This window comes from Drosophila bipectinata, chromosome 2R (genome assembly GCF_030179905.1).
Source record: "Drosophila bipectinata strain 14024-0381.07 chromosome 2R, DbipHiC1v2, whole genome shotgun sequence".
Classification (NCBI taxonomy): Eukaryota; Metazoa; Arthropoda; class Insecta; order Diptera; family Drosophilidae; genus Drosophila; species Drosophila bipectinata.
The window spans coordinates 10,484,819-10,751,793 of NC_091737.1; the positions used below are offsets into that span (position 1 = coordinate 10,484,819).

The window sequence follows — 266,975 nt, forward strand, 5'->3', positions numbered from 1 at the left end:
CCAATAATTGTTTGAATAAAGTTATATATATACCATTTAATAAATTGAGGAAAAAATGTAACAAAACCTAGTTTTGTTGGTGTATATTTTTCTATTTCAGCTTCAGTTCCAGTGGCCATCTCTGCACGGTCACGTATTACGTGTTTTGTTAAACATTTCGATACCGTTCACGTTCCATACAAAATTGAATATGCTTATTTATTTACGCGACTCTTTTAATATGCAGGACATACGGGGCAATGGAATTGAATAGAGGACCACCCAGGCGGATGGGTTTTTTGGGTTTTCCGACATTCGGACATCGACAGTAGGACAGTAGGACATGGGGCCGGATCAGGAGGGAATATATGGATGTCTGCACGCCCACCAAACACTATGCATATTGAAATAACAAAACTTTAGTCGGATACTTGCTGCTCGTGTGTAAACATTTGGACAATTAACAAATAGCCTGGCTGTCCACCTGCTCGTCCATGTATTAAATGGCATTTGTGATGTAATCGGGATTATATCTATCAGTTGGTATCCAGTATTCAGAGCCAGGCGAGCGTATAGCCCGCAGTGGAAAGTAGAAATCAATAACAGAAGAGCCACAGAGCTTGAATGGAAATATTTTGTAAAGAATTTTGCAAATATCAACCCTAAAATTGAGAGGCAAAAATTAAGGTAGTCCAAAATAAATATGTCAAAAGCAATGAATTGAACTGTCAACTGAACTCTTGTTTCAGAGTTCATGGTTTTGTGAAACACCTACGAAAGGCATTTGATCAAAGCTCAGGTCAGTTCGGGCAAAGGATGTAAAACCAAGTAGGAATATGCAAGTCAAACAGGACTTTGCCATTTCATGTTGATGTGAATTATTAACGTCAACACCCAAAAAAAAGACCCTCAGCTAGGTACAGGATATATTCCATACAAGTGATATCTGTTCTAAGATAAGGGTCTAACCATTTTAGTTATAAACTTAGGTATTCTTGATTACCATATCCTCTCCCTAAACTCAAAGCCATTTAGAAGGTTCTATTTATCGAATTTGGACTGTTTTTGTTGGTATTTACTACGTAAGCAGGTTACGTCAGGCACTCCTCGTCCGTGGCTGCAGTTGAAATGTAAATCGAAGTTTCATTCGGCAAGGACACACAGCCAGGATTGGGGTGGAGCGGTGAAAGGAAGAAGGGCAAGGAAAAAAGCCGGGGGAATGGCAATCAAGCGAAAAGCTTGTAGCGCATACACTTTAGAATGACTTGGCTGGGTTATATTTAATTCATTGGCGCTCCACTTAAACAACAACCGCCACGAACCTTTTTCGCCACAAACCCGGCTGGCTAACCTTGCCCACGCCTCGCTCTCGACCACGTTGTCTGGTCTTGTCTATTCCGGGAAAGAAGCGCCAGAACCGATGTCTTGCTCAAGTCCTGGTCTTTGGCCATTATATATTTACATTTTTGATGGCTTCTTCTGTTGCGGCATTGGGCAAACAATTTGCTTTCTTTCGTTGCCGGTCTCGGGGGGACCCAAAAAAAAAACTAGAGTGACATTTCCGCCAACGCGTTGCCATCTCAATTAGTTGTGGCACCAGACAGGCTACAGCGAACGGAAATTGTTCGCCATTTGCACAGTAAATACTAGAAAAGAAACTGCGAATATTTATATGTGGCATGCAACAAGTGGCAGGTGGGAGTGGATGTGCGGAAAGCGGAAATGGAGAAGAAAGAAAAGAATGGATTGCAATCGTATCGAGCACTAAAAACCACACCCCTTGCTATAAGAGGTCCTCAATGCAAAAGGCGGAAAGCCAACCAGCCAGCCATCCAGCCACCCAGGAACCCAGAATTCCATAAATCCACTTAAGCCCACAGAGAAAGCAAAATATGTAAATCAACACACACACAAAGGGTAAAGAATGCAGAAAAGAAAGGAGTCAGCTCCACAATTGAAACTACACTGAGCATAAAACATAAATTCCGGAAACCAATATGAGCTTTTAAAGGCACTCCTCTTAGATGGATTTAAAGGGAATCCTGAAAAGAAACCTTTTTAATAAAAAGTGATATGAAATATTTATAATGTTTTATGATATGAGGCGTAAGGGTTACTTTCTCGTGCAGAACCTTTGGCTCCACAATGGAAATCGATTGCTGGAGGGCGAAAAGGGAATTCTTAATGGTGCATTGACATACGGCCAACTGCAACGACCCACACAAAGGCAAACAAATAAATGTCAATAAAAAAATGTATGCGCACCGGGCACGGAACTCAGAAAACTGAGAGCCAACAACAAAGAAATATGGCAAAAAAGCAAAAGCCAAAGCCCAAGGAATCAAAGGACAAATTCACACAAATTTGTCAAATTCTGACACATTCGTGTCGAGCTGGCAGTCCACTCAAAATTTTAAGCCCCACTGAGTCCATGGTCAGAAAAATAATAACCCAAATACACAAAGGTATAGAGGTTGGCATTTCCGGTTCGAAAGTTCTCAAAAGGTAATGCTACTTGTATGATTATTTTTTTATCAAAAAACCTTATTCTAATATAATGTCAAAAAAGGATAAAGATGTATTTTTTTTTCTGATTTTGTCCGAAATTGATTTATATCCGCCAACGCCATTAGCAACCCTTATAAAAGTCAGGGACATGTGCCAAAATGGCGGCGGTAAATAATTGCCCGGCACCACTCATACACGCACACACACCCACACACATTCAGTTACCGTTATGGCTATAATTGTCAGGTGGCAGCGCCAAGTTCCGGCAATTTCCGGTTGCGCAAAAAAGTAACCGACAAATGCGGCATACTTTCGGCTATAAAACCAGGAAAAATGAAGGAAATTATGGTGGGATGGAGATGGTGGCCGTGATGGGCAGCTTATAAATATCATAAAACCAAAAAAGAAAAACATAATGATTTCGAACTGCGTACAAAAACCAAAAGTAAACACGCTTCTTCCATTAAGAGCTTAAACTATTGGCAACAAAAATAAAAGCCCAAAAAGATTCATTTTAAAGAGCCTGAAAATTAGAACCATAAATTATAAATACTCTTTTATTCGTAATGCTATAATTTATTGACGTTTCTGGCCTAAACTAATAAAATTTTCATTTTCATACATTATTCTAGAATCTAGAATCTATATGCATATTGTAGATTTGTTTACTTAAATAGCTTTTAATTAAAAGCAGGAGCCTTTTAGGCAAATATTTAGTTATTTCAACAGCCACATAATTAAAATAATGTAGTAAACAGACTCTTTACATTTCTCGATGACCTCTTGAACATTCCATTAAGGCTCCTCCAACAGTTCAGACAACAAGCTCGTGGCCCTGATTAAATTAATTTTCAGACCCCTCTATACAAAAAAAAAAACTGAATCGAAAAGAATTTCCTAAAGGTCCTGGCTCATCAATTAGCCAGCCGAAAGTTTGGTCCTTCCCAGCTCTCACCGCAAAAAGTCTGGAAATTTAGTTCGCGTGCTACACGGGTTGACTCTTCAAGATAATTTACAAAGACATTTTATTTCATCAGGATAAAATCTACATCCAGTTAGGGATGGGGCGTAAGGTAATTAGTCAGGCGTCTTGTTGCCCTGTGTATAGCAGATCTTGGGTAAATATAAGCGGTGTACGTGAAGTGTTAACCAAAATCCGTAGCACCCCCGGCCACACCGCCGGGATTTCTACGTGACAAATTGAACGGTTGAGGCTGGGCAGCTGCCAAAGTCCGGACTCCCCTGCTCGGGCAACTGTCATGCAAATTGAAAATGTCAAATGCAAACAGTCGAACTGGAGCCGGCAGACAGTTCAACTGTCAGACCACAAGCACACACGCACGCCCCACCCACGTCACGCCAAACAGCGTCCACACAGACTTGAATACACCAGGAAAAGTATCCCTTTTTTTGCGAAAAATTTACGTACATTTTCCAAGAATTTAATATAAATGGTAAGATTGGTCTATATTAAAGCATTAGATAAAATAGATATTATACTTCACAGAAATATAAAAAATATTTTTTTCCTCTGCACTATCCAGACGCATAGAATTGAATCGTTATATGTGTCTGTATGAGCAGATATAACAGTTTCAAGGTCGCAGGCTGGGGATTTGTGGGTGGTGGTGGCCTTTGACGGGGAGACAAGCACATACAGGGGGAGTAAGCCAACACACACAGTCATACTCACTCTCACGGAAACTAAAAGGACGTGTGTGTACGGGGTGCTTGGCAATTTCAAGTGCAAATATTTTAGTTAGAAAAAAAGAAAGAGAAACATTATACAATTAAAAAGCAATTTTGCTGGTTGCCACAAACTGCTAACAATTACTAAACACAGAAGCAATGGGCAGCAGCATACCAGTTAATTTTAAGAGCTTTGAAATGGGCTTACTAAAAATAAAGAAATGTTAATCATAATCCTTGTTTGTGATTTCCGGGAAATGGCAGTTATTTTTAACCTTAAACAGTAAGGTTTTTGATGGCACCGATGGGAACTTTAAACTGTTAACGTTGTGTTTGTTTAGGCCGTGTTCACGTTCTTGGCTTTGCCGCCTTTTTTTTGCGGGGAAGAGCCAAAGTAAATATTGAGCTTCGATGGCAAAATAAATGGCAGTAGAACAAAGGACACAGCTAGTGGGGATACGGCTTTCCAACACATCTCATAACAGGACGATTGGATGTGTGTAGGACAGCTGTAAAAGGAATCCGGACATGAGAAATATAAATTTAATCAAGTGGCCATCGTTTATTTCCCTTTTGATTTCGGCAAATTCAATTGACATTCGATTTTATTATCTCCCTCCTGGCCAGTCAAGCACCTCCCCGCTGCCATTGTTCAATTATTAGACGCTTTGTAAATGCATTTCATAAATTTATGATGGCAGGACAGGACCGTTTCCTTAGGGGATTGCCAGCGACATATAATAAATATGATTCTGTCTGTTTATCCGTTTCTGTATGCTGGCAGTGTTTGTATTGGAAATATTTCACATTCGAGTACCATCATTTTGTGCCACATAGCTCGGATATCTGGGCATCATTCTCATTTCTGCCATTTCAAGCGGGAATTTCTTTGGGACTGTTGTTTGCCTTGCCGAGTGTCCTTTGACCCACTCGACGACCGCCCTCCATTGAGGTTTTGCTGTTTGCCCCGCAAAAACAGTTTATAGCCATCCTGGCCAGAGCACATAGATTTTAATTAAGTCCACTTTCCCCCGAAAAATTTAATATTTACAGAGACTGTGTTGAACATGAAAACTTTGTTCCCGCTTTGGAGCGGAGCACTCCACTGCAGGCGCAAAGTTGTGGAGATTCCACGGGCCCTGAAATTAAAGTTCCCGCAGTCGGTAAACGGAAAGTTTTCCCTTTCGGTGGGGCCAAGTTGTTGGGGCATCTCCTTGGAGCATTTAAAGGCTAAACCGAATAACAAACAACTCCTTTGGAACGAAATTAAAAGTGCTTTCCCCACTTAAGAGAATGCCGTACAGTGGGCCAAAGAGTGTGCTCTTTAGTTTCGGAAATTCGGAGTCCGAAACTGAAAGGAAAATACAAATTTTAGCCCACAAGTGGTTGCTCAATTTTAAAAAGAGAAAACAGGTGATAAACAGGTAAGGTAACATATATGCAAATAAAGCTAAATTTTTGGAGTAGTGGGCCTGCAAGTGAAAGTGCATCCCGAAAGTATTCTGAGCTTGGAGGTTAAACACTTTATTAAAGAAATCTCCTTTGGCCAGACAGTCTTTATATTATTTTTATTAATATTAAGTTGCTTAAAAATCAAAGAATTCTAATTCTGTTAAGTTGGTATTTCAGTAATCAGTCCTAGGTGAAAGGTAAGGTTAATCTCTTTGAAAAGAAGGAATCACGGTTGACAAACGCTCCGGCATAAGCACTCCGGCATACTGCCTGGCTAATACACTGAAAAAAATTATTATTTCTAGTTAGATTTATACTAAATATCTTCAAGGACTTCCAAGCTTAAGATCTTATTCATTTTGAAATGGTAAATACCCACAATTATATTACCATTACCCATTCCTTTGACCTTTTTTTCGCTGTGTAAGCATATTCGCCAACACAAAGCCCCCCAACAATGGAAAGCTTGACAGGACGAAAGAGCAAAAGTGGAGGGGGGCTAAGAGGTGCGGGGGCAGACCGGGAGAATCCGCTTTTGTTTATCTACTTTAAACTAACATCAGGCACTTTTGCTATCTAATCCTGACCAACCCGACAGCTACTTAATGTCATCAGTGTGCCACTCGCTGGCATTTTCAACAAGGACATTTGAAAGTGCACAACAATTTGGGCAAGGGGGGTGCCATTGGGTGAGGCGTAGGGGCGCAGATTAGGGGTATAGGGGTCGGTCGGTGACGCTAAACGTTTCACTTGGAGTTCGCAGGCTCTGATACACCGAGTGCAAATTGAATAATCGTTTGCGCTTCGCCGCATCTACAAAAAGGACCTTTTAAAAGTTCCCTTTGTCCCTTGTATCCTTGTGTGGGCTTGTGTTTGTATGGGTGTGACAAATATCGATCATCAAGGACTAGGACACACAATTGTTTGGGTTTATTCTAACGCTCCAAAAAACTTCTGACCGAGTTGTCTCGAGAGTTTTTCTTTGCCAGTTTCCTTAACGGTTTTGAGTTTGGGTTCGAGCCATGCTAAACAAAAAAAAAATATAAAACTTTGCTCCGTCTGTCCCCTGTTTGTCAAGTTTGTCATTTGTTGGACATTTATAAGCAAATCCAGATTCGAAATGTGGGTGGGCGGACAAGGTCGGGTAGGCAGGAGCTGGAGCAGGAGCCGGGCTACCAGTCTGCGGGTCCTCGTCTCGTTAGCATACGCATTGAAATCGGGCCTTGTGGCCAAACTCTCAAGCAAATGAAATTGAATGCCCCTTCCAAGCAGTTCAACTCAACTGTAAGAGCTTTAAAAGTATTTGCAAGTTCACAAGTAACAGGAAAATGTTTAATTCATTTGAAATGAACTCTCAAGAATTTAGACTCCATTGTGGGGGAATGGGCTATAATGGATTAATAATATTAAAAGGATAATTAGCTCTTGAAATGGGTAATTTAATTTCATTATTACAGACAGGTTAATATACAGACAGAAATCATTCAAGTCAAGATATCCCTGATATTAAACCAAAGAAAAACACCAAGTAAACTAACACCCAATCTCGACTTTCATTCTTTACTTACCTCCTCGGATGAATTGCATCATTTTTCTACGCTATCCCACTCTGATCCCCCGCTTAGCCGGAAAGCACTTTTCACTTTGGTGAAACTTTGGCAAACAATAAACCAAATACCAGGAGCCATATACCATATACCATATACCATATGTGTGTGCAAAGTGAGCTCTTCGAATTTGTCTTAGATCGATTCCCGGGAGCCCCTAGATTCTTGGCCGAGAGTTGGAAAAGGCAAACAGTGGAGGAGGAGCCAACTTTTGCCAACCAACGGATGCCACTGAGAGCAGTCTGACAATCGCCGCCTGGGGCGGTGGCCTTTTCTCCTCACAATCCGACGTCAGGTGGAATAGTATCAGGCCCCCGTATGCGGCCGTGTGCACCTGAGCGTTGGGCATTTTCATCCAGATACAAAGATACAAATATGTGCATAGCATTTAACGACTGGCCATTGCTTTTGGTTAGACATTTGGGTGCACGTGGAAAACCTGGCTAGCAGATGAAATTCAATTTCGAGCCATTGACAAACAGACGTGATGAATTCCAGTACGGAGGATATAACATGGAATTAATGTGAGCTGGCCGAAGGTCGCAGCAGTTCTGGCCAATACGAAAGTTTCCGCATTTTCAGCCATCCGTTAGAACTTGGCTGCTTTGTGATTTTTATGTGGCCATAAATTGCCAGCATACTGCCATGTGTATCTCAATCCTTTGCTGGCCCTCCAAAGCTGGCTAAAATTTATGGCCAAAAGATAGATTCTGCTTGCTGGATGCTGGCTGACTAGATGGATGCTGAAAGAAACACTATCGATTGTTTTCCAATTTGTGTAATTTGTTGTTTATTTTGTTTATAACTACATCAATAAATTATGTATCGTATCGTATAATTCATAATTATACTCTTTGAAAGCGTGAGAACATATTGGAATTGCAATTCGGCAGCTGGGTTCCTGATTCTGGTTCTATGTCGCTTGGAATAGATCCATTTTCTTGCTTCAAACTCCTCCTGCTTTTTCACTTGTGATATCTTCTGATTGGAAGTATAGGCGATTTTCAAAGAGTATATGCGTAAGTATTATCGAGACATCGGCCTGCCGAAGAACTATCTGAATTCGCGTTTATGTTTAAATTGGTGACAACATTTGTAGATCGATTGTGGGCTACTACTTATAGAACCGTCTCCTCATTCTCTCCGCCATTCTAAGCCTGGACACTGTTTAGTTTAATCTACCACTGATATCGGCGATGCTTCCCTTTACAATAATGTCTGCGCCCAAGTTACAATAATATTCATACCTAATTCTTCATATTATATAGTTTGAGGTGTTTTTCAATTAGCTTTCGTATTGCAAATGGCTGGGGACTAATTACTTTCTGTGTGTTTGAGTGTGTATGAAGTGTGGTTTTGGGTGTACATGTGGTTATAGTGCTTGGTGTGGTGCGGAGAACCGAATTAATAAGGCCACTTATCCATATATGTGTATGTATGTACTGTATATAGTTGTCAAACACCCATCCCCTGCCGAAGGATAATGAACCATCCTGCCATTCTGATAATCCCTTCGTTCTTTTCTTAGCTTCTCTACAACTTTGTCGAATCGAATCGAATATTCTGACGAAAAATCGCATTATGATCTAGCCTTAACTAAAGTGGCCTTTAGGTATTTGTGTTAAGAGTAGTATGGGCGTGAGAAATTTCATAAATTTTTGTGTGGCTCTAGTATTTTGATAAGTGTGCCAAATTGAAGTTGCGTCTAGTGTCTCTGTGTGTATTGAATAATTTTCTACCCGATATTGCTGTAATTATTTTGCACTTGCGCTAGTATTTAATATTGAACAATACTTTGTTGTGGCGGCTACAATTAATTATTATTTGTTTACTAAGACCGATTAGTTATTAAGGATTGGTTTCACTTGTGGCTGTTTCTGGTAGTGCGTTTGCTTTCCTATTTGAGGTTACGGCTTTACGATTACTAATTTCATTTTAATGTTTTCTTTTTGTTTTTTTTTTTTGTTTTTCAAGTCGATCACTAAGCCGAGGGTTAACTAATTAACTACGTTCTCATTATTGTAATGTTCAGCTCAAATTCATGTTCTGCATCCATGTACATTTCACATATGCTAATAAAAAACCATCCGCTCGATTGGGCTCCAGTTCATTTAACTATGTACGCTATAAATGTATATATTTGCCGATTCGCCTCTTGGCTAAATGTACAGTAACAGATATAACCCTATATGCAAATAGGCTTGTATTCCTTCAAATCGCTCGCTTTCGATTTAGCTTTTACTTAAGTGTTCGCTCTATAACTTGTATGCTTCATTTTTAGCTGAATGGGGTCGAGCACTAGTGACCCTATTTACAGGATTCGGGGGGAAGTGTTCGGTTAGGCGGTAATACGTTTTATAATTTCATATGTAGCAACGAAAATAGTCTAATTGTCGATGTAAAACACAAGAAATAAATTAAGTGCTGGCGCGTATATATAACTAAATCGTATGGATGTGTTAACATTAAACGTAGCTCTAGTGTCTGGAGTGGGGAGATTGTAGACAGTAAGCTGATTGCTGTTGCTGTTTCCTGTTTGCTGGCCGATGGCTGATGGCTGCGATTCTAGTGATTTCTGAAGTAAAAGTTGTTGTTACGGATGTTGCCACGCGTTCGCCAGCGGATGCAGCTGAGCAGGGCCACACGAGCGGCACGCAACAGCACCTGACCGTAGGCGCAACAGGCACACACCCGTCGCACCCGCTCGGCCAGGCTGCGACGCCGGCAGCGGCGGTGGGCGGTAACGGGACGGTGCCATCGGGGTAAATCCTGCCGGCGGCGCCGCATCTGATGTCACTTGCGGCGCCGGAAGACGCGACGCAGAGCCTTTCGCCAGAAGAATCGATGCGACTTGGTCTTGGTGTGGGGTGGAGCTTCGACCATCTCCTCCAACTCGGCAATATCGAAATCAGCCACCGCCATCTCCGTGTCGGTGGCGAGACGACGTCTTGTAGGTGTTGCTGGCGCAGTGCACGCCATGGACGTAGTACTGGTTACATGCGGTTGCGGAGTTGGTGGAGCCGAGGCCGTGGCCGCGAATGGCGGCACCAGATACGGACGCGCCTTCAACGCCGCCATAGCTGCCGCCGAAGTTGATGCGATTGATGAAATGGACGCCAGAGTGGCCACCGATTCCGAAGGCTCCACACATGCCGCTTCCGATACTGTTCCTCTTACTGCTCTTGTTCCCGATCCTATTCGTCCCGCCACGTCCTCTGCTCCCACTGCTGGCTGGGTGGCGCGCAGCCAACAACCAGGCTGCATCGTATCTTATCTAAGCCACGGGTGCTGCAAACACTCCGCGGCGGTGGCCCGCTTGGCCGGATCAAACTCCAGCATGGGCTTGAGGAACGATGCGAACGACTCGGCATCGCTGTGCGACCACTCGTACTTCTCCAGCAGCACGTCCATCAGGCCCCAGGGCTTCAGGCCCGTTATGTTCCGCAACTCACCCTCGCGGTTAAACGATTGCTGCGCGTAGGTGCCTCGGAAAACGATGCGCCGTGGAATGGGACCCAGGAGCTCAATGATGTGCGCCAGGTGATCCTCGTCGCGGGAGTAGGTGTCGCCAGAATGCGGCTCGAACAGATAGTCGCCGGTTGCGAGCTCGAAGACCATGCATGCAGTGCTCCAGATGTCCGCAGAAGTATCGTAGCCGGAGCCTAGGATCACCTCCAGGGAGCGGTACTGCCGCGTCTGGATGTCCTCAGTGAAGTGCTTGTCCACCCAGCAGGCATTACCCAGATCGGCGATTTTCACATCCACCGAACACTCCTCCAGCGCCGGATCACGTTTGGGGCGATGCTTAACTTGCGGTGGCGGCGGAGGTGGTGGTAACAGTGGCTCCGAATACGGCCCGTTACACCACGAAGAGTTGTCCACAGACTCGCTTGAGATTTTCGAAATGCTGTTCGAGTTGGGCTTCGAACTTGTGTTGTTATTCAATGGCTGCTGCTGCTGCTGCTTCGACTTTTCCTTCTTGGATTGCTGCGGCATTTTCTTGCCATTTGATTGTCCCTTCAAAGTGCCGCTCGAATTGCTAATGGAGTTACTGTTAGAATTGCTAATGCTGCTGCTGCCGTTGGTCTGGTGGCTCTTGAGCGCATTGCTAATGTCGCCGCTGCTGACCGAGTTCTCCAGCTGCGCAGACTGCTGACCTTGCTGTTGATTTCCCTTATCTGGAAACAAAAAATTAATCAACAAGTTCTTCAGAGGATCGATTGAAAGTCAAACTTACTCTTATTCTTGTTCCTTTTCCTCTTCTTTTTGGCCTTTTCAGTGCCATCCGACGGTGGCTGTTGCTCCTCCCCGCCAGTCTTTCGCTCTTGTTCCTCCTTGGCCACCACAGGCTGGCCAGCAGCCGCAGTATCATTTTCTTCAACCGGATCCTGTTCCTTGTTGACTTCTACATCATCATCATCGGCATCGGAGTCGCCGGCATCGCCATTCTGGACTGAATTGTGGTTAACGCCAAAGTTGGTCTGCTCCTCACCATCCATGCCCTCGACCTGACCTCCTGTCTGCTCCAGATAGTCACGCTGCTTCTTGAACAGCTCCATGCGCCTCTTGGCCTTCTTCTTTAGTTTCTTCTTGCGGTTTTTGCTCATCTTGCCGGTGATGGGTGGCTCGCGGTATTCCTTTGGCGCCCGGCTGACCAGCGACGGGTACATCTTGGAGTTCATGCAGTACAACTGGGTGGCTTCGGTGGCCAGGGAGCGGACATGGGGCTCGTCGACGCAAAGCAGCACATTCTCGGGCTTGATGTCGGTGTGGATGATCTTGCAGCAAGTGTGCAAGTAGTCCAGACCCTCGAGCACCTGTCGAGTGATGGTCTTCACGTTGTTCAACGGAATACCGCGATAATTCGACTTCCGGATAAGCTTCAACAAGTTGTCGCCGAGCACCTCGAACACCATGCATATGTGGGTGCCATTAACACCGGTTATCTTGAAATCGTCCAGCATCTGGACGGTTTTCTGGCGCCTGGGATTCGACGGATCAGTTTCACGGACCGTCCTGAGTATTTTAATCTCGTCCTTGGCCGTTTCGGCAAAGTGCGGAGCAGACTTGACAATCTTGATGGCCACATAGCGCTCCTGCTGTAGGTCCCAGCATAGCCAAACGGTCGAGAAGTGGCCCCAGCCCAGCTTTCGGATGACATGATAGCGACCTGGAATCAAAAATAGCTGTAGTCTCAACACTTCAGTGGGCGTTGCTAAAGGTAAAAGTTCGAACCACTTAGGTAGATGAAATCACAAATGTTTGCCTCCGCTGGCAATAAATCCATTTTAATCGCATCACTGTCACAATCAGACTGACCCAACGGCCAGCTCTGGTTGCTCTCGGCTTGAATTCAATTAAAATAGCGGACTGAATGCAATGGAGTGTTCATTGTGCAGGGGTGCATGATTCAGGGTTAAACACCAGAGATTGGTTAAGGAATTAAAACTTTAAATGGCTCCACCATTTACCCCATGACCTAACCTTACTAGAGAGCCTCGTACATTGCAACTGATTTCATCCCCCAGCCAAAGGTGAGCAAATTTCGTTTGTTTATTTCATTGTACACTATCTAGCGATTTGTTAAGCTTCGTTCTAACGCTATCAGGCCGCCCTGTTATCGCTGCCAAGCGATTGCCATTTGGATTTTCTTTCGCCCGAGCTTCTGAGCCTACAAATGGTGTGCACTTGGCATGCGGAAAGCTGGCAGATGGCAGCTGGCACCACCGAAACGGAAAGACATCGGAAAGGAGGCCAAAGGAAATGCAAGCTAGGGGGGGGGGGGTAGCGACATCGTTGGAGGTGACACAGCCCCTTTTTACTGTTACCATTGTTGTCGTCACCACAACACAGACGTCGTCGGCCTCCCCAAAAAACGAGCAACCCTTGCGCCCTGGGGGTGGGCCAAAATCCCCCAGAGTGAGCACAAACACACACACACAAACAACCGACTCTGGCACGCATCCAGAGGGTTCGATTTATCTGTGCCCCTCTGGCAACCTGTTGTTGTTGGTGCTTTTTTCGGATTTTCGGGGCGGAGGCCGTGCTTGAAACGCCAATATGGCCAACAAGAGCAAATGAGTTGGAGGTTAGTTGTTAGGTTGTTTGTTTTTTGTCGGACACAAAGAGGAAATAAACACGTAGTATTTGGTGGAATGGGGTGCAAACAGGTGCCTTACCCTGAAACAGGTCACCGATGTTGACGGGGTGGTAGCCACCCTTGCAATAGTCCTCCTTCAGCTCCTGCTCCTCGTTCTCGCTGGCTAGCTCGGATTCGTAAGAGTCGTTGGAGGAGCTTCTCGGCGGCTGCTGTTGTTGCTGCTGCTGTTGATTCTGCTTCTGCTGCTTCTGATTGGGTTTTGGCGGCGGCGCGGGTGGCTGATATTGGTCCGTAGTGCTGGCAGAACCACCGCTAGAAGTCGAAACATTTCCCGTGGCCTTGCTGAAGGACGCGCTAGCTTTAGCGCTAACATTGGATTTATTCCCGGCATTGCCCGCATGCAGCACTTCTACATGGCTATTATTAGCATTATCCGGTGCTGACGGCCCAGAATTTGGATTGGGATTCGGGTGCTGTGGTGGCTGCTGTTCCTGGGATGCATTGCCATTCTGCTTGCCCCGCTTCTTGTTGTTCTTATGGCGCTTCTTCTTCGCCTGAATGGTCAGAACGCGGCGGTTGACGTCAGCCTTCGAGTTCATGCTGCTGCGGCTGTTTCTGCTACTTCTGCTGCGACGGCGACGGCGACTGCGACTGTGGCTTCGATTCTATTCTATTCGGGTTTCTGTCTGTTTCCCCACCAGGTGTAACAGCTGTTGTGGGGGAGCGCGTTAGAAGAGGTGGAGAAAGAGAAAAAAAAAACGGGAAGAGGAGAATGAATTAAGAGTGGGGGAAGAGCTGGCACAAAATCTCAATAAGGCAATGTACGAGGTTTCACGCTTGTCTCCATGCTTTATTTGTTGTTTTTGTGTGCGCAAGCTGGGTACCACAAAAACAACAGCAACAACATGGGGACTGAACACAAAAACAACAACACCGATATTGGACTACTTGCCTGGGGGCTACGCTTGCTCCAGAACTTGATTCCTTTACGAAAGTTTGTAGCGTGTTGTACGAAATATGGCCAAAGGTTCTTCTCTCCAGTGTTGCTTTTCAATAGCGTCTTTTTTTCACGGAAATTTCACCTACGGGAAAAAATCAAACAATTTGCACGGTTATCGAAAATAGAACGATTGTTGGATAGGCCAAAAAAAGTGTTATCTCTAACAAACGCCAGCCATCTCGCTCGCTCCCGAGTAGGTAGCGCCGACTCCCTCTCTCCTATTGCCGCAGTTTGGCATTTTTTCACTCCGCAAATCGGACTGGCAATGCCCCAGGAAAAAGTTCGCCCGCTACTTACATTGTTTTCCCAACTGGCCGTGGACTAGTCAGATCGCATCACGATTTAGAGCGAGCAGCGTTCCGCTAATCCAGGCTGAAACGTGCAAAAACACGCGCCCAGCAAAATCCGCAAGGTGGAAAAAACTCTTCGTAAAAATCAACCCTGCGTCAGAGCTGTGTTAGAAAATGTGTCAACTAACAGCTGTTATAAAAGTGTTACTAGACAGTCCAAGGAATCCTAGCAGCTGACACAACAGTGTTGCTAAGTTCTCGCTTTCGGAGTTGTACAGCACTATGAGAGTTTTGGCGCAATTTTAGTTTTTGGAGGGAAATAGAAGCCAACCAAAAATCGTGGCCAGTTGTAATTTGAGCAGTGCGGTGGCACGACGTGGTAACTGATAAAAGAATTAACAAAAAACCCCAACCCGCTAATAAGTGCAGTGAGCTCACACCAAAGTAAATAGCCGCCGACGTGCCAAAAGAGAAAAAACAACCAAACTGCAATCACAAATAGGAAAAAATTGTGCATATAAGCAATGGCCCAGCCCTCGGTAGCTGCATTTTTCACCAATCGCAAGCGTGCCGCTTTGGATGATGCCACGACCATCAAAACTAGGGTAAGAACTGATCCCGAAACGTGACCAGATACATTTGTATCTTTGAGTGCGTTTTTTGCATGTACAGCCATTTTGTGACGCTAATTGTTGTTCCTTCTGCAGCGCCTGGCGGAACCGGTCGATGCCCCCGCTCCCACACAGGCTCCCGCCCCCGCGGGGGCTCCCACAGACCAGGATGTGGACATAGACACCCTGAAGGCGGCGGTCAGCGGCATGCGAACCCGATCCGGGCGCAATGTCCGTCTGATCGTCACCCCACAGGAAAGCAAAAAGAAGACAGCGCCTTCCGGCAAACTGGAGGCAAACATAAAACAGCCCAAGCTGGTCCAGTTCATCAAGAAAGGAACCCTCTCCCCTCGCAAACAGACCCAGTCTAGCAAGCTGGACGAGGATGAGCTCCAACAGGGAAGCGAAATGACCCCGAAGATTAGTTTCACAGCCACCAGTCTACAGAATGCTGACAACATAGCGCGCGGCCTGCGTACTCCCACCAAACAGATCCTTAAGGATGCCTCACCCATCAAGGCGGACAAGGACCTGCGGCGCCAGCTCACCTTTGACGAGGTGAAGACCAAAATCTCAAGGAGCGCTAAGATGCAGGAGCTGAAAGCCGTCCTCGCCCGAAAGGCAGCGCTGGAGCAGAAGCGCAAGGAGCAGGAGGAGCGCAATCGACGACTTAAGGAAGCAGGACCATCGCCCTCGAAATCGGCAATGGCTGTACAGCTTAAGGAGTTCGACACCATCGAACTGGAGGTGCTAACAAGGTAAGAATCTTTCATTCCTAAACATTACTATTTTTCCGATCTGCCTAAAAATCATTTTAAAAATCTTTAACGGTCTTGTAACCATATGAAGATATGTATATGTGCCTGCCACAACAATTTCGACTGGTCGTATGGCCTAGAATCGGCATAAACAAACCACATAGTATGGCGTGGCTTGGCTTGGCTGGGCTGCGGTAAAAAACCGGGTAACATCATTAACGAAAGGCCAGCAGTTGCTATTCCGCTGCAGTTCTGCCTCAATCGAGGTCGCTCTCCGGGTCTCCGTCTCTGACTCCGACTCCGCCAAGCCAGCTCTTCTGCTGAAGTTGCATATTTTCCAGCAAAGAGTCACCGCTGGCTGTTTGGCTTTGAGTATAGCAATTCGGTGTATTTGCTGCTGATTCGTGACGTCTGTACAACATGCCCATCTACTTGACTGACCCTCCCCATTCCAACGCGACTGTGTGTGTGTGTGTGTGCATAGCAATGTTTACCCTTCGGAGACGTTACAATCTTGCCTGACCTTCCCTTTAAAATGCTTATTTCCTCGCCCGCATTCGGGGTGGCTTACTTTCCATCCCTCTCTGTCCCGAAAAGGATCTTAGCTGCTGCTGCATGGGAATGCACATTGCTATACAGATATACTCGTTGTGTGTGTATCCGTGCAACCCAGGTAGAAACCTTTTTTCGTAACGGTTTTTCTGGCTATATTTGGATGTTGCAAGGATACCTATAGGAACCTTTTTCGAATAGGAATACTTGTTACCATCGGAAAACATTAAGAAGCTTGTTACCCCCTTTTCGTCCGCTATCGTATGGAGTTAATATTTCAAGCTTTTTATGGAATATGCTATTTGCTTACTTACCCTTTTAAAAATAGTAACAGCTGTTTGGTTTTATATTCATTACGAATTAAATACCTTCTAGTACGGTTATAAAAATTTTAGAAAGAATATTCTCTTAAAATTTGACTGCTTTACATAAAAACTAGTCTAAACTTTACTAATAAAATGGAAATTATGTTGAGTTTTCTTTTAAAAGCTAGTCCTTTAACTACTAGCCTACTAGATACTAGATACTGACATAGCATACTTGATTAACATGTTTCTTATCTACTTCCAGCCCACTTAAAACATTCAAAACACCCACTAAATTGCCGCCACCCACTCCGGACAAACATGAGCTCATGTCGCCCCGCCACACGGACGTGTCCAAGCGTCTGCTGTTCAGTCCGGCTAAGAAAGGATCTCCGGTCAAGTTGGTGGAGGTGCCAGCCTACAAACGCTATGCCAGTTTGGTGGAGACCTCGCGTGCCGGACAGCTTCCACTGCCCTACAAGTATCGCCACTTGCTGGAGGTTTTCAAGGGACTCGACTCTGTGGTGGCCATGTTCCACAACCGCAAGGAGTGCATCACGTTCAAGAAGCTGAAGCCAGCTGTGCAGCGCATGCTGCGGAAGAACTTCACGGAAACCCACTTGGCCCAGATCAAGCACATTTATCCAGAAGCCTTTGTCTTCAGCCAGATGAAGATGCGCAACTTTGGTTCGGTGTCCAAGGCTGACTATTTCCAGCTAATCATCGCCCCCAATGTGGAGCAGCTCCCCGAGGAGGAAGCCGCTGCGGCCCATGAGCAGCGATCGAAATCCAAGATCAACGAGGACGATGTGCTCGCGTCGGCCCAGTCGACGTCCATGAATCCGCATGTCATGACAGCCCGTATGCAGCGTTTCCAGAGCCTGTTGCTCGATAGGGTGAAGCGGGCGCATGACCAGTTCCTGCGTTCCCAGGATCCGCCAATCATCATCGAGAAAGCGCTGACACGTTGGCATCCACAATTTGATCTAGAAAGCTGCCCGGAGGTGGAGCTGGCGCCGCTGCCACAGCCACCAAATGTGGAGAAGTACTCCTCGGCCAAGGACATTCTCTCCACTGCCAGGAACCTCTTCAACTGCGCCACTCCCATGGAGAGGGCCATGGATCGCTACGAGGCCAAGTTGGAGGCGGATAAAAGGGCAGCAGAAGCAGGCCAAAAATTAGAAGCAATAACTACAAAAATGGATAAAGGAACTGTAGGTACTCCTGGTATTCCCGACCCTAAAGCTAAAGAAGAAGTCCCTGGACCTAGCAAGGATCAAACCGCAACGGCAACGCCCACAGTGAAAGAATGCACCGCACCGGATGCCACTTCCAATCTACTAAAGGGTCTGCCGAAGTCGCTGATTGAGAAAATCCGGGCCAAACAAGCCGCCAAGGCTTTAGATGCAATGACCAGGCGTCCGTCGCAGGATCAGGAGGCCACCAAGTATTCTAGACTGCCGGAACTGGCGCGACACCTGCGTAATGTGTTCGTCACCGAGCGCAAAGGTGTGCTCACCCTAGAGATAGTCATCAAGAAGATTCAAAACAGCTTCCGAGCCAACCTAACGCCGCAGGAGATCGAGACGCACTTGAAGATCCTCGCCAAGGAACTGCCCAGCTGGGCGTCCTTCCACGAGGTGCGTAAGACCATGTACCTCAAGGTGGCCAAGGACTTGGACATGAACAAGATCATCGAAAAGCTGGAGAACCTGGCCAACGCGAAGACCAATTGAGCGGGAATGCCAACCAAACCGGAGAGGTAACCAGGACGCGGGAACCCGTCGATCATTGACCCTGTGGCTACATCCAGCTATATCTTTAAGGACCTGTTTAATTCGCTAGCCCAATTTTTGGAGTTATCCTAGGCTAAGCTTTTCCGATTTCTGACATTGCTTATAGAACAAACCCCTTTGACACACCAGGATTGGATTCATCACATTCGCTTATTATTATCAAAAATTATTAAATATCATGATTGGACTATTCGTTTATTATACTCTTATTATAGATTTAGGCGCATTTTTCATGTTGTAATACGTTGAATAAATAAATATTTTTGCTGGAATTTACACTGCAGTGTTCCTGACTTAAATTTCGCCTTTTTTTAGTTTGAATATAAAAACTAAACAGTAGAACTGTTTATCAAAGAAAGCATTACGAAATAGTTTAAAAGGCTTCAAACAACCTCACTTCTTACACAGCGCCATCTAGCCTTATGTTATTTTACATTTTTCTTACATAATGTAGAAATAATTGCATACTGTTCCACCGGCGATTTGGCGCCAATTCAAAAAAGGTGATGGGCACACTGTTAAAATATTTAGAAACTAAACAATAAGATGATCCAATAAATATCACAAAACTCATGGATAAACCTGAAGAAATAGTAGAAAATGTGGAGCCGGAACTTCCAGCTCCGACCACAGCTGCCTCTGGCCAAATAAAGGCCATTGCCAAGGACACTGTACACAAAATCTGTTCTGGTCAGGTATGTACTTCACTTCACATTTGTTTACATCGCTTAAATCCGGCTTAAACTGTGTTTCTAGGTGGTGCTCAGCTTAGCGGTGGCTGTCAAAGAGCTGGTGGAGAACTCAATTGATGCGGGAGCCACGCTGGTAGAGATTAAACTAAAAGATCAGGGCCTCCAAGTCGTGGAAGTCAGCGACAATGGATGTGGCGTAGAAGAATCAAATTTGGAGGGCATGAGTGAGTCTAAAATCTGCTGTAAATCGTGAAAAATCTAAATAACACTTCACCTCAAAGCTGCCAAGTATCACACATCCAAGATACGGGAATTTGTGGATCTCCTGGGTGTGGAAACATTCGGATTCAGGGGAGAGGCTCTGAGTTCCCTTTGCGCTTTATCCGATATGGTCATCCAAACACGCCACAAAAGCACTGAAGTGGGTAAGTCGTAAAGATAGAGTATGTCTTCTCTCAGCTTCCAATCCTTTTCATCTTAGGCCTAAAAGTAGAGCTGGACCATGAGGGAAAAATTAAGAAGCGAACGCCCTGTGCTCGGGGAATCGGAACCACTGTCAGCCTTTCCAATCTGTTTGTAACCCTGCCCGTCCGACGGCGGGATTTCACTCGAAACATCAAGAAGGAGTTCACAAAGATGTGCCAGATCCTGCAGGCCTATTGTCTGGTCACAAAGGGTGTACGGATTCTATGCAGCAACCAGACACCGAAGGGCGCCAAGACTGTAGTGCTTCAGACACACGGTGCCCAGGATGTACTAGCCAATATTTCAGCTGTTTTTGGAGCCCGTCAAGTAGCGGATTTGGTGCCACTAAAATCGCCCTTCGAAAAGGGCGATCTCAGCGAGGCAGGTTTGCGGGCTGATTTGGAGGCTTCTGCAGATGCGGCCGACACTACCTTGACCCAATTTAGTGCGGAGGATGTGGAGCGACTGAACCAGGCAGATTTCCAATTAGAGGGATACATTTCAAGCTGTCGTCATGGCGCTGGTCGCTCTAGCAGAGATCGTCAGTACTTTTTCGTCAATTCCCGACCCTGCGATCCCAAGAATGTAACTATAGCCTAGAACCTTTTAGTACGTACTCGCTATTATAAGTATTTTGTGATCTCCAGATAGCCAAAGTCATGAACGAAATCTACCATCGCTATAATGTCCAGCAACAGCCCTTTATCTATTTGAACATCGTTACCGCTCGCTCCGATGTGGATGTGAATCTGACGCCGGATAAGCGTCAACTGCTGATCAACAACGAGCGCATTTTGTTGCTAGCTCTTAAAAAGTCCCTGCTGGACACTTTTGGTCAAACCCCATCTACCTTTCAGATGCAAAACACAACAATTGTCAGTATGTTTGAACCAAAAACTGTGAAAAAGGAGGAAAAAGTGGAGGAAGCCAATGAATCGAGCAACGCAATCCAGGAGGAAGAGGACGATAACTTGGTTCCGATTAGCTCGACCCAGCGATTCATGGATGTGCTTACTCAGTGGCGCAGGACTGGGGACACGCAAGGTACCGCTCCCAAAGCCTCCATCAAGCGCCGCTGCACCGAAGCAGAGGAACTGGCCAGCCGAAATAAGAAAATGCAGAAGATTCAGGATTTTCTCACTCAGGAACCGCCCAAAGAGCAGAGTCTGACATACAAGTCGGAATGTGAAGAGGAAAGTGTTGGTGGAGATCGGGATACGTCTAAAGACCACAAGGAGCAGAGCAAACTTAATGACAGTTTCTTAAATCTTAAAGAACTTGAAAAAGAATCTGAAGGTAGGAGAAAGAAAATCCAAAAAGAATCTTTCTTAATGGTTATTCGTTCTTTGTAGCTTACGATTTGTTGACCCAACCAGTAAAAGCAGCCAATGTTGTTTGCAAGGTCCTGACGCCTTTAAAAAACCGACGTAGCATAGCAGAATTTAAGCCCAAGGAGAAGACAGAGATTAAGTCCAGTGAAAAATCCGAATCCAAGTCAGATTCTATAACAAACTTAGAAGTAGAAGCTCCATTACTTTCGCAGTCAACCGACGCCACAGAGGAAGATGATTGCGAAGATGCTATTGAGCTGCCTACACGAATTGAGTTTGACAAGGAGGAGGAGGACCCGAACCAATCCATGTCCAAATATGCTACAGGAGAAATACGTACTTCGTTGGAGGAGATAGCCTCCAAAATGAAGGCTCACGAGAAGGAGCAACGAGAGCGTAGATCCCGAGCCAAGCTACAGAGGCTGAGGTTCAAAAGTGAAATAAATCCAAACCAGAATAACAATGCAGAGGCTGAACTCCAGCGGGAGATTGGCAAGGAAGACTTTGTCTGCATGGACATTATCGGCCAGTTTAACTTGGGCTTTATCATCGTCAAGCTCGAGGATGATCTGTTCATCGTGGACCAGCATGCCACCGATGAGAAGTACAACTTCGAGACCCTGCAGCGAACCACTCAGCTGGAATACCAGCGACTGACAGTGCCCCAATCCCTTGACCTGACGGCCGTGAATGAAATGGTTCTTATTGACCACCTGGCAGTGTTCGAAAAGAATGGCTTTAAGTTCGAGATCAACCATGACGGTAGGATTATTGCTTGTGTTTTGGTTTCACAACTAAAGTCCTATTGTACTTGCAGCTCCTGCCACCAAAAAGATTAAGTTGTTGGGCAAGCCGCACAGCAAGCGCTGGGAGTTCGGAAAGGAGGACATTGACGAGCTAATCTTTATGCTGCAGGATGCACCCGAGGGCACCATATGTAGACCCTCAAGAGTACGTGCCATGTTTGCCTCGCGGGCCTGCCGTAAATCCGTGATGATTGGCACGGCTTTAAATAGAACCACAACAATGCGGCGGCTCATCACACAAATGGGGGAAATAGAACAGCCATGGGTGAGTTACCAAAAGCTAGATTTCAAAGGAAAATGGAACTTTCATATACTTGAATACAGAACTGCCCCCATGGCCGACCCACCATGCGTCACCTCATAAACATAGCCATGGTAATGGATGACCAAGATGATGAAGAGGAGGATGCTACTGCTCCAGACAAGACAGAGTGAAAGCCATTGAGTAGCCTTTTTAAATTACTATTAAGAATCAAGTTTTAGTTATTTTTTCAGTGTTTTGTATTAATTTTTATTTAACTTTCCTTTTGAGCCACTAAGTATACGTCATTGTTGTGTAAATGCTTACTTGATTAACGATTAAACGACAGGATCAGACTTAAAACTAAAGACAAATACAAAGGTTATCACTTGAGTATGTCTAACAAGCTACTCGTTTTGTTGTTCTGTGTTATGCTATCACTAGATCGTACTTTAATATACATATATATATATATTTTTTTGGAGGTTTGCGTACGTGTTAAATATGAGGGACTACATACGTATGGGGTATATGTCGGCTATGGCTTTGTTTTCGATTACTAAATGTTGTGTTTCTTTAGTGGCTACTCGTAACTAGAATCGGTTGAGAAATTCAACGATTTGGCAAACAGTAGGAAACTACCTCAAACCACCTGGGAGGTTGTCTTTGTGTGGTTATTTCGAAAGGTAGTTGCGGAACGCATTGGCCATAACTTAATCACTACATATAGCTATTTATATTTTTGGATGTACGCGTAATTTACAGCTGCTAAACAGTTCTCCGATCGTAATACTAAAGTTTAGTGTTTAAAACTATAAGTTTGCTAAGCCACAAGTATAATTAATTGCTACCTTCCTTCTGTTTAGTGTATAAAATGCATGGCACCCATAGGGAACAGAGTTCGTTGAGCAAGTTACCTTAGAACACATTACTACATTAGTAACTTAGTGACTATTACTACAGCTACACTTTGATTCAATGTTTTCTTTTCGATTCCAATATCTCTTACATTCGTTTCGTTTCTTTAATTTTTCGTTTCTGCGTCGATCGTACATTTTGTAAATAAAAGGCAACTCATGAACATTTTCGTTTTCAACAACATTGGTGGCCATTGGTGGGCCACAGGCGCTGATTTCCTCAATAACTTGGCAATAACAAACTTGGCAGGTGGTTCCAGTTCTTAGTTGATAAGTTTGTTCTTTAATTTAGCCCGGAAACTGAAAAGACTTCGGGGTAATACGGGGACCTAACTTTAATAAATAAACAGAGAAAATCAACGCTTCTGGGGATAAAACCTTCATCCAGGATCCTGCTCTATTCTCCCTAAAATTTCAAACAAATCACATTTGGCATAAAAATGTACAGAAAATCCATTAAAAAGAATAAATTCCTTAGAATTTGAAGCCCTAGTTTCTTCGGAATAGAAACGGAAGGAGGTTCAAGCCCTATCCTTAGATCCACAGCGGACCAATGGTGTCCACTATGATGTCCATTACATCCTGACGTCCCATCTCCTTGAGGGTCAGCAGCAGATTCATTATGGTGTGCGAAACCGAATTGGAACTATTACCAGGATTACTATTCGTCCGGCACTCCCACAGGTTCAGGATCTGCTCCGTGGGTGAGGCCTTCGTGGCAAAGTATGCGATGTACCGATCAGTGTTCAGCTTTCTGGCCAGCAGCCGCCAGTCCCGCTCATCCGCCCGGGGAGGGTCGAGAGCCGCACAGATCAGACGCTTCGTGGCATGTGGCAGCTGCACAAAGTCCATCACACAGCTCTCGTTCACGTAGTTGCCCTGGCGGTCGATCGAGATGGTGGTGTTCGTCGTGGAGGCCAGCTCCTCGGCCGAGCCGCTCAACGAGTGGGCAGGAATGTTGAAGGTATAGTAATCACCGTCGTCCTCGCTGCCCTGGCCAAAGTCCACGCACAAGGCGTGCTGATCCTGGCGCCGCAGACTGAACTCACAGTGCAGGATGGAGTTGTTGCTGAGGATGTGCTGGTAGGGAATCGCATGCTCGTAAGGAGCGGCCGCTTCCACATCGACGCTTCGTACACGGATGTTGAGATTCCGGCTGTTCAGCGAGAATGGAAAGACTTGGCTTTCGCCCAGGAAAGTCCCGCCCAGCTTGGCCTCCACGTTGGCGCAGATGTCCCGGCTGTTGGGGAAGTCCTTGACCACGTAGATGCGCAAACTGCAGTTGACGCTGCTGGGCGGGGTGTGCTGGCTGAATGCGAGCAGCTTCATCTTGATCGATGGCTGCTGGACCCTCGGCTCTGCCACCACGGCAAAGTGGCCCAGCTGCTCCGTCATGATGTAGACATGCGTCGCCTCTAGTTGAACGAACATCGGGGTGTTGATGGTCTCCTCGCCCACGGACACGGCTCTTCTCCAGTTCACACTCAGCTCGTCGTGCTCGCTGTCGGCGTGGTAGATGTGGACATGCCACTGCTCCGGCGACACCAGGCAGTGGGGTATCTTCAGGATCACCGGTTTCACAAAGCTATAGTTGCGCGGGGCGCTGTGCACCACGCTGCTGCACAGGATGGAACTCTCTGTGGCGCAGGCCACCCGACTGCACTCGTCGCTCAGGAGCAGCAGGGACACATGCTTCTTCAGGTGCTTGCCGATGGCGTGCTCCGGCACAAAGAGCAGCAGCTCTCCACCGTAGAGGCGCAGTTGTCCTCCGGAACTTCCCAGGAGCTCGTAGCAACTGCTCTTCGAGGCATTGAGAATGGACAGCTTTCCATTCATATCGAACGTGGAGTTTGCTGGTGGGAATACATTATCTTTATTTCTTTTCAAAAGAACCTTTTCGATCGAAACTTACAGGTATCAGCGGTGGAGGAATCCCCGGTTTCAGACAAGTAATCAACGTTTAAATGGTCTATGGGGTTGGTGTAGCTAAAAAATAAAATGATTAATTATCTTGTATATTCTATTTAATTTACGAAAATTTTGTTGTTTTATAGAGAACATAATTTTCAATAAGTGCCAACTTTCGTGGCGAGAATATTAAAAATGTTTATAGCCACATTATTGCAAAGTGCTGATCATAAAATGTGACGCGTTACGACTGCAATGAAGTTAAAACACTCATAAACCACACACATACTTTAAAAAGTGAAATTAGGAATCAAAATTAAATACTGGAATCTCCTTAAACAGATAAAATTTGTCTTTTCAAAGCAATATTTGAAAGATTAGGAAGAGGCCTTCAAAGAATAAAACAAAGTTTTGTTCTTAATTTGAATGCTACTTCAGAAAATTTGATTAAAAATATAACAAAAAATTTGATTGTAGATTTTGATAAGGATTCATTAAGAATCGATCTACAAATCGTTTAAGGTATTCCGTTTAAGATTCGGATGCAAATTGGCGAAGATATGGCGAAAGCAGTGGGGCATATGGCCATTCCATGAATATTTGCACAATTTTCGAAGGGGGTTCTTCAAAAAATTTGACAAAATATCTAAAAAAAAACATTTGATTGTATATTTTGATGAGGGTTTGTTAAGAATCGGTCTACAAATCGTTTAAGGTAGTCCGTTTAAGAATCGGATGGATATTGGCAAAGATATGGCCTTCGCAGTGGGGCATATGGCCATTCCATGAATATTTTCACAATTTTCGAAGGGGGTCCATCAGAAAATTTGACTAAAAATCTAAAACAAAATTCGATTGTAGATTTTGATGAGGATTTATTAAGAATAGATTTACAAATCTTTTAAGATGTTTCGCTCAGGAATCAGATGTTTTTTGTCGAAGATACAGCTTTCGCAGAGTGGAATATAGCCATTGCATGCATTTTTTAAAGGGGCTCCTACAAATTTAAGGTATTTTTCAGAATCTTTGCTTAAGGTCCTTAAATTCGGACTACTCTTTAACATGTTCAAAGGATATCCTTAAGAAAAATACACCCTTTCGAATAAAATTAAAATACCCTGTGCAAGCGCATAAAAATATACTCCAGAAGATATTAAAATATCTCGGGGCCAAACTAATAAACTTGTTGGGTTATTTGCACACTTACTTGGCGGACAAATTGGGTACGTCGTAGTGGTGCTCCGTCACTCCGCCGCATCCGATGCCCATGCCCATGCCGACGATGTGTTCGCCAGGCAAATAACGATGGCCGGGATTGACGTAATCGTATCCCATGTTGCTGGCCTCGATGTGCATCCGCATCTCCTTCTTTTCCACGACGCCGGGCATGTAATCCGTGTCCATTACTGCAAAAGTGGAGTCAAAATACACACGATGTTACGATACGGTCAACTGCTGGTGGCAAACGCACAGCCAGTGGAGGAGGCTGGCTGTGGGATGGGAGTGGGAGTAACTCACCTGATCGGGCCATGTTGTAGTGGGGATTGGAGCGGATGCCACGGCGGGCGCAGCAGATGAGGGCGGCCCCAAAGGCAAAGCACACCGCGGTTATGAAGGCCAGGCCCAGATAGAGGGTCCAATCGAAATCTGCAATGGTAAAACGATGCGGATTCAAATAAAACTGCTGAATTGACTGAATGTACCCTGTAATCCTGCGAAATGATAAGTAGCTAAGGACTTCTAGACTACAACTACTGACTACTAGACTACCATAGGGAAGGGAAATTATTTTTCTCGTCAGGACGTTTCATAAAAACAATTACTTAATGGCTTTCCATTCTTGGAACTTTTTGTTTTCGGATTTCCCCTCAATTAGGCATTAACTAATGGGTATGTTTGGGGGCTCATCCTCGGGACTAGCCCTTAGGATTTCATTCACCTCCTAGAGGACTAAACGGCAATAAAGCCAGCCGGCTTGCAATTCTTGCCGAACCAAGATGTTGGCCATATCCCCGCCTCGTCCCGATATAAACCCATTCCAATTGCCAATCTTTGTATGTTTGGGTATTAAAAAAAAGAGGAAGAAAGCAAGTATTTTCTGCGTAAATCCGCCACCCTCATGCTTTTCATGGATTTTCAGGATGCTTGCTGCTCCAGCCCCAGCTCATGTTCCTGCCCGCTTGCCAGCTTGCCAGCCAGGCGGAATCCACACATTCATGGACGTTGACTCAACCAAAACCGAACCGAACTGAACTGAACACTGAACCGAACTTTTCCATAACCAAACAGGGTCGTCGGTGGCATCCTCTCTCACCCATTGTCATCAATCCCGAGCAGCCATGCGTATCCGTATCTGGCGCTCCGCTGTATGTCTGTATTTAATGTTTTATGTTTGTATGCTCATCCCCAGTCCAGTGCCCGTCTATTTCGCATTATTATTCGCCGGCACCGTCACCGTCGCCGTCGCCGGCCCCCCGTCGCCAGCAGTCAGCTCCGACATAAAGCTGAGCGTCCCCCGTCCTAGCTCCACACTCATGCTAACCATTCCTGCCACCATGAAATCCACTCGCAACCATTCGACTCCCATTGTTGCGCTGCCTGTTTCCGTTGCTGTGATTGTTGTCGTCATTGTTGCTGGCGCTGGATGTGACTGGTTGGTTGGTTGGTTGGGAAAAAGGAAAATCGGTGCAGCGCAAGGAATTACTCTGTATATATTATGATTATTATACTGGTGCTGTACCAGTGTTCAGAGGATTTTAAGGAGTAGATTCTCGGCAAAAATCTGACTGTGGATGGGTGGGTGGACGGACGCATTATACAATGTATGAAATGAGCAATTATATTCGCTGTAAATCAGCGGCAGCATCGGAAACCGCCCTAGAAGTAAAGTAGATTCTTCCTAGGAGCATCCCCAACTGGGATACTTGTGTGATGCTCAGGGCTTTTACGTATTTCCCTTCGCTTTTGTGCATTTTTGCATGCTGGCTTTCAGTTTGTGGTTATTTTTTTTTTTTTCTTCTGCCCATCTTATTTTTGAGCCTGCAGAAGACATCAAAAGGGGACATGGTAGTCGTCTCCTTGGCCTGACAAATACGTTTTTAATATCAGATGGCTGAGTACGAGCTACTGACAATGGGGCTTGATGAAGCCGCAGGTATCGGTGGCCCCAGGGATTCCAATGAATTGGTTTGGTTTTGATTTTGGTTCGGGTTCGGGTTCGGTTTAGTCATGGCTTTGGTAATGAAAGGTAATGAAATCGAAAATAAGCTTCAGTGTGTCACTCTTCGTATAAACTTTTCAACAGGGCCATCAAATAAATGGCCAGAAACCTGCCAGAAATCCCAGCCATCTTGACCCATCCCAGGACATGGCCCACCCAGGCACACCAGGCAGTCCGACTACTCCTTTTGCCCTGATCTGATCCTTTCAATTACACACTGTGACAGCCATCTAATTGATCCCCATGGACCGCACGAAACTATGTTTGAGTTGGGTCAATCGCACTCGCACTTGGAATCACTTCACCCTCCTGTTGAAAATCGAATCGCAAACAGCAACAATGACACGGGAAAAGCTTTGGATTGGGGTGGAAATTTCATCAGATATCTGTTGTTAGAGCTGGAGTCCGGGGTTGGGGCTGGGGTGGCTGCTGTCTTTGCCGCACGCCTAATTATCTGGCAAAGCACATAAACCCACAGCAGACTTGTGGGACCCCCACTTAAATCTCAATTCCAAGTGCTGCTGCGATTGATTTGCGACCCTTCGATTGGTTTGCAAAAGTTGAATTGGCACGGGAGGCAAGGGAATGGGAATGGAAATGGGAATCGGAATGGGACATGGGGTTACAAATGGGGAAGTTGGGTGATGAAAGTTTAGAGATGGGTGTCTTTTGTATCCTTTCAATACTTCTTTCTATATATATAAATAAGCCCGTAGCCGTGCACAAACAAAATGCACTTGGTTAATTTCCCATTGTGACAATCAGCGTTGAGTGCTCAGCTTTTGTGCGGCCGGGATTCTCAGGATCTGCGGATCTGCTTTGGGGTTCGGATCCGGGTTCGGGTTGGAGGTCTACTGGCTTTGCTACTGATTCTGGCCTGGCTGTTATTGTTGTCTAACTGTCTACTTTGTTGCCACTGTCGCTGCCAGTTTGGGTCTGGACTGGGCTGGCATTCATCCTTGTCATAAGCACACTCACCATCCTTGCCAATCTGGCACTGCTCGCCACGGCATTCGGCCGTCTGTGTGTCTTTTCCGGCGCACAATGATTTGCCATATCCTGGGATATTCTCAGAGCTCGGGCCAGCGGAATCGCTAAGGCTTCCTGTGCCAACGGCGCCCGGCCCCCCGGCGATGAGGGCGGCCATGCCCACGCCGGAGCCCAGGAGCAGATCCCCGGCTTCCTCGACATCACCAGCAGGAGTCTGACTCTGAGTCAGACACTTCCGGCGACGCACTTGAATGCATTCCGCGGAACAGATGCTCCACTCACTCCAGGCCGACCAGCGAGCCACTGAAATCAGAAAAGAACAGAAAGACGTATGGCGGTTTAGAAATCAAAAGTCATATTAACATGATTTAGCACACATTCCCGACAGCGGCACTCCCCGGGTCATATATCAAGAGAAGCCATGGACGTGGCATCCAGTGCTCCTGGCCCCCTCTAGGTCCTCTGGCTGGGGCCTGCAATTAAGGGCTAATAGATGGTCCATAGGGAGAAATCGAAAGTTGATTCCCACCATAAAATTAGAGCGGTCCCCTCCTTGCAAGAGTTTACTGCCGTCGACCCCACACCCCATCCCCCCTCGCGAACTGTCGATTGACGACGCCTCTGTTGACTTTTTGGGGTTTGTGCGCGTGGGTGGGTGGGTGAGGAAAAGTGATTGTCATTTTAATGCTTTTCTATTTTCGCATTTTCTTTGCTATTTCAATTTCCCTGCTGCTATTTGGTTTTTTCCTGGAGGGAGGCACGGAACGGAAAGTCCGAAAGCTAAACAAAAAGGCCACCATTCTAGTGGTGCGATGCGTGCCTCTGGCAGCTGAAATATATGTTCGACAGATTTACACCGGGAGAAATGCATCATACTAGCATACTGTTGGCATTATTAAGCTGTCAGCGCCCTAATACCTTTACATCCTTAAATATTCCATTTAAATCCCCAGACATTCCATAAGTCCTTCTTAAAAAAGTACTCCATCTGGTATGAGTTAAGGCTCCATTAGGGATGCAGCATAAATTAGAGGACTTCCATACACCCAGATGACGTTTTTCCCTCAGTGTGCAGACACACATACTGGTATAAAATACATCGGCATTTGGCACTTCCTGTTTTTGGAAACATAAAACCACCCCCAGAAAAGGGCGCACAAATTTCCGAACTTGTCGCCAGCCATCATCACTTTGCTGTGGCGTTTAGTTTCCCCCTCGGCCTCTGACATCCCACTCCATCTCCTACAGGATGCCCATCCCCAATCCATAATACGTATCCTTTACGACCCTTCGACCAGCCAGACTGTTGCACGAATGAATCAGAGAGCGTAAGTCGTGGTAAGTGATTTTTAAGTTGCTATTTGGCGCAGTGACGTCACCGCTCCTTACCATATTTCCGGAAAAGTAAGTCACTTCACTTAAAGCCAGTTAAAGTGTGTAGTTTCGGGAGGGGGGAACGAGCCGAAACGAATGACACCACGCTTGGATGGATCCTGATACTGATGCTGGGCTGATGCTTCTGGTTCGGTTTAACACGATTGTTTATTGGATTGTAAAGGCCCTGTGGAGTTCGGGCCGGGACCGGAGACCCCAACTAAAAAGTTTAACTGTCGTCGGCTCGTTAAGCATTCAAGTTTAACTGCTCGCCAACAATGTCGTATTGAATCCCCCAGCCAGGACACCAATATACCACCCCCATCCCCATCCCCATTCCCATCCGTATTCCAGATATGAAGCCTTTGAGGGAAATGCACATTGTCGGGCTTTCGGTTCAACTTACTGCGCTTACTCGACGAAATGTCAAATCCATCAGGGCTCACGATTTGAGTGTCCTCTGTTGTTGGCAGGCGACAGGATAATCACAGGCGTTGGACGGCATGGCAGTGGGCGTGGCAGCAGCAGTAGAAGTAGCGGCAGGACCATAAGGTTGACACGGTTCCATGGGGATGAAAAGTCAGAAGATTGGAGAGGCGCACGATACGGAACGGCCAAAAGAAAAAAAAAACGAAACCCAAGCGAAATTTAAAATTAATTTTATGACACACTTTTCATAGAAAAGAAATACGGCAGCCCACAATGGCATCCATCCAACCTCCCCTCTTGGCAACCGAAGTATGCCTCCACCTCCCATGTCCCATCTCCCAACTCCCATCTACCATGACCCACCTCCCACTCCCGGAATCCCGCTGCCAATCCCGTTCCCATTTGGCCCGCTTGTCTGTCAACAATTGCTCATTGCTGTGCCCGCTGTGCGCCTGGCCAAGTATCCTATGGCTATGGGAGTGTGCGTGTGCGGGAGTATCTGTGTGAGCACTACAATACAATGCAATACAATAAATTTACATGAATAAAAGTGAAGAGTCTCAAACACATGCCGCCCGTGCGTCTGTCAAAAAGAGTGCCCCAGCTAAAGCTACCACCAAGTAGCAGCCGCAGCAGTAGCATCAGCAGCTCATTCCATTCCGAATCCCATTCGCCCCGATCCCATCCTCCGCATCTCCAGTCCCTTTGTCACCATTTAGCCGGTGTGGCATGCCAGAGGCAGGCCGTCCCCACATCGGCGGCCCAATCTATCCATCTATATTGTATGCATGTGGAGATATCTGTCGTCGGGCCAAGGCACCCGAATGCGTGTTTAAAATGAAATACTCGGCACTCACTCAAAAATGTATTATGCCATTGTACCGCCCGGGCATGGTGACTTTATGGAGATGTTTGACTATTTATACCATAAACTCCAAAATAAAACCATCTTGAAACCATTAATTACCAGAGAATAATTAACAAAACTCAGGCAATGAACCTTGAATGGAAAACGAATATCTGCTAACCATTCAAAGAGACATTCAAAAGTCAAAAGATTATCGTAAGCTTCTTAGATTTGCATTTAATTTGGATTTCATTTGGAAGGGATTACTCTGGCACCCTTGAATGACTCCGTCTAGCTAATCCCTAATCCTAAAACCTTTTTACCTTCTCAGGCCTTTCAGAGTATGGTAATGACGCGAAAACCCTAAAGAGTATTCTTGTTTCGGAGTGACCCCAAGAGCTTATCTCGGCTCCTTCCCTTTTATTTTGCGTTTTTTGTCGAAACGCCCCCTGAACTTTTGCGTCGTGCAGGGCTTTGTATTTGGGACTGTCCTTTCCCCTTCCCCACGTGCGTATTCCCGCCAGGCTGCCCCTTCTCGGTACTCGACCTTCCTGGTGTGAAGAATACGCGTTGTTCGCATCGCTCCAGGAGATATATCGACGGCGTCACTGGTCGGAGGGGGGCATGTGCAGGTGGCGCCCCAGCTGTAAGCTGAAAACCCGGCCGCAAATGCCATTTAAATTGACAATTTTGTTGCTGCTTTACAACAGCCTTAAAGTGTTCACTCAACCCAGTCGTTAGCCCTCCGGAACTCGTAGCCCAACCCAACCCAACGCAACCCATCCCCACCCCACTCCAGGTGCCATTGTGGGCGTGTTGGCCGCAATTTCGTAGCAGCCGCAATTTTGCGGATGACCGCAGAATCGACGTGTACATACCTGGGCAGGCGGCGCAGTCGGCGGACTTCTGAATCTGAGGACCCGGACACTGGGCGCCCCCATTCAATGGCATCGGATTGTTGCAGGTGCGGGATCGCTTGCGGCCCTGGCTCAGTTTGCCCGCACACTTGCATTCGCGCCACGGGCTCCAGCTGCTCCAGCCACCGTTAACTGCGGTATCAAAAATGAAATCAAATATGAAACAGTTTAAAATCGATGCGATGTACGGAAATGCATTTAAAAGTATCCAATCCAAGAGTCGATTAAAAATTGAAAACCATTCTACGACAGGGTTTTCTACCGAATATCCTTTAAGCTTTAATGTTTTTTTTTTCGGGAATAATTACTGAAATCCCTTAAATGATATGGTCCACTGACCGTACTCACCATAAACGATGAGCACGGCGGAGTCGGAGATGCGTCTGCCGGCTATATTTTCCGCACTGCAGCTGTAGTTGGCCATGTGCTGCAGGGCCACCTGGCGGAAGGTGAGCGTTCCGCCGGACACGCTGATGCCCGGCTCGCTGTCCGAGGTGATGACGGCGTTGTTCTTGTGCCAGGTGAGCTTCGGTTCGGGGAAACCGCCTGGCGGCTCGCAACGCAGTTCCGCCCGACTGCCCAGCTCCAGGCGGAGCGAGGTGGGTGACTGGTTGAAGGACTTGCGAATATCTGTGGTGGTTAAAGGACAGATGCGGATACCGATATTAATGCAGATACAAGATAAGTTCAGATGTAGATAGAGCAGGGTTAGTACGAGGGTCAGTTGCTGGTGACAGGAAGCCACCCCTTCGTTAAAAGGTGCAATGTCCTCACTCCCGCAATACTTACAGGCTGTGTGCACGGTGGCGGCCTGACTCTTGACCAGGCCCCTGGACGACCAGGCGTGGCACTCGCACTTGAAGGGCCCGTCGCCGAAGTACTCGTCCACCAGGTCCCGGTGTATGGTGGCAGTGACCTCCTCCATGTGAACCCCTGTGTGCGGATCCACGTGCTTGTCGTGCGTGGACGGCGGTGGTTGGGAGCTGCCGCTGCACTTGAAGATCACCTGCAGGGAGTGCGAGGCTTTGCACTTGAGGATGGCCGGCCGGTTCTTGACCACGAACACGCTCTCCGGTTCGCTGAGGAATATGGGCAGCGTGTTGCTTGCTTCTCCGCCGTTCAGCTTCCCTCCGGAGAACTCCTCCAGGAGCGTTCCACTGGCTCCGGCCGCCGCCGAAGATGAGGAGCCCAGTGGTGCCCTCGAATTTTCGTCCTCGCTGCTGTTGCTCAGCAGCTCCACATTAGTCTTTTGGGGGGCGGAGTCCTCGGTCACCAGGGAGTTGGCGAAGGGAGCCATCGCCGTCAGCGGGTCAATCGCATCCTCCTCCAGGGAGGCGGACATGCTGCCGTAGTCGAGCTGGGGCAGCTCACCGGATACACTCAGTGTCATCCATATAATGGCCAGAGCGGTAATCACACTTCCGGATCTATTACTCACTGCCATGTTGAGCTGTCAGTTTCTTTGTATTGCCAGGGGGAAGGTGTGAGTGCTGAGGTCCTGGTCTTCTTGTGCAATTGCTGCCACGTCTGCTGTAGCTGTTGCTGTTGCTGTTGCACCTGCGATTGCACCTGCACCTGCAATAGTTGTTGCTGCCGGCGTTGTGGTGAGCTAGCTGAAGGCATTAGCATTAGCTGCACATTTCCTTTGTCGACGTGGTGAATACGATCTGAAAGGCGAGATAAGAAATGCCAGTTAGGAACCATGTACTACTCTAAAGGGAAGCCAAGGGAAGGCAATTTCTTGGCGCACTTGGCAATAAACCCGCCAGAGAACCCGCAAAGCGGTCTGTCAAGCCTCGAAAAGTGTCCCCCGATTGACTAAAGTGTTCATATCTCAAGCATACACACGTTCAGCATTAATGGTCTTTGGTTTCTTTGGCTATTCAGGTGACTGGGTAATGCTCTTCAAGGAAATAAATGCAGGTGCCATGGCACAGCTTTACGATTCGTCGGAATCATAACACTCTGAGATGATCTCATTATTGGTTTTATGACGCCACAGTTTTCTGAAATCCGAGAGACTTTTTTACGATTCTTTCAAGTGGTTTAGGGTCTTTGGTTTCCGGAAATAAAAGGCACAACATCTGGCAAGGTGTACAGCTTAGTTTAGTTCTTCCGTTTGGCAATCACCTCCAAGGATCAATACCCAAATGAAAACGTATGGGCTGCACTTAGGAACACTTCCTATCCTCTGGCCACAATCGATGAGTTGTCTCCATCAATCAAGATACTCGCGCACCAATACTCTTGGCCAACTACCCAACACAAATTTCAAAGTGTAGGCCAACGTGGTCACAAGTTACAAAATTTCCCATTAGCCATGCAAGTCATGCGTCGGCTTCTACGAATCGTTGGTACCTAATCGAAATATTAATAACAGGTATAAGTATGCTCCTCCGCACTGCTGCACTTCTCCAACGAGGTAGGCCAGCCCAGGCCGGGCCAGGACGTGGTCTATTCTACGGGTTGTTGGTACTTGCTTGTTGGTTCTTACTGTATTGTTGGTTGTGGGAAAAGCGCCTTTTGTCTCCCGGAGTTATTAAGTGGTCGATGGTTCGGGTCGGGCTGGGCTGGGACGGGACGGATGCATACCGGCACGAACAAAACTTGGCGATAAGTCCGGCCCCCCGACTTTGCCTTTGAGCTGGAGTTTATGTGTTTGTCTTCGTAATTATGTATTAATCATGCATAAGTTAAAACTTGAAAGCCCCCTCTCCTGCCCCAGCCCCTACGCGATTCAAATGGGTTTTATAGCCCCCGACGTTGGCCACTAAAAAGGCGCATCAAGTAAAAGTCGATATGTAAATTTTGCGGAAACGCTGATATGTGAAAAGTGATTATGATTTGGAGGGACGGTGCGCCAGCTCATTGCACGGCAAGAAATCAAAAGAAATTGTTTATTTATTTTAAATATATGCGTATGTCGACAATATGCCATGGATATTGTTATCTTATGGAGGTTTCTTCCTGTGCACTCATCCGAATTCAAAGACCAGAAGTTGTTGGGTAGCCGTGACCGCCGTGGTCGCGTCGGTGGATCGTAATAAAATCTCGGGTAATCAGAAGTTAAAGGGAAATAATACATTTGATGAGCGTCCTAATCGACGTCATCATCAACGTCGTCATCATCGGCACTATTATCATAATGTGGATTGGAAGCGAGGCTCGTTTCTTTTGGTTTAAGCGCCTTTATGCCTTTATGCGTGTGATTCAATTGGATTTACAGGGTGCTTGTGGACACTCGAGTGTCTGTCAATATTCTCCTTCGTCTGAATGGGTAATGCCAAGTGGCGAATGGTAATGGAATACATATATGGCCTATACCATACTACACTATGCCGTACTGTGTGCGGTGGCTCATGTAACTGACCAGATTATAATAGTCTTTAAGGCAAATACAAACACACTATTGTTTTGTGTGTGCATTCAATTATAGATGGGATATGGGAGCTGGTTTTGTTTTCCATTGGTCTAGACTCGAGACTTTTGTTTGATGAGGTTGCTAAGCCAAATTACATTTCGGCTAAAGTAAATCGATATGGCCATCGGCGAAAATCGAACACCACTAGCCATCAGAGTTTATTTATTACTGCAGCTTCTTTTCGAGAATAATGCTGAATTGCCGGCATTTAAATACACGATGGGAAGATTAATCAAAGTCGGGCACATAAAATACCCCAGATTGGATCGATTGGGCGGGAAGGAGCCTGCCTTATCGGGCCAAAAATGTCAGTGATCAGACGACGGGGATTGGATGGGGCGGTGGATGTCAATGTACATTACATTTTAATAGATTTTTAATGAACTGAAGTAGGCCAAATGGATTGTGTGCTGGATGTGGATGGCTCTTATCAGTGGCATTTCATTGTCTGCGGGTGCGTTTTATAATCGAATGGGTTTTATTTATTGAATGCAAACTTGTCGTTGGCAAATGAAAAAGGCATGCTTTGATTTTGGCACGCAAGCATCCGGCAGGGAATTCTCCTCCAACCCCATCCCACACCACTCTGGTTGACTGACTGACTGACAAACTGTGGGTGACACACACGAACAGGCACTGAGATAAACTAGCAGTACCTCAGGACTTTCTAAGGACTTCTAAAGCCCTAAGCTGGAAACTTTTCTCCAAGTGCAGACTTAAGATTTATGGGCTGATACGCAGAATTGCGTGTGCATGTAATCATCTTATATTGTAAGGAGGAGACGCCATCCGAGTCTCCAGTTCCCGCTGAACTTTGATGATTTCCCAAGCTCTTGGATTCGGATTCGGCAGAGGTGGAGGTGGAGGAACCTGGAGCGGAACATGGAGGCGGCTGATGAGAAAGAGGATGAAGTCTTGTCGCTCGGCACTTGCTTCCTAGGCAGCAGATTGTATGAATGAATGGATATGCGAATGAAAGACTGCGTGGGATAATCGGCGTCGTATTCAATTTAATTTCACAACTATTGCCGTCAAGAGGGGGGAATCCGAGCATCGGAGACGCGGAGGAGCGGAGAAGCCCTTCCTGTGCCAAACGAAAACTTCCAAGTGAACTTCTGGGGCGAAGACAGAACAGAGCCGAACGAGAGATTCGGCTGGCATCCGTATCCGGGGGCTAGAGGAGGCAGGGAGCTGGGTAGCTGGGGAGCCGGGGCGGAACACACAAAACAAGTGAGCATTCTATAAAATAATTGATGACTGACTGACTCAGTTGCTTGGCAGCAATAATTTTTATACTTCTGAAGCACTCACGCACACACTCTCGAGCACTAAAATCAAATGCCACTCGAAACGCTGCGACTGCCCTGAAGTGGGTTCTTGGATGATATGGATGTGGATGTGGATGTGAGTGTATCTGGTGGATGTGGCAGATGCCGCTGCCTCAATTGCGTGTGACTTGCTGGGCTATGCTGTGCTGTGCTACTCCTTGTAGTTATGTTGTACAATCTCTGGAACATCTGTAGCACAAATGAAATGAAAATGAAAATCTTTAATGCCCAAGGGTCTGTGTGTGCCGGTTACTGTGGCAATCGCTACCGCATCTGTATTTCACATGTTGCGCATTTTGCCCACACACTCCTCTGATATAGAGGCAGCTATTGTGAGATCCCTCCTCGAATTTCATCTTTTTTTGTTCAGTTTTCGGGCAAGCACGCTCGGTTGCCTGTCTTGTAATCAAACAATTAAAGATGATTTTAATTAATCTATTTATAACGGAGGACGGCAAGGCAGAAGCCTCCCCCTCCGCCATCATAACTGCTCAAAATTGAATGCGACGAGCGTTGGTCGATCGAACCGAGCGAACTGAGCAACTCTACGGGAAACATCTTTAAATTAATTAAGTGTAATTGTCGAGGAATTAGAAGTAGAAACAAAAAGTTTCCAGCATGAGTTATGGCCCTGTCACAGATGCAGATACCAGGCATGTAGCTACAAGATATACCAGATACAAAATCCGAGAGAGAAGTGGGGGAGTGCTGCCAGCATACTTGGGCCAGCAAACCAATGGTCTGCATGCAATAAACAAATTATTTATGATTCCATCAGCCGAATAAGTGGCACAAACAGAACAACTGATGACGGCCCTTATCGTTCGGATCGTATTAGCAAAAGTTCTAATGTGTCCGTCCGTCCGTCCGCCTCCTAACAAATGATGCCCATGTCCGTGGCCTAATTTATGTTGCCAAAACCGGCCATATGATGCCAGCCTATGATAGTCGGCCAGAAAAACAGAAAAACAATTGCCCCCGCCGGAAGATGCAGAGATAAGAATATTATACCCTAAAATAGAGAAAGACTTTTGGGATAGGGATGGAGATGGTTCTCTATAGAGTGTAGAATTATAGAAAGGAAGCTACATTCTCGATAGCTCTACCTAGGCATGTTAATTCCCTCTTGATTCCCACCAACTTCCATCTCAGATCGGGTAGGCTCAATCCACCAATTTACGACGCTGCGCCCAGAATAACCATTTATCAGCTACCTACCTTCGGAACAAAGGCCGGAGATGCCGAAAGAAATAGAAAAGAGCCTATTCTTTCACCTTCATCGATGATCGACATCTAATCCAGGGTTAAGTCGCGTCCCATGAACCCCAGGAACCTACAAGATAGGAACTTATACCCATGACCCACCGATAGATAGATGTACATATGTTTGAGTTTAAGGAACCCTCGAACCTCGAGCCCCGAATGACAATTAATCACCGCAGGAGTCAAAGATGTGCGTCGGGCAGCGTTCCCATGTCCCGAAAAATCGAAATACCAGAAACCAAACCCTTGTTTGCCCAACCAGCCAGCTAGGGGAACAGCTGTAACTGAAGCCGTCAGCCAGTATCGAAGTATCTAAGAGTGAGTGTGTGTTGCACAACCCCTAAAATTATGACTAGCCTCGAGTGTGAGAAACTGGCGAAGGGGTAAGAAGCCGGGCGGCGCGTAAATTGTTAAAAAACAAAAAAAAAAAAAACAGCAGAAAAGCAAAGTGTGAGTCCAATCATTACGTGCATTTGTCAAGGCCTGAGAACTGTTCCGAATGTCGCTGCTGGTTGTCTGAGACCCATACCATTACCATATTCCATTTCGGCTGTCAGTCAGTACGGCAGTCAGTCTGCCAGTTGGTTAGGACGTTTCGACGTCCAAAGGGGATCATTATATGCCAATTGGCGATTGTTTGTTACCCACTCACCATTGCACCATTTTCAACAGGGCCGGAGGAGGGTTGGTAATTGCAATCCACAGTTCACATTTGAATTTACATTTGAATAATGGTTACAGGCCCAAATTATGACTGTAATTGCGGCATGTTGATCGCCATCGTCGTCGTCGTCATTATAATTGTAACTGCATCTTTTATCAATGAATTGAGTGCTGTGCTCTCATGAGGGCTTTCCAAACTCGCACAACCACCTCCTCCATCTCCATCCCTAAGAAAAAACACAAAAACATACCCACAGAGAGAAAAGAAAAGACGTCTTTTAGAAGTAGGGGATAGGGGATTTAATTTCCTTCAACTTTAAATCATACAAAATCATTTTAAACATAATTTTGCAAGAAAAATAATAAATTCCCTCTAAATATATCAAGGCAAGGCCATTAATAAGAATGTTTGTCAGAAGATAAGCTGCATAATCCCCCATCTATACGCGTTATGACAGATGTTTGTTCTACTAATGGAACTTCTTCAGCTGCTTTTCTCCCTGTGCACTCTCTCCACACACAGTTGCACATCAAATACACAAATACACATGGGCTAAGCGCAATCATAAAATACAAATAAAAATAAAAATACACGATGGCGTTCAAAAGGGCACGCTTTTCATAATAAACATTAGCGAACGGCCCTAAGAGCCCAGCACCTCCGCCACCGACTCTGCCCGCCCCCGCCCTTGGCGGTCGGTCACATGGTTCGGGGGTCGCACCGCTCCGCTCGAGTCGGTTCCGTTCCATGAATGCCCTCCACAACCTCCTCCAGCCCCGGCCACTGCATTTCGCTCCTGGCTCGCTTGTTTGTTTGTGAATTGGTCGTCTTTAGTTACACTTGAATACGTTTTGTGTGTTGTCGCCGGTTCGGTTAGCAGTGTGTTTACACAGAAAGAAAAACATTAAGGAACATGATATTTTAGGGAAAACTACAGATGCAGAGCTAGGGATATAACCTAGGATAAGTAACCCTACAAGGACTGGAGATCATATATGATTACTGAGAGCCAATTAAGAGACAATTTCTCACTGTGCACGACTGCGTGTGTGTGTGTGGGTTATGGTTTGCTGGTTCGCACTTCACCTCCTACTCAAAACTCAATGCACTTTGCCGTCCCGTCCGAGTGCACCTTAAAAATAGAATTGCAGTGGCATACTTAGCGGCGCAGGAAGCGCCGGCCGACAACTGCAGTGTCCTCTTTTGTGAGTGTGAGTGAATGTGTTTGTGTCCGTGTCTGTGGCTGTCTTGTTTTTGTCGTCCTGTCCAAGGGAGTTTCTTATTATAGTTAAGCATCGCTACTTACGAGGTGTCCTTCTTTTGTTGCTTCTGTTTCTATTCCTGCTTATGCTTTTGCTTGTGCCTTGTGCCTTTGGATGTGCTGATAGTATTGGTGACCAAAGGAGCGGGCTGTTGTCTTAGGAGCCAACATGTATCCAGATCCAGTTACATGCCCATCCCCAGACCCGTCTCCCACCAATTCTCCGCTCGAATCCTGCCGTTATCCCTTCACGTGTGCGTGTGTTTGTCGCACTGTGTGTTGTGTTTGGGGCATCTGTAACCTAATCGCCTTTAGTTTTTCGTCATGTCTCCGCTTACACTCATTATCCTCTCGGCACTTCACTTCGATTTTCACTCAGGCCCCGAACTAATATTCTGCTGGTGTAATATCGCACGAAACTGAAAGTAAGGCAAGGTAGTATCTTTCTCAATCCCGCATTTATGCCACCAGGATCCAACGATCTCGGCTTTGAATTTCATAAACACGCGCGCTCGAAGTTCGAATGAGAACCGACGTACGTCCGCTCGGTTCGGTGGTCCGCGATTAAGTAAAATTCCGAGTCTGGTGTAGTTCCGAGTCGAACCCAGTAAGTGAGTCGAGAGCGGGGAAAGTATAAACTCTCTCGCCATATGCACTTGGAGAAAACCAACCCCCATTTACCTGAAGGAATTTTATCAAAGGAAGTTGATGTCCTTTGTTGAGTTTGGGTTTTCGTAAGTAGCTCTTTGGAGTGAGGAGTCCTTATTATGTAAGGATTTAAAATCTATTTCAAAATTTGCTTTTCATTTAATTTTGTAAGTTAATTTAGTTTCCGAAATTTTAAATAATTTAGTTTTATAAAGCCTATAAAGTGCTATGTTTCTGAAATATCTTAAAAAAATACATTTTTAACAAGGATCCTTCACGAATAGATACATAATTTAAATGTTTTTTAATAAAGGACATTTTTTATATGATTTAATCAATTAATTAGTCCCATAATTTAAATAATTCTCCAGCTACTCCTGAACTCTCAAACATTATTCCTTAATTCCCTTAACTTTTAGAATTCGCAATGCCCAAGGACCGTAATTTTTTCCGAGTGCATGAAAGAGAGCACCCGTGGGAGCCAGGAAATAAAAGAGAGCTTAGCAAGCTCCCACGCTCTCTCTTCCGCAGCATCCCCACGAGTGCGTAGCGTTGTTGTTGCCCCAAGCATATGTGCAGGAAGTGGGGAGCAAAAGGCGAATTCTCCTTACCGTTCGGACGCACTTTACGACGTGGATGTATGTATATCGCTCTTTTGGATATTTTGTGTCTTTCCTGCCAGGCCTGGCTAGCCTACGATGTTGTTGTTGGTTCTAATTTTATACACTGGATTCCTGAGATGCTTTCATATTTTCGTTTGATGATTTATTGACTGCAGCGGTAATTAAAGGCCTTTAGCTGCGCTTTTTTATCAACACTCCTCCCCAATGACATTGACGTGAAGTTTTATTTATATTTTGTTGTGCGCGCACCCACACCCAAACACAAGCACGTACTCCCAAGTAAGACATCACAAACACACACACCTTTGCCAGGAGGATATATCTGCTGACTGACGGCTCTTTTTTTAAATCATTAAAGATGTTTCACTTGAACTTTGCCATTGCTGGCGATTTAATTGCACATTTTTCCGCGAGACAGGCGGCTGCGTTTTTCTCCTCTATTTTGGGCGACGCATTCCTTTAGCATCACTCACTATCAAACCACCCAGCTTCGGCTCCAAAGCCAAAACTGAGCCTGTTACCAGAGTGTGACCGGTTTTTCAAAAGGGCTCCCCTCAGGGTTGAAGGATTTGGAGCCGGTTTGAATGCGAAGGCGCAATCCTTTGCCAAAAATAAAACATATATATTTCGATCCTATATAGTTACTTATATCTGTGGAAATGATTGAAAATATAGAGGATTAATATAGAATTTATAAGCTTTTGCTGAAGCTTACTTATGTTAAATAAAACACTTAAATTTAATTATTTTTTGGGTTACTGGCTGTTTTTAGTGTCACTAAAATTTATTTATTTAAATTTTATTTTAAATTTTATTTTTACTATTTTTGTACATTTCTTTGTAGTAATAAAATACAGTTTCTTTGATTCATATAAGATCGAGAACATATATAATTCAAGTGCTTATCAAAATAATTACGCCATCTATTGTTTCTCGGCTGTTGTATGGTCTTACCTATTCTAACAACGGAGGGCGATGCTTATTCCACACACCACCTAACGGCCGTTAGAGGTACTACGTTGATGCCAGCCCTGGCAAATGTTGCCATATGTATTACAAATTTGAACTTTTCGCGGCTTTTTAGATTTAAAATATCATTGGCGATAACGTTTTTGACCATCAAAATACTCAAAATCTGGGGTAATAATCCAAGGCTAAAATTTGTAAAAGGAAAGAAAGAAACATAATCTCTCGTAAATAAATTAAAAAGATTTAAACTCACCAGGTCACACATTTCCTCGCACTCCTTCTTTGAGTAGAACCGATTCTGGTTACCTCCACAAAGACGATAAACAAACTTCACACACTTATGTTCTGAGATTTTGTAATGCCAGGCATTAACCCCAACTCTGCAAGTCCCATAAACAACGGGTTGTAAGCAAATAGCTGCAATATGAAATTTTAAAACGTTTTAATTATTGCATAATCTTGATTATATTGCATATAAATAAAACCTTTTCTTCTATGATGCATTTCCCAGTCTATTTTCTTGGCTCCAGCCATTGCTAAAATAAGGACTACCAATATTAAGCGGAAAACCAAAGCACCCATTTTGGAAGAAGTATTTTGGGTAACTGACTTTTATTAACAACAAAAACCGTCTTATATAGGACTCGTGAAGAGTATATATCTGTTCTACTTTGCTGCAAATAGAAAACAGTTTTTTATACAAATATATATTTACAATATCTCCTTACAAAAAACGTCAGGTTTGAGCACCTGGACAGCAGGTTTATTGAATGGATAGCTGTTGACTTTAAATCATTTTTTTCCTATCTGTTCCTCACGATTTTTTACATTCTAGAATATATAAATATTAAGTTATAGACACCTTTCTAGTTTTATATACATATATTGACACATACAATGATGGAAATAGCTTCTGAATGGCTATAGAAATATAAAATATCAAGCCGTAAATGTTCATATTAAAAGTTGATAAGAGATAATCAAAACATTTCGGTCGAGTTCCAAGAAATGCAAATGGTTATATAATAATACAAAATATGTTTTATATGTACAAACATATAATACAGATGGTACAATAATATTATTTTCTATAGTTTTTATTTGAATTTTAAATATATTTATTTTAAATTCACTAAAATTTATAACGTGGAACTCACCTAAAATTTAAAACATGTACAAGCTAATTATTTTTATACCCTTGCAGAGGGTATTATAATTTTGTCCAAAAGTGTGCAACGCAGTGAAGGAGACATCTCCGACCCTATAAAGTATATATATTCTTGATCAGGATCACCTCCTGAGTTGATATGAGCATGTCCGTCTGTCCGTCTGTCCGTCTGACCGTCTGTCCGTCTGTCTGTTTCTACGCAAACTAGTCTCTCAGTTTTAAAGCTATCGACTTGAAACTTTTCACACACCCTTCTTTCCTTTGCACGCAGTATATAAGTCAGAACGGCACCTGGTTTGAGCACCTGGACAGCAGGTTTACTGAATGGGTAGCAGGTGGCTTTAAATCATGTTTTTTCCTATCTACTTCTTAAGATTTTTTACATTCTGGAATATATAAATATTAAGTTGTAGACACCTTTCTAGTTCTATATATATATTGACACATACAATGATGGAAATAGCTTCTGAATGGCTATAGAAATATAAAATATCATATATGTTCGTAAGTGCAATTTTTTCCAATAAGTCGTAAATGTTCATATTAAAAGTTGATAAGAGATAATCAAAAAATTTCGGTCGAGTTCCAAGAAATGAAAATGGTTATACAACAGGGATCGGCACCCCAATACATTGATATGATTTTACCGCATTAGTGTTAGTAACGAATAGCAGAAAGTAGGCTGTGTGCATGACGTTACACACATGTATACTGTGTGTGTGTGGCAGAGCTCGGGCAGAGAAATTTCCTATGCCCCCGAGATAGGGCCGTGCCGACCTCTGTTATACAATAATAGAAAAGGTGGGCGCCTAATATTATTTTCTATATTTTTATTTGAATTTTAATTTTAACATATATTTGTTTTAAATTCACTAAAATTTATAACGTGGAACTCACCTAAAATTTAAAACATGTACAAGCTAATTGTTTTTTTCAGAAGATATAGATTTTTTAAATCTAATAGGAATCTTCAGGAATTCCCCTAGTTATTTGTAATACCCAGAGCTTGGAAATAGGAGAATCTTGTGTAGGTTTATTGAAACAAATGTTAGATTCATACATATGTGTAAGCTAATAAAATATTATTGCTTATATTTTCAGCCACCAAATTTTAATTTTTTAAAAGAATATTTCAACAATATCACACAGCACAACAAATTAGGTTTCAGGCTGTGTTTGGCCATTTTTCCATAACAATAATCCACTTAAAAATAAAAATGTCTGAACCTAGATATTTAAATGCATGCAGTAAATAGTTAAGCATATTAAGTAAACTTAAAGTGTTATTTTGTCGGCAAAGTCCTAAACACATATGTGTTTCATTAGTTTTTATTTTTATTTAAATTTTATTAAATATATGCATATAAGCCTATAAAACTTTAAATTAACTTAAACGTTTAACATTAAACTCAACTAAAATTTTAAAAAATGTTTAAGCTAATTCATTAGCAATTGATTTTTCCGATACACTAAGTTGGCAAACCCCCTTAGGTTTCGGGGTTCGAGAGAAGGCTTTATAAGCCGAGAGCCAAGACAATCTTTAGTGAGTCCAAAAAACATCTCGAAGCAGTAAACATGTCACCAAAGATCGTCTTTGCCATCCTCCTGTGTGTGGGAATTCTCCTGGTTATTTGTAATGCATACTCCGTGAAAATGGTATATGATACTGGCAACCAAGACTACGACGTAAAAATAGATGAAATAGATTGGGTAGGTTTACTGAAACTAATATTATATACATACAACATGTGTAAGCTAATAAACAAATTATTGCTTTTTGTATTTTCAGTCCAAAGACGAACCTAATGTTGAATTAGTTGTGGCATAGCAATATGTACGTGTGAGCGGTGAACCAAATGACGGTTTTTTGAACCAAAATGAAATAATCAAAATTAAATAATATTGTTATTAAAGTTTCATAAAATTTAATAAAAAATATTCAAGATTATACGCAAGATAAGAATTTTTTAGGACAGACTGCCGCTGGTATTGAGCTGTTAATACTGTTCAAGATTATAAAATATACTCTAGGGAGTCAGGGAGATTCCTTCTCCCTTCTCCCATTCACACATTCACAAAAACATTTTTATTATTTAACATTTACACTTTTATTAATACATCTATCCAAAAGAAAAAAATTAAGATTAAAACTGTGTTTGGTGATTGCAATTTTTCAATGACAATAATCCGCTCAAAAATAAAATAGTCCGAAATTAGATATTTAAATGCTTGCAGATGAAACTAGATGATCTAAAGATAGACCAGTTTATGGTTCAGTGACATATGTACGTACGGAGAGTGCGGCCCGACTAGAGCTTGCGAAGCTAAGGTTCTCTAATAACCGAGAGGGCGGATCGACATAGATATTGCCAGGGCAACAAGTAAATTTGGGGCCCCCTATACGGAAGTCTTTTGCCCCGGCGGGGCCCCTTCCCTTCGGGGGCCCTGGGGCAACGCCCCACCTGCCCCATGCTAGCTACGGCCCTGGATATTGCGAATCTAAAGATAAGCCCTTGGAAGTCGAGCGGCCGAGAAAAACTTGGCTTTCGACCAACTAAGGCGATATGTACATACTATGATATGCATAATTAACTTAATTCACAGGCGACTGCTGCCTGAACCGATAAACTGCTTTTTGAAAACCAGAAAGCCATCAAATTTTCAACAAATCTATTCCATAGTTTGCGGAGGAGAATGCGGAGGAGAATGCGGAAGCAGGTCACCAATCCTAGAATTTAAAATGGGTTAAATTTGTAACACTTACTTATTATATTAACAATACCTTTAAGCAAAATTCTTCGCATTCCGCTTTGGTGATGAAACGATTCGAGTTGCCTCCGCAGAGGGAATACAAAAATCTAACGCAAGTCTTATTTTTGAAGTCGTAATACCAGGAATAGGCCTTGGCGCGACAGTTTCCATGGCGTACTGGCATCTTACAAATATCTGCCGAATGGGTTTTAAGATAAATTAACTTATAACTAAAAAAGAGCCTCCAAACCTCTCTCATGTTTGAATTTCATGTATTCATCGTATTCGTCCAAGTAGCAATGGCATTCTAGGATCAGGCCAAGGATAACCAGGCATACGGCCCAGCGACTCATTCTCAGGAGTCAAGTCCGCCAGTGCAGGTGGAATAATACTAACTTTTTTATTCGAAAACCACTGCTTATATGGAAGCTTTGAAGAGTTTATTCTGCAGATGGTTCACTATAAAACACTTGGATAAACACTTTTGTAACTGTCTGCCTGGGAAAATGATACTAGGTTTAACAAAATATCTAATAAACAATCTCTCCTCTTGTCATTAACATTCAAGACACAAAAACATATTTATTTAATATTTGAATAACTTAAAGCACAAGTTAACTAGTTCTTATACATGTCACAGAGCACCTTCTCCATGGGCGTATTGCCAATGGTGCGCTGGAAGTAAATGGCCTCGATCTTGTGGGAACTGATCATCCGGAGCAGTGGCAGCATGAGCAGGAGTCTTCCGAACCTGGCTATCTGGGCCGTAAATTGAGTCTTTGTGTGCTGCGACAACATGACCTGGTAATAATTAAGTATTTTATGCCAATTCCAGCTAATTTGTTTTGTTTTTAAGCTTACATGAGCCTGATCCTGAAGATTCTCAATCTGGGCAGGGTCCTTTAGCCCACGGGTCTCCGGCCTGAAGAGGACTATGGCCTTGAGACAGGCGAATTCTGCCGGATCGACCAGGACTGCTTTATATTTACAGAAAATCTCGTGCAGGGACCGAACATCCGCTGCCAGCTATTGGGATATATATTTCATCTTTTAAATGGAACTATTGCTTCTCCTAGGGAGCTTTACGTACCTCTTCCTTGGTTATGCAAGTGTCGCCATTGGCGTTGTTCTCCAGATTATTACAGTGCTCCGCCACCGAAAAAAGGGCACAGCCTGTGGGATCCAGGGGAATGCACCACTGTATGGCATTGAGCAGGAACAGTTCCGACCACGACTCCTCCAGCAAGATCACCTAGATTATACAAAAATTAAAAGGTTTTCTTTATTTTTCACTATGATTTGGTTACCTGATCACGAAAGGATAGACGGGCGAAGCTGGGCAGGTTTTTGGCCCACTTCACGGCCATGAAGAGCAGCCTGGCACTCGTCTCATAGACCGTCTCATGTTGGTGGGTGTACAGATTTGGAGACATAAACTGGGGCATGATGAAACTGGAGTCGGACCTGCTGACCGTGTGCGGCTCCTCGTCATTAGTGACGTCTATGGAGTCGTCTGCAAATATTTAAATAATTAGGTTGACCTTTGGAAAAGCTAAGTATCACTTACCATCATTGTCGTTTTCCATTGTGGGACTGGAGGAGCTAATGGAGGAGACACTTCCGCCGGCATTGTTCTTCTCGTTGCCGGCCTCCGGCGCCGGAGAACTGGGATCGATGGAGTGATTGCTGCTGGAGTTTGTCGAGTGGGAAATGTTGCCACTGCTACCCAATTCCAGGCCGTAGGGCTTTTCCTTAGGCGAGTGGTGCACCCCGCCGCCTCCGCCGCCGGCGGTGAACATGGGAAAACTGCCGGCTCCCATGTGATTCGCCGCCAACTGCATCGAGGAGGTGAGGTGGTTGTGGTGCAGCAGCCGTCCCGTCGGCAAACTGCCCAGAGCTGTTCACAAGATTCGGTTATGAAACTATCAAACTATTATCCTGCGAAAGAACTCACATGGCGGGGGCAGGAGTCCGGATCCGTAGCAGGGTGGCGACAGTAGCACGGGTGGTCTGCAAATTGGAGTTGCCCGCAGATTTCGGGTGGTTAGATAGAGAGTTATGCAAATGACAGCTAGGCCACACCACATGCACATAAAACACTGACCAAAAATATCAGTTTGTAAAAAAATAAAATAATTATAAATCAAAGAAGGATAATGAGGGTACTATACTTTAAATAATATAGCTAAAAAAAAAGTCCATTATTAGAATAAACTCAAAGACCAATTAATACTATGAATATACTTTTTTCAGTGCACATCACTCACCCAAAAACTCCGACGGCCACAGCGGCCTCGCGCAATGCCCGCCCGTGCTCCATCTCCCGCAGCGTCTCCGGCCGTATAGTGGCCGTGTTGCGGGGCTGTCGCTCATTTTGCACCGCTGTAATTGGAAAACAAATGCAACTAACATGAGCACTCAAAGTCTAGTCGGGACACGCCCATGGGCCGTGGAGGTGATTGGGACGTGTCCGTAATGAGGAAATGTCACACTGACAAAATTGCTTCAGGCTCGCTTCGGCAGGTATCGCCGCCACATCAGGCGGCACATCCGCGTGTGCCACGAATTTTCTCATCATCAGCATACGCATACACAAATTCGTATATGGCAGCATCCTGCGGAAAGAAAACGCGGCCCACACAGCCATTGATGGCAAATTGGTTTTGTGGTCACGTGCCGCTCACGCCTACGAATTGTTCCGCCATTTGTTTATGCAACTTCCACCGCACAATGAGTCCTTGCCACAAAAGCTACTTGACCGCTAATGGCGGATCCACAAACAGTGACTACTAGTACTTTGCATTCGCGACACATAAATCACTTATAGGATATACTTTGGAAGCAATAATAGAGGTGGTTAAGAATGGTAAGAGTTCTTAGAAAAGGCATATTAGGTAATCACCAGAGGAGGTTACTCAATGAATTCTAGCGAAGATAATCTATAATCTAAAATGTTTGGCCAAGAAGATCAAGATTCTTGAGTCGAAAATGTAGTGTCCTTCTGCTGGAAATGTTAGTCTTTAAATTTTAGGACCTAAAACTAAAATACTATCCCAGGACACAGATCTATCTAGTTTTCCTTAAGGATACTTTCCTGGCATTATAATCTTGTCCAGAAATTATTATTCAGATTCAATAAATTTTCCTGACCTGAAGCTGATTGAATAATACCTCTCTGTTTACTTATTCATTGTCCTTTTCATTTTCAAAGTCGTTGCCGACATCAAGACAATGGCGAAAGTTTCTGTCAAAATAAACAATTGGAGCTCATTGAAGTGGCAGGGCTTAAGCTGCATAAAATCTGTCAAAGACAACACTACCAGCAGGTAACAAATCAATTGGGTGAGCAATATGTAAATAAGGAGCACCCGCTCCGCAGAGGTGAACCACCCCCTTCGGTGAGGTTGCTCTTTCGAGGGGTTATAGCCTGGGAAAGGGGTAACCGAGAGACAGATACCTTTGCCCGCCTGACATTTATGGAAAACGGAAAACAAAGTATGGCACGTGTGCCCGGGCTTTTGAGGTCCTGTTAAAGACCAATTAAACCGGCTTCAGTTCATTAGAGCGAGTTGGAAGCGATTCGAGATAAGTACCCACCATCCTTGTTCATTCCCATTTGAAGGCACTTCTTGAGCCTGCAGGCCTGGCATTGATTCCTGTGAGCCTTGTCCACAATGCAGCGTCCAGTTCCCGCCTGGCAGCTGAAAATAGAAATCAAAAATAGATTAAGATAGTGCCGAAACATAATTGCGTTAGCCCGGCTGCAAATAACGAGATTTGTAGTGTCAGAAATTGCAACATTTGTCAAATCCCGGATAGAAGACAAAGCATCTAGCGAGCGGAAATTCCAGCCACAAAGCACTTCAGAATCTGGCAGATACAAGGACCTGCCGCCCTTCCGTCTCATCGACCATTCGTCCTTTGTGCACTTGTGGACCTTTAATCAAATCAGGGCAGAGTGCCACAGTCCACCCATCGAACCACAAAATCACCAAGCCACCATCGCCATCGCACCACTTTCAGCAGAGACAGTGCCTAGTCATCGCCTTCCATCCTTTTCACTCACTAAGCCTGCGCCAAAACTCAAAGATGGCGAACGCTCCTAAAGGATGGGAGACGACTGCTCGTATCCTTGCCATTTTATGTATTTTTTGGCGCCTCTGCCAGCGCAGCACTTAGCCTAATGTATCTTTGAGATACACCCACCCGCCCTGGCTGGTAAATAATTTAAGTATTTTGTATGCAAATGTCCGGTTTTCGAAAACAAATCTGAAATATTAGGTGCGTGTGTATCTATGCGACTGTATCCTTTGGTGTCCACAAAACTAATCAAATAATAGTGCCTTGGTGGAAGCCCATTAGGCTCCAGGAATAGATGATGAACACATCAGCGCTTACCAAGCAACTATTCCTGGAATACCCTTCCGGATCAGTTTTCAGATTAATCATTTTTCGGGCCTGGTTAAGTGCAACCTATGAGAATCGAGGAGGAGGGCGCTATTTTTTAAATTTATTTTTTTTAAATATTTTATTGTATATTTACCAAATTCAAGCATCTTTTGGAATATTATCATACGCAAATAAACTGTAAAATTGTATTCTTCGTCACTATTTGACTTCTGGGCGACTTAAAAGTAGACAATAGAAATACGAGAGTTTACATTTTGAGGTTGAATTTATAAACAAACATGTTTTCCTTCAAAAATTTTAGATGGATTAAGTTGTTTAACAAGCAACGTAAGCTTATATACCCAAGAAACTATATGTCGGATTATATAGTACAGTTATTTAGCAAATATTAGAATAGCAAAACAAAATTTAAAAAAGAAGGGTGTGTGCCAAGTTTGATGTCGATAGCTTCAAAACTGAGACAGATTTATGAACTCTTGTGATTCTGATCTGAGAATATATACCCTTTCCGTTTCACACTTTAGACCAAAATTAGAATTCCCTCAGACAGGGTATAAAAACAATAGTTAACTAAACCTTTTTATTTAGGGCAGAGGTCGGCACGGCCCTATCTCGGGGGCATAGGAAATTTCTCTGCCCGAGCTCTGCCACACACACACAGCATACATGTGTGAAATGTCATGCTCACAGCCTACTTTCTGCTATTCGTTACTAACACTAATGCGGTAAAATCAATTCAATGTATTGGGGTGCCGACCACTGATTTAGGGTTTCCAGATGACAACATGCCTTTACGTGTATTGAATCTTTGCCAAAATTTTCCATATTATTAAGCTATAAAAAAATTTCTGAAATTATTTTCCGAACAAATTCGATTGTGAGGGGACCATTTCTTTAGCTAGATTGGAAAGTTGTGATTGGAAGCAATTGATTATAATTGAAAACGGCTTAATGGGACCACCGCAGGCGACAAAGAAAGGCGACAAAACCTATAAAATGGGCCCCAGCCAGCCTTAGGCCAGATAGACTCTGACGGCCATTGAAACACCAGTCACGTCGGTGAATATATACTATACTGGCACCAGGGCCAGGACCTGGAAAAGGACCCTTGGTATCCTTTTTTCTCCAATGTCGTGTTTCCCTCGTTTAGCCAGCCAGGGGAGGATGTTGCTCTATTTTATTTAGAGCCACACCGAACCGCCCCCTTTTTTTGACTTTGTTGCGATTTGGCTTTGTCAGTCTGTGGCATCTTTGCCGGGTCACATTTGGCCAAGTGTTTTGCGCTTAAGCCCTCCGTATCAATCTCATGGGACCGCACGGATATAGAGATTTCGACGTTTGTGATTTACCGCCTCTGCCGGAAAGCCGCAGAACAGAATCTACATTACTGCATCATAACTTTATGTTTGCCGACATTGATTCTGTCGCATCGGCTTATTGGATATATTTCTGATTTAATGATAATTGAAAAAGAAGAATACAGCTTTTGATTTGAAGGTTTTTTTTTTCTAAATATTCTCACACATTTCCCAGCAGCTCTGCGTCCTTCTTTGGGGAAATAAAAAAGACAAGTTGAAACTTTTAACGAAATCACTTTAAATTCAATTACATTCAAAGCTGCAATTGGGGTAGAATGGTGGGCACTGGATTCCGATCCGCACATGATGCCATCCCATCATCCTGGGCACAAAGTCAACGCGAGGGCAAATATGCGCATTCAAAAGTTGACGCTCAAATCCCAAAGATTTGAATAATTGTAATGAATTTGGCTGAGCCTCGTAATCCGCCAGACGGGTCTCCGGGCACACCAGCCCATCCCACCCACCGGTCCAACCCACTTTGGACAAATGTTGCAACATTTAATGAAATAAAAAATGCTAATAGCTGGATTTAGGGGCATTACTGCATATTTTGAAAATGGTTGGGTATTTTTAAAGGTAAAAGTATATTTTTAGAAAAAAGTTATTTAAAATATTTTTGATATTTTTATTTACAGATCAATGATTATATACTTGCTAAGCCTACTTACCGATAGATCAGTTTCCTTCGCACACTGCGTTTGAAGAATCCTGAGCAGCCGTTGCACGCTAGGATGCCATAGTGCTTCCCAGAACTAGTATCGCCGCAAACAACGCAGATAAGACCCAGATTCTGGCCCTTGACCCTAGTCAGAGCACTTTGTTCTCCGCCCGAGGAGTGATTCGAGGAGTTGGCCGCCGCTGCTGCCGCCGCAGCTGCAGCCGCTGCAGCAGCACTATGGTTCCAGCCTAGCAATCGACCCGCCGGCCCAGTGGGAACGGCGGGCAGAGGAGGTGGCTGCTGTGGGGGCGGCCCCACTCCCGCTGCTGTCGGCGGAGGCGGCTGTCCGTGCATCGGGGCTGGCGGCGGGGTATAACAATGTCGCTGGGGGCTGTGTAACTCTACAAAAAATAAAAAGGACATTGTAACTTGTAAAGTTTTTTTCAAAGAGTGTACTTCAATTAAAACAAGAAAGGAAAGCTAACTTCGGGCGGAGCCGAAGTTTATATACCCTTGCAGTTAAAACCGGATATATTTCGCAAACATCGGATATAGTTGGCCGATCCTTATGAAAATATGATAATATAACCCAATTTAATATAATACAAAAACCAAACCTAAAAATATCCCAAACTTCTATCTTCAAAAACACAAAAGTTGGGTCATTTCCGATCGTTCAGTTATATGGCAGCTATAGGATATAGTCGGCCGATCCTTATGAAATTTGGCATGTCGTAATGTTTTGCCAAAAAATGCTCTCATGTCAAATTTGAACTCTCTAACTTTAAAAACGTCAAAGTTATACCATTTCCGATCAATCAGTTATATGGCAGCTATAGGATATAGTCGGCCGATCCGGGCCGTTCCGACTTATATACTGCGTGCAAAAGAAAGAAGGCTGTGTGCAAAGTTTCAAGACGATAGCTTTAAAACTGAGAGACTAGTTCGCGTAGAAACGGACAGACAGACAGACAGACAGACGGACAGACGGACAGACGGACAGACGGACAGACGGACAGACGGACATGCTCATATCAACTCAGGAGGTGATCCTGATCAAGAATATATATACTTTATAGGGTCGGAGATGTCTCCTTCACTGCGTTGCACACTTTTGGACAAAATTATAATACCCTCTGCAAGGGTATAAATATTGGCAAATGGGGTAATGCAATAAAAAATCACTTATGTAGTTCATTTAAATTAAATCTCAATTTGTCAGTTGGTACCAGGAAGCAGGACGATCTTATCCCTGCGTGGCGACATTGACGCCCTGTAATCCGCAAATATATTTACACATTCAATTAGGGTGCCATTAAGCCAAACGGCTCTCAGGACTCGGGCCGAGCGTGCCGAGCAATCTGTGCGCAAAATTTGCCTCGGGGGACGATTGTTTTGCCATCACACCCTAATTTGATTGTAGTTTCCTTACTGATTTTTTGATGCACTTAACCCTCGACACACACAGGACCAAGGACGAGGACACATTTGTTACACTCGCCACTTGCCTGTGCGCTCGACCTTTTTGGGTATCGGGGGTATCTGGAGGCTGGATATCAGAACAAAGTCAGAAAGATTTCAAAGCTGGGGACCAGCACCAGGACAAGGACCAGAACCAGGACCAACTGGCACACCACGGCTGCGGTCTAATGCCGGCGGATTAGCGTCATATGCTTGCATTTTCCGGGTGCTCCGTCTTTGTTAATTTTACGAGCTCGTTGAAATTCACTTTGGCGTACTTTTACACACAATGGTGTTAAAAGGGCGCTGCCGGTTGTGTTATGAATTTTAGAAATTTTTGGCGGCCTGACTCGGACTCTAATTCAATTTGGTGATTATCACAAATTGAATTTGTTGGGCCACTCGTGCATGGGCCACTCCATCGAGAAGTTGGGCATCGACTTAATTTGTACAAGTGTTCTTCTAGGATTCGATTTAGGATTAGGATTATTTGCGAATAACTCGTTACTCGTCAATAGCTAATTAAAATTGGAAGTAGTCGAAGCCTCGAATGGGTGAGCTCTTTGAGCATATTATCCTTGAGATTTTGCTTAAGATCAATGGTTGGCAGTTTGGTTGATTTTTTTATAAGGAAATCTGCCAAAGGTGAAAATTATTACAGATTTAACTTTCTAATTTAGCCGACAACAAATTTAAAACATTTTAATAACATAATATTCTTGAAAGAAAGTACAAACAAATAAATATTCCATTTCCAGTCTTGGAGAGCCCCAAGAAGTAGGCAATATTTTCTGTCGCATGAAAAAGTAATTTACGTGTAAAAATAATGTAAGATTCCTAAATTAGGACTTAATTACTTACTTAATTACTTTAATTAGGAATCCTAATTAAAGTAATTAAGTAAGAAATGAAACTAAAATTGATTTTTTATTTTTAAAGAAAAGTCTATAAAACAGGTTGTAATGGATTTAATAATCAGAATCAGCTCTACGAAGCTCAACGAATCAGCTATAGAACTTCAAGAAAAACTTTATGGTCCGAGCATTTTTTTTTTAAGACCATCAAGAGTTAATTTACCATAATTTTCCTTAAAAAAAATAATAATAATAATAAGGTAATTAAATTTAGCAAGCCATTTCACTTTATACGTGATACAGACCCTAATTGTACGTCATTCATGGCATTTTCTACACTTCCATGTTTAAATAATACATGTACTTATCCTTTTTATCCTTACAAACTTGGGTTATAAAGTTAATTGTTGTCCCTGATTTGAATTTCAAGCACTTTTTTGTTTCATTTCTTTTAATTACCTTGTGATGAAGGACGCGTTTCGGGTAAACTTTCTTCCTTATTCATTTTGGTTTCTTGATTAATTTTGATTTGCAGCAGTAGAAATGATTAAATATTATTTTTTAAGTGACACTTTCCACAAGATTTAATTAAGCACCATAGTTTTTATTGTTGGCAACTTTCACGACGGCAAAAGAGGTCCTGACTTGCACTGATTTGAACCAAAGCTATCCGATCCGATCCGACGGGATTGCGAGTGTGCGGCGATGATGATGTTAACGTCTCGATGTCCGATTCCAGATTTATCATAAAAGCATGACAGCAGCTAAACAGTGATGTGTGTCCACTCCAGGAGCAAAATACAGCCAACCAGCCATCCGGCCAACCCCGGAATAGGAAAAAAATCGGTGGATATAATCCGCGGTCGCTGAGTGGGCAGAGAATCCTTCTTGCTGCCTGTGAGGACAAAAAGCAAAACGAACACACACATGCAAACACCACTATAAGAGCAAGGAGCACATCCACAATCAAAGCCACATCCACATCCACCCACCGAGAGCAATAAGAGCAGAGAGCAGAGAGCGAGCAAAGCAGCAGCTGAAACAACAACGTACAGGGGATAACCGCACCCACCCGCCGCCCACTGTTGCGCCCAGGACGAAGACTTTTAGTGGCAACTCTGGTGGCGCATTTGCTTGTTGGCTTGCTTTGATTCGTTCCTTCTTGATGCTGCGGCATCGTTGCCCGTTTGTGTGTGCGTGTGCGGGGTAAGCCAAGCCACAATCGGAATCTCCAATAAACACCCGGCTCTGCGCTCTCTGCGCACACACACAAGCAAACTCAAAAGAGCAGAGAGCGCTCGGCCGCCATCATGACAAGCACGGTGGCAGTAGTAGAGGCGGAAGGATATGCGAACGGAATGAGGAAATCCTGCCAAAGTAGGAGTTAAGGAGGAGCATAAAGCAATGGAGCCCACGCCACTACACCCACAACATTCTGACGCAGCTGCGCGGCTGGCGCTCGTATAATCGTCTTGGGTTTTGACATTTTGTTTTTGTTTTATAATACCTTTGTGATGTTGGTGCTTTTGCCATGGAGTCCCCGTCCTGCCAGGATGCCCCCAGTTTTCGTCGCAACTTCCCCCCCTTTGTCGCAACTGGAGCTGCCATCTCCCAGTTAACTGTAATTGAATTGCACGGAAAATTGTTTTTTTTTTTCTGCCCTCTGTGTGCTTGTTGGCACACATATACCTCTATCTTGTAGCCAGTATCTGGTTTTTGTATCTGTATCTGCATTTCTGCGTTGCATGTAGCTTTTATGTACATCAAGATCATTTTTATGCTGTCTATCCTAGAGAGTCTATATAAATGCAGAATAATGAACTAAAACTATTTAAACTGAGTTGGCAGCATTACAGATAGCATAAACCTTTTCGTTGGGTATTCTTCAGAAAATTTTTGAAGTTCTATTTAAAATATGTTTTAATTATAACCGAACTGGTAATTGAAGCTTGTAGTCAATAATTTAGCTTTTTATTAGTTTATTTTCTATTTTATTTTATTGAAAACCTGTTTATTTACAGTACCTTTGAAAGTATTAAAAAATCTTTATTTTCTCTATTTCTATCTATATTTTCTATTTTCATCCCGTTTTTTTTGGTTGTAAATGATTTTTACCAAAAACAAGTCAAATCTTACAAGTTTGGAAACATTATATTTAACTTGTTTAAATAGTTTTAATGAAATACAGATAAATGTAAGATATAATCGCTTGTTATCTATTTTAAACGATTATGATTTTTGTGCTATTGGGATATAGATGCTTTAAAGATTTATAGATATCGATTTTCTTCTAGTTCTATTTTTAAAGAATTTTTTAAAAGAAAAAAGCTCTTCAGTAGTGTTTTTACTTTTTATTTCGAGCCTCTTTGTTTTATTCTTTTAAACATTTATTTATTTAGAGTCTTATCTTATATCCACAACATATTTATTAAAAGATTGTTTTACATTTTGTTGAACATTTTTAAAATTAGCTCCTTGGTTTTAGGCTCCTATACAGAAATTATTCGGCTTATATCGATTTTAAACGATTTTTCAGACTTGGTTTATATATGTATAATATATTTATAGATATCATATCTCTACTTGATTATAAAAAATCCATATTTCAGGCAGGTTCATCCAACTTTATTGAATCACTTTCCCACGACTGATAGTAATTTATTCATGGACCTGAATGCTTTGAACAAAGTGATTTAAGATGACCCCCAGGTCCACTAATCCAATAATCAATAAATGTTCTGCTGTGCTCTGCCGGAACGTGGGCCCTGGCATTGGAAGTGGGGGCATTGGGAATAAAGGAGAGCTTTCCGTTCCGTACTCCGATTTTGCGATTTTGTTGTGGGGGCTTTTGGCATGCTTAATGCGCCGACATTAACTTTGTAACAAATGAGATGTCGGAATACAACAGTCAGGCTCCTGCCAAGCCGCAGCCTCTCCTTGTGCTTTCTCCTCTCTCCCGCCCACTCCCACCGTGTTGTTTTATGATAGTGGGGGCTTTAGGGAGAGAGTATTAGCACTAACCATACAGCATATAGACAACCCATTTCATACAACGAAAATGGACGCGAAAATTTCTTGCGACAGGCCCCAGCAGGCCCCAGAGCGGATTTCTTACGCTCTTTTACGCTCATCGTTCGTTCATCTTACGCTCATTCTCGCATTAAATGTTTTCTGTTTCTCAGTCTCTAAACGGAGCGCGATGAAGAAGGTTGGCCTGCGCTTCGGTTGATCTTTGTGTGTATGCGTGTCACACATTCACATACACGGGTGTATGTGTGCGTGCGATTTCGTTTCGAAGCCAGCGCACAAAATTTTGATTTTTCTTACTTTTCAGGCTTGCTACCCTAACCAAATTCGGGTATTCGTTATTTGATGAAATGACGAAAGAAATTATATTATTTTTTATATTATATTTTTTATTATTTCAGCATACATTTTTAATTTATTTAGGAATAAGATTGAGTGTTAGTAGTAAATGATTACTGTATATATATTTTTACGAATCATTAAAAATGAATATGAGAAAATGAGAAATGAGAAAATTTCAGAGTATATTTCAGTCGGAGTTACTCAAAACGCCTATATCCTTTAAGTTTTTCTTGTTCTGCAAGAGGTATCAGAAAACCAATGTAAATATGTATGTATATATATACAAATATATGTATATCTGTAAAAAATTCGAGCGGCGACTTTTTTAAAGTTCCAAAATATATAAGGAAATTATTAAATTGACGACAATAATTTAATTAAATCTCACAATAACCCAAATTAATAACAAGTGCCTGAAAAATTGTAAACAAAAAAGGTAAACAATTCCATCAGCTGTTTTCGTGTCTTCACCCTCCCCTAAAAATCATTCCATCGTTAGAGTAGGCATGCACAAGCCTCTTGCAGAACAACAAAAACTTAAAAGCAATCGGCGTTTTAAGTGACTCCGACTGAAATATACTCTGAAATTTTCTCATTTCTCATTTTCTCATATTCATTTTTAATGATTCGTAAAAATATATATACAGTAATCATTTACTACTAACACTCAATCTTATTCCTAAATAAATTAAAAATGTATGCTGAAATAATAAAAAATATAATATAAAAAATAATATAATTTCTTTCGTCATTTCATCAAATAACGAATACCCGAATTTGGTTAGGGTAGCAAGCCTGAAAAGTAAGAAAAATCAAAATTTTGTGCGCTGGCTTCGAAACGAAATCGCACGCACACATACACCCGTGTATGTGAATGTGTGACACGCATACACACAAAGATCAACCGAAGCGCAGGCCAACCTTCTTCATCGCGCTCCGTTTAGAGACTGAGAAACAGAAAACATTTAATGCGAGAATGAGCGTAAGATGAACGAACGATGAGCGTAAAAGAGCGTAAGAAATCCGCTCTGGGGCCTGCTGGGGCCTGTCGCAAGAAATTTTCGCGTCCATTTTCGTTGTATGAAATGGGTTGTCTATATGCTGTATGGTTAGTGGTATTAGCAAGTGAGAGAGCAGCAGCGGGCGGAAGTTTATGCTCGCGACAAAAGTGAACAAACGCAAGTCACAGCACTGTGTACCGTAGCCACGCCCTCCTCGCCGGGGGAGGAGCGTGCGAGCGGGAGCGAGATGGGTAGATACAGAAAAAGGACAGCACCACCGTTATCCTATAATAGTCCAGCATCAAAAGTACCGCATACCTTTCACAGTGGGAGAAAGCGAGAGAGGAGCGTGTGCGAGCGATACGAGCAGTGGCGACAGGGTTGGCTCTTGACATTTGAACGGCGACATTTCGCATTTTCAAATACATACACAAATACACCCACACAGACGAGTCCCAGGACCACCCACCTCCCACCCTTCCTTCGCCACAACAAAAAAACATAGAGAAGGCGGTGGCGGACCTCATCAAGTGCAGTGCACTTTATTTAATCAATCAAAATTCATGGACTAGTCTTTTATACATCATTCGGGCACTACACTACGAAAAAAAGGAATTTTGCTAAAAGTTCTAGATCCTAGAATCCCTCTAGCTTGAGTCTGTCACATAATTATTAATAGAATTGAATTTAAATCTCAACAGGGGTCAGAGGTACAGACAACCCAAAAAAACAAGCAACAACTTTTGTTCTATCTCCCCCAGCGAAAAAATACTAACCTTGAGTTTTGAATTTATTTACATGCCTCATTATCTGAAAAGACAAAACCTGACATTGTACTTGAACATTACTTTATATATGTACTTGTATTAATTTAAAAGATTGTTTCAATATTTTATTTACCAAGAGGAGAAGTAGGCTGAAATTATAAAGCTTTGATTGGTATGGACTTTGCAAATCACTATTTAAATAACTCGTTCTATACAATTATCTATAGTCGCCGAGTATTTGTATCCTGTAGATGCCATATAACAAAAGTTTTGTGTTACCAAAGATAATAGCTATAGACTTTTTTGAAAAATGTCTATATCTCATACAAGCGATTAAATTCAATCCCACAGATATCTTAGGAGAGGGTAAGGGTATGTCAATTTCGGCCAATCTTAGATATTCTTTCTAGTTTTTTTATAAAATTTTTGAATAGAAAAACATTTTCTGTTCATTGTCGACACGTGCCCCCATAAAAGCACTAATAAATTAGGTACAAAAACTGATTATTCATATTCATTAATATTAACGAACTATTTTATATAAATTATATACATTTTTCATACATACACATGTAATAAATAAAAACAATTGCTCTTCTTCCTCTGTCTACGAAAAAATTATGTTGTTTTGGTTTTCTTATCAAAATTAGATTTTGGGGTTTTCAATAGGGTATTCGCGAGAGTATTAGAATTCTTTTTGAAATATTAGTTATTATCTCTAGCTGAACCTAGTCTTATTCTGAAACGTATCTATTCAGATAAATTTTGAATATGAATAATCTTGTATTTGCAAAGTCAGTAGGCGTCCAATCCCATTATTTACCAATATAATCCAAAAGATTAGTCGAACAGTCGGTGTCGAATAGTCGAAATATTGGCTATTGAGTTTTTTCGGTTATCGGCTATATAAGACGAAATTTTTGTACAGCAGCTTCAGTTTCAAAATTTTAGTCAAAATGAAGGTTCTGGTGAGTGATTTACTCAGAGTGGAAATAATTAAGCAAATATTAATATTCATGTTTTTAAGATTGTGCTGTTCGCTTTGGTGTGCGCTGCCTTAGCTATGCCTCAATATCCCGGAGGTCCAGGATCAGGATTTGGTCGTCCAGGGGGTCAAGTAGGATATGGAAACCAAGGAGGGTATGGTGGTCAAGGAGGATTTGGAGGTCCACAAGGGTATGGAGGTCAAGGAGGATATGGAGGTCCACAAGGATATGGAGGTCCCGGAGGTCCAGGATTTGGCGGTCCAGGATTTGGAGGTCCAGGAGAATTTGGAGGTCACCACGGTCACCATGAGCACCATGGACACCATCGTGGATACTAAACGGTCTATTTAAACTTAATTTTGTTTTGTTAAAAATTGGACAAATAAAATAAGGATTAAACACCATGTTCTATGCTAATTTTATGATTTATGATCTATGAATATTTATTATTTGCGATTGAATCAGTTTCATTCGCAAATAGAATTTCTGCTTTTTGGATTTTGAATGGATATTGTATACTAAATGGAATATTCGAGGACTTACCAAGGACTATTGTACTACCATATTCCCCATTATTTTGTTAATAAAAAGATTAAAAATACAAATAAAAATGGATTATACATCAATCCAATCAATTTCAAGTATATATTCATTTGTTATTTTAATTTCGGACATTAATCTCAGTATTTGAACAGTGTCTCAAACCTCAAGTCTTGATAAGAGCTATAAAATTATACATATATGCACATGTGCTTGTAAAATATCAAAACAAAATAGATTTTAAAGTCATAGAACATATTATCGGAAGAATTTATTTAATACCAAACTTCAATAACTACCCAAAAGGAAAACATTTTCAGCATATGTGACATTCTGATAGCCAAAAAAATTGTAATGAAATACTTAATACAAATGCAACCGAAATTGAGACATACATTTTTCCATTAAAGCCAAATCGACTGCGGTCCAGTGCTTGAATAAGAGTCTTAAAAACAATGGTTGATTATGGCACGCCCTGTTTAACCATTCATACTCAGGTAAAATAGATTCTACCCTCCTGGCGCGAAGGGTATTCCTCTGAATGTGGCATGTTTACTTTTCGAATTGAGCGCACAAAACGGAACCAATTTATCTGACACGGAAGTCAGGCCGGCTGTCTTGGTCAGAGATAATCCGAAGGTTGACGGTTGACTCGCAGAATCCAGGAACCAGGATCCTTCCGGTCGGTTTGGTAAATGCCCAATTCGGCGATTGAAGCTGTAGGGGATGGGGGAAATAATGAGAGACCCAGACACAGACATTGAGGAAGGCACAGTTACTATTTCTTTATATTTTTGAAGACTCAGTTTTAATCTAAATAGCAATCTATAGGTTTGTTCAATCGTTTGTTCGGTGTTTTCATTTATTTTGTTTGTTGTTGTATATGGGCTTTAATTTGAATATTTATTTACAATTTATTTAAGACTCGTTACCCTTGTTCAAGTCAAATATATAGTAACAGTTGCAATAAACAAGCTTTCAACTTATTGCTTACATGTCTCATCAATATAATTTACAAGAAAAACTTACTTAACACTAATCTCCGTTGATGTTTTGCTTTATATCTCTGTGCTTCACGCATAATTTATTTTACGCATATTTATTGGTTGCTTATATTGTTGATGCTTCGTTTATTCTGTATGTGTATCATTACTAGTGAGAATATTGGTTGGTTAATTGAGAGAATATATATAATCGTTATATATATCTAAATCTGACTTCTATATACCATTTTTAACACTTTTGTTAAGTTATGTACGTTCGTAGGTTACGAATTGGGCTTCTTTACTATGCGCTTGCGGTTTAATGTATCGGTTTTTCTCTCTGTTTTCTGTTTTTTTTCTTCGTATAAATAAAATAGAATATTTTGCTTTTGCTTCGCTTCGAATAATACATGCCATATACATACATATAAGAAAATGCTCAATTACGACTCTCATAACTTATGGTTCGACGTTAACCAAATCAGGCCCTCGGCTAGGCCATCGCCGGATGTGGCACATGACGGTTGTACATACCAATTGCGATCTCTTATTCTAGTTAAACCTAGTTTTTCCTGGACTTCATGGGGTTTCATTGCTGCAAAATGTTTTCGCATTAATATTTGAATACATTTTTTTTGTTACAAATGCCTTAAAGCACACTCACCATTAGGCAGATCCTGTTTATTAGCAAATATCAGAATGATGGCGTCACGCATCTCCCTATCGTTAATTATCCTATGCAGCTCCGTGCGCGCCTCATCCACTCGATCCCGGTCCGCACAGTCCACTACGAAAATAAGACCCTGTGTTCCCGTATAGTAGTGTCGCCAGAGCGGTCGAATCTTATCCTGTCCACCGACATCCCATACGTTGAACTTGACGTTCTTGTAGGTGACGGTTTCCACGTTAAAGCCCACAGTGGGTATCGTTGTAACTGATTGCCCTAGTTTCAGTTTGTACAGAATCGCTGTGAAAACAATTGAATTATTAGTTTTGTTTGATAATTAGCGGGCGGTCTAGGCTTGATAAAGTGATAAGACATGAATGTATTAAGCTGGATTATTTTTTGTTTTATGCCAAGTGGTGGTAGACCCTCAGGTGGTGTTTACTTTCAGCTTGAATTACTTTATCTGGCCTAGTTTTTGGGGATACTCACTTGTTTTGCCAGCTGCGTCCAGTCCGAGCATAAGAATTCGCATTTCTTTGTTGCCGAAAATTTTTGATAGTAGCTTTCCCATGGTGATGTGTCATCCATTAAACCTTAGCCAATCTGAAAGATGAGTAAAATGCGGTTTTTACAAACGTGTCATCCGAGTAAGAGGGGCGGAGGCGTCGCGGTGGGATGCGCGGCCTGACATGGCAGGGTCACTGAATTCTCAGATAATTTCTTTGTAACAACGCCAGATTCAGATTCAACAGTCGGCAGTTAATGTATCAATTTATGATATAAGCACGCCGCCAACTGAAGTCGCGCGTCAGTGATACACACGGCCAGTGGATATGGAAGATATGGTAGCAATGTATATTTATGCATACCCATATATGCAGGTCTATGTAGAATGCCGCAGCGGAAGCCAAGACCATTATTTTGCATAATAATTTCACTTACATTGTTCGTTAAATTCGAAGCGAAAAATTTATCAGCTCCGAAGAGCTCTCTCACACACACACACCCGCGCGCACAAACACTCACACACAAAGACACAACGTCAGATAGTACAAGTACAATTGGACAGATAAACACTTTAGTGTCGTAAATTAAGGCTGTGTTATCTCAATTGCAGAATTATCGGTGGCTGAATGGGAGGCGTTCTGCTTCTTTGGATGCCATTGCCATGGGATGGGAAGAAAGATCGTTATTCGGTGGAATTTCCTTGCTCTCTTGCTTGCCTAACACGTCACATACACACACAGGCACACCTATACACACCCAGATTCTCGACGACCGCTGGTACGCCCCGCTTCCTGCTGCCTGGACAATTTGATCCGGATCCGCGAGAAGCCAATATCCTTTAACATGTAGTGCCAATTGAGTGCATTTGCTGGCTCACAATGGCCAAAAACTAATCTAACAACAACAATTTTGCACTAATCTCTGTACTTATATATTTAGTTAGAGGTGGAAAAACAACAATTAGGGTTGTTGATAATATATCAGTATATCGATATTCCAAAAAAGTCCAGTAAAAATCGATACATTTTAATGGGAAGTGGCATTTTTAAATATTTTTTAAAGAATGAAAGAATGCAATTCCCAAAAAAATAAGAAGACTCCATAGATGTATAGAAGAAACGGTTTTAAAAAGCAATAAAATGTATTTTTTTCTTTACTTCTTTTAGGAGTCGGCCCGATAAATACGAACCGGTACGATAGACACAGCAAAGAAAAATTACCAAACGAAGAAGAAGAATAATACGGTTGATAAAATACCAGAAATATTTACAGACATCTGATAACCGTAACCCCCCCATAAAGTTTCTTTTAAGATTTTGCAAAATATCCAAGCAATATCCTATTTCGCGACGCTCTGCAGCAGTCGAAGCAATGGAGCAAAGCTAGTCGCCACAGACTGGGAAATCTAAAAACATGACTGGCATTTGTCCGAGGGAGGCGGTGCGGGTGAAAGTGAAGGTACGAAAAGCCAGACAACAAAGAAACAAAACGATTTCATTTTGCAATTTCAATCTATTTAGAAATGCGAGCCCACGCTACGGCCGGAGTGGAGGAAGTTCTCCGTGGACCCCCAAATCACAACGCTGGAGTAAGTGGGTCCCTGCTTATGCTTCGATGGTTATTTAACCGAGTTCTTTTTTTCAGGGTCCTTTACTCCCTGCTGGCCAAGGCCTTTGACGTCAAATCGGACTTCTCCATCAAGTACAAGGCCTTCGATCCGGCTGGCAACGAAATTTATCTGGCCGTGCGCTCCGACTGGGATCTGGATGCGGCCTTCCTGCGCATTCACAACATATCCATTCAGACCGCGTCGGAGCCCTGCCTGATGCTGCAGATTGATGTGAAGCCCTTTACGGTGGTAAGGGAATGCGACTCCGATGTGTCGCCGGGGCGATCCACAACTGGATCAGCCATCCCTGCGCCGCCGTCGTCAGCTGGAGCCGTTTCTCCTGCTATTCCCCGCGAGCTTATATCGCCACTTCAGTCTCTGGGAGTGTCCCAGAAATACGTGCAGCACATGCAGACAAAGATCGGCAGCTCCATCATAAACCAGATGGAGAAAACCTTCTCTATCGTCCAGAAGGCGTTCAATCTGTCTGATGAGCATATGGCCAACCTGCCGCCACGACCGCCAATGTGCGATGGAGAGTTTCGACTGTTCCTGGACGCCCTGGGCCAAATACAACGCAAGGAAGAGCTGCACAGGGTCATATTTCTGGGTGGCATCGATCCTAGTCTGCGACGTGTGGTGTGGAAGCACCTTCTGAATGTGTACCCGAGTGGAAACCACGGGCTGCCTTTGGATGGACACCAGCGCATGGAGTTTATGCGCCGGAAATCGGAACAGTATTGTCGCTTGAGGGACACCTGGAAGGCGGCTGTGAAAAGGGGAAGTGTGGCCGGTGAGCTGGCCTATGTGACCAGTATGGTGAAGAAGGACGTGTTGCGGACTGACCGCCTTCACCCGTTCTACGCCGGCAGCGACGACAATCAGAACATTGCAGCACTCTTCAACATCCTCACAACATACGCACTGAATCACCCAACCGTCTCCTACTGTCAGGGCATGTCGGACATCGCTTCGCCGCTTCTGGTCACCATGAACGACGAGGCGCAGGCCTACATCTGTTTTTGTGCGATTATGGCCCGTATGCGTGGCAACTTTATGCTGGACGGCATTTCGATGACCCAAAAGTTCGCCCATCTGACGGAGGCCCTGAGTTTCTACGATCCGGAGTTCTGGGAGTACCTAAAGTCCCAGCAGGCCGACGATCTGCTCTTTTGCTATCGGTGGCTGCTTCTGGAACTCAAGCGGGAGTTTCCCTTTGAAGATGCCCTTCGCATGCTCGAGGTTCAGTGGAGTTCTCTGCGATACGGAAGCGGTCCCGGGGAAAAGGAACTGCAACTCTTTGAGAAGGTGACCAGTTAATTTTTATAATTTATACAGTCCTTCTTTAAACCTCTTGTTCTTTTTAAGGAATTTGTCCCCATTGCGGATAACTCGGTACCCAACAGCGCCAGTACATTCTCAAGCTCACACAGTGCCACCCCGACCAGTCCGTCTTACCTGCTGACCAAGCCCCGCGAGAATCCATACACCAAAGTATGCGCTCTTCGCCGTCAGAGCTCCTCGGCCTCGCTAAGTTCACTCAGCTCCTCCTTGGGCACCACTGGCCATGCCCTGGACAATACCAAGAGGCTGAACCATAGCCTTGATGACAATATGTCGCGTCATGCGTCGGCCGCCGCGCGACGACAGCGTCGAACCTCTTCAAAAGTCCACCAGAGCCTGGACGAAGCCAAAATGTTGGCTCTGATCGAGGGGGCTCTGGAAAGTGGTCCAAACGCCAAGTCGGCGCAGGACGTGTCTGCTGGCGAGGACACCGAAGACGACGATGTGTTCGATAGGAAGGAATCGCCGAGCTTCCTGGAAACGAATCCATTCAAAGATGATGCCCATAAAACTCCAGAAGCTGTGTGTAAAGAAGCACCGCCTTCATCTCCAGGACGAGCCTTTCTGTGCAGTACGTCCTCCTCCAATCTGGACGAAGACGCCAATGAAATAAAGTCCAAGCTTCAGCATAAGAACATTCTGGCCATGAGCAACATCATCGCCAAGCAACTGGCCACAAACGCCAGCCAAGTTAGCGAGAGCGTGAAGCGAGTGAGTAGCTCCAGTGGGGGCCACTTCAAGGATCTCAAGGAAAAGCTGGCAGCCACCAGTCGGATCGGTCTCTCGTTCGACGGAGAAGCAGAAGACGACGGAGGTGATCGCAAAATGCCGCCCAAGCTTGTGAAAAACTTCAATGAATTCCTTAACTTTGCGACTATCAACAAGAACCGCATATCCGATCGATTTGCCACCCAGCAGCCGACTGCTCCGGTAAACCAGTCTAGCAAGCCAGTCGTGCAGCTGACCAAGGGCGGGCTGGGCAGCTCGCTGGACGAGTCGGATTCTTCGTCGGTGCCGGAGACCAGTTGGAGTGCTTCCACAGCGGCCACGGCCATTCAACAGGCACAGGAGCAGGAGCTTAGCAGCTATAATCTGCAGCTGGACCTGGAGAACACGGAGCCGGATCAGGATCAAGATCAGGACGGCGACCAGGAGTACTACCCCATGACGACGGCCATAACGCGGGAGCTGCGGCTTGAGGCGGAGAACCTGGACCGTCAGGTGTTCGGCCTGCCCTTCACGGAAAACGAAAAGCGAGACGACTTTGAGTACGAGAAGCTGGACAAGGATGCACTTGACCTGGTAGAGGACCTGAAGGAGAACGAAATCATTCCGTGTCCCGATGCCAGCGAGCTGCACATGAGACGCCGTCAGCGGCTGGCGGCGAAGAGCAATAGCGTCCAACAGAGCGAGTCTCATGCCTTCAATCCCTTCATCGACGAGAGCCAGCTCCTGATGGATGGCCACACTCCGCTCGGCATGCGAAGCAGCAGTAGCCTGCCGGAGGTTATACTGCCCATTTCCACGGAGCCCAGCCTGGTTGAGGTGACTCCGCTGGTGGAGATCGCCACAAATGCCGACGATGAGAGTGCCTACACAAGATCCCCTCAGCGTCTGGCCTCTCAAAACGGAGTTGGCGGAGTGAACGCCACGGCGGCGGCTCTGCCTCCGCCCTCGGAGTTCGGCGGTGGTAATGCCTTCCTCATGTTTCTCTGCCTCACTCTGCTGCTCCAGCACAGGAACACAATCATAAAGGGGGCAATGGACTACAACGAGATAGCGATGCACTTTGACAAGATGGTCCGCAAGCATGACGTGACCCGGGTACTCAACCAAGCTAGGCGGATGTACATCGAGTACCTCAAGGCGCAGAGTAGCCCGCTGCGTCAGCGTTCACCAAACGGAACGGGATCCACGGGAGTCAATGCCAATTCATCGATGCCTACGTGAATGCCCTGCTGAAGCCCTCCGGAGAGCCCATTTCATTTCACTTGACAACCTAAAGAGCTTGGTTAGATTTCCATAGATAAGAATTTATGAATTTAGAGATGTATTATCCTTACTCTTGCTCAAGGGGGCTGGCAAAGGCGCAGAACCATAGGGAAGTTGTTGACAAACCAAAGTCTATTTGTATTCCAAACTTTTAGTTAAGAGTTTATTTATATTTTATGTACTTAATGAGCACTCGGGGCAGGAGCCGAGCGATCAAACTGAATTGATATATTGCTTTATTTAACTCTAGTCTGCTTAAGCATTCCATGCCCTTGTAAAGATTCAATTTTAGGCTTCTCAGCGCAGTTACTGATTCATTTATGACCTTACATTAAAGAAAACCTATAACCACGATCCACGACCAATGTATTATCTATAAACGGTCGATCGAACTTCTTCTAAATCCTTTTAACCTCTCAAAAAACAAAGAACTTTTGTAAATTAAGGTGGAAACCAAACGCAAGTTACGAAAACTTAAATAATCGATAAATAAACTAATTCGAAAGCATTACAAAATAATGCATACAATTTATTGGAATCCCAACGTGGATTTCAAATAAAAAAAAATACAAAACTTACGAAACAGATGCAAAATTTACGACAAATGGAACAAATATTCAGAAATTATACTTTTTCTTGAGGCGCTCGCGAATAATTAGACCCTTGATCAGCTTTTTCCAATTGCCGTAGACGCGATCCTCGTACTTGGCCTGCTCCTTGCGCGCCTGCTCCTGCTGATCCTCCTCCCAGGCGGCGGTGACCACCTCGCGGAACTCCTCGCAGACCACAAAGCCATCGTACATGGGATGGCAGGCGCCCTGGTGGAAGTCGAAGCCAACCACCGCGTTGGCACAGTCGATGTTGAGCTTCTTGCAAACCCGCATAAGGCCAGGAACTAAAAGAAGCGAGAGTTAAAAACCAATCATGAAAGTATCCCAGAGAGTTATCCTTACGTCTCAGGTGAACTGTCTTCTTGGGCAGCATGCACGCCTTGAAGAGTTCAACATTTCCATAGGCGTTGCGTGGCACAATGCCATTCTCCGCCGTGGGCGGCTCGTAGTCCTGCGTTTGCCAGTAGCCGAAGATCTCAAGGGGCTGGTCCTTGATAACGGTCCGTGTCAGCTTGTCCCATTTTGGACGCGCCTTGACCACTTTGTAGGGCTGTTCTCCCAGCTTGACGACTCGAGCGCTCTTTAGCCAAATTTCTCTGGAATGCAGGAGGTGCACACAGTCGCGCGAGTAGACGGGTTCGCCCCGAATGAAGCCCAAGGTGGGAGCATCTGGCGGGTAGAGGCCTTGGAACTTGAGTAGATGCCTCGGAAGAACATACAGCGGATGGTCCTTGAACTCGGCTATGGACTTGGGCAGGGGCTTGTCGGAGTGAATGCGCCGCAGCTGCTCATCCTCGCGGATATCCCGCTTTGTGCGACGTCCCAGATACGGGGCAATGGTTTCATCCAGCCAAGCCTTCTCCACGCGAGCTTTGCGCACAGTGGTGCTCCAACTGGAACAATACCGGGCAGTCACGTCCTTGAGGCTTTGATCGTCCTGGAAGGCGAACACATAGGCCAGTCCTGCCGTGGCGTTTTTCTGGGGTTAGGATTAGAGAGATTAGATAATTGAATGGAACTGGAAAAGACCTACTTACTCGTATGGTATCGACACAATGTAGCTTGCCCTTGAACAGGTCAATGCAGATCCACTGCTCCTCCACTTCAGACCACACCTCCACCCACATGTCGGAGGCATCCGGCTTCCGTTTCGGCTTCAAGCCGCCCTCGTCGTCCGTGGAAAGAACTCGCCGATCCTTGCGCAGATTCTGTACTGACTTGGGCAGCACTGGCGCCTTTTTCACGGGCTTCGAAGGCTCAAATACTTCGTCGGAGTCCTGCGACTTCTGAAGCTTCTCCAGCTTCGGTCGCTTCTTGGGCACTGGCACATCCTCGGCCCCATCGAGCTGGGGAATAGTTAGATTGGTGGACTTTGGCTGTCGACTCCTCAAGTGTCGTGCCGGTGCAGCTTTGGTCAGGAAAGTGGGCGAAATCCGAACTTTGGAATCCGGACTTTTGGAGTTCTTGGGCGGCACTGAAGTTGCAGATGGATCTGGAACACCCAGAAAAGCCGGAGAAATGCGTACCTTGGGTGACTTGCTTCGTGAACGGGTTACCAGCTCTTCCTCCATTGCAGGTTGGGTATTTTCCGCATCCTTACTGTTACCATTCTGCCTCCTGGCCTTGGGCAGGACCAACTCAGGCACCACAGGGGATCCCACTGGGGAGAACATGCTTCCCTTTTTCTCATCGACCTCGATTTTGGGTTTCGTTTGTGCTCTTCGAGTTCGTCCCGCCACAGGTGAGAAGGGATCCCCAGGAGCCACTTTGGACCTCTTGCCCTCTGTTGCTTCGGCGATTTTTTGAGTTGTGACCCTTTTCAGCAGAGACAAGTTTGGTTTGGTTTCCTTTTGGGAACTGATGGAGGCTGCCTTGGAGGTGCTTGGTTTCTCTTCGAAGGAGGTGTCCGAATTTCGGGATTTCTCCAGTTTGGTAATCTCTTTGCTGGCCAGTTTAGAGGACAGACTGGTTTTTGAAATGTCCTCCTTTTTAACTGTCTTGGGTTTGGAAACCTCCTTCTTTTGGGCAACCTCTTCCTGTTTGGGCTGTTTTGAGCTTGATGTGGACTTGCTAGTTTCCTTTTTTTCCGGCCCTTTGCTGGAAGAGGATCCCGATTTGTTCGCGTCTTTCCTACTTGAAGAAGTTGATCTGTTTTTGTCAGAAGATCCCGATTTATTGGCCTCCTTCTTCAGTGGTTTTTCACTGCTCTTCTTAGCAACCTCTTTGGGTTTCTCAGCTTGCGATTTACCTTTGGAAGGTTTGTTCTTTTTGGGCTTTAAATCCTCATCCTCCTCTTCCTCCTCATCGGTATCCACGGTCTGGCTTTTGTTTTTCTCGTCTGGCTTAAGCTTGATAGGAATCAGATCACTGGCCGATGGTCGTAGAGGCATTGGCTGGAGATTCACTATCAGTCGGCAGTGCATGCCCATTCCCCGCGCAAGGATAATGAATATGAAGATCATATCCTGCTTGCAGCGGGCTTCCTTGCGCTTGATCTGCTCCAGCAAAGCCTCTATGATCTGCTTCTTGCCGGAGACTGATTGCTCGGAATACAACTGGGGGTTGAGAAGCTTGATGGCCGTTTTGAACCAGGTGACGAACGACTGCAGATACTTCAGCTCAACGCCTCGTTCTGTAGGATAGGCGTTCTTGCTGGGCAGGAGTTTCAGGGCCGCCTGCATCAGTGCATCCGATTCGCCCAGAAGACGGTTGTACCTTAGGCTCCTGGCAATCTGGCACATGAGACTAATTTTGTGCAGCAGCAGCTGGCGATCCTTGATGTCCCGATTGAGGCGCCGCTTCAGGGCCATCTCCAGCTCGTGCTGGGTCTTCTGCTCCTTGGTGGGTCGCGTCTGAAGGCCGACATGGATCTCCAGGTCGCCGGAGATGTTGGGAGTACCACCATCGTCGTCGCTCTCAAGCTCGGCATCTGCAAAGGGAACCGGAAGAGAGATGATATGAGGCTTTTTGATAAAAAATTAAGAATAAATTAAATAAAAATGTAATTGAAATGCAGGAGGGTTGAGGGGCAGGGAAGACTGATACCCACAAACACAGAGACCACGAGTTCTTTCAACATTTTGCATTTATTTTATTTATATCATTTAAAGTGCATTTTAAATTTCAATTAATTATTGAATTAATTACAATTAACATTCACTAAATTGCGCTAAAATTATGAGATTCATTTCGTTTATTATTGCATTGTTTACTCGAGTATATCGTTTATTAATTTCATTTAGACGTATTCTGCATGCAGATGTTGGGTTTTTTAATCGTTAATCGTGAATACAATTTCGCTAAAGTAAATTCGTTAAACTTCAGTTCTAATTATCGTTAGCTACTTGTTAATTTCTTCTGTGAAACACTTGCAATTGCCATAAAGTAAGTACACAAATAGTTGCCTAGACCATTCGACTAGCTCATAAAATTATTATATTTTCTTTTGATTTTTCTTTAAAATTCTCATCTTTGGTTTCTTTCGCATGGAAAACTAATAACTGAAAACTCGCAAAACAATATAAATAAATGCATTTTCTGTGTGTCGTTTCAAGTAATCGGTTTCTGTTTGATATTTTATGCGGTGTGGGGTGTGTGTGCGGAGACATTTAAACCACGACTAGAATTCGAAAAACATGTTGCTTATACTTTCATTTTGATTTGGGCTTTTCTTCCATTTAAAACACACACTAAGATCGAGCTTAAGCTAGTGCAAAAACATTTAGAAATCTTTAGTTGGATTGATTCTTTGGTTGTAAGAAGCATTTATCGTGGATCCTCCTGCTGTCTGTCTCTGATGCTTTGCTGGATAACAAATTTCGATGCCGGCGATGTCTCTTAAGCTAGGGCATGCAATCAACGGACTCAACATAGCCTGGTTAGCAGGTATAAATAGGTTAGTAAGCCAAGTGTGTGGATGAAGCGTTGTCAGCAAGAGCCACTTCGTACGCTAGCTCCTCAGTCTAATCGACTAACAATATGTTACAGTAAATAGGTATATCGTAGATACATGGCCAGTGTTTCTCTCGGCTTCATGGATACAGATGCGGTCTAAGCAATGGCCTTGCTAAGTACAATAGTATTTCTTTTAGACTACATATTTCTACAGTCTCTCCCTTATACTTTTTAAAATTATCAACAATAACCAATTAGCCTAATTGGTAGATTTAAAAACTTATCCATACCCATCTGGTGACATTGTTTAGACCGCATCTGTACAGAAAAGTAATCTCTATATCTCTTCAACGCCGTCAAATAAACTTAGTACAAACAAAACTACACAGTCTCATACAGAGCAATTTGGAAGCTTATTTTGTTTTTGATCAGATACCAGAGATCCCAGCGCCACAACCAACTTTTGTAAGCATGCTCCACTGCCTCCTCTATCTCCTTCTGCCTCCGCGACGACAAACTACTTGCATTTCCGCCTACCTGCCACTTCCTCAAAATCGGAGTCATCCGTGTCCCCGGCATTCGCGACCACTGTGGAAACGGGACGCGTCTTGGTGTGACGCTTAATCCGTGTCGACTTGGTCTTGCTCAGCCGCGACGGTCCATCCATGGGTGGCGGCTCTACCGACCCCATTCCTGCTCCGGCGCCCCTCCGTTTATTCCCTTCAGGCTCCTCCTGCTCCTCATAGTTCTGGTTCTCGCCCAATGCAAGCAGTGCGTTTACGTCCATGGTGGCGGTCTGGCTCTTGGGTGGAGTGGCCGTGACATTTCGCTTGGCGAGCGCATCCCGTGTGCGCTCCAAGCTGTTCGCGTTCTCGAGGAGACCCCGGAAATCAAACGCGTTGCTGGCCTTGTCCTCCATACTGCTGTCGTTGTTGTCCTCCGATCCGGAACCCGAGTCCGAGAGATTCGTGATGCCGGCGTTGCAGTCGAACTGCGGCACCGGAGACTTCTCTTTTGACTTTTCTTGCTGGCCGGCAAAGAAGGTTGACTGCAGATCCAGGTCAGCCGGATTAACCAAGTAATCCTCCACGCTGGACTCGCTGCTGGAATCAGCCGCATCGTGGTGCTGATCCCGAGCTCCGCTTTCATTGGGCGTTCTGGCGTTTTTTGAACCCGAAGCCGACGGTGAGTTTTGCTGCTGAGATGGCGATGTGGCAAACGTCTTTGGCGGCGGTCGGTACTTGTTGTATAGCTTGGACCGTAACGATTGCCCACTGGGCTTACGCTTCTTCACCGACGACCCCTTTATGCCGCTCGGCTGCTTCTGATCCCTGACGGAAGATGAGTTTAGTAAAGCCTTGGTGAGTATCCACATTGATACTTACCTCTTTTTGGATGCTCCTGCTGAGGAGCGACCACTGGAACCGGCAGCTCCAGCCGCCCCCGCAAGCTGCAGCTCATCAAAGTCGCTGTCATCGTCATCCGACGATTCTCCGCCGCGTGCATCCTTGGTTGGCTTCCACTCGTCCTCGCTGGCCGAGAAGCCCTCGGACACGGACTCCTCCTCCTCGTCGGACATCTTGGCTCCTTTTGCGGACCTCCTTTTTACATTTATGTATTGACGATGCGTGCCACTTACAGTTATTGATTTTTACTGCGCAGTTTTAGGACACCAAAATGGCTCTGTTTCGTTGACAAAACGATGATTTTAATAGCTTGTTTTCCCCCGACGCTTGTGGCCTATCTGTTGGCAAGAATTTGGTTCCAATTTACACTTTGCTTGGGTTCGGTGGTTGATTTTAAATCAATTGCGAAATTCACATTTTCGCGGCTGTAGGAGTCATATATATATAAATATATATTCCATCAGTGTTGCCAGATGGTGATTTCGGCATTTCCATAAAATCTATCGGGTAGACTAATACCAGGAAAACTATCGGCAATCAATAAAACTTTATCCGTTTTGATAATTATGCTTTTTAATTGGCATTTTTTTTTAAATCAAAATAACTGTTTAAATAAAATAAATTGTTTACTACTTTGTCAAAAATTTAATTTTCTGTTATTGTTGTGGTCCAATTCCGCCGTTTCACTTTTCATAAAAGTTAACCAACACTGGTTTGGCGACCATCTGTGAAAGGTTTGTTTACAAATATCATTGAAATTGGAAGCGAAATGAATTCCTCGGGAGAACTTCATCCAAATTGGTTGGCCCTGACCACACTTCCCCTCCAGTTAAAGCGGTTTGTACGTGCCGGCGAGCCGGATTGTGTCCAAGAGTCGTCAAAAGTTCGGAAACCGGAAATCGAAGGCATAACTGGAGCGGATGCCCGAAATTTCTACAAGGAGGTACTGGACACCCCGGCCACAAGTCAATTAGCCTGCCCTACTAAACGAAAAGACCCTAAAAGAGTTCCAAGGAAACGCCAAGAACCTTTCAACAGAGGTCAACTCTTCCGCCTGGCCACCAATAACAATGTGGAGGAGCTATCCCAAATGGCCATGTCTGCTGAGGAGGTCAACACACGCGATGCGTTTGGCTGGACTGCACTAATGATGGCCGCCTGCGAAGGAGCTGCGGATGTTGTAGCGTTTCTGCTTCAAAAAGGTGCGGATGTCGATCTCCAGGATAAATCTGGAAACACTGCTCTCAAACTGGCACAGAAAAAGGGCCATTTCCAGACTGTTCAACTGCTGGAAGCTGCTTGCATTCCCGAAGGGCTATCCGAGGAAGAGGAGGAATTACCTGAGGCCATCAGACCATTCTACTGTGATATTTGTAAATTGGACCTCAAGGAGACTCCTTGGCCTGTTCACCAAACCTCCACCGTGCACCAGTTTAACCTTAAGTCACTTCCTCCGCACAAACTGCACAAATTCAACATTTCAGCGAAAAACAAAGGCCTCCAGCTCATGGTAAAACAGGGCTGGGACCAGGAGCATGGCTTGGGGCCCAGTCAAAAGGGTCGTCTCTATCCGGTGAAGACAGTGCTGCGCAAGCAAAGAACTGGCCTGGGAATCGAGCAGGCACCAGCGCGTGTTACCCATTTTGGAGCTTTCGACTTGAATGCTGTACGAAGAAGGGATCCAATAAGGGAGCAGAGAAGAACTCGCAGCGATATGCAGCGGGAGAAGGTGCGGGAATGGAAACGAGAGCGACATCTAAGAAGAGAATTGAGCTAGTCCTAAATATTGGGATTTAAAAGTTTATAACCCTATTCAGATAAAATTTTGTTTGTAATGTATACTATCTTAGTTAAAATATTGTAAATATATTAAGATTTCAAAAGAATAGAAAATATTCAGTTATGCCCCCACTTTTCGATCTTTTGCCGTGGACGGCCTTGCAGTTTCCCCTTTCTAGAGTAACCTACTTGGAAATGCGGCGGGATATGGGCTACGGACAGTTGTGCTACCAACATACGGTTCTTAGCCGGAGTGTGAGTTTGGTTTCGGCAATGCTGTTGCATGTGTGCCCGTTCTCCGGCTCACTCTCACTCTCTCTCCCTGACATCCTGACCCTGAGGCCGCGAGTTGACACGGTTTCCGCTTTGCGCCTGCGTCCTGCGACTTCTCCGCTGCGTGCCGTCCGGTATATAAGGAACTTCTCCGAAATCCTTCGCTTCAGTCGGGTTCGGACGACAGTACCGTTAGCTTCTCTCCAGTCTGAAACTTAGTATTTCCGGTTAGTGGGCCGCAGCAGAACGAAGTGTCATAAAAACAATTTCGCTGTGCGTGTTTTAAAGTTTTACTCTCTACGCGGCAATTAAACGAAAAGTGAAAAAAGGAGTGGAGCGACAGAAGAGGGAGTGTGGGCCGTTCGAAGGTCGCCAGTCGTTTTCCAGTTAGGTAAACGCGAGTAAATTATTAATGCAGCGAGTTGTTTGCGGGTGAAAATGTTCGGTTTCGGTCAGTTGGTCAGAGCCATTGAAAAACACTTTCAAAAGAACCGCCGAATGGTGTGAATGTGGCAACACTGGCTTCGATCAGTGCGAACAACTGGTGGTCGTGGGTTCCCGCTCTGCGAGAGGCTTAAACGGCTTAAAACAAAAGAACTTACGACACATTATTGTGACGGAAGTGTTTGCGGATGAAAATTCATTGCTTTTGTGTAATTTTGTCAGTGCCATTGAAATACACTTTAAAAGAACCGCCAAACGGTGGGAGTGTGGCAGCACTGGCCCGATCAGCAGGAACAGCTGTTGATCGAGAGGGCTGCTCTGCCAAAGATTTACACTGCGAACAACAAAACAACCAAAACAACAAACGTGTTCGGTTCGCTTGGCTCCAAAAAAGATTTAAATAAATTAACAAAAATGCCGACGTCGTGCTATTAACTGTGTGTCGTGTGCCAGTGCCGTTTTTTGTGTATCGTTTTGTTTGCCAAAAATAAATAAATAAAATAAACTAAACTAAATGAAACATCGTGTGCCTGAACGCGTCGCAAATTACGCAAAGCCACCAGAATCATTAAAAATATTATATTTCGCATGTAATTAAACTAACTACTCGCCATGTGACAGCGACGTGTATTGATAACAGTTACAAAATTCCATAAATTAATAAATGCGATCTGCTGCTCTGTGTCTTTTTCACTTTATGGTCTATTTTTGTAGGATTTATTTTTGTGATTTGTTTGGTTTTGCATTGAACGCGTACATTTTATTTTCCTCTCTACGCGATTGCTCTCAATATACAATTCCATCTCGCTCGGATCTGTAGTCTTTAGCTGTAGCCCAGTGCCGCCCACAACGCCCACGCCGCCGCCCAACCCCCCCTGTTCCAACTTCGATCAGGGCACTCTCCGTGAACTTGTGCTTTAGTTGGGATTTTCATTGCATTTCGATGTTATTAAAGCAAAACGATTCTATTATTTAGACAACTCAATGCTATAGCAAGTGGGGTGGTAGTGGGGTGGATGGAGGTGGAGGTGGGATTAGAATATTTTTATTATCTGAACGATTCCCTGGAATGTGGCGGAGCTGTTCTGGCTTGCGAAACAAAAGCACATCTATGAACTCGACCGGTCCCTTCTTAGTCATTGTTTGTATTTACTAGTGGATTTTCAACAATTTAGATCTGAGTAAAAATGCCTAAGTTATAGACAATTTAGGAATAATTCCTAAGAGTTACAAGTTCATGTCAGATCCGAAAGATAACATCAGATATAGAAAAGATATTCACCTGTACTTCTAGAAGGCCAAGTCAAAGCAATTTACTTTAGTGCTCGAATTGAAACAAATCTCGTAAATCTTTAAAATCGTAAAGCAAACAAATGCACAAGAACCAGAGACTCAGAGATCGCAAAGAGCCAAAATGAAAATGCTAAATGTTTATTATTGTAAAATAAACCCAGTGAGGCGGAGGCCCGAAAAGCGGGCAAAAAAATATCTCAAATGAGATAAATAAAATGCCAAAAACTTCCGGGTCATTGCTTGAGAGCAGCCGGAATGGTAATGGCAATGGAAAAGTCGAGTTTCTGCTGCTGCTGGGGCACCTCTCTCCGGTATCCTCTTCTAAGGGCACTTCAATTACCATTTTCCTTTGTGCTGTTTTGCAAACTAAAACCAAAATATGTACGAGAGTTGCTGAAATAAATTGCAATCAAACGATGCTAGAACAAACACACACACAAATATTAAATGATTTTAAAAATTCTTAATTGCTAAACATCTGAAATGGTTGGCTGGCTGGCTGACTGGCTCCCGACCCTTTCAGATTGTTTATCCCAGACCACAGAACAGCCAGAGCACAGTTTTTCAGGAGACCGACATAATAACCATTAAAGCAATTACAACAATTATAAACAACAATATCGAAATGAGCAATACGAAACGCATGAACTTGAGAAACAAATAAAAGCATTCGTGATCCAATATTCCGCCATATCCAGGTATTAATAGTGTCTAAAATAAAGGCGGCCATCAAATAACAAGAACAACACAAGAACCATCTGTGGATTCCACCGTCATTCAGCATCGCATATACGGAGAATCAAGTATTACTCGGCCAGCTCTTCCGCGTGGCCCCATTTTCTCCTCCGAGTGCTATCCGAGTGTTTGCCCAGGTAAGTCAACTGCTAGATAAATGCAAATTAATTCGCAGGACTCACGGTAGAGCATTTTTCTCGCTGCCTATCAGTGTGTGTGTGTGTAATTGGCAGGACTATAGTATGCCCAACATAAATCTCTTACCTGCTGGAATTTTCTAATATCGCGAAAGTGTTGCATACCAAACGCTGCTTGAAATGAGCAATTTGCCAAAAAAGTTTTCGCATAAATTGTTGCTCTTCCAAGAGCCCCCCTTTGAGGGACGCCCGTGTCTGGGTGCTCAGGGCCAAAAAAAATTAACAGAAATTAGGCCTGAAGTTTGTTGGCAAGCTCGCAAATGTGTTGTGGCTTCCAGGGATAAAGAGCTTTGGCCTAAAGCAACAGCAGTAATTAACATTAATAAGGCTGAGGCTAGTGTGCCGGGTTCGTGCCGACTTTTCCGAGGAAGACTGACGGCTAACGGCTAACGGCTGAGTGACGGCCCCCACCATTACTCACTTGCCAAGACATTCCCATATACTGGGTGTACTGGGTTGTATGAATGTGATTTAGTGGGACGCCTTAGGACGCCCGGTCGCCCCCAACTTGGCAGACAACTGTTTTTTCAAGGCCACACATTTTGAAATATGTGCATAAATTAGAAATAATGTGCGTGCGACTTGTTTACACGCCTGTCCCGACCCGAGCCCGATATAGAGTGAAAGTTCCATATTAACAAGCACGCAAACTTTTCCCGGGCCAAAAGGACGACTTTAACCCCGAAAAGTGTCCTGTTGTGGCCAGTGTCAACATTTCAATAGCCTCTTAATTGCCTCGTGAAGGGCTTGACATTCCGCCGAGTGGCTACAACAAAAAGATTGATACATTAATTAAGCCCTCGGCCGACCCCCTCTGGTCCAGGTTTGCTGCATTGTTTTCATTGTATTCTCGCTCCTTAATTGGCTTTCCAGGACCCGAAAAGGTCACCGAAGTTTGATTAAATTTCTTAAAAGCTGAGAGCTGAAAAAAAGTTAATTGAATCCTGATTACGGGTTAAGCCAGCCCATCCAGCCCATCCAGCTCTTCACGCATCCACGGACAACTAGCTGGGAGAATGCGGAAATCCCTGGTCGTTTCTCGACGTTTTATTAACGTGCGATTGACTCTCGAGACTAAATGTGGCAAGAATGTCAGTCGAAAGTGGAGGCATTCGATTGAGCGTGTAAAAGTGGCTCCGCCAAGGCGACACACTAAACTCAGACACTTGGAAAAAAACTACAAGAGTCCCATACTATATTTACTTCCTTGGGCTCACCATATTTTTTCCATAAGATTTTAACAGAGATTTTTCTGAAATCATATTTGATGTGCGTAACGTCATGACTGACTGGGTGACTGACTGACACAAAAAAGAAGATGCAGGACCCTGTTGCTGTTGTTTTTCTCCGTGCTCCACACTTTGGTCCTTGGGTTCAAGCCCCAAGGCAAAAACCGAAACTTGCGGCAACAGCAACAAAATCCATTGAAGCGAGAAATCGACTTAATGCATTAGACTCCAGAGCCAGAGTCAAAGCCAAAGCGAAAGCCAAAGAGTGGAGGAAATGTCAGTTCGGTAATGCCACAACAGGAGAACACGGCTCGAAAGACACGTAGAGCAAACATTTGTGGCTTATGAGTGCGTGGGCGTATGGCATAAACTTTAGATACACATAGGTGTACAGCATCAGACCGATATAAAATTGAAAATTATGATAAGCTGTGCTGGCAACATTGTGTCGCGAGGCGCCGGGGGAAAATGCATGTTGTCTGTCAAGACAAAGACTGCAAAATGGCTGCGAAATCCGGCCCGGTTCGGCTCGGCTGGAAAATGGATCCCGCCCATTCGCACGCCCACAGCCACTCACTCGCATATTCATATCGCTTCATTGCTATGCAAGTTGATAAACTTGAGAATCCGACAACGACAACGGCTAGAACGGCAATAACAACGTCAACAAGTCGCAATAAAACACAAGCAAACAAAGCTCCCAGCCAGACAGAGTCCACAACACACCAGATACACTATACAGATGCAAAAGATACTTCTTCAGATACAGATACAGATACAGTTACGCCTCTCAGGGAGCGACGGGGCAAACAAAAATTTTCAAGGTTCCAACTTCAACTTGGGATGAGTTTCCTCCTGATTAAGATAAATACACTGAGATCTGTAGTTTTGGGGGAATTGCGTCACAAAGAGAGTGAATCTATTATTAATATTATATTATGATGAGATATATATCACGTGCACGCGAAAGCATTATCTGCTCCAGAGTAGCCCGAAGGTAAACAAATAAATCCACGTTTGTTTATCAATAGAGCCACTTGCTCGATTAATTCGCTCAACAAATTAAAATCTTTAACGAGTCATTTGTTTAAGGATTAAAAGCGGATCAGGTGGGTGTGGAATAAATCAATTTCATTGACATTCCCCGGCATTGACAGTAATAATATGTACGTTTTTACGCCAAAAGGTTCTTGACTTCTGATGGCAATGAAAATATATTTTATTTTTCTTTGCAATCTCCGGCCTCCGCAATAGATAAGGTCTCTGCCAGTGTGATAAAAAGCCACTAATCTTCCCCGAAAATACACACGTATCCAGTTGTGCAATAAAATCAAGAGCGAAAGTTTTATTCTTCGAATTAAATGGAGGAAGCAGGAGGAATGCTTAATAAAAAACGCCTGCAGACAGATATTAAGTGGCGGGAAATATATTCTATTGGCCAAAGCAGATGCACTTTATTTTCGGTTCGGGCCACTGGCAGTACTGCAGTGATGAAGGGATGTCTGGATGTCGGGTCTGGAGCACGTGTCCCTCACATTTTCGGGCAAAAAGTTCATATTTGGGTTAGATCCCACAGCTGACCATTCGACCATAAAATATAGATTACCTCGTTTGGCTTTTATGCGGGCCACACACTACATGTAGTATGTATACGAAACCGCATCGAAAAATCTGTTAGCCAAATCCAAATATTGATGGCCAATCGAATGAATCTGATGTTAATGACACTCGATTTGGCGAGGGCCGGCATTCTGCAGGCCACTTATTGGCCTTTTTTTATTGGCCAAGTCATTGCGAATTAGACCAGTATTTGTGGCTTTCGGTCACCGAATGCGAAAACAATAAACATTGTTATCCAAATCCAAATAGATTCGAAAGCTAATATGCAAATATTCGCATAATTCATGTGATTATCTGCCGAAAAATAATGCTATCCTGCAGCGCACTCGCTTATTGATTTTGTTTTTCCAAAGTTTGTAGAAAGCGCATATATGTATATATTTTTATAATCGTATGGGTGTATTATATAAAGTAGTCGCATCGTGGCATCCTGTCGAAAGTCATAATGCGCACGTTTTTATAACTTTATCAGAGAAGAATATTTAATACAGATGTGCTGGGCAAAAAAAAAATAAATTTGTCGCATGTCATAAACAGGGAATTTGGACGTTCTTTTCGGTGCTTTTCGGAGAGGGTCTTTAAATTTTTAATGAAACACAAACATATTTTGTAATAGGTTTTATATACCACTCTGCTTACTGTTTACTGTTTCCTGCACCTTCAGCAGCTCGGCTTCGTTGCCCAAAAGGACACACGACGACGATTCATTGTGTTCCGTAAACGCTTTCTGAGTTTTTGTGGGCCTGGCGAGAGTCCTGTGGATATATGTATTAGTAAACATGGAGCTCCTGGCAGTCCGCAGTCCGGAGTCCGGACCTCTGTTAAATGCAAATCCCAGCCCCGACCTCCCATAACATTTATTCAAAAGCATATTGGCGATTTGGGCTTTGGGTCGCTTTGGGTGCCATTTCCCATTGTGTCCGATGGCTTCGATGGTTCCGTTCGGCCGACTCGGCAAATATGAAAATCGGTTTAAAGTTTAAACAAGCTTTTCACATTAATTCGACAAATATGGCTCACCTTGTGAGTCCAGCCTAAGCCTCTTAATGGCAACCGGAATTCTGAAAAGCCTGCCAAAAAGCAGACACATCCACTTCGGCGACGCGTACAAAGTTCTTGAGAGCGGAGTGCTAGCCCATTAGGCGACAGCCCATGTCACAGGACCGAAGGTGCTGGAGGACAGCAATCCTTTGGCAGCGGCCAGAAACTTGCACCCGAAAGTTACGTGCATACGAAAGTGGAAAACTTATTTCCACCACACGTCTACAGTGAAAAACGGGGAAAACTGTTGACGTGCCGGTGCAACGAATGGGACAGCTTTTTAAATTTATTTATGCACGTGACCCCGTGGCGGGAGAGAAGGCCCAAACAAAGGATGTGGCAGTTCAAACATGGGGGAAAGGATAATAGGAAGCACAATTGTCTGACCTTGCGGGATTAAATCTAGGAAAGTGTCAATCTTTTTATGTTTTCTTTGAAAACAGGACAATAAAGATGGACTCTGCATTTGGATATCGAAAAGGGTTGAGGATTAAGTTTAGATCTAAACTAAAACTATTTTATTTAATCCACTATAACTGCAATAAAATCACGATCAGTAATTGAGTGTTATAAACAGTGGAAAGTTCATACCATTGCCATGAAAAGAACCGGTCGTAAACTGTCGGGTTTCTGGCAAATAAAATACGTTTGTGTTTCGTGAGGTTAACACGCATTGCTGGAATTGGACATTTTTATGGCCGGTTTTGCGTGGATGGCGAAAATGAACTATTGGTCAGGCTTTCAGGACACCAATGGCAGTGCTGTGTACAATTAAGTGTCATGACTTTATCGACCGAAGTTGAGTTTATTTTATTTCTGTAAAAAATTATCAAGGCTTATGCCCTCGATAAATTAAGGACTTGACTTAAGCAAGTCGATCCTTGCTGGGCACAACAAAATGCTTTTTTTCCGGCATGCAATTTTGAAAGTTTGGAAGCCCTTCCAGTTGGCATGAAATTTGTTCTTGTTGTTCTTAAAGTTTTGGCCTCTGACCCCCAAAACTTGGGCAACCTCAATTCACGGTTTCTGAGCTTGGCGGGTTGCTTTTTTTGGCATTATTACACATATATTTGCATGTATTTGGGTGCCCTGATTTCATGACTTTTCAAATTGTCTGCCAATGTTCAAAAAAGCATATATACTACTACGAGTATATGCGAGAACCTTTATTCCAATGTGTGAGCTGCAAAGCGATGCAAGTTTCTCCGAATGCGTGACTTTTCATGGCACGTGATTAACCCACACAGCTGTGTGTATGTGTGTGTGTTTGGCTGACCCTTTACCCTTCTATATACTATATACTACATACTATATGGGTGTGTGCTTGTACGGGGTCAGCATGCAAATGACCATGGTCCACCGCGTGTTTGCATGTTATAAATACCCTCAGTTTTGTTTATAGTTCCCAAGCATTTTATATATGTGTTGGGTGCTGGTTTTAAAATGTGATTTTTACGGTTTTCACCTGCGTCTTTTCAGTCGGTTACCTGGGTACCTGTTGTTTCCATAACTGAGATTGCATTTGCATTTTTATGCTTTCAGTGTTTGGCTTTAATGCGCTGCCCGCAAAACTGTGCTATAAAAAATATCAAAGCATCGAACTATGAAAAAACTTTCGAAACTTCTTTGGAAGTCTATTTTTTTTGTGTTTTTTGTTCAAAACTTAATCTATACAGAGTGATAATAGCGATTAATGAATAAAGTTTTTACATGCTATGTAGTCTTAATAAATCAAACTTTCCATTTATGACTCTTGTAGTTTTAACAATGAAACTTTATTCTCATTTTAAAGGGCAAGTCCTGTTCTTGTATGATATTCTCTTTGTACCTGAGATGTGCTGCCTCCTTAATTTACATAATTATTTCGTTACACACTGTGCCACTTAATTATTAACAAGCACTCTTCTTTAAAGAACAAAAATCAATAGGAGCAACAGTTTGTCGAACAGCTCAATTCCAGATTCGATAATGAGTCTGTGCGAGATAACGAGAGTAAACAGGAGCTGCAGGACAACCAGCAAGGATTCGCTGGAGCCACTCCACAATCGTTTGAGGTTGGAGGGCCTTCAAGTTGTCTACACGGTGGGAAAATTCTATAAACTTTTGAAATGATTGGTGATACTTTTCAATCAAAAGATACAATCATACAGAAAGGATGTTAAGAATGTTATCGTATTTGAATTACCCTCTCAGATGTTATGATTTTCCTCTTAATATTGGATTATTGTTATGGATTTCTCTGAGTGCCCGGCTGGCCATTAATGTGCAGCTGTGGCACTTGCAACCGCTGGAGCTCAAGAGCCACCGGCGGCTGTAAATTTGCTGGCATTGTCGTCGACGCTTACAAATTGCCACCGGGGGCTCCATGTGTGCATGTAAATTAGCTTATTTAAAGTCGGTAGGACGAGGGGAGTCGGCAGTGTCCTTGCGGCGTCTATTGATTGCTGTTTAGTTTAGCGCGCCAATATCGACTGGCTGGCACATGTGCCAAGTGTCAAATGTGTGGTAAATGCAGTTTAGCAAACCTTGTTAGAGTCTCCATTCTTTGGCCTTAAAGGTGCTCCTTGAGGCTCTAATTAGCATAGTAATGGTTGTCCTTTTTCCGAATATATGTATACACCTGGATAATGGACTGATCGTCGATAAGTTGTCGTGGTTCATTATATGGAGGTTAATAGTGCCTGGGTTTTGTTCACATACCATTAAATGGTTGATAAATCACATTCCAACATGGCAAGGACAAAGCAGCACAAAGTCATGTGCGACTATAAATTTACGGAAAGAATGTGTGCGGCGGTGTAACAACCATTAAAGCACTCTATAATAAACATGAAAGGACTATGGACAGAGTCCGAAACAATGAGCTCGAAACATGAAATTTAATTTCGCATTTTAAAGCACTCGGGCAAGTTGGGAATAAAATGCATTAAGTGATTATAGATTTTAATCAAGTCTGAACCGACAAAGCGTATGAGTATACTATAGATATGCATTTGCTAATGCAAACAAGGGAGTGAATTGCGCGATTGGATCTGGTTGGTACTGATGGGGGAACTAGCTACTATACTCCATTAGAGCTAATCTCCGGTGCTTGTCGAATGTTTGCCTTTGGTATTCCAACGCCTGCTGCTGCTGGCACTGGTGCTCCTACTACTGTACTGATTGTTTCGGGCTGGCGGTGGTTTGTGGTCTTTGCTAGTCTGGTTCGGGTGTGAAAGCAGCCGCAAAATGGCCATAAAACATTACCCAGCAATAATAATAACGAAATCAACCAGAGCTGAGCAAACACTCCCCATAAAACAAACAGCTCAACCCCAGGAGGAGTATAGTAGTTTCCATTGCACCGTTTACCTTTCAGTCTGCAAGGTTAACGAGTGGATATACAGACCTGCCAGAGCCAGAATTTAATATCAAATTTAAAAACCCATGTTATACAAGAAGGAATACAGTAACTGCATTCTTATATAACTCATAATCCTGTGGCTAAGGCCAAAATACCCATCCGTTTGCCGGCAATCCCCAACAATCCCTCCAATTAGAACCGTGATTTGTCGAGGCTCCCAGGATCAAGTTGTGCGGTACAATTGCATCCTTGGAGGATGCGCCACATGTCGCCCATTAGTTTATGCTAATGAGGTGGATGTTGCCGCGAGCTGAACTGAAGTGTCAGCCAAACTTGCGGCGGAGTACCATTTAATTTCGGGCAGAGGCTGACAAAGTACACTAATTGAAACCCCACTCAGGTAGCTTCAGGTAACCGTCCCTATGTAGTGCTCTCGAAACTCAGTTTATCGGGCTACGGGCTGCCTTTTGTTGTCTGTCATTAAAGGCGAATTGCTGTCGGATGGTTGCATAAATTGAAAGGGGCTGGGCTGCCTTCGGCATTGCTCCCTCTGCCACTGCCACTGCCACTGCCACTCGATTCATAGAAAATTACGTATACGTATTCGCACATGTCGACGCAGTGGGATAACTGCCTCTCACATGTGCGTGGGCTCCGAATGGTTGTGCCATCCTCTCCAGGAGATACATACATATATATTTGAATTTGTGCTGTATTTTTTGCCAAAATTTATTGCTGCCTGTGTTGCCTCCATTGTCGTTATGGCAGCATTTGTTGCGCTACTTTCAGTCTTCCAATTTGTCGTCGGCCAACTCTTGGGTCCCAAAGTATTTATTTTGTCTTTGTCTGGGCGGCTGCCCAACGAAACCCGTTTAAAAAAGGATTTCGGGACAAATGCTGGTTCACATCCGGCCTTCAATATCTAATTTTAGCCTAAATTTGAATACAATGGACTGCAAGTAAGTAGGGCTTGGTTTTGGGAGAAGGCTTTAAACTTAAGACTCTCATAAAGGGATTCTCCGATAATCCAATTACTTTTGAAACATAAAGTTCATCTAGTTGCAGGGATTTTTTTTTAATAAAAGCATAGAGTTCTTGACACAAAACCCAGCAAGTCAGTTTAGTTTCCAAACAGACTTGTAAACAACTAAAATATTGAAACATTCAACTCTTGGTTAGGTACATAAATACACAAACAATTATTATCCAAAAAGACAATATGATTCGCAAGCATCTGAAAGGCACGATCCGCCAATTGGCCTCTATCTGGTGTCAGCCTCGGAGACTGGCCCACAGTGCCCCCAAGGAGGCCCCCAAAATGCCAGAGCTATCTGGGAAGGTTGCCCCACAGCCCGTCGCCCAGGCTGCTGCCAAAAAGCCAGCCAAACCCGGCAAGGATGCCAAAAAGGGGGGACGCGTCAAAATACCTCCTCCGAAGGGTAGTCTGACCAACGACAAGACCACTTTTGGACCTCTGAAGGACGTTGATCGGATCTTCCAGAACCTGTACGGCCGCCACGACTGGAGGCTGAAGGGGGCCTGCCTGCGCGGGGATTGGCATAAGACGGGGGACATCCTGGAGCAGGGACCCGACTGGATCATGGAGCAGATTAAAAAGTCCGCCCTGCGAGGACGGGGAGGAGCCGGATTCTACTGCGCCACCAAGTGGGAGTTCCTCCAGAAGGTCAAGTCCGAGAAGGTGCCCAAAATGTTGGTTGTTAACTGTGCGGAGGGCGAGCCGGGCACCTGCAAGGACCGGGAGATCCTGCGCCATGAGCCGCACAAGTTGCTGGAGGGCATACTGCTGGCCGGCGTGACCATGGGCTGTGGCCGGGCTGTTATCTATGTCCGGAACCGGTTCTACAACGAGGCCTGCAACCTTCACTACGCCCTGGCCGAGGCCTATCACCACGGTCTGGTGGGGGACAGCGCCTGCGGCACGGGCATCAAGTTCGACATCATGGTGCAGCGGGGCGATCGGTATCTGTGTGGCGAGGAGACGGCCATGCTGAACTGCCTCATGGGCAAGCTTGGAAGACCGCGACGTCGGCCACCGTTCCTCACGGAAAAGGGTTATTTCAACCATCCGTGTCTGGTTGTCAACGCGGAGTCATTGTCCGTACTGCCCACCCTCTTGCGGCGAGGTCCCCGCTGGTGGACCGGACTAGGACGAAGCTACAACGCCGGCACAAAACTATTCTGCATCAGTGGTCAGGTGAACAACCCGTGCACCGTGGAGGAGGAGATGTCCATGCCGATGCGGGAAATAATCGAACGGCATGCGGGCGGAGTGCAGGGCGGCTGGGACAACCTACTGGCCGTTTTCCCGGGCGGCCTTTCCACTTCCCTCCTCGGTCCTGAGGCAGCCGGCGGGGTGATGATGGACTTTGACTGCCTGGAGGCGGCGGGAAGCGGCCTGGGCTGCGGCTCCATCATTGTAATGAGCAAGGATTGCGACCCGCTGGCGGTGATGCATCGAACCATTGAGTTCTACGAGGAGCACACCTGCAAGCAGTGCACCTATTGCCGGGATGGCGCCATCTGGTTGCCGGAGCTGTTCGGTCGCTTCGCCACTGGCCAGGCCCATCCCCATGAGATCGACTGGACCTCGGTGATAGCGGATACGATCCGGAACAGCCGACCCATCTGTGCTTTAGGCATCAGCCAAGCCGTCACAGCCGATAGCATGGTCCAGATGTTCAGCGAACAGATAAAGGAGAGGATCGTAAAATATGCTGAAGGTTCCCAATGAAAAGGAAAAGATTAGATTAGTTAGTTAGTTAGATTAGTTTAGAAATTAGTTGGTTAAGTGCCATGATTAGAGATGATGAATAAATGTAAAATTTTTATTATTAAACTATTTGTTAAAATTTATACCTTGTACTCTACAACAAGCTTAAAGAAGTACCGGATATCATATAGTCTTATCCTACACCACAGTTCTATAAAAATACACAAGTCCAGCTTTAAATGATTCAGAAATAACTGCCGGAGATGTCCTGATAAAAGAGGGGAAAAGCAATCCCCCCGTAAACACTTAAATAAATTAAAACCTTACCGGTATTTAAGCTCCTCTATGAAATTAATGTACCTGAAATGAAACAAAATACAAGAGAAAAATAAACTGCGGCGGTCAGCGATAGATAGAGATTTAATTAAGATGAATGGCACCGGAAGAGCTCGGGCTAATGCGGTCAGAGGGAAATAAATCTTTTGGTGCAAAATGTTCCGGCGATCCGACGACGAGTCGCACGACTCGCAAATCATTGATGCCCCTGCGGCCAATGATGACGGCTTAAACGAGTATTCAATCCGGGCTGTCGTCGTCCATCGTCGTCTTTAGTTAGTTAGCCGCTTGGTTGCTGCGGATTTCGGTTTGAGTTTGCGCCTGACGAGAGCCATTATGTCCTGCCAAAGGACGCGGCTATGAATGGTGAGTGCTGTGTGAACGGTGAATGGAAGAAATCGGGCAAGCTGAAAATCATGTGGCGTGTGTGGTGGTATCTGGTTTGGTGGTGTGGGTGGGGGTGGGGGTCAAAGTGGCAGAGAGACACAATGTTGACATAAACAAACACCAGGGCATTTGTCTGCGCTTGAATGATTGCAGAGACAACAGGCAACATACTATATGAATGGGCACAAAGATTTTTTCCAACCAGGGCTGTGTCCTTGTTGGCCCTAATCGTGTTTGTAGGTCAGTTTGAGCCAGCCACCCCCCCCGCCCATTCTGTCGTTCCGCCATTATCCTTTCGCCGGCCTTGTCCAGGCCAGCTAGGCCAAGCGGCTGCTTGCATTGCCAATAATCAGGGTTTGCCAGACATTTGCTGCTGGTCTTGGCCAGGCACTAATTTGTTTGGCCTGGACAGGCGCTAAAAAAAGGAGAATACAAAGGCATACTTAAGCGAAAGTGTTATTTTTTCCGTTGTTGTAGTTGTTTGAGAAGGTTGGCACATGCCACATGGGTTCATTTCTCATCGCCGAAGGCAGCAGCCTGCGTCAGTCTTATCTCAATTAGGAATCCATTCATTCAGGCTGTCGAGTCACTCCTGACACTCGACGACACTGTCCACCAGGATGCACCAAACTCTCCACAATTGCCAGTGACTGATGGCCCAGCAATTAACACTTTCATCCCAAGGATTACCATAGTTCAATAATACCTAAAACATTGATATGAATTCTTTATGAAATAGTAGTTCGTTTAATTGAACAGCTATTAGAGTTCTTCCCAAAAATGAATAAGTTATTGCCTAAAACGGACTTTTTTAAATATTCCTACCTATTAGTTGGATTCTACCTCCAAAAAAGGCTTAATCCCTTGTGCAAACAAGAACATTTTAATTACCTTCAACCGGTTAGGTGTTTCCTTTTTAAGGACGTTTAACAAAAAAGCTAAGAGGATTAAAATCACGAATTTATAAAACAAATGAAGAGAACCACGTAGGATGGTTTAAAGAAGAATGGAATGAAACTCACTGTGCACATGCCGGGACACATGGTTGCTGGTGGCTTCGCTGGAGGCAACCTGCCCATCCATGGCTCCCCTTATCCTTGTCTCCTTACCATCGGCAATCATCGGCACTCGAATGGGCAGCAGGGCGTGGGGGTAAATCTTTAAACAGTGACGCAAATGCGGGCTGGCGTATAAATTTCACACTCAGCTCCCTCGTCGGACTTGGCAGACTGATTGTGGCACTCAAGAGCAGACCTCGAGTGAAGAGCTCCCTCCCGTTCCCAGTAGCTCCCCGACAATTGCCATGGTTCAGTGCAAATTACAGATGAAAACCGCTGGAAACTTGCCACTTCTGGAAGTTTGTCGCAAGTGTAGTTTGTGGTCTTTAATCCTCGATTGATAGGGCTTCGGTTGCACTTAAAGGGATTGAAGTTCCAGGATTGCTCATCCGTTCATAAAAAGGGTTTTCGCATTATCCTTGTAGAGGGCTAAATTAATCAAAGCTCCCAGAGAGCATAAAAAATTCAAGGCCCATACTCTGTCAGAGTTTTTGGAGGCCAACAATGGTGGAGCATATTTAATTTTCATAAGTAAAGTCAAAAAGGATATCCGTCTGGGGACTTCCCCTTCGTTAATCAACTGAACTCGTACTTCCTTTCATCTAACAACAAGTTGAAGCGTCACGATGAATAATATCCAGCTGGCACAACAACACAAGGCACGTTGCCATTGCCATTGCCAGTGCCAGTGCCTGGCAGGCAATTGCTTATTAAAGTCCAATTATAAGTTTGAGCAATCATTAGGGGGATAACTCGGTGAACAACCTTGCCGAGGAGTGTCCTCGGAACTTGGCCAAAATGTCTTTTGTTCATGCATAAATTTAATGGCGCGTTATCTCAATTTTGTGCCTTACTGACTGCACAAAAGTTAATCACATGTGGGTGGAAATCGTATTTAGATATTGATTTTGTTTTCTACTAGCATTTTTTTTGTGCTTAGTGCACACACATATTCCTATGGACTCCGCCTCTCCGGCCGGGGATTATAATGCTCGAGTATAATCTCGAATGAAAGCGAATGTCTTGAATTCCGCAAATTAAGAGCACCCGGCATAGGAGGACGGCGTCTTTGACTTTTGCTTCGGCATTATCCTGCCCCGCCTATCCCAACTCCATCGCCTTTTTCCGCTTTTCCCCAGCTTTTCTTGCTTTTCCTGCTTTTCGCCTTTCGTTCCTGCTATTTTTTGTTGTTTCTTGGTCTGCCGGGGTGCTCGTGTTATGGCACTTGATTCATGCTTAGCTGAAATACTTGGCATAACTTTTGCTGTTTCCAGCGCTTATTTTATTTCACTTTCTGGCCCGGCACGACCGCCCACTCCTGGCCCAGGTCCCGTTTCTCCCATTTGGCCTCCTGGCCAGGACCTTAGCCGCCGTCCTGACCATCTCGCATTACGGTAATGAAGAACAGCTCAGCGCCCGGCCTGTCACTTGAGACGAATCCGGGGGACGGATAGGAGTCTGAGCCGGATAGGAATACGAAAAGGAGCGGAAGCCCAGTCCTTCCATGTGTCACATACTTACGCATCTGCTGTCGTCACAAAACAAAGGTCACCTAGGATGGCTTTATTGTGAAAAAATAAAGGATTTGGATAGTTGTTTTGCACTTACTTTAAAGGCTTTAAAATTGTAATTTTTACTAAACTTTGGAAAGGAAACATCTGATAAGAAGACTTATAATTTATTCAAAACTCATTCCCTTCTTTCAGAATCACCTCAACCATCGTCGGCGTTGTCTAGTTGCTGTCACACATGTTGGGTAAATTCACCTCAAACCATGTCCAGGTATACCATCAGTACTCGAGACCAGCGCCCGTAAAGAAGCCCGTTAAGGTGAGTAGTGCCTACGGAGCCGTACCGAAATTTTCCAAGGATCTGGTGTTTGTTTTCGTTACGTCTCTGTTTCTGTATTCGCCTTGGCTGCTCTCCTAAGCAAACACAATTAGCATGCATTAACAGAAAACCCTTTCATTGGCATTCCTTGGAGAACTCCATAATTGGGTGGCGCAGTACCAACAAAAAAATACAAAAATAAAACAAGGTGATGGAGGGGAATTCATTTGGTTGTGCGAGTATTTATTTTGTTTTGAATTTTGTTTGTGCCGTTTGTTTTTTGTATGTTTACGCTGTCTTGGCCCTAGCCCCACAATAAAAGGACTCTTTGTGGGGCGGAAGGCTTTACAAGCATGCATAGATACCTACCGCCTAAGCTGGTGTTGGTATACGGGGCGCATACGTAATGTCCAGAGACCAACCGACCGACTGGAGACGACAACGCATTGCATGACACGTGACAAATCCCTGGGAGCTAAGCCGAGCACAAATATATCCTTCTGCATGCCTGCACGCCAAACACAAAGCGCAACTAGCGAAACAATAAATAATTGATATTTCATAATTGTTTTTCTTACCCCTGCAGGCCGAGAAGCCTGCGTGAGGCATCGAGAATTGAATCGAAGCGGAGGATATCCACCTCCCACCGCCCATCGCCTGACGCCTATCGTCCATCGCCCACCAGTTCGTCCTTATACCCCGTCTCTTTCTCACTCTCGCTCTCTGTCTCTATCGTGTTTATGTGTGCGTGTCTGTGATGTTGAAACAGAAGCGTTTGGCCAAGCAGAAGCCCAAAGCGAAACCGGTAAGCAAAATCGAGTTACCTGCAAGATGGCCAACAAAAAAAAAAGAAACCCAAAAAGCCCCTCAAATCTAGCTCCCTTCTATTCTCTATCTCTATCTCTAAAGCCTATCTCCGATTTTGATTTTAAACTATATACCATGTTTAGAACATGTACTTCCCAATCTCTGATCTGATCTGTCTCTCTGCTCTGTGCTCTCTGTGCTAATTGCTATTTGACTGACTGCCAAACTGCTTTGTTGTGGAACTATTTGAACTATCTCGCTCTATATAATTAACTCTTGAGTTCCACACCCATCCAACACCCAGCCACCTTGCCACCCACCCCCATCATCCTCTTTCAATGGCCTTGGAAACTATCTAGTCTAGTTTTGTTGCCAAAATACGTACATATTGCGAGTTCTTGTTCGTAGTTTATACAATTTATCCTATATAACCGTAGCACTTAGTGTTGGCTCAGCGTTTTTTGAGCGTTTCGAGTATTTCGTAAAACCTATTTTTAAGTAGCTTGCTTTCTTGCATTAAATATTTGCATACTTAATTGGGCCAAGTTCTTGTTTTCACTTTTGTCGCCATTTTGTTGCAAAAGTTGACTTTGTAACTCATTCCATCCGTAGATTTTCTTGTTAATTCTTAGCTGAGATATAGATAATTAAGAGGAATGCCAAGTATAAGTAATATTTCTATTATTTTTATATTTATTAAACTTTTACAGGTTTATCTTATATTTAAGTTATATCCATTGAATTGGCTAAATAAAAGTGAAATCTTGAATAGGCTTTTTAAAGGGAGTTATCTAGAAAGCGCCTGAAAGTATGCAACTCCTCATTGACTTTTGTATCTGCGATCGTGAGTTATCTGGGGGCTCGTTCTGCTTCAGCCTGGTCCCACAGTTGAAACTATCTACCATTTGACTGACAGCTGCTTATCGGCGGGCTCCTACCAACTGGGTTCGGGACAAGCTGTTTGACTTGCTAGCCGGGTGAAACTTTAATTGTTTAAGTTATGGCCACTGGGGGGCTTCGGCCAGCAATGCAGGCTGGAAAACTTTGAAAATCAACATAATTATGGCTTGCATTTGGCCCCCTCCTCGCTGCAATGTACATATTAAAGTGCCTTTAAAAGGCCAAAGTTATCCAGGATGTTTTCCTTGCACTTTATTTACTGAAACCCAATCCTCCCGAGATCGCTGAGTCCGTATTGTCGTTGCTCTCACTGAGCACGCTCCATCACTCTCACGCCGGAGGAGCTTATCACAACGCTCTTGTGGATGGTTGTTGTTGCCGCTGAGTCGAGTTCGATTATTTTGCCGCTATATTTGCGCCGTTAATTGACACCACTCGCCTTGGCCGAGTGGGAAAAGCTCTCAGGCCGCAGTGTCTCAGTGCTCGACGCGGCTCCGGGCAAGCCAAGCGGGAATCGCTCGCTCCAAAAGCGCCTACACCGCAAGAAAAAAGTGCCTTCTAAAAATAAAAATAAAAAAATAGTGGGTTTTAAAATGCTTTAAATTTACATAATAAAGTTTTTAAAAAAATTATGGGCCTCATTATTGAAAAATAAATAACTTTTTAGAAACACTTAAATCTTTCTAAAAATAACTGCCCATTTAATCACTCAAGTTCCTAGAAAAAGCTTAAGTCATTAAGCCAAACCTATTAAACCCAATGATTTGTAAATAAAATAAAAATTCCCCATAAGAACAAAAAAAAATATTAATTTCAAAGTGCTATATTTCTCCGAGTGTATGCGTACGAAGCGCAGTTCAAACAGCGATTAGATACTTGCTTTCATAGCATGTGGATTCATCCAACCGCGTCCCCAACCCGCGGATCGGCTGCAACTGGAGCAAGTGGCAGTGACCATGTACTTCGAGACCAACTGGGTATTTGTGAGTAGAATCGCTCTGTCATGAGTAATTGTAATTAATTGATGATTGTACAGCCGGAGGAGGAGTACTGCAATTTCTTGAGGTTTTTGGGTTTTTGGGGGTCTAACCGGTCTATTGGCGAACCGTTTGACATATGTATCTTGTATTTGTTATTATTGTGATGTGGTGTTGTTTTGTCTTTGCCGTTTTGTAGTCGCTTTGTGTTAATCAGCAGCTGTCGGCTGACAGCAAAGCTGAGAGCCAACACTCAGTCTTTATCACTCTCTCTCTGAAAATGTGGGCGGTGGGGAGAATTCTCCCGCCTGAGATGGCAATTTAGCCTTTTTACTTTTTAGATTTAAAGCTCTTTTAGAGGGTTTGGCTTTCATTCTTTGTTAGTAGAGTAGTCTGTAATATTATATGATATAGCATATATTTAATAGATTTCTTCAAATATGTATATCTTAAGGTAGTCTGCTTTAACGAAGAATAAATTACCTACAGAAAAACTCTAAAAGTTCTTTTATATTCTTAAAAAAACAAACATTGAAGAACAATAAGATGAGACTTCCCTGATGTCTTTTTCTAAAAATACATAAAAACAACAAACAGTCACCAAAAACGAGTCACCCCATTGTTTCAATATCAAGCACCACTGGGAAGGCATCCAGTAGCATGAAAACTCCTAGAAAGTCAATTTCGCAATGCCATTGAGAGTCAGCCATGCAAAAGCGGTGCTCAGCCTTCCCTCCTTGCAGACACACCTCCTTTTCACTTAGTCCCCAATCCATCGTCACGGCGACGTCATCTGGCATTTTTTCGAGAAACGAATGCGGCACTTCATCAGCCATGGCAACTGCCGCAACAGCTTGAGGAGAATCCGCAGCAGCAACGCCATCAATTTTCCACTTTGGAAAACCGCAAGTCAACAGCAGGTGAAACACTGAAGTACCAGCCACGGAGGCGACTGAGGCTAACCTCCTCCTGAGAAACCCCATCTCATGGTCTATGGCATTATTCCCCTGGATTGCATTATGCAGAAGGAGGAGGAGCAGATGAAATGACGGAGCTTGATGTGGGTATTAAGTGCTGTTTATGTTGCACAAGTTTTATCGAAGTTCGATAAGACAGAAGGAATGTGGAAGGGGTGGTGAGAGGGTGAGATTGGTGGCCAGGTGACCCGGCAAATTGCATCCTGCGGCTGAACATCGGGCTGTGTGGTTTAATCCTGCCAGCGAGCGCATAAATTTTTATGTTTGATTCCGGATGCGGAGTTTAATTGGATAACCGCATGTGTCTGCTATTGGCTTTTAGCTCCATGGCAAATTTCCGGGCCTTTCCGGGCCTTTTGCATTGTTTTCAGTTGATTTGATGTGGGAGCTTGGTAGCATACAACGGCTAATTAGTTTAGCAGCCATTTCCGGCCCAAAGGCCCGACCAGAAAGAAAAGGGGTAAGAACAAGGCCATGCACCTGACGAAATAGTTTCTTCATCTAAAGGGTAGTCCTCTCTTAACTCTATCTTTGCTGGCAGAAACTACCTTTCATAAGGATTTAAATTTTATAAATATGTTAAATTTTTACGGTGCATCATTTTTCTCATTGATTGAAATCATGAATTCCAACCAAGTGTGAAACAAAAGTTAATTAATTAAGTTGCCGCTGCCGCAACGCTGTTTTATTTGGTTTATTTTTTTTGGTCTTCTTCTTTTTAACCTTATTCCCATCGAATGGGGCTTCAATGGCTATTAGCCCTGGTTATAGCTCCGTTGTTCTCTCTGGTGCTGGCCGTTTAATTAATTTGAAATATGCCACATTTCCTTCCGCATCATCTGAACTGTGTTTTATGCCCACACAAAAGTTTTGTGGCTCCTGGGGGCTCGCCGGAGGAAAAAGCTTTTATTTTAATAGACGCTGCATGAAATGGCTCCGACGAGATGCGAACATGCATTCCCACCATCCCATACATATACGGACGTTATGGTTTGGGATTATATGGTACGATGTCCTACTATATGGATCTGTCGAATGCCCAAAGGTTTCGTTTGGCAAAACATTCTTAATGTTCTGGCCACTTTTTTGTGGCCAAAAAGTTTAATTGGTTTTGCACCCAGTCCTGGGAAGTCGTAGTTATGAGTTGCCAAAGTTTCTGCTCCGGCTTGCAGTCTTGATCCGTTTAAATTAGGATACTATTTAGCTCCGTTTGCCGTGGCCGTATTCTGAAGCTGACATGTATCTCAACTGTGTCAGTTGCAAGCACTTGGACTTGGACAAGGTAATTGGGTGGCTTTGTCTGCCAAGGTAATGAAATGTTGGCCACTTGGCAGGAACATTAGCAGAAACAAGAGTCAATCAGTAGAGTAATTTACTTTCAGGATGTAGGATCTAACTTGTAGTCTAATAAGTAATACCAATAAACTTTAATTAGTTTTGATTTTGATAACCTGAGCACAATTAGTCCAAAACAAGCAAAGCGGTCTGGTAGTAAGTCATCGTAGTTTGTTCCCCAAAATTTGAACTAAATTAACGATTAACGGAGAAGAGCGAATCAATCGTTTAAGTCTTTCAACTAATTTTAAATCATAATATTTTTCTTCTACTTTCAACTTTGCTTTGCACAACACAAACACCCCACTGCCCCCTCACTGATAAAAAATCAAACACTAAACACGCCATAAACTTTTTAAAAAACCACAACGTGATCCAATATTTCAAATTTTTATTTTTTTGGATTTGTTTTCTTTTTTTGCGACACAATGAACAATCCTTTTTATATATTTATCTTATTGTGCTATTATATTTTAATTAATTAATTTGTGTTTTCACACTCTATTCTCCCACACACCCACACCCACGACCCACTCACTACCACACCGAAACACCGAAAACCAACAACGGTAAATACGATTTGTTGAATTTTCAATGCACCACTTCGTGTATCTGTGTTTGTGTGCGTACGTGCGTGTGTGTGTTGAAAATCGAATTTGCATAAATGACAAAATAATATATATGCGAATATTGAAACATCAAATATAACGACACCGAACCGACACCAACTCCCGACCGAAAACCAATCAACAAAAACAATAATAAACAAATCCGCAATGTGATTATAACATCTATTACAACCCGACAATTGTAAAATGTAAATCTCACACGTACACCCACAAAAAACACGTAAAAAACAAATCAAACCAAACATAAACCCTTAAAGATACCATGGGGACTGAAAAAAATCTGTTGGGGTCTGATAAATATAACCGTGCCCAGGGTAAGCAATCAACATTTAAATATAATTTCTATATCATTTAATTGTTTTCGTTGTTTGTCGTTTCCTCACAATCGCTGTTGTTTAATTATTTGTTTATGCATTTCTAATTGTACTACTAATGAGCACCTAACCCGTAATGTAAAAAACTAAATAAATATTTCAGAGATACTTTAAGCTTGGGAGACAGACTTTAAGTAATTAATTAATTGAACTTATCGGCCAGAAAGGTGGATGGCAGAGCAGACACTCGAATCTGTCAATGAATTGGCAAGGGGAATATTCAGTAAATTAAAAGCATCGATATGAAAGCCATCACATTCCGGGTGGCCAGAGCACCCGGCCATCATTTATTTAGTAGACTGCCAGAAATGCCATTAATTAAATGGTAATGTAGATTAAAACACCTAATTGCAAGTGTCTCGGATGGACTGCAGATTTCGTTTAATATTGGCTCTAATGGATTTTGACCAGAAGACAATTTGGCAGAATGGCACAATAGAGACTTGAAAACGTACTATATACAGAAGTGCACTGGGATTAATAATAAAAGATTATATCTTTAAGTTAGATTATAATATTTTATTAAAAAAGAAAAGAGAAAGACACTGAAGAATAAATTAAATATATTTCTCATCAATTTATTACTTAGCAGTGTAGCTGACCTCCATGAATTATTCCAATTATTTCTATTTAATGAACTGGAAGATTAGTTGATCAAATTATTAACACTCCCGTTTATTTGAAACCAATTAAAATCCCCCAAGACATCTACTGACCTGGCTAATCAAACTTTTAAGCCAATTTTGGAAAACATTTCATACTTTCGGCCTGCAGTGATGCGGTCTCTGAAGGAGAAAGCTCCGAGCAACGATGCCTAAGCTTTGTTCTAGATTACCTATCTGCGGTTGGTTTATCTAATTTGAAAGCTGGCTAAATGCCGCTCGCCTGCACCTGCAGGCCCGCTGCCACAGCCTGCCACATTCACTGCCTGGCGGATGATGCGGATATGGCCTCTCGCAAACAAGCCAATTGTAAATAACTCGGCTTAACCGAGAGACTCCAGAACAGAACACAGAACCCCAACCAGAACAGGTGAGTGAGTGGAGCGGCAGGTGCGTGCCAGTCGAGATTCGCCTGTCGCGATATTCAGATGCGGGTGCGGATTTGTCGGATGCGGCGGCGTCGGCGTCAAATCGAAATACTTTCGCGGTTCGCGTAGCATCTCAAATTCAATTAATTAGAGCACATTAGCGGAAAATAGTTAATCATGGTGGTAACATCAGCCGATTCGCCACTGCCACCGCACAAATATCTGCGCCGCATTTCCAAGGACTTTTCCACGGTGCGGCGGTTCAGCAATACCCCGGCTGCTGTCGTTTCGGTTCGTGCCTCCACATCCGCTTTTATTGCCGCCGAGGCAGCTGCCCACTTGCCCCGGACCGGGACCGGAGTCACGCCCCCGGGCACCCCCACCCCATCGTGCGCCCCCGGCACTCCGCGTGGCATACGCCGACGGCAACGGATGCGGAAACGCTCCTCGGTGTCCTCGACCCTATCGAAGGTCCTCATACTCAATGTGCGTGATTTGTTGAAGGCCCACACCGCCAGTGAGCCAGTGGGCAAAGAGGTAGGGCTACGGAAGGATGTCATTCCCATTACACATCCCCAGTCCCCGTTCCCCGAGCTATTTGTTCTGCGGCTGCAGTGGATCACAATGTGAAGCTCTTGCCAATAGGTGGTGGCTAATCCTTCGAGTGCCTGTGGCATCATCGACTTTCAAGTGTTGCTCCAAAGTTTCGGGCTGTGGCTTTGTTTGCCGCGATAACTGCCAAGTTGCAGTTTGCCAAAGTTTGGATTCCGAATCAATTGTGCGGATTTCTGCGAAACGTGACTAGGGATTCTGCACATAAGAGCTGAGGTTTACGGCGTAATCAGTTGCATAAATGTTTTTAGTTGGCCAGGCAAATCAGACAGAATATGTAAAAAATATAGGATTATTTATAGACTCAGTAGGAATTTAATAGAGTTGCTAGGAAACTCACCCGTGGACCTTATACATTGCCCCACCAAACATTGTAAATATTTTATTTTGCATTCAGTAACCTTCTTTAATTATTCAATATTATTTTGTAATTTAGTAATGTTTACATAGTGATTGTGTTGTGTCGTCGTTGTGTTTATTCACGAAATATTATGTAATTACAGACTATTGGAATCCGTAGCCAATTGAATTAGTTTCTCCCATTTGAGATTAAATTGTAATTTAGAATTTGAAGCAACTGAACTCTAACTATAATTAATTTTTTGGTTACTTAATCCTCCATGACTCTGTAACTGGAAATATATCCTTTGTTCTTTTCAAGTTTTTCCATTTTTTTTTTTCAATTTACTCCTCTAGCTGTATAATGAGTGTATAAAGTGTAACTATGAGCATTCATTAACCGAATATCTAGTGCTTACAAAAAACTAATTGGATTTATTTATTTCCGTTCTTAAATCTTAAATTTAACAAAATCTAGCACCAGCCGCGCAGTTGGATCGAGACAAACTTCCAGAAGCGCGAGTGCATCAAATTCATACCATGCCCAAAGGACGATACAAAGTAAGTGGCAACTAATTTCATTTATTAGCATTACATTTTGCATTTAAGTGCATTTGATGGGTGCAGAGGGGTAACAGCCGGGAGCGACAAGGGCAGGGACTAGAAAGTCCAAAGCCAAGACGAAAACATTTGACCCAGTTTCTCATATCAAAAGCGATTTGTGTGATGCAGCTGCTTTTGGCCCAGTTCCCGGCCGTTTGTGTATTTAGTTTCGTTTTGGGCGTTAGCATTTATTGTTTATTATGACAGGCGCTGTCCCAAGACCCGGCAATTGAGATAAATGCGCCATAAACCCAAACCCAGACCCAGTACCAGTATTAGTACTAGTACTACATAGTACACATTCGCGACGCGTACCCGGCACTGCTCCAATTGTTTTGGCTTCTGGATCTGGTGAAAGTTTTAAGAGGAGATAGCCCGGGAAATGGGCGATGGGTTTATGGCCCATCTTGACTTTGCATGACTGGGTGGCTGTTATCAGCGATTGGATTGCCAAATATTTGCCCGCTGACCCAACTGGCTGAGAGTTCTCCTGAACCCCTTCGCCATGACGCCAAGTTTCCATGACAGCCGGTAGCTGTCACGACCACGAACAACATCTTGGCCAAGTTAAAAAGTTGATTTATAGTTGAACTTTCGTTAATCACAATTGGCTCAACTTTGTGAGTTTATAATTATGCTAAGAGCACAAGTTTAATAGCTATCTCTCTGCAGGATTATCCCTCTTCAATCCTCCTTCTATTTAAAGCCACAAATATCTCTTTTATGTGGCATGACTGCCACACATCACTCAGGACCCGAGGAATGTGCCACAGACACGTGCCGATTAATTTGATTATTTAATTCTATTTCAACTGATTTATTGGGGTAAGACGGGCTCAGCCCTGGGGGTATCCGTATCTGGGGGACTCTAATTGAAATGCATTATTTAGCAAACACTTTTAAGCACCTGACAAGAACATCAGCTGGCAAACAGACAGAAAGTCAGACCGACTGTCGGAACGGGTCAGGTCAGACAGGTTATTGCCTCTGCGTTTGTTGCTGCCATATTTTGGCTTTTTTTTGGGAAGGGGGTGCGGTGGGAGCAAGAGGGGTATCTAGCCTCATACAAACACTCGTGCATAAATAACGCTTTATATTACACGTGGGCATAGCAAACAAAGTGACAGGTGAAGTCAAATGCGTGTGTGTTCCTTCTCTTTTGTGGGGGAGTGCCGACTTGTCTCTCTTGTTTACCAAATATCATTTACACCCACAACGCATCCTGACATTCAGTCAACAAGTTCGATTCGAAGGCATTCCTTCCGAGCCATGCTTTGGACTTTTAAGGGCAAACTTTTTGGGGGAAAATCAGAATAATTATCTAGTAAATAGTAACACAAAAGCTTGGTGTATACGAATGTAAATAAAATTCAATAAAATCTTTGACAGAACATGATTGAGCAGCCTATTATGGCCTGATCCAATTACCAAAGAAATTCAATCAAATCAAATTTCCATTCTTATCGAATTGAGGCGAATTATACTTACAAATGTACTTACATCAAATTGTGCAAAAGCCATCGAACAAGAACGAACGACTATAGCGCTCACCTTTTTCGGCAGATGCTGTTGCGGCCAGGCCCAGATCACACATCAGACGATACCGGGCATCGACAGCGGCTCACCCGGCGACCTTTGGCTGCCCACGAAGCACACCCGCCCCCAGCCGACGGACGCGTACGGCACCATCGAGTTCCAGGGGGGCGCCCATCCCACAAAGGCCCAGGTACGTATATCCTTACATAGGCAATTCAGTGGCAATTTCCTTTTAGTGCGGTTTTTAATAACTTTTTCCTGCGAGCACGTGCTCTGTGTTTTGTTTGTAAATGGTACGTTGATACCCTTGAAGGATGTATTAGATATCTATACAGGATATTGGATAAAGTCATTTATCTCCTTGTATAGTTCTGAGAAACTATAACAATTGTATTAAATTAACTGAAAGAGTATTAAACTTTCGGCATTTTCCGAAGTTCATGTCCTTTACTAACTTGTTGGTCCTTTTTTTCGCAGTATGTCCGACTGTCCTTCGACACGCGGCCAGAACTCCTGGTGCAGTTATTCACAAAGGAATGGAACCTGGAATTGCCAAAACTTTTGATCACCGTGCAGGGCGGCAAGGCCAACTTTGATTTGCAGGCCAAGCTGAAAAAGGTGAGTGTGGAAAAGTTTTCAACCCAAAAGCCAACTTGCCTTGGATGGAAGGAAGGAAGGGTCCTGTGTCTGTCACTTGCTAATTGAATGGCCTAGCTGTGGGAGCTGGAGCTGGAACTGAGAATGAAACTGAAACTGATTTCTTTTCGATTTCAATTCGCAGGAGATACGCAAAGGACTGTTGAAGGCGGCAAAGACCACAGGAGCATGGATTTTCACCGGCGGCACCAATACCGGTGAGCAGGCAATGCGTTTCATTTAAGTTTTATGAAAGGACAGTGAACAGGGCCCGGGTTTTATGGCCAACGATTACGGCCGGAACCCAAGTTAAATAAGCACAAAGAAAAATGAGCAAGGAAAACAAACAAAAAACAAACAAACAGTCGGTGGGCAGGAAAACTTAAAGAGAATGGCCGGAGAAAGTGCGGATGAGCGACCCCAGTCGAAAATTAAATAAATAAAATCCCAAGCGGAAATCACGCAGCCAGTGATTGTACACACTTCAACTGCTTGCCAGTCAACATATTGTGAGCTACCCAGTAGCCGGATAGTCCGGGTATATTGGCCAGGAGTGGTCAGGATGGGTGCAATGGGGGCTTCTATCAAAAATAAATTGGATTATGGCCGGATATGGAAGGGTAGATTTGGTCAAAGCCGTTGCTCTTTTGCCTTAGGTAGTTGGCTTTTCAAAGAATAGTAAATATTGACTTGATATTGGTTAGTTCTTTGGTTAAAAAAGAAACAAATATAAAATGTGCAGCTATTGTAGAGCTCTATACATTGATGCAATCTTTTGTCTATTTTCCAATCAAAATTGCAGTGTGGCTTAAAGTCCGAAAGCGTATCTTGTAGCCGCTACCCAAGAACCTGCCGTTGTCCTTCTTATTCATTCGACTGGACTTGGTCCTCTTTTTGTCGTCTGGGTTTTTGTGCTTCAGTTGTTATTAAATTTTTAGACACACCACCCTAACTAAGATATAAAAAAGCTGCAAAAGTGAAAGTCGTAGGACGGGACAAAACTTATTTACCCACTCGCTCAGCGATGGCTGTCATTGTTCTCATTCCTTGATATTTTTTTCGACGTTATTGCCTCACAGGAGTCACCAAGCAAGTGGGCGACGCTCTGCTCCTGGAGGGTCAACAGCGGACAGGAAGAGTGGTCAGCATCGGCATCGCTCCCTGGGGCATCGTCGAGCGCAATCACGAGCTGTTGGGGCACAACCGCGAGGTGCCCTGCCACAGCATTAGTTCGCCGAGGTGAGTACTTGGGCCACACAACTAATGCATATTTAACCGACACGACACCAATTGGGCCAACAAGTTAAATTGCGCCTTAAAGATTCATGAGTATTAGCTGTTGTGGCCGTTCCCATACTGTTGCCACCATTTGTACCTGTTGCAATCACCTGCACCTGTTCTTTTCCTGCCTTTCCTTTCAGATCCAAGCTGGCGGTGCTCAACAATCGACATGCCTACTTCCTGCTGGTGGACAATGGCACGATGGCCAAGTATGGCGCTGAGTTGATCCTGCGGCGCAAGCTGGAGAAGTTCATATCCAATCTGAAACTACACCCATGTAAGCCCTGGGGGAGAAGTGCTCATCCGCGAATGTGTGGACAGCTTGGCAGCACAAAAGGCCAATCAGTCGGCAGATTGAAGCTCCTTGTCGCCAGGCCATTGAGAGCCATTTCCTTTCATTGCCAATGTCGCCGCAGGCTAAGCTCTGAAATGGGAATATCCTGGCTGAGTAGTTGGTGGGGCGGCCGCCCTAGCGGTCTTGTTAATACACTCGGATTAAAATGTATTTGGGATTTCCGAAGAATAGTTTTTGATTTTGATTTTATTTATTCATTTTTTTGAGGGAAACCTTTTAAAAACCAACATATATTTATTTATGGCAGAGCTCTTGAAGTTTTCGAGGGTGGTCTTTAAAGAATGGAAAAAAATGCTTGAAAGGATAATAGGACTCCCTACAAAGTTTTTATATTGGCCAAAAATCATCCGATTCTTGAAAGGGATACTTTAATCGATTTCTAGATCGATTCTCTTTAAAACTGCATTAAAACCTGGAAACAAAATATTTTTTAGATTTTTTGTCAAAATTCCTGATGGGAACTCCTTTCAAAAATTTGAAAGTGGTCTGGGATGGCAATATGGTCCCCTGCGATGGCTATATCTTGGCCAAAAATCATCCGATTCTTAAAAGGGATACCTTAATCGATTTCTAAATCAATTTTCTTTAAAACTTTATTAAAACCTGGAAACAAAATATTTTTTAGATTTTTTGTCAAAGTTCCTGATGGGTCCTCTTCAAAAATTTAAAACTTGCCTGGGATGGCAATATGGTCCCCTGGGATGGCTATATCTTGGCCAAAAATCATCCGTTTCTTAAAAGGGATACCTTAATAAATTTCTAGATCAATTTTCCTTTGACCTGCATTAAAATCTGGATGCAAAATATTTTTTAGATTTTTAGTTGATTTTTCTGGGATGTCCTTTAAAATATACTAAGCGGCAAATGCAATGTTAGGTTTGAGCTGCTTTAAAAGTTATTATTTCTTGTTGGTTTTTTAAGAGCCTTAGTTATTATTTAATCGTAATTCAAAACTATTACTACTTGTGTAAAAAAGTTGAGGTACTATTTTTAAAAAATGCTTCAAAAGTTTTATAAAGTTTGAGGTGGGAAAACTATTCTAAGCTTGAGTGTACCTGTTGATGGCTGGCCACCTGTTGCAGCTGCACCATTCGTGTGAATTTGCCTAGCTCGTGTTGCATGCCCCTGAGGGTTGACTGAATCTAATCCCAAAATTTCTGTGCTCCTTCCGCTGCAGTCACACATTCCAGTACGCCCGTCGTCTGTCTGGTGATCGAGGGCGGCACCAACACGATACGTGCGGTGCTCGAGTACGTGACGGATTCCCCGCCGGTTCCGGTGGTCGTGTGCGATGGATCCGGTCGTGCCGCCGACCTGCTTGCCTTCGTCCACAAGTGAGTATAGTTTCAGAGATATTCGCTTTAAGATGCCCGAAATTAAAGCATATGCCGGGGCAACTTAATGAGAAACCACAGTTTGTGTAAATTTAATTAAGAATATGTTGGCATGCCCTCTGACCCGGCACGACTATGTCTGTTGTTGCTGTTCAGTTGTTGTGAGGCATGCGACATTTGGCAAATTATTTAAATTTACGCAACGCAACCACCGCACACACAAACAAAAGGCAAATGGTAATGGAACTGGAATGGGGAGTCCTCCTCCACGTCCTGCGTCGGGTTGTGTTTACCTTACGCCGGGGCGGGTGGACCTTTTTGTGTGCCACATTTAATTTTGTTGTTTAATTAGTCAGAATAATTGGGCGCCCTCTCGAGTTGTGACAATTCACTCCGCCAGTCTCTAACAATATTTTTTTATGCAGATATGCCTCGGATGGGGAGGAGCAGCCGGTGCTCGAGTCCATGAGGGATTATCTCATGGGTACCATACAGAAGACCTTTGAAGTGGGCCAGGACCAATCCGAGAAGCTGTACCAGGAACTGCTTCAGTGTACCCGCAACAAAAATCTGGTAAGTTTTAGTCGAGAGACTGTAATTGAATTATTCAAATGGAAAATGAAAATAGTGAGCAAGGAAAGGGGTTTGATTTTAATTAAAAAGGGCATTGAAATAATCAAATAAAGCTCAATATTATATAGAATCTTGCTCTCCCTTTTTACAAATGTAAAACAAAGAATTCTAGGAACAGGAAATTGATAAAAAATTCTCTCAAATAAGAGAAGCGTGCCTTTAAAGGAGGTGCCTTTTCCACGAATATTTCCCGAAGAAGCCTTTGGCATAAAATTGTTTTAAAGCGGTTACCCCCAAACATAGTTTTAAAAGCTGGTGTCGGCCCCAGGTGAATTATTTATAGGTATGAGCCATCAATTAAAATCCCATAACCTGGAGCCGAGGAGAGCTTTGCTCAATTAAGTTACCTGGGAAGATTGGAGATTTAAATGAGGGAGAGTGTGAGGCTGTGTACGAAGTTTTCAATCACTTGAGACTTTTACGCTGGCACCCGCGATTTAAATTTTTAATTAATGCTCGTAGACCCGTTGAAATAATTAGGCTACAAAATTCAATTGAACGTGTAATGAATTTTAAATCACCGCTTGCCGCTTGCCACTTGCCGCATGCCTCATGCCGATTTTGAAAACCCAGTTTCCTGTGACTTTTCGGAGAGTAGGCCAAAAGTGGCTGGCATTTCGTCAATTCCGCCGCAGATGTTATTAAGATTTTAATTGGTTTTTGAATGAGAACGAAGCCACTGTGGGATCTAGCATGTCCTTGCCAGAGGCTCGTTTTATTCGTTCGTTCTTTCTAATTTTTTGTTAGAATTTTAGGCCAGGACTAGGGCTAGGCAAACAAATTATGGGCAATGGGGGGCTACATTAAAAGATACTTTGGGTTTTATGTACATTTTTTTTATTTTTCAATTTCTCCGCCAGATTACCGTCTTTCGCATACAGGAAAAGCCCGAGGGCGAGGCACAGGAGCTGGATCAAACCATCTTAACGGCCCTCTTCAAGTCGCAGCATTTGAGTCCTCCGGAGCAATTGAGCCTGGCCCTGACATGGAACCGGGTGGACATAGCGCGCAGCGAGATATTCGTCTATGGACAGGAATGGCCCAACGGTGGGTTGGAGGCCGTCGCCTCTCCATTTCCATCTCCCTTCCCCTTTTTTGCATTTATTCAAATTTCAAAAAATATATATCACCCTCAGGCGCGTTGGACGAGGCCATGATGCAGGCCCTGGAACACGATAGAATCGATTTTGTCAAATTACTCTTGGAGAACGGCGTTTCGATGAAGAAATTTTTAACAATACCGCGCCTCGAGGAGCTCTACAATACAAAACACGGTCCAGCCAATACACTGGGGTGAGTTTTTCGCCGGACTTTTCATTAAAGTACCTCATGTATATGCTGTATATATGTACATTGCCATTGCCCTGAAATGTTTTCCTTTCGGCCTATGCAAATAACAACATTGTCCTTGTGCCATCCTTTAGTTACATCCTGCGCGATGTCCGACCGCATATACCCAAGGGCTACATTTACACGCTCCACGACATTGGACTGGTGATCAATAAACTAATGGGTGGAGCATATCGGTAAGTGTATTTCTAAATTTGAAGAATAGTCTCAGAAGGATAGCCTCCGACAAACAGCCATTCCTACTTTATTATAAAGTCCTTTTCAAAAAAGGTTAAGGGAAAGAGTCACTTACTTTTCTGATAATGTAATTTCAAGTAAATTAAAAAAGAGAAATGACCAAAATTAATGATGAGAAAAATGCAACGAATGTGCCGCGAAAGACACCTCGAAATTGCGGAACCCAAAAGTTTTACGCTTTATTTTCGAGAAAGGGAAAGGGCTGAGAGAGAAGCCTTTTCCCGCCATTCCAGGAACTGACTCCAAAGCCCTTAAAGTGTGGCGGATTAAATTTGATGTTTTGAAAATTTGTCCATGAAAATGTAATAAGTTTGCACATCAAGTTAACAAGAGCTGGTTGGTTGATGGTTGCTGGTTTTCTGGTTGCCAGGCAGGGTTGCTTCGCTTTGTCATGCTGATGTACGTGAAGGAGGGCAAAAGTCGAAAGGAGCCGGATGCCTGCAAAGGACCTCCTTAATTATGCAGCATTAATATTTTGCCAGCAAGGCGAAAAAAACCCCGGTGGCTGCTTAAATTTAGTTACCGCCGCTCCGGCGACCACAATGCTGTTTAATATCGCTCATAAGTTGCGGCTGGCTGGGGCTGTTGGGGCCACTATGGGCTCTGGATCTGGGTCTGGGGATACTGACGACCCGAGAAACGGTTTGTGGTTTCAATAAAAACCCGTTGTTGGTCAAGCCACTGACCGCTGGCTGGAATTACTCAATTTAATTAAAAGTCATGCAAAAAGTGTTTGTTGCCTTGACTAAACATTTCAATCTTTGCACTTTACTTTAGCTTCTCGGGGTGCAATTTAATTAAATCGGACGAGAAAAACCCTACACTATATAAAGTTGTGTAAACCGGTTTAGTGGCAGTTCCTTAAATGGTGATTTTTTCGTAGGATTAACCCTTACTGCCTCAAACTAACTCACTAAACTGGCAAATCATCTCCTAACTTTGTTCAAATGAACATGATGGGCAAAAAAACAGTCCTCCAAGCCGAACCTCCCACCAGCTTCTTTGATATTTGACTTTTTGGGCTTTAATCAAAGGACCTGGCCCGGCTGAAAGTTATCTGACAAATGCCCATCTAAATGGCAAAAGGCTATCTAAGCAATGAGCCGGCGTCAGAACTGATGTGTTTATATTAAATTAGGGTTTTCGGATCCGGACTCGTCGTTCTTTGGCCTTTTCTCGGTCGGCTGGCTTACCTACTGGCCTGATTTTTGGCTTGGTAGCTCGTCTACTACTCCTCCTGCGTTATATTTTTCAATGTCTAGACTCTAGACTGTAGACACTTGAATGTGTTGTGTCGGGAATGTCAGGAGCAGAAGCTGGAACAGGTTGCCCAAAGTGTTGCCAACTTGGGCGTAATTAAAAGCGTTAAAGTTTTGTGATTTGATTAACATAAAATGCGAATGAGTTTTCCGGCTGCCAGTTGCCTGGGCCTGTTGCTGGTTTGTTGCCTTCAGGTCAATTGATTTGGCCTTTTATTTGTCATAAATAATTTATGGACGCTTTTGTTGATGTCCTGAATTTAATTGTACGCCCGTAAACTGCCGGCAGGTGTAGGTTCCCGAAAACAAAAAAAATTTGCCAGGCCAATAAATTCAGAGGGCTGGTCCGGTGCCTCGGGGGGCTGGGAAAGTAAATGAAACTACAGTCACTCAAAAAGGACAGTTGGCGACAGTTTTTCCTTTCAAAGAAAAACAAACAAAATTACATTTACATTTAGGCGATGAAAATCTCTTAAGCTGTCCGCAAACAATGGTCGACAAGCCCGGCACAAAAAATTGAATTGAAATGGAGGCGTTTCATTGTTATTCAAGTCCCGCTGCAGCAGCAGCGGATGTCCATCAAAAAGGGAAAAAATACTGAGCTCCACTCGAAAGCTGATACAATGCAAAATTACTGAAGCAAATCGTCGGATGGCATTAGGCCCAAAAACTCAGAAAAAAATAGAGAAACTCAACCCTCTTCCACCCCACAGATCCTATTACACGCGCCGCAAATTCCGGCCCATCTACGCCAAGGTTATGAACAGCTATGCAAATGCCTGTCGCAAGTCCTCGACGTACCAGTACCAGCGCTACGCCGGAGCCAATTCCCTCAGCCTGGTCACTGGCCTGTTGCCCTTCACCTCGGAGATGGCCCTCTTCGAGTTTCCCTTCAACGAGCTACTGGTAAGTGCGTATATTTTGCAAGACTTTCAAATCAACCATCCGCCCTGTTGTCCCCGCTGCTGCTTGCTTAGATCTGGGCCGTGCTGACCAAGCGGCAACAGATGGCCCTGCTGATGTGGACACACGGCGAGGAGGCTCTGGCCAAGTCACTGGTGGCCTGTAAACTTTACAAGGCCATGGCTCACGAGGCTGCCGAGGACGATCTGGACACTGAGATTTACGAGGAGCTGCGCTCCTATGCCAAGGAGTTTGAGAGTAAAGGTAAGACTCTTGGCTGGCAGTTCGTAGGATAAGATTTTAAGCCTGGCAAATCCTTTCTTACATTTTTCAGGCAACAAATTGCTGGACTTCAGCTACCGACAGGATGCGGAGAAGGCTCAACGCCTGCTCACCTGCGAACTGCATTCGTGGTCGAACCAGAGCTGCCTGTCCTTGGCCGTGGCTGCCAACCACAGGGCCCTCCTGGCACATCCCTGCAGTCAGGTTATCCTGGCGGATCTCTGGATGGGTGGTCTCCGCACTCGCAAGAACACCAATTTCAAGGTGAGTACAAGCCACAAACCAATCTGACCTGGGAGAACACTTATTTTGCGGTGACAGGTCATCCTGGGTCTGGTCATGCCACTGTACATCAGGCAGCTGGACTTTAAGTCCAAGGAAGAGCTCCAGCAAATGCCGCAGACCGAGGAGGAGCATCTGGAGAACCAGAATCTGGACAACGACGACTCGGACCGCTCCCAGCCGGATGCTGAGGTATCTTTACCATCTCGACCATCTCAAGTCGATGTTCTTTTGTTTCTTTCTTACTAACAATGGATTTTATTTGGTTTCGTTGTCTGTACTGTGCCAGTCCTACATATTTGTGTGTCGGCTTTCAGTTATTTTTCAATTTGTTCAACTAATCTAACCATTTAACTTTTAACATTAACCGCTCTGCTGTTCATCATAATCCTAACCGAAAGCTATCCAAATCCGAATCTATCTGTTTATAGAGCGCCCTATTAAAAGCCAAAAGGTCCATTTCCTTGAGATATAGGATGGGCGCGGGTGCTAATAATCGCGACAAGGTAGTAGCCACCAATCCGATCTAAGTCAACTACTTGTTGCTGTTCAAGTCGTCTATATAACTATCTACACACACACGTACTATATGTTCTATTTGCTGTCTCTTTCGCTGTCTTTCTGTCTGTCTCTTTCTTCTGAGATATACTGTACTGTATGCTAATGAAATCGATCTGAATTTCTCTATTTGATTATATGTTTGGTAATTATTTGTGCTTTAACTGTCTCGTTATTTTGTGTGAAACATTTATTAAAATTTGACAGAAGAGTATACTACTGAAATGGGCGAAAATATGTATTCATCAACCATAATGTATGTTTATCATTAATTTAAAAAAAAAACTAAAGCCTTTCCAACTGAATCATTTACTTCAAAAGGTTCTTATTGATTTTCTTCCGGGTGATTTGTATTATTTTTAGAAAAGCCATTCGACAGTCGCCACGTGGCTGCTCCATTTTCTTCATTTTGTTAAATAGTTTCGCCCCAAGCTTCGGGGATGGTGTAGCTTACATTTAAAATTCATTTAATGGCGCTCATCCCATAGTCTCATAGTCCGGGAAACGTTCCTCCACTAACTTTAAACATACTTTTTTCAAGTGTAAGCTTATGCCAGCCGAAAACAGTTCGCCCTCGTTCAAGAGTGTCGCCAATTCAACAGATGTAAGTGACCCTCGTTAGATTTGAGTAGCTTTTGCTTCTAATGCCTCCCATTAAATTTTAAAGTCCTTCCCTCCATCCACCCCTCGCTTATATCCAATTGAGTGCGAATTTCCATTAGCAGTGTAATGAAAATCATTACCAGCCATACCAGCCGTCTATTACTTCGAGCTTGGTTTAAAGTTCAATTAAGTTATAATCTCGGAACCACCACATCCCATTCATCCAACCAACCGCTTGGTTGGGAAAACCAAACATCATATACCACTACACTGTGTCGACACTAGTACCATGCTATGTGGAACGGCACTCCGGCAGTCAGTGGCAGAAGCTTTGCACTTTTGCAAATATTGTTCTTCAGTTACACGGCAACTGCACAAACTCACTGTATATCTACTACACACATGAATACATTACCTCCTGTGGAGAGGACTGAGGGTGGTACCGGGACTTGGACTGGGTCTGGTTCTGTCTCGGGCTCTGGCGAAAATCCTTTAATCGCAGAATCAAATTAAAATCTATTAGGTTTTGGTAGTTTGTTTAAATTTGGCAAATACAAACACACACACACAACGCTGTAAATACCTTTCGGAATGCCTCTATGTTTGTGTCGAAAATTTATTGGAAAATATGTATTCAATATTCTGTAACTACAAAAACATTTCCCGCAACACACACATAAAATAGAACACCCACGTATCTTACTCTTACACCCCTTCATCTCTCTCTCAACTCTCAAGTATTTCTGTGCAAAGATCACTGCAAAAATAGTTTAGAAAGTATAACTAAAGAGTGAATTCCCTATCTGATAAATGCGAAAAATGTGCGTAAATTGTTCCAGGCTCTATTGGCGGATACTTACTCAGTGCGCGATACAAAAGTACACGAAAATGGCAAAGTGAGTAACTCCAACAAAAAAAAAAAGGACACACCAAACAATACCGACACATACCGCCTTTCATACACCTCTACTCGTATATTTATATATATATCTTTTTTTTTGGCATTGAATCCTTCGGCTCAGAATGCGATATGACTGCAATTTTCCTCAACCATAAAAGAAATAAGAACGAAATGCCGTTTTCTCCCCTTGGAAAGAATTTTCTTTTTTCTTCTGTTTACGCAATTGTAGCTCGTCCCGTAGGTGAAAACCCCTAGAAAACAATACCTACGCGGTATCAAACATCAAGCACATCCAGTACAACACACACCAGACATATATATAAATAGAAATAAATAGAAACATATCCCGCCACACATGCAAATTCTAATGCCCCAGTACTTGTAACGTATCAATTTTGCAGGTTAATCTCACTGCTGGAGCGGAAGAACAGCCCTCCAAAGTTAGTTGAACCCGTATTTCAGTTTTTTTTTCTCTCCCTCAAGAATACCTTTATTTTCCTTATAATACAGATTTATCCTATTTTTTATTGAATTCAATGGCATTTCTGTAACTTGCTTTTTGGTATAATAGTTTATCTGATTTTATTCCTCTTGGAATGCGCATTTCGTAGCTTCGTATTCTTAGCAAAATATGCAAATTCAATATATCACCTTTTATTAAGACCGAACTCCATTTTAATCAGTAGCTCTATGGTAGCTCTTTATGCTAATTTTTTTTGTCAGCACCATCAGTATTAAAGACCCCTCCTGGTGGCGAATTGCCATTTTGTTTTGTACTCAGCTTCAATTAATTAACTTGTTCTGCATGTTTTGTCTGCTAAAACTAAACACGCATATAAATAGCAAAATAGCAATGGATCCTTAAACACCAGCGCAAATTAATTAGAAAAAGCAAACCAAATCACATTTGACACGCCGATTCAACGAGGCGTATACGCAATTCCCCAATGTACAATATCCTCACGAGGCCCTCCCCCTTTGAATGTTCATTGCACATTGATGATTTAATTAAGCCAAAATATATATACCCTCCGTATATGTATATGAATTTATTGAAAGCTACTTCGCATCCGCCGAGAACGCTCAGCCATAGCGGAAAACTAAAACCCATCGTCCTTTATCCTCGTAGGTCTCGCTCACGGACTCGGATCCTGCCCAGTTCAGGGAGTTCTTTAATCTCTCCGAGTACAACGAGGTTAAGCAGCACCAGCCACTCCGCCTGAAGAAGAAGTTCTACGAGTTCTACACGGCACCCATTACCAAGTTCTGGGCCGATTCGGTAAGTGGCGGAAATTACTATCCTAGGGTAGCTAGGGGGTAGTGTGTTTAATTTCCGATTTTAGTACACTTTCGGAAAATTGTTCGAGGATTTTTAAATAGTTTTAGTTCTTAGTGCTTGATGAAAAATAGTTAAGTTTTTCTAAGTGTACCATCTTGTAACCTTTTTTAATTATTTTTGCGGTATATTTTCCTTGTTTATGGCAATATGTTACCGCCTCCTTTTTTTTGTAGATTGCCTACATGTTCTTTCTGATAATGTTCTCCTTCACGGTGCTGGTGAAGATGGAACCGATGCCGAGGTGGCAGGAGTGGTACTCCATAGCATACATCACCACCCTGGGTTTTGAGAAGGTGCGGGAAATAATATCCTCGGAACCTGTGGCCATTACGTAAGTGAACGACTATGTATCTCATTGAATGGTGTTTAATTGCATCTGGCGATGAGTGCAAATGAAGCTAAAGGCTGCCAGATTTCACAGTTGTGCGCATTTCGATTACTTTTTTCTTTCCATTCTCCAATATGCGCCTATCACGCTTGAATTAATGCTCCATCCTGCGACGTCGATGGGTTTCCCTTAATACGAACCCGGCAGGCATAAATTCTCGGTGTGGGCGTGGAATATGTGGAATCCGTGCGACGGCGCTGCCATAATACTCTTTCTCATCGGATTGACATTTCGCTTTCGTTTCAATACGATGGATATTGGACGAGTCATTTACTGTGTGGACAGCATCTACTGGTACCTGCGCATCCTTAATATCCTGGGTGTCAATAAGTATCTGGGTGAGTTTTAAGGGAAAAAAATGTCAAGGAGAAATGTCACTTAAAAGTATACATTTTAAAATCTATAATCTTGAAAGGTCCCCTGGTCACCATGATGGGTAAAATGGTCAAGAACATGATATATTTCGTGGTCCTCTTGGCCGTCGTCCTGATGAGCTTTGGCGTTAGTCGACAGGCCATCCTCTTTCCCGACAAGCAGCCCACTTGGGGTCTCATCAAAGAGGTGAGTTAGCTCTCAGCGAGTCGATGGTCCTGCCAAGATCCTGTAAATAAACTAACCCTTTGGTCTGAGTGTATGTGCGAATGTCTGACTCATCTAAAAGCACACGCCACCATCTAAAAGTGTGGGTTTCGTGATTTCTTTGCAGCTTTTACAATAAAATTCAAAATAACATAAAAAATATATCATTAACGAAGCGGAGTACATACATTTACTTAAAATAGCAAGCAAAGCAAGTTTTTGGCCTGCCTGGTTCCTCAGTAGTGGTGCAAGCGAACATTTTTTACGTAGTTTGGTCGATTGGTGCTCTCGATACCATCCACATTTTAAATTAAGTAGTTCAATTTTTCAAAAGATTCCATATACTAATAATACATACTTAGAACTAAGTGAAAAGTCACAAAAATTGACTGTCTCGCATTTTGTATACTCTTCTTTCTTTCTTTCTGTCATTTTCTGTTCCCCAAACAAACATTCTCACTCTCACTTTCACTTTCACTGTCACTCTGCCACTTTCACCTGCCACTTTGCCATCAACTATGCATTCGATTCGCTTTTTGATTGTTTCGTTTTTGCGCCAAATAACCGCCTGTATGCCAGGTTATTGCCGGCTCGATAGTGGCCCCAGGATTTTTAGGTGCTTTGGGTCACAATACCCGGTCGCATAATGCCCGAGGAGCTGCCTTTGGACCGCATTTCAGTTCCAGCTCGAGCTCCTTTGCCGCCGGCTACCACCGGGGCCATGCAGCCGCCAGTGGCAGCACCTCTACAAGCACCGCAATGCCATCGCCACCAATGCCAACACCTGCAACACCCACAGCACCCAATGCAACATCTGCTGACTCTGATTCCGATGCTGCTGCTGCAACAACTGCAACATACAATGAGCCCTCGAATTTGGCCAGCGGCAACTTGACAAATGTAAAGCCAGATGTGTCTGAAATTGGTTTGCTTATTTAGAGAGCCGACTGTAGAATGCTCTAGCTGCGTCTTCCCAAATATTATATACGAAAAAAAAAAAAGAAATTATAATATATATGCTGCATATTCGTGTGGTCTATAGTTGTTGTTGTGTCTTGATGGAGATCAGTGTGTCAAGTATTGTATTTTTTGGTTGTGGACTCTACCACCCTTTCCCTTTTTAAAGTTCTATAAGACTATAATTCCCCCCAAAACTTTTATCGATTTTTCTGTCTTTCTATACCCTTCTCTCTCTCTTGCCCTCCAGTTGTCTCTTTCGCTTATTTCTGCTCCAAAATTATTATTTGAAAACTCTTGCAAAGTTTTAATTAAAGTTTATGGACATTTGCAAGGGTAAGGCCAACTTCGGCTTTAGCCGAACTTTGACCCCAAGCATTATATTTCCACTGCATGTTGTACAATACTGAGTATTTAGCCAAACTATTTTAGCCTCTTTTAGGTAAATGTGTGTACTCTGTTTTCGCTTTTGAATATTTTACTTTTCTCTGCACAATTTATTTATGAATATCCTCGCATGGCCATGTCCTAGTGCATTCTCGATATGCAAATACTTATCCCCAGGCTGACTGGCTGACTAAATCGAAATCATTGATGTTTTCCTAATGAATGACTAGTTTTAAGGCAATTGCGATTAGTCAGGTGGAATGCTTGAATTTTAATCAAGGCTCCCCCAATTAATCTTGCTCCAGATCCAGCTGTGATATGTTAATAAGATGGGGACCCCCAGTTCACAAGAGAATCGTGTACTCTGTGTCTATACATAGCATGCTGGTTCCAATTTCAAAAGAAATGTCCTGGAAAATTAGAATTGAAACTATATTGCATCCAACCCCACACACCTACACCTCCACACCCACACTGCCACTGACAAGTGGTGGCTAAAAATAACCCAGCAGTTCGCCGCACTAGTGCATGGGTGTCGAATTCACTATGCCCCTGGGGTAGACGAGTACCCACCAGTCAATACCTAAGACATGTATTTCAGAGGCGAATTTAACTAAGGCATGTCATAGGCGGTGTACAATCGTCACCTCTTCGTATACCAATGAGTATCGAATTGGGGTACCCAAAAGGAGTACCCAAATACATACTACTAAGGGACATCGATTTAGGTACGGAATTGGGTACTCTATACAGTATAGCCACTTGGGTATCTACCAAGGGACAGCGATTTACATACCCAGAAAAAGATTTTTTTTTCTTATAAATTTTTGTTTTTTATTATGTATAAAATTATTAAATATTATAGAAATACATTTAATTCATTTTTAAAAATTTATAAAATTATTTTACTTATCAGAAATTCACAGAACTACACCATTTTATTTGGCTTAAAAATACTTATGTGTTACGTGTGCGAAAATTATGTGTTGTTGTTGTTGTTTGAGGCATATTTCCATTGCCGCCATCCGCAGAAATTACATCTAATATTATAAAAAAAAATCATTATTAAAATTTAAACCAATATTTTTTTTAAATTCTTACCAAGTAGTGCTAAATATACATTTCGCGCTGTTTTTAATGACTTTATACTCCATCATTAAGGAATCGCTTAGCATATTTTTTAAATTTCTGGCAACTTCACCAGGGCTGCAACAAATGCCTTATAATTGACGCCTGAAAATAAATTCTTTTCTCTTTTGCAAACCATAATTATAATTATTACCTTGTTTATCCTTTTTTTATCACTGTTTCACTGTCACTGTTTTATACCCTTGCAGAGGGTATTATTAATATTTATTTAGTGTTTTTATTATTTATTTATTATTTACCACACTTTCACGTCGTGTCACCAAATATGCTCAAGTTATACTGAAGCAAAAATCAAAAAAAGAGAAGATTTTCGTTTGCGCTTTGTGGTGGTCCGACCGTCGTACCCAAAAGGAGTACCAAAGTATATACTCGCAGCGTTATACAAAAAAGACATGAAGCAGAGAGTACCCAAGCCGCTATACCAATAGTAAGCGATATGGGTACCCACAAAAGAGTACCCAAATCCATACCCAAAAAGAACTATTGCCACCAGCCGAACTGCTGGGAACCAAAAACACAAACACACACTGTTTCGATGTGTATGTAAAAATTGCATTAATGTTGGACGACGGGCGAAAATTGAATTACGCCCGGACGGCCATTTCTTGTTTCGGTGGCAATGGCGATGGCGATGTCCTGCCCCCCACATTCACATTCCACATCCCCCACCCAACACCCCACATCCCACACCCCATTCGACATTGCCATTGGCCACCCATTGCCAGTCCATCAGATGCCGGTTTATTGGTGATTTTAATTTATCGTTGTCCAGGTCACCTTCCAACCATACTTTATGTTGTACGGAGAGGTGTTCGCCGGCGACATAGACCCTCCCTGCGGCGAGAATCCCAGCCAGCCGAGCTGCGTTACGGGTGAGTATTAAGCCGGTCCGGGCGGCAAAAAAAAAATTGTATTTTTTACACACCTTCACTAATTGGATTACAGGACATTGGGTGACGCCGATAACGATGTCCATGTATCTGTTGATTGCCAATATTTTGCTTATAAATCTCCTCATCGCCGTGTTCAATAATATCTTCAACGAGGTCAACTCGGTGTCACACCAGGTGAGTGAGATCAGTGCGGGGGATCTCAATGGAGATAATTGACACAAAAGGACATCTATTAGAATCTCTTTCACAATCATTTTTAAAACGCTGACATGGCTGACTTGGCTCCGTTTTTTTTTTGTGCTCCTGGCAGGTGTGGATGTTCCAGCGATTCACCGTCGTGATGGAGTACCAGCAGAAGCCCGTCCTGCCGCCGCCGTTCATCTTCCTGTGCCACTTCTACTCCCTGCTCAAGTACTGTGTGCGAAAGGCGAAAGGTGAGCCCGGGATGAGCAAGTTTAGCTTTGTTCCCTGTGAGTCAATCGTATCCGAATGCTTTCTGGCCAGCTGAGCAAAAATAATGTACAAATATCTCATTTTCTCCCTGCGTGCCTGCCCCAACAACAACTTGCAACTTGAACTTCGACTCTATGTGTGTGTCTGTGTTACTAACTGCATTACGCATTACGTATACGCCACCTATGCCTTCTCTCTATTGTATTGATATCAATTCTGTGCCACCTTTGCAAAACAACAATAACCACACCTCCTAATTGGGTTATGTCCAATAATTTCGTGCGAATTATGATTCCATTGTGATATACAATTCCCCCATGGCATGGAGATGCTGTTATTGTTGACTAACCACCCTCTTACTTCCCATAATCTCCTGCCACTTGTGTCATCTTGATCGACATTTCGCAGGATTGGAGGTGCAGCGGGACAATGGTCTCAAGCTCTTCCTGGAAAAGGACGACCTGGAGCGGCTGTACGACTTCGAGGAGGAGTGCGTCGAGGGCTTCTTCCACGAACAGGAAATCATCCTCAACCAGTCGACCGATGAGCGGGTGAAGAACACCACCGAGCGTGTGGAGACGATGGCCCAGAAAATCGAGGACATCAATCAAAAGGAGAACATTCAGACCGCCACCGTTCAGGTGGGTAGCCATCATCTGGCACTTTAGTCCTTTACTGCGACAGTCCACCCCCCATACACTTTAACATCCCAATCTGGTGTCCGGATTCTTATGTAAATTTCGTGTGTGATTCGTGTTTACCAAGCTGACATGGGTACTGACAGCACGTCTTCCCATTCGAATTGAAAATTGGACACGTCCGGATGACCAGTGTGTGCAGTCCTGCCATTGCACGATTCCTTTCACGACCATTTGTTCCACTGGCATTGTTTTCCCTAAGCTGGGAAACAAACAGAGTAATTGTTGAAATGCCATGTGATACTGATGGTGTAATGTGGCATCTACTTTTGAACTTGTCCATTATTTGCCAACTATTGTTTAAGCTTAGTTGTTCGAATGACATTAAATTGCAATAGAATCTTGAATATCATATTAATTGGGGGTTTTCTATGGCAATATCTAAGTCTTTCAATCAATAATATTCCATTAAAATAATGAACACATTTTCTTCCTGAAAACTTCACAGAACATTGAGTTCCGTCTGCGAAAGATGGAGGAGTCCTCGGAGCAGATACTATCCCACCTGGCGGTCATACATCGTTTCATGTCCACACACACTGCCGGCACGGATGATTTGCGCGGCTCGACGATAAACATTCCGGGGGAGTTGCACCGCATGCGCACCATTTCAATGTCGGACACCGAAGGCGGTGGAGGCATTGGTGGAGCCGGAGGCGGAGGAGGTCCTGGCGGCAATGGTGGCAATGGAGGCGGTGGGGGTGGAGCTTTGACACTGGGCGCTGGACTGAATTTAAATTCGCTGCAGGTGCGTTTGAGTTACATATTTGCGAAGTAGAGAAAACAATTTTCATATAGAAGCTCACTGAACCAAAAAATTGCATTTATTGAATTATAGTTTTGTTTAATTTGTAGCTGGTTTATTTGCCTGGCCATCTAGTTGGGCAAGGAAATAAATCCAAATAATAAAACTGAAAGAATTAGACAATTCCTCATATACTTCGAGTTTTTTATATCATCTTAATATCAACCTTTACGCTTGCCAATATAATTGCTTTAAAATCTTTTAATATTTTGTAAATATTTAAATAATTCAACTACTTTAACTATCTATGTTTAACAAGTACCTATTTTCCTATTAAAGGAATCGTATAGCTTGAAAAACATTTACTGCAAATTCCCTTTTTTGAGCTGTGACAATCCTGTAAGATAACCCAATCTTTGTGTCTCCAACTTTTCCGAGTGCACCTTTATTTATTGGAAAATGTTCGTCCTGCAGGTGACCACACGGAGGCGTTTCAATCGCTCGCTGACCGAAGTCCGGCCAGATGCCTACATCCTCGACGAGGGCACCCACTTCGAGGTGGTGCCCCTGCCCGAGGAACCGGACGAGGTGGTCAAGTCCCGGGAGGCACTCAACGAACAGATGGTGCGCAAGGCGTCAATGGTATCGGAGGCGGACTCGGACCTCTATCTGCCACTTTCGCAACGTCCCTCGACCTGCGAGACTGTGAAGCGAACACCGTATGTCACTGTGCGCCAGGACACTGGTGCCAGCACGGAGAGCAAGGACACCCTGACGCCGCTGGGCAACAACGACAACTCCGACGATGCGGCTCCCGACATCAGCTTTGAGGGTAATTTCCTAGCCCCCACATAACCAACCACTCGCTTCTTCTGTTGTGTTGCCTTCCGTTTCTATTACTACCGTAGAACGTAACCGTAATCCGTTATCCGTATTCGGTATTCCGTAATTTATATTTGTGTTAGTCGTTGCTGTGGCGAATCTGTTTAGTAAATCACTCTTTCAATCGCATACAGCTGCCAGGCACCGGGCGATGCGACAGCGCACTGTATCCCTGTGCCGCCGGAATTCGGAGACGTACTCCCTGACGGGGGCGGACATCAACAGGTCGCACATCAGCCTCAACCAGTTGGCCTCGCTGTCGCGCCGTCAGATGAGCCTCACACAATCGGAGCCGGACAGCGACAAGGACGCCCCGGCTGCCCCACACCCGGGTATGTATAGATCCAGCAACCAGTGGGCCGTCCATGATCCACCCATTCCCACTTGGCCTTTAGATTTGCGCTCTAAATTCAAGCTACTAATCCCGTCACGCCATTCCCATCTAATAGTAGTTGCTCCCGTCCCTGTTCCCAAACAAACCAATCCAGCAAAACGATTTGGCCACCAGAAATTAGCCATTAAACATTTGACCATTAACCGAGTCCAAGTCTACATCTTTTCTCTCTGACAAACCTAACCACGAACTCCACGAACTCTAGGTAAATCAGTATTGCATGCGAAACCCTCCAGAAATATCTTGCTGAAACTGCACAGCGAGTACACCTCGATCACTGACGAGCTGGAGAGTGTCTGCCACATGATAGCATCGCCCACCGTCTCCCTGCAGAGCAACAAAGGTAAGGCCGCCCCGGAGTACAGGAGCTTTCTCATCCGACCAGACCCGACCCCGAGGCCTTGCGAGCATCTCCGTGATCCGCATCAGAGTGTCAATAACTAACCGGGTGACTCTGCACTACCCGTATCATTGCCTTGCTTCCGCTGCCTTCCAAAAGAAAAGAAGGGAAATCCTTCATTTCCCGCTGGAATCCCTTCATTCGTGCAACCCTTTTCATGCTTGCCTTTCTCTTAATTGCCTTCGACAGCTTCTCTGGACCGCCCCAAGACGGAAATGTCACGGGCCGAGGCGGCCGCAGCACTGGAGAAGAAGCATCTGAAGGAGTGCGAGGAGAACGACTACAAGATTCTCGAGGGACTGATTGAAGCACGCGGCTCCATCGATGCCAGTGCCCAGGTCTTTGAGGTTAATCATTTTTGGCATTTAAACAAGTCCTCCCCGCTAATAAATCTCCATTCCTCTTCCAGATTGGCGTTTCCATCGACTACAGCCATCGGTATCCGCTGCGGCGTGAAACAGCCGTGGAACTGTCGCCTTCGAAGCCCTCCGTTGAGGGTGACCTTTTGAGCGGCGGAGGCGGAGGAGAAGGCGGTGGCGGCGACAGTAGTGACACAAGTGGAGCTGGTAGCTGCGGGGCTATGGTCGTCGCTGCTAGTGGATTCCAGCTGAAGAACGAACGTCCCTGGCAGCGCAACTCTTCGATGGAGCAGCAGACTTACCCCTCACCATTGGTGCCCACTCGGGCCACTAGCGACTTTCTGAATCCACCTTACGAGGGAACCGGTCGCCTGTTCAAGAAATCCAGCGAAAGTCTGCAAAAGAACTCCAGCACGGAGACGGACTACTCGGCGCATCCGTATCGCTTCATCAAGCAGAGCTCCAATGAGACGAACACCTCGCTGACAGGAAGTTACAATGTGGACACACCATCCCTCACAGCTGAGCCCTCGCTGGACGCCGGGGACTCGCACTCGGCGACGGGGATAAGCATCAGCGTTGGGCCCGCCGGCGGCGGCACTGCCACTGCGCGTTACCAGCCCATTAGAACAGCGTCCGTGGGCGCGGCCGATGGGCGGCGGCTGCGAGACGAGAGCTCCAGCTCGCTGGATCTCAGCTCGGGGCCAGTGACGACGCAGGCGCAGGCGCCGGCGGTGCCATCGCGACCGATGCTGCTGAAGAAACAGTTTAGCGTGGACCAGGGCAAGCCGGCGCAGGTATCCGCCGCTAGTTCGGACACGGCACCCACAGCTGCTCAAACGCCGGAAGCTGCCCAGGTTGGGGCCAAACTGATTTCCACGCTGAAACCCTTTGCCAGCAAGCTCGGCATGAACGTGCTCAAGGAGAGCAGCTCCAGCACCGAGGAGTCGGCTGGCTCGACCTCCGCCAAGAGCAGCAACCCGGCACTAGCCATTCCCCAAATCAGCACGCATCTGGTGCAGGACGAGATCGCCAAGCTGTCGTCGAACATCAAGAGCAGCACCGAGTCAGAAAAGGATCCGCCCTTTAACGAGACAATGTGTTAGCACATTTCTCTGCGGGAATTAGTTAGGAAAGCTGGGTGATAACACTGCTGGATAACTAGGTTATATTAGATAATAGATTATCAGATTATATATATAAATAGAGAATGAATAGAGGGAGTCGCAGGTCGCAGGTTAGGAGCGTGTTAATGATTTTGACAATACATAGTTCACAAATTCTCTGTATTTTTATACAAGTATTTATTTAGAGAGCGTCATTGTTGTTATTGTTAGCCGGCAGGAGCATATAGGAATTTCGTTTTAGTTTCTAGTTTCGAAGAAACCACCAAAGAGAGGCGTACGGGGTAAGGCCAGGCACATATTCATTTTAGAAAACTCTCCTAGTTGTAGTCAGTCTTGAACATATTGTTGCATGCAACTGTCACGCAGACATATCTGGAAGCAGCCACTCTACTTTATCAACAAAAAAAACTAAACCGATTGTACGCACTTACCTCAACGCAATTAGTAACTTATCGCAGCCCACAGTACTTGCAACATTAATGTAACTCTGCGGATTCCAGGAATCCCATTTTCGCTACGATATCAACTCAACTCTCCTCCTCCAAAAGATATATATGTGCGGCATTATCGTCTACTTAGATAGTCCATTTTACTTGCTTATATACATATATATATATGACCCTATATAAATCAATGTTTATATGTATATGAAGAGAAGTTAAATCGAGTTTTCTGTGTACAAGTACAGCTGCCATTTTGGGCGGCCTAGTTATAAAATATACCTAGAAATATGTAAATATAGAGTAAATGTTAAATATGAAGAGATCGCTAATAAATTGTTCATGTTTGGCCAGTGTGTGCTAATACTATAATTAGTTTTTAACATATTTTCAAGGTTTACGATTAACAATGCATTTTAATAAAGAAACAAATTCATGATTGTACTTATTTATTTTAAGGATTGTATGTTATTTTTATTGAAATAAATTTAATAACACTTTAAGTATTTAAACCGACAGAGTTCTTGTATTTTGAGTGGCACACCTGAGGTGTTTCTAGTAAGTCCCCCCCAGGTTTAGTAACACCCAGGTGAAATGCATTTTCGTGGAATTGATTATGGAAGGCTTGTCATCGACTCATTTATTAATGATATCATTTTAAAATTCTCTACACACTGACTTATGAATAAACAACCTTATCAGTTGACGGAAATGAGCAAATTTCATTTATTTTTCATTTATCATATTTTTTTTTTAGTTGATCCTTAATGAAATACTCTAGTATTGTACAAAAATAGGTTCTAAACATGCTTCGGTTTTACAATTTACACATTATAAAGTCTTTTGCGTCGCCATGTACATTAAATTACAGCTAGGAGGAATCTATTTAAACAACGTCATTACAATTAAGAATTATTTTAAAATGTTTAATAAATATTTACAACAAATGGCATTATGGCTGGTGCAGCACACATGGGACTTTCGTATAAATTAGGTTGTAGACTACAAAATACAAGGCACTTAGCGTAAGCCACTAGAAATTCAAACCAGCAAGAACATTCAATGTCTCGGGTGGTTCACAAGTTGCACATACTCCTATAAGGTAGATATTTTCCTCGAAATCGCTTCTCGCTCCTCGGTTCTCTTCGATATCGTTTAGTTTTAGTTTTTTGTTTTGTTTTTAAATGCATGGGAACACACACATAGTTCAATAGGATTTGGTATCTCGGCTCCAACTGGCATTTAGAATGTGATGTGGATGGTTTCGGATCCATAACCAGGACTTAGTTGCCGCTGTTGAGGTTCTCCGCCTCGGGTTCATCGGGGTTCTGCTGTACCAGGCGGTTCAGTTCGTCCTTCTTGGCACGGTTGAAGAAACCCAACTGCAAAATTAAACAAAGATTAATAAAATATTTTTTAAATTTATCTTTAAAAACAAATACCTTGTACATGCCATAGGTCATGGCAGCCAGTAGCAGCAGACCTCCGATTACGGACACAATGATAATCCAAATGGCCACGCCAGCCTCCAGATGTTTGGATATCACATTCGGCGCTATCCTCCTGTTGATCGTGAACGAACTGGAGGTGGGATCCCCCTTCTTGCTCAGCTGCAGGTCGGTCAGGATGACAAAGTACTCCCAGGGATCCATCAGCAGGGTGTTCACTTCGTTCAGATCGACGGTGTAGCGCATGTTCAGGTTGACGTACTTCTCCGGTCGGAAGTGCACCTTCATCTCGGCCCGGACACAGATGGAGATCTCCGGATCCCGGCAGTTGAAGACAATGGTGCGGTTTACCGGCAGCGTGTCCTTGAACTCATCGCTCAGCAGATCGTGCGCCTTGGTGTTGGAGATGCGAGCATACTGCTCCCGGTTGGCGGTCAGCTTCTTGAGATCCCGTCGCTTGCGGGACATGGAGGCGGTGGCCACCATATCCGGTTCCAGATCCTGCATCACCTGGTGGACATGTCCGCTGGTAGAGATATCGTAGCCCTGGCCATTCTGGGTAATCACAGTCTTCTCCAAGCCATTCCTGACGGATGTGGAAATCTCAACGGTGTCCGTGAGGAGGATGGTGTCGTTGTGGTCGTAGAGATCGATGCCCAGCAGCTGGGAATCGTAAGTGGCCTGCAGCCTCAAGCTGGTTATATTGATGATGGGCACCACGGCTGTGGAGCCGGGAACCTTGTAGGCAATTGGTATGAAGAAGGACAGAGTCAGCTGCTCTATAATACTTGGGCCATTGCTCTTGACCTCGTAGTTGTTGACGATTTCCGCCGAGTTGGAGTAGTGTTCCAAATCAATCTTTCCATTGGTTTGCCCACTAAAGATATAATTAGTTAGTTAAGGTATTATTTAAGATTTAATTTATATTTCTTACCCCGTGGCATCGATCTCCGTGAACTCCTTCAAGCTAATGACATTGGTCTGTTTGTTGTCCATGGGATTCTTCTCGTAGCCCGTGCTGAAGACCTCTGCGTTGATGATCAGCGACAAGCCACCCAGTTGACTCACATCGAAGCTAATGGTGATGGAGTCTCCATCGCCCTTTGCCAAAGGTCGTCCACGGTTCAGGTCGCAGACCATGTGGGCTTCGGTTACCTTGCAGTTGCCAGGCACCTGGGCGAAGGGCAGACGAGCTGAGCTAGTGACATTGAATTGGGGCAGGTAGGCAGTCTCTCCATTGTTGGTGATCTCGTAGTTGAGACGAAGGATATCGGCACTGCCCAGGATGTAGGTGGGGCTGTAGGAGTAATTTAAAGAGAGAGTTAGTTAATCTGGCTTGGCAGTATGATATCCAATCCTTACCTAACATTCTTGCTCTTCAACTGAAGATCAGCCACGCAAACTGCGGTGGCGCATCCTGTGCTGAAAATGATCTTCTCCGTAAAGACTTTGGCTTCCGCTGGATCGACTGCCACACAGGTTGTACAAAATTCTATTTTCAAAATTAAAATATTTAATAAAATTTCAAAGAGTTAACAAAACCAATAACTCACCATCCGAGTCTGGAATCTTCTTGGTGAGTTCGTAGTGCAGCTCCATGTCGATTGGCGTGAATATATCCTTCTCGCTGTACCTCACCTGCACCTCAAAGACCTGGCACTGATCGGTCAGCCCGGCATTGGCCTTGAAGCTTAGTTCATTGGTCTGGGTCTGGGCGAACTTGACCCGTTTCAGCTGCGTGTCCATGGCAATCTTTAGCGCCAGTTCCTGTTGCTGCACCTGGGGATCCTTCGATGTGGTGCTCAGGCGATAGCAGGCGGTGATCTTGACTTTTTCCTGCTCCGGCTTAATCTCGCGTGCCTCCGACCTGACAGTGGCATGTACCTTCACCACCGGATAGGCTCGGTACAGGTACAAGGCCTCGGCATTGGGTGCTCCGACGGCAAAGTCATTGAATCCATTGCCATCGATGTCAGAGCCGCGGGAGAGGCCGTGACCGAACATATGGGAGCCGTACTTGGAGGGCGTCTGCGCAATCGCATCCAGACGCTGGCTGTGCTGGTCCCGTAGTCCATGTTCACTGCCCAGGTAGATAAACACTGATCCATTTCCGGCGAAGGGAGCTCCCACAGCGATGTCTGTAAAATTAGAAACATTTTAAATTAAGTGTCATTCAAGTAATATTATTAGGCGGAATACCCACCATTATATCCATCGTGATTGATGTCTCCCAGTCGGGAGAGCGTCGTTCCGAAACGTGCGCTACTGCTCACTGGCGATCGCAATATCTTCCGCTCGAAATTGAACTGTAAATGTTATGGATTAGTCATCGATTTCCCAGGCACAGACCTCACCTCGAAGTGAGATTAGGACTATTACTCACAAAGCCCTTGTTCAGAAATACGTAAATGGCGCCGTTGTCGTGGGAATCCTCCAAGGCATACTGGGGTGCCGAGATTATAACATCAGTTTTCCCATCCCCATTGAGATCCTCCGCCACCACGGAGTATCCAAAGTATTCGCCGAACTGTTCACCCCGGAAGGTGTAGTGCTTCTTGATCGTCTTTCCGCGCACATCGAAAATGTAGGCCTCTCCGGACTGCTTGTTAGCTTGCGGAGCAGTGGCCACGTAGAGCAGGTTGCTCTGGTTTCCATCAAAGTAGCCTGAGCTCACGGCATACCCGAAGTAGGAGTCGTCCTTTTGGTCCCAGCTCGCCGGCCTTGGAATCTCCGGGGCATAGTTGTCGGGTACATAGTCGTTTGTATCTGCGTTTCGCACCCGGCGACGGGACTTGCTGCTCGTGTCCCGCCTGCTGGCACTGGGATTGTCGATGGGATCCACTTGCCGGTACAGCACCACCGATCCCTTCCACGTATGAATGCCAGGACAGCCGATGAGGAATTTCGAGTTGTCATCAGACACGTGGGCACTTAGACCCATTTCGGCGTAAATGTAATTAAAGTGCTTCACACCTTCCGAATCCTCGGTGACCTGCTCCAGCTTGAGCCGGAGTGGGGAGATGCGGGTAACGTGCTCCGGATTGCTGGCAACGGTGTTCTGGACCCAATAGCAGATTCCGTGCATATGGTAATCATTGGCAGTGGGGGCATAGAAACGCGGAGCGCAAACCAACAGTTTGTCGGTGTCGCGAGGTCCTCCGTCCATTGACATTCCCAGCCATTGGTGGTCCTTCCTCTCCGAGTCTATGGTGTATTCATTTTGAGGCGCCTTGACATCGCCTCGGGAGTCCAGGACATATGGACTGCAGGAGCCATTGATCAGGGAACACCTGTAGATGGCTCCTGTCTCGTTGACGTTTTTCTGGGACTCCAAGGTCGATTGGGCACGTGGAGCTCCCACAAAGATGCTGGAATTTCCAAAAGATATTTAAAATTTAATTATTTCAATTAAGGTTTATTGAAAAGAAAGATGAAGACGTCGTTTAAATGATGATTAACGGGCTTTAAGGGTAGCTAACTAACGTCAGTTCTTGTTAGGTAAACACATAGTAAGTTTACCATTTAACTTGCCATTTTATTTCCCAGCTTTATTTATATTTTCCCATAAATTTGTCCGTAAAAAAACAAACATAGTCACAATAATTTCTCGTATCTTTGATTTTAATCACTTGAGGTGCAAAAAGTAAAGAAGTATATTTTAAATTATGCCGGCATATGCATATATTTGTAACAACTATATCCGTCAAGCGATATATTGTCAATGTTTGCATTAGTCAGACCGACATTGAGTTCAATTTAGGGTCTATGGCTCATCCATTACTCTACTTTTCCAGCTAAATTAAGTGGCCGGGCATTGGAAATCCGATAAGATGTGCTCTGACCAATAACGTGAGGTGTTTGCAATCTTTGCAACATAGCTGCTGAATGTCGAATATGATATGTGCACCTCTCTAAGGTGGCTTTAGCGGAATTTCACTGTGACAGCCCCAATCTTATCGTAAATCGTAAAAAAAAGAACGAAACTGGCAAACGGCTGATAACAAATTGGCATTGGCTGGGCTAAGCGTTCTAGAAATAAACCAACTTAGTACAAATTGAACTGACTTATTAAACCAACAATGGCTTCTCTATGTAGTGGGTTAAATATTAGCATAACTCCGCACCTCTACCAACCCCATATACTAGGAGCTTGACATCTCTATATATATTAAAATTTTTATGTGCTTGAAGGCAGACACCTCCCACCTCTTCGGTGTCTGTAGATAATTGATATTAAGGGTATGACTTCATCGTTTGTACAAGGCATTAAGTGTCTTTCTTTTTCACATATTTGTCTTTTATATTCATTTTTTTGGCTGCCGGAGCATTTTTTGAAAACGTTCATTCAATTTTTACAGCTACTATTCGATGGCCGTTTGGCAGAGTGAATCATCAACGGTCATGCACACAAGCGTAACCTGTTTACTCCCCGCCCGATCTTTGGAGTGGGTAAGCTCCCAAGATGCGGGATCGGTTTGGGGCGTCTTACCCATTCGGTCGCAGGCTCATCGAGAATCCGAAATATGACGCACGCTCTTTGGGCAGATTGGTTGCAAACTGGGGATCGGAGATCTGTCTGTTGGGACGCGGCGAGAGGTTGAAACCGTTGGTGTCCACGGCCAGGCCTATCAGGGCGACCACCAACACCGCCAGCACCACTTCAGGGCGCCCTTGTCGCACCATTTTCGCAGAAATTATAGCTTAAAACAAGGCTAGGTTGTATAATTCAACCGCTAAATAATCTTCACTTTGGCAGTATTATCACTTTCGATTTATTGGCCACGCACAACTCCACCGATCGTATGCGGATCGCACGAAACCCAACCGTTCCAATCAAAAGTTTGCGAGAAACTAACCGGGCAGGTTCGGAGCGACCTGCCGACGACTTGGCTCCCCCGAGACTTATCGGAGAAGAGAGCTTGACAACAACAATTGGGGGGAGAGCGTATAGGCCGCTTTGTTTTGACCGGGCTTACTCACTTTACCGTTGGGGTCTCACAGTCGTAGGAGTGTCTTGGCTACATCTTCGCTTCGGCTGTCATGCCCATATGTGTACTGCACACCAAAAGAGTGTCATCTAAAAAGCAGTGTTTGTTTTTTGGAACGGTCATTATAAGCCTGATTCATGAAGAGAACCCGTTGGTGATAACAAAAGTACTATATGAATGATAGTACGGAGGAAAGAACACAGCTTACTCATAACGAATTGCATAAGTGGAGATAAAATGCCTCTAAAAGATATGGAATGGCATATAGGAATCAGTATAAGTATTAGGTCAATAAAACTGCATAGCACTACTGATAAAATGTTTTCAATAAACCAAGGTAAACTAAATAGAACTTATGGAAGGCCCCATATCTGTGCCAGTTTAATGGCTTCACGATTCTCTGCTCGTAAATGAATGTTTTAAAAGCCTTTTTGGAAATAAAACTTATCAATAAACTTTTATAGTTTTAGATTAACGCTACGAGCCTTTTATTTTCTTTCAGCAGACACCACTGATAAGGAGGTTTAATTAAACAATCTGGTGGAAAACAATTATAAATTAACATAATAATAATTGCAAATTCATAACAAAGATTGCTAGAATATTTCCTACTTTCGGAATTTACAATTCAATGAAATTTCAATTGTCATCTTGATTGTGAACAATGACTCTGCCTCCATTGATCTTCAAACATTGCTATGACCTCTACATGATCGTTGATTTATTATAAAAATAATATAGACACATATACATATGTAGACACATGTATATACAAATGAATACAAGTTTTCCGGAGCTGGCTTAGTCAGTTCGGATGATGAGTCACCGGCGTGCATCCATTTCCTGGCCTGATTTCGCTGGTAACTCTATACAAATGGCTTGAAGGCGGCTGAATAGTTTGGGCTTGATTGCGTGTAAAAACGCCAATTATTAAAAGCCGTCAAGACGTGTGACAAGCCCCTGCCGCTGCCACTATGGCTACCTGTTCCAAAATATTTTTGTTTATTTTAAAGGTAAAACAGAGTACTAAGTACGGGTTAGTCAACATTTGTTTTCTTTGTTTTTTTTTTTTAACGACCAAGCAATGTCTGAGTAAGTTGGCCAAAAGTTTGGCTTGTTGTTTGCGTAGTTTCCCAGACATGAGTCACAATCATGTAAAAGCCCTGTATCTTCCCCAGTTCAGTCTTCTTTTTAGTTTATGGACGTCTGTACATAAATATATGTATGAAATACTGAAGATGCAGCTGAAGATGTTCGATGGGGCGGTGCTTTTGTTTAAATGCAGCACAAAGAACTGTTTACTGTTTATGTAAGCTGACAATAAGCCATGTTGCAGGGCCACACAAATCTCCCGCGTCAGCCAAACAAAAACAAAGAACTACAACAAAGCAATCGCAGCGGTTTCTGGTCAACAAATTGTTAAGAACAAAAGCTACCACACTGCACATCATTTCGGGATGCACAGAGAGAAAATCTAGTACAGGCCAAACAGGTGTTAACATACTTTAATAAATATTATTGTGACCTGTACAAAAGGTCATGTTTAAATTCCAGATACTCGACCCCCGAACATTGATCCCTATGGTAAATTATTTCTCTGTGCACTTCTTCATTTTTTCAAGAATTCGGTTTAATGACCCAAAGCGGCAAAGAGGCTAAAAATATTCGTGTGTGGTGTCAGTTAGTCGGTGGGGCATGGCGGGACTCCGGAGATGAAGTGGGTGGAGGTGGCGCCTTTGCGGACTGCAGCTGGGTCTGATTTTCAATCCAAGTGCGATTGGAAACATTTTGTGACTCATTTCGCCAGACGGATGACAGATGGACTGGGAAAAGGAATGGTGAGTGCACTGACGAGTGTGTGAAAGAAATCTAGAACGAAACACTCCATTTGAGGGATTATGCTTTCAATATTCCAAACCATACAGATACAAGTACAGGAAATCGTAAAACATTACTCGTACAATTTTTTGTTTAAACTTCAATTGATGCGAAATAAATTACAGCTTGTCGTGATTTTACGCGCAATTTCCGTACATAATTAGGCGCACTTCGTAATGGCCAGAACACAGCCCACAGTCATGGGCATTTTGGGGCTTAAAAGTGCTGACCATAAAAACTGGGGGATACGTGGAGGAAGTACCAAATTACCCATCCATCCAAGTTATGGAAATAAAACCTGGCTTAGAGAGCCAGCTAGTTATGATCACGTACTGCATTCTAACGAGGTTGTACTTGATGTTATAAAAAAGATAAATTTTGACCCGAATTCGCTTAATTACTTTGGAGACACACTTTTCGAGACACCATTCATACTATATATGAGTTGCATAAAAGGCAAGATGAGATCAGTGCCTAAAAAAGAGTATCTCAGCTTCCATTTGGTCACTTTCGACTTTTTCAATTAACTGTGATTTGTGGCGCCCGCCGTCTGAGGTGTGTGATGTCATTTGGGGGTCCGGTAGGTACTCCAAGCCAGGCCGGAGTCGCCGCCAATGGGTCTACATATCAAAGTTTAAGATACTTGTATGTAGGTCGACCGAAACAGAAACTCAGAAAACGCTGAAAAGTGTTCGCTCGGTTTTGTCAATTGTGCTGAAGTCGGAGTTGCGATCTCTCAGATCGGCGGCAATTGAAGCTGAAGTAGCCAGTTTTTTGTTATTTTTAGAAATTTCGGTCTCAAGTGGTATTGTTTTTGAGTGGTTTTCAAGCCAGGCTGTGAAAATGTTTTATTTTTTCGTCGACAAATCATTAGTGGTGCTGCAGAATATTTAGTGCAGCTGTCAAGTGGAACGAACGGATTCGTATTTCACTATTGATGTGGACCATTCGGGGAGAATAACAACATTTTAATTGTTAGTCAAATAAAAGCGTGTTAATGGCCAATAAACCGAACCGAGAGGTCTAACTAATTTCGCCAAGCTTACGCCAACTTCTGCTGGAGCCCCAAAGTTTCGGTTTCCGCTTGCCAGAAGTTTCAAAATATTGACAGAGGTGGCTGCCTGAATTTAACGGAATAGAGAGAGGTCGGTTGTCACCACCCATGGAAGACAAACAGTAGATATCTTGAGATAACATTTCACACTCCACTCCATACCACCGATATGCAAATATTGACAGCGATTCCCAGCTGAAAACTCTTTGCCACTCACTCACCTGGTCTCACGGATGACGAGCGTGTATCCGAAGTAGGAGCTCCGGCTCTGGGGAATATGGAACTTCAGGTCGGTGGGGCTGCTTATCACTTGGCTGGGGCGGGGCATGTAGTTAAAGGCTTCGATCTGCGACACCAGGGCCAGCAAGAGGATCACAAGCGGTCGGCACATTTTCGTTTCAATTTTCAGTGGAAAACCCATAAAAATTAAATTTTTGCATGTGTAATTTCGTAATTTCACTTGAGCCCCTCCGTTGGGGCAGGCAGGCAGGCGATAAATCACAATTGCTCCACAGAGCCGAGAACCCGAAGCAGGATACTCGTCGCACGTTGGCACTCACTCGTATATATTTATGATTTATTAAATTTAATTGACGCACTCTCCGCACACTCGAGATCGCTTTTGTGCCGGCGTTCTCTCGAAATAATATATTAATTTAATTAAGCCGGCAACTTGGCGACTGCTTTCGCTTTGTGTTACGAGAGATCTTTGTCGAAAGAGCCGCGAAAACTAGTTTTTGACATTTATCACTGTCCGACTACTGGACCATACTATCTGCATTAATATGTCATAGCATACACCGTATAGCGCGTTTATTTCCGTAGTCTTTGAACCGCCAGATCTTGTCTTGCTTGCAACCGGCAACCCCGGACTTTGGACGTTTTCACTCTCCGGCGACTCGAATCGAAATGAAATGAATTCAAGAGCTGCAGGCGAGCTGGTAGCCGGCAACATTGCTGCCAGGTCGCGTCCACCCTACACATGCGTCATTGGCGGGTTTCCGCATTCTAAAGGTACATGTTTTGTATCTTTCGGATAGGTTACTATCTTTAAATATCTTTTATATATTTGTGATATCTAAAAATCAATGAAAGATGAATTTACTATTAAAATAATAGTTTTCTTTAAAAATTGTTTATTTTTATACCATAAAGGCCATAAAATAGAAGAGCTATATTTTTGAACTAAAGTTTACACATATTTTACAAGTTATACTTTCTATTTAACTCTTAAAAGAGGCAATAACCATTGAAAACAATATGTTATTGTGTTCCTGTAGGTATATAATTCTATATTCTATAATTCTATAATTTTCTTAATAGTCCTAATAAAAAAATCCTAATTTTCCTAATAAAAAATTCTAACGAGTACAAAACTACTTGATTATTTTAAGAATATTAAATTTTTAGACTTAAAACAGAGTATAATTTAGATCATGTTTAAGAAAACCATTTAATTTTCTTCAGTGTTATTGCCTGATTATTTTGAAACCTCTGGGTGGTGGCTTTCCTTGTTTCCAACACCACTTGCATTTACACTCCCCCTCCCACGCAATTGCTGACTTTTCCTCACATGTCCGTATACACACAGCCACTCACATAAGTCTGTGCACGCCCCAGTGCGAGGAGGGACTGTGTGCCACACAAACACCACACCACACCATGTCACCATGGAGTTTCAACAGCGAATTCTTAATTTACTTAATATAGGAGCTCCGAAGACAAGGCATTTTCCGTATATTCATTAATCGTATTGCTCATCATCTCGTGTATTTCATTATAATTAATATTTACAATGAGTTTTGATGCCGGTCCGGCAAGATGTGATCAAGTTTTCGAGGGAATGACGTTGGGGTTGGGATTCGGGTCGTGGAGTGGGTATTAGTATAACAACATATGGCGGAAATAAAGGATGCCGATCACGATTACCCAAACCAGTATCTCTGTCATTGAACTTCGCTGCAGTGCCTTTATTTATTCAGTAATCAAAATGCTTATCAGTCCAGGCCAGGAGGTACACAAAATATATAGTATGTACCTCAAGTAGCTATTCCACGTTGGGGTAGGTTGTGGCTGTGGTGCACCGCAATTTATGAATTTTACGATTCGGTGACACGAAATCGAGCCGCTAGACGGCGACCCAGCACGAGGGGTTCAAGTCTGGTTCACAAGTTCAATTGGCGGTTGCCATTGGTTGTGGTGGTGGTGGTGGGGAGTACTTGACTTTGCCCCCTAGTAGCCCTAGCGTCTGATAAGCGCGCTTAGATCGCTCCCTAGTTCTTTGTGGACTCCTCCAGTAATTGATTTCCTACGAGCATGCCTTCAGTTTATCAAGCCAATGTAACAAACAATAAATACTAATAAAAACCGAAAGTAGGGTGGTCTGCAGTCCGTTCCTCCGCGACCGATAAGGCGAAATGCAAGACCAGATTACTCCGCCATAAAACTCAGTTCACAACTTTCCAAATGCTCCCATATACAATCCCCATTTCATAAATACAGTTCTTGTTAAAATCTCCTAAAAATCGAATTTAAATTTGTGTTTATGCGGTAGTGGAGGGGAAACATTTCAAAACAATCGGGAAAAAGCCCTAAGTAAACATTAAAAGTTTAAAAAAACAAAAATAGGGAGATAATTCCGTTTCCCATATTCCTCGCAGTGGTAAGTGTTTTGGGCTACGCCCAGCCTCCTTTTTGGCGTCACAGTCTTATGGAAATGCACAATTAGGCCCTCGCCAGGCGATTTGACAGCAATTACATTCCCGGCAGGGAGCAACACAAGTGCGGCAAGTGCGGCAAGAACGGCAAGTGCTGCAACACTGCAACACACGCAAAACCAGCCAAAGCTGGGGTCGTGGGCGGGCACACCGCCCTATTATGTGGCACATAATTGCAGTTCATGACCCAATGCTCGACGTCAGATACACCCTCGCCCGATATCGAGGCCATCTATTTTTGGTCTAGATCCCATTATCCAGATACAAGCGCGCACACAACTAGGGGGAAAGAAACCGACCCAGGAGCAAATTGAGCTGTTACCCAAGCATAAAAGAACTCTTTATTAACTTGTCAGTGATAATATTAAACGGAATATGCCATTAACTTGCTGAACAATTACAAAAATATTAAAATAGCTCTGTAAAATTATAACTTTGAGAGTTGCCCTTGAAATGGATCTTTGAGCTACAATAGCTATCTTTTGTTACACTGGGCGGAAGTTTCTGGACTGGAATTGCATTGTGAACAGCGCTTTTATCAGCACTCCGGCTCACTGCGATTACGCTGTCTAGTTGGACCGGAGAGTTGGCAGAGTCGTGCATCATACAAATCACAAATCAACAATAACAACGGCTATGAAAATACAAACAGAATACATGACATATAGATAAGTTCCGATACGCTGACGTGAGCTTGAGGTGGAGTGCTTTGTGGCACTCCGAGCTTTGTTGCAGCTGCGACAATATATTTTCAAGCGGTTCCTTATTTGGACTCCCAGGGGGAATACTTCTCCATACAGAAAATGTCAAAAGGAAGTGTAAAATAAAGCTGAAACACGTCGGGAAATCAAGGCAGGTGTTCACGTTCCTATGACGTCATGTACCAGGGTGAATTTGTTTACTGGAAACCTCACGATTAAAACTAAAATGTACTTCTTCGAAGAAAAAACAGCATTGATTGTGCAAGGACAAAATAATTTGTTTCCCGTTCTCGAACATTTTTGAAATCCAGAAGGAAACGCTGACCATAAACCCTTCCAGGCTAATGACCAACCCTTTCAGAGCTGACGAAGCGCCGGCGACAGGTTCGTCTCATAAAACCAAAAAAAAAGGCTACTTGGTAATTGATCTGGTGACCTAAATAGTTGAGGCCAAATGAGTGACAGACGACGCCCACATAATGCCGCCTTTCATGCGAAATATCGGCCATAAAACACTTTCACTTGCGATCGAGCTATAAAACTGAACTGAATGGATTAACAATAATATCTCATTTTTCTGCCCTTCCGGTTGTGCGCAAAGATACTCGTACTCTATCTTCCATTTGTTCCGATCTCCGAAACAAAATATACATACAAAATAATTGTGTCATGCCGTCAAGGGTGTAATCTGAGATTTTGGAGAAGTAGCCAACCGTTCGACATGTAATTGATCCGCAAATGGTCTGTGCTTTGAACCTTTGCGATCGAATTTTTCGGATCATGGTTGTCCAAGATAATCTTGCATTCCGAATACCCGGCCAATGTCACATTAAATCTGATCAGCTGTTGTAATTATATGATTACTATATCCCAATGCGACGCTTGGCACGTTGTCGTCATAAAATAATGAAACTATCTCTTAAATGCTCTCGACAACATCACATAAAAAGAATGAGTGGCTGTCGTCGCCCGGCCAGAACAGAAACTGAAATTAAAATTCAAATCATGAAGCGCTAAGACCCCACTCGGGCGTCGCAAAGACGTGATTAGCTGCGGTTGCAGCTGCCTTTCAGATTTTAAAATGGAAAGTTTGTTCGGATTTATGAATGCAAGTCAACCGCAACAAAGGGTTACTCCTTAATTTATGGACTTTTTTTAAGCATTGTTTTGGGGAGACAAGCCTCAGGATGAACATGAAATTGCGTTAACCTGAGAGGCGTTAATTTTTTTTTTGGCTGAATGTTTCTAAAATAATTTATTTTTGATATATCCTTATTTATATAGTTTTTAGTTTATCATCTGCAACAGCAATATGTACAGCAGCAGCGACTTGCAACATAACACAGCAGTGGCTATATTTTTGTTTATAGCATCCTAATACTTACAGCGATTTATAAAAAGATTTATAATCATACATACATACACTGTTGAGACTTCCTCAAGCTTGCTGACTTAAATAACGTATTGTTCGCTTATATTTGAATTTTTCTCAAGCTGCCAGAAAGTTTTTTTTTGTGCTGCCACATCTTTGAAATTACATTTTTTTTAATATTGGAAATTAGTTAATAATAGTTAATAAAATTAGTTTGCCTTTTTTAATTATATGCGAAATTTTCTTTCAGGAACTACATTTTATTCGCAATTTTCGTTTCTGTGTCTAATAGTGTTTCATATTCGGAAGTAGTAACTAATCTACCACGGCACAGATGGCGCCACTTCACATCAAAGAAGCGCCATCTAGCTCACACTTCATTTTGGCAGCCAGTTAGCTCGTAATGCAAAAGCATAACGTAAATAAATCGTAATAGGTATAAAAAGATAATGTAAGTTTAATCTTTTTTTTTATTACAAAATATGCAATATTGGGCGTTAAATAATAACATATTTTCATATGTATTAATTCGTTTTTTTATAATTAATAAAAGAGTTACGTTTTTGGGCAAAAAATTTATTTTCAATTTTGATTAAACTGTTGCGTGTATTTTTATTAACATGAAATCTTCTTGATTATTTAAATTTAAAAATAATCCTTATAAATATCTCTTAAAGTGACTTACAGCTTTTTGATATTTAAAACACTAACGGTTTGATATCTAGTTCCAGCTCCTAATACTCTTATCACAATGGGATAATCCCACTAAAAAAAAAATAATAATCTAAATTGATATAAAAAGCCTCAATATTCTCAGCAAATCCCAGTCCCAATATAATGAATAGTTTTGTGGAACTTCCGGGAGCCTTTAAAATGAATCAACATTCTTCCAGCGAACTGAAACTTAAAATCAAAACAAAATAATTCCCATACCAGCACGTTCCGGAATAGACACCGAAGATGCGGTGGCATTTCCTTAAATGCGAAAATATTATAGCCCAATTTAGGGTCCAATGAACGAGCTTTCGGGACTGGGCTTGAGAATGTCGGAATTAATTATTCATGGAATAGCTGGTCAGCACTATCAATTACCAAACCGCAGTGCGTATGAAGAAGTTCGGTGCAGGGCCGCACACAAGCTAACTGGGAGAGAGGATTATAAGGCGCTGTCTAGCCAATTGCAATGGCTTTACTTTGATGTAAAGTGCCGACAGCATGGCAAGCCTAAGCGGACTATTACACACAGGAGGCATAAACACACAAACCTGCACTCACCATCGGGCATCGGGCCAGCTCCTGCCAGGGAAATCAGTCTAGACGGGGCCGGCTTAAACACAAAGCAATTTCTTTTTGTCATCGAATATCCTTGAGGCACCGCAAATTGCCGTCACTTAAGCCCCACCCCCCCGCCTCCCTTTTCGTGTGAGCCTGCCAACCTATCACCGCCCATCGGTTAATGCTAATTATCGTGAGAACTGTCAACATAATAATATTACGCATACGCAGTGTGGGTTCATATGGAAATGGAATAGAAAGGAAATGAGTGCCTAATTATAGAGCAATTCAATCAAAATTCTATGAATATCCGGTTGGCAGTTCAAATGTCAGCGAACATGCTTTGATGTGATTTTCATATTTGATTTATTTTGATGGGCGGAAATTCAAAAACAAAACCAGGAATATGTTCATATTTTCATTCATAAATTCGCGTTATTGATGGTAATTTTAGATTCTCATACATACATGCTCGTATTGTGGTTGTATTTGAATGATTCTACAGAATCAGTGATTCAATGATTCATGGCAGCGCGAGAATGCCATTTTGGCGCAATTATGGGCAGCAATGGCAATGTCTCATTAGATGCACTTCCAATAAATACCCAGCAATGTGGCAGGCACATGCAGCCAACATCATTAGTGGGTTAAGGTGGAGGACTGTGGCAGCGTGGCTGCAGCTATCAGCAAGCGGCGGCTTAATACGCGCCCATCACGCCATTGCCCAATAAAACGCTCCGCACCGTAATTGACGTCCAAATCCCAGACCCAGAGCCACAGCCAGTCCAGGGCAAAGTTTCCCAACTCTCCTGCCCATCAAAATGTCTTCATTTCGCCAGCGAAATGCGCGAAACTTTGCTAAATCTGAGGCTGAGCAACATGCAGTTTGTTGGCTCGGATATCTGACAATTAGATCTAAATTATGACGCTGTTTGCACCATAAAGAAATCGTTTCTCTCGGCTACCCGGCTGCCATCGCTTTGCTCTGGCCAAACAATAGACAGTTAAGGTTGGAGATAAAGATATGTTTTCTATATGGTCGCTGCATGATTTTTGCTGCATTTAATGAGCCATGTTTTGTGTTGCTGGCAACATTTATATGTTACATATGCTGCCGCAACATATTGCTGGCTAACGCGACCGGAAATGCATTTCCGGCAACATGTTGCGAAAAAGTGGTTGAGCGAGTTATTTACATGCCTCTCACGCACACAATGACAACCGCCACAGCAGCCTGCGTAGCACAGTGGTTCTCTTTATTAAATAATATGCAAAAATAAAGAACAATTTTGGTAAAATAATTAAAGTACTTTCTTGTTACAAAAAATAATAGGCACCTTTGATGCTAAATAGATTTTTTAGGTTTTTATATTTTGAAGTTCAAAAATTAATCTTAATTAGTCTTAAGAGGTTTTGAAGTAGGCCTTCAAAAAGGATCTAAATTCTGGGTCCTTTTTGAAAATGTATGAAAAGTTCTAGGATAAGAATTTCTGTTGAACAGTATTTTATTCTATAAAAATAAAAAAAGGACTAAGCATTTTATGAACCTATTTTTGAGTAGAATTAAACCCAATAATACGGCATTCGACCCACTGTAGCTGGCTAAGGCATCTGTATGGGTGTAAAATCGCTGAGAACTTTGGTTTACAAAATGTAGAGGTTTTCGCTCTTTGAGAGAGTTAGTTTTCGGACCGAACCGGTAAGGCATGCACGAACCGGGTATGGATAACCGATAAGATAGCACGCGAAAAGTCCAATCAGAAAAGACCCCAAAGCCCAAGTCAAGTCGAATTCGACCATCAGATGGAGCAGACGTTTCCAGCTCCACCTACGCCACGATATCCCAAGAGTGTGTGTTGTGTCCATTTTCGTGAATCCCGAGGGCAAGAAAGGCCTGGATTAATGTAAATAAACCTTTTAAGAAACTCTTTTCAAAGAGTTGCCAAAATCAAAAAGCTCAGCGAAATATTTGTGCAAAAATACAAAAAGAACGAATCCAAAACGATCGCTAACTCTGCAAAAAGTTTAATTTGTGTTCTTGTTTTGATAAATATTACCTGTTATTTTCTGTTAATTTTTTTGTTTCTGTTTTTATGATATTGCTTTTATTAGTGCTAAAAACTGAAAACTAAAAACTGACAAGCAATTTGTGAAAACAAGTGAACTTGCCGATCATTTGGCATGTTCTACGCTAATTTATTGGCAAACATCCACGTCCGAGTGCGAAACTGAAAATTATTGCCTCTAAGCTCTGAAATCGCTTAGCAACATCAGCTAGCCGAGGTGCATTGGAAAAAGGTGAGCTCACTTATGCCAGACAGAATGAATTCCCTCCTAGGGTTCAGATTTTCTCAATAGAAAGAAAATAGAAGGAGATCTCCCCCTCCCTCTATTTGGATATTTTCTATGTGGATATTTTGTTTCACAGACGTTGGCCGTTTTTTTTTTGTTTTGTCTGTTTTTTATTATTATTATTTTTTTAGAGCAGCAGCCGCAGCGGCAGACAAAAATATTTCCACGTATAATTGCACATCTCAGACAATAACAAAAATTCTTGCATAGTTGTCAACAAAAGGCGATCGAAAGACTCAATAACAGCTCGGATTTCATGTGAGCCGATATTTATTTTTATTTGCTCGGCGAGACGGGACTGGGTACTGGGTACTGGGGACCTGGGACTTGGAACTCTTTGCTTTTTTCTTGTGCGGTTTGCTGTGTCTGCGAGTCGTCCAGAAGTCAGATTTGTATTCGAATCCCCCAGGCCAGTTTGGGGGCAGGGGGAGCAACAAAAACAGCCACGGCGTCCCGAATAAGCAAATAATAATTTCACGCGCGCGCGCGCTTTTCGACTTCACTTCACAGTCCTGCAGATTTCCTGTTTACTTTTGGACATTTTTTGCGGCTGTTAATGAGCCATCATGACTCGCTTCTAAGCGGCAAAAAAAAATATCAACAAAAATGGAAAATAAGGAACAGCAAATAGCCATCTCAAGTGCCGGCTTTTTTCGGCCAACGCTGCGTATGTGCAACGCGTGACTTCGAGCGCTGAGAAAATAAACAGATAATCGAAAAGCACTGGGATTTAAATTGGTTTTAAAATAGTTTAATTAAATTAACTCATTTTTAAGGCACTTTTTGATAAAATACTAACTTTATATATTATATAATTGAGTTTGTAGCTAATAAACATTTCCAGAAGGTAGGAGTCTGGGACTGGGATTTTTTCAATATTTCTTCCAAAATTATAGACAACTTTTAGACAAATTATAGTCTTGGATTTTTTTACACTTAATATTTATATCACAACCCCTTAAAAAAGGTTATCCCTTGCTAATGATAATATTATTATTTTATATCATATATCCGAATAAAATAACTCAACGACTGACAATAGAAAATCTCTAAAAGTTGAAGAAAAGAAGCAATATGAAATCGAAATTCTAGTCCATTTTTCTCTGTGTAGCCAAAAGCAATGGATCACAGCATCACATCGATATGGTCAGTGTTTGTCTGGTGGTGTGGGTGTGTTGGTCAGGCGAGCCTTCCCCCACGGCCAGCAACAACATCGATAACAACAACATAAGGGGCAGTCCAGCTGTCTGCCGGAGCGATGCTGGCTACTGCCAACTGATGAAATAGCTACTGCGGCTGTCCGTCGGTTTTGATTTGATTTGTTTGTTGGTTTATGTATATTTATTGAAAATTTACTGCTTGCATAACAAACAAGGCTTCTGCCGATTCTGCTTCTGGCTCTGCTTCTGCTGCTGCCTCTTCTGCTGCTGTCATATGCAAATGCGTAAGTGGGCGTTTTGGCCTGGGGGCGTGACCGCAGCCCAAGTGTCATTAATCTCGCGCCAAAAGCGACAGAGAGACAATCAGTTTACTTTGGCTGATGAGTTTGCCGAAAGGAATTTCCTGTTGTTTACCAAAAACTGACAAACTGTTTCCTTAGAAGCGCCTTCAATCTCGGCACAGCTTTATCCTCTACCCTCGGTATAATTTTTTTTTTTTGTTTGGGTTATAAATGAAACCAAATACGTTGACCTTTTTTTTTGTATTGGAACCGCTCCACAGTTATACAGCTGGGCGACCAAGGCGGGAGACCCACAGGGTTCCGCAGAACGGACAGCGCTAAAAATAGCTTCCAGAGCCGGGTCTCCGACATTCGCGATCGGTAACATATTGCGCAATCGGCCTGAATGGGGGCTTAAGTCGGTCGGTGACTGGATCGCCAGTTCAGCCAGCCGATCGTAGAACCCAGACTAATCCGCACTGGGAAAAATTTCAATCAAATTCCCAGATCCTTTTTCTTTGCATAACTTGTAATGCGATTTGGAGAGACTTTTTTAGGAAAAGACATAGTAGTGAGAAAATCATATGAAATTTCACACTTTCCAATTCAAAAATCTCTCCTTTATATAAATATTTTGTTTTTTGTTTTTGCAATTCTAATTGCAGAATAACAGAATTTGTTTGGAAACTTTATACATGTGTTTTCCAAAACGCTACCCCACTACTGGTAGCTGGATGTCTGGATATCTGATTGTTTGGATCAGTTTTCCTGCATCGTATTTGATAGGACATATAGCACGTGCTTGAGAGCATGCCTGGCTTATAACATGATACGCACTGTACTGCCTGGGAGACTTAATCTAATACGAAAATGTAACTAAAGGCGGAGCTGGTAGTTATGCACTGTGGAAAGCGGAATACCTGAGGGAACCGCAGTGAAATTTAGCACCACATTTGATGCAAGTTTTTTCGGCAGCTTGAGGTTGAAATTATGCACTTGTTGCTGAAGTGCAACAGCAGCAGCGGCAGTGGCAGTGGCAGCAGCAGTAGAAGACGCAGCATAAGATGCAATTCAATACAAACGAAAATGCGCAGGAAGAAAAAAAAAAACACAATTTGCGAAAATCCAGAATAAATGCCCAAAAACACAAAAACAGGTCTTTTGAAGAGGGGCGGCCAACGGTCAAACTGCATCTCCAAGAAGGCATTCGCTATAGCGACTATATATATATGTATTTACCCATATCTATATACCTGTATATGAGTATATAACCCAGACTGTCTGCTTCTGGTGTGTCTGTGTTTGTGGATATTGAGTTTGGCAATGCAGTTGCTAAGCTTGAGGAGAATGCATTTTATGCCTTGCCCCTGCTCTTGTTGTTGTTTTGTTGGTCGTTGTTGTTGGTCCGGCGCTCCTTGCATTTTTTCTGGCTGCTGCTCCTTTATGTTATTGCTGGTGTTGTTATTTTTGTTGTTGTTGTTGTTTATTGTGACTGTGCCCAAATGACATTTTTTTGTAAGCACTAAAAAAATTCGAAGCATTCAAAGCCCGAAAAACTTCCAAGTCCATTCCAGCAAATGCTGGCAAGCTCCCGCCGTCCAGGTAGCTAAGGAACTCCTTAACGGATCGTACAAGATCGGAACTGCAATCTGTGGCCTTATATCTAAAGATATTGCCAGGTGGAATTAACACTTTCACCACACTGAGAGTAATATATCAAAAAATAAAATATTATTAATCTAAACTGAATATTTCTTCAAACTAGTTAAATTACTTAAGTTTCAAATGAAAAGGATTCAAGTCTTTAAGTCCCTATTACTTTTAATACTTCTAAGGATTTCTAAAGATTTCAATAAAAATAAAGATAATATTCCCCAATATTTTCATTTCATAAATCAATTTCCAAAAAGCAGTCCTTCTTAAAGCTTAAAATAATATTTGTTTTCTATCGCTGAAAATCTTTTTAAAATATTTTTTATTCATTTTATTTTTTGATTTTTAATTTCTGTTTGTGCATTTAAGGAGTGGATATATGTATAGTGTGCTTTGGATCAGTCCGTTACATTTGTAGTAACTAAGTTATTTGCGATACCGTCTGCAAAGGTTATAAAAACCCATTGACTGCAGCCGGTCTAAAAATAGCCTCTCGGCAGGAATGCAGCTTGTTGCAGTTGCAACTGCGGCAGTTGCAGCTCCAATCGCCGGCTCCAAGGCAAGTGCGTGTGTTGTTGTGTGTGTGTTGTGGCTCCTTTTCATTTTTTGTGGGTCTGTGTGAGTGCAGACAGCGTCTGGCGGGCAACCGTCGCGCCGGCTGGACAGGTGGACGAGTGGACCGACTACCGCCGGATGCAGAGACGGCGACTGGCCGCCATATAAAATGTGGCAACGCGTGTTAACGCTGTATTTATTTACCTTTCTGTTGGCCAGGCCAGGGGACATGAACCCGTGAACGCAGTAGGTCATTAATTGCCATCCAGTATTTGCATTCCCACAGCAGAGTTGCTGCACCAGCTGAACACTCGATAATGACTGCAACTGCAAACTGAAGTGGGCTAATTGAATAGGGTAACAGAGGCAGGATCCAAAGAACAGGCCACAAGCCCCACCCAAAGTCGTCATCTCTTGGTCGACTCAAGGACGTTGCCAAATTAGGATACTCGAGCCAAGTCACACTCCAGTCACGTTCCATGCGGCAATTGTTGCATGTCTGGATCGGCCGAGTCGTTCTGTGCTCTTCTGGCCTGCTCTTTTCTGTTCCGTCTGCATATGTCTCGTATCTTGAGCACGTCCTTAGTGTCATGACGATGACACTGACAACAGGCCATAGCCAAAGTCTCAGCCAAAAAAACAACAAATTCCAAACTAGCGCGCCAAACAAACTGCAAGTCACAAACGGGCAAACTGGCAAACAAACAAATAAACAGATAGACAGTCAACGAGGTGGGAATGGGTAGGGTAGGGTAGGGTTTGGGGATGGCAGACAGAGACCCAAAGCCAGACTGCATAATGTGCAAAATGCGCCAAACCTACAACACACAACACCACGAGAGCAACAGCAACAGCAACAGGTTCTTTATTTTTAGTAGTCGCATTTTGAAAACCGCCTGCTCAATGTCAACTCAACGTTTGAGACTTAATTGTTGCCTCTTTGGCGTCGTTCTTGCACAAAACATTCTTTGTGCTTGACTGGCTGTTCTTGTTGCCGGTTGCTTCTAGCTGCTTGCTGGTTGTTGCATCATGTTGCTGGCTGGCTGGCTGGCTGCCTCACTGCCACTCCATTCGAGTGGCTCCCATCTAAAAGACCTTTTGGATGGGTTGCGTTCTTGTCTAATTGAAATCATCCTTTGCAGCCTTTTTAGCCAGTGTTTGCCCTCTATCTCTAACGTTTGGTATATCCCTTTCTTTGCTTATCCACAGAGCCATCGCCTTGTCATGCCTCATCATCATCAAACGAACAGCCAGAACAATTTGACATTTCTAAAATCGAATTACAAATTCAAGCGCAGAGACATGCCGGCGATCCGCGCACTTCCTGCCACAAAAGCGGAAGCGCGTACACCAAACCAATTAGCGGCAACAATGTCAAAGACGTCAGCAGCAGTAGCAACATCAGAAACATCAGACACATCTGAAGCGGCAACAGCAACAGCAACAAAACAACTGCCGTCAGCTATCAACAGCGAATGTAGAACAATTCTAAGTTTATTTATAGTAATCACATGGAACTTTTTGCAAGAATCTCTGGTGGCCAATTGCTGGTGGTTGTGGCTCATTGAGGATGACGATCAATATGGCCGTGACGTCAATGGGGGACAAGATTGCTCAGACGAGGTGTCAATGGCACGTGAACACCAACAAAAAAACCAGAACCAACAGCAGCAACATCGGCATCGGCATCGGCAGGAGCAACACCAGCCATGCCAGAAGCAATACAAACACGAACACTCATCAAGTTCTAGTCCAATGAAGAGCATGCGCTGCACGACAACAGTAGCAGTAGCAGGAGCAACACCAGCAGCAGCAACACCATCAGCAACAGCAGCAAACACAGTAGCAACATCAGTGCGCCCAGCAGCAACATCAACTTCTGGCCATCAGTCGCAGTCGCTAGTTGGACAGCCATTGATGGCTCTGTTAATTGGATTGCTGCTACTGAATATGCGCCTGGTGTCGGGTAAGTACTGCATTAAATAGTAGATGCATCTGTCAGATACATTACACTAGATAGATTCGTTTTAAAATTCAAGACATTAGATTGCAACATCTAATTGAAATGGCTTTTTTATTTCTTGAGAAGTATAATGCTTTTCTAAAAATATTAAAAGACTAGATTTAATAAAAACTTCCTTAAATTTCTTTCGGTGCATCTGAAAGTGGCGCCTTGCATTCAGCTTGCATATAAATTTTGATTCCAGTTCATTCGCCTCGTCTTGATTGAATGATAAATGTGTCACATTATATTCAAATATGACGCAATTTCTCACAGCAGTGCCCCTTGTTTGTTTATCCGGCATATCCCCAATCTGTCGAGGCCTGCCAAATCGATTTGATCTCAAGTCAACAGATCAAAATAAGAATATAAAAAAATCTGTGAAAAAAGCGCGAATCTTGAATTTTTTGCAATCTGGTCGCGCGAATTCGATTAGCAGCCGGCACATTTCGCATTCCTTCCGAAACTAAAAAGTAAACAAAAATATTTGTTTTGGTTATTTAAATACCTGAATGAAAGATGATATTTATGAAAAGGGTTGACTTCTGCGTTGCAGGACAACTCCTATAGATTGTTTTGAATTTTATTAAAGACTCTGTTAAACTAAAGCTTCCATGAACTAAACTATATTCCAGCTGGCACCTGCTGGCAAACACACCTGGGAAACGGCAAGTGCAGCCAAATCTTTTCCACCAACATGTCGAGGTCGGAGTGCTGCGGCACCAGGCAGGGATTCTCCTACACGGATCGCGAGCTGAGCAGCGTGGAGTACTTCTTTGCCACGGCCATTGGCGGGGGTGTCGAGTGTGCACCCTGCATGGGTGAGTTTTTTGGCAACCAAAGGCCAAATAAATAATCCTAATACTGCGCCGTTTTCAGAGAGCTGCAAGGGCTTCGAGTGTGGGCCAAATAGAAAGTGTGTGAAGCGCAAGGGGCGGCCCAAGTGCGTTTGTGCCCCGGAATGCGGGGCAGCGTTGCGTCGCAAGCAGCAGCAACAGCAGTGGCAACAGCCCCGCGAATCACGTAGTCTAAGTAGTGAAATTTCCAGCATAAATTTAGGTTTAGATGGCGATAAACGCCAACGTGGCATTAGTAGCAGCAGCAGCAGTGGCAGTGGTAGTGGCATAGCTGATAACCAAAGAATTCAGATGCAGCACGGGAATGGGAATCATCATAAGAAGGCATTGGGCGAAACGAAGCACCGGAGACTGTTGATCATAGACAGCAGCAATTTGCGAGTTCAGCCCACAAGCCCAAACGGTCGATTTAGTGGCACAGGCGGAGGCGGAGGCGGACTCGGAGACGGACTTAGAGACAGAGGCGTCGGTGTCGGCGGTGGCCGTGTGGAAATGAGGGGCTATGAGAGGCGCGGACTGAGAAACAGGCCGAGAAACAGCCATGGCAAACACTCGACAAGATCAATGACGACAGGAGCCAATGACAAGACGCCTGCGCAGGCGACAGACCCAATCTTGGCTCCAGTTCCAGCCTCAGAGTCAGAGTCAGCCACAGCTACAGCTCAGTTAAAGACTTCGTCTCAGTCTCCGTCTAGACGCAAGTTGGCAAATGCTAATGAACCCGCCAACGACATCAATAGACAGCAACAGCAGCAACAACAGTCGGATAATGCCAGATTCAGACACCAGCATGCCAGACGAATTGTAAATGCTCCACATTCACATTCACAATCACCATCGCATTCACATCCAAGTTCACATCGGAACAATGGTCATCGGCATAAACACCGCCAACAGCTCAAGGATCGCCCCAACGATGCAACATCATCTGCAACGGCAGCAGCAGCAGCAGCAACAGCAGCTGCCTCTGCGGTAAATACCACACTGTCTGGTCATTTGTATCTGCAACACGGAAGCAAAAACACTGCGTCATCGGACTTTGCTAATGCCGATGACTTGGCTTTTCTGGGCGGAATTTACGAGCCAGTGTTGATGGTGAGTTTTCAATAGCATTCAAATATTGCATACTCCTTGGGGCAGCTAGCTAACTTTGGATGGGCTTCCATTCCAGCACCAACAGCAACAACAGCAGCTACACTCGAATCCGGTTTGTGGCTCCGACGGACGCACCTACAACACCGAGTGCCAGCTGCGCAAGCGCGCCTGCCGCACCAACAACGCCCAACTGGAGGTCGCCTATCGAGGCAATTGCAAGAGTAAGTCTACAAAAATGCACAGAAATCCAGCCCAAGGATTTGAAACATTAGGTTGATTTTAAAATAGATTATATTTAGAGGAAGAATCTTAGGAATTCCAACTCCAAAACCATAAACGATGCCAGAGAAGTTGCACAGTCAGTGGCAATTGGAGTGGACGTTGGAATGGGTGGCTCGCGTGCCAAAACGCAGCAGCGCCACAATTAGATTAGATGACAAATTATTGCACATTTCAATTACGGCCAACAACTTGTCGCCAGTGGTGAAATCAACTGGCCAGACAACCGAGTCTCAGAAGGAGACCATACCCCAGACCAGGGTATGGGGCAGAAAGTCTCCTCCTCGATCGAAGCGCAGAGCAGAGGGGCGGATAGAAATGTTGTGTAATAATTTAATGATACAGGAAGCACTCGCAAACATGCTCAAATGATCAATAAAAACGGCGCACAAGAACGATGAGCCGAGAAGCCAAAGAACTTGTTGGATTAGCCGCAAGCACACAGCATTCAGAAACTCAGAAACGGCTACTGCAACTTGCAACTGGCTACCTGCAACCTGCAACACAACTAACCGGCAATGGCAGAGGCAGCAACAACAATCTAATGTTGGCGCGTGCCGATATCGAATGGAATGCCCAATCGGCTATGCCGATGGGGATTCTGATGCCGATGCTAATGTCGATCTCGATCGCCACACGGCATCCACTCGATCGCATTCAATAACACACGCCGTTGCGGGCAAAATAAAAATGATTGCAATATTTCGCGAGTGTCACAGTTGGCGCCAAGGCGTTGCGCGTTTTCGCATCAACTGGCCCGGGCATGTCCCCATGATAAATTTCGACAGTTTATTGCCAGCCATATAAGCGCATACATCCGTGAATACGGGTCTAATCATAGAAATTGGCCAACAGCATATTTATAGGCACAATCAGTCTGCAACAAAGAGCATATGCTAGAGACAATGTTGCAAGGTGCCACCTGCCTTTTTTGAAATAATAATATAATTTCCATTTATTTTGTTGCAGCAACCTGCAATGGAGTGCAGTGCCTGAATGGCTTGACCTGTGTGGAGGACCAAAACATGACTCCGCATTGCATCGCCTGCCAAATCGAGTGTCCCGAGGACGACCTGGATGACGACAACTACGATGCCAAGCAGGCCGTTTGCGGTGTGGATGGGCAGACATATAGGAGCGTTTGTGATATAAATCGGATGATTTGCAAAATTGGACGTTCCATTGCCGTGGCATATCCGGGACCCTGTCGAGGTGTGTATTTATGCTCATATGAATATTCGTATGTTATTTTGGCAACAGCCAGTCTGGGAAAATCAATCAAATTAATTGGTATGGAAAGGCTTGTTGCAGTCGGCAAATTGTTGCCTGCAATTGCACTGAAATAGTAGTTGTTGCTGCAAGTTGGGTAGCGGCTGTGCAAATTTAACAACAATCAACAAAGAACCGCAATTTTGCATTTGATTGACTCGACTGAGGTTTCCAGCCTGCCAGCCAGCCAGCCAGCCGGCCCAGCAAGCCAAGTTAAGGCGAATTGAATCGAATAGCGTCACAGCCACAAGTGGTTGTTGCTGTTGGCTGTTGATACACTGCAACATAGGTGATATCCCATGCCAAGAACTATTTATATTTTATTTTAAAAATCATGTAGCTTTTCTTAAAGTGTAGCATGTCGTTTTGCTGTCTGCAGCCTGGCCATATCAAGTTGCTTGGTGTCTCGGTGTTTGACTGAAATTGCTACATTTGCTTATACGGCTCCGTGATTGCCAGCAATTTGATTAGCCCGTTGCTGTTGCTGTTGCTGTTGGTGGTGCGGCTGCTGCTCCACTTTGGCTAGCTGCTCATCCATCCACAATTACAGCAAACACTCGCGACGTCGGCATCATTCATGCTTATTAATTTTGTGGTCGCCATCCGATTGATCGGCTCCGATTTCCAATTAATTATAATGCCCCTCATCGGCCCACGTTGGATGCGATGCCGGGCCGGGCCAGGCCATGGTAGCAACATCTTGGTGGCAATAATTTGCACATACATGCCCCCTCGAGGGCGTGGAGGGCGTTCCGCTGTCGCACCAAATCCGGAGACGAACTCGAGAACGCCGTAAAGACCATGTGCTGAAAACTAGTTTAGTGTGCCAAAGGGGGGAGGGGGGCCCGGTGGACTGCAATTGCCTGTTAATTGCAGTCTTTTGCCACAAATTGCAGCGTGCAGTTAATGCGAAAACAAAAGCCGGCCATCCAGAAGTTGTTGCAGCTGCTGTTGACAAAATTCCCCATATTGGCCAGTCTGTGCTGGCCGGCACTGTTATTATTTATCAATAATGTATCCTCCAGTTGGCCCAAATTTGCATGATAGACCCCAGGACTATGGAATATATAACGTGTAGCCTATTCAAGAGTTAAGAGGCCTTCGAATATCCATAACTTATAGGGTAGGAACTTCCGGTCTAGAAATCTTAAAATTGAAAGGGAATATCCTTGTTGTACATTCATGGATAGCTTATTCATCAGAACTCTGGAGTAATCTCTCTTAACGGTAGCCGGATTCTAAAGTTAATTAAGATCATTAGCTATTATTCACTTTTGCTTTTAGCCAAGCCACGCAACTGGCTAGCCCCTTCCCGATAACCAAAGTGGAGAAAATATGAAGTGTGCGTGCGTCTGCGCAGTTTGTTGATCTCCTGACCAGGCCCGATCCCTAAGCCTCCTGGACTCCTTCCTGCTGCTTAATGTGCGTCTGTTACTCGTTATGTTACCTGGATCGTCTGGCGATAAGATAATGCTAACGTGCGCCTGTGTTGGTTGCTTTCTGACCATTTTATCTTCATGGTTAGTAAGTTTATGGTTCTCGGGCATTTGTTTGTTTGTCTGCTTTCACATAAATATGCTTTTTTTTCGCTGTTGTCTGGCCCGATCTCCGGGTAAATGGGGTGGAGGGGGGGGCAGGAAGGTAGATTCGGTTTGGAGCTCCGGCACAAGCCACGAAAAGTTGCCGTTGGCCCCAAGAAATATGACTACACGTACAAACCATTAAAACGCCATTTTCGCAACGGCGACGCAGGTTCTGTGATTGCAACTGCCAGGAGTGGAGTGTACAATACAGCCCCGTCCGGTCTGGTGTCTGGGGTGTCCGGGTGTCCGGCTGTCTGGATGTCTGGCTGTCTCTCTGTCCAGTCGTCCCCCTCGTCCAGCTGTCCACGTCGTCGCAACGTCACTTTTGTCTGGTCAAGCGTCTGGCTCTTCTTCCTCTCGGCTGCTCTGTAGTTTACGATCGTATTAAAATCACCTTAAACAACACGCAATGCCAAACTGGCCACACAGAGAGAAAAATTGTATTAGAAATTATAAACATTATTAGGCAGATTCTTGAGGAATCTGCAATAATCATTAATATTTGATAATCTATTCAATTTCTTTTCCTAAAACCAATCAAAAAACCAAGATTTGTTACCAACATTTTTCTTTGTATGGAATTGGCTTGAATGGGAACGCACGAACACGCGGCCAGCATTGAAACTGGGATATATACATATATATGACCCGCAACGCATCCCTATATATGCATGTACTACCCATCCCATGCCACACAATGTTGCAATAAGTTCCGCCAACAGCCGCCGGCGTTGATTAAACCACGTCGACATAACAAATTGTAGTTGGCTCCCCCTGTGACGGCATTATCAGCCATAACCACCGATGCTGCTGGAGCTGTAGCTCCCGCTCTGGCGGCCACTGCCACATCCATCACAATCAACAAGTTGGGGGGGGGGTATGGGACGACGGAGGGCATGGGCATAAGCGGGAGACGGCGAAGGAGGAGGAGGAGGCAAGGCCTCGCACAAAGGACGTATCTGCCTAAAGCTAAATTGGCAGTTGAAATTAATAAACTTTAACTGTTACGAATTGCTAGACGGCGGACTTTTACGCACCGTCTGGTGTAGAGATGCAGATGCAGACACCCAGACAGCCGCGGTCTCCCTTGGCATCCTCGCTACCACCTCCTTCGCCAGTGCCAGCGCCAGCTCCTCCATCTCCACACCTTCCATGAGCAATTGCGATCAACAATGCCCGGGGGCTCTCGCAACAATGTTGCCAAGTCGCAGATCATGTTGACGATAAACACATATATTGGCCGGCGTTTGCGGCTGCGCACCGCTTGGGTGCTCCATCCATCGTTTCACCATTCCACCACTCCACCGCTCCACTGCAAAACGGTTCCAACCTTGACTGGTTGCATATTGGCCCGGCCCGAAGATGCTACTCGTCTTGCGCATGCGCCGCGCACTTTGCTGAAGCAAAATTGCAGGGGAAGGGTCTGCGTCTTTGACTTCAAGCTGCACAGAAAAAAAAACTTATAGTTATAAATAAAGTTACGTATTTGGTAGTACTATTCTCAAGATAAACTAGTGGTTTTCATTAGAGTTTTATTGGAAAACCAATACTTTATTTCCTTTATAAAGTAACTCTATTTTTCTCAGTGTATTAGTGTATTAGTCTCGGTCTGTCTGCACCATTGCCTGTGGTGTGAATAATGTGTCAGTTTGCAAAATTGCAGTTTGTGCAGTTTCAGACGAGAGGCCAGAGCTCAAGTCAATGATCCATTGGGTAGCTTAACCTCGCATATCCTTCGGCTCAATTATGATAACTGTCATCGTAACAATTCGAAAGTTGTAAGGCTTTAAGATGAATTTTTAAATAGTGACTGCTTAGAACTCAAGCTGAGAAAGTTTACCGGCGCAGGTTACTGTTCCGTAATCACGGCAGCACCTGCGAAGTTCCCATGTGGGGTGGAACATTTTCCTGGGAGTGCAGAGGCCGTTAAACCGAAACTGCCGGACGTAAAATAAAAGCTGAAACTTAACCACAGGCAGCCGTCATTAATTCGCTTGCATCGTAAACTTTATATTGCAGCCGGACGAGTTAGTTGTGCGGACATCAAGTGTGGACCGAAGGATACCTGCCTGGTGGACTTCCAGACACGGATGCCGCGGTGCGTGTCCTGTCGCTACAAGTGCCCCAGAAAACACCAGCGACCGGTGAGTATACATATATATAATTGCATAATCCGTCAATCATTAATCCAATTTGACTTTGCAGACCCAAAAAATATGTGGTCACAATAACCACACATACAACTCGTGGTGCGAGATGCATCAGCACTCCTGCGAATCCCGATACTTCATCGGTGTCAAGTCCTCAGGCAGCTGTTAGGAGGGATATATTTTAAACATATATGTAGCATGCATATGTAGTCCGGGGCGCGCAACATGTAGTCGTGTTCTTCCGTAGTTCCAACATCCAAAGATTCTCGTTGTGCTGTAATCGGTGGATGGGCCTTTGGCTGTTGAGAATCGACAACCTAAGGCCACATTGGCAATATTGGATACATTTTACATATGGCAAAGTATTATCAACCATACAACATAACGTATTGCAGCAAACTCTTATCCAGCGCATCTATCGCAAGAGAAACCACATATCTTAAGAGGCTTTTGAATTTAAAATTATCATAGGCTACACGATAATTAATTTAAACAATCGGTTTGTATGCGCATTTCGTTCGCATTTAGTTTAGACACACCTATACGCGACGTCATATTTATTTAACATAATCTCTACTCTGTATTCTGACGTTCATAAGCGAAGCTAAATTAATTAATTGACTGATAGCTTAACCTTATAGCAAGATTTTTAATTAATATATATATTATATACATAGAGTCTTAATGTATATATACACTTACAATTATAAACACACACACACTTATGAATATGTTTGAGTAATTGTTAATTAAATGTGTTTCCAACTTAATTTCAAAGTTTGTCTTTTAATCATTTGAATAGGAAGTCGATACCTTAATTGCTATCGTCGGACTGATCGAAAATATCATTGGCGCGCTGGTACCGTTCCTGGGTGATCTTGAGGTTGGCCAACTTGCGTTTGTCCATAGGTCTGGAATGGACGGGATCGGTATTTCCCAAGCCACTGGTTCCCTCGTTGGCAACCACGTTGATCTGTTGAGACACAAATATTTCAAAAGTCCTTTTAGTTTATAAAACTATAGCTTACCGGTTCCAAGAGTCCTGCACTTGCATTAGTCTTGCCCAAGGTATTACCCTTTTGCCAGCCCATTTTGCTTAGCATCTTAAAGCCCTTATTGGAGTTGCCAATTTCACTAAAATAGACAAACAATTTAATGACTGATAGAAAGAATACGTGGTTTGTAATCTTACGTATTGACACAAGCCACTTCAGTCTTCTCCTTGTCGGTGCTACTGCCAACATTCACCCTTCTTGTGGCAGCTCTATCGTTATAATTCGAGTTGGACTGACCATTGCCCCCACCATCCACAAATTCTACGAGTTTTTAAATCAGATATTAGTTTTTATTAAAATTTCTGTATCTATGTAGTACTCACTTTCATTTTCCAATCCATACTTGCGCTGCAGTTTCTTCAGCTGTTCCTTGTGCGAAAGAGCAGTTCCAGTTGAAGCAATAGCAGTTGCCGTTGCCGGAGCATTAGTTTCAATCAGCAAGCCCGGCTCACACTGACCACAGGTGCTGTTGCCCTCGTGGACGTGACACAACAACTTGGTCTGGCCAATGCTTATCACACTCCCGTGCACCAAATCCATCGGAGAACTGGACATTTTTGATCCGTTGAGAATGGTACCGTTGCGAGAGCCCACGTCGTGGATCTTGTAGATGCACAGTTTTGTCTCGTAGTGGAACTTCAGATGGCACTTGCTAACGTTCACATCCGGAATTATAACATCATGGGAGCCCTCACGGCCTAAGGTGCCACCCTTGTAGGTAATCAAGTGCAGACTCCCCACTTTAAGGCCCTCCAAACTGGTCTCCTGAACAACAATGCGCAGCATGGGTGGATACTTTTTGGCGATGTCTGCAAGCAAAGACCAGAAGTAGTTTGAAATTCAAGGTATTCTATAAAAGCACCGCGATAAAAAGGCGGATCTCTAAAACCACCTTGGAAGCGTCCAGCGGACTTGAAGATAGGCACACTGCTGTCTTCGGTGTCGCTATTGCTGCTGCTACTATCCGATTCGGAATCGGAGCTTGAGTCAGAGGACTGCGACAGCTCTCCTTCTTCAGCATCATCCTTTTTCTCGCCCTGGCTGGTCCTGTCGTCATCGACATCCTTGTGACGTGATTTGGATTTGTGCCTCTTCTCCTTTTTGCTCTTTTTCTTGCCGTGTTTTTTGCTCTTCTTTTTCCGTTTCGCCTTTCGCTTGGATTTCTCAGCCCGATCCTTGGCCTTCTGCTTCTCGGACTTGATCTTCTGCAGGGTGTCCTGGTCGGTAATGACGCCGCCTTGCTCGTCGAACTGCACCTCGAAGTCCTCCTCGTTCTCCGCCATGGCCGCCGCCTCGTTAGCCTGCAACCAAGTGAAGAAAAGAAATCCGCGTTTTTATCGCACATTCTGGGCCTCGTTGCTTACCTAATGCATTGCTACGCATTCGGTCTATGCTGAGTTTGTGAAAATCAGCTAAAAGTCTACTATAGGCACAGGTGTTCGCTTGCTGCGCCCCAGAGAGGAGAAGAACGTTGTGATTAATCATCAGGTGGAATCGCTAGCGATCGATCCGGTCGGCCATACACCCACTCACCTGCACCTGGGCCTGCGAATGGAACTCAAACGAGTCCTTGGCATGGTCATAGCTGTAGTAACATCCCGTATTTCCATCGTAGTAAAGGCCGTATTCCTGGGTGATGAAGAGAGGGAAAGGATAGAGAGAATTAAGCTAACAATTCGTGGCATTGATGCAGGTTCGCTGGCGGCGATAACCCCTGAATGTCATTCGCTGCACCGCGATGCACCGCCTTCTTGCCGGAATAGAATGAAGCGTCATAAAGATTACGTCCGGGTTTATTGCTTATTTACCGCGTTATAGTAGTACCCCGTCTTGGGATCGTAGTACATGCCCGAGGTGGGCTCATAGACGAAGTTGTTTAGATTCTCGGCATGCTTCGCCGCCTGGCGCATCTCATCCACAAAGCTGAACGCATCTGTTGCCGATACTGGAAATGAAAATTAATTTTGGAAACTTTTTTCTAAACACATGATTGAGATTTTAATTCTACAAAAACACTGATTATTTTCAGCAATAAATACTGATTATAATATTATTACTTTCAAACACAAATCAGGTCAGACACATTAGATTTTTGTAAGGAAATGAGTTCACGACAATCCAGATAGTTGTGGGGCTCGTTTTGGTTTCTTCCCAAAATTGTAACTCTATCTCCCACTATTTTGCAAGCCCCTTATAGGGATTACTGGAAAGAATTATTTTGATAACGATTGCATTCTTGTATTTCGCTGACTTTCATTTCCGCGGATTTCGGACCTGGTCAACTTATCATTTTTCGACTTGAGTACCATAAATCATGGATCATGTCCGCCCACTTGTGCAAGCCTTACGTTGCAGTGGGCTTGCCGTACTATATTCCAGGGGTCTTCTAGGGGCAGTGGCGTTAGCCTATGTGACATTCCGGCGCTAATCTCGAGCACTAGCGGGCTCGGATGTTTGACGCACGCTTTATAATGCGACCTGGGACCCCAATGATAGAACTGTGGGTGGGCCAGGTATGCTAGATTCGCTCCTTAGGCCTTATCGTCGCTATGACAGCTGTTAGCTTGCTTAGTGGGGCTCAAATGGACAGGTGGATGGTTTATGACTTCAATTGCCTTTCAATAACATAGAGTCTTACAAAAAATATAAGAACGAAAGTGTTGTGCAATATCTGCACACCTATTTTTTCACAATCATGAGTAGAAACAAATATTTGAAAAACTGAAAGTCATTAAAAATTCCACAGAATTCATTAGTATTAAGTTTAAAAATAATCTACAATTATCTGTTAAATTTGACATTGTTATTCGGCCGCGTCCCAGCATCCCAATCTACAACTAGTGTCGATTATGTCGCCATACTCATTAATCTGTAGGGTGCCAAATCTGGAGCTATTGCCAGCAATTGACGATCCAAGCGATTAGCATATAGCGCAGTTGTGTTCGTAGTCCCAGAATCAGCAAATCAGCTACTTAGGTGTTTTTTTCGGTTTTAATTTGCTACGCAGCGGACGGATTGCAGTGGCAACAGTTGTTTCTACGTTTGGCGAACTGCATCGAATCGCCTCCAGCGGCTCTTATCAGGCCTGTTTAGTGTCGTCGCCGTGGACTGGCAGCAAGGCGCCTGGTTAGTCGTTACTCATCGTTCAAAGCAAGCGGTTACAACTAAGACAGTCAAGCAGTTTAGCCGAACAAAATGCTGGACGCGGAGGTGCGAGAACTTATGCAAGCCTTTGTGCTTAGCGATTACCAGGTGCAGGAGGTGTACAGCCGTTTCTGCCTGGAGGTGGCGCGAGGACTAAAGCGATCCACTCATCCCCAAGCCAACGTTAAGTGTTTCCCAACCTATGTCCAGGACCTGCCAACGGGCGATGAGATTGGCAAGTACCTAGCCCTCGATCTTGGCGGCACCAACTTCCGGGTGCTGTTGGTGTCGTTAAAAGGTCACCATGACGCCTCGGTCGAATCGCAGATCTACGCCGTGCCCAAGGATCTGATGGTGGGATCTGGCGTGGACCTCTTCGATCACATTGCCGACTGCCTTGCGAAATTCGTGGAAAAGCACGACATGAAGACGGCTTACCTACCCCTGGGCTTCACTTTCTCGTTCCCCTGCGTGCAGGTGGGCTTGAAAGAGGGCATACTGGTGCGCTGGACCAAGGGTTTCGACTGTGCCGGATGCGAGGGCGAAGATGTGGGTCGCATGCTACATGAGGCCATCCAGCGACGAGGAGATGCCGACATCGCTGTGGTAGCCATCCTCAACGATACCACAGGTACTCTCATGTCCTGTGCCCATCGCAATCCCGACTGTCGGGTGGGCGTCATCGTGGGCACTGGATGCAATGCCTGCTACGTGGAAGAAGTGGAGAACGTGGACCTCCTCCATCCCGATTTTAAGAGGACGAAAAAACAGGTTATAGTTAATGCCGAGTGGGGAGCTTTTGGTGAAGGTGGCCAGTTGGACTTTGTGCGCACGGAATACGATCGCGAAGTGGACGAGAAATCCATTAATCGGTCGCAGCAGCTGTTTGAGAAAATGACTGCCGGCATGTACTTGGGAAACCTGGTGCGCCTCGTCTTACTGCGGGCCCTCGAGCGCAAGCTAATCTTCAGGCAAAGCAGCCGGCGGCCGGAGTTCGCCACAGTCCTCCAAAAGAATCAGGAGGTCTTTGAGACCCGCTACATATCCGAGATCGAGGACGACTCTTTCCCAGAGTTTTCCAGCACAAGGAGCATCGTCAAGAAGCTATTCGGTATCGAAAAGGCCTCCGTGGAGGACTGCCAAACACTGAAGTACATCTGCGAGTGCGTAGCCAAAAGGGCAGCTACCCTGGTGGCTATTGGAGTAAGTGGACTAATAAACAGAACCTCTAACAAGAGCGTGGTGGTCGGCATGGATGGCTCCGTATACAGATATCATCCCAAGTTCGATGCCTACATGAGGGAAGTCCTGGTGAAGTTGGTGAAGTCGGACAAGGCGTGGGACATAATGCTATCGGAGGATGGGTCTGGACGCGGTGCAGCACTGGTAGCCGCTGTGGCCAGCAAAACCAAGTAGTCACTACTTAATAGTAAATTAGAGATTTTGAATATTAAAGCGCTTGACTTACACTCTTCGTTCTTTTCCTTCAAATCATCCTTGTCATCTTTAGACTTCTCTGTAGAGCAGTGGTCCGGGTTTTCCGATTCAGCGGTATCACTGGCCTGGTCGCGGACATTCTTCGTCTCCTGACTCAGCTGCAATTGTGGATAATGGTCAAACAAGATCTGGGACGCCTGTTGAGCTCGCTTACAAAGTGTCGCAGTTTTTGTTTATAAGCCGCCAATTTGATGTCATATTTGCGTATGATGCCGTGTAGCTTTTCTATGTACTGACGAAGTTGCTGTTCATCACAAGAATCCAAGTCCTGCTGCTTTTTCAGCTCGATGAAATCGTGTTCGCTGGAGGCCTCAGACGCCTCCTCTTCAACAGCGGACCCCGACATTGTTTATTAAATATCTTATTTTCGTAAATTGAAGATAAGGATGGCACAGATGTAACGACTTAAAATCAATCGATTGTATTTATCGATAAGTGGCGCCAGGGCTGAAATGTGAATTTTCTGCTACATCCAAATAATATTTCACAACCAATGATTACTTTGTTTTATTTTATATGTTTCAATACAAATATTTATTGAGTGAGAATTATAAATCAAGAAAATATACATTTTTATGCATTCGATAATAAGCTCCGTAAGATTGCATCATCTCTAGTTCGACAATCAGCTGTTTTCGGCAGCCGCATTTGTTATTTAACCAGCCACAATTTTACGGATCGAAATAGCTTTAACAATGAATAACTGTATGAAACTGCTCCCGGTGGCTGTCAAGTGCCAGCAGAGGACCATCAGCACAACCGCCGTCCTGGAGGGAAAACGGAACTTTCGCAAGTTCGTCGTCTACAACAAGCGAGGAACGCGTGTGGTAAAGGAGGCCCAGAGAACCATGGCCAACCCGCCAGTGCCCATACACAAGCGTGGAGTTCGCGACACAGGCATTAAAATCGACGGAAATTACATTGAGATCCCCGAAAAGATTCCGGAACTCATCGTACCCGATCTCACCGGCTGCAAGCTCAAGCCCTACGTCTCTTACAAAGCTCCGGACGTCGTTCAATCTGAATTCACCAGTCTGGACTTGTTTAATGCCATCTATTCCAAGAAGATTATAGAGGACTTTAAGGCGGGGACCCTGCAGGCTGATGGAAGTGCCAAGGAACCTTCCCCCAACGAGCAGCTTACTGCGGAAGAGGCATACCAGCGAGCTCGAAAGACGGGCACCGACATTTTCTAAGCATAGGTTTATTTTTGTTAAATACAGAGTCTAAAATCCACTACTCCTGCATGTACTTCTGGCGGTAATTGTATAGTTTGCGCAGCCACTTTTCGGCCTTCGCATCGGGATCGCCAAGAAACTGGAAAATTTGAAAAATGTGTTAATAGATAAATATATTTCTCAAGTGACCCACTCACGTTCGGATGGAATATTACATCTTCGTTTCGAACTGCCACGGCCGGTTTGTTGGCCACCGTCACTGTTTCTTTGTTGAGATCTATGATAACCTTCTCGGACGCTTCTCTCGAACTGAAGAAGCTCGCCGGCTTAAAGGCATCCTCGTCAATGGTCTCCAATGCCTTTTGAACCTTTGCGTCCAGCAAGTCGATGGGCTTAACCGCAGGAGCAGCAGATGCGGTAGCTGTTGTAGCGGGAGCCGATCGGGAGTTGCTCTCGGAACTGGGCGCCCTAACGGTTCTCTGGGATGTGGAGCGAGACTTGTGGTCGCGGCTCCGGCTTTTGCTGTGTCTGCTGCGGGAGCTGCTCCTGCTGCTGCGAGACGAGCTACGTGATGAACTTACGCTGCTGCTGCGACTTCTTCTGGAATACTTTTTCGACTTTTTTGACTTTTTCCTTTTGGATTTGGAGCTGTGGTGACTGCTCCGGGAGGGCGACTTGGAGCGGTAGCGTCTTTCACGGTCACGATCTCGATCCCGTTCCCTATCGCGCCCCCGATCCCGTTCTCTGTCCCTGTCCCGATCCCTTTCTCTGTCCCTGTCACGATCTCTATCACGTCTATCGCGGTCGCGCATTATTTAATAAATCTATTTGACTTAAATATTCCTAAAAGTGACGTTCGAGGAATACTAAGGTAATGAATTGCTGGTGGTGATAGTTTAATATTCGATTATTGTTCAAATCGTTATCGATTTTTAAATTTAAAATCAAATTTGAACTGCGGGCGCCAGTTTCTAATCGAGCGGTTACAACATTATGTTTTAAAAACTATTTTGTTTCGCACTTTACTGAAAAAACCCGTCCATGTTTATTACTTTATTTTTGAAAGTTTCATCTTAAAATAATGTCTTTATTTTAATTAACGAGAATTAAAATTAAAACAAAAAGTAATCCTGATGAGCCATATTATATTCAATTATGAACAATCAGTAGCTATCAAGATTCGTAGAATGATAATTGGAGTACCTGATAACTAAGCTAGTCAGCTAAATCAACCGGAATCGAAATTCCCACACCATCTATCAGTCTTGCCGAATCAAACGACGTTTGGTGGCAAAAATAAACAGCCATAAATTCGAGCAGCCAAATCTAAGACCCTTATCGGTACCTGGGGGGCATATAAAAGGCACGGGCGGCCAAATTGGTGGTCAAAGCACCTGCAGCTTCGAGCTAAAAAATGTTAGGACAGGCTATTGCGATTTTTCTATGTCTGGGCTTGGCAGCAGCCCTGCCAGCCGATTCTGGACGATCAAGCTCCGTGACAACGGTGAGAAAGAATTGGTTTTATCCATCTATATTTATTTATTCTGGAAAATGTCTTCTATTTTCAGGTGTCAATTGTCAAGGGCCATGGCTACCCACTTGAGGAGCACACTGTTCAAACCTCAGATGGCTACATTCTGACCATGCACCGAATTCCCTACTCCAAAAATACTGGCAATGATGGTGAAAGGCCTGTGGTCTTCCTGATGCACGGACTGTTGTGCTCCTCTTCGGATTGGGTCCTGGCAGGTCCTCATGCTGGTCTGGCGTACCTGCTCTCCGAGGCTGGCTACGATGTTTGGATGGGCAACGCCAGAGGCAATACCTACTCCAAGAAGCACGCCACAAAGTCTCCTCTTCTGCAGCCTTTCTGGAACTTTGAGTGGCACGATATTGGAATATACGACCTGCCCGCCATGATTGATTACGTCCTGTACTGGACAGGTGTAGACCAAGTCTCCTATGTGGGTCACTCCCAGGGAACCACCTCATTCTTTGTGCTTAACTCAATGGTTCCACGCTTCAAGAGTCGTATTCGCTCGGCTCACCTTCTGGCCCCTGTCGCCTGGATGGACCACATGGAGAGTCCTTTGGCCAAGGTGGGTGCCCCTCTCCTTGGACAGCCCAACGCCTTCGTCGAGGTGTTTGGCAGTGCCGAGTTCTTTGCCAGCACTGAACTGATGAACCTGTTTGGAGCTCTGGTCTGCAAAGATGAGGCAATCTCCCAGTTTATGTGCACCAACGTCCTGTTCCTACTCGGTGGCTGGAACTCCCCGTACCAAAACGAAACCTTGATTCCCGAAATCATGGCCACCACTCCGGCCGGCTGCTCGGTGAACCAGCTATTCCACTACTTGCAGGAATACAACTCGGGCTACTTCCGGCAGTTTGATTACGGAAAAACCAGAAATAAGAAGGAATACGGCATCAAGACCCCGCCAGAGTACGATGTTGAGACAATCGAAGTGCCCACCTATCTGTATTACAGCGACAATGATTACTTCGCCAGCCTGGTAGATGTGGATAAGCTCCGGTATACCATGAACCCAAGTGCTCTGAAGAGCGCGTACCGCTTGCCGGAGGAAAAGTGGAACCACATCGACTTCCTGTGGGGCCTGAATATCAAGGAAATACTTTATGATCGGGTCATAAATGATATTAAAAATGCATAAGCTTTCGCAGCCAATAAAGAAAAATACGATTGTGATATTAGGAGTTCAACGCAAAAAGTTCCACTCGTGACAACTTAATCAGGGGATTTTGAGGGTTAATGAGACGATAATATAGAAGTAGTCATAAATTTAAGTAGAACGTGTGATACTTCATCGTGACCAAATAGTTTAAGACTAAGTGCTGATTAGACAGGACCAAACAGCTAATGTCAAAGATATTTTTAGCTTCTACTAAAAAATTGAATTCATTCATTAATAAAAATTACTAAACCATAAATTATTATTATTATATATATACATTTTATTATTCATTGAAATTTAAGTCATTGAAAAAGCTAGTTGAAAGATAATAAAATTTTGAATCGAGCGCTTTCTTTTGAGTTGACCTCGACGGGTCAGATAAACTATCGATAGACTTATCGCATTTTGAAATACAACCCTGCACGAAAAAACGCTGTGCACACAACGCAGGTACATCCACGACTGAAAAACCTAACCGAGAGAAAAATATTACTTCTGACCGCTGCAAGAATAGAAAAAACACCTTTGTTGGGGTTTTACTATAGCCAACACGATGACGAGAGTTACGAGAAGCGATATCTCGCTGGACATGGAGGTCTGGGTGGAGGAGTTGTCGCCGGCACAGTTGGCGTACTACGAAAAAATTACCAACGAACACAATGCGGTAAAAGGCGCGCTCAAGAACGCCGTGTCGGCCAATGAAGGAAAAGAACTCTTCAACGGACAGGTTTTCCAAGCCTACTCCTTCAAAGGAAAGGTGCTGCAGGACCTTAAGGAAGCCACTCTACCCAAAAAGCCACCCAAGCCGGCTGAACCCTCCGTAACCCCCTCGGCACCAGCCTCAGGCTCTGGTAGGGGGCGGGGCCGACCGCGCTCTTCTTCGAATATAGCATACTTGGAAACGTCTGACGAGGGCGAGGACGATGTTCCGCTGGCCAAGCGACTAGCCCTGTCTGCCGGCAAAAAGGCAGTGTCATCCACAAGCCCCATACCTTCAACAAGTCCAAAGGTGGGCAGACCTAAGGGATCAGGTGCGGGATCTGTAGCCTCTTCTTCAGGCAAAGAGTCGCCAAAACTGAAGGCGAAACTTCCTAAGGACTCTAAGCAAGATTTGGATTCTCCTCCGAAAAATTACCGTCCCGCAGAGGTTAACTCGGTGGGTGGGCTGGTGGTGGGAAGCTCAGATGACAATAAGGATAAGGACAGCAAAGACGGAAAAGACAATAAGATGCAGGGCAAGACTTATCCGTCACTCGTCGTCCTCGCCAAGCCCTTCCTTAAAGTCAAGGACATGGCTGCAACGCGCAGCAAGCTCGACTCAAAGGTCAAGCTCGTGCTTATGCTTACACCTAACAAGTTCTGCGAGTGGCTGCTTCAGGAGGGCCTTCTCAGGGCCCAGCAGCACTGCATTAATCACCGCAACAACGAGCTTAAGTTGGGTAAGGATAATCAGATTCTGCTTTAGTATATTGGATCTACTAATATTTCCCCCTTAGGAATCTACTCGGATGTTACTAAGTTCCCCTACACCGGTGGATATGTGTGGATCAGCGACTGCTGTCCCTATCGGTTTGTTTCCGTTTTCAACAATTCAATTTTTGAAGGCGCACAGCACCCACCTACGTTTCTGTTGAAACTAATCTACCATTGGGCCTGCCAGACCAGTATCCAGAATGTGGTGCAATGGGTTAAGGTCGACAGCGTTTATATCAAGGGAATATATACCTGGCTGAGAGCCATTTGCACCCTGGCAGTACATCAGAAGTGCAAGAAGCTAGGTGGTCCTGGAAAGTTTGTTGAGGTAATTGACATATTGGAGAAATCTAGTGAGATTTTCGCTTAACATCTGCTTTTGTTTCTATAGGTGGGTGTCATTTCTTTGGGTACCACTTCGCAAGACGGTTCACAACGCCAGGTGAAGGTAGAGGTGTTGGGTGTCTACGACTATTCGGAGAAATCTATTCGTTTGAGGGCCGTGGAGCCCATTACCGATGGCGATCGCAACTACAAAAAACGTTTCCAAGCCATCCTGGAGCCACTGTCGCGTTGGGTGCACAAGGACAGCACCATATGCATCGACTTGACCGTCGACAAGATAACACTGTTTAGCATGGGATTCAAGAATATCGTTCAGGCAGCGGCCACCGACAATACGGCCAAGCATAACAACTCGGCAGTGATGGAATATCTGCGACGCATCGTGCCCCGCATGTTCCAGAACACTTTGTCGCTACTTTCGCGGCAAATGATTCAGCAGTTTTTGGACGAACTGGTCTGGCGTGAATCTTTTGGAACGTACGCGCTGCAGGCATTCAACAACATCATTACCCACATAGCCGAACAGACAAGAGTCACCACCAATGAGACCATTACCCAGCGACTGTATCAGGTAAGTAAAACATTTAAAAGTACCTACCTGAGCAATAACTCAATATATCTTCGTTGTAGGTGGCCACAAATCCGTTTAAGGACTGGAGTATCCTGCCAGCCAATTACAAGGAGACTCCAGCAAACGCGGCACCCAAGCGGCTCAAGAAACGTTAGTAGTTTCGTAGTGTTGTTTTTAATAGGCCGTGAATAGACTTATTTGTAATTATAAGACGTTAAGACAATGCCTGCGTTTCTCACTCCAAAGTGAAATATTTCCTTCGTTTATCAAGCACAAGTGTTCGTTTAGTTGAAGCCAAATGAAAAGCTCAGGTCGAAGTGTTAAGCCCAATGAAAATGCGAATTTTGAATTTATTCAATTGAAAGTAAACAATCGTTATTCTCGCAGTGTACCATTAGAATTACTTTTTGATACTTTCGTGTTAACTTATTTTAACAACTCACTCTTAAGAAAAAATCCAAATAAACTTGCAACAAATTTAAAGACCTATGTTTTTATTTGATTTATACTTTCAAAATGAAACGCAGAGTGTTGAAACGCATAAGGGCTTGTATATAAGTAACTTTTAGTCTTAGTTACCAAAGTTATACAAGATTTTGTCATTCCATTGTTTGCTTGCAGCCATTAACGATGCGGACTATATTGTTTCGGCCAAGATCCCCAAGAAGGAAAAGGATAAAGAACGCGAGCGGGATCGGGATCTATTGCCGTCGGGAAGCAAGAGGAGAGGACTAAGTACTCCGCCGCCAATGCCGGAGAAGCGAAAGGGTCCTGGGCGGCCTCCGGGTAGCACAAACCAACCCAAAGGTGACAAAGCCTTGCCCCCGAAAGTATCCGGACCAGCATCAGTCCAAAAAATTCCGGGTAAGATGGGAAGACCCCCGAAAGAAAAGGGGGAGGAAAAGGGACCGGTGGGCATCAAAAAAGAAGAGGAAGAGCTCAAGGGCCTGGAGGAGCTGTACTATGGCATCAGCGATGGATCGGAGGAGTTTTATGAAGCCTTCCCCTACACTTCACCGAGAACCGCCCAGGAGAATCTGGCCAAGACGGTGGAGTGCCCGATCTGCCTCAACGGCGATTCGTTCGACTCCAGCGAGAAGCTGCAGACCCATTTAGTCTCCCACATTTCTCCAGAAGGCAAGCAGCATCAGTTCCAGTGTCTGTTCTGCCTCGAGAAGCACCCTACAGAGTCGGTTCTGGCCAAGCACAACCAGATCATGCATCCTACCGAGACTAAAAACGAGGGTTCCCCCTCTTACTACTGTCTCATCTGCCAGCAGCGCCACAATTCACTGCACTTGCTTACGGCCCATCTGCAGAAGGCGCACAGCACCCTGGAGCTGCCATACTGGTGCCACGCCTGCGGCTACCGCTCATCCTCCCATCGCGATCTGGTGCGCCACTTCTACGATGACCACAAGAACCAGAACTTCCTGCAGTGTCCCTACTGCCTGGACGTAAGAAGGCATAATATTGACTTTCAACATTTCCTAATTATTTGAATTCCTTTGCAGATATTCTATTTCTCCAAGCGCGGTGTGGTGAACCAGCTGCGCATCGAGCACTACTTCCTGCATTTGGACGAGCATATTAACCAGCGAGATGGATCGCTGCGCTGCCAGAAGTGCTCCTTGTCCTTCTTGGAGAAGGGAGATCTGAAGCAGCACTCGGTGCAGCATCATGTTAGCATGACCAAGACCAGCAGGCCTGTGCGATTGTTGCTCAACAACTCACTGCTGATTCCACCGCCCAAGACACGCACCCATCACCGTGAGCAGCCTCCCTTCTCCAGCTACAAGCGGCCAGTTTTCTTCGCCTTCCTAGAGGGCAAAATCTGCGCCGAGTGCAACACCGACTTTGCCAGCGAGGAGACCCACTACACGTAAGTAAAATTCTGTCCGATTTATTAACGAAATCCTGTTAAAATGCGCCAGGGATAAAAGTGATAGTATTCGCAAGAAAATACCAATGAGGACACGGTCCAGCCAAAGCCCAGAACGAACCAAGCCAATCGCAAGGTATCCAAATCGATGGCTTGGAAGCCGAGAACATTGTCTAGCAGGGTTACGTAGCCTGCCCGCATGGCATCGTTGAAATCGGAGATGAGCCAGTGGGAAAGCAGACCCGAATCTTGAATCTTCATTATGAATAGGTTGAGGGTGTACTCCAAGTGGCAGTTACTCCGCATCGGATAACCGATGAGGGGGGACCCCAAACAGGCGGTGGAGAACCTAAAGATCGGTTTGTAGGCGTACTGCTGTTGCATCGCGAAGAACGTCCACCGTTCCTCGGTAAAGGGATACGCATAGCTCCGGTTGAAACTAAGTAGGGCGGACACTTGTTCGCTGGCATCGACGCCGACCAGAAGGAGGGCTACCTTCTCCACCATACAGGCTTCCACGTGGCGCAGAATAATGGCCGTTTCATATTCCTTTACCAGAACCTTCTGTTGCTGTTGCACCAGCTGCTCAATGCTGTTTACTTGCTCCCCCACCACCAGAGCTGTCAAAAAACTGTCCAACTCGATGTTGTACCAGCTGGTGATGACGAATCCAAGAACTGCCAGTTGTAGACACACAACGAAGTATCGGATCGATGGTCGGTAGGTTTTTATCGGGGAACAGATGAAGAGCAGCCGACTGACCGCATCTAGGAAGCTTGAACTCAATTCCAGCGACCAGTGGTGCCTTTTCCTACTTGGACTCAGGCAGTAGAGTGCTCCTGTGATGAACAGCAGAGCTCCGAGAAGAGAGTACCAGCAGCTGGCGTCGAAAGGTCTCAGGAGATACATGTGCCGGGGGATCTCATTACGAACTGGAACAATCAGGCAATTGGGGGATACGACCAGGGGATAACTCTTGTCTCCCCAGTCCTTGGGTGTGTTTACGTATGGGTGCACGGAAATCTCCAGTTGGTCATCCATTATTAGCTGCACGATCCGACTCATGTTGACGTTGCTGGTTGGACTGAGATCGGCGTCAGGGTTGGTTACATGCAGCGAGGCATTGTGGCGATGCAAATACTCCACAAACGTGCGATAGGCGTATCCCCGAATCCTTCTGCGTCCAGTGCTATGATCGCGAACCATAAACACTCTGGGTATATCATTCTCCACTGGGGTGGACACCACATAGCCTTGGAAGTTCTGAGCCGGCGGGGAAAAGAGTGGGTTCGTCTCAATGTCCATCCTGAAGAAATGTACAGTCGGATAGGGGGAGTAGGAATAAATCTGATCCTTGTGCAGAACGAGAACGTTGAGGAACTGAAGCTGCCACAGGCGCTTGAATATGTTGAAGATGGCCTTGCGAGATCCGCTTCTTTGCGAGCGGAGAACTACAATCAGGCGACTCCGACGCAATCTATGCAGGCACTTGTCAATATTGAACCAAACTATGTCCTGGCTGCCATGACAAAAAAACACGCTCACGCTGTTGTCTGCGGTGACATTCAGGTTACCGAGTGGAGCGTACTCTTCCGGTGGATTGTACGAGTCTACAGTTAGGGTAGTAATCTCCAACTCTTGTTGTAGCCACATGATGAAGCTAATTAGATCGTTATTCTTGGTGGTGTGACCCACGAAGATGGGTGTGTTGGTCCACTGCTTCTGGGTAAACATGACGCTAAGCACGGACTTGACCAGACTCATGTTGTGTCTTCCCATTACGAGCACTGGGACGAGGAGCAGGTATACAATATTGAGCACTTTGGACATGACGGTTGATTGGTGGTATCTGGCAGGCGAGGCCCTTCGTCACTGGCTTATAAAGAAATAGATAATTGATGCAATACCGTCTAATGGAGGTTGATTGGTGTTATCGTTGATCTAAGGACTCCCCCCTCTCAGGGGGAAATCGTCCATGGAACTCCAGATTAAAATACTATTGAATTTTCTATATTTCTAGGGGCTGGCTGCACTGCGTCAAATGTAATTACCAGACCTGTTGTGAGCGCGCTCAGTTCCGACACGGAGTCGACTGCAATGGAAACTTTGTGGACGCCATGGAGGTCAATATGCCCCAGGAGATGCATTGCATTTGCGGTTTCGCTACTGGCAACGGTAATAAGATGGCCCAGCACTTGGCCAATTGTGGCCTCAGCACCTGCTACCCGACTCTGGAGGCAGCTAACGAGAATGCCGTCAAGCGCAATATGCTGGACATGTTGGGTTTGGTGCGCCGCGACGGGGAAACCTCCGGTGAGGGTGCCGATATGAGCGAAGCCACCGACGAGACTGGCGATCAGACCACCAGCGAAATCATGCAGTCCCAGGACGATTCACAGCTGCAGCATCAGCAATTGGAGCATCAGCAGCAACACCAGCACCAGGTGCAGCAGCAGCAGCCACAGGAACCGCAGCCAGAGCTCCAGCAGGAGTACTTATCGGCGCCGGTGGAGCACGAGCCTGTACAGAATCTTCCAGTACATCAGGGAATACCCGTGCAGCAGCCAGGGCCCATCCAGTTCGGCGAGATGGAAGCAGCTCCCGTGCTGATGGATCCCCAGGTGCAGCAGGTGCAGCCGACTCCGGACTACGCCCAGGTGTCTGTAGTGCAACAGCACCAGCATCAGCAGCAGCCATATGGAATGAGCAACTACGGCCAGAGTACTCTCGCCACGGACATTGACATGCCGCTGATTGGGGAGTTGGCTGAGCCCAATGCTCCGCCCACACCACAATTCCTGGGAGAAGTACACACGCCCATGTTTGATGCGGTAGCTGCTGCCGAGCAGCAGCACTATCACGCTCAGCAGCACCACCACCACCCGCAATGATACAAGTCTCCAGGCAAGCTAAAGTCGAGGGACTACACTCTCCACTGGCAGAACTACTAAACGGCCAGCTTTCACGAAAGAAATTGTAATGTATTGCGAACAGTATCTTAAGTTGCAATATAAAAAATGAAATTATAAAAAAAGAAGACACATTAATGTTGTTGCAAACGTTTAAATTGTATAGCATTTAGTTAAGCACATTTTACACAAAAAAGTAATATTTGAAATCTCAATTGCACAATGTCGGACTACACTGGAGAAACATGTTTTAATTTCCTACAAAATGGAAGCAAAATAACCATGCAGAACTGTGTAAGAATTCATCCATTTTGAGATCCACAATATCTTTTAAAAATACTGCTCTATAAAATAACCAATCATTTAGATTTTCGATACTAACCATTTGTAAATGACGCAAAATTCATTGTTCTTTAAAAATAAATCTATCTACGAATCCTTAAATGAGTTATCTTTAATGGTCTTTTGAAGTTATTATTCATTAATTAAGAAAATAAGCTAATTTTATTCAATTAAGGCCAATTTATTGGATAGAGTTGCGTCCTACATCGATTGTAATTAATTATAATGATCCAATTAGCTTAGAATATGTTTTAATTTAATGACGATGATAAAATCTCCAACGCTCACAAAGAAAAACCATGACGGATAACATCCAACCATACCCCAGGACTGCCCAACCCAGTCGCAAGGCATCCAGATCCAGGGCATGGAATCCCAAGACGTTATCCAGCAGACGAACGTAGTCAAAGCTCAGGGCATCGTTAAAGTCGGACACAAGCCAATGCTTCAGTATTCCAGAGTCCTGTATCCTCATTATGAACAGGTTGAGAGACCTCTGCAAGTGGCAGTCACTCCTCATCGGATAACCGATGATGGGAGCTCCTAGGCAGGCCGATGAAAACCGAAAGATCGGCTTGAAGGCATATTGCTGTTGCATCGAAAAGAACTCCCATCGTTCCACGGTGAAAGGATAAGCAAAGCTGCGATTGAAACTGAGCAGGGCGGAGACCTGTTCACTGGAGTTGGCACCCACCAGAAGCCGGGAAACCTTGTCCACCAAACGGGGTTCCACGTGCCGCAGAAAGGTGCTGATTTCGTAATGTTTCACCAAGACCTTTTGCTTTTGTTCCACTAACTGCTCCATGCTGTCCACTTGCTCACCCACCACCAGGGTGGTGAAGAAGCTGCTCAACTGAATGCTGTACATGTTGGTCACTATGAATCCCAGGATGGTGAGCTGAAACGAGACTACAAAGTACCTCAGGGACGGTCGGTAAATCCTCGATGGAGAGCTGATAAACAATACTCGGCTTATGCCATCCAGAGGGTTAAAGGTCCTGTGCTCTTGGCCAGGCTGAATCCAGTATATTATGCCACTTATATAAATCACTGCGCCGAGAAGGAGTAGCCAACTCCACCTGTTCAAAGGCAGGTATAGATAGGCATGGCGGGGAATCTCGTTCCTCACCGGAACAATCAGGCAATTCCTGGCCACTATCAGTGGGTAGCTATGATCTCCTATATTTTCCGGCACATCCACATACGGATGCAGGGAGATTTCCAATTGGCCATCATGTATCATCTCGATAATCTTTCCCATATTCACACTATGGTTTGGTGTATGGTCCTGGTGGGGATTAGTCACACGGAGAGTGGCATTGTGCCGCTTGAGATACTCTGCAAAGACACGATATCCATATCCTCGGGGTTTCCAGCATCCAGTTTTCTGATCTCTTATGAAAAATACCCTGGGAATATCGTTTTCCACTGGAGTGGAGACTTCATAGCCTTGGAAATCATTTGTGGCAGGAGGAAAGAGCGATGTTGAGTTTATGTCCAGCTTGTAGAAATGCACCACCGGATAGGGGGTGTACGAGTATATCTGATCTTTGTGCAAAACCAGAACATTCAAAAACTGAAAGTGCCACAACCGTTTAAAAACTTGCATCATGGCATTGTAGGAACCGCTCCGGGTATTGGACAGCACGACAATCAATCGTATAGGTCGCAATTTCCGCAAACTCCTGTCCAGATTAAGCCATATGGGTTCCTGGCTACTCTCGCAGAAGAGCAAACCGATTGAATTGTCGGCTATTATCTTGAAGTTTCCGAGCGGAATCTGTTTATGGGCTGGAGTCGATGTATCCACAGTGTGGCAGGTAACTTGCATATCACGTTGAAGCCAAATCATCAGCCCGTTAATATCGTCGTCTGCGGTGTGGTGTCCATAAAATATCGGTGTATTCTTCCATTGCTCCCGACTGCCAATGACCCGTAGCACCGCCCTCAACAATGTCATGTTGTAGTCTCCGATATGCTGGAGCTGGACTCCCGTGGAAAGTAGCAGCAGAAGTGTAATAGTTCTGCGCATGGTGGTTGGTCCTTTATTAATACCGCCGATGCCTTACGTTGTACTTTTAAGGAAGCAAATAATTGATTTAATTATATATAATGATTCATTTGGCTTATCAGGCATCTCTCTAGCAATAATATAAATGCATTGTACGGGATATGAATCAATTATACAATTTATTGGAATTTCTTTAGTTGTGAGCATTGAGATATTGCACAAGGTTTGAACAAAAAACACATTAAACTAGATTAAATAAAAGAATACATATAAAGTTACAAGAAATAGACAGAAAGCACATAAAATATTTACTAAATATTGGATCTAGCATCATATACAATTTGTAGGAATATAGAAGGAGTTTAGAAACCACTACCTTTGTATTTAAATTTTAAAACATATTCAGAGGTATCCCCCGAAATCATTACAATTGAATTTCGATAAATTTAAACAGGAATTTTGTAAAACTATGGAATCGAAGACTCTCTTTTTGAGACAAGAATCATTTTTGCTTTGCTCGCTGCTTGGATTTCAACAGAGCAGATAGAACCAGAGCGGTGTCGAGCTCCAGCTGAGTGCCCGGCTCATTGTCCAGTGATATTTCAGCTGCGCGCTCATGAAACCGCGCCAAAACCCGAGGACGATAGTCTGAAATGATGATAGCAAAGAAAATAATTATAGGACACCTTTTTTAATATAAATTTTAAAACCCACCTACACTTCCCGCCAGGGGATTACCAGTTAGTCGCAGAGTCTCCAACAGGGGAAGATTCGCAATATAATCAACCTCGTCGAGCTCCTCGATTTGATTACTGCTTAAATCCAGATTGACCAGCGACAGTAGCTTCCGCAGACCACTCAAAGTCTTGAGTTTATTTTGAGCCAGTTTCAAAGTAACAAGATTGCCCATCGTTAGGTGCCAGTCCACGCACTCGTTGATGAGATTACCGGACAGCGAAAGCAGCTGCAGATGGGGAAGCTCTGAAAGATTTTGGACGTTGCGAATGCGGTTCTGTTCGAGCACCAGACGACGCAGCTTGGGTGCCGTCCTTACACTTCCATCTATTTGCGTTAGCAGGTTGCCGGTCAAGTCCAGCTCTGTGAGCTCCCGCCAAGCGTCGGCTGTAACTAAGGAGGCGTTGGATTCGGATGTGCCAGATGTGGCTGAAGATATTTCTTCGGGTAGCAGGCTTGGCACATCGCAGTGCTTGTGAAGATTGTCGCAGAGAAGCACTTGGTTTATATTCTGGATGGTTGTGTTGTGTACACAGATTGTCTGTAGGGTTGGCTTGAGCAATTCCACGTCCACAATGTTCTCCGTAGACAGAGCCGAGAATCTGAGCGTCTTGAGATTACGAAAAGCGTTCAAATTAAATTTTAATCGATTGGGAATAATGTTGCTTCGGCCTATTGGCACATCAACTGTGTTGTAGTCCTGCGTGAAACTGGAGTTATCCTTAACTGGCGTGACTACCAAGCTCACTAGTTGCGTGCAAAAATCTAGGACATGTGAGAAATCATATTTGCCGCCACGATCGGGACTGGGTGGACAAGGAAGACTAAGACGCTCGCTGATAGCAAAGACCTGCGGAAAGGAAAATAAAAACAAAACATATATAACTGTATTTATAAATATATTAAGAAGCCATTGCAGCTTTGAAGGTAAGGGATCGTTTGTCAACGTCCGGAAGCAGCTCCCTTTCATCGGTAGCCAGAAAGCGCAGCATTAGCTTGTATAGCAATGCTATTCCCATGTATTTCCGCTGCCGTCTTGTAAACTTTTCTTTGGCCGGTCCCCAGTAAACGCCCAACCGCCTATTGGCCAAGTGATTCATGCCGAGCGCAACAATCATGGATGCCTCACGGGTCTGCGCATCCCGTGATGAGATACCCCGAAATGCAGGCAGTAGCAGGACACCCCGCTTGTCATTCCAAATAGATACGATAAGCGCCAACTTTGGGTCTTTGGCCAACGTTATTTTATTGTTATTCAGCATCACTTGTTTGGCCTGGTTTAAATGAACCAGTGGGCGCAGAGATTTGCCCTTGCCAACGTAAAATATGGATCGCAGAAAGGTATACCACACATCCATCTTGTGAAGATGGTTGGCCCGCTCGCTCAGTTTGTTTGTTACTCGCGGGTCCAAAAGCAAATAGTTGTAAAAATTAAGATTGCCCTTTTCATTTTTTCTAAACCATTTACTATGCTCTCGTACGTAACCGGCGAGCGTTTTAATGCGATCGAAGTTGTTCTCCGTGTGAAGGGTCTTTTCCAGCTCTGGAGAGAAGTTGGTGCGCTTCTTGGACAGTGATCCTAGGGTATATTTAATGCCCCGAACATTGACCACCTTCGCTAAATGATTATAAGGCTGCAACAGGCCATTCTTGATGCTACAGAATACTATAAATTTTGACATGATTGTGTGAGTTTAAGGATCAACAAAACGAACTAACGAAAAACTCAAAGTGAGAATACAAACTAATTTTTAGGCTCACCTCCAGGGCCGAAAGGTTGTACTCCTTTTTGGAGCTGAGAAGGGCATCACCGCTTTCATGGAACAGCTTGGCAAGATCCTGCAGCAGATAGATTATATCATACTTGTTGAAGTCAAGGAACTCGGCTAATGCGCGGGGAAGCTCCGTACGAAAGTATATGAGCAGTTCCTGCAGGTACGTCTCCAGCTGTTCCCGGCGTTGTTCCAAAAAGGCGGGCTGCTTGTTCCCCACGAGCTGAAAACCAGAGAGGGTGAGACTTCTTCGCTATACTTATGTTTGGGGGCGTACCTTTTTCGGCGGCAGCAGCTTTTTGCTAATCGACACTTCCTCGACCAGCTTGTCGTGGAGCTGGGCGAAATCTTTGTAGCGCCGCTCCACCAGCCATTCCACACGTCCCACCCGCACTTTTATGTCATAGTAGGTCACTCCGACGGATGTTTCGTTGCAGAATTTCGGCACTGTCACCGAAGAGTCCTCGTGCTGCCGGTAATAGCAAGCCATGGCTTTCCGTTCCTCTTCCCTGAGATAGTGATACGCTTCCAGTGGATAATCATAAGATAGGCATCCTCTTAAACGGGTTTAAGCGCAATTGTTGCCTAATAACAAGGCAATTTTCCAATTTATTGCCATTAAAGTTGTTGAACATATGTTTTCTGTTATCGGATAGAGATGGCAGTGAATTGTAAACAGTGACTCATTAAAGTATTGTATAAATTTGCGAAATGTTGAAAAAAAGACAATCAAAAACATAAAAAAATAACTATAAAATGGTTTGAATAATTTGATTTCGAGTGTTTTTTGTTTAATTTAAATTGTTCTTAATATTTTGGGATTCAATCACTGCTTCTATCGATAACGATAACGATTGGTACATGGCGAATACGGCGTTTTTTGTTTATATTTGCTTGTTGGCATATTTGGTTCTTGGAACAATTGCTTAAATACTTTATTTGTAAGAAATGCCAGTAGACACGCTAACTAAAAAGTAGATTATTAACACGAGCGGAACAAAGACGTGGACAAAATGGCTTTCCTGGGCGACTGTGTGATTGTTTTTGTTTCTCAGGTTTGACTTCCTAAGATAAATTCCTTTTAAGAATGCAAAATTTAATTGTAAGCAATTTTCAGATGATATTCTTTGCCGGTGGATGGCTGTTTTTCAACAAGGAACTCTTCAAGCACTATGAGATTCGTCACATATCTGTCCAGTTGATCTTTTCTTCCACATTTGCCCTTTCCATTACCATGTTTGAGCTGATTATATTTGAAATAATCGGAGTTTTGGAGTCCAGTTCGCGGTACTTCCACTGGCGTCTGGGCCTCACCCTGCTGCTTATTATGGTGACTGCCGTGATACCTCTATACATATGCTATTCTGTGATACATAGCATTTCCTTCTGTAAGAATCTACTGTTTCTATAAAGTTTCAGACTTTTAACTGTGTTTCTTCCTCAGTCTCCGACAGATGTGTCAGAATTCTGACCACACTCTCTTGGTTTGTTTTCCTCTACGGCCTATGGCGCATTGGAGAACCTTTTCCCTTGCTGAGCGCCTCTAATGGCATCTTCACCATCGAGCAAGGCGTGTCCCGAATAAGTGTAATTGGCGTCACCGTGATGGCCATTCTCTCGGGCTTTGGTGCTGTGAACTATCCCTACACCAGCATGACCTATTTTATCAAGTAATTGGAGTCGCTATAAATTTGTTCTTATCTTAGTGTGACATGCATTTTGGCCTTTCTTTCTTGGCAGGCCCGTTTCGCGGAGTGACATCATCTGCTTCGAGCGGCGTTTGGCTTTGACGGTGGACATGCTGACTGCAAAGAAACGCCGCATTGCCATGGCTGTCTATAATCAAAATAAACAGCATCCAACCAAGCCCCGAATTTGGGATATGCTGACATCGGCAGTGCATCGCAATATACACAATGGAGAAGGTATAAATAATTGTAATACTTGTTTTCCTATTAATACAATTATTTATTTTCATTAAAAGATATCAATCAGTTGAAGCAGGAAGTTTATGGGCTAGAGGAGCTACTGAGATCAGTTTTTCTGGAATTAAATTCCTTAAAAGACATGGAGGAGCGTCAGAGATGGTCACAGACATTGAAAGGGAAATATTTCAATGTTCTTGGTCACTTTTTCAGTGTGTATTGCGTATATAAGATATTTATGGTAGGTTGGAAGTTGATTTCATAGTCTTCTTAATTAATTTTCACATGTTTTTATAGTGTTGCATCAACATAATCTTTGATAGAGTGGGACGCAAAGATCCGGTGACACGTGGCCTAGAGATTGCCGTACATTGGTGCGGCTTTGACATAGACTTGGCCTTTTGGAATCAGCATGTGTCATTTTTACTCGTGGGCTGCATTGTAGTTACCTCTATAAGAGGTCTTTTGCTAACGCTCACTAAGGTTGGTAGTAAAGCTTTCCAAACTTCAAATATTCTTATAACCTGCTCTTTTTTAGTTCTTCTATCGCATATCATCGAGCAAGTCGAGCAACATTATTGTACTGATCTTGGGCCAGATCATGGGCATGTACTTCTGCTCCTCTGTGCTGCTGATGAGAATGAATATGCCTGCCGAGTATCGTGTGATCATCACAGAGGTCCTCGGCAACTTGCACTTTAACTTCTATCATCGTTGGTTTGATGTCATATTCCTGGTCAGCGCCCTGACCACCATTTGTGTCCTGTATTTGTCGCGCAAGCCATTTCGCGTCGATGATTCCGATCTGCACTGAATATAAATATAGAGAGAGGGAGGAGGAGAGCACAAAGGATGTTTTTTAGAGTAAGCATAATCGATTTAGAATCAGCTAGCCTAATTATTGCAAGCTTTAAGTTATGCAAATCCATGTATATACCAGTGTGTATATTTAATGCAGCATAAGGTTATAAAATATGTTAAATGCACGAAATCAAAGCTAATTTTGTTTAAGAATAATAAAGTAACGAACTGTTTATCTATAGAAAAGTTCTTGTTTGAAATAAAGGGTATTTGTAAAGCTTGAATATCCTAAAGCTTGTCGCAAGCTATGAAGCTTTTTAATGTGGGTCTTTGGGTTGCTGGGTTACCAGAAGTCTGACTCAATTCGAGTGAGTCCCCTTTAAACATTGAGCGAATTTGAGACTACTCTGGTATCCCAATACCACAGTTCCCCTAACTTAACATAGTAAAAGTTATTACTTGAGGTAAACTGTAAGGAATTGTTGAATAACCTGGTGGGGGTAAGTTCGCAAAGGTAGGATCTGTGAGGTCTAGGTCCAACTTGAAGTAGACGGACTATTCAGGCCCTGCAATCACAATATACACACATATACACAGTAAATGTTTTACATTCTTAAATGCTGTTTCACAGAAATGTACTTTTACTGAAACTTTAGCTTCAGCGTGGCAAAGTACATACCATTTAAAAATACTTTTTAAACACCTGAGGGCCATTTTGAGGAAGAATTTCTCGACACTCCATTTCATTGCCTACTGCTCGGGGCACTTAAGAGACCTGAAAAAACGCAAACATAAAATCGCAATTACAATTAAAGATGGCCAACTTTTTAAAAAAGTCCCAAATAAAAAAAACGCAAGGCCACAACAGAAAAATATAAAAATTGGCACCAGTTTCCGCTCCTCCATAAGCAATCCTCCCAGGCAAGGACTAAGGTCTAACCATGTGCACACATTTCTGGCTAAAAATGCCATTAAAATGTTGCGGCAGCCGCAGATCCAACTGAGCGAAAAACATTTCGAGTGTCTAGATGAATAAATCATGAAATAAAAATGATTGAAGGCTTCCCACGGGTCGGGGGACAAATAGAGGGAGGCAGGAGCATCGAAACTGCAGTCAAAAGCGCAATATATGACCAAGAATCAATCAGTCGGAAACCCGATGAATTTGTAACTAAACCCCGGTGTGAGCCATATAATGCTTTGCCTAATTAGATACAAAAAGGGCTGAGGGGCGGGGTTCTGCCACATTTTCCACGCCGCCGTATTTACTGTTAACCTTATCGATTTCATCGATTAGTGATTGATAATGTGTGTTGGCCTGTTTCACTTGCTGTGTTTGTGTAAGTGGCTAAGTGTGTGTGTACTGGTTGACTTCATGGCCATTATGCAAATTTGCCAAGCAATTGATTAGAATTTCAGTTACGTTACGCATACGTCCCGTGTGCCGTGGCTACCATAATTAACACTGTATGCCCCAGTCACGGTTGGCTAATTAGCATAAATTCAATTAGTTTCCTTGTTTACACCTCCGGTTGTCTCCAAAGTATCTAGGTCGCTTTTGCTCACCCTATCCGCCTTATGGTTTTATCCGATTGGCAGGTGGGCATTATAGTATATGGTAGTGTCTTAGCTGTTTGCTTAAAGGGCTTAGTTCCCAGTCAGCTTTTTGACGAGCGTATGCATATTTAGCATATTTCCTGCTTGACATCTGACCTTTTGTCTTGCAACACAACGGTTTCGCGCCTGACTTGAGGTGATGCCAACAACAACTGGCAGTTGTGACTGCGGTTATCTGTCTGATTGTGCCAGTCCCGCCCCAGGGACATGCGAAACACATTAGCATAAGCAGGCGGCATTTGTTCAGATTGCCGACGAATTTGCGACAAGTTATGCAATAGGTCGTCCCCGTGAGATAAACGAAATCCGTATAATAGTACTCGAGGGATTACAATTATATGATATAAACCAAAAATAAAGTATGCTTGTCCTGTTTCGCTTTTTCATTTATTATTATAAAAAACCTCACTCGCATTTAAATACTTCATTCTGATGATTGGTTATGTCATTAACTCGATCAGGTATACTTTTCCCGCACTTCGAGCCAAATGGATCTGGCTTAATGGCCCCCATTTCGCATCCGTTAACCTTTAGCAATGGCTTTAGCCCCATTTAACATCGTCGATTGCCTGCGTCCGATTCGGAGTGTTTCCACCTAGCAACCAAGCAACTAATTAAGACCCATCTCCATCCTCGTCCTGGGCAACTCATTAGTGGACGATGGCTCCATATAATTAAAGCATCGCTTCCGCCGGGCCAAAGTGCAACCGAAGCGGAGGAGTAATCAAAGCACTTGGCAATTATTACATTGATTACCAAAACGAAAGCCATAAATGCCCGTAGGACCCTGGCCAGTCCACAGAGGAAATTAAAAATTATTAGTATACCTCAGGGAATACTAGTATACCTCGGTTCATTAGAGCAGAGCTTACCTTTAGAAGTTTAAAGCTTAAATGGAATACAGCACGAAGGTTCAGCGTCGATTTGCAATCAAATTATTTGCCGTATCAAATATTTAAAAGTGCTGCAACGCACTCAGGGCATGAGAAATGATAGCCAGGCAATTGAAGTTGGCATACTGACAGGGGGTGTTATGTTTAAAATAGTTCAATAAATTTAATCAATAAAATAGTTACTACAATAATAAATATATACTAAATAAGAATGTATTCTTTTTAGATGTGAAATTAGGCCTTCTCGTTCTTAAGTGGCACCCTGTTTTGGGAACGTATTAACGGTTTTTGTTGCCCTAGCCTTGATGTATGCGAATGCTCGTAGAACCATTTTTTTTTATCCCCCACAGAACTCAGCTGTGCGCAATCATCGTCGGCCATCATGATGATGCTGCTGATGATGTGACCGAGCGCCGTAAGGTGAAACCCTGCTAAGGGCAGATATCAATAAAGCGATTCAATAATTTAATGGCGAGCCAAATTAAACATCTGAAATGGAGAGACAGGAGCAAGGTCGCCATTCCGAACTGACCCACACTTTACTGAATATTGCATCTATTTGTTATGCATGTGCTCGTCCACCTTTCAGCTTTCAGCTTCCACCTTCCACACCGACGCCCATTTTTACTTTCAAACTGTGCCAAGATTATTGCTCCATTTTACGCTCGAATGCTTTTCGCAGGACTCACGGCAAAGTTTAGCGGGCACGTGAGTGAGTGTGCTTCCCATAAAAGTGCCATAAATGTTGATAAGATATGTTTGTCACCGGTGAGTGTGTGCCCGAGTGTGTGTCGGCACCTCTGCCCCGCCTGGCAGCACCCACGCCCTAGCCTGCATCTGCAAGATTGTTCTGGAAAGAGAAAAGAAACGATGTGCCAAGTAGTTTGTCTACCCGATATCCCAGAGATTGCTTTATTACCCCCGGAACGAGCTCAATGCAGGGATGTGCCGTGTGCCATCCGTGAGGATTTATGATTTGCATGCCAATTTGTCGGCTTATTAGGCAAAGATATGGCGGGACATCAAACTCAGTTTTAAGGAAAACTTAAAGGAAAATGCATATTTTTGTAAAATGTTTGTATGGCTTTTCTTTGTCCATAGCGACTAATTTCTCATCCGCCACAATTGCAGCCCATTTTCCATTAGCGGAGAGAGCCCGACCCAGGCGATTGTGCCGCCAACTGGCCATTTGCAGCGCCCAAGCAACTGACGCTTGTCAATGATGGCCTCAATCACAGCTGTCATAAACAGCAAAAGTGTCCGTTCGTCCGGGTGGCAGCATGGAGGTCCAACGGCAGGGACGGCTATATACAGACCGAATGAGACACCAAATGGAATGGCAATGGTGGCACCGGGCAGAAGGAGTGACACTGCCATCACTTGAGTTTTGTCTTTCTTTTGTGAAGCCATCCAGAGCTATTAATATGGAAATTATGCAAATTGAATTGACTTTTGCCGAGGCCGACTGCGAGCCATTAAGCGGTGTTTAAGTTGTTTTCGTTGTGCCAAGGTGTTTATACACGGCTTCGAGAGGATTAGGTGTCGCCGAAGGTGTTTGAAGAGCCCAGAGATATGAAAAGCCTATAAATGCCACAAATGCAAAAGGATATTGTTTACATCTAAGCTTTTAAATGGATGAAAATTTGAGAACAGTATGTGGGGCTTAAAGTGTCAGTATTTTCTCGGAGATAGCACAGTAAGCAATATCAAGCCTTCACAACAAACCAGTCTATTCGTTATTCCATTAAAATTTCTTCTTATCAAGAATTGTATAGTTTTATACATCGTCATGCCATTTAAATACGATTACTACAAATGCACTCGAATGGTGTCGGTTCTGGTCAAATGTGCTATGGCTAGCATCTATCTGTGGGTGATGCTCCAAGCTGCTGCCGTTATACCATGCGTCGAAGTACCCCAAGAGAAGAATTACTGGATTTATCGAGAGAGGCTCTCCATGAGCTACAGCATCGTCGATAGTATAAAAGAGGTACTAATTTACTTTCTGGTGTTCTGGATGATGTTTAATTTGTACAGTCGTTGCCGCTGTAATTTCCTGGGAAGCCGATGCATCAGCCAAACCAAGAACATTCCAAATTCGAAAAGCGGCCTCTTTATGTTTATGCACCCTTTCATGTTGTTTTTCATTTTCTTGTGGATAATATCCATGTGGTATGTGCTTGGTAAATACTCGGTAGTGATCGATTACACCACGAAGAACGGCTCCTATACGTTACTTTACCAATTTATAATGACCGTGATGTTTAAGATGCTCGTTTTGACTAACTTTTGCTCCACTTACTGGCGCATTTTGGCGACCCTAAACCTTTTCGAGGAGGAAGCTAAAGAGAATGAATTGCTGATAAACGACCATGATTTCGGAGAGCATTTGAATATATTATTTTTTTCTTAAGCTGAAGACTCACTCCTCACCCTTATAGTAATTTCAAAAATTTAAAAATAAAGTTTGGCGATATCTTCGGGTGAGCACAGAGTTCGTTGGGCGCACATCAAGCATACGGCCCGTGTATGTTAAAGTTTTTGTTGAAATTTTTAACTGTGTCGGCATTAGGGTAAGTGGGAGGAGACTTTGGGGCAATAGGCCAAGGTCTGTGGGCGTTGTTTCAGAAACTGTTCCAATTCGGAATAAGACTCGTAAATTATGTAATTGAAGTTGGAAAACAATTTGTTCTGAAAGGCAAATTACATTTTAAATGAGCCTGATGCTACTTTTGTGTAAGGTTATTTATTTGAAGCCTTAAAGACAAATACCAATATCAATTTTTCTTTTTAGCAAGTCCCCAAGGTCCTCGACGTGGTCTAAAATCAAATTTCATTGGATTTCTTGTATTTTTTCCATTACCTATTGACGCAGGTGCGGTGGCGCTATCATTTATCATTCATTCCCCAGATTGCAGTCCCTTACGAAGCTTTGAAGTTGTGTCTCAAGTGCTTTGCCCAAAGCCTTATCGAATCAAAAAAGTGCGGTGAGTTAGAGAAATGACGGAAATTTGGCTTATTCGCCATGAAACTTTTACGGATAGTGGCTGTGTTGATTATGGTTTTAAAAGCGAGCCATGGACACACCCGACGCTGTCCACCCGGCAAGCAGTGGAACCCAAAGGCCAGAAAGTGTGTAAAATTTTATTTTGGCCCCTAGCCAGACAATATATAGTTTTATATATTTCAAAGCCAGGTCAATACCTACAAATATACCCGATGGTTCTGTTAAAATAAGGCTATCTTATATCTGTGGTTAATGCTCAGCCGTTATGCCCGATGTCGTTAAACGCTGAGTTCATAGTTCTGGACATCTCGATATAGGAGACATCTTAATTCGCTTCAAGAGCATGTTCATCGCCATTAGAAAGACGAAGGTAGATGCCTTCATTCTGGTGTCCTGGTTAATGTTTTGTTTGTTCCGTTGTTGCTGCTTAAATTTCCTGGGAAGTCGATGTATCAGCCGTAGCAAGGACATTCAAAATATGAGCTGCGGCACCATGTCCCCTTACATTATGGCTTCCGTTTGCCTCTGGTTATTATCCATATACGGTGGCGTTATCATTTATTATTTATCATTACTTTAGATTGAAGTCCCTTACGAAGTTTTGAAGTTGTATCTCAAGTGCTATGACCAAAGCCTTATCGAATCAATAAAATGCGGTGAGTTAGAGAAGTGACGGAGATTTGGTTTATTCGTCATGAAACTTTTACGAATAGTGGCTGTGTTGATTATGATTTTACAAGCGAGCCATGGACACCCCCGACGCTGTCGACATGGCAGGCGTTGGGACTCAAAAAGAGGCACTTGTGTATGATTTTTATTTCGGCCCTTCGCCAGCCAATGGGCTTCCAGCCCTGTCGAACCTAATAAACCAAAATAGCCCATTAAGTTGGCCGGCATTAATAACTACAAAAAACTGTGAGCCGAGACTATTAAATATAATGACAACTAATTTTAAGGTTGAGACAGACAAAGCCCTCTGGACGAACCCTAATTTTTAACATTTACAAAACAGATAAGTAAAAGTAAAATATGATAAATTAAGAGCCATTCATCGGTTGAAAAGGGTTCGCTGGACTAAAGCAAAGTAAAGCAACCTTTTGTCAGATTCTTTTGTTAGCCAACGACTCTACTTTCTTCCAAAAATATATTTGTGTATCTTTTCCCAAAATGAACATCCAATCACAACTGTTACAAAATACAAAACAAGCCTACATTTTTGGAGGGGGAAAAGGGTCATCTAGTTCGATACTCCCTATGGAATTTTCATTAATCAATGGAACCACTTTGCATATCATAGTGTGTGAAAAGGCAACAACAGATATGGAAATTGTGAATGGGTTTGCTGACCAGTCAATATCCATCGAAAGAGCGAAATATTTCCACCTTTATGCATTCAGGCATCGCCATCAGAAATAAAATAAATAAATGTAAACTGCCGAACAAAGTGCAACAAAATATAATCAAGATTGCCTGTCAAAATATCCGCCAACGGCCCGTGCAGCACGTGCCCATGGAAAATTCTTGAATTTTCATCGATTTTTTGTTTCCCTGAACGTTAGCTTTATTATTATTATCTGTGAACTGTGAATTTCCGTCTGCCGTGTGCAAATTGGATAATAGAGCAGTAAATTAAATTTTCCGCCCCCCATCCATTGGGGGATTGAGTGAAAATGTGTAATTACAGGCAGACAGGTAGCCACAAAAAATTCCCACCCCCGCCCACAATTGTCCTTCAGTTCGGTATGGTAATTAAATTGAATGACATGTGGGGCTACTTGCTGAAAACCATATCTAAACATATTCTTTGAATATAATAAAGAGAATTTGCTTTAAAAAATTATTTTTGCTTATATAAGCGATTAGTTCCATAAGTTCTGGCTTAAATATAAATTTCATCGAATAATAAAAAACTTTACCCTCCACATTTTTGAATTAGTTAATATAATTTAAACTCATTCGGGTTTGTTAATTCGACTAAGGAAAATGATGTTTATTTCGCTAATCGTCTGGCTTTCGGTGAATATTTTTTGGGGTAAAAATATGGAAGCCATTTCGGCTCCTCCTGACACGCCTCCACAGGATACCCCCTCGTGTCCACGTAAGTTTCATATATTTTTTATAAAGTGTTACTATGTATATTGCCTGTAAGTAACCTCAACTTCGCCTAGGTGGTCAACACTTTGTACCAGATTTTGGAAAATGTGTCAGAATTCCGAAAATTATGACGGGAGGAAACAAGGGAGGTCCCATGTCCCTCTGTCCAGACAATTCATGGCTTCTTCTGCATGATGCGTGTATCAGTGTTTACAGATACGTAGAGGGAATGTTTGACTGTGATACCGGGAATTTGTTACTACAACATATTATAAATTGTCAGAGCAGAAAGAAACCAAAAAAAGACAACAAGAAAAAAAATAAATGTAAAGGAGCTAAGGAATGGGACCCTGCGACTAAAAAATGCGTTTCAAAAACTACTTTGGATCCATATGATGATATCGATGAGTAACTATTTCAATCTAATTTAAAAATAAAAATAGTGTCAATAATGGTCACTTATTGTTTATCAAATGGTCTGAAATAAATTTTTTGTATGAAATCAAATTATACTTTAAAATTTAAAATGTAATAAAAATTATATAAAAGGATATGAAAGAGGGAAATGAACATTTGCACGAAACGTAAATGGCCGTAACCATGCGGCCATAAAAGTCAACGTTACCAATTTGGAAACACTCCGAGTTGGCCGAGACTCTGCGTCCTCTGGCATATTTTGCGGTTGAAATCCACACAAAAGGTGCGAACATTCGCAGCTAAAGCAGATGGTAGTGGGGCTGCAATTGCAGTGGGAGTATTTAGTGGATGTGGCATATGAAGATTCAGATGCGGGAGTGAGCAATACTGCCGGAGTGGTGGCTTCCGGTGATTCCAATTGGATGCTGTTGCTTATTTGGCACGGATTTTGTGGCACCACCCACAGCTTTTTGCCATCACCAGTCTGCGACTGTCAACGCAAAAAAGAGGTTTTAGAAATTGAAAGTTGATGTGTGGGCCACTGCAAATGTGCGATAAATGTGCTCCTGTCGAAGCAACCGCAAAAGCTTGAAAGGCGCTCTGACTAAAGTGGAATTGTGGCTGGATTTTATTCATTGACGTGGACATTTTTTGGAGCTAAAAGCTTTTCAGAGTTTAAATTTATAAACATTTCTATTCACCAACTCTTGCCACTCCTATTTATCTTGTAAATATCTTGTATCTTTCTGATCTTGTATCTTCCAGTACTATCATTCCCAATAAAAACCTGGCTTATTTAAAATTGGACCAATTTTCTAAAATTTGTTAAGGGGTAACATCAAAATTTTGACCAAAGATGAGTCCAAAATTAAATTTTCTGGTTTTCTACGATATAATAATGTAGATTAAAGGAGATTGAAACCCTGATTCATAAATGACATTCCATTTTTCAAATCGGATGCAAATTGGTAAAATTATTGGTTAAAAAGTATGTAAAAAGTTTTTTTTGGCACCCTAATATGTTAGGTTAGTCAACGAGGTAATTGGATTTATTATTTTCAGGGAATTAGCCATATTTTTGCTGACACACGTCCGATCGATGTAATACCTTTCCGGTCTTGTGTCTGAAGGGAGATTATCATTTAAAACCTTTACTAGACATCCCATTTCAAAATAGGATGTAGTGTTTTCAAGAGATGCTTGTGGCAATGAAAGCCATTTATTACTTTCTGAATGATTTCCTTACAGATACAGTAAATTTTCAAGAAACTAAATGCATTGGTTGCTCGATTAGGGCTTTGTGTTTTAGCTGTTGCAGTTGCTGTTACTCTTCACTTACAGAACGCTTTGTTTTGAAAGCCCCATAAATTGCGCATACGCCACGTTGCACCGCACACCGAGCCACGCTTGCACAGATAGCATCACCTTCTCCCGCGTTTTGCACGCATAAATTCAACGGAGTGAAATATTTGTGAACCGTGAAGCGACATTGGGAAAAGTGAGAGAGAAAACAGTTTACTGAATGCTCCGGAGCACTTTAGACATTCGACGGTTTGCCGGAGGAGGACTTGGGAATGGGATTCCCAATTGACATGCACCAGGCAATGGAATGCAAATTTCTGGCGCCGTATATATATATATCCCAGGCTGCTGCTGCTGCTGCCTTTTTGGTGGCAAGTTCAATTTGGAAGTCGCACCTACACTTGTCCAATTTTGATGATGCACTCTCCGTGGATTTAGGAGGAATTTTATAGAGAATTTTCCGCTTCAAAATTGTCCGGATCTCCTTTGGGTATTTGGGCCGTGCATCTGTGTGTGCGAGTGTCTGTTTGCTTGAAAGCTTAAATATTTGTTGGCTTTGACTGTGCCTGTAAACATGGCCACAAAGTATAATGCCATGAAAGTCCCTTTACTGGTCCTTCGCTGACGTCTCAAGTGCTCGACGTGGCCCGGGACTTGCCAGCGCCACTACAAAATTTACACAGGCCCATCTAGGTCAAGTATTGTCAGAGTCAGCCACATCAACGCCATCGCAGTCATCGTCATTGTCATGAAAATTTCTCGTGCTAAACCTGTCACTGAAGTTCATGTCAGCTGCGACAGTACAGTGGGCTAAGAACCGCCCAAACCGATGTGGCCTGTAACTACCTGAAGTGTGTGGGTTAGTGACAATCTTTTGACTCTTCACTCAAAATGGTTCTCACTCGATTATGTAGTTAAAAGTACGGTTGTATGGGTTTGCTTATTTTTAGACCACAACCACCAGCCTTTAAAATGTGCAAAATGTCCTTGACAACTGACAGAACAGCCGCAGGATGGCACTGCAACGTCGGAGAAGTTCTCGAGCTATCTACACAAAAAAAATCGTTAAATGTCTTGCAGAGTGGTTAAGGACTAATGCAAAAAAGGGCCAGAAAGATAATGTCACAAACTTACCTAACCATTTCCTTTCATGAAAAAAAAATCTTCAGTTTTATTGTATTTATTTTTATTACTCAATTAAAATTTAGTTGGGACATTCTTTGTTTTGGTTTTTACCGGTTTGTATATGAGTTCTTTTCTCAATTTGGGTTTTTCATATCCATTTATCCACTTATAATTGGTTTTTACCCATTTGCTTTTTTTTAAATGTAATAATTTTTATATGCAATTTATTTTGAATTTGACTTTGTTCTCTAATATAATTTCAATTATTTTCATTAGTTTGTTATTAATTTCAGTAGTTAATTGATTTGAATTTTAAAATATTTCTTTAGTGGCTTGTGTTTTTTGTTTCCACATGGTAACATTTTTTTTTTCGGCATTCAGCCGAAAAAAATATTTTCCAATTCAACTCGTTCTAATACATGTTTTTTGAATTTGTATAGGTATATATATATATGTGTTTTACTTCAGTTTCAAGTTTTTATTTTGTTTTTTATTCAGTTAAGTAGACAAATATGTAATACACTTGGTAGAAAAACGAAAAATTGTGCCACCAGATTAGTTTTTTTCATCATTTATCATTTATTTATCAGTTTATACTTGTAGAGCTCAAAGGCTGAAAAATTGTTGAGTTGACGTTTCGAAGCTGCTTCATGTTGCTTGGATACCCCTTAATTTCCTTAATCTGAAACAACATTGAGTTTCTTTGGTTTTTTTATATCAAGTTCATATGCATGTAGGTACAATTAACTTTTTTTTACTTTTTTGGCATTGGCCAGACAAAATGGAAATGTTTTCCCAAAAATTTGTTCAGCATTTTCCTTGCATTTGTCTTATAATTGGTTTCGCATTTTTTTCCTACTTTAATTTTTATGGAACATCGTGCCTTTTATTTATCTTTCTGTAACATTAGGTTTTCTTTTGAAAATGTAACTTTATTTTTAGTTTACGTTTAGTTCTTCATTAGTTACTGTCTTGGGGATAATAAGTAGCAGAGACTAAAACACAAAGTGTATTTCATTATTAATTAACTGAGATTTATGTTTATTCTATAAGTTGGTAATCAAACGAAACAAGCAACCAACTTGGTTTCAAAATCAACATAGCACTTATCCTCCTTACAACTCTTCATTGTTAAAGCTTTGCAAATCAAATTTAACTCTCCTCGACTTAACCATATATTATTTAAAGTTAATGAGAATCAATTTGGGTTAAAACATATTCACTAAGGGTTTTACATTTGTGTGCCCTCATCTTGATCGGCCTTTTACACATTTACAATTTACCAATATTTTTTAATCGCATTTCATTAAGCTTTAGCAGCCGTGACCAACAAAATTCAAGTGATGATTTCCTTATTCGGGATTAGTTTCTTTGCGTAACTTGTGGCCGCGGAAGGAGGCCTGGATTTTGGTAGCAGCCTTGTTAAGCTCGGGGTCGGTTAAATCAATGTCCAATTCTTCAGCCACTTTCTTGGTTATCTCCTGGATGTCCTCATCCTCGGGCGCGTCCTTGTTGACCAGCTTGCGTGCCAAATGACCACGGAATGTGGACTGAATCTTCAACGCAGCATGGCAGAGCTCTGGAAGACATGAAAGAAGGACAGAGAGGAGTGTAAATTAGTGTTCTAGTTTCCCTTAAGTGCCCACTTGGCTAACACCCCAAAAAAAAGGAACAAAAGCAAAAAGAAAACTACCGCATGTATATATATAATATATATGTATGTTTAAGAAACTAAAACTTGTCGGGTGTTCCTGGGCCAATTGAAACTTTGGATGATACTCAAACAATTCCATGAATTTGTTGTAAACTTTTTTCAATTAGCTTCGGTTGGAGAGTTTCTGGCACATAAAGGTTAACAGATGTTTCCACAAATTAAATTTCATTTTATTGGCATAGTTTTGATTTTGAATCTTTGATTTGCTTTGCAGGCGAGACTCCACAGAACAATGGCCATAATTTATCCATCGGTCCCAGTATGCTTGTAAAGAGCAAATATAATGCAAGCCACGATTTGAATTATTCCCACAGCGCTCTTCAGAATGTTTAACAATCCCGATTTCTTTATTATAGCCTGGTGTTTTCATTTTTGCACGTCCGCTGGCAAATCTCATTACGTATACGCAACGTTGGACTCGACGGAACGCATGTTTCCTGCATATTTTATCCACGCCAAGGGCGAAGGCGCTGCGAGTGGGTACACGGAACTTGACCACAAATTAAGCTCCATTTGAAAGGCTCCCAGCTGCCAGGATGTGCATGTGGTTGCGGTCAAGTCACGCGTGCCCCTGTCTTTCGTTTTCGCTTTCCCTACGTGCCACCTCCGTTTACAGATGTATTATGGTTTTTTGCATCTCCATCTCCTTCAACCAGAACAAGCTCATTCTAATTAGCCAGTAATTGTGTAAAAACTCGTGCTTGTGGGCAAAGCTTTAGGGCCAATGAAAGCATATTCAAATTACGCGAAAAAGTACGCAAAAAACTCATTTGGATGACATTTTCTATTTTGTCAGCCACTAGATTACATCACTGCAGCTGCCATTTTTACATTTTTGTCATTTTTTCTCATTACTCAGCATCGTCTTCGTGCATTTATGCAAATTCTGTGAGAATTCTCGTTTAAAATTCCCCTTTTGATTACATTTGGCCTGGCTTTGTTGGGATTTTTTCGTCCCTACAAAAATGCATACATTTAACTTGGCCAATTTCCCCAGCGAAAATCTAGCGTTCGCCTGCGGGCCAAGTTTGCCCACTTTTCCGGGGCAAATATTTTCCAAAGAGACCGGGACGGAAGGATGAGATGCGGCGGGGGGTTCGCGTTAATTCGTTAAGCCTAATTGAAGTTAGGCCAAGATAAGCATTTGGCAAAGAGACCCGGAACTGTAAAGAAGAACCAACCTATGGCATGTGCTATTTCATAAAATTACGCACACACGGCGTATACGTAACGTGACCTAAGCGAAAGGCACGTGCCGTTCGCCGTCGTTGCATTTATGTTTATTTATAAAATATTTAAAAATATCTACAAGACGTGTAAATAGCCGTATAAGCCCAACAACCAACATCAGTTGTGCTGTGACATTTTCAGGGGCGGGGGCTGTTTTTCCAGGACAAGAGGTCCGACTAGCTTAGCTGTGCTTTGCAGTTTCCCTGGTCAGTAATTAACCTGCTCTGGGGCATGCCACTCAAAGAAATTATCTAACTTTTCAAGATCAAAAAGATATTTTAGGTTGAGCTTTCTAGGTTCTAGTTAGTCGTTGGGTTTGATACTTTTCAGTTTCTTGAATGCATTCTTTTATATATACTCTTTAATAGTATTTAGATTTATTTTTCTTTGTGTAAACCCTTTTTTTTGGGTGCTCTGAGGCTTTTCTCGTGTCCTCGGGCATGCAACACATGTTAAAAGCCGATCACGTAGCCTGCGTGTCCTGTCAGAGGACCGCATAAGTCCAAAATCTAAGCCTCAGTGTCTGAAAAGTTGTCAGCAAGCGACATGCATGTTGCTTTTTTCAGCCTGTTCGTCCTGCTTTCCTTTAGCTATCTGTTAGATGTCCTGCCTGCTGGCGAGGCATACAAATTGAGTTTGTGTTTCTTTCGGGGCGAAATGTCACTGCTTCTGTGGGCCCTTGCATATGCATTTCCGGCGACAGAAAGGGCAGGACATGGCAGGGCCGGGATGGAGGGCAGGATTGGCACACACCTTGCTGGATGTGTGCCCAGGGATTTGCATGTCCACATCCTGAGGCAATCGGTCATGTGGCACTGATTGACTGACTAGCACGCTGCCAGTTTTTTGCTCTTAATTTTTCAGCCACTATACGTGGCTCTTGTTGGTTTTCCCACCCAAGTCTCTGGGCATACGAATTTAATTTTGTATTTTCATTTTTTTTATAAACTTATTGGCAGCCTCCAATCAATGAAATCCCCATAGTGCATGCATCAAATGAAATCAACCAAGAGGCTGGAACTTTTCACCTGGCCTTCGTTCTGCTTTTATGGCAAATATTGAGAGTGTTGCCACAACAACAACGCAAAACTGCAGCATACGTGTATCACTTTTGTGTATCCGAGATGGAGGGGAGATGGGCATCCAACGCTCTTGACCCACATTCTCACAACAATGCAAATTTATATTAAAAAAAAATATGGAAAATAAAAACAAAGCTGAGCTATGAAATGCGACAATGTGCTCGGAAGCGGGAGTGTCCGTGTGGGTGTGAGTTCCATTAGCGAAAGTGCAAATCTGTGACGTGTGCTTAGTAATTGTGTCTGAAATAATAAACAAGAGGTGTCCCAGACACGCACATAATGAGACCCGTTAAAAGGTAGGAAAAGCTTAGATATTTAGTTAGCCAGATGAGAAACGACAAATACCCTACAAAAACCAAATAGGAAAAATCTAAAAAAATGTTATTGAATTATAATAGTTTACTAAAATCTAAGTAAAATTAATAAACTTTCTTGCAGAGTACACTCCTTGAGAACATATTACACCAGAACCGGCGTTTGTCACTGTCAGAGAGAGCTGTCATAATTAGGTTGTTAAGTCCTACTCGTAAATCTCCATTTTAATTACACACTACTCGGCCGAATACCAACAGCTGGCGCTCGTGACTCCATTTTGATTTAAATTTTACAAAATGGCCGATCCAAATGGTAAACAACACTCATGGCGCTTTTTGCGTTTCCTATTTTTGTGGGCATTTTCAAATAACGACAAATTGTGACAAATGAAGCACGATAATAAGCCGCTAAATGGAATTTTTAGGCCAACGGTTCTCCCAACCAAAAGTGGAAGTTTTGCGGTTGCCAAGATTTTGTCATTTCGTTTTTGGCCATCTACTTTTTGCTTCTTGGTTGTGACCCAACAACCGTAAAGACTAAGCCCATTTTTCAATTTCCGGCAGAACAAAGTCTTGTGGTTTGTTCACCGTTCTGCTTAGTTTTTCGGTTTACTTTTGGTTTTCGTTTGGTCCTGGTTTCCTACCATTTCCATTGGCTTCTTATTGGAGCAAATAAATCTCCTGGAAGGACAAACAGTCACCCGTTAAGACCGACTTATTGGGATTGGTTTCTCTCCTGGCCGGTTCTCTAGATTTTGTGCAAATTTGCCTGAGACTGTCGCAAACAAAGTCTAAATAGCATTTTCAATTTATTTTGGTCGAGCATGAGCTGCCAACGAATAATTTCACCAGATGAGACCGGCACTACGGCACTTTGCTAGAGGAAATGCAAACAAAACTTTAATTAATATTAATCCCTAGTACAAAGGCTGATATGGCTTATGGCGCAATATGGTCCATCCGGGCAATAAAACTCATTTAAAAGTTGGCTTAATTTTACGTTAATCCCAGGGACAATTAAGTGAATTAATGCTGGGCACTAATTATGTCGGGGGATCGAAAATTAAAATAAATAATGCACTTGTGAATTCGAGAAATGTTTACCTATTAATTTGAATTTACACCAAAGTTTGTGTGAGTCGTATTAGGAGCTTATAAATTGTTGAAATCAAGCCTTGGGCGTTGAGTTTCTTGCCTCGCCAAGCAAAACAAGCAATTAAATATTAACCAGGACAACTCTATGGGACCTTAATAAACAAGTTGGACAAAGGAGACGGCTTTGGAATTTCACGAATAGGTGCTAACATTGTTGAAATATTTAAAAAGGACTATGTGTTTGGCTTTAATAGAAGGTAACCTTTTCTTGTAGTATATACCTACTCCCATATTGTGACCAGTGGGCTATATAAATTAGACCAGTTTCTTGTCTTCCATATATAGAAACGTGGGTGATTTCCTGTTTTTTTTTTGGCCAAGAAAAAATCGCCAATTCAGCGGCAGAACATTGTTTTAGCCTGCTTGCTGCTTATTGCGTGTTTCATGTCAATGTTGTCGTTTCTTCTACTTTTTTTCTGTTTTTTGTCGCATGTTTTCTGGATCCGCCTTTTTGTTCGTGCAACAACAGCAAGAGCACTTAACATTATACTTAAATGGCTTGGCCTGACATTGGCCATGTTTTTGTTGCCTTTTTTTGTGTGTGTTTTTTTTTTGTGGGTCTCCTGGCGGTGTAAATGGAATTACAAGCTTGCTTAAAACCGAAAATCCAATTAGGAGAACGCGTTCTGCTGCTGTTTTATCGCAGTTTGTGATGTAGTTGCTGTTGCTGCTGTTCATGCTTTTGTTTGCCGACAACCAGGCTCCTTGGGAACTAACAGCAACATCACGAAAAGGTCTTTTAAAATGTATCATAAATTTTGGTCATCATTTTCATTTTATTTATTTGTAAGGCTGTTCTGCAAGTTGGCAGAGTAAACTTAATGGCCGGTTTTGGTGAGTGTCAAACAAACAGATGCTAAAATTGCCTTAAATTAATATTAATAAACTACATATCGGAAAACCAAGATACCATCTAATTTTGTTCCAACAAAGCATTTATTTCAAATATCAAATTACCAAAAATTAAACAAAACCAAAGCCGAATGCATACTCATAATTTATCATAATCGAATAGAATCCGCCAACAATTAACGCAGACAACAATCCGGATGCAGTTCAATTACCATGTCATGGGACTGGTGTGGGTGGCGAAATGTTAGAGGATTTGGATGCAGCACCATAAACAATAATTAGTGCGGGAGGATACGATTATGGCCAACAGAATTGGGGCCACCACACACACAACATGGGACACAAACAAACTGGTCAAAAGGCCAAAATGCGTAGGTAATGTGTGTGTTGGCTTGTGTTTGCGAACAAAGACAACGGCTGTAAGTCAATTCGTAGCAAGGCCGCAAACGTTTGGCCAAAATGCGAGTGTGCACACAAGAAAATATCCTTTAAATGGCTTTCGATTTTGCATGTTCACATGCAGAATACCACTGCCGCTGCCACTGCCTGCGTACGTGCTGGTGTGTGCCCTCATTTGCATACGAAATGGGCCAAAATCGCAGTTTTGGGCTCAGAAATTGCTTTTGCTTGGCCATTTTTGCCATTTGTTTGTGGTTCAGAACGTACGCGCCCAAGCGCTGCTAAAAACAAAGTTCTTTATGGGGGCTCTTGCTTTTATTGTTGTAAGTATTTGCTTTTAAAATTTGCAATATGCTCGCTTCAACTTTACAACTAGGCCAACACCATTAGCATGTCGTTGTTGGAGGCCTCCATGCGATAACAGTGAATAATGATGAAGCTCCTCCAACTACTTGGACACACCATGGGGTGTCTGTTTAAAAATTGGACTGAGGCATGAGCGTGTGAAGTTCCTAGAAGTGGAACAAATTGCAGGTCTTTCTGGTCAAGGACTTGCTTAAAGACTTAAAGTACGAGTCTGTTATTGATGTGGAAACACAAAAACCTCTAGAGATACCTAGACTGATTATGATTTATTCGGTCAACCTTTTCGAATTAACTTTGCCTTTGTGCAACCCATTCTCGCCACTTCCTTTCAACGCCTCTAATTGAGTATGTAGCCTTTGGGCTACAAAGCCAAAGGACTCTTCTCCTTCGTCTTTGAGCTAGCAGCCGAGTCTAATTAGCCGTCGCACAAATGCACAAGTATGTATGAATGGGCCGGCACACATGCCATATGCGATATTGTAAGAAGGCTATGCCTTTCGAGACTGGGCCCAGTGCCATAATTAAGCCACTGGAGTGAATGAGAAGAGGCTGCAGAGATAGGAAAAAGTGGAGGGGGCTCACACGTGAGCTTTTTGCAGACAACGGCTGAGAATCTCTAATGCGGTTGCGTATACGCCCCGTTGACAGCCTCTGACTTTTTAATGAGCCGGGGACCGCTTCCTCCTCTGGCTTCTACTGACTAGTGTGCCCTCGACTCATTGTGCCCTAGGCAAATTATAGCTGAAAACTGTCAGCGCCCGTAACATCTTAATAGGGTTAAGCTGATGCTGTTGGGCTTGCCACCAAGCGCCATTCGCTTAAAATTTTCATTATTTATGAGCGTTACGAATTTGTTAAGGCTGGCGATTAAATAACCAATGGCTGACACCGCCACCAGTAATCCTGCCTTCGCTGGCGTTCAAAGTTTCATCGCACAAAGGCATAGCTTCCGAGCCCCCCAGGCTCCAGTCCATCATGCGCAGGCACAGAAACCAAACTTTTGCCACTGCCAAGTGACAAATATTTTTGTTGCCTCCCAGCACAAAATATATACATATATACTTATACATTGCGTAACACGGAAAGTTTGCACTGAGGTTGGGATGTAATTTGAGCTTGTAGTCCCAACTGGAAGTCGAAATTGTCGTGGGTGTTTGCCCAAAAAACCCGTCGCGTTGATTCGACGACAATGTGTGCAAGGGAATCCCAAACCGAAAACTCGAAGGGATCAGATGCTGTTGCAGGAGCATCCGAAACTGGGAAACTCCAAAGAAGATTTGCAAGAAAGTTTGGTCTCAAGAGTTTGCTTTTGTACCTTTAACACCTCGGTTACACTTAAACCATTTTGTCAGTTTTTGTTTAAAATTAAAGCCAATTCCCAATAAATCATGGATAAAGGCCAACAGATCAGTCACAAAAGACATCTCAACCTTTTGTGATTGTCCTTTGAAACATGTGAAAGGACCACACCACTCACCCTTGTCATTTGGATCGAATTCAGCCTCGAGCTCGGCTTTGGTTGGCTCTAAAGATGCGGCTGCTCCGGCGGCATCGGCCGATGGAGCTGCTCCGGTGGCAGTGCCATTGTTGGTCGCGGTTTTGGTTTCCGATTTTTTCATGGTTTCTCTTACTTTGTGGCCTCGATAGACGGCTTGGATTTTTGTTGCGGCTTTTGCTGTAATTAAAAGTGGAAAGAAAAGAACAAGAGAATTTATTCATAAATTGGTTTAGAAAAAAAGTTTTAATAAGTTTGTTTTGTATATTTTTGTTAAAATGAAATATTTCAAATAAGTTCAAGTCCAATCCAATTAAATGCTTATGTTTTTAATTTTAATATACAAACCATTATGTGATAAGTTTTTAATGAAATTATTTCTTGCCCGAAAGTTCACACTGCGTATGAGTAATTTTATGGGCACTTGAAAACTTGCTATTCCATATTTTCTTGTACGGTTTCCATTCGAAACTTGTGTGAATAGATGAAAATGGGGTTTATTATGGCAAGGCTATCATGTGTTTTGAACTTTCATGTCGGATAAACTTTCCTGCCTTGGCACATCATCGACAGTTCGTAAAACTTCGGTTGCAGCTTTCAAGCAATTAACTTCAAAGGGGTTGTCATGCATCGGACCTTGCCATTTTTTGTTGTTGTTGAGGAATTTATCCGACCCCCGCAGGCGACTCAATCGATTTTGAATTGAACTGAGCAAATTCTTGGAATTTTTTGGCCACTTGCCAAAAAAGAAGACCAGGCAGGCAAAGAGCTAATAAACTTCAAGCGCAAGTTTGGTAAGAAGGAAGAGACCAACACCGAAAGGAGCAAAGGACTTGCCCAAAGCGGCAAAGAGGACCCCCAAAAAGGCTATGTGCAATAAACAGAAATATATCGAGCATGTTCCTGCTCCCCAAAATGTTGTGTTTGTGTGGGCTGCCTGGGTCAGCATTCATTTTTATGGCATTTTTCACGCAGATACCGAAGAAAAAAAGCGGCCGGCCTTGAATAAGTTATAATAAATTGACACGTAAGGCTTTTCGGTATTCGGTGTTCCTGCCAAACACTATCAATAAGTAGAACTGTAGCCGAAAGAGAAACCGTTTCTAAAAAATAGTTGTTTGTGCTTGGCACAAGGTTGTCCCACCCAATCCGGTGGGCGGTTGTGTCGGTGGGTGGCTAGGTGGGCCGATAAGTGCTGGCACAGGGCGTGGCAAGGTTGCCGCTGTCAAGTGGCGAGTGCTATGCTTTTAATAGCTGCCCACTGCCGACTAGAGTGCTCTATGGCTATGGCTATTAAATCATCGACTATCCCGTATCAAGATGCGAACTAAACGGCATTGAGTCCTAGTTACGCTTTAAGGATTATTTGGATTTTTTAACTGGGTTTTCCTCTACTTTTTTTTTATCAAAATCCCTCGGCGTGGCCAGAAATCAAATAAAAGAATATTAGATGTTTGCCTAAAGGGATTTGGGCTTCGTATGCATTCCAAATGAAGGATATCTCTTCGATTTTTATGAAAAGTCCATAAAAATATGTTGTTTTCATATCGCAGTATAAGTTCAAATAAAAATTCGACAGAAAAAATGCAAATTTGACGCCAATATGGGATTTATTACACAAACATCTGTTCAATATACATAAATTACCATGGTCTATGAGTTTTAAAGTAGACGTTGAAGTACAAAAAATTTCTTAAAACTTGCATTCTTTATTTATGTTATTTAGTTCCCAGGGAACAGCATAAAACATCAATAAATTATAATTATAAACTAACAGCATAAAATGAGAATTTATATAGCATACTTCTAATGACCCCGGGTTTTTAGTATGACTATAAAATGGAGTGAATTATGCGAGGCAAGGTTATTAAATAAATTTTGCATGCGGCTCATTAAACCTGACAGCCGCAGAGAAATAAATGCGAGCCGCAACACTAACGCCCCGAAAAACAAATGAGGGAAAGGTGAGAGTTTCAGCCCTGACACTCAAATGGGAACAAAAATTGAATAAGCACGAGTGAGGATTGGGAGGATCATTCGCACCTGCCACCTCTCCCCCAGAGAGGTATTAAGTGCCTGACACTAAACGCAACACGCACCCAATTACCCATGTCGTACTCCCAATATACGATGGTGCCAGGAACAGGGTCTGCACGTGGCAAGTCATCCAGCTACCTCCTTAATTCATTCATAATTCGCCATTTGCCAGGCCATAACCCCAAAAGGCATTTCCGCTTCCGTCAGGAAAAATATGATTAAATTTGTCAGGATCCTGATTCCTAAAGAACTTTCTGGCCAAGTAAGTAATTCAAATTCATCATCTGAGGGCTCTTATTCCGGTTGGTTTTTGTTCTACTTGACATTTGTGGTTTATTCAGTTTATGCTTTTACTAATTCAATCGCACAGAAGTGAGTCATTTTTCGGATAGTTACTACATTTAAGGATATTCCGCTTAAAACTAGAACCACGTTGACTTCCATGCCATTTCAACGCCCACGAAGCCAAGCTGTCCTGAATCACTGAATTGCCTGCAGCAAATTACGTGCAATTTATTATTTTAATTAAATTGTTGGTTGTCAGCCGCTGCTTGGTGCAATTTTATTTGAATTTTACTTGGCATTAAAACGTACACTCAGGTGGCCCAGTTTCCTCCAAAAAAAAAGGAGAAATATTTATAAAAATGAAACCAACAAAAAAGAATGGTAGCTGGAGGGTGAACACAATGCCTGGAGAATATTAAAACGAATGAGTTATGCACGAGACCAGAGACAGAAGACCTAAAAGGAAAAACTTGGCCCAGCTGTGTCTTGGCCTTAGCGTCTTGGCCATAAACTGTGCGCTCAGTCGGGCCAGAAGTTAAATAAATAAACAAAACAGCAAACAGTGAACAGCAGGAAGCTACCAGATATCCGGATATCATCTTATTTAAGCAGGACGATTTCATTTATTAAGACTTCCTGTTCCTAGAAGGAGCTGTTGTGGAAAACAAAGGACATTAAAAGCAAGATTCGAAAATTTTAAAGACAATCCGAAGAGTAAAGTCTGAGTTTTCTTTTCAACGCCCTTAACCTTTTTATGTTAAAAGCTTTCAAAAAAGCCTGTGCAAAAATTGATTTTTTTTTAGCTCTAGTGTCTTTAAATAAATACTAGCAGCCCCGAAGAGTGCTTTTCTGGATTTTCCTTAACCCACATGTCTCATTAACGAAACCTCCTGTCACTTTTCCTTCACCCTTGACAGCCATTTAAGCCTGACAATGTCCATTAAATGTTCATATATTGTTTTGGCCAACTTTTCCCATACACTTACACACTCCCATTCACTTAGCCAGCTACTTAGGTCCTGCCAACACCTGAAGGGCGCCAGAGATATTACACATTTGACATATTTTTGTGGCAAATTAATAGCACACAAATAAACTTATTTATTTATGAGTTATCCTGGCTGGGCCAGGCCTGGCCGAGAGTAATTCTACTGCTATCTATTTGGTACTCGACGTTTTGTGCTGCCATAAATTATTTGTTTGAGTTATTTTATTTATTTCCGTGACTGTTTGGTATACGGTTACCATGTCGTTTGTCGGTCTAGTTCCAGTGAGCGTGTTAAATTTAGTCAGACTGTGTTTTGTCCATGACCTTGGGTGATTAGAGTTTTGTTAAAAAAAAAAAAACTGAAATCAAGCGAGGCGCGGGGGTGGCAGCTCACGGAATGTTTGTCGCACGTGCTGCGGCAGCCACAAAACTGAATGAATTGGAATGGAATGCCAACTACTCTGATAAATTGTAGATACTACCGAGCACAGAAACATTTGTGGCTTATCGATTAGGGCTGTGAAACCTTTTTCTGGCCTTAATATAAAGTTGCTATTCGAGCTTATGTTGTACGGTCTCCAGCTAATTGTTGGAGCTTAGCTGGGCCAAATTATGTGCAGAGCCCTGCGGTAGAATCGTCTCATAAATTACAGACTCTTATCTGAGTTAAATGTGACTTACCAACACTCACTGGCACTCGCAATCAGATCGCCCATAATGAACAGGCTTTGCATAATTAAACTCAGGCAGACCACATTTTTCTATAATGGACATGCTGGCAAAATGGAAAATAAGGGAAGCACACAGTGCACAACAAAAAAAAGGGGGGCTGGTTTAATTGAGGGAAATGAAAGGGTAAACATTATTCATGTGTGCGGGCATTTCGATAAAAACCAATTTAAATTAAATTCTATTATAAGTGATTCTTACTTTGGTATTGGGTTGGCAATGCATATTTCAAATTGAATTTATATTCTTTGCAAGTTATGAGCTTATCTATAAAAAAAAAACTTTATCCAATGAAGGACACACATAATTGATTTTTATATCCTGCAACGGACAGATAGTGAAATTCATTTTGGTCTAGCAATTAATTTAAATGCGATTGTAAATCCATCTGCAGAAACTTTTTGAAAGTTACGCATACGCCCCATAGGCCCGATGGAATAACTATTTTGTATGCAAGACGGCGCTTTCTGAAAAATTATGAAGACGAGAAAGACCAATTGGGAATTCGTCGATATGCTATCCGTTGGTCACGTTCTACTTTAGAGAATGAAAAAATAAATAATGCCATTATGTTGACAATTTGCCTACGTGAGCCAACAGGGACTTTGTTAACTATTTGTTAAATAAACTTTGCATTTTGTTTACTATTTATTGTCCCTGTAATTTAATTCTTTCCATATGCAATGTTTAAAATTGAGAGCTTTTACTGCATAGAGCGCCGGAAGTGTTCAGCTGTGTTTGTGTTTTATTTTCGCTTTTTGCTTACTTTTCCATTAGCATTTTCCGGTTTCTGTTTATAAACCCGCCACGTAGTATACACACACAAAAGTCATCCAGCGTATGTAATATTTATTATTAAAATTCTACTCAAAATTCGTAGAAACTTTTGGCGCAACAAAATTAAAACAGCCAAAAAGTTTCCCATCAAAAACTATGGGAAAATTCATTCCATTTCCAAAGAAAGAGTTTCCACAAAAGTATGTAGCCACAGTCAGGGCCGAGTATCCTACCCGGGACCTTCAACAACTCTTTACAATTATTAATAAAAAATCTACTTTCATGGGGAAACTGTTTTCCTCCAATTTCTATCTTTCTGCATCCTGTCCAGCGTTTTCTGCACTGGGTCCTCCGAATTGGTCTCCATTGTGGAGGACAATTGAAATTGAAACTTATTACGCTGATGACGCGGAAAGCAGCAGGTAGCAACAAGCTACCACGTCCATAAAAACCAAGTGCATGTGCAAAGGGATCGGCTGTAGGTCCTCGTGGTCCTTTTGGTCCTTTAGCTGGGAAAAGGCCACAGTTCATGTCGAGCTAACGGTAACTGCTTTTGCTAGCATGCCAAATGGCAATTTGCTGTCCGGCTCTCCTGGTCAAAGGTCCAATAATTTCCAAGGCTTCTGATGCTCGCCCACTTCGGGGTCATTGAGTTTGGTTATTAATCTTGTATAGCAGCTACGGGAACATGGAGGGACAGAATTTAAGCCGGGCTTATGAGTCTCTTGATGAAACAGAAAGGGTTACAAGCATTTTGGGGATAATTGAAAACCAGTATATAAATAGAAAAGCTTTTTTTGGGGAGATAGTTACAGAGAGAATATTGAAAAATTTACAAAAAATAAATTAGTTATTTTTTTGATTCTTCGGTCCTATAAGAATCGGCCCTTCTTTAGAACGACTTAAAAGGTTAGACATAGGGAGCTATGTAGCCTGATAAAGAGCCTGGGATAAAGCGAAGGTTCCTTCTATTTTTGACTATAATTAGTTTAGGTTATTTTTATGAGACTTTAAAGGACTTGAAAACTTTCATATACTAACTAATCTAAAATAGTCTTTAAGCAAGCCCATCAATATTCGCTTGTAATTGTAGCTTCTGGTAAGTAAAAAACAATTAATTGCAAACTGACATGCCAAAAATTAATTTTCACCTTTAATAAATGAGCACGTAAAAAACAGGCCATTAAAAAAACTTAACGAAGCGTCATGCTTACGAGGAAATCTTTTACTTTTCCGGCCACGTTGCCATTTTCAGTTTCATTACTTTCCTCTGCTGAATTTTCCGTTGGCATTTTCTTCCTTTTTGTGTTTTTTTTTTGTTTTCCACTGATGCGTGAGCTATTGACTGCCATTGTTTGTTTTGTTTTGTTTGTATTGTTATGCTATTGTTGCTGTTGCCGTTGTTAAAAGTGTTTCCTGCACATTATTATTATTGTTTTTGTTTTCAGTTATAATTATTGTGGTAATTTATACTTAAACTTTTGCCTCGGCCCAGGTTTTCCATTTCACTTTTGTTGCTGTGCCGTTTTTGTTTATGGCTGTCACCTTTTGTTTGTTCCTAAGTGAAATGGTTATTGTTGCTATTATGTAAGGGTTTGCATGTTTATGGGTATGCCAGTTACAATGAACAAAACCGTCAGTTAAAAGAAGAATTTGAGATTCATCTGGCAGCTGATGAATGACAGGAAGATTATTAAAATCGAGTTAAAATTCTTACTACCACATTGCTGGCCATTCATAATTGTTTATGGTCCATAAATGTCTATTAACCCACTTGGTCTCACACAAGCCCACAAACATAAACCCATAATAAATATTAGGTCATGTCAAGGATCTTAACCCCATTTCACATGAGTCCGACTGTCTTGCAATCTCAATTAAACTAATGCCACTGTCAGTGTCACAAAATAAACGACCAGAAGAAGGCTAACTCAAATTAAGTAGCTTGTCATGTGCGACGATACCCGACGGAGACTTAAGCCACGAGGTCTAAACATTTCTCTTCCATTTGGGCCAAAAAAAAAATGGACACAAAGCTTGACCAACCACTCAATTAAGCGAAGAGAACGGAATACAGAATTAAATTAACTCATAGTTGGTCCCCCAAAAGAGTCATAACAAAAGTGAAGGAGCCCGCCATGAATCCACATCCCTTTGATATCCTTGCGTGTGTAGTCCAATGCAAACATGCAAATGTAAACACTAAGTGGCCAGGAGACGCCTGGTCTCGAGTGTCATTTTGTGGCGTGTTGTAACAGGGACCCGAGCTGGCGAAATGAAAGAACAACAAGCTCATCAATAGCCAAAGATACCAAGCCAACACAAGCAACAACAGCAATTCACTGGGCGAACATAAAGCGCCAGGACATAACGATCCAGATCCAGAAGCAAATTACTGAATACAAGATAGAACCAAAAACAAAAGAGTCCTGGCTGGGAAAACTAATTTTTCACACAGCTTTTTATGTCATTTGCAAAGAATGGAGAAATTATGGAGGATACACAGAAAATCTAAACAAGAGGAATTTTAAGAAAGAAAAATATAATCTCAGACGAAGGAAAATGTTTAGTAAAATTTTAAAATATTTGGAAAAATACATTTTGTATAAAATAATACAAGTTCATATATAAAAAACATAACACCACTACTTTCTACCCAAAAAGGAGGGCGATTCTCAAGCATCACGCAAATATGTGCCCCCAAAAAGTACGCTTCAAAATTGTTCAGCTGTTCGGCGGAAACTCTAAGCCTGTTGGAATTTCTATTTATGTGTTTGTGAGTGGTGCGGAGGAAAGTCAACAGAACCCAAAGCGCTGAGAGCAGAGAAAAAGCAGCTGAGCTGAAAAGAAGCTTACCAAATTGTTCGTCACTCAAAAATGTTTGCCAACTGACAACAAAGTTGTTGACAAGGACGAACGAAAGCATTTGAAAATGGCAATTGAAAAACAATTGGCTACAATTCGTTAGAAATATAATTGGTAAAATCTTTTCTTCATCAAAATATGTTTATTTATTTTGATCAAGATGGCATCTGGATTGTGAATGAAGTCCTCTTGCTAATAATTGCTTAGACACTTGACGGAAATATGCGCATATTATCTTAGACACGCTCTTATTTTATATTTATTGAAGTGCATTTGGGGATGCCACTCGGAATCACCCCAGCCTCCCATAATGCAGTTTGCCAAATTGATTTTATGCTCGAAACTCTCTGAGCATATTTGCATTTCAATGTTTTCGCAATTAAATATTAAAATCAATTAAAGCCCCCTGGCAACAGAGCAACTCTGGTTTCGGCAGCAGCACTGGTACAGGCGACTTGGTTTTCAGCCAGGTAACTAACCAGGTCCTGAAACCGAATACCGTCTGTTTACTCGACATCGTTTTTTGAGTTCCCCCAGAGGCGTGGCTACCGTCTAATGAGAAAATGCAGCCTCCGGCAGTGGTTTAATTATAAATGCCAACAGCCAAAAACAAATAGACGGTAGCATCTAAGGGATTACCAAACGGTTCATATCCTTGCATCTCAATTAATTTTGATGAGGAATTTGATTTCGATTCATTGGGCATGAAATTATATGAGCCACTCGGAGTCATAAATCTTATTCAAATTAAAGCTAGGAAGTCCTCGAAATTTAAAGGGAATTCCCAGAGCTCCAATCACAGACATAAATCAAGAGGTCCTTTGCACAACTCTTCTTTATGATTTCCTTCCTTCGGCCAAAGCACACACTTTATGTTTGCGAGGAATGTTGAATATTTGCGGAGTTGCCCCCTAATAGTTTGTGTTGTAAAAGTCAAATATGGCTTGGAAGTGGAGCAACAAAGGCGAAATACCAAAAATTGCTATGATGCGGAGCCGGAAAAGAGATTCTCACCGCTCTTTGTAGTTGAACTGCAAATTTGTAGCCTCAACAATTTCCAAGTGGAGGGAAAAAATAACAAAAACCACCAGAAAATATATGTTTGGTGTAAAAAGGGAAGCCCAACCATTCGTTTCTCGCAATTTAAAAATAAAAAAAAAACGCCAGCAGGATAATAAAAACGGATTTACAGTTATGAGCACAAACATGCCGTAAAGCAAATAAATGCCAGAAGAAATCCAACTGTAGGTGGTAATTTCTCGTATTTGCAGGACCTTGGTCCTCAGGCCATGCTCCATAGTCCGTTGTTCGTGGGCTGCGGTACTTTGGTAGTCTGGGTCCTTTGGCCCTTTGGTCCTGGATAAATACGACCCGAATCCCATGCCCCAATCCAATTAAAGTGAAAGCAATTTCACGAAAATCCATTCCAGCCTTGAAGTCTTCTTCTTAAAAGCGAGATTCATTTGATATCGTCTAAGTAGAGCGCTTGGTTTAATTAGATACTCGTACCCGATGATGGCCAAGCTAAAAGTGGGCCAAAAAGCTTGAGTGCTCAGAGCCAAAGCGATTAACAAAGGCCAAAAGCGGTGGAAAGCGTTTCGTCTCGCATTGTCTTGATGGCTTGAAGGGTTCGTCGTGGACAGTTGCATTGTCAGCAGTGCATCGGGCCACAACAAAGGGTTTGTGCCCCACGGGACACACGAGGCGAGGTTGCCTCGAATGACACACTTAGGGCACTCGACAATTGAATGGGGAATGCAACACCCTTCGATTGGTTGGGTAAGGAGACCTAAAGTGGTCCAAATCGATGACAAGTTAGGATATTACTTTAGGAACTATGTGTTAGAAGAAATCTTACAACTACAGGATCTTACTGGACGGAAATCGCCCTTACCAGAAACATAAATTACCATACAGATATACAGCCAGAGCCGTAGAGTATATCCTTGGTCGTATATCCTTAATCTACTTTCCCTTTCGTCTGAGAAATTTATTTGAGTTTGCCGCCTTATCGAAAATGAGGGCGTTGCGACATTATCAGCGCTTGCATCGACGTCATTGCACATTAAAATTGCAAAAAATGCGACACAGTCGAGTGGCTCTGGGGCACGGAGGTCCTTCAGGCAGCTCACCAATACACCAATACAAAATACCCACACAAATAACGAAAAACACACACTTTGAACGGCACGTAAGACTTTCAATCAGAGTGCATTGAAACGGAAATTCTGCGCTGCAGCGCAGAAAAGGAAGGAAATATATGCTCGACTGAATGGTTGTCCGCCAAAGAGAGGGACCTACGGACAGGGAACAGTCCTTGCATTGAGTAACTTGTGAGCTGACGGACTCTTCTTGGTAAAGGACCAAACTAACTGTATCAAATAGCACCCATTGCTATGTCCCGAGGACAGCTTATGCGGAGTCATCTGATCTCAGTTTCATTTAGGGAGTAGGGAGAGTGGGTAGATGGGATGTATGGGTGGGTTGTGATGTCTTCTTGGCTGCTGGCTGCCACATAACAAGGTTGCTGTCAGTTCGTTACTGTGGCAGCAGCTACGAGTGGTTATATGTAGTATAAAGTAACTTTGCTCCTCGCCACTGACTTTGCATACTTTGAACTTTGCCAATACATTATAGTTGCCGTTGCCGTTGGCCGTTGTTTGTTGGTTGTCGGTAACTGGTTGTTGTTTTTCTTGCCGTCTGCAGTCATGTTGTTAGAGGAAGAAAGTCAAAAGTATTGACAGGATGTCTTGGCAGAAATATGAAAGTGCACGAGGACAGAGAAGGACTCGCAAAGATGGGGGCAAAGTATCTGGTCAAGACAGAGATTTAGCCAACCTGCCAGGGGCCAGAAAAATGCAACAAACTAAGTTTAAAAATGGCCTTGAAAAATCCATAGAATAATTGATGAGGCTGGCTTACCTCAAGATGAGTTAAGCACGGATGTTTGCCTGTCAGTTACCACATTTTAGGATCCTGTGTGAGCACCGAAATACATTCTTTCCCCCAAGCACGACTCGCTGCTTTCAATTTCCTGCGTGGAGTGACTTAATGGAGCGCAACCGGGCTCAAAACAGGAAAACTCACGGAATACAAATTCCATTTAATGACCGAAAATCCCTAACTGAAATAAATTTGATTTTATTGACTGCGAATCAGAATCAGAGTTGGGCAATAGAAGGAGGGAGTAGGAGTACAACACGATTTGAATTTGCCAGACAATGGGCACTGGGTCTGATTTAGGAAATTACATTTTCGGGCCTCATTGTTCGGGACCGAAACAAATGAATTATGATGTGGCCAAACAAAAAAAGAAGTGATTTCCTTTTTGTGGGCCCCAACCCCTTTGGGTACGGTAGGGAACGGAGCCACGTGCGTGCCTCCTTGTCAACGGGCCGTATAAATCTTTTCAGCCACTCGATCCTTCGTCCTGCCTTGGTTGAAAGTTCTCGTGCCGCAACCAGGCCCATTGCTATTAAATATTTAGGCAATTTGTAGATCTATAACGATTTGCCCCTAATGTGGGTTATATTTATGAGCCTGCCCTGAATAATTCACCTTGTTCGGATCAGGACGCTCTGGCTCCGTCTCTCTGTTGCTGGACATTGGCATTCGACATTTGTGTTTAGGCTTGCGTTTGCTTTGGGTAATTTATTAGCCACGTCTTTCAATATTTAATTGAATACGGTGGTGTCGCAGCGTTAGACAAATGGCCAAGACAGCCCAGGACTATGCGTGCCGTTGAGAGTGCGCCACTAAATTGCAGACCATCCAGACAGCAAGTGGCCCCAAATCGAAGCCAGCAGGAGGCATTCGTGTGTTTATTAATAGACCGACAATTTGGCCAGTCCGGACCATCCGGATGGGGGGACAGGCTACTCGGTAAATGGGAAAAACCGGACCAAAATAGATATGAACTTTAAAAGTGATGGCATGTGGGCAGGTTGACAGATTTAACCCAGTGGAAAAGTTACAATTTTCGTATTTTTTCCATTGAAATTCGACTTTTATTTTTCTTTTTTTATACCTACACTTCATCATCCAATATCCTGAAAAACCCCCAACCGAAAACTTGGCTTAAACTTAAACGAAAGTCAAATTAATGCCACGAGGAGCTCCCAGGCTCAGCCAACCATCAAAGATGCAAAGTCAACATAAGCAGCTACTTCTAGTGGAATGCCCCGAAAACTTTGTGTGAACACACGGCGTATGAGCAACGCAGCCCAATTATACGCGCTGATTGACGAGCAAACCAACGCATTTTGGCCTCAAGTGGGTGCCAAAGGAGTAACTGGTTGACAATGTTTACCATTTGTTTAATAAAGCGACACGGCCAGAAATATTAGAGCCACTACTGTGTGAAAAATATACCTATGTATGACTTCCCTATCCAGAGCAAACATAGATTTTATAATTTCACGAATTATTAAATATTTCAATAATCAGAACCAACTTTTTGGTTAAACCTGTTAGAAACACAAAAAAAAAAAGTATTAATTTAGAGATTTGTCGGTCTGTGCTATCGATTTAAAAACAACTGTGGCCAGAGGATCTAACCGACATTAAATGACAAGAGGTGTGCCGCAAAATGCCCTTTGCTGTTGTCAAAGGATATCTGAAATTGAATTATAGCAAACAGAGTGCACAGCACAAAAGTCAAAGTCAGTGTCAACACACGAGACAAACACGTTTCCAATTTGTTAGGAATAAATGTATTTACGTGAGTGACTGGGAGTGTGTGCACAGAAAGAAAAAAGTGAGCTAAACCGTAAAATAATTGATCTTTTTATTGAAATATGTAGTTTGATTTTTCGGAACAAGACATAAGAGCATAAAGATAGAATGTTATTTAATCAGATGGCTTTGCTCTTCAAAAAAGCAAGTAAGTTACTTCCTAGGATCCAAGTACTAATCATATCTATTTATTAATATTAATAAAATACCACATTTTTTTCCAGTGCATATATGCTAAAATGGGCGGTGAGCTGGCAATCTGAAGGGCTGCTACCTCGGTTGACATTTGTATAAACAGGGGACTAGGCGGAATATATGGTACAATATGAAATTCTGCCAGGACATGTATGTCGCCCATTCTCCTCTCTGTTTTGTTGTTATGCGCCTGAATGATTTCTTTTGTGAAATTGATAACTCTGCTTTACTGTGTGTGTGTGTGTGCGTGTCTGTGTGTTCGTCTGGGTGAGGGAGCATGACTGAATGTCCTGACTGTGTATATGTATGCGTTTAAAATGCTTCAGATTCAGCATGGCTTTGTATGTTGCCTCAAGGACTGCGGATTATAACAAATTAAAGTTGTGTAAGGCTCCAGGGCTATCAACATTTTTGACAAGGGATTTTGATGGGAATGTTTTTTTTTGTTGTTGATTTTTTGTATTGTCATTGAAGGAATATTGAGCAGTCATGTGGTAAGATAAAACATTACAGAGGGCCAAAAAAAAACAAGTACTTTAGTATCCTAAGAAAATGAGGATATCCTCTAATGATGGTAACCCATAAGGGTTGCAGTGAGGCTTGCAAAAAGTCATTAATATTGATAAGCGGACAAAAATCACGGCTTTTGTCAATTAGCCAGAAAAAAGGGAAAATCAATCTTGGGTTCTTCCAAAGAAATATTCTTGCTAACCTTATATTTGTTAACATTTCCTCACTAGACATCTTAACAAGTTACTTCCGTTTCTTTTGAACAGCCATCCATCAAATGTGCTTAATTTCATTTTGGCCCTTAGCGTATGCGATTTGGAAAGAAAGATTGTCGTGTCTGCATTTGCATAACTCCTCTCGTTTATTTATTTTTTCAAATTATGCGCTAAGGGGGACTTGCCAATGATTGATTGGCCGAAGAGGCGGCACGGCATTAGCCTTATACCTTATACATATATCCTTGACGGGTCCTAAAACTGAAACTGAAGCTCACGTAAAGCAAGTCATAAAAATATTTCACCGAATAATAAAAAGTGAAACGAAGAGCGAAAAAACAGCGCCGAAATAACAAAACGTTGTAGGTCATGTGTCATCCGCAGAGTTCTTAGTTCCGTTCCGCTTTGTTTTGTTTTGTTTCGCCTCCGTGGCTCGTGTTGCATGTGGCATGTTTGTTTGCACTCTGCTGGGATTTATGTTTGTATAGTGTGGTACATACTACATACGTACGTACTATATGGCTCTGGAAGAGCCCCGGGTGTGACGAACTTTAACACAGAACAATTTTGTGTCGTCCTGGCATGGGACAAAAATTGAATATTTAATTTTTGCTTTGTCGCGCTTTGAACCAAATTCTTATATACATTTTTTTTTGGCTTGGTGCGATACTGCGGGGCTTAAGGCATTAATGAAATTCCTCCAAAGTTTGGACAGCTGATGCTCAGGAGCAGATGAGCCCGAATATTACGGTTTGGGGCAAGTACTTGGAATACTTTGACTTAGTTTAAAAGCAGAGACAAGTTTCAATTTTTGAAATATTTTCGTGACAAGCTTTTTGATAGGGATATTTTATTAAATTTTATTTGGATTTTTGCGACATATAATGTTTTAAACCAAAATCTATAGAAATTATAGATTACTTTCCCAGTCATATATTTCAAGATATTTTTTTGAATGAAGCATTTTCACGAAAAGGAACAAATTAAAACATCCCATCCTTATCCTTTTTTAATCCTATTGCCCTTCCCTACTTATCCTGATCCCCCTTGGCGCCTTTTTTAATGCCACTTAATTAAATTGGACGCTGGCAAAAGCGCTCAAAAAAATGGACTGAAAATGTTTGAAAAAAAAAGAAATAATCACCCCACAACATCAAGGCACTTAATCACTAAGAGTTGTCAAAAAAGTACAGGATCAAAATAGGCCACAGAGAAATACACAAGAAAATTTATAGACACATATTTGAATAAATATTTCATTCAGCACATTGCGGAAGCCATAATTACGATTGTATGCCAATGAACATAATAATAATAAAATCAAATATGCCAACTTTGGGCGTCAATTTTAAGCTGATTAGATGCAAATAGCAGTGATAAAGATAAAAATACCAAATCAATATCAAACTAAGTCGTTACTCAGCCGCACCCTGCTCCCGACCAGCTCCTCCAAACAGGACACTTGAAAACAAACTACACACACAGCGTAAGAGGGAAAAAATTGCAAAGCCCAGGCAGATTTTATGTTATTTTTATGTTAAAAATAGGGGATCCTGGCCGGGAAGGAAGAGGACTCGCCTCGGCCAAGAATGGAGGAGCGTAAGGGCGGAACACACAAAACTTTTATTTATTCATGGGCACGGAGGGTCCTGTGTGCGTCACAAGGAATGAGGAACTGAGATGTTATCCAACTTGATAGTAAAGAAATATTAATAATACTATCGAAAAGTAACTATTTACTGCAAAAAAATTTATAAGCCAAATAATAAACTTAAGCTAGAAAATAATATATTTTAAAATCATTTACCTTAGCTCTTCTTTGTCAAAAGGCTTAGCAAAAAAACACTAGCTATTTTTTAAGCTTTCTTCTCTTCTATGAATATTTAAATTCGCGCGCACTTTCCCTTTTTTTGGGATTTCAAAGGACTTCCGGATGATTTTCCTTGATGGCAACCTATCGAACCGAACGCTCCGCTTGATTTGTGAAACTGGCCTCGTTTGGCCTGTGGGGTTGGTTAAAAACGTGCTTCTTTTGGCCCTGTTAACTGTTCGGGTGGCCCGAACCAACCGAGGTAACCGATGTTGTCTTTGGGCCACTGTTAACTGGTGTTGAATGAAACGAGCCAAAAAGTAGGTCCGGGTGGGTGGAATGAGTGGGATATTAATAGGGACGCCTTGAGTGAAGTTTCGAAAGCACCTGCCATTCGAGCTTTTGACACATTTTCCTGAAAGCTTTTATCAAGCTTTCCCTACAATAATTTCCCCGTTTTTCTTTCTCAATCTATATACTACTTTAAATACCTGTGATTTGTACATTTAGGTAGCTGGTTTTCATAATAAAAGTGCCAATATTTACCTGCAAATAAAAATAAAAACTTAATCAGTAAAAATAACTTGAAGAATTCTAAAAAATAACACATATAACAAACACAAATAACGGTAAACTTTCTAATAAAGGGATATTTTTATATCGAAAGCTTTTGGCAAAGCTTTGCGGTTAGTTTGTTAGTGTTGCCAGCTAAAAAGTAGAAATTCAAACTTTGAAGAAGATATATTTTAAGGAATATTTAGTTTTTAGAGTGAAAGAGAGAAAACATGCCAATTAAAAGTTTTCAAAATACAATGTTAGTCGGTTTAGAAAGATCTATAGATGGAAACAGTGTATAAACGTGCAATCGTATTTGAGGAAAAGCAACATCCTATTTCTGAACTACATCAACGTTAGAGTTAGATTAGTTTGTAAACGAGAAACACCAACATTTAAATAACAACAGCAACACACAGATAGAAATAACATCAGCTAGGACAAATATTTGCTAGAGAATTTCCGGTTTCTGTTGTCTCTGTTGGCCGAAACAGCAATTGGCAACAGAAACGCCTTATTATCTGTTTGGCTAATCACACACCAGGATTTGACGAATTGGTTGTTGGCTAAAACGAATTGACATCGAATTTAAAATCGAGATCCAAATTTTTCAACGGATTTCGACGGATTTTTTTGCTGCCATGATGATGATGGTGATGTGGTATGTGAATCTCCACTTCCGGTTCTTCATCAGATTTTCGTTTTATAAATATTATTTTGATTTATCAAGTTATGTGAGTACAGAGATAAATACAAAAGAAATACCATCAATATTAATAATAATTTTTGATTTTTAGTTATATAATTATGTAAAATTATGCAATCAGAAAAATAGTGTGATAGCTTGAATAGGATAATGAAGTGGGTAAATTAAATGTGTATTGAAGCAAAGTGAAAGTCGAGAACAGTTGCACATTCACATTGACAAGACACACGCAATCACAATGTAGGGAAATGAAAACGTTGCGTATACGCGATATTTGTTTTATACAAATCTATTTCGCCAGAACACGCACTCCCCCCAGCAACGACCTGCTCGACATCCTCTCGCATTTGAAGTGCCTTTTGTCACAGTTTGCCCCAAACTTTTCCTCCCATCAACACCCGGCAATATCATAAATTTTCAGCTAATTTCCTGCACACACAACTTTTTAATCATATAAATAGCAATAAAGTACGAGTCACTGGGAACAGCGGGAAACTTTCCTTTTATTTTATGTCTGGAACAATGAAAGCGGCAACTTCCCAAACGGCAAATGAAATGTGAACCCTTGAACTTAAGCTAGCTACTTTGTATTTATGTCTGTGTGAAGTGCCTTTGTGAAGTTATAGTATACGAAAAAAAAGAGGAGCATTGAAGTTGCTAAAGTTTACCTTGAGGCTAAGTACACTTCAGAGTATGCAATAAAAAGTTGGCATACCTGTGAAGTGAAGAGCTAAGTAGATAATGCAGTTTTTTGCATACTACTAGCTTTGTAAATAAAAGTCTTCCTATTTATTATTCTTTTGAGACATTTCATAAATTTCTACCCTCTATTCCAAACACAGTACCCATAATAAGTTTATCAACTAGACTTATGCAGGCAATTACCCCCATCCAAGTAACCAATAAATTTTGAAACAATATCGATTAGGCATTTATAAATTATATACTCGAACACATCGAAAACTCTGCCTGTGGCCAGACATGAGAAAATTCATTATGGAATTAGCTTGGCTCCAGCAGTTTTCATTTCCTTGTGCCTGCCTCTAGGCCAAAACATAAAAGCATTATGAGCCAAGCTGCCAATGACAAGGCTCTAACACTCACACACCACCAGGCGGCGCACACACACTCTTGAGCACTGACAGGACTAAGTAAAGTCTACCGAAAGTTAGACATCGCACAGACGGCTGCCTGCCTCAACTTGTTTCCCCAAAAACTTTTAATCAGCCAAAAAAAGGGTCGGAAAACCTTCAGCCGCCTTTTCGGGTAAGGAGGCACACAATTATAGCCAAATTTGCTGAGCAACAAAAACATAATCAACTTAATTGTATAAAGAATGCTATGCAGGAGCAATGAAAAGGACTTGAAGACTAGGTACTGGCACGAATGTTACTCCTTTTGGTTTGGATAAAATATATGGATATTTTATAATAAATATTCCATTAATTATAAGCATGTTTTTAGGTACTTCCAGCCTATTACCTCTCTTTCTGCCAATCAAGGATAACACAGCTCCACTTATCAGCTAATAAGACTTTTCAATGGCTTACAACCTTTATGCAGAATCGGATTTTAAATCAACTTGTGAATATTCAAAGAAGACATTCAAGAGTAGACCCAACACTGAGCACCCAACCAGGATGGCTTTCCGAGAATTTAACATAATAGGGTAGATAGGGTGGAGCGGCGCCAAGTTTATTGTCCTGGCGTCGCAAAACATAACCGTTTTCATTGAATAGCGGGTAAAGAGGGGTATATTGGGTATATAGTATGCTGGTATTAGTGCTGTATGCCCGATTGCTACTTTATGCTTTAGTGCCCCCGCCGCCACATATTTTTGTTGCCTTGGCGGGTAATACAATCAATTTCCGCTTTGTTTGTCAGGAAAAAACTTGGCTGCGAAGGAACGTGAAAGTAGCCCACTGCTTTGACTTATTTTTCGCGTTCTTTTTTTTTTTTTTTTTGGTTATTATTTTGTTTTTTTTTTTTTTTGTTTGCGAAACGGAAGCAACAGCTCAGCTGCCAATACTGTTCAAACATGACGTATACGTAGCGACCCAGCCAACCACCCAGTCCCAGTCGATTGGCTCTAATGTTGTTAAGTATCGGGTACACAGTTTTTAATTAAATTTACCATTATACGGATATATATGTATGACGATACGTATTATCCATTATCGTACTCGAGAATAACAATGGATGGCACTTCATTAGTCGCCTGTTTGGCTGCTTTGGGCCATTTGGATGGATTGGAATGGGTCTGGCATTGGCTTTGTGCAATTAGCCTTTATGTTGTGTGCTCTTGATTAGGACGACAACTCACACACACAACCACTCAGTCTAAGGATCACCCACACACATGCTACCAGGGATACATAAGTGGAGCAGACACAAAAATATTTTTCAATTTTGGTCTAGGTCTTCATTCTTGTCTGCGTGCCGGAAATGGTTTTCGGGGATAGAAAGTTTTGTGAATAAGAAATTTCAATCTATTTTTAAGGTCCTTGGCCTAATTAGGAAAAGAAAGGTCTTATAATAACACTCTTTAGATATGCAAGCGTCATGACGAAGAAATAAATTAATAACTTATTTTTGAAAAGGTTTATATATATTATTTCCCATAAAAAGAAAGTCAAATATAATCCTTATTCAGCCATAAATAGATTATGCCCATAACAAGCTTTATGCTCAAATAAATTCAGCTTTAAACATGCCATAAAACACAATTGTATTCGGGCTGCCGATATCAAATAATCATTTCCAATTATTCACAGCTCTATTTCTGTGCCTCTGCGGTATTCAAAGCTATGATAGGCCTTAAATATATATCAGCCCAGATACAAATTCAAAATATATGCGCATACATTTCCATTCGGTGACAAATGCCAGACAAAGCCGAATGGAGGAAAATGTGTCAAGCTCTGCCGATAAGCATCATAAATAATGTTGGCATATCAATTGCTACATAATAAATTCATAAGCCAGTCGCCTAAACTCAGAGTAAGCAAATTCTGAATACGATTGGTAGAGAAATTCACGATTCAGGTGGTTGTACATAAAAAGCGAGGCATAATATAAAAAAAAATTTATGAATAAAGTTAAAATAAAACAGATTACTAAGCAAAAAGATAAGATTCAAAATTTATGACTATAAAAAAAACCCTAAGTCAAATTCGCGAAATCCTTCCGCGGAACACAGTGTCAGGCAGCCAAGCAGGCAGGAAAGGATGTCATGGCAATTCCCCAAGGAGCATAAGAAGTCGATGTGAAAAGGGCTTCAATAAAAACAGAACAACGACAATAATAACGATTAAACCTGAAAGAATGGGGGCTGATGGCGAGGGGGAAGTGCTCGATTGCGCACACCGGATACGGATGTTCAGCAAAACGGGCGGGAAGCCTCAACAAATGTCAATTTATCATTTCCGCTGGTAAGGCGCCGCAAATTGCAGAGCTTAGGAAATGCTTTGCGCGCCTTTTTTAAAAGGCATTTTAACAGGGCAAACACGCAGACATTAGACCCTCTCTCACAGACACACACACACATCATCATACATATAAATGGGTCCTAATGGCGAAGGCGCACCCTCTCCCCCTACCCTCTGGTATGCATATTTTACTCGGTCTTGGCGCCAACATTCTTCAATTTGTGGCCATCCTAGAGTCGGACTCCGACTCGGATATTAAATATCATTCGGGCACGCATTTTTTGCGTTTTGTTCGTCGCTTTAACGCGACCCCAGTGTCCAATTTTATGCATTTCTTTCGTGTAAATATGCCACTGCCCAGGCCATCGTACCCCCACCAGTATTATTCATATTTGTGGGCAAGGCCATTGCCAAAAACAGAGTATTTTTAGACCAGGACAGTCAGGACGACCGGATCGACCGACAATCCTCTCCTCTGCGCCAAATTGAAATTAATGCGTTTGGGTCAACGCGGCGGATACGTGTTATTGGTACGGCTCTGACTTTCCGACCGCTCGGAAAACCAAATTGACTGTGAACGTTCTGCTAAATTTGAATTTTAATGCTCTTGGCTGGTAAAATTTAACGACTTTGGTTGCCTCGGTGTGAAGATATTTTATAGTTATTGATTTTTGTACTGTCATAAAGGAGAAGTGGACTTTTTGCCTTTATTGAAAAGTGTATTGTTATTTTAACATATATTTATTTAATCAACGAATCTTAAAGCAACCTTAAATTCGTTGTTACACAGCTTACTAATTGAATTCTTGTTGAACCCTTGGATCCTACAACTGTTACGCCTTCTGAACAAACAGGTTATATCCTGGCCACACCCTGGAGCTGGAATTGCGCTAATTAGACTGACAACGGCCACGCACCTCATCAGCATGACCACCACTACCTTCAAGTCAGTCAACAGAGCGAGTCCTGGCCACTCCCCAGGTGTGTAAACAGGATACGTGTGGCCAGCGGAAATCATTTACTCAATAAATCAAATTGTCTGCTCGGTGGCGAGTAGAACACCTTATTTACTCTCAATTAGATCAACATTAGCACGACGTTTTAGGCATAATTAACTGAGCAGAGCGTGGGTGGAGCCTCAAATTGGAAAAGCTTCAAGACTTGTCAAAAAATTTAATTAAAATTATGCAAATTCGAGCGATAAAAGTGAGTATTAGACTTAATTCGCCTTATGTTTCTTTGGGGAACGCGCAAAGGCGTTCTAAGTTGCTGCTAATGCCTGCTTTTGATACTCTTATTTAAAGGATAACTGAATTTAAAAAGGATATAAAGGAATAATTGAATATTCTGAATATCCATTAATTTTCCTATCATCATGCTATCTTTAGTAACTTGTTCAATAAACAAGGAAACTGAATTAAAACGTTTATCCCCTGCAATTGGAATTAAGACCCAGACTATCCCCAGAAGAGCATCTTAAAGTCTTATTTCCATTTGATCCTGTGGGCGTGTGTATACAGTTTAATTGCTTGTCTCTGGTAACAACAGAAACACCAAGGATCTGAACTCGGAGACTGGATGGGACTTATTTGCATTTCACATTAGGCAAAGGCCTCCGGAAAGGAGCTTCCAAGGACTTGGCATGTTTCTCCGCCCCTGCCCCGCCTCCTGTTTGTTTAGGCTTAACCTTTGCATGAGTTGACATCTTTATTGGCAATTTATGTCCTTCCACCTCAAACTCATCCGCAATTGTCAGGTAATTCTGCGCCTGGGCGCGGTCACTAGCTTAGTTCATAAGGAAGTGAAATGGGCAGCTTTGGCCACATTTCTTAATTAGTTGACAGAGAACCAGATAATACCAACGGATACCAACTCAACCATCAAAGTGGATTTATATTTTTCATTTATTTTCACTTGCCAACGAATCGTAAAGAGGAAAAATATTAAAAAATACGGCCTACGTGTTTGGAATACGGACTCCTTTCTTGCAGAACACCAACAGCGAAACCAAAAAGCAGTTTTATGGTTGATTTGGGCTCTCTTCGCATTTCTTTAGTTTCTTTTTATGCTTTATGCTGGACGGGTGTTGGTTTTGGCTTTATGCCTTTGCAGTGGCCATATCCAAAAAAATTGGCCAACAGCCTAAACCGGATAGTAAGTAACTTTATGTTGAACAAACTTCAAATTGAAAGTATGCAACAACGGCTTCGACAACTCATTAAAATTTGTAGAACTTCTCGGTACTGGATTCGTTTCATCTTCTGCATCACCCTGCCTGAAATTGCCTTAGTTTTCGTTTTTCAACGAAAAGCGGTGCAAAAGTTCTAATTAGCTTGGAAAACCTAAATGTGGGCGGCTTATGCAATATATTTCCAGAAACCCCAAAAGGCGCAGCTGCTTGTCAAAAAACGCCAACGCATATATACAAAATATATGGGCGGTTATATGGGTACGGGTATTTTTGGGAAATTAAAAGGAACGCCAGAGCAGCGGTGAAATTGCTAAGCAATAATCATAATTTGTGGCATTAACAGCCATGGCACTTTCCCGGTAACTTTTGCCGACAACCGACCAAAGCAGCCATTGATAAAGTGTCGCTATACAATTTATCAGCACTCCCTCTGGAAAAATGGAAAATGGGGTACAAATAGAGGGGAATGGCAGGGAGAAAGCAGAAGGAAAGCATGGGGAAAGTAGAGGGAGGTGAGAACACAGCAGCTAACAAAAACAGCTACTGCACCTGCCACAGGGGAAAGCACGTTGAAGTAATTTATGAGTCATTCCCTGAAAACACTGTGTGCTTTCATTTTGGTTCGGTTGGCAATTCATTTTTTCATTATTTCATACAAAAAAAGGAAAAAAAGTTTGGCAAATAAACCGCAGAAAGTCGCCCAAAAAGATGAATTAAATGTTTGTGGCGCCGGTTAGCATTCTTTTTCTCTGCAAATAAAATTATCCAAACTCAGGGGCAAAGTGAAAAGTTATTGCGGTTGGGTGTGGTACAAGTGAAGTATAATATGCAAATGCATAAAAGTAAAAATAATTTCCAAAATTGCTTTTCATAAAGGATATGAATTTAAGCTAGGTACTCTTTAAAAGGTTTTATTCTGGCCTGAAGTCAACACTCTTATCACCCCACTTGGCTCGTAAACCTAAATGGTGGCCCTGAAAAGCATGCTATGGAATTTGTATTATGATATTGGCCATATCGCTGGCCGTAAAAGTAAGTTCCGGCTACGCTTATTAGATAACATAAACAGTAGCCTGAACTGCGTTAACGTGCATTAGTCCAGCCAAGGACCTTTATCCTGCCCCAAGGCAAGGCGTTCTGTCCGGCTGCCCGGCAACGAGGCGGCTACTTAACAAAGTTAAGGATCTTACACAAATTTGCCGTTGGCGCATAAAAATGCTTGCGGACGTAGTGGCGTGTAATGGAGTGCAGTGTACATAAACAAATGTATACATATATTAAATATTAACTTATATATATGTATATGTATGTATGGGTATACAGTTAAACAATTCATATTTGCAACACCATTAAGCACGGGCCGGGCCTGAGGGGGTGGACCCTATTTTTCATGGGGAAAATGGGGAAAAGTGCGAACAAAAAGGCAACTGCGATAACGATGGGCGCCCAGTGTGTTGATACAGTAAACAATACTTAGGCTCCTGGCCACAGGATTTCCTTTCATCCATACACAAAGGACACTCAGAAAAACATATAGAAATAGTTATTTATTTATTAAAGTTTTAGGGGATCTAGTAAATCTTATTTTCTTCTTAAAAGGTACTAAAAGGCTACTTTCTTTGCTACCAAAACTCATATTTTAGGTCTATAGAGTTATTTTTTTAAGTGCACCCGCCCTAGCATACACATATGTATTTGTACCCCCACCCCCACCCACACTCACACACATAAAGAAATGTTGAATAGGTGTTAATATGAATGTATTGACTATTGAGGATTAGATTGGCCTTACCTTCGTCCTCCTCGTCGTTGAACTCCGTAATTGCCGCCTTGTCGCAAGGACGGTCAATGCCATTTGTTGCTTCTGACTTGCCACCAGCCGAGCCGCCCCCATTCGCCGCCTTGGCATCACCGTTGGAGATAATTGAATTTGATTTGGCGTGATTTGTATGATTATTCGAGGACTTGGAGCCGGAATCGCCCTCTAAGGGCGGAGCACTTGGCTCCGCATCCCCATTGCTGACCGCATCGATGGCGGCCCCATCCTTTGTCTTCAGCTCCTGGCTGGTGTTGCAGCCCATTATCCTGGATTTGACAATTTAGTCCGCGGCTTTACGATGGGGTTTCTCCACAACCAGTTGGCCTAGGTTACTCGTTTTTGTTTAATCAATTGCACACACACACACACTCTCTCTAACACACACACAGCCACACGACCTGAACTTTTTGTTGTTTTTGGTTTTGGATTTGTTATTGTTATTGTTGTTGTTCTTGTTTTCTGGGCCAATTTGCACTTTGACTTTCACGAGCCAGCTGGAAACCTGTTTCCATAAAATTACTAGAAAAATACACCAATATTGTGTTTGGTTTTTGGGTTCGTAAATGTTCTTCTGTTTACAAAAGTCGGTAGCAAAAAAGGACACAACCACAGGTTAGCAGCCAAAGACTCGCACGGAACCGGAAGCGGAAACCAGATGAACTCACTCGCAGACTATCTGTCTCTGGCCGAAGCTCGGTAACAACTGACAACAGCCAGCGACGCGTCCTCACAGCGGATGCCACGGACCCGGAATGTCCGTAAATGTTATCCTGCAGGAACTTGGAGCTCAACAAGCAGCACCAGCCGGCAGTCAACGACACACAGCGGGACCCAGGGTGTCGGAGAGAGTTCAGAGAGCATTTTACGCTCTCGAAGTCTTTCTCTTTGGTGCTCTTGTGTAGAAAGCACAGTGGAATCAAAAAAGAGGTTCTAACTGAAAAAGTTTTCCTTGAAAAATCAAAAAAAATAAATAGTTACAAGCTTTAAGGACTTTATATTATTTATATATTGTTTATAATTATATAGTTTTTTAGTACATTTGGTGAAAAATAACCCATTGTGCATTTGCAAGAATTACGGAAATTGGTGAGCAGACGAGAGCAACCGAAAATAGAGAGTCACTACCGCCTTAGTTGTTCTTGGCCCGCTCTGGCTGCAAAGTTTTTCGCAAATAAACAAACCGACAGCCAGACCCGAAACACAGATACACACACACACTCGCAGAGCCACACACAACATGGCTTAGAGAAGTCACTGCTGCTGTGGTGGCAGCAGAATCCGACGCGACGGGCCAGCAGCCATACCACCAGAACCAAAGGCAATGGCATCATCATCATTCAGGCTAGCCCCACACACACAGAGACACCATCCATGAGCTGGCCCAAAACACCCACACATAGGCATGTCCTGCGAGTAGCCAGGCGTAAATAGCTGAATGAAAGAAAAGCCAACCAGAATGCAAATATATAACAAAAAAAAAAAAAGATGTACAAAAAGCAGAAAACCTGGCCATAAAAATATCAATGAATATGCCTTTTTCTGATGTCCTTTGAGAAGGACGGCAATTCATAAAAATAACTAGCTTTCATCCTCTAATGTCTACTGTTTAGCAATGCTGTCACTCGGACTCCTTTTTTGCTCTTTGTTGGTATTTATTTTTGGGAGTTGGCTGTTCGAATCCTCTTGAATATGTATACTGTCAGTGATTGTGTGCGTAATATCCTTTATTGTGCCAGGACTGGCTCTCTTTTCTTGGTCATTTCTACATCTCTTTTGGAGTGCCTACTAAAGGCACAAACTTCCTATTAAATTCTTCTTATTAAAGACAATCGCAATACTACAAGTTTCTTCAAAACTTATCCTCTTTATTTCATTTTTTATTTGCTCAGAGTGCCTAGGTTTTTTTTGTCTTTACAGAAACAACTTCCATAATCATAAACTCAAAGTGCGTTTAGTCTAGTTGGAGTGCAGCCCACGAATAATCGTAAAGCCAGAGTCCTCACTGAGTATGCCAAGCATATGGTAATTTTAATCAAACTTCCAGGAGGGTTACCCACTTCCATACACATCCACATCCGTGGTACACATACAAATATGCAAATTAGCTTTACATTGCAAATGTGGCATAAAATGACGGCCAACGAGTTCAGAATTCCGCTGCCAAACTCCCACAAGGCAATGGTAAATAAAATAAGTGTCTACCAATTACAGAAATGTATTGTTTTATGCGAAATTCAGAGGAAAATAAGGATTTAATTAATGTGTATTTTCAAACCAGCATATCGTGTTGCCTTCCATGAAAAGTTAATAGCCTTAACAAAATAATTGAATTTTGCATAAACCAACAAGGTTTTGTGTGAACATGCTGGCTTTTCAATTAATATTTAATGGCTTTAAATAAAGGAATTTGATTTCAGTTAAAGGCATGAACCTCTTTAAATGTACTTACACATCCTTTTGACATTTTAAGCCAAGAGAAATGGCAAAAAGACCAACAATTAAGTGCGAAAACCAGCAAACAGCTGCTACGCCCACATCCCTTTCAATAGTTGCACTCAAACAAACAAAAACCATTCCGGGCCCAGAGCCAGAGAATTTGTCGTGGTCTCAGCCTGGAAGCCTTGAAAGCGTGAATTCGCACACCCCAAAAATGTCAGGACAAACACACAGAAGGATGTCCTTAGGAGAGTCGTGTGAAAATTCATGGGCGTACATTCCAGGGTCCCTGGACAGTTGACAACTTCTTGGCGATGACAAAATCGCGCCACGCGACACATAAACCCTTTCAGGAGGCTGATAAAATGACTGACAACTCGAGTTAAAAGTCTTGGGCCGTATCCCAAAGTTTGCGCATCATTTGCCAAGAGAAATGCCGGGTCATTATGCCGCTACCATTTCATACCCCCAAGAGATATAAATAGCTTTGTTTTTAGATAAAATTCTTGGCTTTTCGATTTTTCCTTCGCTTATTTTTTTTTGTTTGAAAATACGTATACGCCATGTTGGTGAGAAGGGGCATTCAATGGCATGCCCTTTGCTCTTCGCCCTCAACCAACACCGCCCTCCTCATTTACCGCCTTCTGAGTTCGGGTCTATTTTACTTATTTATTTATTTTTTTTCGAGCTGTTTTTGCGACCCTCCCGGGACTTTTGCCAAATGGAAAGTTTTTCGCGTCCTTTCAGTCCCGTCTTTTTCAAGTCTGAAGTTCAACGGTGCGCAACAATCTGCGAAAGCAGGTCTACGACACGAAAAACAACAAAAAAAAAAACTTGACAGTAAGAAGATAAATTTAAAGTGAAAATCTCTATGTGCTTTTCGGATATGTGGCTTTGGGCATTTCCACAGTTGAATTTCAACTGAATCCGATTTTAAGCCATTAAGCCAGAAGTAGTTGCAAAGAAGGAAATCCTGCAAGAAGTAATTTATTTGCTTTTTATCTGGCTTGTTATTTTCGCAGGACAATTTATTCACAATGCTGCCTCATTATTTATTCGGCTTTTCACCTTGACCGTGCCACATCTCAGATATCCCTCATATCCCGAATATCTGATGTCATGTGGCGATAAATGTGTTTCTTTTGTCACCTTCATTTGTTGCCGACTTCATCTCCCCGAGGAGAACGTCGCTAACTGTAATTGAATTAGTCCCAACATGATACATATAAGAAAATATCCGGATATATATTGGCTGAATATTTTTTCAGCTTGTTCTCCTGTGACAACGCCAATTAATCATACGCCCTGTTGGCAGGCGTTGAACTGAAATATTAATCGTACGAGTGATTCAATTAATTTCCGCACAAATTAATGATGCGAATTGTTAAAGCCAAAATAGAATATCCACTTTGACTTTAAGGGAGTGCTCTGCTCGGCTTATTGCATGAATACCAGCATTCATATCAGATATACATATGTATGTTCCCATGCCCCAACCATTTTGGCCACATGCCAAGCCAATATTAAACGGCAATATGAGCAGACAATAGATGGCCAAGGAGTTGGCTGCGAACCGGATCGGTTTGTCTGTCTGGCAGTCAAGCGGCAAGCCAAAAAATGACAGTTCGGATGTCAGGAGTCCTCAATGTTGACTTTAAAATCACATTCAAGAGCTCGCTTCGCGCACACTCAACCGGACCCACATAAGCAGTTCAATTACATGTCTCGCTGCTGCTGCTGCATGCCCCACCTCTGCATTCCCTGCCTCATGGTGCACCATACCCACCATTCGCATGGGCATGTTTATTGAAAGGTTACATGAATGACACACACGCCAGAAAAACTGAAGCACCCACACAGACCGACATCGACCGCAGAAACACATGGGAGACAGTGGAGTAATCCAGGGTTTCGTCTTTGGAAAGTTAGTTATTTGATTATTTAAAAATATTAATACATATTTATCCACTAAATCTATTTAGTGGATATTATATATATCCTTTTTTTCTATATCCCCATTTTTTGAGGATTACAAAATACTCACGTTTCTATAGAAAATATATATATTTTAGAGGCAAAAGAACCTCTATTTAAGAGGTTTTAATAATATTAATAAAACGAATTTAAACCCACTTCTTTTTGACTTATTCCCCGTCATGCTACGCCCCTGCCCAGGACAACACGCATCGAAACATTCGGATGTCTGTTTGTATCCTTTGATTCGTTCCTTTTTGGTTGCTTTCCATAGCATTAAGTGAATGTATCTGCATGCATATGCAACACGACAATAGACGTGCATTTAGAGAGGAGGGAATGGGGAACCCCAGGAGTTGGAAGGAGAAGTGCAGCCTGCTGCCAATTGCAACAGACGCCGCCGTCTGGCAGCTCGTTACGTGCCATCACGATATAGCCCCCTCGGTATCCTGCCCACTCCCATTGGCCGGGCGGTCTCCTCCCCATTAAAGAGCCGTCAGTTCCGATTTAAGCTCAACTTTTTTGTGTCGGGTCATTGCCTACTTTTTTGGGGTCGGGTCCACGCGTTTCCTGTATTTTCCCGTGTTGCTTGATGGATGATTTTTGGAAATTGATTGATGTCCGAATTTTACAAACTTGGCAAAGATTGCAGATTAAAACGGAAACCACAAAGTTTCCGGGGACACTTTTTGGCATAAACAAGTTGAGTGCAAATGGGTTAGTCGGAGAACTGACAAAACTAGATATCCTTAAAACCAAAATATATTTTCTTCTGTATCCAATTACTTATTTTCCCCTCAAATAAAGGCATTAAAAATGTATTACAAACCTATATCCATAAACATTGTCCATAAACTTATTTTCTAAACAATTTAACGATGTCCAATAAAAGGGTCGAACCCTCCTGGCGGACTTTTTTGTTTTTTATTCGGGTTTGGTTCTTTATGACTCAAATCCGGCACCTCCAACACGCTCTAGCCATACGTGACCACAGCGTCTTTTTAATTAACAATTACCACATCGAGACAAGCCCTGGGAACACGTGTCGAATAGTGGCTCTAGTTGCTTGCTCTGGGCCGTGGGTGCCTAAAATTAAGATAATAGCTAGAAAATTAGAAAGAGCGACCCCACGGGAGCCCTGGCAACAGTGACTTCAACTTAAATCCAAAGTGTGGGGCTCTCTTCTGTTCCTAATTCCATAGAAAGGACACTACACAAAATCCACACGTCAGGCTATAGAAATCCGACCGCACCTCGAAGCGCATGACGCAGCCGGGCACCCACAACATCGTCTCGGTGTTCCGGTGTTGAAGCCAACGGCTTGCATTTTAATTACGTTGTTCTTTACACCTTAACGTGTTGAAATGCCATAAAGGACAACAACAAAGGCAACCACATTTGAAAAAGGACCAGCGTAAACCCAGCTATGAAAAGAACCAGCAACAGGACACAAGAAAAAATAGGTGAAACTTAAGGGGAGTGAAATATTAGATATCCTTGGAAGAAAGTTGATTTTATAAAAATAAAAAAAAACCTATAATTTCTTTATAAGAAACCTATATAGGAACCCTTTCTATTGGCTATTTTAATAAAGGGTATACCTTAGTGTGTTTATTTCCCTGTAAAGGCCAACAACTACCATGCCTTTGCGGCAATTAAAAGTTTCTATTTACGATCTCACATGGCCGGGTTGCCTCGCTTCCCGCTGGGATCTTCGGCCTGCAAATGGCCAACACCATCAGCAGTGACTTTTGCTTAGTCTGCGTGTTTGCCGCCATTTCGGTTACTTTCCTGGTTCTATTTGCCTTTCGCTGTCGAAGCGTGTGGTCAGCTGGGGCGGTCAATGATAGAAACGAAACGATAATTTCCGTAGGTGAACCTGGGGGCGGCAAAGTGAGCATTGACATGCAAATTTCCATTTAGGGGAAAGCATTCTGACAGCACCGAAAGGAGTCATATGGAGAATTTCCACCAACTAAGTCAGCTAAGGGAGTGTGCTCGGGGGAATCGGGAGCAGACGCGCTGAAGGTCAGAGTTCATTCGCTTGTGCAGCTGCCTGCAGCTTATCCTAATGAGTTACTAGTTTTGACCTAAAAATGAAATGATAATGAATAATGATGCCATCATTGGATAATTATAGTAACAATAATTAAGTTTTCATTTCTTTCGATTATTTTTGTGATTCAATTTCACAATCTAATCATTATTTCTAATCAGTACTGCACTTGGAATAGATAACTGACATATGTAGTTTAATCAGTCATAATGTGCCTTTTAACTCTGGCGGGTGGAGCCGCAGTGGCCATTGTCCTTGGACTTGCCTTGGTTCTTTCAGTGGGTCTCGTCGGCGGATTTTTGATCTGCTTGGCAATTCCGATACCATTTCTCGGCCTATGGATTCTTTATTATTTATTTTGGCCACGCCGTAAATGTCCAGAGATACCTCAACATCGCCGAAAATGTCCGGAGAAATTGCAATATCGCCCACAATCAGATTCGGAAGACGAAAAAATTAAATAATTTAGCATGTGTTTAAGTCTTACACCTTCAACGGTGTTTATTTCAAGTAAAACTACTTAAAGTCACTGGATGTACCCTGGAGGTGTAAATAAATAAGTCCATAAGAGTGTATTTAGCCCATTTAGAGTGTACGTTTATTACTCGATGTCCCCTGACTTAGAGGAGTTTCAGTACAAAAGCTCCAGGCTACCGCCCAACGCGTTGTATGCCCCTGATGGAATTTCGTGGTGCTGACATTTGTCAAGCCCTTCTCCTTCAGGTACTCGAGTATCCTGGGCACGTTGGCCTTGACGCCCAGCATGGAGGTGAAGATGCTGCAACAGAATGCGGCTGTAAATTCAATTTCAGGAACTCGGCACTAATCAAGATTGACTCACCGCACGCGCAGCTTGTTTTCCAGGCTCTCGTCCACGATGCGCTGCACGAACTGCACCTCGCCACCCGCGCAGGTTAGCTCCTCCTGGCTTCCTGTCCGGGCATTGTTGGGTGCAGGTCGACGCTCGGGATTTCTGGTATTGGCCCCAAAGGGATTTGGTGAGTTTGAGTCAAAAAACGGGGGATTACACAGGCAAAAGTGATACTTTTGGTCCTTGGTGTCTTGTGCGAAGTAAGTTTTGAATATGCAAGTCTTATCCGTTTGGGCAAAGACTTCCACGTGGTGTTCCAGATGGTTTCTCTTTATATTTTCCCTGGCGTATTCAAGGTTCTCGGGTTTAGATTCCAAAGCGAGCATTTGCCAGTTGTTCTTCTTGGCGCCCAAAAGCGAGTAAATGCAGGAGGAGCCGCAACCTAGAGACAGATCAGTCAGTAATTAATCAGTGGAAGTTCCATGTCTTACCTATGTCTATTCCTTTGATTTGATCCAGCTTAAGAGGCTCCAATAAATCCTCGATCCATAGAATATAATTCAAGCGCAGAGCCAAAGTGGGCACCAAGCTTCCTGGCGCAAAATCCACATTTAAATCGAAGTACTCTTTTAGAAGCATCTTTGTCAATTCCCGCAGAGTTCTTTCGTTGCGGAAATTCACTGAAACCTTTCCATTGAGTTCCTATTTTGGAGGAAAAGTTAAAATAAACTCACAATTTTAGGTAATTTAGTTAATAGGTGGTTAGAATACTCACCAAACTGCAAACATGCCGAAAGTCCTTGTATTTTATGGCCAGTTTTGTGTAGTCCGGTGCCTGTCGGAGCACATTACGCACGTGCATGCCAAATTTATTGGAATTTGGCTTGTTTTTACCCATATTTGTAGTTAGTTTGAAAAATTTAAGGTACTCAGGTTTACTTTCAACGTCTGTTATTACAGCTCAACCTGTATCAGGGGTGCAGTTGGAATTAACTTTTTAACGATCTACCCCACTCGACTGGAATACAGAAGTGAATAAATAATGTGATTAACATTTTAAATGTTAAGTTTTTAACAAATATGCAAATGCCTTACCAGCTGAGAGTTTTGTTATTATTGGTAGCGCCATCGGTGAGCCGAATTCAAACACCGCTATCGGTATGGCATGAAACACCCTATGCTTAGGGTGTTGCCACCCCTAGTATTTTTCTGGTATTTTCGTTTCTGGTCTTAGTGCCACTTGTTTGCTTTTTCTATTTTGTAAACAAATTTAATGTCTTGTCCAGGAAAATTATTAATTACCTATGAAAACTTTACTGGAGAAGTGTCTACACTTGACAATGGCCAAGCATCTGCGGTGTGTTCAGTCTCCTGTGACTGCAAGTGCAAATGCTGCAGAGGAATCTCAGAGAAATACGTGGCATTCAACCGGGAAACCAAATTTTCTGGATTTGAAAGATTTCCAATTGAATTCTCTACAGGAGGCGGCGATGCCCAGAAGATGATGCGTTTTCGAACAGCAGAAATGCTACTCTTGCTGCAGGCAGCTCAGTCCCGCGATAATTTCTGGACCAATATGTTCTTTAAGCTTGATCTCCAGGAGGACTACCAGTTTATTATAAAGGCTTTCCAGGCCAAGAAAATATATGTCAGCCAGGAGAAGCTGGAGGAGATAATGGACACAGTGACCACCGGGTATAGAAGTGCTATAAGTCAGCTTTTGACAACTGAAGCTTATGGAGCTCTAAGACCCACAATAGCAGCACCATTTGTGGCAGGATTACGTTGTGGCTGTCAGGAGTGCACCGCCCTTCCTTGGCGCAAACTCAGCCGATTGGAGCAGCACCAGAAGGAGCACAGATTGGCAGACAATTTTCATTGTCGGATTTGTTTTCGCCGCTTCTATTTGCAGCATTCGTTAACCGCCCACCTTACCCGAAAAATGAATTCCAATTTAGATGAACTGATGGAAAACACCAAATACAAAATGTTTCTGGAGGACCTACGATTAAGAGAGAAGGATAACCACGCTCGTGTACAAACAGAAGAACTGCTACTCCAAGTACCTAAGGACTGTAATATAGACTTCGTAGCGGAACCTACGAATAAAATTCTTCTCCGAAAGATTTGTAAGTTTACCAAATGCCCTTTCTGTCAGGAGAAGTATCGGTTTCCCTTTAGCCACCAGCTGCACATGATTAGGCACAGGTTACGAGTAAAAGAAACTATGAAATGCGACCACAACTTCACCTGCTTTACATGCAATCGATCTTTTCTTACGCGTTGGTATCTAAAAAGGCATCAGGAAAGGATTCGAAGTGATTGCCGACTAAGACTGCGCCCTTTCAAGTGTCGCAGCTGCCCCTGGAGATTCCAACTGTGGCCGGCCCTTAAATCACACGTCTTCCGCATGCACCAACGGCGTAAACCCTGCCTTATCTGCCAAGCTCCCACATTGGGTCGCTGCTGTTCTGCCCACACTGCCAAGGAATGCAGGGAAGCGATCAACAAACATCGGGAGAAACGCCGTCTGGAAAAAGGACCGCCAAAAGTGGACAGAAAGCGACCCAAACCGATTTGCGAAAGCTGTGGCCAGACATTTGAAACCAACTTCCACCTGAGGGAGCACGTGAACAAAAAACATCTTAAGAAAAGAAACTTTTTCTGTGAAATCTGCGGGGCGGCTTTCTACACCCAGGGTCTGATGCAAACCCATCGGCAAGGAGTTCATCTGCTGACGCACACTGTCCACTGTGATGTCTGCAATATGACCATAAAGGCTAAAGGAAACTACCAGCGGCATTTAAAGTCCCAGAAGCATCTGGACGCGTTGGCTAAATTGGAACAGCAGCCCGGAAATGAAAGTGCAGGTTTAAAACGGCAACAGTATCTGAAAAATACTTCTGTGGATAAGCCAGATAAAAGAACTACGAGTAGATTTCAAAAACCAGGCAAAATAGATTTCTGCTTGCCCTGCGGCCAGACAATAGTGGGACAAATCCTAAGACACAATAGATCGAACAAACATAAACTTAATTTAATTAAATATAATGATAAAGTTCGAAAAAAAAGCAATATATGAACAAAAACACAATGTGCAATGCAAATACTTAAATAAAAGAAATCCATACTTTTTTAAATGTAAAAATCTTTCTTTAATTCATTAATCTGTCTGAAAAATGTATAATTTAATTTTGAAATGATTTTAAAGTCCCGCCTGAGCAATGAAAATACTAAACATTTTTCAGTCTGTAAACGCTTTTGGTATATTTTTGAAAACAAGATTTGGTAACACTTATCGCCGCTTCTTGTCGGTCACAACATAGATTTTTCTAATTCTTATATTCCGTTGTTTAAAGCTTAAATAAAATCGGAAATGTCTGAAACTAGTTCCAAGGATAATGTCAAAACGGCTATGACATATATTTGTGGCGGTAAGACTAGGCGCAAGCCGACTATCAAAGAAAACACTACCTCTTACACGCGCACATGGCGCCTGGTCTCAGCAGTTTAATTACATTATGTATTCTAATTCTTATATTTAATCGAATTTTTAGAATGCCATCACGAGAACGAGATGCGACCACGAGACCCAATTCGTTGCCGTGAATGTGGTTACCGCATTATGTACAAAAAACGTACCAAGCGCCGTAAGTATTTGTTGACCACAGAATACTCCAGTGGCTTTAAAACTGTACTGATGAAATATTTTGTTTTCAGTTGTTGTCTTTGATGCCCGTTGATGTCCTTTTTCAAGTACATGATATCCATCTGAACTAAATGTTTAAGGAACTAGTTTGTAGATATTTCTTCAATAAATGTAAAAGTTTTTAAATTTACAAAAATATTGCTGTTCTGAAAAAAACTGAATGGTGTTCTGTACTTGGGCTTTGTATATGACTAGCCTTTGTAGTGGCCCTGATGGCAGTTGCAGGAAATTTCCCCATTTTCCAAGGGGTTCATTTGAAAATTTCACAAAAAATCTAAAAATAAATAAAGAATTCCGCTATAAAGTAAAAAAAGTATCAAGAATCGGAGGATTATTGGCAAAGATAAAGCCTTCGCAGTGGGGTATATGGCCCTTCCATGCACTTTGCCCATTTTCAAATTTGCCCATGTCCTTCAAAAAATTTCCCAAAAATCGAAAAAGTAATTCCATTGTAGATTTTGATGAGAATTGATAGAGTCTATCTACAAATCGTTTTAGGTATTCCGCTTAGGAATCGGCAAAGATATAGCCTTCGCAGTGGCGCATATGCCTCTTTCATGCATTTTCGAGAGGGTCCTTCCGAGAGGATTTTGAATTTTCCAAAAACCCATTGAAATCAAAATCGAAACAATTATACTTTAAACTAATTATGTTTTATTTTGAATGTTTTGGAAATATATAATTTTAAACTAAAAACACTCACATTACAGTTATTGTAATTATACTTTTATTTGTTGCAAGGTCATTGCTTAAATAAAATTTAAAGTAATTCGGTTTTTGTTTCCTTTCTCTTATAAATGTCTTTTTTCGTCTCAAAAATTTTGTCTAAATGGCTTGTCATCCAAAAATTTACTTTACTTAAGAATTTCTCCTCGTTTACGCTTTAGTTTAGTTATTTTCTTCATGTAATAAATTTACGTTTTAGTTTACCACATTTAGCAAAAACACACATTTTACACTAAAATTGTTTATACCTTTATTCATACATATATGTATATCATATTTTCCCCGACACTTTTCAGTCAAATATTTCTTGTTCAGTGTGGTAAAAAGTTGTGTAATCTATTCATGTTTTTTGTTTTTTTTGAGTATTTTGTAAGTTGTTCTTGTGTTACGTTCGTCCTCGTTCCTCTGCTTTCTCCGGCCTTTCTCTGCTTTCTTCTTTTCCGATAAAATCATGAATACATCTACGCGTACAGTAATATAGTTGGATCCTTTTTGTTTTCTTTTTAATATTTATATGTTTTGTTTTTTTTTCGTATTTAAAACGTTTCCACTTGAGGGCATTGTGGGTGGCTGCGTGACTGCTGCTCCGAGGAGTAATGAATCAACTAAAGCTAAAACTAAATATATCTTCGCGTTAAGGCTTAAACGATAAGTAAGGCAAAATGGGTTCGATGAGGTTTACATTTGCAGTTCATAAATTAGGGCGTAACTAAGGGCGTAAACTAGAAACGACTAAATGCTATATGTTTGTAAAAAGATGGCAATCATTACTCGTAACTAAACGCAAGCTTTGTAAATGGCAAATTAAAGCTTTTTAACTTCACAATACGATCGGGAAATCAGGGGCGTTTTTGGGACATTTGGATACATTTGATAAATGCTCATACCAGCTAAATTACAAAATCTTTAATTACTCAATGTATTTCAATGTGAGTTTGAGTGTGAGTGTGAGTGTGAGTGCTTTTGGAGATAGTTCAATTGTACAACTAAGATAATGAAGATACATCCGCATGCGGCTGCAAAAGTTTTGTTCGTTTGAGACCATTTCACATTTGCCTGCTGCATGAATGCTTTGTTTTAAGTATTTTTTTTTCGTTTTGTTTGTTTGTTTGTTTAAGAGAAATCATATTTCAGGTACATCACAACTTAAAATTTAAAAAATTAAATGCAATTTTTTAAACGATTTTCAATTTCAATGCCTAGTGCATCAGGCATTCCATATATGGCAAGCAAACATTTTCTAATCTTAATGCAAAAAATCGAACAGAAAAGTTACACGGCCTCGACCTCGGCCCCAGTCTCGGCAAGGCGGCGGCTCCTTTTCAGCAGAGCTGCCTGCAGCTGGGTCCTTCGCTTGGTGGCGGACACCTCACGGCGGTGTCGCCAGTACCGGTGCAGAGCCAGGGAGCCCAGGGTGTGGTAGTTGAAGCTGATGGCGCTGCTCTTCCGCGACTGGTTGCACTTCAAGCACCCCAGGCGTTGGCGCACCATGCGGTTCAGATACTTGTCCCTGAGCATGGCCACGACCAAATCGGGAGTCAGCCGGATCTTCTTGGGCTGCGCCTGCTTCCGGGAGCTGCGGGCCTCCTCCGACTTCTTGCTAAAGTCCAGGGGAGCAGCCAGGTACTCCTGCTTGCTAGCCGCATCCGCCAGCAGGGGCAGCAAGGTGGCCAGCTGATTCAGACCCTTCCGGGAGGCGCTGGAACTGCCATTGTTGTGGGCCGGAGCCGCCTTCTTGGGGCTTCGACGCGGGACGGACAAGTCCAGCTGTCGCTTGAGCAGCGAGGTCTGTGGCGGCGATGGCTGCTGGGCCTTGGGTGCAATGGTCAGCGTGATGTCCTCCTTGTTGCGCAGATACTCGATGTACTCCTCCGTTTCGCTGAGCAGGCGACGCCGCTTGCTCGGCGACAGGTTCTCAATGGCCGCATCCAACTGCTGCTGTTGCTGCTGCTGGCCCGTGGTGGTGGCCGTGGGCAGAGCCGCAGCTGCCGCGGCAAGCATTAGTGGCGTCTCCGCCGCATAGTACTTGTTGATAATGTCCTTGACGTAGTTCTGGAACTGGGTGCCGATGCGATTGAGATTCTGGTACTCCATTTGGGTGAGAAACGGGGTCTGGTTGCTGGTGCTGTTGCCCGATGCTGCGGCTGCTGCAGCAGCGGCAATGTCTGCTGCCACGGCTGCAGCGGCGGCAGCTGCCGACTTCGATTTACTGTTCTCCTTGTCATCCTGGCGATGATGGTGAATGGCATTTCTGTGCGACGACTTATCCTTGTAGTAGTTGTTGTTGTTGTTGTTGTTGCTATTGTTGTTGTTGTTTAATTTATACGCGGGAGACGATTTAATAAGCTGCAATCGCTGTTGTTGCTGCTGGTGTTGCTGTTGCTGTAGCTGATGTGGCTGATGTTGCTGCTGGTTTTCCTGGTCCTCGTCGTTGGGATCCTCGACCTTGATCTTGCGCTTGCTGGCCAGCAGCTCGATGGCCGTCTGCTCGTAGCTGGCCGCCTCCAGAAATGCCGTTGCCATCATCGCTTTGGTGGGCGCATCCTCCATCTTCTCCAGCTTGACGGCATGACGCGACGACGACGACAGCTTCAGCGGCGATGTGGAGCTCATGTTGAACTCATCGCCGGAGAAGCTAGACGACGAGGCGGACGACGGTGTGTTCTCGTCATCCTCGCCGGTCGAATGTTGTCGCGCCCGCATGCCGAACTTTTGGCGCTGGGAACCGGATAAAGAACCGGACCCGGTCGTGCCACCCATGCTGCTCAGGCTGTAGAGCAGTGCAGCAGCCTCTCGTGTCGTCCATTGCGAAGGCAGTTTATTGTTAAACAGGAGTTGATGATTGGCTGGTATTTTCAACTCGTGCACGCCTCCCGCCTTATGAAAATCCTGAGCGACCGAAGCGGTGTTGCGACTGATGGCGTCCATTTTCAGCAGACTGTAAGTAAGACCAACGACCTTATTAGTAACCAGTCAGGTGGGCAAATGAAACACTAATTGTGGTTGAACTTAGGGGAGTATTAAAATCAACAGCCAAAAAAAAAAATGGAACACAACTCAAATGAAGACAAGTATATACGGTTCGGATTGGATTATATAACAAGATCAGTGCAATAATAACAACCATATAGACAACCATATAGTATGGCTTACAAAAAGGACATTAGAGTCCTAACTGATGCTTCATGAAACAAAAATGTTAACAAATTTCAATAAGGAACTCAATGAAAACAAACAACGAAAGCGAAATGGTATGGGGGGATATATTGCTTTTGCAAAAATACCGCGCATAGTCCTCCGGATCGCTGCCCTCGGCCTCGAGGTACTGAAATAGTCGCTCCGAGCCGCGCTTCTGTGTGGCGGCATTCGGCAATCCGCCGGTGAGCAGGTCGTGCGGCGGTATTAGCGAACCGTTGGCGCTCAGCCGCCATCCGACCATCGATGAGGGATTCACAATGATCTCCTGAAGCGGTCCGCCGCCGGATATATTGCCGCTAACGCCCCCGCCACCGTTGCCGCCGCCGCCTCCGCCGCTGCCTGTCACGCCCTCGTTGGTGGTTGTGGTGTAGATGGTAACGGCACCGCCGCCGCCGCCTCCATTCGCATTTCCCACATTGCCACTGGAGGTGCTAAGCGAAATGGCAATGATGGCGATGGATGATGGTGATGGTGTTCGGAGTTGGAGATGAAGATGGTGGTCATGATTGGGATGGTTGTCGATGGTTGGTGTGTTCGTGGAGAGAACGAGAGAACGAGGGTAGTAACTAGAGTTAGGAACGTTGTGCGCGCTCGTTTGGATTTGGGGGGACATTTTGGTATTTGTGTTGGTGTTGGTTGGGCTTTGGTTTATCTTTTTTTTCGGGATAGGTTTTTAGTTTAATTATTATTTTTTTTTTTAATTTTTTTATTAAATTTTGGAGGGGGCAGGGCGGTCTGAGAATGTTACCCAAAAGCGTTGCCGGCATAGGTGTTCAGCTGGTTGTTGGCCACCAGGCTGTTGCCGATGGTTCGCAGCACATTGAGGTTCTGGCTGTGGCTGTGGCTGTGGCCATGGCCCCCGGCATTGGCGTTGCCGCCGGTGCCATTGCCGCTGCTATTGCCGCTGCTGCTGCCGCCGCTCGTGTTGCCATTACCGCTGCGCGCCGGCCGGTTATCGTGTGGACTGATCACGGGATCAGGTTAACATGGGATCAGAGAATAATATGGATAACGTCCGGGGGAGAGAGGGAAGAGAGAAGAGCGAAGCGGGCGAAAGAGAGTTCAAAAGCTGTTTAGAGTTTTTCATCATTCCCATTGGTGGAGGAGGGGGAGAAGGATTATCCTCGGCCACCGAGGCACTCCCTACCCTTGCAGATACAATGGTTTCTTCGAAAGGCCATCCCAAGATTAACGGATAGACATGACACTAGCCAGTAGTATCTGCAAGAGTACTCATCCATTCAAATGACCCATGAATACTTACTGCACATCGCTCATGTGAGCCTGGAACTCCTCCTGGGTGTCCGCCAGATAGGAGCACTTGCTGCAGGCCCGCTTGTTGTGCACCTTCAGGACATGGGTGGCCAGGCGTTCGGAACGGGCCGCCTTGTAGTCGCAGAGCAGGCAAACGAAGGGCTTTGTGTGCGTGTTCAGGTGCCGCTTGAGGCCCCACTTGTCCGCTCCAGACCAGGGGCAGTAGCAGCAGGTGAATCGCTTCTCCCGTTTTGGCTTCAGCAGGCCGGAGTTGCCGCCGCCATTGCCGTTGGCATGGCTGCCGCTGCTTCCCGAACTGGAGCTGGCCACGGGCTGTTGCATCACGTGGAGGGGCAGGACTCCGCCGCCGCCATCGTCCAGCTTCTCCTGCTTGAGCTGGGCCAGCGGCATATCGGCCGCCGAGGCCACCGCCTCGATGGTCTCCACGATGCTCAGGCTGGACGAGGTGGGATGCCGTTGCGCCTCCAAGAAGGCATTGTCTATGTTGACGCCGGTGGCATTAATGGTCACATTACCGCGACCGCCGGAATGGTGTGACCCGCCGCCGGAGGAGCCGCTGCCCGAGGAGCCACTGCCGGCGGACACATGACGGCGCGTCTTGTTGATGTCGTACTGCAGCTCGCGATGCATGCGCAGAAAGTGCTTCTTGACGTGGTCGGCGCGGTTGAATTGCTTGAGGCAGGCGTAGCACTGGAATGGCTTCTCGTCCTTGTGGATGTTCTCGTGCCGGGTGTACAGGTCCCGACGGTCCGTCGAGTACGGACAGTGGGTGCAGGCGTACCGCTTCTGGATGTGCACTCCGTTGGCGGCTGCGGCAGCTGCCTGGGCCTGGGCCTTCTTGCGGCCACCGCCGCCTCCGCCCGAGGAGCTCGTGCTGCCGCCGCTGCTGTTGCTGGGCGCTGAGGTGGGTGTGGACTGGGCTAGGTTCTGGGCCGCGTTGGCCGATGTCGAGGGGCTGGCGTAGATCAACTCGGCCGCGTGCTCCTGACGGTGTTTTCTGCCAAAGCGATTAAGTATGTTAGTATGAGGTATTAGTTTAAATATAGAGACACCTACTTGGACTTGGGTGTGCTCTGATGCGGCTGTTGCTGCTGCTGCTGTTGCTGGCTGACATGGGCATAGCTCTGCAGCTTACCGCCCGAGGTCCACTGCACCAGCTGGGGCTCAGCTGCGGCTGCCGCCACCAGGCCCGATCCGTCCTGGGCCCAGCGCTGCTGCTGCTCGCCGGCCTTCAGCAGACCCGCCTGACCAGCGGCAAAGCCGTTCTGCATCAGGGCCGCCAGCCCGAAGGCTGTGCTCAGGTGGTCTTCCGACTTGAAGCCTCCTACTGCCGCCACAGTGGGTGCCGGCACCACAGCAGATCCACCGCTGGCCGTCACCACCACAGAGTTACCCGACTCTGCTTGCTGCTGCTGCTGCTGTTGCTGCTGAATTACATTCGCCTGGGTGGTGGCCACGTTGCCGCCGCCTCCACCGGCTGCCGCACTAGATTCGTATTCAATGCTGGGCGCTGTCGAGCGATCCAGTTGTTGCTGTTTCGCGTGAAAAAAACCACATTATTACAATCACCGACGGAATGTGACAGCCATAGCACACTTACCAGGTTGGTGAAGGAGCGCTGCTCGCCCTCGGGCACCGCTGTCGGCCCGCTGGTGGCCACCTGAGCCACCGGCGTGCCGAGCGTATGCAAACCGTTTCCGGTCTCCTCGCCGTACAATTTTCGTGTGATTTCCTTGAACATATCTTCGTATGTGGCCTCCACATTAGAGGTCTGTCCGCTCGCTGCTGGATGGCCGCCGGTTGTCGGTATTAGTGTGGCCATTGCAGTCGCTCTTTGTTGCCGTTGCCGTCGGCCTTGGCTAGAGGGCGCGATGCACTGCCTGCTCTCAGGGGGCCGCGACTGCTGCACTTGCTGTTCCCTTCACGTACACTCGCCGAGAACTGCAATCAAATTAATAATATTTAATTATTTTAATAAACTATATTAATTTTAATCTTTTAATACTTAAACAGATAGATATAGTTAGTATAAAGCTCCTAAGATAGAGCCACATCCGGTACCGAAAAGAAAAAAAAAACCCAACTTCTGGGAAACGACTGCTGACACATCGAAGTCATCTCGAGTGGGATAGGCTAGGAGGGACTGCCGGGGGGTGGCACTGCCGGACTGCCTTGGGTCGCTTGCGTGGGGGGTTTCGGCTTGGGATTGGGATTGAGGCTTGGGGCTTGGGTTTCTGCTTTGCTTTGACGTCGGCGCAGCATCGCTGAGTCAGCGCTTGGTGCTTGGAGCGGGCTTTTTGTTTACGAATCTCTGCCTTATGGACCTCCAATACAGCAGACTGTCAGGTCACAAAAGTGTCAAAGGCATTTTCATTTCTTTGTTTTTTGTTAATTTAAAATTTAAATAAAAAATAGAAAAGAAACTAGAAGAAACTCTTTTGAAATATTCGTCGCCTGCACCCGTATTTTTTTTTTTAAAGACACACACACACACACATAGTGTATACCTTTTTTGGGGTCCCGGCTGCATATATTAATAAATTTTACCACCTTGACGTGCCCAGCTGAGGAACCAACCCAAAAACCCAATAAACGTATTCCACTTGGTGGGTTGGCCGCGATCATCAGCCATCAGCCCAGCATCTCTGAAGGAAAAAAACCAACAAAAAAAAAAGAGCTCGGCAGTTTTGCTTTTTTGGCGGCACTTTTGTTCTTCGGTGGGTGGGTGTGGGTTGTGCTAGACTACTCTCTCTCTCTCTGTCTCTACACTGAGAGGAATTTCTATAAAAACTTGAATAATTAATGTCACATGTTGGAAGATGTCTTGGTTTGGCGACATAGTGCTGGGCCCTGGGCACGTTCTATGGCCCAGCGCCAACGGCTGCGCCCACCCACCATCCACCCACACACCCACACACCCACACACCCACGACCGTTCCCAGTCCCGAGATCGGATCCCGCAGCCTGGGACCGCGGCCTGCCTCTTCTCTCGCCTCTCTTTTCAGTTCATATTTCGTATCTGAGTTTTGCATATTTGATTTTTATGCTTCGTGTGCTTTTTACAGTGGGGTGTTGCTGCCACCATGGGGGCGTTTGTTTTTTTTGTTGGGGAGTGGGGAGGGAGGGGGGTCTGGAGTTTGGCATCCGGGGTAGAGGGGACTTGCCCTGATCTGTGGCTGGTACTGGCTGGCTGGCCTCACTCACTCTGTTCTCTGCGTGTGGCTTTTCAAGCCAAGGGCATTCGCTGTAGTGGTTGTTGCCGCCGTTGCTGCTTGACTTTGGCCACGCTCTCAAGATCATGCCGCACCATAACCTCCATTCCAAAGCTTGTTTCGAGACTCGACAGAAGGAAAGTGCAAGTGTGGAGATGGAAACCAGTTCTGTGCCACCAAAAAAAAACCGAAATATGGCCTTAATGAAGATTTAGGGAAGTCACAGGTAGAAATAAGATGGGTCGGGTGGAGGGACACTTTTCAAAAAACACTAAGCTGTTGCTTAGGCCGCTCCCAAGATTTCTACGCCCCAAGTCCCACCACTGCCGCCCCCTGATTGTGATAAGCGTCCGCCAAGGGGTCAACTATAGTGGGCGAGACGAGACACACAGAAAACGGAAAAAGTGTCGTGCGTTGCCAACAGCAACAACATCGACAAATATCGCGCGTGTGGGTGCTCTGCCTCCCCCTTTTGCTGCTGCCCCCACCGCCACCGCCACCGCAGCAGCAGCAACACCACCACCACCACCGCCTGCAACATCAACATCCGCTTTGCTAATAACAGACAGAAACAACAACGGGAGTGGGCTGAAAATGGGCGCGCAAGCAGCGACAACAACAAAATCAATTTACAACAACTAAGAAGCAGCAGCAAAAAAAAACAACAAAAGCAAACAGCCCCCCACCACGCGCACCGATCAGAACAGCGATCGGTCGGGGACGGCAGCTGCGACGTAAACGTCGACGTCGAATATGTGGTGGGTGTGCAAACAGACGCCAACTTTGGGGAGTTGTGAGAGCGGGAAAGGAGAGCGAAACCGGTTGGGCAGCTGAAAAATGCCGGTTGGGGGAATTTTCGCTGTTCGTCCGACTCTCACGTAATAAGTGAGAGCCCGCGATCTGTTGATCCGTCTCTCTCTCTCTTCCTCTGTCTACCCCCCAATTTGGCTACTACCCCGCCCCACCCCCCTCCTAAAACCATACGGGCTGTCGGCAGATGTCGCTTTTTTGCAGATGCCGGGCCACTCTTAACGGTAAACGCATTATTGACTCTCCCCATTTATGGGGCTGTGGTGGGGTGTTTTTTTTATTAGCTCTTATGTAGGTATGTACCTTTTTTGGGGTTTTTCGGTTTTTGAGGTTTTTTTGCAATAATTATCGATACCCTGGGATGATCAAAAGATATAGCCTCTATTCGAGGGCGGTCATCAGAGGGCCAATTACAAAACGCAGCTACAGTGGGTAATGGCTAGGATGAACTACATACTTAGGGGGGTTATAATATGAAGGGTAGCTTAATATAATATATAAAGAGATGGGAAAACCCTTTAATAATTTTTTGAAATTTTAGAAAAGTCCTTATATCTCAAACCCTAAGTAATAACCCTAACCCTAACCATAACCCTAGTATAGATCCTATCCCTTCTTCAAAAGTACCATAGTAGGACTTAAGCCTTATATACACACACACTTTTTTTTAACACCCGTGGGTTGGGCCTAGCGATCTGGCAATCTGGCGACCTGGCAGCTCAGGGTGAGCCACAACATTTACTTGTTGTTCGGTGTTGTTGTTGTTGCTGGTGGTGGTGCGGTGAAAGGCCACAGCAACGACCGCAGAAGGGGGCGTGAAGCAGGCGGAGGGTTACGAGATGGGGGCGGAGTACCAGCAGCCGGAGTAGAAACAGCAACAACAACGACATCCACCGGACGAAACCACCAGCCTAATGACATGTTAACGCCGCAGACCCCCCTAGGCTCGCCCCACCACCAGCACCACTCGGCCCGTCCGGACCAGCACGCAGTTATTAAAAAACGCTTTGGCCGATGACGCACAGTGGGATAGTTGGAGTGCCAGGTGTGGTTCAGGGGAGGGAGGAAGAGGAAGTTCAGGGAATTAAAGTGCAAAATGCAAAGTGCACTTTTTAAAGACAAAGGCTTTTCAAAGGAGAATCGTTGTCCAATTAGTACTTTCGAATGCCTGCCTGGCAGCCACATTCTCGAGTCTGAAAAGTGAATCTCCGCCCACGGTAGTTGTCGTCATGGTGGGTGGGTGTCTCAACATCCAACTGACCGCAGCTGTCCCAATGATCCAAACGATTCAACCGAACAGCGAAATAAAATCGAAGACTTTATACGCGATTCGAATTAACACCAACGGCTAGGCTGGGCCAGACCAGGCCAGGCCAGAGCAGAGTCGCTGCAAACGGTATTCTCGCTGTGTCTTTTGACGCCCACAGTCGGCGTTGACGCAGGCGCAGCTGGGTGGGTGATTGGGGAGTGGGTGGCTAGTGGTTGCGAGGGGGTGGGGCTGTGATGAGGTGAGGTGAGCTCAGCATGTGTGTGGGACGCAGCTGTTGTCATCATCGATTGCATTTGTTGGCCAAAATGTTGCGTGGGTCAATATATCTTTAAAAATATTATCTAAAAACTAATAAGATTTGTTAATAATAGTTTAGATAACTTTAACCCCATATCCTGTTTGTTTTGCTATTCCCCCCACTTCCAAACACAAAGGATGCCAGTCCCACACCCCATCTGCCACATCCTTGAGGCTTTCGTGGGTAAATGGGGCTGCCTTCCTCCGAACAAAGGACAGCGACATGTATATGGGCGGCAGGTGGTACTTTTTGTGGCCAGCCATGATGCGACGGCAGCTGCTGTTGCTTCTGTTACTTCTTTTTCTTTATTTTTTTTCAGGCGTCTTCTTCTTCTCTTTTGAGCTTGTTTTTATTTTTTTTTGGCCAACAGACAACAAAAGCCAAATTGCTTTGGGCCAAAAGTCTCCAGAGAGCTGGTTTCATTTGTTGCTTCACTCGAATTTTGGGTGGTTCGTCGGCTGAAGGTGGGCGTTCGAAGACGTTCAAGGGCAGGCCCAGAGTCCGGGCTTCGACTATAGCTTTTGGCTATGATTGCTCACTTGCCTCTGCCACTGCCACTGCCGTCTCTGCTTCTTTGCGGCAGCTGTGGCAGGTGCGCGCCCTCATAAAATGGCCAACAGAAAACTATAGTAGAGACGTCTTAAAAAAAATGCAGGCTGGGAAGGAGACAGGAGTTGCACATGTTCGTCTGCCTGAGTCCTGTTTCTTGAGTCCTTCTTCGTCCGAGTGTCAGTTGCACCCTCCTCCTCCTCCACAGCTCCTTTTCCAGTGAAATCATTGCCTTGCATGCAACATGTGCTCGTTACTGTCCGATCATCCATGGGGTAGAAATTTGTGCCATGTTCTACGTTTTAGGGGTGGTTTCTTCTCGATGCTTCCTTCCCTACATATGTATGTATATGTACCTTCCACAATCCAATCCATGCCGACAGCAACCTGCTACCCAGAACCCCGAACCCGAACCGAAGAGGGCAGATCACTTTTAGGGTTGCCCCGATGGGTTGCAGGTTGCAGCTGCCATTTACCAGCCAGTGGTTGGGGGTTAAGTGCTGATCCTGTTGCTTTTGTTGCCGACCAGCGGATGCGACCAGCGTCGACAAGTGAGGATCGGTCTGAGGGGTGGTTTCGGAGTGCACCACACCAGAGAAGAGCCTGATAAATGGATTTGTATTTCTGGTGTGACTTTCTATTTAATTTTAGGGATTCTTCGGTCTAGACTTAAGATTATTTCTTACGAGGATTCATTCATGGCTGGCCATCTCCTGGTGGTGGGAAGATCTCATGCCCCACGTCGCGAAATGGCGATCGGATTGAAAGCTTTAAAGTCGGCGTCAGCAAATGACTGCGTTTGGGTTTCGTGTTTTTTTTGTCTTTTTGGGTTATCATATGAACAAATGGATTTCCGAGAAACCACCTACCTACACACGAGAAATGCCCAACCACAGCCCAACCGACTGAAGCCACCATCATCATCATCCCATCCCAACCCATCTCATACCGAACCGAACCGTCCCATGGCCGGCCTATCCGTTTATACGTATATGGTGGTGGTACACAGACCCACAGCGATATATACAGAGAGACCCAAGACAACCCAACCCAACCCAACCCAAAACCGAAAACCCAGCACTGGACGCCTCTTAAAAAACAACAACAACAACAACAACAGAAGACAGCAGCAGGCAATCAGAAGAGTTGGAGGAGGAGGAGTAGAAGGAGGAAGATGTGTGGCTGTGGGAGGAGAAGGCTGTGTCAGGGAGAATGGAGGTGGAGGTGGCAAGGGAGGAGACAGACCCAGACCCATAATGAAATTTCACAACAACCTTCAAGCAGACATCGTCGCCGTCTGTCGTGCTCTTCCTCTTCTTCACCATCATTTCGTTTTTTAGTTTTTTTTTTTTTTTGTTTTTTTTTGTTGAATATTGAAAAACGGTCGAAACGGTTGAGGTTTTTAGGCAAATTGTAGTAGGAGGAGGAGAGGTAGGTGGTGGTTCGGTGGTGGTGGGATAGAATGAGCCAGCGAAACGGAGATAATGATGATCGTCGGGCACAAAAACGAGACCAAGACGCCCAAAAAGATTTTTGGGCCAACAAAAGAAACAAGGGCCTACCTCCCCCTCCCCTCCCCTTCCCTCCTCTCACCACCTGACCCCACCCACTCTCCAAAGAAGAGATGAAAAGAAGCAATGGAATCCTACGCAATGGGGTGGCTTCTGGGACGAATCCCCGAATTCGGATTCGGATTCGGATCGAACTCACCGACGCCAACAGGTAAAAAAGTGGAAACCTTGAAAGCCGCAAAACAAACAGCTGCTGCTGCTTCGGCTGTCCAAAAGGTGGAGAGGGCGAGTGAAAACAGGTAAGCGATGCCTTGGCCCGGCCAGGCAGGCAGGTAGGACAGGGGGCGGGTGTGTAACAGGAAATTCCTATGTGATTTTCGGCGAGATTGCCAACTGGGGTCGGGATATATAGACAGGGATTCGGTTCGGGTCGAGTGATCGGTGCCGCGCAACAACCCTCCGATCAGGGGCAGGTACTCCGCGCGACCCCCCTCCAACCCTCCGCCGCTCCTGCCTCATCCTCCCCTAGCTGCATAAAATTGCTCTACCGCCGACGCCGCAACGGGAAGTGCGTAATTTATTTTTGCCCTTTTTCTTTTTTGGGGTCGCTTTTTTTTCATGGGAATATGGGAACAGTCCACCAGCGTGGGTTGGGTTCTGGAGAGTTGAAATTCCTTAACTCCCACTGTATGAGGAAGTACTAGTTGCCTTCCAGGATGTTCTCTCCTTTTCTTGGAAGTGTGTGTGTGTTTCATACTCGATTGCACTTTCCCATGAGAGAGGGAGACAACCCCTTTTCTTTGACTTGATCGGGAGAGTTGTTGGTAAGCGAGGAAACCGCAAAGATGACTCCATAATGGACGAGCAAATAATAGAGGGCGACTGTCGTGGGGGCGGCAACCCAAAAAGAACGCAAAAAATAACGGCAGAAGGGGGGGGCGGGGGGAGACGATCAAAAGGGTGGAGTAGTGGGTTGCTTGGGTGGGTGCAAGGAAGGAGAACGAGAAAGAGACACTGCGATAAAGCAGGCAGCAAGAGGCAAGAGCCAAAATAAGAACCTACAAGAAATCATCAACATTTGAAACAGCGGGCGACGCGACGGTCAGTCGCCTCCTCCCCCTACTACTCCGCGTCGGGCCGTCTTGGCAATTAAAGAGCGCAACAGGGCGAAAAAAAAGAAAGAAAGAGCGCCAAGGAGAGAGTAGCGTCTGTGTGTGTGTGTAAGTGTGTGTGTGGAAAGGAAAGGGAAAGGAATACAAGCAACGTGTGACAAAGCAGAACAAATAGGAGACCATGTGAGTAGGCGGCTTTGCTTCAGCTACTCTATGTATGTGTGTCGGAGAGGGAGGATGATAAGCGGGAAGAAAGTAGGATAATGAGGGAGGAGGCGAAAGGTGGGGGGAGGACGCTAAAGAGGAGGAGGACAACCACACGCAAGCTGCCAAGGATTGATGGCCCGCTGGCCCTGTGGTGGTGGGTTTTTTTTGTTGTATCCTCATCTGCGCGGGTTCGGAACCCCTTGCGGCGTCGCAGTCGTCCGCTGGAATCTTTTTTCAGGAAAGGGGTGCCCTACCGTTCTGTTTTTTTTTGGGGCGTTGGAGTGGCTGTTTTTTTGGTCGGGTTTCGATGTATAATTGGAAATTGGGTAACCGGTTCTGGGCCTAGCTACCTGTGGGCCGTTTGCAGCATGGCCTTCGAATTGATTTCTCGATGGGTCGCCGAATGTGTGGGTTCGCTTTGCTTTTCGGCCATTTGGATCGCGTGGGGGATTGCTAATTAATGAGATGCACAAAGTCCCCAAGCACCTCACCGGCTGGACAGAAACTACAAGCTATAGTTTACCTTTTGCTGATACAGGATTCAGTTGTTTCCAGTTGGGTCCTGGCCCATTGCTCGGTGGGGTGATTTTGGTCAACAAGCCGGCAAAATTTTTGTTTTCCTTGAAATCAAGTCACTGTTTTTCTCACAAATGTGCACTTTCCGAGGATCACGACTAACGGGGGGGAAATGGCGCTTGTGATTTGATAAGAACGGTGGCGAAATTCGCGGAAAACCACGCGTTGCAATGTTTCAAAATAAAGCAAGATGTTTGCACCAAACAGACGAACGAAGCACGCAGACGAAAGAACGAACCGCACGCCACGAGAAATTCCAACAGATTGAGAGAGCCTCCGACAACAACGCTGCTCTCAGCCGGTGTCGGCTGCGACTCAGTGATGCCCATTTAGCCGTTTTCTATTAATTGTCGCTGATATGGCATATTTATTAATTTTAGACTTTTATTAGGATTGTTTTGACTTTTAATTTAATTAAGTAATTAATTATTTAATTTAACCTAACTCTAGTAAAATAAAAAAAAAAAATTAATAACAATAGTACCAATATGACCTGAGGAAGAGCTAGCCTTTTATAGAATTACAAAAATATTTGAAGTTACTCAAGGCTGAATATATTTTCTAAAGTTTTTAAGAAATAGGAATTCAACCCAAGGAAACCAAGGAAACTGTATGAATAAAAAATAAATTAAGGTGGTATTTTTGGTTTTTTAATAAATAACACTCTAGGCTCTACTTTAATTAAATTTTGTTTCATGTATGCAATTAAAACCTGCACTTCCACATGTTGATTAATTTTGTCTATATACCAAGTTGGCATCACTGACGACGGCTGCCGCACCAGCTGAAGCAGCAGCAAGGCAAGGCAAGCCACCCGCTCATTCACGGTTGTTGTTGTTTTTATACCCGGTACTCGCTGAGTGCAAGGGTATGTTAGTTTGTAGAACGTGTATCCATGGGATAGCGTATAGTGAGGGGGGTTTACTGGTGATATATACTCTTGATCAGTACTAAGAAGATTACTAATATAATCTTGTACTTCGGGATACAGATGTAAGGTCTCTTTCTTAATGCATTTAATATGAAACTAACAAACTAATTATTTCATAGAAACTAACTAATAATTTTTGAAGGGATTGACTAGGAACATTATTTAGTCGATACTCTATTAAGGCCGTCCCCTACAATGGGCGCTCTTTGCCCCTCGCTGGACAGGGAGTGGGAGTTGAAACGTGACTGGGGGAGAGGGACGGAGAGAAGAGCCTTCCTGCGTAGGGTGGTTCGGCTGAGAATTTTCGGTCAGTTTTCAGGTCAGTTTGCGCCGGCGCAACTTGATTTCGATGTTGGCTTTATTGTTGTTGTTGGTTTTCGTTTTTTTTTATGTGCTGCTCGGGTTGGTAATGATCTTCGTGCATGTGGGTTGCTGCTGCCATGGGTGTCGCCGGCGGGGGTTCCACAGGGTGATCTTAAAAAGTGTCTTTCCGAAATCTCCTATATGACTGTATGTTTTACATTACCAGAAATTATCCTAAAAATCAGTTCTATATCACATATGGCCCGAATTAAACTATTTTGATGCGGATGGACCCCCCCTTAAGTGATCCTGTCGCCGCCCATGGTTTCTGCGTTATTGTGGCAATGGAGGAGTTGGCTACGACTGTTGCGTTCATTAGCGGGCCGAGGCTTTTTTGGGTTTGTTATATGGCCAGAAGGAGGGCGTGCAGTACATGGTTCAGGTAGACACATAATGTATCTACAGTGGAGATAGCCTATATTTGAATCTTTTCTTCAAATTTCTTGTAGATTTTTTATTCGTTAAATAAATTGCTTCAATAAAAACAAACTTTGATTCTTATGATGTATCTCATGTATCGAGTTATCACTGTTCTTATAAGCTAATTCCGTATGAGTATTGGTGTCAATTGGGTGGCGTGGGCTTTATTTTAGCCACATTCGATTTGGGGTTCAAGACTTTCCGTTCAACCTCTGCCTCTGCGGCGGGCCTGTTCCATAAATCTATATACTATCTCCGATCCATTGCCATGCAAGCTGACTGACATGACTCATAAATGGGAAACTCCCTGTGCAGCAGGAACCGCAACAGTTACTACTATGAGTGAATGAAATTGAAAGTTATATGCCTCCAATCAATGGGGGCTAGTGCATCATCTTGGCGATGACGCTGATTTTGATCAGGCAACTGGTGTATATCCCCCTGCGAGAGAAAACAATGATGCGTTGTTGCGAAAAATGCATATGGTGCCATAAGGTGGACAAGGGGTCACTGAGGTTAGGTTAAACCGACCTGAAAATGCACTTAATTTCTTACTAAATACCAAAATATATTTTTATATTTCGTTACTAACTAGTTTCATAATATTTCCACCAAACTATGCACATTTTTTCTATTTTTAAAAATTATCTGTCGATAACCTCTTATTGTTTTCGATATGCCCTCTCAGTAGGGTACTGGCAAACAGGTTGGTCAGCGAAATGGAGCAGTGTGAGTTCACTGAGCACCCTACTTTGTCTTTCAAGTGGAAGTGGAAGTGCCTGAAGTTGGAGGAGGAGATGATGGGCACTTCGACTGAAGCTGAGGGAAGAGCCTGGAACCGGTTCGCGAGCAGCCGTCACTGCTGGCCGACATGTGGGCCACCATCTCGGGTCTCCCCTGAGATGTTCTGTCATTGGGTGGACCCGTTAGTCCATCCTTGGACCGGTGCAAGTTGTGATATAACCAGGGAGCCCCCAGAGCACCGTAATGAGCCCGGCCAATTACAGCAGCACATGGCTTCCTTCCATTCCGACAACGAAATACAAAAAAAAAAAGAAACCTGTTGCCCCTGAAGATCATGGCGAAGCCCTTTTGCGTTTTTGGAGAAAGTTCCCTCGCCTGGGTAGGGCTTCCCACCTATGGGGCGCCACATTTTGAAGAGGAAATCTGCAGGCCCATACCGGAGGGGTCGAAGTGCTTGCACTTTGTCACGTCTCATTTAACTTGGGAACCCCGGGGTGGTTGTGCGATCGTTGGTTCCCACTGACGGGAGCTCCCTCCCTCAAAACTATACAAACTGGCACTCATTCAAGGTGCACACAGAATAAAAACGGGTTTTAAAATTTGAATTGGAAATTAAATATAATACTACCTGCCCGAAATGTCATATTACACACAAACATTCCATGATCTTTTCAGTAAAATTTAAGATCACTTATATATATTTTTCTGAGTGTAGAATCACCCCTTGATGAGTGGGTGTGGAACGGCCACGCATGCGCAATTCGCTCCGAACTCCCAACTCCACGCCGCTTTCTGTGAGTGGGTGGACGGTGTAGATGTGTGAGTTTTCCAAGAGTGTGATGTGAGTTTGGTGTTGGGTTGGGTTGGGTACAGTCTCCGCATGGTTTGGGTTGCGGTCGGGTGAGTCATTGCGTTCTTGGCCCCTGGGCGGTTTTAGAGTATGAGAGAAGTTGATTCAACAGGAAATAGTCTGTGGCTAAGAATGAACTTGATCACTAAACTTCAGTGAGTCAAGTATTATCTCTTATATTGAATTACTTAATATCTGGTCTATTATCTTTCCAATTTGCAGGACTAATCGTTCCAATGACTAAAATCAATTCCTGTCGTCAAGTAAAAAGCAATTAAACTGTCAGTCTATATAAGAAACTTGAAATACACAACTAATTTCAATATATACATATATATATACGTTTTAATATGTATCTCTATTCCATAGAGACGCCATCAAACAAAATTCCATCGTTGCTGGGTTTGGGTGCCGGTACACCCAACTCTTCCACAAAACATATACAACTGATTTATATATGCTGGCATAATCCCTAGCAAATGCAATTCGAGAGCATACAAATTGCATTTTCTATATAATAAAATATATATAAATGCATAAAATATGTGCGTGTGGTTATATTTTTATATGTGGCTCTTGAATGCAGTTATTTGCATTTTCCACCAGACACTCCCCAACCACCCATCGAATTTTCATACATATATATGGAGCCTGACAACCAAAAACCACACATTTTTAGTTTCCATTTGACTCCATTCCGCACAAACGGAATTCATCAAAGGCAAAATAATCAAATACAAATTATATAATGCACATACATGCATATATCCCCAAACACACACACACATACACATACATACGGAAATGCACATACAAACATGTCGCATATGTTGCATAAAAACCGAAACCCAAAAAACCATATGCAAAAACCTCCCAACACCCCCTGAAATCGTAATTGCATTGGAGAGAGAGCCAAATTCAGAGAGAGAAAGCGCAAGCCTGTGCCGTTATTTTCCGTTCAAGAGAGTAAGAGAGAGAGCGGAAGTTGAACTCTCGAAAGTGCAGCACAATTCCTTTGCACTTTTTTGAAGCGGGGGTGTGTGTGTGTGGGTTTTTGGAAGGAGGGGTGGGGGAGGGGAATATAACAAAAATTGTTATAGACACAAAATTTATGATGTGCTCCGGCTGTGTGAAAAACAACCACCCACCCCCAAAAAAAGGGGGAGGCTGAAAAATGTGGGTGTGGGTGGCTTGTAGTTTTCAAATGCCAAAACAGTTGAGCTATTGTTGGATGGTTGGATAGAGAGAGAGAGAGCAATATCCTAAAGAGAGCCAGGGGGTGGGTTGTGCATTGTTTGGGGGTTGCTATACAGTTTTACCGTTGCATAGAGCGCCTGCTCCACACACCAATACCACTGCGATGCCTCATGTTTTCAAAGTATTGATGATGGAAAAATAGAAGTTGGCGCTTTTTAGTTGGGGGTTGTTGGCGCTAGTTGTTGTTTTTGCTCAGTGTATTTGTTTTCAAGTGTGAGTGTGTGTGTGTGGGGTGTTTCTCTGTGGAAAAAGTGCATACCGAAAAATATACGCACACGCACACACACAAACGCAACGCATTGCGGAAAAATCAATAAATCACTCGACTGGGAAAATATATTTTAATTGCTTGGAAAATCAATTAAAGTTTTTAAATCTCTAGTTTATCGTTGATTTTGTATTTTATTCTGGTTTTCTTCAAAAAAAAACTTACCAACATGTTCGCAGAAATTTTTGCGGCCAGCCCCGGAGTATGCAACACTTTTTGGCCTCTCTTGTCAGGGCACTCAACTGCACACTATAGTTATTTTCGATTGATCGCTTTTCGTTTCCGTTTCCGCTTTTATACTATTTTATAAATCACTGCCGTTTAGTTGCTAAATGCACTTTTTGCGATTTTGCGGAATCGCACCGCTTTCCTTCACAACTAACCTCATCAACACTCACACACCGAATGAGATTTTGTGACTGAATGAATTGCCGCGGAGGAGCGGATCCTACGGCTATGAATACACCACCCCTTCGCCATCGGCGGGTGGTTAGATGTGTGGGTGGGTGGGGGTGGGGCTATTTGAAACTCCTCACCCCCCTCTGTCGTCGTTGTAGCGTTGTAATACTGTGTAGTTTTGTTATTGCGCTGCGATGCGTTGTTTAGTTTGCTGTTGTTGTCGCACCGATTGCCTGTCGCGTAATAATAATACCGCTGCGACGTTGTGCAATTGTTGGAAAAGCTTCCTGTCTGCGCCGCTCTTCCTCTTCCTCGTTCTCGGCCCCGCTTCTCTGATTTTCCTCCTTTACAAAAAGCGCGCGCATTCCACAACGCTCCCACGCATAACAAGTGAGTGTTCTTCAGTGGCTTTCTCTCTCTGGGTCTCTCTTCCTGGTTTTAGGCTCTCCGGCTAGTTGACTCATCCCCTGGCGGCCATGTTTATTTACAAAAAGTTTAACGGTATTTATGCGCTACAGCAAGGTCCTTTGGACTTATGAAAAGCGAAGTTTTAATTGTAACATTCAATGATTCTTGAGCGGAAGAAACAATATCTATAATTATAAAAAACTTATTTAAAAAAAAAAAAATTAAAGTAAAAACATAAATGACTTGGAGAATTCTAAAATGAAAACTATATTCTTCCAAGCAGAATTTGTTTTATAAAATGAGCTTACCTAGCTACCAAAGTAATTAGCTTACTTTTTATAACTTTAATACATTTTTATCTTAGCTGGATAATTTTAATTAATAATGACATAAGGAATGACTGAAGGAACTATATTTTTCAATATTTTAAAAATATATTCCCTTCATTTTAATTTATTTTGTTTTAAAATGTTTAAATTTTTTTTAAAGGAGTATGATTGCATCGTTAGCGCCACCTTTTGTGTAAATTGGGTACCAGAGGATTGTCAGTCAAGACAACAACCATGGAGGGAAAACTTTTTATTTGCAACACTAAACAATCAAAAAAATTTTAAATTTCCATTAAGTTAATTTATTTTTTGGCTGCTTCCGAAAAAGGTATTGGGCTAAATTAATAAAAAAAACGTGGTTAACTATTATTTAATGTGGATCGACTGGGTTATTAAAATCTAGGATTAAAATCCAGGATTCGGAAGTGTTTTAAGGCACGTTGTTCCTTTTTTCGAATAGACAGTTAAATGAGTCTAGAGGGAGGACTATCATAGTGACTGACTGTTAATCATAGAACTTAAAGCAAAAAATATATATAGGGAAACTAGTAAGGGTACTAGTACGAATGTCCGCCAATGGAATCTCTGATTAATTTTATCCTTTTCACCTGAAAGCCAAAAGTATTCATTAGATTGCTCAGTCGAGCGACTGACATTTTCTATATTCTGTCCAATTTTTCAATTATTTTTTTTTCACATTTCCTTGAGTTGTGTTCCCGTTTTTATTTTTATTTTTTTTGGTGGCACCCAAGTTTTTAATCAAATGGCACATGTGACCACACCATAACCCACACCGCAAGCCCACAAACTCCTCTGCTAACCTAATTTTCCAGTTGCCTTTATGGCTGCATACACACACACACACACACACACACACACACACTAGTGTATAATTTTCGTCCTTTTTCGAGAATTTTCTGCAACGTCAACTGTCTCAAAAAGTTTTTCATCAACGTCACCAACAACAAGAACGGTGATTTTCTTTTTTTATTTTCCTACTTAACCGTTTAATTTTTATTTTCTACCATATTTGGTATATTTGCTTTTTTTTTGTAGTTTTCCGGAGATGGCCTCGATTTTGGTGGGTATTTGGGAGCGATGCTGCCGCATTTTCACCGCAAGCAAATTCAATGCAATTAAAAAAAATAATCATAATGGGAGAGTTGAGACGGTTTTCCCCTCAGTAATTTGTCTCCAGCTGGGAAAATTAAAAGGTACATGAAAATAAAACTGTGGCACTTTTGATTCTTCTGCTGTTGTTATTGTTGTTGCTGTTTGCGAAATTATGTTTTCGTTTTTGGTTTTTTCTGAAGGCAAGTGTACTTTTTGGTTTATGCATTTAATTAAAAACGAATGGGAAGACCTCAGAGCCCAAAGCCAAAGCCAGAGCCACAATGAAAACGCAATGAAAACGAATAAATATGAAAGGAGTGACAGTGGCAGGAACAAGTGCAGCAATAGAGATAGACAGAGTCCACAGATAGACTAGACAGAGAGGCAAGAGTCGGACTAAAGCTGCTATACTTTGGCTAAAATATGCAAACAAGAAACGGAAAAACTTATTTAGACGCCGCACCAGACAAAAACAATAAAAAAATACACACAAAAACACAAAAGTTGTTAAAGAGCCACAGAAGCCAACGGAAAAAAAGGCAAATTGTTTCTTTGGCTGCTTATGAAAATGGCGTCACACACAGATACTCGCACTCGCACACCATGCCACATATGTGCATTTTGCAATGTATGTGTGTGTGTGTGTGTTTGTGAAACTCCCACGCCCCTTTGTGTGTATTGGTGTGTGAGAATTGGCCGTCTTTGTTAGTTTTTTTTTCTTATTTTTTTGTTTTTAACCAAACGCAGCACAATGGGACCTGGCTTTTTTATTCATCCAAACGGCCAAAAAACAAAAAATGGTTTCAATTAATGGGATAATAAATAAAAGCACGGATGACCGATATTGTATTTCAGTCTCTTTTGGCTCGCAATAATGCCCATAATTTACATATTAATCTTGAATTGGGCAGGACTTTTTCTGTAAACCAACAAATGATACAGTTTTGTCTATATTTAAATGGAAATAATAACTCTTAAGGGGAAATTATACAGAAATTCTATAGATTTATCTGGTTTAAGTCTTTGGGATATTTTTTTTGCTATTATTTAAAAATTAGTCTTCGACTAAATCCAGGAATATAAAATATTAAATCATGTTAACATTTTTTGTATTTTAGAAAAGGTTATTTTTATAATATTTCTTTATATGATAATGATACATACATATATATTTTGGTCTTATTTGCTGCCATATTTTCATATTATTAGTTGGTTAAATATATAGTTCTTTAATTGTAAAATACACTATACAGTTTTTAATTTTTTTTTAAGTTTTTTCTTCCGCTTTTTCTTAAAAAACAATGAAATGAAATAAAGACCTTTGCTACCATTGCTTTAGAAATAGTGTTTGTATTAATTTTAATTATAAACTTAACTTAAATAATAATAACAAGTGGGTTAGTTAGTCAGGAAAATCCGAGATGATATAGCCTTGACCGTATGTCCGAATGTACGCTCCTCTTGTCTTTTGGATTTTTTCAAAAAAAATCATAGCTCTTAATTTTTAAACCATCAAAGTCATATTTTTCACAATTTTAAGAATTACATCCAAAGAGTTCTTGGGTCAGAAAATCCCATACATTATATCTACAATGCTACTTTAGCCACTACTTAGTATACCAAAACCTTTATTTCCTTGCTTGTTTTTGCCCTCTTATTTAAACTTCTTGCATGTGGCCAAAAGATTTTTGCCCTCTTTTGCCAGTATTTGATTGAAGCTTTTGTTGTTGTTGTTGGTGTTGGTTTGGTATTACCAATGCCTGGAAAACATAAAACTACGAAACAAAACAAAAAATTCTCTCACTATTGTTTGGGGCGCGTGGGAAGCGTTTCCAATGTTTTGTTGCGTTTGGAAGAAACTTTTTTATGTTTTCTGTTGTTGCTTCTTTTAGCTGCTATTGTTATTGTTGTTGTTGTTCTAGAAGCTAAATCAGCAGTAGCAGGACCCCGCCCACCAACCTCAAGCTGTTGGCCGCCCACTGGGGTGGCTTATAACCCCATTTGCAGTGGAAGAAATTATTAATACATAATTCATGTTTAATTGTTCACCATTTTTTGCTGCTTCTGAAGCTCCATCTATATCTATATATCTCCATCTTCATCTACATTTTCATCTTTAGCTTTTTTGTTTAATTATTCGGGATGAGGGATGAGAGAAGGAGGAGGGGGAGGCCCTGACGGACGGAGCATTTGGTCTAATGGCTGCCAAAGTTGATTGGAACTTTCGCTGATTGAGCTGCATTTAGTTTTCCGAGATTGCAGCGATCAATGAGCCCCATCCGTGCCACGGCCTCCCCCCCCTGATGACAGATGGGCGGTAGGGCGGCAGGCGGCGGTGGGTCGGCAGGGCGCGGATAGACAGACATTTCAATTAGCTGAAAATTGTGGCAGGTGGCTGGGAGGGTGGTAGGGTGGGTGAGCTGGCGGGGACGGGTGGCACTTTGAGTCGGATTTTGGGGTCTTGGGTCTCGTTGTCAGTTACAGTTTTGCAGCCTGCGGCCAATGAAATATAGATGAACGAGTTGACGGGTTGAACGTTGCACGATTCACTGCACAAGAAATAAATGCAGGGATAAGGGAGGGCTGCAAGGGGTAGAGCAAAGCTTAAATACACTACACCTCTGTGCCACACAAGGGCGGTGGTAAAGAGGGGAGAGTTCTATTAAATTTAGTGGAAAATATAAGGATAATTAGGAGAGTAACACATGAGTCTATTTAGGTCCTTTTAAATCTAAAACAAAATCTTTTAATAATTCTCTAATTAAATTCTATTTAAATGGCTTTTAATGCCTAATTGCCTTGAGGACTTTGAACCCCTTTTAACCCTTTTTCTGTTAGCCCCTGAAAACGCACACATGGAGCATTATTTTCATTACCGCGCTGCGGGTACCCAAAAAAGTTGCGGGTGGTCATGATTTTTCCCACATCCCACTCTACACCTCTCTCTCTCTCTCTGTGTCTACCCTTCTCTCTTGCACAGCGGAAGTGCACTTCTCATTTGTTGATGGTCGGAATCAGGGGGTGAAGTGCATGGAGGGCCGGTTGCTGCAGGTTGAAAGTTTCAAGTGCAACAAAAACTAGCGTCCAGTGAATTTAACTTCATGTCGACAGAGAAGTTATTGGCCCTTTGGTACCCCAGTACCCCAGCCCTCTCATGCCCCATTGACTTTACTCTGGCGAACCCTCATGCTACTGAAAAATATTCGGGTTTGCTTTTAGAATTATTCAGATTTTCATTTGGCTTATGTATCCAGAAGAGTGTCTGTGTGTGTTTTTGGATATTTTCGGTGGTTGGTTGCTTGGTGACTGCTACTTGGAGAGATTTCTGTGTTTTTGGTACTCGCTGTGGGTAATTAATTTGTGAAAACAAACGAAATTCGCATTTCAACGCCCAGACAAAGCAAATCTTATTGGGATTGGGTATTTTGATTTTTTTCGTTGGAATAAGAATAGAGTCATTCCGAGACAGGGTTAATCCGAGTCTTTTGTGGTCCTTTTTGAGATGAAGTTGGGGCAAGAGGATTATCAGAAGAGCTTAAAACAGATTCCCAGAGCCATAGAACTCAAAAGAAAAGAATACCAAGGATATTAGAACGTGGGGAGAGTTTATGAAAGAAAATCTACTAAATGAGCTTATGACATTTCTAAATAAGTTAAACGGTAGTAATAAATAAAAAAGGTAGTAGCTTAATATTTAGAAGTTTATCTTTAATTAGGGGGTTATAAACAAAAAAAATGCAATTTTATCGATTTTTTTTTGACACTATAGAAAATATTTATTAAAAATATTTTACCGACGTTGATTAGTACATGTTTCTGGTACTTGTTTAATGTTTTCATAAAAAATATTAAATAATAAAAATGTTATAGCCGAATTCCAAGAATCTCTTTTTTCGATGGTGTCTTGCGGTGGACATCATATCCCAAGAACGGTTCATCAGCAATCAAAACTTCAAAAAAATTTCGTTAGTATATTGTATGGCCTAGTCCCCTGGACGATGGTTTTGTAAAAATTTTGATTAAAAAATTGACGACGGTTTTAACAAAAAATGTACTTTTTCAAGGTATAAGCTTTTCGATTTTTATGCTCTAAAAAGGAAGTTTTCAAAAAAATCTAGAATTCTTCGTCCAAGGATTAGCTATTATTATAATAAATAAGTTGTCAAAATTTGGTGTTGATCGGATTAATAGTTTTTTAGTAATCGTGTCTACTAAAAAAAGGTAATTTCGAAAAACAAGATTCTAAGATAATCGCGTTTAAAGTTTTACAACATCGGTTCTAATGCTCGGATTGTTATAAATTTTTGGGAGAGTATTCTCAACAGTATATACAAGAATATACAATAAAAATCGATTTTTCGAATCGACTGTATATGACCCCTTAAATAAACCCATTTTTTATTCTAATTGAGAATCTATGCAAGTAATTGCAAAAACTTATTAACATATCTGATCAAAACCTGACAGCCCTAACCTTAACACAGGTTATTAGTCAACACTAGAAAATTGTATAAAAGGCGAGTTCGGCCAACTACTACTTGCCAGTCTGATTTTAGGCCCATTCTGAAAGGAGTGCTTTCTCCTGTTGATTTTTTATTTTTAATTTTTATTATTTTATTTATTTTTTTGTTTAAATGAAGTTGTAGCAGGTGCTGGATTTCTTACGTATGTGACGTTGACATCCGGATTCCACGACATGTGGAATTGTTTATCATTGTTTATTTATTTTTTTTTGATATTTTTTTAATTTAATCGTTGCTGGAAGCTCATGGGATATTTTCCACTAAATGTAGATTGGCAGTGCTTGATTCTAATGATTTTTTCCACGACATGGATCAGGATCAGAATTGTTTAGTTATTTTTTTTTTTATTTTTTTATTTGATCGTTGCTGGAAGCTCATGGGATATTTTCCACTAAATGTAGATTGGCAGTGCTTGATTCTAATGAATTTTTCCACGACATGGATCAGGATCAGAATTGTTTAGTTATTTTTTTTATATTTTTTTTAATTTAATCGTTGCTGGAAGCTCATGGGATATTTTCCACTAAATGTAGATTGGCAGTGCTTGATTCTAATGATTTTTTCCACGACATGGATCAGGATCAGAATTGTTTAGTTATTTTTTTTTTTATTTTTTTATTTGATCGTTGCTGGAAGCTCATGGGATATTTTCCACTAAATGTAGATTGGGAGTGCTTTATTCGAATGATTTTTTTTTTGCATTTTATTATTTTATTTATTTTTTTTTTTTTGTTTAAATGAAGTTTTAACAATTATTAAGTTTATTTTTTTTTAATTTTTGTCTATAATAACCTTAATTTTATTTATATTTTCATATAAAATTTAACAAAAATGTCAAGTTTTAAGACTTTTTCCTTCGGCCAAAATAATAGAATTTTCTTGATTTTTTCTCGAGAGTTTTCCGACTTTTTTCTCAAGTTCCGGCTTCCAGGTTCCGGCTTTCCAAGTTTTTTTTTTCCGGCTTTTCTTTCGAACATTTTCGATGTAAACACAACACTTATACTTATATTATACTCCAACTTATATTCCTCCAACTTATACGGCTTCAAACTGTTATATGATACGCATAATACGGACTTATACCAACTTGTATAAGTTGGTACGGCTTTATAAGATATAAAATTGGCTGTATAAGTTGCACGTGTTGCCCGCGATATAAGTTGATTTATCGAGGACAACAACCGGTAGCGTGAGTTTTGTTGCAACTTGTTCGGAGGCAAGTGCATTCTGGTCGAAGAATGCCAATGCGTGCTTCGCCAAGGGCATTGAAGCTTCTGTAATTTTTGAAGCAGTAGGGACATTCGCGTCCCGTTGTCGTCCAAATACTTCCATGCCTGGTCGGCACGGCAGCATTTGTTAAACTTAAATTTAGCTCTTGAGCGAAGCTGGCCACAACTGGCCGCGCCGGCTTCGCCACGTCCTTCTCGACACCGATCAGCTCCTCCCAGGCCAACGCCGCCTCGTCGAACGCCGGCGCCAGCGGCTCCTCCATCACGTCCTCGACACCGATCAGCTCCTCCCAGGTCAACGCCGCCTCGTCGACCGCCGGCGGCGGCGGCGGCTCCACCGCGTCCTCGTCCTCGTCCAAATTCTCGGCCACAATTAACGGCTCGGCCACAGGCTCCTCCATGTGGACAGTCACCACTGGTTTATCAGCGCTTTCCTTGTTATAAAAATTGATATTCTGAGAAAAAAGAATTGATTTTAGTTATAAATAAAAAAATGCAATAAATGTTAAACATAAAATACTTACACCATAGTTTATTATTTGAATCATGTTGATTTTTTGATTAAATTATGAATTTTGAATTTCAGTTCTGTTATATTTTTAAGTTTATCGATACTCGATACTTGCACTCGATAGCAATCGATAAATTTTTAGATTTTTTCTTTTTTTTTTAATTTGGTTATTACTAATTTATGAAAATGCAAATGATTCATCTTAAATATAAGCAAATAAATACATATATAAAAACACAATAATTATTAATAATATAATAATATAATATAAATAATAAAAGAATATCATAAGTAGATACATTGGCAACCCTATAAAGGCCGAATATTTACTATTTTGGTGCAAATTGTTTTTGACCTATTTGGAATTTGTTTTAAATAATTAAAATGGACTATATTAATTCATTGGCAATGAACTTGAATTTGACAGAGTCATTTCTCACCTGGTTAAAAAGAAGAGAAGCGACTCTGCGAGAGGGGTTCACCATCATTGAGAGCAATCTGCAGTTTGTCATGGTGGACGAACCCTTTTTTTTATTATTTCGTGAGTTCCACATAAAAAATGTCAATGTAAGTATGCCTATTTTTCTATATAAAATAAATATATATATATATTTATATATTTTCAACAGAGCGCTCCTACGCATTTAAGAAATTGGAAGATCTTCGCCATAGCTGCATCGAATTTTCAGGGTCATTTGCAAATAATCTATTTGCGAACAGTAAGTAATTAACAATATTATGTATTATGTTTATATAAATTAAATTCATTTTTATAGGCATCAAGCGGCATGGAAAAGATGGGTTCAGCTGCAATTTTGCAAGGAGTCCAATTGGCAATAAGCAGCATTAGGAAAAACCCCGAGCTGACCTCCAAATTGGCTGGCGCTGTGGCAGACAAGTGCGCCGCCAATCTGGAGGCCATTCGTTATCTGCAGCGAAATGGGGTGCCAGTGCTGTATGACTTGAACCACTTCTGTGGAACAATGTTACGTCTGGACCATGTGGATGAAATTGCCACCCATCTATACAATGGGCCGATATTCACCAAGAGGAATTTTGCTCAAATCCTCTTGAATTTTAAGCGGCTGGTTGAGGGAAATGTACCCTCAGCCTTACATGACCGCTACAATGAGGAGGTAAGTTTCTCAAAATAAATTAGTATAATAATATTATTCATTTTTTTTCATTACTTCTAGCGGCTTGCCCTTGAGGCCCTTTTTAGGAATTTGTTTAACAAATTCCCAACTAGATCTTTTAGCATATGGTGGGTCAACTCCAAGCACCTAGAGAGAGTGGGGGCCAGGCTGGCCGACAAAGTGCACATCGGTGCCGAGGATGGATTTCATAAACATCCGGCCCTTGCAGATCCAAATGAGGCAGTTGTATTTATGGCAACGTTGACAACTGTCCTCAGTCAAATTATGCACAATGATTTGATGAAATCGTAAGTTTTTATATATTTATATTTTATTTCTTTAATATATATATATATTTTACAAATGTTTTTCCAGGCGCATTGCATTGTCGGAGAGCCTGCTACAGGTCCCTATGGACGAAGACGAGCCGGCTATGGACGAAGCAAATTAAATTAAGTTTTAAATTAAGAGGAATTTTGGGAGTTGGGAGGAAGTTAGAGGGGACCCGCGACAAAAAGCTTCTCATTTGTTGCAACTGGTTCGGAGGCCAGTGCATTCTGGTCGGAGAATGCCAATGCAGCTCAGACAAGTGCAACATAGCCCACCCCCGCCCACCAAAAAACATGCACTCACACACACACACACTGGAAAATGCCGTTGCTCAAGCTCACACGATAAGGGCGCAAAGAAGAAGAAGAGCCACTCGCGTGCGACTTTTGACTTTAGCTGGGCTGGTGGGAGGTTTTTTGCCATTGCGGCGCTTCTTTTTTAGCTGTTTTAATATTTATGAAAAAAAAAATGAAGCCATGCCACGAGGAGCACTGGGAGTCGCGCGTTGCAAGCCACATAAATATCCACTAAGCCATAGCACACCCACACACAGGCACCCATATGTGTAGCCTTGTGCCACCCTTAAGTGAGGGCAGGCAGAGCCGAATATCTTGGCCTCCGTATCCTGGCCACATTAAGCATTTTGTGTTGCAGCTCCTTCAGGCTGTCGAGCGTAAATTCAATAAATATGAATATAAGATACGCTCTCGGCTCGGAGGGGGCACGGCACTTGTTGTTACATTTTTCACTCACTCGGACTAACTTGGCTACCCATTACGAACGCTTTTGCGCTCCTCCGTCTATGATGATGACGTTGCTGGAGCTAAAGCTGGTTCTGAAGCCACTTTTTCTTCCGTTCCTGTTGTTATCCTCTTCGTCTTACTTACAGGATATCGGAATCTTTGTTTGCGCTTATTATTTGAAGCCTTTTCTTTTTTTTTGCTTATTGTTGTTGCCTCCTTGGACGTTTTTACGATTGACAATGACGGAGAGCGATGGGGGGGAGAGCAATCCACTGAGAAAAAAATAATGCACTTTCTTAACTAGTAGATTGGATAAGAAGATTAAGGAAGTAATGGATCATGTCCTAAAAGCCTACTTGCCTTCAATTATAGCCCTAAGAACTAAACTATATAGTATTATTCCCCAAATTTAATACCAAATTAATAAAACCAATAATAAGTACCAATACTCATAATTTCTCTACGTGCTCTGAGCAAGTGTATCCAGGAGATTGGGTAGTAAAGTACGAGGAAAATATGAAAATAATTCATTGCCTTCAACCCACTTCTAGGAACTCTGCTCCCCGCCAGCTCCTGCTCTTAGTCCTACTCCTCCTTGGTATCCTTCTCTGGCTTTTCCTAAAAGTAAAAATGAAAGTGTGCAATCGACGACAGCGTCTAGCAATAAACTCAATGGAGCCATCAAAAATCTTCGAACGCATTGAAGCTAAAACTTGCCAAAGTGTCGCATCCATATACATATGGATGTACAGACCAAGGAAAGGATATACATATACACGTATGTTTTACTATGCATGTTTATAGACGTGAGTTAATGCAATGTCCTCCCAGCTCCTCCATAGAGATGGTGGTAAATAATAAATAGAGCGGTAGGGGGGAGGCCATGATTAAAGTGAGAGCTTCTTCAGTTGGATGGGCGGGAAAGGGGTTGAGTGGATGAGTTGCACTTGGAGCTGAACTAATATAACTAATGGGCAAAGCCCATGGAAATGAGTAAGCAACAAAGGCACACTGGCATATGGTCTCTCACAAAATACCATCTGAAAGGTAAATTATTATAATTTTGTTTTTATATTCGAGCATTTCAGGGAATTACTCTGGCGGCTAGTCCTCCACATTAATGCCAAAAATTAAAGACGCATTTCGTGAAATGTTTGCCAAAATGCCGTTTTCGCTGGAAAACATTCTTACTTTCAGCCAAAGACAGTCCACCCCTGTCCAGGACAAGGGTAAATTTAATGAAAATTTCACGAAAACGACCATAACGAAAGGGTCTGTCTCGGGCGCCATTGAATAAATTTCTTCTTTTATTTTTTATTTCGATTTTTTTTGTGGGCTAGCCTAATAGGAAATAAAGCCGAAAGGCCAGAGGAAGATTCGCATATGATGGAAAGATTGAACAAAGAAAAACTTTTGCATCGAAATTAAGCTGTCTGCGAAAGAAAGGCAACCAAGGGGGCGGATTGTTAAAACGAGTAAACACCAGGCCGAACCAGACCGAGAGCTGGTAACTTTAAGTAATTCAAGTTGCCAACAAGGAGGTGTAGGCGCTTCTCAAGTCCCCGCCGAAAGGAGGAGCAGCAGCACTAGCAACACTCCAATGAAAGGATTCAACTTGGCAAAGCCAAGAGGCTTGCTGATTCTAAAAAAATATATATAATGTATATAGGAGAGTATAGAAGGAGGTGGAAATGCAAACTTAGCTGGAGCGCGGGCTTTTTGCAAGAAAATCGGAGCCAGAAAGTAGGCCAAAAACTTTCCTGATGAAGGCAGCAAATGCAATGGGATAAAGTTACGGGTGTTGGCCAAGAAGTGCATTTAATAGATTTGCATGACTTAAAGGTGGCCCCAAAGTATTTAACTTTAGTTTTTTGAAGCATCCACATAGTAATACCTTGATTGGTTGCCTTGTTGTTACTTTTAAGATTAGATATTAAATATTCAATCGACTGGCAACTGAAATCCATTAAATCCTCCGACACATCAGATTAGCAATTCCAAAAAGCCAAATAACGAAATGAAACTGCAAAATAAAGTGCAAGGAAGAGCTCCAAAGTGAATCGGACAACAATACTGGGAATTATCCGTAGGTCAAAATGCAATAAACATACAAAAACGAAAAGGGTTAGAGGGCAAAGGCAATGGGTGTGGGTGGTGGAGGATGGTGTGGCATGGAGAGTGTGAAAAATGGGCACAAAAAACACCAAAACCAACAACTAACGGCTGCTGCGGCAGAAGCGGAGGAGTGGGGGCGCGGAAGCAAC

General features: G+C 43.2%; 31 protein-coding genes and 3 long non-coding RNA genes across 65 annotated transcripts; 17 read left to right on the forward strand and 17 right to left on the reverse strand.

Moving 5' to 3' along the window:
- Positions 1 to 7,997: 7,997 nt before the first annotated feature.
- On the reverse strand, positions 7,998 to 14,789 carry SRPK (SR splicing factor protein kinase). The gene is given in 5 exon segments (XM_017252865.3): positions 7,998 to 11,413; positions 11,473 to 12,405; positions 13,415 to 14,045; positions 14,288 to 14,417; positions 14,633 to 14,789. Coding segments are annotated over 3 exon segments (3,066 nt in total). The 5' UTR covers positions 13,935 to 14,045; positions 14,288 to 14,417; positions 14,633 to 14,789; the 3' UTR covers positions 7,998 to 9,800.
- An 83-nt stretch (positions 14,790 to 14,872) lies between these two features.
- Positions 14,873 to 18,923, forward strand: dup (double parked). Its single transcript, XM_017252866.3, has 3 exons — positions 14,873 to 15,230; positions 15,333 to 15,994; positions 17,117 to 18,923. The coding sequence occupies exons 1-3, from the start codon at positions 15,150 to 15,152 to the stop codon at positions 18,585 to 18,587; spliced, it is 2,214 nt and encodes a 737-aa protein (XP_017108355.2). The 5' UTR covers positions 14,873 to 15,149; the 3' UTR covers positions 18,588 to 18,923.
- A 262-nt stretch (positions 18,924 to 19,185) lies between these two features.
- Positions 19,186 to 22,424, forward strand: Pms2 (mismatch repair endonuclease PMS2). The gene is made up of 8 exons (XM_017252734.3): positions 19,186 to 19,342; positions 19,404 to 19,563; positions 19,621 to 19,764; positions 19,821 to 20,389; positions 20,452 to 21,100; positions 21,157 to 21,897; positions 21,953 to 22,206; positions 22,266 to 22,424. Exons 1-8 carry the CDS (start codon positions 19,220 to 19,222, stop codon positions 22,374 to 22,376), a joined length of 2,751 nt encoding a protein of 916 aa, XP_017108223.2. The 5' UTR covers positions 19,186 to 19,219; the 3' UTR covers positions 22,377 to 22,424.
- Positions 22,425 to 22,459: 35 nt separating this feature from the next.
- Positions 22,460 to 41,303, reverse strand: unc-5. 3 transcript variants are annotated; one of them, XM_017252730.3, is made up of 10 exons: positions 40,767 to 41,303; positions 33,574 to 34,451; positions 33,133 to 33,414; positions 32,746 to 32,916; positions 30,998 to 31,051; positions 29,206 to 29,520; positions 26,526 to 26,654; positions 26,215 to 26,413; positions 25,012 to 25,085; positions 22,461 to 24,952 (listed from the first exon to the last, which is right to left on the reverse strand). In XM_017252730.3, the coding sequence occupies exons 2-10, from the start codon at positions 34,226 to 34,228 to the stop codon at positions 23,634 to 23,636; spliced, it is 3,198 nt and encodes a 1,065-aa protein (XP_017108219.2). In that variant the 5' UTR covers positions 34,229 to 34,451; positions 40,767 to 41,303; the 3' UTR covers positions 22,461 to 23,633. The 3 variants fall into 3 exon arrangements, with proteins under 3 accessions (XP_017108221.2, XP_070134516.1, XP_017108219.2); XM_017252732.3 differs by lacking the exon at positions 30,998 to 31,051 and having other exon boundaries at positions 22,460 to 24,952; XM_070278415.1 differs by lacking the exons at positions 33,574 to 34,451; positions 40,767 to 41,303 and having other exon boundaries at positions 22,460 to 24,952; positions 30,998 to 31,049; positions 33,133 to 33,263.
- A 1,497-nt stretch (positions 41,304 to 42,800) lies between these two features.
- Positions 42,801 to 43,590, reverse strand: LOC108133059 (uncharacterized). Its single transcript, XR_011442454.1, has 3 exons — positions 43,447 to 43,590; positions 43,215 to 43,378; positions 42,801 to 43,146 (listed from the first exon to the last, which is right to left on the reverse strand). It is a non-coding gene; the product is annotated as an uncharacterized lncRNA (long non-coding RNA).
- Positions 43,591 to 44,577: 987 nt separating this feature from the next.
- LOC138926098 (uncharacterized) lies at positions 44,578 to 46,077 on the forward strand. 2 transcript variants are annotated; one of them, XR_011442455.1, is made up of 3 exons: positions 44,578 to 44,633; positions 45,231 to 45,839; positions 45,919 to 46,077. It is a non-coding gene; the product is annotated as an uncharacterized lncRNA (long non-coding RNA). The 2 variants fall into 2 exon arrangements; XR_011442456.1 differs by lacking the exon at positions 44,578 to 44,633 and adding an exon at positions 44,897 to 44,930 and having other exon boundaries at positions 45,621 to 45,839.
- Positions 46,078 to 46,212: 135 nt separating this feature from the next.
- On the reverse strand, positions 46,213 to 47,283 carry LOC108133060 (kunitz-type serine protease inhibitor homolog delta-dendrotoxin-like). Its single transcript, XM_017252737.3, has 3 exons — positions 47,131 to 47,283; positions 46,912 to 47,075; positions 46,213 to 46,857 (listed from the first exon to the last, which is right to left on the reverse strand). Exons 1-3 carry the CDS (start codon positions 47,231 to 47,233, stop codon positions 46,849 to 46,851), a joined length of 276 nt encoding a protein of 91 aa, XP_017108226.2. The 5' UTR covers positions 47,234 to 47,283; the 3' UTR covers positions 46,213 to 46,848.
- A 207-nt stretch (positions 47,284 to 47,490) lies between these two features.
- On the reverse strand, positions 47,491 to 53,703 carry Hr51 (Hormone receptor 51). The gene is made up of 9 exons (XM_017252735.3): positions 53,320 to 53,703; positions 50,478 to 50,581; positions 49,148 to 49,262; positions 48,835 to 48,890; positions 48,448 to 48,777; positions 48,188 to 48,393; positions 47,971 to 48,132; positions 47,742 to 47,906; positions 47,491 to 47,681 (listed from the first exon to the last, which is right to left on the reverse strand). Exons 1-9 carry the CDS (start codon positions 53,661 to 53,663, stop codon positions 47,499 to 47,501), a joined length of 1,665 nt encoding a protein of 554 aa, XP_017108224.3. The 5' UTR covers positions 53,664 to 53,703; the 3' UTR covers positions 47,491 to 47,498.
- A 9,992-nt stretch (positions 53,704 to 63,695) lies between these two features.
- On the reverse strand, positions 63,696 to 65,402 carry Arf6 (ADP-ribosylation factor 6). 2 transcript variants are annotated; one of them, XM_017252656.3, is made up of 4 exons: positions 65,201 to 65,402; positions 64,427 to 64,540; positions 63,935 to 64,237; positions 63,696 to 63,865 (listed from the first exon to the last, which is right to left on the reverse strand). In XM_017252656.3, exons 2-4 carry the CDS (start codon positions 64,506 to 64,508, stop codon positions 63,723 to 63,725), a joined length of 528 nt encoding a protein of 175 aa, XP_017108145.1. In that variant the 5' UTR covers positions 64,509 to 64,540; positions 65,201 to 65,402; the 3' UTR covers positions 63,696 to 63,722. The 2 variants fall into 2 exon arrangements, with proteins under 2 accessions (XP_017108145.1, XP_017108146.1); XM_017252657.3 differs by lacking the exon at positions 65,201 to 65,402 and adding an exon at positions 64,880 to 64,899.
- Positions 65,403 to 65,646: 244 nt separating this feature from the next.
- Positions 65,647 to 69,905, forward strand: LOC108133010 (uncharacterized). The gene is made up of 4 exons (XM_017252655.3): positions 65,647 to 65,902; positions 65,965 to 66,032; positions 66,089 to 67,361; positions 67,422 to 69,905. The coding sequence occupies exons 1-4, from the start codon at positions 65,858 to 65,860 to the stop codon at positions 69,345 to 69,347; spliced, it is 3,312 nt and encodes a 1,103-aa protein (XP_017108144.2). The 5' UTR covers positions 65,647 to 65,857; the 3' UTR covers positions 69,348 to 69,905.
- Xpc (DNA repair protein complementing XP-C cells homolog) lies at positions 69,898 to 75,767 on the reverse strand. Its single transcript, XM_017252654.3, has 5 exons — positions 75,280 to 75,767; positions 74,432 to 75,225; positions 71,038 to 72,929; positions 70,343 to 70,979; positions 69,898 to 70,284 (listed from the first exon to the last, which is right to left on the reverse strand). The coding sequence occupies exons 1-5, from the start codon at positions 75,471 to 75,473 to the stop codon at positions 70,007 to 70,009; spliced, it is 3,795 nt and encodes a 1,264-aa protein (XP_017108143.2). The 5' UTR covers positions 75,474 to 75,767; the 3' UTR covers positions 69,898 to 70,006.
- A 126-nt stretch (positions 75,768 to 75,893) lies between these two features.
- Positions 75,894 to 77,152, forward strand: LOC108132894 (G patch domain and ankyrin repeat-containing protein 1 homolog). The gene has a single exon (XM_017252466.3). It carries the CDS (start codon positions 76,070 to 76,072, stop codon positions 77,075 to 77,077), a length of 1,008 nt encoding a protein of 335 aa, XP_017107955.2. The 5' UTR covers positions 75,894 to 76,069; the 3' UTR covers positions 77,078 to 77,152.
- A 983-nt stretch (positions 77,153 to 78,135) lies between these two features.
- Trpm (transient receptor potential cation channel, subfamily M) lies at positions 78,136 to 126,035 on the forward strand. Of its 10 annotated transcripts, none has more exons than XM_017252819.3 (33): positions 78,136 to 78,386; positions 79,613 to 79,961; positions 93,473 to 93,596; positions 102,055 to 102,137; positions 103,743 to 103,905; positions 104,193 to 104,333; positions 104,497 to 104,569; positions 105,431 to 105,590; positions 105,773 to 105,909; positions 107,165 to 107,321; positions 107,747 to 107,894; positions 108,815 to 109,001; positions 109,091 to 109,247; positions 109,379 to 109,480; positions 111,514 to 111,706; positions 111,778 to 111,967; positions 112,038 to 112,249; positions 112,307 to 112,459; positions 114,268 to 114,324; positions 115,459 to 115,608; positions 115,842 to 115,999; positions 116,204 to 116,394; positions 116,472 to 116,617; positions 119,901 to 120,000; positions 120,074 to 120,195; positions 120,332 to 120,455; positions 120,883 to 121,115; positions 121,621 to 121,920; positions 122,392 to 122,749; positions 122,934 to 123,131; positions 123,399 to 123,536; positions 123,783 to 123,940; positions 124,003 to 126,035. In XM_017252819.3, the coding sequence occupies exons 3-33, from the start codon at positions 93,516 to 93,518 to the stop codon at positions 125,056 to 125,058; spliced, it is 5,826 nt and encodes a 1,941-aa protein (XP_017108308.2). In that variant the 5' UTR covers positions 78,136 to 78,386; positions 79,613 to 79,961; positions 93,473 to 93,515; the 3' UTR covers positions 125,059 to 126,035. The 10 variants fall into 10 exon arrangements, with proteins under 10 accessions (XP_017108308.2, XP_070134683.1, XP_043066642.1 ...); XM_070278582.1 differs by having other exon boundaries at positions 79,650 to 79,961; XM_043210707.2 differs by lacking the exons at positions 78,136 to 78,386; positions 79,613 to 79,961 and adding exons at positions 94,183 to 94,401; positions 99,479 to 99,535.
- On the forward strand, positions 88,356 to 90,111 carry ND-51L2 (NADH dehydrogenase (ubiquinone) 51 kDa subunit-like 2). Its single transcript, XM_017252825.3, has one exon. The coding sequence runs from the start codon at positions 88,474 to 88,476 to the stop codon at positions 90,004 to 90,006; it is 1,533 nt and encodes a 510-aa protein (XP_017108314.2). The 5' UTR covers positions 88,356 to 88,473; the 3' UTR covers positions 90,007 to 90,111.
- A 94-nt stretch (positions 126,036 to 126,129) lies between the features above and the next one.
- scb (scab) lies at positions 126,130 to 135,805 on the reverse strand. Of its 2 annotated transcripts, none has more exons than XM_017252995.3 (8): positions 135,109 to 135,805; positions 129,351 to 130,335; positions 129,171 to 129,273; positions 128,521 to 129,105; positions 128,330 to 128,459; positions 127,902 to 128,264; positions 126,962 to 127,844; positions 126,130 to 126,901 (listed from the first exon to the last, which is right to left on the reverse strand). In XM_017252995.3, exons 1-8 carry the CDS (start codon positions 135,306 to 135,308, stop codon positions 126,803 to 126,805), a joined length of 3,348 nt encoding a protein of 1,115 aa, XP_017108484.2. In that variant the 5' UTR covers positions 135,309 to 135,805; the 3' UTR covers positions 126,130 to 126,802. The 2 variants fall into 2 exon arrangements, with proteins under 2 accessions (XP_017108484.2, XP_017108485.2); XM_017252996.3 differs by lacking the exon at positions 135,109 to 135,805 and adding an exon at positions 131,457 to 131,819.
- Positions 135,806 to 142,732: 6,927 nt separating this feature from the next.
- On the forward strand, positions 142,733 to 156,958 carry Fs (Follistatin). 4 transcript variants are annotated; one of them, XM_070279095.1, is made up of 9 exons: positions 142,733 to 142,856; positions 143,065 to 143,250; positions 148,163 to 148,919; positions 149,591 to 149,776; positions 149,835 to 150,907; positions 150,984 to 151,128; positions 152,156 to 152,398; positions 156,058 to 156,182; positions 156,244 to 156,958. In XM_070279095.1, the coding sequence occupies exons 3-9, from the start codon at positions 148,178 to 148,180 to the stop codon at positions 156,355 to 156,357; spliced, it is 2,628 nt and encodes an 875-aa protein (XP_070135196.1). In that variant the 5' UTR covers positions 142,733 to 142,856; positions 143,065 to 143,250; positions 148,163 to 148,177; the 3' UTR covers positions 156,358 to 156,958. The 4 variants fall into 4 exon arrangements, with proteins under 4 accessions (XP_070135196.1, XP_070135197.1, XP_070135198.1 ...); XM_070279096.1 differs by having other exon boundaries at positions 142,744 to 142,801; XM_070279097.1 differs by lacking the exon at positions 143,065 to 143,250 and having other exon boundaries at positions 142,748 to 142,856.
- On the reverse strand, positions 156,818 to 162,305 carry LOC108133145 (angiogenic factor with G patch and FHA domains 1). Of its 5 annotated transcripts, none has more exons than XM_070279101.1 (9): positions 162,039 to 162,305; positions 161,856 to 161,982; positions 159,052 to 159,188; positions 158,777 to 158,872; positions 158,608 to 158,689; positions 157,567 to 158,052; positions 157,381 to 157,504; positions 157,217 to 157,322; positions 156,818 to 157,161 (listed from the first exon to the last, which is right to left on the reverse strand). In XM_070279101.1, the coding sequence occupies exons 1-9, from the start codon at positions 162,228 to 162,230 to the stop codon at positions 157,003 to 157,005; spliced, it is 1,509 nt and encodes a 502-aa protein (XP_070135202.1). In that variant the 5' UTR covers positions 162,231 to 162,305; the 3' UTR covers positions 156,818 to 157,002. The 5 variants fall into 5 exon arrangements, with proteins under 5 accessions (XP_070135202.1, XP_017108428.2, XP_070135201.1 ...); XM_017252939.3 differs by lacking the exon at positions 158,608 to 158,689 and adding an exon at positions 158,136 to 158,544 and having other exon boundaries at positions 162,039 to 162,303; XM_070279100.1 differs by lacking the exons at positions 158,608 to 158,689; positions 161,856 to 161,982; positions 162,039 to 162,305 and adding exons at positions 158,136 to 158,544; positions 160,105 to 160,225.
- Hex-C (Hexokinase C) lies at positions 160,346 to 161,856 on the forward strand. The gene has a single exon (XM_017252942.3). It carries the CDS (start codon positions 160,439 to 160,441, stop codon positions 161,801 to 161,803), a length of 1,365 nt encoding a protein of 454 aa, XP_017108431.2. The 5' UTR covers positions 160,346 to 160,438; the 3' UTR covers positions 161,804 to 161,856.
- An 83-nt stretch (positions 162,306 to 162,388) lies between the features above and the next one.
- On the forward strand, positions 162,389 to 163,123 carry mRpL41 (mitochondrial ribosomal protein L41). The gene has a single exon (XM_017252437.3). The coding sequence runs from the start codon at positions 162,580 to 162,582 to the stop codon at positions 163,078 to 163,080; it is 501 nt and encodes a 166-aa protein (XP_017107926.2). The 5' UTR covers positions 162,389 to 162,579; the 3' UTR covers positions 163,081 to 163,123.
- LOC108132867 (uncharacterized) lies at positions 163,069 to 163,947 on the reverse strand. The gene is made up of 2 exons (XM_017252436.3): positions 163,260 to 163,947; positions 163,069 to 163,201 (listed from the first exon to the last, which is right to left on the reverse strand). The coding sequence occupies exons 1-2, from the start codon at positions 163,872 to 163,874 to the stop codon at positions 163,121 to 163,123; spliced, it is 696 nt and encodes a 231-aa protein (XP_017107925.2). The 5' UTR covers positions 163,875 to 163,947; the 3' UTR covers positions 163,069 to 163,120.
- Positions 163,948 to 164,422: 475 nt separating this feature from the next.
- LOC108133129 (lipase 3) lies at positions 164,423 to 165,791 on the forward strand. The gene is made up of 2 exons (XM_017252912.3): positions 164,423 to 164,566; positions 164,631 to 165,791. The coding sequence occupies exons 1-2, from the start codon at positions 164,477 to 164,479 to the stop codon at positions 165,732 to 165,734; spliced, it is 1,194 nt and encodes a 397-aa protein (XP_017108401.2). The 5' UTR covers positions 164,423 to 164,476; the 3' UTR covers positions 165,735 to 165,791.
- A 294-nt stretch (positions 165,792 to 166,085) lies between these two features.
- row (relative of woc) lies at positions 166,086 to 173,364 on the forward strand. The gene is made up of 7 exons (XM_017252909.3): positions 166,086 to 167,194; positions 167,252 to 167,556; positions 167,620 to 168,144; positions 168,204 to 168,294; positions 168,766 to 169,601; positions 169,659 to 170,026; positions 172,047 to 173,364. Exons 1-7 carry the CDS (start codon positions 166,309 to 166,311, stop codon positions 172,915 to 172,917), a joined length of 3,882 nt encoding a protein of 1,293 aa, XP_017108398.2. The 5' UTR covers positions 166,086 to 166,308; the 3' UTR covers positions 172,918 to 173,364.
- On the reverse strand, positions 170,046 to 171,856 carry Ir51b (Ionotropic receptor 51b). The gene has a single exon (XM_017252911.3). The coding sequence runs from the start codon at positions 171,854 to 171,856 to the stop codon at positions 170,051 to 170,053; it is 1,806 nt and encodes a 601-aa protein (XP_017108400.2). The 3' UTR covers positions 170,046 to 170,050.
- Positions 173,365 to 173,533: 169 nt separating the features above from the next.
- On the reverse strand, positions 173,534 to 175,342 carry LOC108132825 (uncharacterized). Its single transcript, XM_017252388.3, has one exon. The coding sequence runs from the start codon at positions 175,307 to 175,309 to the stop codon at positions 173,534 to 173,536; it is 1,776 nt and encodes a 591-aa protein (XP_017107877.2). The 5' UTR covers positions 175,310 to 175,342.
- A 96-nt stretch (positions 175,343 to 175,438) lies between these two features.
- On the reverse strand, positions 175,439 to 178,472 carry LOC108133265 (nischarin). The gene is made up of 4 exons (XM_017253123.3): positions 178,073 to 178,472; positions 177,785 to 178,018; positions 176,003 to 176,873; positions 175,439 to 175,936 (listed from the first exon to the last, which is right to left on the reverse strand). The coding sequence occupies exons 1-4, from the start codon at positions 178,283 to 178,285 to the stop codon at positions 175,791 to 175,793; spliced, it is 1,464 nt and encodes a 487-aa protein (XP_017108612.2). The 5' UTR covers positions 178,286 to 178,472; the 3' UTR covers positions 175,439 to 175,790.
- LOC108133266 (ankyrin repeat and LEM domain-containing protein 1) lies at positions 176,904 to 177,763 on the reverse strand. The gene has a single exon (XM_017253124.3). It carries the CDS (start codon positions 177,703 to 177,705, stop codon positions 176,926 to 176,928), a length of 780 nt encoding a protein of 259 aa, XP_017108613.2. The 5' UTR covers positions 177,706 to 177,763; the 3' UTR covers positions 176,904 to 176,925.
- A 150-nt stretch (positions 178,473 to 178,622) lies between the features above and the next one.
- On the forward strand, positions 178,623 to 180,767 carry GPHR (golgi pH regulator). The gene is made up of 7 exons (XM_017252444.3): positions 178,623 to 178,850; positions 178,913 to 179,183; positions 179,240 to 179,465; positions 179,536 to 179,720; positions 179,780 to 179,961; positions 180,018 to 180,203; positions 180,259 to 180,767. Exons 1-7 carry the CDS (start codon positions 178,809 to 178,811, stop codon positions 180,532 to 180,534), a joined length of 1,368 nt encoding a protein of 455 aa, XP_017107933.2. The 5' UTR covers positions 178,623 to 178,808; the 3' UTR covers positions 180,535 to 180,767.
- A 4,985-nt stretch (positions 180,768 to 185,752) lies between these two features.
- Positions 185,753 to 188,639, forward strand: LOC108132884 (uncharacterized). 3 transcript variants are annotated; one of them, XR_001773714.3, is made up of 5 exons: positions 185,753 to 185,767; positions 185,826 to 186,163; positions 186,224 to 186,566; positions 186,619 to 188,136; positions 188,207 to 188,639. It is a non-coding gene; the product is annotated as an uncharacterized lncRNA (long non-coding RNA). The 3 variants fall into 3 exon arrangements; XR_011442349.1 differs by having other exon boundaries at positions 186,224 to 186,408; XR_011442348.1 differs by having other exon boundaries at positions 186,228 to 186,566.
- Positions 188,640 to 191,015: 2,376 nt separating this feature from the next.
- igl (igloo) lies at positions 191,016 to 224,141 on the reverse strand. 3 transcript variants are annotated; one of them, XM_017253112.3, is made up of 3 exons: positions 223,401 to 224,141; positions 199,566 to 199,763; positions 191,016 to 192,555 (listed from the first exon to the last, which is right to left on the reverse strand). In XM_017253112.3, exons 1-3 carry the CDS (start codon positions 223,687 to 223,689, stop codon positions 192,329 to 192,331), a joined length of 714 nt encoding a protein of 237 aa, XP_017108601.2. In that variant the 5' UTR covers positions 223,690 to 224,141; the 3' UTR covers positions 191,016 to 192,328. The 3 variants fall into 3 exon arrangements, with proteins under 3 accessions (XP_017108601.2, XP_017108604.1, XP_017108603.1); XM_017253115.3 differs by lacking the exon at positions 223,401 to 224,141 and adding an exon at positions 215,825 to 215,843; XM_017253114.3 differs by lacking the exon at positions 223,401 to 224,141 and adding an exon at positions 214,726 to 214,909.
- A 6,227-nt stretch (positions 224,142 to 230,368) lies between these two features.
- On the reverse strand, positions 230,369 to 231,885 carry LOC108133261 (U6 small nuclear RNA (adenine-(43)-N(6))-methyltransferase). Its single transcript, XM_017253117.3, has 5 exons — positions 231,800 to 231,885; positions 231,480 to 231,722; positions 231,196 to 231,406; positions 230,735 to 231,146; positions 230,369 to 230,671 (listed from the first exon to the last, which is right to left on the reverse strand). Exons 2-5 carry the CDS (start codon positions 231,600 to 231,602, stop codon positions 230,479 to 230,481), a joined length of 939 nt encoding a protein of 312 aa, XP_017108606.2. The 5' UTR covers positions 231,603 to 231,722; positions 231,800 to 231,885; the 3' UTR covers positions 230,369 to 230,478.
- A 56-nt stretch (positions 231,886 to 231,941) lies between these two features.
- LOC108133260 (zinc finger and BTB domain-containing protein 41) lies at positions 231,942 to 233,823 on the forward strand. Its single transcript, XM_017253116.3, has one exon. It carries the CDS (start codon positions 231,978 to 231,980, stop codon positions 233,784 to 233,786), a length of 1,809 nt encoding a protein of 602 aa, XP_017108605.2. The 5' UTR covers positions 231,942 to 231,977; the 3' UTR covers positions 233,787 to 233,823.
- Positions 233,824 to 233,978: 155 nt separating this feature from the next.
- Positions 233,979 to 234,549, forward strand: Polr2K (DNA-directed RNA polymerases I, II, and III subunit Rpb12). The gene is made up of 3 exons (XM_017252757.3): positions 233,979 to 234,138; positions 234,262 to 234,354; positions 234,425 to 234,549. Exons 1-3 carry the CDS (start codon positions 234,081 to 234,083, stop codon positions 234,445 to 234,447), a joined length of 174 nt encoding a protein of 57 aa, XP_017108246.1. The 5' UTR covers positions 233,979 to 234,080; the 3' UTR covers positions 234,448 to 234,549.
- Positions 234,550 to 235,044: 495 nt separating this feature from the next.
- On the reverse strand, positions 235,045 to 254,475 carry chn (zinc finger transcriptional factor charlatan). 7 transcript variants are annotated; one of them, XM_017252749.3, is made up of 7 exons: positions 254,156 to 254,475; positions 241,213 to 241,553; positions 240,669 to 241,144; positions 239,602 to 240,609; positions 239,086 to 239,301; positions 238,424 to 238,759; positions 235,045 to 238,077 (listed from the first exon to the last, which is right to left on the reverse strand). In XM_017252749.3, exons 2-7 carry the CDS (start codon positions 241,432 to 241,434, stop codon positions 236,412 to 236,414), a joined length of 3,924 nt encoding a protein of 1,307 aa, XP_017108238.2. In that variant the 5' UTR covers positions 241,435 to 241,553; positions 254,156 to 254,475; the 3' UTR covers positions 235,045 to 236,411. The 7 variants fall into 7 exon arrangements, with proteins under 7 accessions (XP_017108238.2, XP_017108236.2, XP_017108237.2 ...); XM_017252747.3 differs by having other exon boundaries at positions 238,424 to 238,768; XM_017252748.3 differs by lacking the exon at positions 254,156 to 254,475 and adding an exon at positions 249,105 to 249,425 and having other exon boundaries at positions 238,424 to 238,768.
- Positions 254,476 to 262,807: 8,332 nt separating this feature from the next.
- Positions 262,808 to 265,093, forward strand: LOC108132905 (uncharacterized). The gene is made up of 5 exons (XM_017252489.3): positions 262,808 to 263,069; positions 263,132 to 263,221; positions 263,279 to 263,638; positions 263,699 to 263,946; positions 264,014 to 265,093. The coding sequence occupies exons 1-5, from the start codon at positions 262,887 to 262,889 to the stop codon at positions 264,087 to 264,089; spliced, it is 957 nt and encodes a 318-aa protein (XP_017107978.2). The 5' UTR covers positions 262,808 to 262,886; the 3' UTR covers positions 264,090 to 265,093.
- Positions 265,094 to 266,975: the final 1,882 nt, after the last annotated feature.

Coding starts and splice junctions, on each gene's coding strand:
- dup (XM_017252866.3), top strand. CDS start 15,150: ATGGCCCAGCCCTCGGTAGCTGCATTTTTCACCAATCGCAAGCGTGCC. Junction 15,231..15,332: donor CCACGACCATCAAAACTAGG/GTAAGAACTGAT, acceptor TTCCTTCTGCAG/CGCCTGGCGGAACCGGTCGA. Junction 15,995..17,116: donor GAACTGGAGGTGCTAACAAG/GTAAGAATCTTT, acceptor ATCTACTTCCAG/CCCACTTAAAACATTCAAAA.
- Pms2 (XM_017252734.3), top strand. CDS start 19,220: ATGGATAAACCTGAAGAAATAGTAGAAAATGTGGAGCCGGAACTTCCA. Junction 19,343..19,403: donor ACAAAATCTGTTCTGGTCAG/GTATGTACTTCA, acceptor CTGTGTTTCTAG/GTGGTGCTCAGCTTAGCGGT. Junction 20,390..20,451: donor GACCCTGCGATCCCAAGAAT/GTAACTATAGCC, acceptor TGTGATCTCCAG/ATAGCCAAAGTCATGAACGA.
- unc-5 (XM_017252730.3), bottom strand. CDS start 34,228: ATGGCAGTGAGTAATAGATCCGGAAGTGTGATTACCGCTCTGGCCATT. Junction 29,521..30,997: donor CATTTCGTCGAGTAAGCGCA/GTAAGTTGAACC, acceptor TTCTGATTTCAG/TGGCTCGCTGGTCGGCCTGG. Junction 26,414..26,525: donor CTACAACATGGCCCGATCAG/GTGAGTTACTCC, acceptor CCACTTTTGCAG/TAATGGACACGGATTACATG.
- LOC108133060 (XM_017252737.3), bottom strand. CDS start 47,233: ATGAGTCGCTGGGCCGTATGCCTGGTTATCCTTGGCCTGATCCTAGAA. Junction 47,076..47,130: donor GAAATTCAAACATGAGAGAG/GTTTGGAGGCTC, acceptor CCCATTCGGCAG/ATATTTGTAAGATGCCAGTA.
- Hr51 (XM_017252735.3), bottom strand. CDS start 53,663: ATGCACGGACAGCCGCCTCCGCCGACAGCAGCGGGAGTGGGGCCGCCC. Junction 48,891..49,147: donor GTGGCCGTCGGAGTTTTTGG/GTGAGTGATGTG, acceptor TCCAATTTGCAG/ACCACCCGTGCTACTGTCGC. Junction 47,907..47,970: donor CTTGCATAACCAAGGAAGAG/GTACGTAAAGCT, acceptor ATATCCCAATAG/CTGGCAGCGGATGTTCGGTC.
- Arf6 (XM_017252656.3), bottom strand. CDS start 64,508: ATGGGAAAGCTACTATCAAAAATTTTCGGCAACAAAGAAATGCGAATT. Junction 64,238..64,426: donor GGACGCAGCTGGCAAAACAA/GTGAGTATCCCC, acceptor TTGTTTTCACAG/CGATTCTGTACAAACTGAAA. Junction 63,866..63,934: donor TAAACAGGATCTGCCTAATG/GTGAGTGTGCTT, acceptor AACATTTTGCAG/CAATGAAACCCCATGAAGTC.
- LOC108133010 (XM_017252655.3), top strand. CDS start 65,858: ATGACTGGCATTTGTCCGAGGGAGGCGGTGCGGGTGAAAGTGAAG. Junction 65,903..65,964: donor CGGTGCGGGTGAAAGTGAAG/GTACGAAAAGCC, acceptor CAATCTATTTAG/AAATGCGAGCCCACGCTACG. Junction 66,033..66,088: donor CCCCAAATCACAACGCTGGA/GTAAGTGGGTCC, acceptor TCTTTTTTTCAG/GGTCCTTTACTCCCTGCTGG.
- Xpc (XM_017252654.3), bottom strand. CDS start 75,473: ATGTCCGACGAGGAGGAGGAGTCCGTGTCCGAGGGCTTCTCGGCCAGC. Junction 75,226..75,279: donor GCAGGAGCATCCAAAAAGAG/GTAAGTATCAAT, acceptor ATCTTCCGTCAG/GGATCAGAAGCAGCCGAGCG. Junction 70,980..71,037: donor ATTGTGTCGATACCATACGA/GTAAGTAGGTCT, acceptor TCCTAACCCCAG/AAAAACGCCACGGCAGGACT.
- LOC108132894 (XM_017252466.3), top strand. CDS start 76,070: ATGAATTCCTCGGGAGAACTTCATCCAAATTGGTTGGCCCTGACCACA.
- ND-51L2 (XM_017252825.3), top strand. CDS start 88,474: ATGATTCGCAAGCATCTGAAAGGCACGATCCGCCAATTGGCCTCTATC.
- Trpm (XM_017252814.3), top strand. CDS start 100,803: ATGGTGGTAACATCAGCCGATTCGCCACTGCCACCGCACAAATATCTG. Junction 101,163..102,054: donor GTGAGCCAGTGGGCAAAGAG/GTAGGGCTACGG, acceptor AACAAAATCTAG/CACCAGCCGCGCAGTTGGAT. Junction 123,941..124,002: donor CCAGTGCCCAGGTCTTTGAG/GTTAATCATTTT, acceptor TTCCTCTTCCAG/ATTGGCGTTTCCATCGACTA.
- scb (XM_017252995.3), bottom strand. CDS start 135,308: ATGGGTTTTCCACTGAAAATTGAAACGAAAATGTGCCGACCGCTTGTG. Junction 129,106..129,170: donor CAATCACGATGGATATAATG/GTGGGTATTCCG, acceptor CTAATTTTACAG/ACATCGCTGTGGGAGCTCCC. Junction 128,460..128,520: donor GAAGATTCCAGACTCGGATG/GTGAGTTATTGG, acceptor TTTTGAAAATAG/AATTTTGTACAACCTGTGTG.
- Fs (XM_070279095.1), top strand. CDS start 148,178: ATGCCTCATCATCATCAAACGAACAGCCAGAACAATTTGACATTTCTA. Junction 150,908..150,983: donor TTTACGAGCCAGTGTTGATG/GTGAGTTTTCAA, acceptor CTTCCATTCCAG/CACCAACAGCAACAACAGCA. Junction 156,183..156,243: donor CCAGAAAACACCAGCGACCG/GTGAGTATACAT, acceptor TTGACTTTGCAG/ACCCAAAAAATATGTGGTCA.
- Hex-C (XM_017252942.3), top strand. CDS start 160,439: ATGCTGGACGCGGAGGTGCGAGAACTTATGCAAGCCTTTGTGCTTAGC.
- LOC108133145 (XM_017252939.3), bottom strand. CDS start 162,230: ATGTCGGGGTCCGCTGTTGAAGAGGAGGCGTCTGAGGCCTCCAGCGAA. Junction 158,545..158,776: donor ATTCGCAGGCCCAGGTGCAG/GTGAGTGGGTGT, acceptor ACTTGGTTGCAG/GCTAACGAGGCGGCGGCCAT. Junction 158,053..158,135: donor GTCCGCTGGACGCTTCCAAG/GTGGTTTTAGAG, acceptor CTTTGCTTGCAG/ACATCGCCAAAAAGTATCCA.
- mRpL41 (XM_017252437.3), top strand. CDS start 162,580: ATGAATAACTGTATGAAACTGCTCCCGGTGGCTGTCAAGTGCCAGCAG.
- LOC108132867 (XM_017252436.3), bottom strand. CDS start 163,874: ATGCGCGACCGCGATAGACGTGATAGAGATCGTGACAGGGACAGAGAA. Junction 163,202..163,259: donor ATGTAATATTCCATCCGAAC/GTGAGTGGGTCA, acceptor CAAATTTTCCAG/TTTCTTGGCGATCCCGATGC.
- LOC108133129 (XM_017252912.3), top strand. CDS start 164,477: ATGTTAGGACAGGCTATTGCGATTTTTCTATGTCTGGGCTTGGCAGCA. Junction 164,567..164,630: donor GATCAAGCTCCGTGACAACG/GTGAGAAAGAAT, acceptor TTCTATTTTCAG/GTGTCAATTGTCAAGGGCCA.
- row (XM_017252909.3), top strand. CDS start 166,309: ATGACGAGAGTTACGAGAAGCGATATCTCGCTGGACATGGAGGTCTGG. Junction 167,195..167,251: donor CAACAACGAGCTTAAGTTGG/GTAAGGATAATC, acceptor TTTCCCCCTTAG/GAATCTACTCGGATGTTACT. Junction 167,557..167,619: donor GTCCTGGAAAGTTTGTTGAG/GTAATTGACATA, acceptor TTGTTTCTATAG/GTGGGTGTCATTTCTTTGGG.
- Ir51b (XM_017252911.3), bottom strand. CDS start 171,856: ATGTCCAAAGTGCTCAATATTGTATACCTGCTCCTCGTCCCAGTGCTC.
- LOC108132825 (XM_017252388.3), bottom strand. CDS start 175,309: ATGCGCAGAACTATTACACTTCTGCTGCTACTTTCCACGGGAGTCCAG.
- LOC108133266 (XM_017253124.3), bottom strand. CDS start 177,705: ATGTCAAAATTTATAGTATTCTGTAGCATCAAGAATGGCCTGTTGCAG.
- LOC108133265 (XM_017253123.3), bottom strand. CDS start 178,285: ATGGCTTGCTATTACCGGCAGCACGAGGACTCTTCGGTGACAGTGCCG. Junction 176,874..177,784: donor ACAACCTTTCGGCCCTGGAG/GTGAGCCTAAAA, acceptor TCCTTTCCGCAG/GTCTTTGCTATCAGCGAGCG. Junction 175,937..176,002: donor TCCCCTGGCGGGAAGTGTAG/GTGGGTTTTAAA, acceptor TCATCATTTCAG/ACTATCGTCCTCGGGTTTTG.
- GPHR (XM_017252444.3), top strand. CDS start 178,809: ATGGCTTTCCTGGGCGACTGTGTGATTGTTTTTGTTTCTCAG. Junction 179,466..179,535: donor AGCATGACCTATTTTATCAA/GTAATTGGAGTC, acceptor CTTTCTTGGCAG/GCCCGTTTCGCGGAGTGACA. Junction 179,962..180,017: donor GCGTATATAAGATATTTATG/GTAGGTTGGAAG, acceptor ATGTTTTTATAG/TGTTGCATCAACATAATCTT.
- igl (XM_017253112.3), bottom strand. CDS start 223,689: ATGGGCTGCAACACCAGCCAGGAGCTGAAGACAAAGGATGGGGCCGCC. Junction 199,764..223,400: donor CAACGACGAGGAGGACGAAG/GTAAGGCCAATC, acceptor TTTTAATTACAG/CAAAAGCCGCAACAAAAATC. Junction 192,556..199,565: donor ATTCGATCCAAATGACAAGG/GTGAGTGGTGTG, acceptor CATGTCTTCCAG/AGCTCTGCCATGCTGCGTTG.
- LOC108133261 (XM_017253117.3), bottom strand. CDS start 231,602: ATGGGTAAAAACAAGCCAAATTCCAATAAATTTGGCATGCACGTGCGT. Junction 231,407..231,479: donor TTCGGCATGTTTGCAGTTTG/GTGAGTATTCTA, acceptor CCTCCAAAATAG/GAACTCAATGGAAAGGTTTC. Junction 231,147..231,195: donor AATCAAAGGAATAGACATAG/GTAAGACATGGA, acceptor ATCTGTCTCTAG/GTTGCGGCTCCTCCTGCATT.
- LOC108133260 (XM_017253116.3), top strand. CDS start 231,978: ATGTCTTGTCCAGGAAAATTATTAATTACCTATGAAAACTTTACTGGA.
- Polr2K (XM_017252757.3), top strand. CDS start 234,081: ATGTCTGAAACTAGTTCCAAGGATAATGTCAAAACGGCTATGACATAT. Junction 234,139..234,261: donor TATGACATATATTTGTGGCG/GTAAGACTAGGC, acceptor TCGAATTTTTAG/AATGCCATCACGAGAACGAG. Junction 234,355..234,424: donor CAAAAAACGTACCAAGCGCC/GTAAGTATTTGT, acceptor TTTTGTTTTCAG/TTGTTGTCTTTGATGCCCGT.
- chn (XM_017252747.3), bottom strand. CDS start 241,434: ATGGCCACACTAATACCGACAACCGGCGGCCATCCAGCAGCGAGCGGA. Junction 239,302..239,601: donor GCTCACATGAGCGATGTGCA/GTAAGTATTCAT, acceptor TCCCGTGATCAG/TCCACACGATAACCGGCCGG. Junction 238,769..239,085: donor TATGCCGGCAACGCTTTTGG/GTAACATTCTCA, acceptor CATTTCGCTTAG/CACCTCCAGTGGCAATGTGG.
- LOC108132905 (XM_017252489.3), top strand. CDS start 262,887: ATGGACTATATTAATTCATTGGCAATGAACTTGAATTTGACAGAGTCA. Junction 263,070..263,131: donor TCCACATAAAAAATGTCAAT/GTAAGTATGCCT, acceptor TATTTTCAACAG/AGCGCTCCTACGCATTTAAG. Junction 263,639..263,698: donor ATGACCGCTACAATGAGGAG/GTAAGTTTCTCA, acceptor CATTACTTCTAG/CGGCTTGCCCTTGAGGCCCT.